Source organism: Myzus persicae, unplaced genomic scaffold, assembly GCF_001856785.1.
Source record: "Myzus persicae strain clone G006 unplaced genomic scaffold, MPER_G0061.0, whole genome shotgun sequence".
In the NCBI taxonomy this organism is placed as follows: Eukaryota; Metazoa; Arthropoda; class Insecta; order Hemiptera; family Aphididae; genus Myzus; species Myzus persicae.
In genome coordinates, this window is record NW_019103432.1 from 1 (window position 1) to 252,196 (window position 252,196).

The 252,196-nt window shown below is 28.6% G+C and overlaps 21 protein-coding genes, 2 long non-coding RNA genes and 3 other non-coding genes across 35 annotated transcripts in view; 9 read left to right on the forward strand and 17 right to left on the reverse strand.

Annotated features, from left to right (window-relative positions):
* Nucleotides 1–3,813: 3,813 nt before the first annotated feature.
* On the reverse strand, nucleotides 3,814–45,269 carry LOC111034525 (modular serine protease-like). 3 transcript variants are annotated; one of them, XM_022315796.1, is made up of 21 exons: nucleotides 45,090–45,269; nucleotides 44,862–44,992; nucleotides 43,938–43,998; nucleotides 43,212–43,334; nucleotides 39,919–40,083; nucleotides 37,814–37,930; nucleotides 37,555–37,752; nucleotides 37,045–37,250; nucleotides 36,721–36,936; nucleotides 11,965–12,126; nucleotides 11,774–11,904; nucleotides 11,532–11,699; nucleotides 10,826–10,979; nucleotides 9,029–9,207; nucleotides 8,682–8,895; nucleotides 8,357–8,575; nucleotides 7,947–8,114; nucleotides 7,756–7,889; nucleotides 7,514–7,681; nucleotides 5,310–5,466; nucleotides 3,814–4,205 (listed from the first exon to the last, which is right to left on the reverse strand). In XM_022315796.1, exons 2-21 carry the CDS (start codon nucleotides 44,905–44,907, stop codon nucleotides 4,015–4,017), a joined length of 3,177 nt encoding a protein of 1,058 aa, XP_022171488.1. In that variant the 5' UTR covers nucleotides 44,908–44,992; nucleotides 45,090–45,269; the 3' UTR covers nucleotides 3,814–4,014. The 3 variants fall into 3 exon arrangements, with proteins under 3 accessions (XP_022171488.1, XP_022171489.1, XP_022171487.1); XM_022315797.1 differs by having other exon boundaries at nucleotides 45,086–45,269; XM_022315795.1 differs by having other exon boundaries at nucleotides 44,862–45,269.
* LOC111034526 lies at nucleotides 18,057–29,805 on the reverse strand. The gene is given in 15 exon segments (XM_022315798.1): nucleotides 18,057–18,353; nucleotides 19,268–19,424; nucleotides 20,825–20,992; nucleotides 21,067–21,200; nucleotides 21,258–21,425; nucleotides 22,145–22,366; nucleotides 22,473–22,686; nucleotides 22,824–22,996; nucleotides 24,908–25,061; nucleotides 25,714–25,881; nucleotides 25,956–26,104; nucleotides 26,165–26,326; nucleotides 26,471–26,616; nucleotides 26,889–26,949; nucleotides 29,378–29,805. Coding segments are annotated over 15 exon segments (2,355 nt in total). The 5' UTR covers nucleotides 29,472–29,805; the 3' UTR covers nucleotides 18,057–18,168.
* Nucleotides 45,270–49,580: 4,311 nt separating the features above from the next.
* On the forward strand, nucleotides 49,581–51,756 carry LOC111034521 (ADP-ribosylation factor-like protein 3). The gene is made up of 4 exons (XM_022315790.1): nucleotides 49,581–49,833; nucleotides 49,928–50,120; nucleotides 51,149–51,330; nucleotides 51,571–51,756. Exons 1-4 carry the CDS (start codon nucleotides 49,699–49,701, stop codon nucleotides 51,748–51,750), a joined length of 690 nt encoding a protein of 229 aa, XP_022171482.1. The 5' UTR covers nucleotides 49,581–49,698; the 3' UTR covers nucleotides 51,751–51,756.
* Nucleotides 51,757–52,272: 516 nt separating this feature from the next.
* On the reverse strand, nucleotides 52,273–55,315 carry LOC111034519 (nucleolar protein 16-like). The gene is made up of 4 exons (XM_022315788.1): nucleotides 54,993–55,315; nucleotides 54,257–54,413; nucleotides 53,797–53,943; nucleotides 52,273–52,550 (listed from the first exon to the last, which is right to left on the reverse strand). The coding sequence occupies exons 1-4, from the start codon at nucleotides 55,055–55,057 to the stop codon at nucleotides 52,425–52,427; spliced, it is 495 nt and encodes a 164-aa protein (XP_022171480.1). The 5' UTR covers nucleotides 55,058–55,315; the 3' UTR covers nucleotides 52,273–52,424.
* A 917-nt stretch (nucleotides 55,316–56,232) lies between these two features.
* On the reverse strand, nucleotides 56,233–59,097 carry LOC111034507 (adenosine monophosphate-protein transferase FICD homolog). Its single transcript, XM_022315777.1, has 7 exons — nucleotides 58,973–59,097; nucleotides 58,330–58,835; nucleotides 58,063–58,265; nucleotides 57,824–58,003; nucleotides 56,952–57,215; nucleotides 56,626–56,879; nucleotides 56,233–56,552 (listed from the first exon to the last, which is right to left on the reverse strand). Exons 2-7 carry the CDS (start codon nucleotides 58,592–58,594, stop codon nucleotides 56,381–56,383), a joined length of 1,338 nt encoding a protein of 445 aa, XP_022171469.1. The 5' UTR covers nucleotides 58,595–58,835; nucleotides 58,973–59,097; the 3' UTR covers nucleotides 56,233–56,380.
* A 101-nt stretch (nucleotides 59,098–59,198) lies between these two features.
* Nucleotides 59,199–62,403, forward strand: LOC111034508 (probable malonyl-CoA-acyl carrier protein transacylase, mitochondrial). The gene is made up of 4 exons (XM_022315778.1): nucleotides 59,199–59,803; nucleotides 59,862–60,260; nucleotides 60,334–60,551; nucleotides 61,390–62,403. The coding sequence occupies exons 1-4, from the start codon at nucleotides 59,530–59,532 to the stop codon at nucleotides 61,783–61,785; spliced, it is 1,287 nt and encodes a 428-aa protein (XP_022171470.1). The 5' UTR covers nucleotides 59,199–59,529; the 3' UTR covers nucleotides 61,786–62,403.
* On the reverse strand, nucleotides 62,073–63,850 carry LOC111034510. The gene is made up of 2 exons (XR_002604552.1): nucleotides 63,615–63,850; nucleotides 62,073–63,266 (listed from the first exon to the last, which is right to left on the reverse strand). It is a non-coding gene; the product is annotated as an uncharacterized LOC111034510 (long non-coding RNA).
* A 632-nt stretch (nucleotides 63,851–64,482) lies between these two features.
* LOC111034515 (peptidyl-alpha-hydroxyglycine alpha-amidating lyase 2-like) lies at nucleotides 64,483–69,857 on the reverse strand. Its single transcript, XM_022315786.1, has 7 exons — nucleotides 69,457–69,857; nucleotides 67,909–68,045; nucleotides 67,627–67,825; nucleotides 67,311–67,512; nucleotides 65,607–65,795; nucleotides 65,369–65,484; nucleotides 64,483–64,868 (listed from the first exon to the last, which is right to left on the reverse strand). The coding sequence occupies exons 1-7, from the start codon at nucleotides 69,673–69,675 to the stop codon at nucleotides 64,743–64,745; spliced, it is 1,188 nt and encodes a 395-aa protein (XP_022171478.1). The 5' UTR covers nucleotides 69,676–69,857; the 3' UTR covers nucleotides 64,483–64,742.
* Nucleotides 69,858–73,290: 3,433 nt separating this feature from the next.
* Nucleotides 73,291–85,093, reverse strand: LOC111034504 (b(0,+)-type amino acid transporter 1-like). Its single transcript, XM_022315768.1, has 13 exons — nucleotides 84,770–85,093; nucleotides 77,966–78,082; nucleotides 77,764–77,865; nucleotides 77,372–77,647; nucleotides 77,127–77,252; nucleotides 76,942–77,041; nucleotides 76,036–76,080; nucleotides 75,818–75,941; nucleotides 75,634–75,737; nucleotides 75,438–75,534; nucleotides 75,186–75,335; nucleotides 74,140–74,308; nucleotides 73,291–73,750 (listed from the first exon to the last, which is right to left on the reverse strand). The coding sequence occupies exons 2-13, from the start codon at nucleotides 78,048–78,050 to the stop codon at nucleotides 73,614–73,616; spliced, it is 1,515 nt and encodes a 504-aa protein (XP_022171460.1). The 5' UTR covers nucleotides 78,051–78,082; nucleotides 84,770–85,093; the 3' UTR covers nucleotides 73,291–73,613.
* A 7,527-nt stretch (nucleotides 85,094–92,620) lies between these two features.
* LOC111034516 (queuine tRNA-ribosyltransferase accessory subunit 2) lies at nucleotides 92,621–98,910 on the reverse strand. Its single transcript, XM_022315787.1, has 9 exons — nucleotides 98,582–98,910; nucleotides 98,370–98,522; nucleotides 97,698–97,816; nucleotides 97,246–97,402; nucleotides 93,381–93,575; nucleotides 93,129–93,292; nucleotides 92,952–93,044; nucleotides 92,739–92,864; nucleotides 92,621–92,669 (listed from the first exon to the last, which is right to left on the reverse strand). The coding sequence occupies exons 1-9, from the start codon at nucleotides 98,711–98,713 to the stop codon at nucleotides 92,645–92,647; spliced, it is 1,164 nt and encodes a 387-aa protein (XP_022171479.1). The 5' UTR covers nucleotides 98,714–98,910; the 3' UTR covers nucleotides 92,621–92,644.
* LOC111034517 lies at nucleotides 93,944–94,481 on the forward strand. Its single transcript, XR_002604553.1, has 2 exons — nucleotides 93,944–94,034; nucleotides 94,312–94,481. It is a non-coding gene; the product is annotated as an uncharacterized LOC111034517 (long non-coding RNA).
* Nucleotides 98,911–103,901: 4,991 nt separating the features above from the next.
* On the reverse strand, nucleotides 103,902–107,849 carry LOC111034506 (COP9 signalosome complex subunit 5). Of its 6 annotated transcripts, none has more exons than XM_022315771.1 (5): nucleotides 107,551–107,849; nucleotides 107,102–107,265; nucleotides 105,874–106,108; nucleotides 104,510–104,704; nucleotides 103,902–104,401 (listed from the first exon to the last, which is right to left on the reverse strand). In XM_022315771.1, the coding sequence occupies exons 1-5, from the start codon at nucleotides 107,551–107,553 to the stop codon at nucleotides 103,967–103,969; spliced, it is 1,032 nt and encodes a 343-aa protein (XP_022171463.1). In that variant the 5' UTR covers nucleotides 107,554–107,849; the 3' UTR covers nucleotides 103,902–103,966. The 6 variants fall into 6 exon arrangements, with proteins under 6 accessions (XP_022171463.1, XP_022171468.1, XP_022171467.1 ...); XM_022315776.1 differs by having other exon boundaries at nucleotides 107,102–107,269; XM_022315775.1 differs by having other exon boundaries at nucleotides 107,360–107,849.
* A 404-nt stretch (nucleotides 107,850–108,253) lies between these two features.
* LOC111034505 (condensin complex subunit 1) lies at nucleotides 108,254–119,320 on the forward strand. The gene is made up of 25 exons (XM_022315770.1): nucleotides 108,254–108,371; nucleotides 108,428–108,565; nucleotides 109,920–110,098; nucleotides 110,272–110,432; nucleotides 110,495–110,645; nucleotides 111,002–111,268; nucleotides 111,361–111,522; nucleotides 111,583–111,753; nucleotides 111,810–111,972; nucleotides 112,876–113,038; nucleotides 113,291–113,468; nucleotides 114,455–114,730; nucleotides 114,798–115,000; nucleotides 116,484–116,609; nucleotides 116,668–116,788; nucleotides 116,853–116,928; nucleotides 117,076–117,163; nucleotides 117,244–117,349; nucleotides 117,407–117,513; nucleotides 117,575–117,689; nucleotides 117,763–117,890; nucleotides 117,976–118,115; nucleotides 118,187–118,319; nucleotides 118,414–118,769; nucleotides 118,837–119,320. Exons 1-25 carry the CDS (start codon nucleotides 108,254–108,256, stop codon nucleotides 119,163–119,165), a joined length of 4,155 nt encoding a protein of 1,384 aa, XP_022171462.1. The 3' UTR covers nucleotides 119,166–119,320.
* Nucleotides 119,321–121,909: 2,589 nt separating this feature from the next.
* Nucleotides 121,910–125,192, reverse strand: LOC111034514 (DNA replication complex GINS protein SLD5). Its single transcript, XM_022315785.1, has 2 exons — nucleotides 124,729–125,192; nucleotides 121,910–122,745 (listed from the first exon to the last, which is right to left on the reverse strand). Exon 2 carries the CDS (start codon nucleotides 122,736–122,738, stop codon nucleotides 122,079–122,081), a length of 660 nt encoding a protein of 219 aa, XP_022171477.1. The 5' UTR covers nucleotides 122,739–122,745; nucleotides 124,729–125,192; the 3' UTR covers nucleotides 121,910–122,078.
* LOC111034512 (eukaryotic translation initiation factor 6-like) lies at nucleotides 123,282–123,698 on the reverse strand. Its single transcript, XM_022315781.1, has one exon. It carries the CDS (start codon nucleotides 123,696–123,698, stop codon nucleotides 123,282–123,284), a length of 417 nt encoding a protein of 138 aa, XP_022171473.1.
* A 158-nt stretch (nucleotides 125,193–125,350) lies between the features above and the next one.
* Nucleotides 125,351–125,422, forward strand: Trnap-cgg. The gene has a single exon. It is a non-coding gene; the product is annotated as a tRNA-Pro (tRNA).
* Nucleotides 125,423–126,666: 1,244 nt separating this feature from the next.
* LOC111034523 lies at nucleotides 126,667–127,282 on the reverse strand. The gene has a single exon (XM_022315793.1). The coding sequence runs from the start codon at nucleotides 127,202–127,204 to the stop codon at nucleotides 126,707–126,709; it is 498 nt and encodes a 165-aa protein (XP_022171485.1). The 5' UTR covers nucleotides 127,205–127,282; the 3' UTR covers nucleotides 126,667–126,706.
* A 2,376-nt stretch (nucleotides 127,283–129,658) lies between these two features.
* Trnap-cgg lies at nucleotides 129,659–129,730 on the reverse strand. The gene has a single exon. It is a non-coding gene; the product is annotated as a tRNA-Pro (tRNA).
* Nucleotides 129,731–129,820: 90 nt separating this feature from the next.
* LOC111034522 (N-acetylglucosaminyl-phosphatidylinositol de-N-acetylase) lies at nucleotides 129,821–132,053 on the forward strand. The gene is made up of 5 exons (XM_022315792.1): nucleotides 129,821–130,410; nucleotides 130,489–130,582; nucleotides 130,644–130,840; nucleotides 131,511–131,638; nucleotides 131,720–132,053. The coding sequence occupies exons 1-5, from the start codon at nucleotides 130,140–130,142 to the stop codon at nucleotides 131,825–131,827; spliced, it is 798 nt and encodes a 265-aa protein (XP_022171484.1). The 5' UTR covers nucleotides 129,821–130,139; the 3' UTR covers nucleotides 131,828–132,053.
* A 2,901-nt stretch (nucleotides 132,054–134,954) lies between these two features.
* On the reverse strand, nucleotides 134,955–136,490 carry LOC111034520 (protein NipSnap). The gene is made up of 5 exons (XM_022315789.1): nucleotides 136,183–136,490; nucleotides 135,875–136,081; nucleotides 135,605–135,770; nucleotides 135,275–135,542; nucleotides 134,955–135,213 (listed from the first exon to the last, which is right to left on the reverse strand). Exons 1-5 carry the CDS (start codon nucleotides 136,251–136,253, stop codon nucleotides 135,065–135,067), a joined length of 861 nt encoding a protein of 286 aa, XP_022171481.1. The 5' UTR covers nucleotides 136,254–136,490; the 3' UTR covers nucleotides 134,955–135,064.
* Nucleotides 136,491–167,879: 31,389 nt separating this feature from the next.
* LOC111034511 lies at nucleotides 167,880–210,721 on the forward strand. The gene is made up of 4 exons (XM_022315779.1): nucleotides 167,880–168,047; nucleotides 168,160–168,465; nucleotides 206,008–206,083; nucleotides 209,241–210,721. Exons 2-4 carry the CDS (start codon nucleotides 168,388–168,390, stop codon nucleotides 209,948–209,950), a joined length of 864 nt encoding a protein of 287 aa, XP_022171471.1. The 5' UTR covers nucleotides 167,880–168,047; nucleotides 168,160–168,387; the 3' UTR covers nucleotides 209,951–210,721.
* Trnaa-agc lies at nucleotides 183,859–183,931 on the reverse strand. The gene has a single exon. It is a non-coding gene; the product is annotated as a tRNA-Ala (tRNA).
* Nucleotides 210,722–218,792: 8,071 nt separating the features above from the next.
* On the forward strand, nucleotides 218,793–220,502 carry LOC111034529 (orcokinin peptides-like). Its single transcript, XM_022315801.1, has 3 exons — nucleotides 218,793–218,802; nucleotides 218,865–218,994; nucleotides 220,298–220,502. The coding sequence occupies exons 1-3, from the start codon at nucleotides 218,793–218,795 to the stop codon at nucleotides 220,500–220,502; spliced, it is 345 nt and encodes a 114-aa protein (XP_022171493.1).
* Nucleotides 220,503–223,230: 2,728 nt separating this feature from the next.
* On the reverse strand, nucleotides 223,231–228,142 carry LOC111034524 (enkurin-like). The gene is made up of 4 exons (XM_022315794.1): nucleotides 227,598–228,142; nucleotides 227,085–227,323; nucleotides 226,129–226,269; nucleotides 223,231–225,977 (listed from the first exon to the last, which is right to left on the reverse strand). Exons 1-4 carry the CDS (start codon nucleotides 227,815–227,817, stop codon nucleotides 225,801–225,803), a joined length of 777 nt encoding a protein of 258 aa, XP_022171486.1. The 5' UTR covers nucleotides 227,818–228,142; the 3' UTR covers nucleotides 223,231–225,800.
* Nucleotides 228,143–230,202: 2,060 nt separating this feature from the next.
* LOC111034513 (multidrug resistance protein 1B-like) lies at nucleotides 230,203–246,519 on the reverse strand. 3 transcript variants are annotated; one of them, XM_022315782.1, is made up of 28 exons: nucleotides 246,448–246,519; nucleotides 242,272–242,369; nucleotides 242,067–242,127; nucleotides 238,105–238,242; nucleotides 237,768–237,826; nucleotides 237,523–237,646; nucleotides 237,317–237,450; nucleotides 236,975–237,146; nucleotides 236,740–236,864; nucleotides 235,560–235,731; nucleotides 235,268–235,492; nucleotides 235,066–235,191; nucleotides 234,798–235,001; nucleotides 234,472–234,723; nucleotides 234,266–234,387; nucleotides 234,105–234,192; nucleotides 233,893–233,970; nucleotides 233,604–233,747; nucleotides 233,408–233,509; nucleotides 232,468–232,629; nucleotides 232,176–232,379; nucleotides 232,005–232,105; nucleotides 231,800–231,940; nucleotides 231,582–231,738; nucleotides 231,307–231,501; nucleotides 231,006–231,212; nucleotides 230,787–230,933; nucleotides 230,203–230,515 (listed from the first exon to the last, which is right to left on the reverse strand). In XM_022315782.1, the coding sequence occupies exons 1-28, from the start codon at nucleotides 246,517–246,519 to the stop codon at nucleotides 230,321–230,323; spliced, it is 4,005 nt and encodes a 1,334-aa protein (XP_022171474.1). In that variant the 3' UTR covers nucleotides 230,203–230,320. The 3 variants fall into 3 exon arrangements, with proteins under 3 accessions (XP_022171474.1, XP_022171476.1, XP_022171475.1); XM_022315784.1 differs by lacking the exon at nucleotides 246,448–246,519 and having other exon boundaries at nucleotides 230,204–230,515; nucleotides 242,268–242,372; XM_022315783.1 differs by lacking the exon at nucleotides 233,893–233,970 and having other exon boundaries at nucleotides 230,321–230,515.
* Nucleotides 246,520–247,881: 1,362 nt separating this feature from the next.
* LOC111034527 (V-type proton ATPase subunit E-like) overlaps nucleotides 247,882–252,196 on the forward strand; it is a 9,462-nt gene continuing 5,147 nt past the window's right edge. The window contains exon 1 of the mRNA XM_022315799.1: nucleotides 247,882–248,119. The gene's annotated coding sequence lies outside the window, so the exon portion shown is untranslated. The remainder of the gene's footprint in view (nucleotides 248,120–252,196) is intronic.

Sequence of the window (252,196 nt, forward strand, 5' to 3'; positions counted from 1 at the left end):
GATTATAGGAGAAATATAAACATATTTAGTAGAAATTGGTATTTTTTTTTTGTTTATATTGGTTGCCAGTGGAATCGGGCAAATCAAGTATTATTAAGTATTAAGTTATCAAATTGAATTTTCGTACCAAGGTCAGCAGTTGCACTTATAGCCGCTCATCTACCTACGTGTCCGCAATCAAAATGAAAATTAATACAAATAAAACATATTATTTATATAGAGTACTCATCAATTGGGGTCCGCAATCCACCTACAGTGGATTGAATACCTCGAAATATTATACTGCTCACATTATCACCAGTGAGTCTCATGGTATAGAGTTTGCATTTTTAAAAGGCAACAAAGTGCACCGGATCAGCTAGTATTATTATAAATTATATGTTATATATTTGAATATTATTTTCGTTATCAGTTAATTCAATTAATATTAGTAATGGAAGTATTTTAATTTTACTTATCGTTAATTTGCCAACAAATTGTATGTAATAATTGAAATTTCAAAGTTTATTTATATAATAATAATATATATATAAAAGAAAAAAAGAAAACAAATTCTTTACAAAACTTTAATAAACACAAAGTTGATAACTTCGTCGAAGTACCTTGCATTCTTCTTTCGGAACGACTTAATATTTTAAATGTTGTTCGACTACACACCTCGTCAATGTTTATATTAAAGGCCAATATCCTTTCACAAGAATAACAAGTCACAGGAATAGTAATAGATATTTGTAACATTTTTTTTAAAATATAATATTGAATATAGTTTCCCTTCCACTGCTAAACTATGTTAACCATTTTATCCGTGTGTCACATTTTTAAAAAAATATTAGTAGTTAATACTTGTAAGTTGTAGGTACTATATTGAGTCTTATTTTGTATTAATTTTGAATGAATACCAAAAGCCGGATTAGTATAGGAAATATAAACAGAAAAAGCTACATAAAGAATAATAATGTAGTCAATTTTAAATAAAATTATATTTTTTAATAAGTTTTACAATATTTTAAAATACGAACGAAAAAGTCGCATCGCAATTAAAGACAAACGAACATACAAATTGATAATAGAATATATTTGTGCGTTAGCACGATTTCGGTTGGATTACCCCCACGGTATAATAAAATTATAGCTCGTAGCTAGCCACCATGATTAACGTGTATACATCTATAAGCTGCGATGTAAAGAAGATAATAAGTGATACTACTTCCCTATATCACAATGTAACAAAACGGACGCCAAAATGTACGGCAGTCCAGGATTTCGGAAATCTCTCAACAGAGTACGCCACCATTCACCTGAGGGCTTATTTTATTTTAAGTTGTAATGTGTAAATGCACTATTTGATATTTAAAAATGTATTTAAATATATATATATTTAACTATATACTCGAATTTAAAAAAAAAAACCCAAGGGGCAAACTTATATTAGGATTTATTGTTTTAATCACATATTTTGTTAAATAGGTTTGAACATTCATTGATCAATTTGTCAATGAGTTATTGATATATTTTAATATAATAATTACAACTAGAAATTATAACTAAAAATTGAGTTTTTCTGGTGTCTATAAACAGCTCAAAAAGAGTAAAAATATTTTGAAAATTTTATAATGTATAGAAAATTCTAATATAAACATTCGATGTAATGGTTATGTGTCAATAGTAATACTATAATTTATAGGGTTACACCAAAAATCAAAATCAATAATTTGTTGAAAACTGAATTTACTTAAAAATCTTCGTTTTTCAGTAACTTTTTTCCGTAAGACCCCTCAAAGTACCAACTCGATTCATTTTTCTACCATATAAGATGCTGAAGTTGAAAATTGAAGCACTTTATAGTCTCAAAAGAGTAGACACAAAAAAAAATACACACAAATTGTAAAATAAATAAGTACATTCATTGCTCCGATCAGAATCTAAAAATTATTTTTGAATTCATTCATATAATACCAGTAATAAAATTATTTATTAATCAATCCAATGACTAGTTCATGATTCGTAATGTAGATAAAATAACTTACTACCACTTCAATTTTATTAAATAACGTTAAAGTTTGAAAACTTGTTTGTATATCAGTTACTTTTTTGATGTGAAAATAAATTTAAAATGCCAAAAAAATGTTTTGTACCTGGTGTAAAACACCTTGTGCTAGTGAGTCTAGCAGATTAAATCTTCTCTACATCGTGTTATAGACACTCGTTTAATTGTTTCACCGCTTTATCGCATGTGGTTTGTGCAAAGTTGCGCAACACAAAATCATCGTCCACCGCGCACCCAATGTTAACATATTATTTAATATTCATTATATAAAATTATATTGTAATTTTTTTTTAAAACTATATTTGGAAAAATAAATTAAGCCAAGGGGCAGGTTGTGTTTCTCAGTATGTGTTTTCTTCTTGTGTTGTCCAGTGTAAATTCAAAATACTGCTACATGATTGATGCTAATTTTCTTCTGACCGGTTGATCGGTCTGATCGGATTGAGCGATTACATATTTAAAACTTAAAAATTGTTTAATTTAGAGAAGGGTCAAAATATAAGAACTGAAATGAATTGACGATGATTTCAATCAGATATCTGATAATGTATCTAAATAGCATAAACATTCCTTAAAGATGTTTTTTTAATCTAGATTAAAAATATTTTCTCGTGAATATATAATAAGTAGTAATAATTTAAACTTCAAACACACAAAAAAAATGAATGAGATTTTTATACTAAGGATAATAATCCTTAAATAACAAATATTCTATCAAGACTTGATATCCTAGTATTTAAAATACTTATTTTATCGTAACAAAAAAATTATTTGTATTGATAGATCAATAGTAATTATTAATTAAAAACATTTCCAAATAATCTAGGCTCCCATGTCAACTTTATCCATTACCATAAACATTACGCATATTATCCTTATAGTACACAAAGTTATATATCTCTAAAACTACAGGCTTAAATTGTGGTTTAGATACATAAAAAATATTACGAAAAATATCTGCTGAAAAATAAAAAGTTAAAAAATCTCGATCTCAGTAGTAATTTACCTGAGATAAAGGACAAACCAGGGACAATATAAATTAGTGCAATAATTTTACTTAGATTGGCAACGCAAGTCGTGGATCGGATTTATCTCTTGGTATATTTTTACGTGGTTTTAACTACTTACTCTCTAAACATTTCTGAAATTTTTAAAAACAAACTGAGACTTTTTTCAAATTCAATTGATTACCTACTTTCATCGCCTCTTTAAAATGCAAAGATCGAAAAATCATTCCATACAAGTACACATCTAAATTATTAGAGGAACTACTTTTCTCAATTTCATACGTTCAGTAGTTTTTGAGATGAAGCGACAAATGAATGAGTGAGTGGTATTTGGCTTGTATCTAATATATTGATTAATACCTTATTATATTGTAGATAGTACTTATTATGTTTGTTTTGCTAAAAATAAGTTGAAATATCACAAAAAGTATTTTGACCTACATTAATAATAACATTAACATTTTACCAAGCAACAAGTTAACTAATGTTACCAACATAGTTACAATGTAACCATATTAATATTTTTGTCATATGCTATGTATGAACTTCAATTGTTAAAAAATTGATTAAAAAATAAATTCTTTCTTAAATATGTTAATTTTGAAACAGAAGTTTTCATCAACAAAACCAAGTCAATGTAATAACTAAACAGTACAATCAATAAAAGTAATATTACGACCAACAATTATTTCAAATACAATGTACAATACCTAGAGTATCTGATATTAAATTATGAAACAATGAATGAACAGTGCAAGATTGGTAAATTGTAAAAACTGTTCGAATTTAATGTGTCAATTATATATACATATTATATAATGCCCGAGTAGTGATTAATAGTGAGAATTGTATATGCTGTTTAAAATTGTTACACATAAGTAAAAACATTTTAATACAAATATTGATTGCAATCACAATTATGAATAAATTATTTTAAAAACATTACCCTATCTAATCTCGTTAGACTAAGATATACTTATTATACACCCCACGAATCCATCGCATGTGATATTTAACTTCCGTGAAAACAGAGATTGAATTTTTTGTATTTGGATCCTTTATACTCACTACTCCGGTTAAATAATAAGAACCCGAGAATAAAAAGCATAAGCCTGCACCGCTATCTCCCTCACCCAGTGCTTGTCCTGAAACTAAAAATATTTTATAAATAACACATACATTAATCGTACTACTGTCATTGGGTTGCGGGTACAATACTGATTTATCCTATCAATTACATTTAATGATTTGTACAAGTACTATTCTACAATGACAGGTTATAGTGAAATTTGTGTTGAAAAAATTGTTAGCTGATAATTCAATGAATTTTAAACCATAATTATTATTAATTACCTAAATTCGAATTAAAACTATATCAGGTGATTATCAAACCTTCAACTCATCAGCTACTTCCAAAAAAAGTGTATGCTAAAGTCATCAGTCACTTGGTACTGTTGTATACTATAGATGGCCATTAACATTATAATATAATAAAAAATAACATAAGGCATAATATAATGATATAAGTACAGGTAATATAGATTATTTTAACCACATATGTTGTGTAAGTCACTAACGTAGGAAAGAATCAAATTTTGCTGTAGTGATCAAATATTTTGATAAACAGAAGGGCGTACGACTAGCTATTAACTGATTTAAGTGAGGTATTGTAATATGTGAACAACATTATGTTTTAATTCGACAAAAGTATAAACGACCTCAAACATGGTGTTATAATTATTTATTTCCATGCAATCGTTTGGCATTTAACAATTAAAGTTTAAATTTATTTTACTGGGGTAGGTTTTACAACAATTTGAGTCTTTGATAACTTTTTTTACAAATCTGAATTATGACTTTATATGAGTCGATAAGGTGTACAAGGATGGAACTAAGACGATAATCATATGTTGTTGTACATTCGTACGAAAACATTGTCGTACCTCAAAAAATTCAACATTGCCAGCCAGATCACATTTTGAATATTATATCATTAACTCTATAAAGTACGAAGTCAATGGCGATCTGGTATTGTGATACTACAAAGTGGAGCCTAACGTATATTTATTCTGCTAGATATGTGTAAAATACGTATTACTAATTACTTCTATTTTAAAATGTAATTATTTAATTTAGAACAAATTAAGTCCATCTTCATTTTTAAAAGTGTCTACATTAAATTTAAATATTCTGTGTTTAATTAATTTAATTTAAGTTGGTTAAACAAATTAATTAATATTTAAATATTTTATTACCCAATTCAGAACCAGCACAAAATTTATCAACAGTCACAAATAATTCAAATCCGTTTGTATACATATTCCGGCAAGAACTATGGTCAATGTATGGTAAAGATGCTTCTAATAAAATAGGACTTGAAATGCCTTTTTCAGTTTTTCCCCAACCAACAATCTGTAAAATAGAGTAAACAGTTGTATAATGTACAATTATAATTAAGGTATTATATTAATCACTTTTTATGTAAGTGTTGGGAACATATATAATGTATATTACTAAATAGTTAGTTAAATAAATTCTGATTGATCAAAGTTTTATACACACATATATAGGGTATATAGGCTACACATGGCAAAACCAACCGAAGCAATTGTGAAATACTTTTTGATTACATTTAGCACGTGTTCATGATTTTGAAACACTATACGTCACCGCCCAAATATGATGTCATCGCTCGAGGAAAATAACTGCAAGTTAGGTTGCTTTTTTTATTGCTTACTCAAATTAATTTGTAACTTCAATAACGAAAATGACGAACCTAGAGGGGACCACTCTGTAATATTCCTTTTACAGCTCGGTACAGCAACCGCCCTTTTGACCGATGTGCAGATGTGGCAAAAGGAGCATTTCCGAAATAGCTTTTTATGGACGTATGAAAATAGAACATTGACAAAATTCGTCAAAAAACACTTGAATTTGCAATTTATTTATAATTAGGAACTAATAAAAATTATCAATGAATATCCAAGGTTTGAAAATGTAATACAAGATTTCCCATGTGTTTCGTACCTTTAACAATTTATCCCTTTTTCTTATTGAGCTAATGATATCTGAAGTAATCCACTGGTTTCGTTGATTATTATTTTTTTGTACCATAACATGTATAATTATTTAAATTAGTTTTTATAATTGATGAAATTAAAGTTATTTTTTCAGCAAATTTTAAAAGCTTTTAATTCGTCCAATCTGTACTCTAATTGGATTTTTAAATTCTTTAAAGTTAACTAATATTTATATGAATTATTGTTTATATTTTTAATCCATTGTAAATCATTTAATTGAAAAAATATAGGTACCTCACAAGTTGTTTTTATTAAACATTTAATACGATTTTCTTAAATCAACAATAGTATTTTATAAAAATCTGAAATCAGAATTTTTGATAAAACTCGTCAGACATTCAAATTCGCCAATTATTATAAGTTAGAAACTAAAAAGTATATAAACTGATAAAATAAACATATGGTGTACATTTCAATAATCTATAGTTATTCATTTTTTAATTACAATAAAATAAGAAATTCGGCACGTTATAAATTTAGGCATATGAAATGTGGTAAATATTAAAACTTTGAACGCTGATAAAAATTTAATATGACTGTCGGGTAGAAATTTGTTTTTTGATAAAGGTAGACAAAATTAAAAGGAATTCTGTAGAGTTGAAAAATTTAAAACAAGGTTGCATGTATAAGTAGCTAATTCTGTAACCAAAAATTAAGAAAAATATATGAACAAAGCTTTTTTATAGTTTTTTTAAGTTCGAATTTTAATGAAATTACATATTTAAACTAAAAATATCAATTTTAGTTGATTTGTTATAACTCTCAATTTTCAATTTGTATTAGTTTTTTTTATATAAATGTCAATCAGTTTATTATTTTTCATTAGGTCAAAAAGCTTAAATATTTAACAAGAGGTCACTTGCAAATTATTTTGTAGATACTTATTTATAAAAATGTCATTATTTATAATTAAAGATTGACAATTTAAAATGAATTATATTATAAGCAGTTCATACAGCCACCAAAATTCTTAAACAATAAAAACACACAATTTTTGTTTATATTTGTTTAAAATTCAAAGTCAGACAACATTATAATTTATCGTATCTCATAAAAAACCTAACGATCTAATTAAGTTTGGTGTTATTTAAATGTATAGTAATAAAATAGGCTAACTGGCACTATTTGCTCAGAATTGTTTTCCGTACGATATTATATATTTATATCATTGAATTTTAATTTGACACCATTCATTATAGTTGCCCACCTTTTTAGTTATGTATCATTGTAACATGCCAATTTGTATGCTTGTTTTGGCATAGAATCTCACCGTATATGTTCTTTAAATACAGATGGACAATGGTCGACATGTGGTAGTTACAATAATTAAGAGTTACATAAATCACAATTTTATTATTTAAATAATACTACAAACCAACCTTTCCGTGATCTCCATTGACTACATTGTATTTACCACTCCAATCGATACAAACAGGTGCAACACCATTACTAAAAGAAACTCTATTTTGTAGAACAATAATAGCAATATCTCCAGCATGAAATTCAAGAGATCCAAAATAACCTTCATTCAGGTGAATCATTTCTACCTGCACAATTGTTTTGATTTATATTAAAAATTTCACAACAGTAATAAGTTGACTTTGAATTATTAATAACTTACATCAATTATTTGAGTAAAATCATTGTCAATTACTGAAAAATCTCTAGCATATTTTCCTACAGCAACTTTGTATAGACCGTCGTTAATTGATATTTTCTTAGACAACATACCTTTTTGCCAAAAACAATGAGCCGCTAAAAACGTTTTTAATTAATGCACTGTTTCTTTTACATTTTTTACACAGACATTACCAGAAACGACTAAATTTGAAGAAATAATTGATCCTCCACAAATCAAGTCATAATTGAAATTTTTTTTATTTTTTTGATATATTCCAACATTCCAAGGTGCTGTTCCAACAGGAGCTTTTTCACTATTTTCAATTAGTACTTGGTTTACCTTATATACTCTACCACAATCTAAAATAATATTTGAATATAAATATAACTGATAACAATTAATAAGCTATAATACCTATAAAACAGGCATATTTATGAATATTTAAAAATGTACTCAATTATTTATAACCAATGATTATTTGTTCTTCTTAAGCTTTATCACGATATAAAAAAAAAATTTGGATACAATTAAAGTTAAATAAATTATAGTAAAATATGTATACATCAGAGATTTATGTTTCATGACAAAAAAATATAATTACATGGATTGCATCTATATAGTTGCTTATTCCATGTTCCATTAGACTGACAAAGTAATTCAAGCGGAGTCTCGCCTTGTCCATTTGGTGATGCAGTATATGTTGGCTTACATGATGGAGTTGCTATTGTATTGGGTATCGATAAATTTGAACAATTAGCAAACTTATTATTATGACTACATTTTATATCTAGACCTTTTGATTCTAGAGGTGGACACATTCCTATAAACGTAAATAAATTATAATGTAACATAACCACACTTTGGAATTTTAATATATATATAAATAAGTAACTATTAAATCATTCGAATTACTATACACTACTTACTCAAACATAATTTCTCAAAATTGGATAACCATTTTCCTTTTCCCAGACAAAACCTAGAACTATTGGTATAAGCCTTATGATATCCAACTTCACAATTCTCAATAACAGTAAGATTGTGATTTACTAATGTTCCATGAGATAAAATTTCATTAGAACCTTCATAAGAATACACAACTCCTTCAACAGATGGTAAAACGCATGAATTCACTGTGAACTGTCAAAGTCTTAAATGGTAATAATATACATTTTTTCTGAAATATCTTGGTTTTAATATCATTAAAAACCCCAAACCAATATAATAATTCAAAAATTAATATCTAAGACTTTAATGAAATACATTTACGTACATGTTTGTTTAAAATTCCACGAATCCATTGAACATGGTGTTTAATTTCTGTAAGAGCTATGACTGTATGGTTTTCTAAATTATACCCGACACTCTGTATGCCCGTTAAATAATAATCATTAAAGTGTAAAAAGCTTATGCCTGTTCCAACATCTATATCGCTTATTATGTCTCCTGAAACTAGAGATATTTTATACATAATATTATTTTAAGACTCAGCTTCAACATATTAATTGTTGCGGGCAGTGGGTACGTAGGAGTAAATCCGGGTGGCGAGTGGTGGTTCACACTTTGAAATTATTATTTTGGTTTAGAGATGCCATTTTGAGGAGTGCATTGTGTATCTTGGCATTATTTGCCATGAATACTAATATAATACGTATACAATATAAATCAGGGGCGGCCAAACGGTTGATCGAGGACAATTTCAAAGTCGATCATGTTAGAATTTAGTTTTTGGGACACGCATACGAAAATTAATCGAGGTTGTAGTGAACAAATTGTCGATAAGTTTTATCTGTATAATTAAAAAAAATTTCTATGGTAGTCGATCCTCAAAGATGAAGTATATTTTTAGTAGATCATGACCAACAAAAGTTTGGCCACCATTGATATAAATGTATTATACATGTATTATTATTATGTATGGAGGTAAGCTAGATAAAGCATATTATTATTTATTATTTATAGATATGTATTATTAGTATGCATGACCAAATAAGCTGTTTCCAACCTTTCGGATAATGCTTTTATTTGTTACTAGTTATAATAAAATATAGTATATTATAGGTGGGCATCGACTTAGGTATGCTCGTTTTAATATTCTTTCGCTATCAAATTGCTATCAACAATAATTTATACTATGGTTGATAACATATAGTACATAACTATGTAATGTATAATACACACATTAAGTCAATGATTCATTGTTCATTGATTATTATTTGATATTTATGTATTGCTACATTTATTGAACCAAATTATTTTGTACAATTAATTAAAAATCATAAATATCAAAAATGAAAAGAAGAGAAAAGGTGAAACTGATCGTTTGACTGAGAAAAAGAAAAAGAATGATTGAAACATCAACTACAATATAGATCAAATATTTTCCAAAATAAAGTAGTCGGAAATTATAGAAAGTGCATTTTTTACTATTAATAAAGTAGTCTGTTTTTACTGGCTGGTAATTACCAACAAATTTATCAGCTTTTAATTGTTATTGAACTTTAATAAAAAAAAGTTTGTAGTCTGAAATTCGAAGTGTGCTCACTACCAATATGAGGAATGTGTACAAGTAAAAATTAATACATTCATACTACTATTTAGGTAAAATCAAGTTAATCTGTTTGACATAAAACAGTATCAAAAAGGTGTTAAAAGCTAAACTACAAATAAAAATACGATTAAATGATAAAATATAAAATATTGTATTAAATAATCCTTTTGTATACGCCAAGTGGCCAAGTACGGAACAATGATAGACCGTTAGCCTGATCGCTGCTTCTTCGTACGCTCACTCACACACCGACCGATCTATGTATGTGTGTATCTTGTATTAGAAATTCAATAGAAGTGGACCTGGTCGCCGAGCAAGATTATTGAACGATAGTGTGTGGTGGGTGTATATATATGTGTGTATGTTTGTGCGTGTGTACTTAAATAATTAAAAACTCTAAAGGCATCAATGTTTTTGACTTACAATAATTTTAATCAATAATATTTTTGGGCTTGAATATTGCCATTGTCTTAAAATCAATAATTTAATCGCTACAATCAATATCTAAATTGTTATTACCCAATTCACTATAGATACAAAACTTATCAAATGTCACATATCGATTAAATCCATCTGTATATGTTTTTCGACAAGTACTAGGGTCAATATACTTAGAAAATCTTTCGACTAAAACAGGACTTTCTGTGCCATTTATCATATCCTCAATAACATCCTGTAAAAGTTTAAAAATGTTTTATAATTTACAATTGCAAGGTTAGATTAAGGAGATAGGTAAATAAAGGTATAATATTAATATCTCGTTATGTAATCTGTACCTAAGTATCGGTAATTAATTTCATTGCATTTGTAAATAAAGTCTTACTAATCAAAGTTTTTAATTTTGGAGATAGATCTAATATAAAATAAAAATCACGTTCAGAGATTTAAAAAAAATGTTTTATTCTGGGTACCTACCAATGTACTCCCTATAGCACTTGATATGCGTCTATGGCGACAAATTCACTTGCAGAACTCATACGAGTGTTATTATTTATTAAGGATGTGCAAAGAGGTAATGTAGCTTAATTTATAATTTATTAAAAGTTGATTTTTTAAATTTATTTGTTCGTCGATTTAAAGCTATCATCAAAATATATTTACTTGAGTGGATAACATAACCATGAACTACCACCACTTTTTAGAAATTAAACCAGACAACAAATTTCAAATTATATTTTATGTATTTTATAAAACTACAAACTATAACATGAAACAACATATTTACCTTTGATTGATCTCCATTCTTTACTTTATATTTACTCTTCCAGTCGATACAAATAGGTGTAACACCATCACTAAACGAAACTTGGTTAGCTAACACAATAACAGCAATATCATCAGCAAATAACCCATCAATTCCATTATAACCTTCATTCAGATAAATCATTTCTACCTGAACAATAATTTTAATTTATATTATAAACATCATACAAATTATTTGTTGACTTTGAATCATTAATTACTTACTTTCACTATTTGATTATATGGAATAACTACAGTATTATTCACTTCATACTTTTTAACAACAATTTTGAATAGACCATCGTTTATTGCTATTTGTTTAGATAACATACCTTCTTCCACAAAACATTGAGCAGCTAAAAACGTTATTTAATTAATGATCATTCCATCTTAAATCCATTGTACCGGAATTTTACCGGAAATGACTACATTTGGAGCAATAATTGATCCTCCACATATCAAGTGGTTATAGGAATCTTTTAATTTATATACTGCAACCGTCCAAGGTAACGTCCTTACAAGTGATTCTTTACCACTGTCGATCAGTTCATTGCCTTCGCCATACACTTTACCGCAATCTACAACAATATTAGATACATATTAGATGTACCTATAATATTAGAAGCTCCAAATTTAGATTAATATGCGGAACTCTAGCATGTATCAGTTATTACATAAACATATAAATAATACTAAATGTCATATTATAGCTATTATTTTTTACTTGTGGTCATATTTGTTCCATATTCATATCGAGCACACAACTCTTTGGACTCGTCCGAACCATCTGAACAATCATTACGACCATCACAAACCCACGACCATTCGATACACAGTCCATTTGAACAATAAAACTTATCCTCAGTGTCTCTATAATTGTATTCAAATGTGCAACAAATTATTGTTTAATACAATTAATATAATTAATTTAAACAATTAAAAATAATATGTGAAAAATGAAGTGGTTTTGAACTTCTTGATCATAAAATGTAATTAGCACTAAGAATGCCTATTATTTTATATAGATCATATATCGATTGATGGTTCTCATCAAAACTTTAGGACTCTTAGCCTTAAAAACCCCAACCACCACTATATTTCGCCACTTATAATAAAATAATATTTATTTATATTACAGTCACCAACACTGAGCAAGATGATACAGCGTGTCGTCCCTCAAGTTTTCTGTCACACAAAACGGCGGATCCTAAAATAATAAAACCCTTTTTGCATTAGAAACACTAACAATGTTTATTGGATTAAGATTACTATTTATTATACTGCATTGCAGCATTTTCTTTCTCATAAAACTTAAAGTTAACATAACTGACATTAGGTAAGTTCATCCTATTGTCTTAATTTTGCATAGAGTTTGGTGTGTATCTATTTAAAACCAATTTAAATAATCTAAATTCGAAAATTAAATAAAAATTATCAACGACTGGTATACGATTTTTGTACCTCAACTTTTTTAAGAAATTTCATAGATGTTTCGTAGACCTATCTCAAATGATATTATTTTGTTCCAATTTATTTCATTAGTTTTACAATTATAGGCACTACATATTTGTATCACACCCCATGATATATAAACTAGTTCGCTACCCTAATGATGTGGGTTATTATTCAAGTATCTCATTTTATCATATTAAAACTGTTAAATAAAATAATGTGATTCAATTTTAATTAAAAATTTAATTTATTTTTAAAGTTATTCATTTTATACAGTAACTTGAATCGGTATACCTAACATAAAAATACATAGTATAAAATGCTTTTAAAAATCAAAATTTTCTCATGCCGCCTACCTATAAATAGCACAAAAATTAAATATATTTTGAAAATGATATACTGTGCAGAAAATATTAGTATACAAATTTAATGGAAATTTTACGTATCACTCATCCCAAGAAAAAATTCGATTTTGTTAAAAACTAGGTTATTTTCAAAAATAACTATACAACCTTAACTATATAACCTTTAAAATAATAATTTCCTCAGCGTACAAAAAATATTTAAATAGATTGCAGTGGATGCAGTGGCGTATTTAGGCCGGGGCCATCGGGGCCCCCAAAGTATGTTTAAGTTGGTAAGACACAGGACCTTTATCATTACATTAAAAAAAATAGTAAACATTTTTTTTTAAATTTAAATTATACTTGTTAAAAAAATAATTTTATTTTAAATAAGAAAAAAAATTAGCAGCGATGGCGTTTATTATCTTATGTATTATCTAATTACATACGTGTAATAAATTATTATAACTTAAAAGCAGTAATTGCAGCACAGCAATTCTAAGAATATTATTTCTAAGGCGGTAACTATCATGTAGGCTTCTCAACGCTATAACCTATTAATAAAATATTGTAATTTGTACGCCAAACGTCTTCGTCTCCTTGCAATCCTTATAATTATTATTAGATCCTGGGAACACTATTTAGGGTCGAAATAGACGATCGAATTTTGCCGACTGATCGCCGTGTTCATCATTGCGCGGTAAATACGTTAGAGACGGCGAATTGGGTGAGCCGCTAACTGAGCGGCCGGCGAAAAACGTCACTGTCTATCTACCACAATCTAACCGGGCCCTCTACAAAACTTACAATAATACAATTTATAAACAATTATTAAAAACCAAAATTCATAAGCATTTTGATATAAATAATGTCTTTTTTATTTTTTTTTAATATCTTTTTAGTGTCGAAATCAAAAAAGAAAAAATGAATTATTTTTGTACTACCCACCTAAGCGCATTTTTCATGTTAAAACTTTATTATGCGGGCTTTAAGCACAGTGAACTCAGTTATGAAATCGTCAACATTAATTGTTGAAGCTAATGCGTTCTACATGCATGAAATAGCAAGTGTTTTAAAATATCAAAATATATATTGTACATTAATAGCCATTTAATTATTGGTACATATACATTGATACATATATATCATAAAATGTTATTCTATAATATTATTAATAAAAATAAATATTCCTATAAAATTTCAAAAAAAACAAATTTATTTCAACTGTCCTCTAAAATAGCCTGGCCCCAGTACTCCAGGTCCAACAGCCTACCCTTTTGCGAGCCCTTATCAAATCACGACCTTAATTTTTTTCATATGATCCGTATAAGCATTAATATTGTTCAAAAAAATTTTAAAGAATAAATTATTCCTAAAATATGTTAGTTAGTACAATAGTACATAATGTCATAAAAGCAAGATTTCTTATTTACTACTGTATAGTTAACACAGATATTAGTGATATTACATACCGAAAATTAAACATGAATATATTATCCAGGAGTACGTAACCTTCATTGTCAGTGGTAAGCTGAGACCAAAGTAAATATGTTTGAAAATATAAATATTAATGATTAAGTTATATACAATTAAAGTTATACTATACACTAAACAATATTTTACCTGAAAATTTTTAACAAGTGTTTATAACAAAATATACTGTGATAATATGATATATATTAAACATTGACAGTGTCTGTAGTCAATTTATCAATTTTTAACTTCACACGATAACACTATACGATAGACGATACTACCAATGCAACTTTACAACACCAGTAACACAAAATATATTGTCTTTTATAATCTATACTATTCTATCGTGATACCACCAATATTGATAGTATAATTATGTTCCTCCTACCAGCTATAAGCGATCAAATGAAACACCGAAGGATAAACTACGTAGATAGATGGTAGTGGTAATGAAAAATTTAGTTTTTTACTAACTTGTTTTAAAATTGATTGTATCGGGTGATTCTTTTATCATTGAACATACTCATTGTTTCAAAAAATATTAATGTTTTCGAAAAAAAAGCTTACATGGTTTCTAGTCATTAAAAAACATATACAATTATATTTATAAACTTATGTTTTTTAATATTTTTTTAAATTTTAGAATATTTCAATACATAAGTACAAATCGAATAATATAGGACAAGTAATTTAAGGGTTATAAGTATTTAAAATGTAGATGTTTAGTGTAGAGTAATAAGTGGTTAGGTATAGCTTGTCGATACTTTAAATACTTGTAGCTCATAAACGAACTCATCCTAAATTCGATTTTTTGCATCGAAATACTCAGAAAAAATATTCTGCTCTTGAAGATGTAATTAAAACAAAATGCTGTAACTCGACAAATTATAAGGACACAAAATATTTGTAACCATTAAAAAAAAGGTTTTTTTCAATAATGTTGTGTGCGTAATCTCAAAGGTTCCAAAAGCCGTAAGCTTTAGAGACAAATCAACAAGTACCAAATTGAACTGTAGAATTATGTTTATTTAGCAGAAAATATAGTAATAGTATAATAGCGTGTGCGCGTGTGACGAGAAGTTGCTCAGGTCTCCGTGGCTATGATACATCTGCCCAGGCTGTCCCACGGGCTCCCTTATAAGTGATGGCGGTTCCTTTGATGTAGCGGCGAGTGCAAATTGTATGTGTGTGTGTTTCGGTTGTTGTTGCTAATTCTTAGAATAGCGACTTGTGTCCATGATTTCTAATCGTGTACTTATCCAGTGATTTATGGATAAGTATGATATATTATATTTATGATATATTATGATATATTATGATATATACTATGTTATATACTATGTTATTATATATCGAATAGTTGCGTCTAGAGTCTCAAGGCCCGCAACAATAATATGAGTGCCCAACGCTAAACAAATCACCCGGTATAGAGACTTCCGCGTCAAAAACAGATTATGTTTTTTCGACGTGATTATACATAAATACGTGTAAGACTGGTTGTTCAGATTATTCAGGTACAGTGTCCAAGTATGTGTACACTAAACTCATTATACAAACAACAACTATTTTTGTTTAAATTTATATAGTATCAATTTTATACTGTTTGTATATTATTTTACTATATCATACTATAATGTAGGGAGTAAATCGTACAAGTTATTTTTAAATTATAAACAATTAATAGTAATTAATAAAATGATTTGGAATTATCTATTAATATTGCAAAATTAAAATAATATAATTATAAGAGATTTCAGACAGTCAGACAATCAAATTACGATACGGTCGGTAATCATTAAAGTTTAAGGTTTAAACTATTTAAAAATTGAATACGACAATACATTATTTCTCATTGATAAAAGTATTTTATTGTATTGAGTGTTTTACCATGTATTTCTACTGTCTACGAATAAAATTATTATTCTTCTAATCAACATTTAAAATTTTTTTTATATGTAATTAATTGACTCTTGCACTCATACGTTTATTATAACATTGTTTATACTTTTTTTTCATACTGAAAAAAAAATTGTATTAAACATTTTTTTTTGAAAACTTTAAAATGGTCAATTTTAGTAAATCATATTTTTACTATAGTTGTGAAAACGAGAGCTTATGAATTGTCTTTCATCTAACCCTCGAGTTGCCTCCCATGAATTTTTTTTTTAAATGTTACTCGAATTGCCTCTCTACAAAAAGGGAGTCGAAAAAGTATAATAACCCTCTTATTGTACTGGAATAGCCTCCGATAGCTATAATTAATTGATTTAGGTATAACCATACATATTATAGAAATATAGACTAATAAACATATTAAATAAACTGAGAAAATAAATGTTGATACATAATTATAATATTTTATTTAATAGACTGACTTGACAGTAATAATAAAATGAATTGAAAGTCAAAAGTGACGTTTTTTAACACTTAACAGCAATACCAGCCTACCTGCAGGTTGCTTTTAAAATCATATTATATAAAAGAAAGAACCGCTTTAGCCCCTCTCAGGACTATAGATGACTGAATCTAATGAGGCTTTTGATACATAATATTTTTTTTAATGTAGACACACAATTGTTTTACAAAGAAATTATGTATTTAAGTCCTAGTTTAATATACTGACTAAAAAAGAAAGTGTTACTTTCAGATGATTTTTTTAATAATCTAACCTGGATGTAACTATTTTTTTCAACTAAAGATGATGGTACAAATTAGAAATCAAGTATACTACGAGATGATATAACATACTGTAGGTACGTATTACGATTTATAACAACAATTCTGTAATTAAACAAATATTGTACACACCACTAAAATATCATTTTCTTAATTTATTTTACTTTGTAATAGTTTCAAAACCATTTTTGCTTCAAGTACACACTTACACACACATACATTATTGCAAATTAAAATATTTAACCTGATAACAATTGAATACAGATTTGTACAGTCATTTTTATTTTTATTAATCGGTTTAAAATTAAATTTTGTTATATCAATATAGTTATGTGACAGATTACTGTTTTTGAAAAATTACTAGTAGGTTATATATAGCCTATATATTATATGCTAATATTGTATTCAAAACTCTTCAATGCAGGTAGATGGATGGATTTATTTATTATTATTTTTTCATAAATTTAATATTAAAATATAATAAATATTATACTAAATACTAACATAATGTCATTAAACATAATTTTCTATTTATAATTATATTGTTAACACTGATATATAATATGTATTATGTATATATTAATATATAAGACAACACCTGTAGAAATATTCAAATATTTTAATTACAACTAGAATACATATTTTAATAACATAGCCATAATCTTATTGTACTTAGTTATATTTGTTAAACAGTCTACGAATCCATAGAATGTAGTGCTTAACATCTGTAAAAACTGCAATTGAATTATGTGTATTTGGATCCTTGATACTTACTACTCCGGTTAAATAATAAGAATCAGAGTGGTTATAGCATAAGCCAGCACCACTATCACCTTTACTCACTGCTTGTCCTGAAACTAAGAATATTTTATTCAAAATACTGAAGTTAATCATATGACATTATGACAGTTATTACGTAGGGGATACAATATAGATATATCTTATTAATTACAAATTATGTACAAGGATTATATTACAATAGTGTACACAATATAAAATATTTCCCATAGTACACTTTTAATATAAAAAGCACAGGGAAATTAATTAAGAAAGGAATACACATAATATAATATGCCACAAACACCTACACATGCAACACATAATACATAAATAATACTCTCCTATCTAACTTTATGATTATAAATTACAGATGAAAAGTACCACATTATAAGTATGTGCGATTTAGTACCTAAAACATATATCACACGTGGTTTGATACGATAAAAGTATAATATTTATTGGGGTTTTCTAGACACATTTACACTGCACACCAGATCAGTAACTGTTAGTCGATAACTCATTTATATTGTCATTGGTTACACGATTGAGAGTTAAAATAATATAGTGTGATAATCAAATTAATTAGATATATTACTTAAACGTGCACTATCACTATAAGATATAAAGCCTAGTAGCAGGGGGTTGTCAGACCATATTTTCTTCTCCGAATGACACAGACTACAGTTCTCGGCCACCATATTCGGACGAGTCACCAACCCCCAGTACACACCGTATCTTACTCTTACGTTTATTATTAAAGGAAAATGTGGTTGAGCATGATTGATGAATCGCCCTGTATAGTTTATTTGAAAGATTTGTAAAAATATATTTTGTATTCTTATACTAATATTGTAAAATATGATACATTGTATTACATAAAATTAAGTTTATCTTAATTTTAAAAAATGTCTAACTTCAATAAATTTAAGTTAAGGTTGTTAATAAAATTAATGGTTTCTGGGTACCTATATGTGTTTAGAAATTTTGTTACCTGATTCAGAACCGGCGCAAAACTTATCAACAGTCACATATGGTTCAAATCCATTTGTATACATTTTCTGGCAAGAACTATGGTCGATGTATGGTAAAGATGCTTCTAATAAAATAGGACTTAAAATGTCCATTTCCGTCTTTCCCCAACCAACAATCTGTAAAGTTACAAAATAGTTTTTTAATATACAATTATAATGAATATATGTATAGTATTAATCTCATTATATGTAAATTTTACAGTGTGAGTAATAACTAAAGACTGGATTTTGCATAAAATGCATTTTGCTATTTTCTAGATCATATACATGCAGTCAATGAGTGTCCACAATTCATTACTTAATTGATTAAATATCAAAATTTTATAGAGCATATTTTTGGATATTCTAACGTTAGTGCATATTCTGCATATTTTTGCATATTTTAACAAGAAACCGTGCAAATATACACCTGACGATCTAAAAAGGTGTTGAGTAAAAAACAGATTATAGATACGTTTATAAAATATTAATATCAAATATTTTGCATCACAAAGAATATTCGGACGCTAAAAATAGGTTAGGTTATTATTTTTCCAATTAACATACTACATTAAATTTTTCATACTTTTTTTCTATATATATCAGTATATCACCAATGTATCTACAATTTGATTTTAATATTTTAACACTGTATCAATGATTAAAAATTAAATTACAATTTAACAAATTACATTATTGTATTAAATATTTTTATATTATACATCTTACTTTTCTTTATGAACATTTTAATAAGACTAATAAATAATTATCACTGCAAAATTAAAATCAAATATAAAATCTAAAAGAAATTTTATTTTGTGTCTTTTGTATCTTTTTCTTGCATATTTTAACTTTTTTTTGTGCATTTTGCATGCATATTTTAAAATTTTAAATTCATATAAATCCGGTCTTCAGCAATAACTAACGAGTATAATTAGTTAAATAAAGTCTCTGACTGAATGAAAATCTTTTGTTTTAGAAATCAAACGAATATGGAATAAGAATATTGAATAATTTTCAGTGGTCTTACAATTTGAATTTTGAATGATAAGATTTTTGTTCAGTTTAGTCAGGTAGATAACATTCCAACATTTAACAGCTATAACAGGGTTAGCGATATTATATGCCAGTGGCCTATTTGCCAAATTTCAATGGTATGACAAAATTAATTACAATATTTTTCTTGAAATATTTTGAAAAATAATTTTATAAGTTAGTAGTAATAGGAACTTTATCTTCGAAAAAACAACAACAGAAATCACATAAAAATGTAGAATTATAATTTATAAGTTATAACTCTCATTGAATTTAAATTTAACATCACCATTCATTACAGGGACCCACTTGTGGTATCCAGTTGCTCACTTTTTTTGGTTATGTATCATTGTAACATGCCAATGTGTATGCGTGTTTTGGCATAGAATCTCACCGTATATGTTCTTTAAATACAAATGGACAATGGTCGACGAGTGGTAGTTATAATAATTAACAGTTATATAAATCACAATTTTATTATTTAAATAATACTACAAACCAACCTTTCCGTGATCTCCATTGACTACATTGTATTTACCACTCCAATCGATACAAACAGGTGCAACACCATTACTAAAAGAAACTCTATTTTGTAGAACAATAATAGCAATATCTCCAGCATGAAATTCAAGAGATCCAAAATAACCTTCATTCAGGTGAATCATTTCTACCTGCACAATTGTTTTGATTTATATTAAAAATTTCACAACAGTAATAAGTTGACTTTGAATTATTAATAACTTACATCAATTATTTGAGTAAAATCATTGTCAATTACTGAAAAATCTCTAGCATATTTTCCTACAGCAACTTTGTATAGACCGTCGTTAATTGATATTTTCTTAGACAACATACCTTTTTACCAAAAACAATGAGCCGCTAAAAACGTTTTTAATTAATGCACTATTTCTTTTACATTTTTTACACAAACATTACCAGAAACGACTAAATTTGAAGAAATAATTGATCCTCCACAAATCAAGTCATAATTGAAATTTTTTTTATTTAATTGATATATTCCAACATTCCAAGGTGCTGTTCCAAAAGGAGCTTTTTCACTATTTTCAATTAGTACTTGGTTTACCTTATATAATCTACCACAATCTAAAATAATATTTGAATACATGTATAACCGATAGCAATTAATAAGCTATAATACCTATAAAACAGGCATATTTATGACGATTTAAAAATGTACTCAATTATTTATAACCAATAATTATTTGTTCTTTTTTAATTTCATCATTTAAAATATACACAAAAATCGAAGAAATTCGACCTAATATAGATACAACAATGAAATCTCGCTTAATGAAATTCTCAAATCTTCTATTCCAAGTACTCCCTCCACAAGATACTCAAACACTCCCCTAAAACTCAAGACCATACTCTTAATATACAACATAAATATGGATCTAATAATCCAATAGAATATAAATTGAATCTCTAACATCGCACAGATACTCAACGAGCAAAATACAATATCAAACCAATAGTCCAACATATTACAAGCGATTGACGAAATTTAAGCCACAAAAATCAAATCATAATAGCATTTTTAAGAACCACAAATATTATTTAAAAACTGTGACCTCATATAACTTGTGTGTAATGCAACACCTAAACTTAAAAAACAAAATGCCTTATGTAAGACTTAATGTCAGGCTAATAAGTAATAACCTTCGCTGTTAAAGCCTTAATTTAAATTTTTAAGAAAAAGTACATACAAAAGCATTGAGATACAGTAAAAGTTAAATAAATTAGTAAGATATATGAGATAATATATAAGAGATTTGTGTTTATATAACAAAAAATACAATTACATGGATTGCATCTATATAGCTGTTTATTCCACATTCCATTAGATTGACAAAGTAATTCAGGCGGATTCTCATCTTGTCCATTAGGAGCAGTATAATAATATGATGGCTTACAAGATGGCGTTGCTATTGTACCGGGTATCAATAAATTTGAACAATTAGCATACTTACCATTATGACTACATTTAATATCTAAACTATCCGATTCTAGAGGTGGACACATTTCTATAAATGTAAATAAATTATAATCAAACATAACCACATTTTGAACTTTTAATATGCAGATAAATCAGTCATTTTTACAACATTCGATTTACTACACAATACTTACTAAAACATAATTTCTCAAAATTGAATAACCATTTTCCTTTTCCAAGACAAACCCTAAAACCATTGGGATAAGCCTTATGGTATCCAATTTCACAATTCTCAATAATAGTAAGATTATGATTAATTAATGCCCCGTGAGATATAATTTTATTAGAACCTTCGTAGGAATATACAACTCCTTCGACGGTTGGTAGAATGCATGAATTCACTGTAAACTGTTAAATACATAAATGTTAAGTATATTTATTATTTCTAAAATATTTTAGTTTTGATGTCATTCAAAAAACCAAGCCAATAAAATAAATCAAAATTAAAAGTTATGCCCGTAATGCCAATATATAAATATATTTACGTGTTTGTTTAAAAGTACACGAATCCATTGAACATAGTATTTAATATCTGTAAAACCTAGGACTGAATCGTATTTCGACTTATTTGTGATACTCAGTATCCCGGTTAAATAATAAGAATTATCGTGTAAAAAGCTTATGCCTGATCCGATATTTTCAGCAACCATTCTTTGTTCTGAAACAAAAGATATATTATACTCGTACATAAAATTCAAATTGAACAAATAGGCGGAAATCCATTACATTTTCAAGTTGAAAGGAGGAGGGTAACATTGTTTATTTATTTTTATTTTACTTCAAACAATAGTGTTTAGGAAATAACATAATGAACACTGTAACAGTTATCCCCCCCCCCCCAAAAAAAAAGAATCATTTAAACTTAATATCCATAAAAGAAAAAGGTGCCTTGGAATTAGTGATAATTGGTTATTATAGTAGTTAATGATATGATTCTCATAATAAAAAGATTCTTTGTGAAGTTGGAACGACTCATCGGCAAATGAAAGGGCTCCTGGAACCTTTACTGTTAGGGTGAGCATGAAAACAAAGTAGCCTATGAAACTTTGTAGTACGGAAATATCACTATATTTATTTTAACCTCATTTTGGAAACATACAATTCTGTTCTGTTTAATTTTTGGTTCTGTGGGTATTAATAACTGCATTGATTTCATAATGATATGATTCTTTCATTTTATTTTTATTTTACACAACACAGTTATAAGTCCTTCGATTTTCTGATGAACGATGGAATCTAGTTGGTAAATTTGAGAGGTGAAAATTGAATTTAAAAAAGGCCTAACCTAAAAAAAATTAAGAAAAAAGAAGAATTTTTATGTAAAATTGATTTTGACAAAATTGATCTTGTTTTTTTAGTGTAACTCGAAAGTATAAGTGTAGATAAGTACAGCTTTCACCGAATATTGACACTAAAATTTTCTATGCACGACTCAATTTTGAAAATATTTTGACTGAAAGAATAAACGAAAAAAAAATCTTAACGTAATTTCACAATTTTTTTTTTCTGGACTTCCGTAATAATTCATCCAATTCATACAAATTTTATTTTTATTTCAAGATTAGAAAATTGACTATAAGATTCATAGTAAATTTTACTACGTACATTATAAATATATTCATATATCATATCTCCACTCAGAACCGGCACAAAACATATCAACAGTCACAATATATTCTTCGAATCCATTTGCATTCAATTATCGACAAGAACTACAGTCGATATATGGTAAAGTTTGCAAGTGGATTACTGTAAGATATGTGATAAATTTGAATGCAATAATTTATCATTGTACATGAAACACCATTCTGAGAGAAGATAAGTGTGTGTGTGACCGCCTAGGGTTAAATACCCCATAATAGAACTGTTCAAAATAATAAGTAGATAGACTTCATTTTCAAAAAAAACATCGAATTTGCATACTTATTATCCTAATATTAAAGATCGTTTTTAGTAACTATATGAAATATAAAATACATTCAAGGATCCTTGCATTACGTTTAATTAAATGTAAAAGCCTTTGCTATAAAAATTGGATATCAATATAAATTTTTTTAAGTACGATTTTGATATTTTTAGGTAAGTAAGAAACTTATGCGTAACCTTTTTTAACATTTCAAAACTTGATAACAAATCAAATACATTTTTATCGACATTCATAGAAATAAAACTAAAAAAATTAAAAGTTCAAAATTAAAAAATGCCTCGGTATGTATTATAAAACAATATCATAGACAGAAATATTGCAAATTTAAAAGTTCAATTTCATATATCTATAAGGCTACTCTTCAAAAATATGTATATTTTATTAGGACTATATATTATAATATATTGTCTAGAACTGGTTTTGAGAAAAAATCCAAGAATTAAAATTATTAAATAAAACACTAAAATATTTTACTTTTACCCTCAAAGTGTCAATTATATCCAATCTATCAAAATTCTATATCCTGTTTTAAAATCTGAGCATTTTTCCTGCTCCAAAATGTGTTAATAGACACAAAAAAACAACAAAAATCACTATAAAATCTATACTTACATCCTCATGATTAGAATTATAGAACCTTACCCAATGAATTATCGGTACAAAACTTATCAAAAGTCAGAAACCTTAGAAATCCGTCTGAATGTAATTTTCGACAAGTAGTAGAGCCGATATATTGAAATAATTTTGCAAATAAAACAGGACCTTCTGTGCCGTTTTTCGAGCCCCTAACAACAACCTGTAAAAGTATGAAAACATTTTAAAATGTATAATATTAATATCTCTTATGTAAGTGTCAGTAATTAATTCAATTGCATATTTGTATTTTTAAATAAAGCTGATTTATCAATAATTTTAATTTTGTAGATGGATCAAATATGAAATAAGAATAGCTTTTAGGGATTTTACAAAAAAAAATTTTATTTTGGAGCCAATTTAATTCCTAGTACTTGCGATCACAAAATATGTACGAGTTAATGGAAATTTGCAAATAGGCAATGTAGATCACTTTGTTCATACTAATACATTATAACGGACACATTGTTAATATTGCAGATCTCTTTCTGAAAGTAAATTTAAGTTTATTTTTTAACTTGTACGTTCCTCAGAGCAAAGTTGTGACGTAAATTAACTTAAAGGGTCTATATTCGCACAACTTTATCATTTTGACTCAAACATTCTTGGTGAGTTGTACGTTTCTGAACGTAATTTGTAACTTATTAACAGTATGTTTTCGAAATGTATCAACGATTTGAAGCTATCACCAAAATGTTTTAACTTTCGAGGAAAACATAGCCATAAGCTCTCACCACTATGGAGAAATTAAACCAAATTTCATATTATATTTTGTGTATATAATAAAACTACAAACTTAATTATAGCATATTTACCTTTCCTTGATCTCCTATCTTCACATTATATATATTATTCCAATCGACACAAACGGGTACTACACCATTACTAAACGAAATATTCTTCGTTAATACAATTACAGCAATATCTTCAGCAAATAAACCAGTAAATCCATTATAACCTTCATTCATGAAAACATTTTCCACCTATATAATTGTATTAATTTACATTTTACATTTCATACAAATTACTTGCACACTTTAAATTATAAATAACTTACATTCATTATTTGAACTAAGTCATTGTCAACAACACTGTTATTAATCACTGTTACATTTGTATCAAATTTTCCAACAACAACTATGTATTGTCTATTTTTTGCTAATAATTCCTCAGGTGACACATTTCTTTCCCAAAAACATTGAGCCGCTAAAAACGTCATTTAATTAATTATCATTCCTTCTTAAATGCATTGTACAAGGATTTTACCAGAAATTACTACATTTGAAGCAATAATTGATCCTCCGCAAAACATATGATATTGAGAATCTGCATTTTCATACAATCCAACCTTCCAAGGTAACGTTCCGACAGTTAATTGTTCACCATTGCCGATCAATTCATCATTATTGACATACACTTTACCACAACCTACAACAATATTAGATCCATTAGATGTAATATTAAAAGGTAAATCTATGTTTAGATTAATATACGTAACTCTGGCATCTATTTAAACAAACATATAAATATATAAGTAATATTAAATGGCATATTATAGCTATTATTTTTTACTTGTGGTCATATTTGTTCCATATTCATATCGAGCACACAACTCTTTGGTCTCGTCCGAACCATCTGAACAATCATTACGACCATCACAAACCCACGACCATTCGATACACAGTCCATTTGAACAATAAAACTTATCCTCAGTGTCTCTATAATGTATTTGAATGTGCAACAAATTATTATACAACACAATTAATAAAATTAATTTATACAATTAAAATTAATATGTAAGAAAAGAAATGGTTTTGAACTTCCTGGTTATGATGTGTAATTAGTACTTAGAATACCTAAATTTAAGTATAGATAATATATTGATTGATGGTTCTTATCAAGACTTTAGGACTCTTAGCCTTAAACCACCACGATTTTTCTCAACTTAAAATAACATATTTTAATATTTATTTATATTACAGTCACCAACACTGAGCAAGAAGATACAGCTTGTCGTTTTTCGATTTTTCTGTCACACAAAATGGCGGATCCTAAAATAATGAATCCTTATTCATTAAATATGTAAAGAATGTTTATTGAATTGAGATTATTATTATTGATTATACTGCTTTTGCAGTATTGAATAGAACAATATGTTGATTTCATATATTAGGTAATATTTTTTACGAACTAGGACAAATGGACGTAGCCGTTTGGACGTGGGGAAATTGGACGTAAAAAAATATAATCGAAATGTTAAATCAGTAAATAAAATTAATAAGTTATTTATATTTATTTTAATATTTATGCGTCATACAAAAACGAATATATAAATTATTAAAATTAAAAATGAATTCAAAACAATTTTTTATTACAATTATAGGTACACCAGCAATTAAAATACGATGTAAAAAAAAGTTATTTATAATAATTATTATAATACGTCAAAAATATAGTATATAAAATATCTAAAAAAAATTTTATTTGTATTTATGCAGAGAAATATTTTGAGTGATTCCGTGTAAAAATTATATTTTAGTTCTAGTTTCATAACTTTGAACAATTCTTAAAATGCGTTTATCCGCATCAATAAATTTCTTTAATTTTTTTTGGGGGGGACTCTTCCCTGCTTCAAGTTGGCAGTAAAATGCATCTCGCCAAAAAAACTTCACCATTGCGATTTAAGTTAATTAACGAAATTTTACATGTATATGTACACTTGTACGCAATTTGTACACGACTAACATGATAAGTGTGTATTGTCGTGTATCGCAGTGTGTCGATAAAGTATGATAAATAAAAAAAAATAATAACAAAAATACCTAATACCTATTGCCAAAACGATAAAATTCAGTCTATGGGTAATACCTAGGTAAAATACAATAATTATATCGATAAGGTTCGATATTATACGATACCATTAGTTATATTATGAACATATAATATCAATGGTTTTATAATTTATAAGCATAAACCAGAACTATTTATTTTCATTTTTTTTAAATATATTTTGATGATGATCTATTATAATAATATTATTTATTCAATTTATATATATTTTTTTTTTTTACTTCCAATTGTTCTCGCGTCCAACTGCCACGTCCAAACGGCTACATCCATTTGTCCCTCTTCGTATTTTTTAATCTTATACATCGTGAATTAGTGAGTAATAATATGTGAGGAGACAGTATTTCAGTTAATAATAGTAGACGAGATAAAAAACGTTTTGACCAGACTTACAATTTATTTTATATTATAAATTTTTTAACATAAAAACAAATTTATTTACAACTGCTTTGTATGTAGTTATTGACAAATATATATTAAGAAGCGGTTGGCCACTATTTATTTTCAGAATTTTTATTTTGTTAGTTGATAATTAATGCAATAATCTTAGCTTATACATTTTATTCACATATCAAATTACCAATGCATTATAATTTATAATTGAACTTATATTAACTTTAAATAAGTTTTAATTTTAATTTTGATGATTGTTTCCCCGTACCTATATATACAATTGAATTGTCTACCTTCAAAATTATAAAAACAGTTGATAACATTCCTTAACATTAACTAGCTTTCTTGATTGCTTTTAAAGACATATATATGCCTACCTAGCCACCGCTCCTCTCATGACTATAGAAGTCCCTGAATGTTATGAGGCGTTGATGTTTATAAAGTTTTGTTCTAGATAAACAGACAGTGATGTGTTCAGTAGAAAAATTTTTCATTAAGCTTTTATTTAATATATTAAAGGGATTCCACTCGGCAATTTTCAGTATTTGTCTAACACACATTCATTCGATATATGAATTTAGAAATGTTATTTGAAAAACTTACCAATTGATATAGTAAAGTGATAATGATTCTAAAAACAAATTTGAATTTGTCGTGATGTCTACTTGAGATCAACTTTCCCTTTTGTTATATTACCTCCCAAATTCCTAAAAACGTTATAAGTACTTACTAAAAAATAATAGTTAAAAAATTGTTATATTTCAGTTTTTGGAGAAGTTGAAATGAAAAAATAAAAAATGTGGGAATGACGATCACAAGTAGTCTTGACGTCAAATTTCGAATTTATTTTATTTAATTCTGTATTTAGAATTGTTATCGTTTCATTATATCAAACGCTACGTTTGGAAAAGAACACGTAAAGTTCGTGAGTTAGACAAGGACAGAAAATCACCAGGTGGAATCACTTTAACTATAAAATGAAGCCTTATTATCGAGTAGCTTTTTTCTTCACTTTACCTATGCTATGATGCACCTACAAATTACAATTATTTTATTATTTCATATTTTGGTACTAATTATTAATTAATATTTATGCCATATGAAGACACGAAATGCGATTGTATGTATTATTTTTTAAAAGAAAAATGCTGTATTTAATAAAGAGATATTATACCATTAAATTGCACTAAAACATAATGTTCTAAATATTATTATATTATTAACAGTGATATTACGTACCGAAAATTAAACACGAGTATATTAACCAGGTATACGTCGCCTTCATTGCCAATGGTGAGCTGAGACTAAGCCAATTATATTTTAAAATATACATTCACTACATCAAATTAACGTCACTACACACTAAACAGTATTTTTCTAAAATGTTCTAATATGTGGGTGTAATGGTGTATAACCGTTAACCAATATTTACTATAACGATAATATAATATATTATATTAAATACTAACAGACTGACAGCATTTTCATTGGATTAACTAATTTTTAACTTCATAAGTTAACTACCTACATAAGAGACAATAACAACAATACAACTTTACAACACCAATGTTCTATACACATCACATCGGGTCTTCTGAAATTCTATACTACTGTAGTAGTATGTAGTCGGCCCCATATTATGAACCTTCCACCAACTATATGTGATCACTTTATCGACCGAAGGACAAACCACGTATAAATAGGTGGCAATGATCAAATAATTAAGTTGCTCACTTGTTTTAAAATTTATTATTTAGGTCCTACTACTACGCATCTACGTCATATAGGTACACCTAAGACTGGATAGACCTGTTAGGTATCTGGTTTATGTAGATATAGGTATATCAAGTCATAGTCCCAGCTAAGCAAAAAAAAAATAGGGGCGGTGCGGCAGTATATATTTAATATTATATCAAAGCAAGAGTTGTTTATTTAAATCGTATAAATTAATTCATAGCGTTTATGTCTCTGGATAAGTTTCCTTACACTCTCAATTCAGACAGCCGTATCTTATGGTTTCCAAGAAAAATTTCCTTCCATCATGACACTTCTTGGAAGAAAATTTCAAATTTTTCAAAAGCTAATGAATGAACCGAATAGAACTTTCCCAACTGCAATTCTTCTTAACTTCCGTTAAAATAGTAAGAGCTTCTGGGTACTCACCTCTATCGTAAAACTCATGCACTGTTCTGCGTACTATATCTGCATCAAAATCGTCTAATTTAGTCAACGATTTTGCACATTTATACGTTTTACACGGCGCGGAGACTTGAACAAAACAACTTGTTGTTCTAGATCCAAACTATCTTTACCCTCTTTTCATACGTGCCCACGGACTAAGATAGAGATAGATAACCTAACCTATCTTAGTCCGTGTACGTGCCTCATATTTTGTTTTGATAAGCCGGTTGATACCGAGTTGCGGTCGAGATTATAACAGGTAAAAAAAAAATCCGAGTTGCGGTCGGGATCAAAACAGGTAAAATATCAAAATAAGTAAAAATCCTAGTTGCGGTAAAAAAATATGATTAATAATTATTATGTTATCATATTTATTATGACAAAGTTCCATATTATTATGCTAAATACAAAAATGAAACGGTCAAAATTTTGGCAACATATTCCATGCTCAATTGTGTTGCTAAAAAAGGATACTGATATAGGTACTAAATACTGCTTCACCGTTAGATCATGAAATTATTGACATGAAAATAGGATAAGAGCATCGGATAATCGATAACCGGATACTGACCGCAATTAAGACGTTAATTTTAGCTTCAATATTATTAAGACCGCAATTCGTCTATTGCGACCGCAACTTGGACAATACTGATAAGCCACTTGCTTCACCTGTTATCTAAAGTATTGAGTAAACACAGATGGAATAGTTTCATCTTGTTTAGATAGTTCTCTTATAAATTTGTGCACCGAGAAAATTATTTTTTTGGTCTGACTACGAGTATAGGTTAGGTTATAACTACACGGAAAAAAATATTACCAAACAGTTGGTCAATAGTGGTAATGAGCATGTATCGACAAATGGAAAAATTATTAAACCAAAAGAAATAAACGTTAAAAATATACCTATGTAAGGAAAATTGCACCAACATTTTTGGCAGAAACCCAAGAGGTACATATTCATTGTAGGGAATATTTTTTTATAACCCTTAATTTATGCCATAAAGCCTGTAAAAATCAAATTGTTAAAAAGAGAAATTTAATTAAAATAAATGTATATATTCTTCCAAAAGTAAATCAGTTGTAAACTAGAAGTTGCCATTAACAAAACCAAGACAATATAATACTTTAAAATTTAAATTGGTAGATATAAAGCAATAAAAAGACTAGAAGTCATTAAAAGAGTACAATAATGGTCATCATGAAACAATTAATTGTATAATACAAAATTAGTTTCTGCTAAAAATTATTCAAACTTAATAAGTGTAAATTAAATATAATATTATAATGGTACCAATAATAAATGTAATTTTAAGTTTCATTTAGATGAACAATTGTGTTAACTGTTAAAAATTGTTACAAATAAGTTGAACACTATGCATGCAAGTAATGATTGCAATTACAATTAGAATAAATTATTTATGTAACTACCATCCTAATAGACTTCGATATATTGTCACTTGCATAAGAAGTATGTTTATTATACAGTTCACGAATCCATTGAATGTGGTGCTTAACATCTGTAAAAACTGCAATTGAATTATTTGTGTTTGGGTCCTTGACACTCACTACTCCGGTTAAATAATAAGAATTAGTATGCAAAAAAGTTAAGCCTGCACCACTATCGCCTTCACGAACTCCTTGTCCTGAAATTAAAGATATTTTATTCATACAACAAAAACTAATCATACTTCCACTATTTGGCAGTAGGCAAAATATAAATTAACATTTATAAATAATTAATAATAATATAAAATAATATACATAATATATAATTATTAATAATGATACATCGGTGTGTTGTCAATTGTATAGGTATACATTTGAGTACCTCAAATCTCAAGGAAAGTGAATAAATCTAACTTCTGTATTTTTCAAGTAATATATATCTAATACACAACTTATAAACACTAGTATTTTTAAATTTTTTGAAATCATACACTTTTAACGGTAAGACACATTTTGGAAAAAATTCAAATTTTGGTGACCCTCAACCAGTGCATCCTCAACCCAGTATTTTTCAATGAGAGTGCCTAAGTAATGTAAATTAGAATTTGATATCCACTACCTTATACTAGGTCGTTATAACGTATCCCTATCCCATAAGGTACACCTCCACTAATAATTGTTTTTCTAACCTCCCTAATTGAATAAAAAAAATCTAATTAAATTAAAAAATATTAATTCAATAAAAATTTTAATTCAATAAAAAAAAAAGCGGGTAAGTGGAGGTCACTCTGCTGTACATTAGGTGTTTAAAGAGATCGCTGCAATGGATGGCATAAATTTGAATTCAGTTATATCAAATCATTGTATACGAAAAACGATTCTTAGCGGAGACCGTATAGAATATTTTATATTGTTATTACTTATAAGTTATTAATATTGTAGCCGGTAAGTTGAATTAATATTTTTTTTTTAATTATCAGTGATGCTGGAAAAATATTAAATATACCTATGTCAAATTTGGCTGTTTTGAAACAGAATTACAACAAAATTATAAACGTTATTCTTTGTGTTAATATGCAATTTTGTAAGAATTTGAACTTAAAATGTCTGTAAAAAATAACTATATTCATATAGTTTTTAGATTTCTTAGTTATGGAAAAAACTTCTTAAGTGGAGCCTTGCTTTAAATTTCCAATCCTTAGCTATAAAAATTGAATACTTTATACATTTTTCACTACAAAATCATTTTCAATTTTCTTAGACATTTCATAACCTTCAACTTGATTAATATTGTCAAAATTCGAACTTTAAATGCTTATAAAAAAAATCGTGCATATGTATAATTAATAATTAAAATAATTAAATTGCATATTTAATATTTTTCAACTGCTATTGTAACAAGTTATCAAGAGTCTTGTATTAAATGTTCATGCTTTTTGACCCAACTAATACAATTTCATTGACATTTAAAGGAAAAAAATGAAAAAAATGAAAATTTAACATGTCCGTCAACATCTGAAAACGAGTTAAAATATCTTGAAAAATGTATCAAGTATATGAATTAATGAAATAAACATAAGTGTTAATTCTACGTGTCCACAGTAATTTGTTTTTGAATTACAACAAAATAAAAAAATCGCTACAATAGAAATCGGGTGAATAGGCAATGTTTTAAAAAGCTTCAAAGGATCATAAACATTTAATTTGACTTTCAGTAGAAAATTTTCTTTTGATCAAGGTGGACAGACTTATAAGGAATCTTGTATTAAATTTGCTAATTTTTGTAATTTTTACGAATTTTGTAAAAATTCTAAGTTTAAATACTCATAAAAATTATTGCGGATTTACGCTCAACTTTTTTTTAATTTTCACTTACAACAACTTACGAAGAACCTTGTATTATATTTACAGGTTTTTTGACAGAAAAATTTTTTATCGACATTAATTTAAAAGAAACCAATAATAATCGAAAATTTTATATGCCTATATAAATGGTTCAACACAAACTAAAATATTTTGAAAATGTTATGCTGCATAGAAAATGGTAACGCAATTAATATTCAGTGAAAATGTCATGTATCTGTATTCAATTTTCTAGAGTTAACTAAAAACCAAAATCGATTTTTTCGAAAACTGGTTTTTGCGTAAAAATTCCAGTTTTTTCTTACTTTTTTGTTTGATTTTCCTGTCGTTTTTGAAAACTATAGGGAATTTTATATTTTGACTCCCCAAATACACCAACTAGATTCACTTTAATGCCAGAAAAATTGCTGTTGAAGAAAATCAAAGCACTTTTATGTTTTACTTTACTGCAAGAAACCGTGATGACAGTCACAAAAAAAAAATAATAAATAAATAAATATAAAAACACACATCATTGTAAAATCGATACATTCATCTCTCCGCTCAGAATCTAAAATATATTTTATAATTTTATATTCTTATATTTAGTTGTAAAATATGATTTAATGGCTAAATACATTTAAGTTAATCTTCATATTTAAAAGAAATGTTTGCTTTAAATATTAAAAGTTAAATAAATTTAAACTAAATGAATTGTTAAAAGTATTGATAGGTAGTTAAATATTTTATTACCCAATGCAGAACCGGCGCAAAACTTATCAACAGTCACAAATGTTTCAAATCCGTTTGAATACATACTTCGACAAGAACTATGGTCGATGTAGGGTAAAGATGCTTCTAATAAAATGGGACTTGATATGCCCTTTTCAGTTTTTCCCCAACCAACAATCTGTAAAATTGTAAAATAGTTTTATAATATACGATTACAATCAACGTATATAGTAATAAACTCTTTTTATTTAAATGTTGCAGTGTTAGTAATAACTTATTAGTATAATTAGTTAAATTAAGTCTGACTGATCGAAGATCTTTAATTTTGGAATTCGATTGAATATAAAATAAGAATATTGAATAATTTTCAATGGTTTTACATACAATTTTGATATTGAATTATAAGATTTTTCAGGTAGATAACATTTCAACATTTATCTACATATATATATATATTCATATATCAGGGATGGCTTCATATGCAAGAAGTGGCACATTTGCCAAATTTCAATGGCACGTCAAAATAAATTAAAATATTTTTCTTGACATATTTTGAAAAATAATTGTATAAGTTATTAAAAATAGGAAAAAAAACAACTAAGCGAAAAGATAATTCAGAAATCACATTAAAAATGTAGTTTTATAAGTTATAACTTATAACTGTTTGTAAAATAATATTTAATACCTAATGATAATTTATTTATAAAAAAATTTCATAAAATAAAAGTTAACAAATAAAGGCGAAATGTGTTATGTTGTATAATATATGTATAATAATTTTATTATTGCTTACTTTTTTTATCCTTTGTAAAAATACCTTTTTATGGTGAAGGGTACGCAATCATATTTTAAAAATGTTATTTGTAAATGTTGGCACTTGCCCCTAAAAATGTCACTATCCCTGACCGATACTATAGCAGAGTATCCTACAATATTCACCTTTACTTACAAATCGACAGTTGTAATGATGATATTATATTACTTAACTGTAATTAACTCACAATTTAAGAGGGCATTATGCCCGCATGTTTTGTCGCCGTCTTACAAGTGCGTAACATACAAAATGTTACGCTCAGCAGATCCCGTTTAGCTCTGTTAATTTAAAAACTAGAGTGAATTGACCTCTTATTAAAATTAAAGGTAAGATTATCATCGAGATTATCTTACGGGCTTTTTATTATATTTTAATTTTTAAAGGGAGTTATGAGTATTTTAAAATTGTAAATCGTTGGTACATTTTAAAATTCTCTTAACTTTAAAATTAAAATATAATAAAAACCACATGAGATGCCCTAGATAATAATTTTACCTTTAATTTTCATACGAGGTCAATTCACTCTAGTGTTTAAAATAATGATGCTAAACGTAATATGCTGAAAGTAAAATGTAATATTTTACGCACTTGTAAGGCGGAGACAACACATGCGGGTATAACGTCTTCTTAATAAATAATAATATTTAAAACTAACCTTTCCTTGAGCTCCATTTGGTATAGTATATTTACTATTCCAATCGACACAGACAGGTGAGACACCGTTACTAATAGAAACTCGGTTTGGTAACACAATTACAGCTATATCTTCTGCATGGAACCCATTAGGTCCATAATAAGCATCATTTAGGTAAATGATTTCTACCTATACATTTTTTTTAATTTATATTATAAATACATATCACACTCATTATTATTATTTATTAAATTCTATGATTCTACTTTTAAATTAATAGGTAACTTACATTCAGTATTTGAGTAAAGTCATTGTCAATTATAGTAAAATCTCTAGCATATTTTCCAACAGCAATTTTGTACAGACCATCATTTACGGTTATTCTATTAGATATCATACCTTTCTGCCAAAAACAATGAGCCGCTGAAAATGTTAGATATTTAATTAATTATCATTCCGTTCTAGGTATATAGAACATAGACTTTACCAGAAACAACTAAATTTGGAGCAATTATTGACCCTCCACATATCAAGTCGTAATTGGAATTCTCTTTATTTAATTGATATACTCCAACATTCCAAGGTGCTGTCCCAATGAGTGCTTTCTTACCATTATCAATCAATACTTGGTTTTTGATATACACTTTACCGCAATCTAAAATAATAATTGAATACACATATTGATAATAATAATGCAAAAGTAATAATATCTGTATAATATCTAGACCATTTAAAAGTTAAAAATATACATTAAACAATAATTATACCTTACCTAACCTAGCCTAGCCTAATTATTATTTGTTCATTTTTAACTATAACTTTTATAACACAAACAAAAGCATTTGGTAATAGTCATACTGCAATAGTTTAGTAAATTATTAAAATATGTATAAATTAGAGACTTATGTTCATATAATAAAAAAATGCAGTTACATGGAATGCATCTATATAGTTGATTATTCCACATTCCGTTAGACTGACAATGTAATTCAAGTGGAGTCTCTTCTTGTCCATTTGGCACAGTATGTGTAGACTTACATGATGGTGTTGCTATTGTGTCAGGTATCGATAGATTTGAGCAATTAGCATACTTACCATTAAGAGTACATTTAATATCTAAACTATCTGATAGTAAAGGTGGACACATTTCTAAAAACATAAACAAATTATAATCAAACTTCAAACTTATAATATTTAAATAGGTAAGTAATTACATATTACAAGTTTACGACACACAAATTGCAATGCAAAACTTACTGAAACACAATTTATCAGAAACCGTTATCCATTTTCCATTTCTCTGACAAACCCTAAAACCATTGGGATAAGCTTTATGATATCCAACTTCACAGTTCTCAATTACAGTAAGGTGATGATTAATTAATGTCCCGTGAGGTATAATTTCTGTTGAACCTTCATAAGAATATATAACTCCATCGACGGTTGGTAAAACGCATAAATTCCTAGAATTACAAAATACTAACAATTAACACCATATCAACTAGGTATATCTTGTACATCAAAATTATAACATTAAATAAATTAAATAATCAGGATTAATTGGTCCTTATGCAATCCATGTTCAATGATATCTTACATATAACTATGAATAGAAAAACAGAACAAATTTACTGATTACTATAGTGTAATGGAGTCATAATTAATAAATTGTTCAATATAATTTTTTAAAAATACATTATTTTCCCTGTTGAAAAATCCCCAAATATTATGTAAGGTAGGTTACAGTTAAAATAAAATGATAAATACATTGTATTAGACTGTGTTGTTGGTTTTGTTATAATATCCACCGGTCTTGCTGTTGTTATTGGTTTTGAAGATGGACTATTACTATTACTTTCACATCTCTCTTCATCAGATCCATCAATACACTGTCTTATGCCATCACATTTACTCTCTTTACTGACACAAGCCCCATATTTACACTGGAATGTGTACTTTTGGCACCTAGAATTTAAAATTTTTATTTGAATATAAAGGTTATTTTTAAAAATCGAAGTCAACTCACCGGACTGTTTTACATAACGCCAAAGTTTCATCAGACCCATCCTTACAATCTCGAGTTCCATCACACGTTGATGTTCCATCAATACATTGGCCAGATGTACATTTGTATTGGTCTTCGCTTTAAAATGAAATAACTTAAAGGTAAGTATATTGAATTTTAAAATTAACAATTACCTACGTGCTACATTAGTACATTGCTAAAGAACAAGGTTAGGGACTTATAGCAATTGCATACTTTTTTATTTATTTTAAAATGTAGCAGAGTGCGAAATAAATTTATTTCCCAATGCCGTGGTACCAAATCTAAAATTTGAATGTGCATATTTTTGCATATTTCATACATTTTGCCGGAAAATGCTTATTTTTACGTTATTGTGCATAATTTGCATATTTTAGAAAAATTTTCGAAATTTCAACTTCACAAATTTCACCCGACCTAAAAAAAACATAATAATGCAGCTTACTCACAGTCTTATGTACTTATTTGCTATATACTACTTACAACTCCTTATAATTTTCGTGGTTTAAAAATATTATGATGGCCTGATTGACCGTATCGTTGCATTTTATATAATATGTTACGATACGAGGGATACCATAATTTTAATATATTGCAGTTATTCAACGTTCTTTGAAACTACTACTAACCTTCCCGGTACATGTAAGATTATTTATTTAATGATTTAAATGAAAAATTTAATTTTTAATTTTTCCCATCATTATATAGTTGACGAATAAAATTTAAAAAAACTCGGAAATTTAAGAAACAAGTTAACAATCAGTAGATTTTTTTAAAAATTTTTTATATAAGTACACTAAATGTAATTAATAATTATTAATAAAATAATAAATAATAATAGATATATTAAATGCATTTTTCAAAATTTTGTATGCATATTTTGCGATTTTTAAGTGCATATTTTAGCGCTTATTATTGTGTTTTTAAGCGCTATAAGTCCCGAACCCTGCTAAATAATATAATATATTTAATACGTAATAATAAATTCTTCACTTCTACAAAAAATTAAGGCTTATGCGCCTACAATAAATAGTGTTGCTAAGATTAAATAACATTAATATATAAATTAGATATAAATATGTCCCTATGTATATTATACGAATATGCATTATACAATGTTTAACCTTAAAAGTAACACAAAATATTTCGAACGCATGATAGTAAATTTCATTCAGGTTTTTTTTTCTACTGCAAAAAAGACATAATAATTAATAATACACCTATTTTTTAACAATTTTAATTTTTAAAAAAAGTTTCCAAGAGTACGAGACAAAACAATTTTTTTGATTGTATTTTCCCCTCCCTCTTTTATTAGTTTGAATTTGAATCTCTTTAAATTTTTAAGAAAATTTGGCTAATAAAGTTTTTAGATCTTAAAATTTTAATTATTGAGAGTGAGCCAAAGTTTTGATTTGGGCATGTTTATATGTAGTATTGATCATATACGTTTAACAGCCCATCTACAAAATAACTTTAGAAGTCAAAGTTGATAAAAATATTAAAGTAATTCAAATTCAAACTAAAAAAACGGGGAATACAATTCAAAAAATTTGTTTTGTTGTGCATATACGAAAATAAATATGCTAACATTTTTAAATTACAACAAAATAGCTTAAGTCGTTATTCTTGTATAAATGTGTAAGTTAGTCCAAATTTGAACTATTAAACTATTTTTATATATTTATTTAAATTTTTTGGTTACAGAAATATTTACAGGCATCCTTCATTTATATTTTCAACTATTAGCTATAAAAGTTGAACATTTTATAATTTTTTTACTGGTAAATAGTGTTTGTACATTTTCAATTTGATAAATTTTGTCAAAATTTGAACTCGAAATAACAATAAAAAAAATTGTGAGTATATGTATTTTTAATATTTTTCAACAATTGCCTGTTGTAAAAATATATCAGAAACATTGTATTACCCTTTCAAGCTTTTTAACCCCTCTTTTCGACTACTATAGCGTCCACAGACACAAATAAAAAAGCACACATCATAGTTATAACACTATAAGATTGATACATTCATCGCTCCGCTCAGAATCTAAAATAAGTACTAAGTAGATATGTTTATAAACCGCTTACAGGCATTTTGATGATCCACTGGAATGTTGAGTACTGTTTATAGAATTTTGTCTACATTCAGCTAAATTTTCGTCAGAGCCATCGACACAATCGTTTTTTCCATTACACTTGGCATTTTTATCCACACAAGCTCCATATTTACATCGATATGCATAACTCGGACATCTATATAAAACAAACATATTATACATAAATACATAATATAAAATTGCATTAATCATTATAATTTATAACTATTATCTTGTACATATTTATTAGACTATAGTTAAATAGTGTATAAAAAGTTCATGAAATATACAATTTTGAAATGTTTTATGAAATATTGGAAAAAACTCGTGAATATTATTAGCTTTGGAATATAATTGGTGAAATAATTACCTACTAAAAACAATAAAAATAATAAACCAATTTCACAAATGATCTTTGAAAAAAAAAATAATTAATGTTAATAAAGACACACTAAAATAGTAAAATGTGCAAATATATTCAATGTCTATTTTGCAGTTGTGGGTGAAAATATCGCGACTTAAATACAAAACGATAATAGAATGAATAATGCTGTTAATGTTACTGAAAACGATAATAATAATAATATAATTGGATCTGATTTAGGATATGTACAGTGTACATATTAATGTTAACGAAGTACTTCAAATGATTCAATCACTAAAAAAGGTACTTCGCCAGATTTTGATTCTATATCTTCAAATATACTATTACAATTTACAAGTATCTGATTATATCATAAAGCCTCTTACTTGTCTAATTAATTTAAGTTTATCAAAAGGCATATTTCCACAAGTTTATAAAAACACAATAATAAGTATTATTCTTAAGGCAGGAGACATAAAAGAGTTGTCCAATTATAGACCTATTGGCTTAATATCTGCAATAGCTAAAATTTTAGAAAAATATGATAAACTTCCTACTACAGAAATTCAATAGGTATAAAAATGCCCTTAGCGACAATTTTATTTTAGAGAAACAATGGGTTGCCAAGAGGCAATCTCACATCTTTATAATTTAATATACGATGCTCTAGACCAAAATGAAAACTGTTCAGTGATATTTCAGGGTATAGCTAAAGCATTTAACTCAGTAATCCTACTAATCCACGATCTACTTTTAATTAAATTATAACCAATGATAGACCTTAATACACTTTGGTACTGGCTTAAATCATATCTAACTCACAGATCCCAATCAGTTAAAATTAACGGAACAATTAGCGCCCTGTCCATTATTAAGTATGGTGTTCCGCAAGGAATAGTATTAGGTCCATTACTTTTTTCTATTTACTATATACGTAAATGATTTGTTAAATTTAGACATAGAAGGTGACATATTGGCTTTTGCTAGGCAACCATACGATATTATTTTTCAAGGGGGATAATTATAATTTGATAGAAAAAAAGGCTAATTTTGGACTTTCAATAGTGAATGATTAGTATAGTAAAAATAGTTTTTCGTTGGATAAAAATAAATCTACTTTTATTCCATTTACCTTGTCCAAAATTAATTTGTTTGACCAAATACTAAGAAAATCCTATTGTAATGATTGTAAAGGGAATAAATTAACAAGTATATGTTGTAAGAACTGTAGTTTTATAAAGAGAATTAGATCAGTATGATATCTAGGGGTAATTTTTGATGAGCATTTAAAATGGAAGCCTCACGTCGATATGCTTTAATATTGCGCTTACGGAAATGTTTTCAAGCTACGAACATCCTTGACATACAATGTCTAAAAATGATATATTTTGGTATAGTTCAATCCTTATTATTATATGATATAATAGTATGGGGCTCAGCATATCAAAATGCATTAAGACCTTTAAATACAACCCATAGAATACTCATTAGAATAATGATGAAAAATGATTTTAATAATCATAATTTAACACTTCTGATTTATTTAAAAAACTAAAAATATTAACGTTAAAAGAATTAGGTATATAATAAAACATCAATAATAACAAAAAAGACTTTAAAACGTCTATAACACTAAAAATTGTATAGCACGAGTGGTGGAGATAATTGTAATTTACTTATAAATAAACCTAATACAACATTAATGCAGAATTATTATACAACTAGAGGTACAACATTGTTTAACCAACTTCCCTCAGATATTAAATTATATAATAGAGAATACCTCTCATTTTTAATTAATACTCCGTTCTCTTTATAAGGGATCATTTGACTAATGTCCTTATTATTTTATGTTATTACTATTACTATTGTTTATATTACGCTGTTGCCATTGTATTGTTTATCACTATTATGAGTATTATGCTATAAGACTAGTCTATTATTATTATTATTATTAAAAATATGATTGTAATTAATTAATTATTATATTATATTTAGTATTATAGGAAGGTCAGTTACTAAATGTAAAAATTAAATACATTTTTGTTTTTCAGTTACTTGAACTCCCTACTCACAACACAAGCTTGCCTTTAGAGAGTAGTTATCAACTTACAACCCATGTAATTGCATTGCACATATATATTATACATAAATATATATTTATTTATATATATATTATATGTTATTACTATATTATTATATATATATATTTATATTTAATTTGTTTGTATAATTGATATTAATAATAAATAATACTTCAAATGCGTGAAATATTTGAATATTTTAATACAATTTCCATTGGTCATTAGTTATTGTTTTTTTTATATAATAAAGGTATTATATTGTTTTTTTTATATAATAAAGGTATTATATTGTTTTTTCTTTATTCAATTCTAGAAACACTGTGAATTTTTGCCTTAAATTTACCCGTATTGTTTATACACAAATGATTACTGAACCATGATATTACATTTCGATAAATATTAAATTTGTATACACTACACAGTACACACTAATACAACATAAAATGAATAATTTTATGATTAATGAAGATAAATCATGTTTAAAATTAAAATTCAGAAAAGAAAAAATTAACCATCATCTATAGTGTTACAAACAAACTTGCAATAATAATTAATTATATAATTATATTAGCTTAGGTATATTTAGTTACATAAAAAGTATCATTATTGCATCGTCGCAAGATGAGCCGAATCCTTAGAAAAGTTTCGCTATAAATAGTCGAAAACAAGGCCGTAGGTAATATACTCGTAGTATTATCATTTATCAGTTATCACTAATAGGTATGTCGACCACAATGCTCAATGCATTAATATCTTCAATGTTTTGCGTTTTTGTGAAATAGTTCAGACTTCATACACTAGCTATAGTTATACTCAATAGTCATATTTATTCCATACCTTTGTCTAGCACACAAATCTTTGGTCTCGTCTGAACTATCTGAACAATCCGCATGGCCGTCGCAAACCGCTGACGATTCTATACATAGTCCATTTGAACAATTAAACGTATCCTCGGGATTTCTGTAATTTTATTCAAATTTGCAACACATATTATAATGATTAAATATTAGTTACGCTATAGTAAACAATTACAATTTAAAAATGGCAATTAATTATATTACAATATTGCTCATTGGCTCACGAAGCCTTCTTGTTGCATACATTTTTTCGAAGTCAGATGACTTTTAAAATGGCCTATACGGCCATATGGTGATATTATATTATCGATATGCGCCTAGTTTAACGACCAACGTAGGTAAACATGATATTTAAAACTAATATTGAAATGCATTTTTAGAAAAAAAAATGGTTAATATTAGGTAGGTACTTCTCAGAGATGATAGGTAAGTATATATAATATAAATAATACTATATAGTAATTCATATATCATTGATAAGCAATAAGCATTTTTCAACAGATAAAATTGGACAATAACCCTCTTCCTAGTTGCGACTATGGTTAGTGAGTAGTCAGATAAAGACTAGAGAGTGATAGAATATGTTAAAAATAGCTATATACAATATAGATGCCAATATTAATGATTACACAGATTTGAATTAATTTTGTATGGTCAAATAGGGGTTAGGTTAACTTGTATATTTAATAATATTATAGTTACCAACACTGAGCAAGATGATACAGTTTGTCGTTTTTCTAGTTTTCTGTCACAAAAAATTCCTGTTCCTGAAATAATTAATTCGTAAACAATGTTAAGTGATGTAATATTATAATCAACATTTTGTGTATTATCTTAATGTATGGTCCTATAACGTGAATAATATTATAAATTAAGAGCCATATAATTATAATAGGTACTATTGTTTTAAATAAAATAATATAAACACCTAAGTCCTACAATAACTACTAGGTATAATATACCAACTCAAAATAGAAAGAGTCATCTTTGATTGGCTTTTTCTTCACTTTAATTTTCATTTTAGTACATTTTTTTCATTTCACATATTATTAAAGTAATACCTACTACTATAATTATGTTATACGATAAAGATCGTACATAGGCAAATAGTCACCTACTCTTTAAATAAAAAAATGTGAGTATGCCTAAGTCTAATAAAGAGCTTCAACTGCACAATATTATGTTCGTTATTGACTATAGTTCTGAGTTCCAAAATCATTTTTACATATAATACACACACGCGCATACCTATTGGCTTTTACCATTCATTAAATAATAGTTAATAAAAGTATACTTAAAATCAATAGCATACTATCAGAGTATTTATATTGTATACCTACGTTTTCAAAATTGACGAAATTGTTATCGCAATTAACTTTTGTTAAATAATTATAGTTTAATATGACATATTATTGTTTTCTAAAAATGTACAACTATTATTTATGCCTTTATTAATATTTAAAAACACTTCGCTATAGATAAATATTTGTATAACTATTAATTAATTATACTAAATTAATGGTATTACAAATTTACACCATAGCTTCATTATTTTCATATAATAATAATTTAATATTATATTAAAATGTGTCTCCGTTATTTATTACAGTTAAATTGTGATATTACGTACCGAAAATTAAACATGAATATATTAACCAGGAACAAGTCAACTTCATGGCCAATGACGAAATAATGTTGAAGCAAATTCTTATAATATCAACAATAAATATTAATGATAAATCAAATGAACGTCACTAAACACTAAAAAATATTTTACTGTAAATTGACAAATATATAGGTAAAATCTGACTGTAACATCATTTTAAAACGATCTCTATAGATAATATTAAGTACCTACAATATAATATAAACTGTTATAATATCAATACAACTGTACAACATATAATGTTGAGCCTTCTAAATAAATTAGTATTGCAGAATGCAGGTATTTAGTCGGTGTTGATGTTATTATGTACCACCTATACGAGCTACGTTCGTATTGTGGACCAAAGGACAGACTATGTACTACGTAGGTATGTAATGAAAATATGAGTGAGTAAGCAAACGTGTTTTAAAATTGATTGCACAGGTCCTACCTCCTACTACTACTTGTTCTATGCGTCCAGCAGCTATAATGATTTTTCTACTTAAATGTACATTATTAATATGTGTAAAACTGGTTATTCTACCTAATATGAAGGTATCTTTACATAAATCCATAGATATCACTATAAACAATAATGGATGTATGAATAAGTAAATTTATAGTAATTCTATGTAGTATAGTTTAAAATTTATATAGTATAATAAAGTATTTGTAATATTATAGTATCATTATTATTTATTTATATATTTTATATTCATTATATTTTATTATATTATAGATCAGCAGATAACATCTGAGTAATATTATAAGACGAATACCGTATACCATTAAACTATAATATATAGGTAGGAGGTAACTACTACAATAAAGCATATCGTATGCGCAATGATATCGACCGTTACAAACACCCTATCTATATATTTTTATACGGCTGTTGTGTGTATGTTAATATTATACTCTAATTAATTACTCATACCTACATAATATCGTGGATAAAAAATAATTAGGCATTCGTGTTGGAAAATACCAATGAACAATCCCCAGAAGTTTGCGTCACAGGTCAAGACCCAAAATAAACGCATTATAGACTTATATAGTAGATTAAATATATCATTGTTAATTCTTTTTGTCTTAAAGTTAACAGTATAATTAATTATAGGGCATTATATATTTATAAAGTTGGTAAAAAAAAAATAAGTAAAACAATTCATCAAAAAAATGTATTTATTTTTATTTTTTATACTTCCGAAAGACCTAAACAATAATTAATGATTTTAATAATAAAATTAAATATACATATATGCATAGAGATCGATAAAAGTTTTATTATTAAGTATTTAGGTACCTAATATACCACTAGGCACACTGTTTTTTTAAAATTCTGAGTGGAGTGATAAATGTATTGATTTTACAATGATGTGTTTTTTTTTTCATGGCTTTGCGCCAGAATTAACTGGAACCCCAAATACCCCTAAAAACCCTTAAAAAATCGGCTGTACTCTATTTTCGCCCTAGAGTAGCCCATTTGCAAACCGAAGATTATGGACATTTATGCCCGAAATAAAAAACTTAACACCCTGATTTATAGCCCAGATGCGCCCATGTTGCATGCAATGTTGCCGTCAGTTACCTTTAAGATCGTTTAAAAAAGTAAAATTTTAAGTAAAATCAAAATTAATAATCATTAAAAATAATTATAAATACTACACAGTATATACATATTACATATCTAAATATTATTTATATTGCATTAAATTATAAATTTCAAATATTTCAATTTTTAAGTAAAATCAAAATAATTAATAAATACAATTACAATATTACACATATATGTATATCCCAACAAAAACACTTCGTCGAACTCCGGATAAAAGATTGTTAAGTAAAAAAAAAAAATGGTCATTTATAAAACGTAAGCATTATAAAAATTTTATATCATTAATAAATGCTAAGTAAATTAAATTTAAAATACATTTATTCTATCTCAATAACTAATTTACTTTGAGAGAATTTATTTTCTTTATAATATAATAATTAAGACCTTTTTACAAAACAAATTTAGTAACATTTGTAATGGAAATTGGAAGTTGTGAACTGACATGTTTATTTGTCGAAATAAATTCTAGCAAAGTAAATTAGTTATTGAGATAGAATAAATGTATTTTAAATTTAATTTACTTAGCAATTATTAATGATATCAAATCTTTATAACGCTTAAGTTTTCTAAATGACTATTTTTTCTTTACTTATTTATCTTTTACACGAAATTCGACGAAGTGTTTTTGTTGGGATGTATCAGTAGTTTTTTTGTAACATATTTTTATGTGCCGGCATGAAATATGATTTGCAGGTTTTTCATGTTTTTATTTATTTATAATATTTTTATATTTTGCTCATTCAATATATTCAATTTTTGTTGAGCTGGATCTAAATTTATAATACACACTAGTCAATAATAAGAATGCCAATAATACACAAATTAAGTGAATTTAAACTTTCTTCAGTTTCCGTATCATGGATATGACTGCCTTTAATTTCGGTTAACTTTTTGAATGATTGGTTTTGACATATGCACTACAGGTTTTTTTTACACAATGCCAACTTATATGTCCAGAAAAAAGATTTCTACTCACGTGATATTTAAAATAACAAAAAACTAAACAGAGTTTTGAATTAACATGGGAAACGATAAAATATTATTTTAGATTTTAGAGTTACACGCCAATACACTCAATAAATGACAACGTTGCACGATTTTCACCCGATCTGAATCGGGCGCATATGGGCTATAATTTGGGGAGCAAATGGGCTACGATAATTGGGTTCGGGCGCAAATGGGTTGCGCCGAAAAAATCCAACACCCGAAACCCATATATAACCCGAATAATTTTGTTTTTTACAATCTTCATGTGATATATCATTTTGTATGTATTTCTTATGATTAGTTCGATTTTGTAGTTAATTTTTTGATAATTACAATAGTAGGGATTAACAAGAAGAATTTTACAATCAATTATTGGTAAATTTAATAAATATTTTCTTAAAAATAAAATCCAATAAAATCATTAATAATTGATTCTGATTAAGCCAAATCACCTGATACTAAATTATTTCTTATTATATATTATACATAATTTACTTTATTAGTATACATACAATATACATTATATATAAAATAAATCCAAATATAGGCTTTTATATAGCCCATATAGAAATATATTATACTACCTAATATAGTTGTTGTTTCAACAGAACAACGTATTCATAGTCGTGATTAAATAGTTATAACTAATAAGTAATAATACCTATAGTTTATTAATTCTTGATATTATTTGTCAATCAACTTCCCTAGTGGTATTATTATAATTTAGTATCGATTATCGTGGTTCATGATGGCTATATTTGTATTCATTATTTAAAATAGACTGTATTAAAGTAAAAGTATTATTCAAAAATAATTTATTACTGGAATGTAAATTTGGCTGTTTAGATCTATACTTACAACTATGTTTAAAATTGTGAACAAATAAATAAATGGAAACTTATACAATGTGTGATAAGAACTTAAGGTTCGTAGTTAGATTTACATAAATGACAAGGCCTCTAATGACTTCAATAAAATAAATAGGTACCTAAGTTATTTTGTTGAAATTTAAAAATAATATTCGTGGGTAATTGAAACTTTAGACTCTAAAGTTAAGACTCCTAATTTAGAGTATATTATAATTATATTTTACACACACAATGACTTTTCAAATGTATTTTTTTTTTCTGGCAAAATTGGATTTAATATTTTAATTTACTGTAGCACTGATGTTTATTAGTAAAATAAATCACTTTAACACAATAGTATCATCAAATATACTAAATTACTAAATAATATTATAGATTTACAGACCATCTTCGCTCAGAATCGTTTTTCGTATACAATAATTGTATATAATTGAATTCAAATTTAACATCATCCATCACAGTGACCCACTTGTAACCTACTGTACAACAGAGCGACATGCCGACATCCACTTATCCGCTTTGTATTTGTTAACTCCATAATGTATAAATGTAATTACTTGAATTTTTCAAATACATTTAAGACCTTAATATTTTTATTAATTAAGTAATAGCCTACCCACTTAGTTATTTATTGTTTATTTATTTTACTCATGGGTGAAATTGATGAAACTAACGTAAAAAAAGTTATATAAGATACAAAAATTTACTTCATAGTTTGAAGTGTTTGAACTATTGTTATTTGTTAGCACGGTTTAAGATAAATAGATTAGATAAATAGATGTCTATATTAAACCGAGCTTGTTTGTAAGTTGGCTTATTAATGTAAAATGTTACTCCTTCGGCTTTCTGCAATAACTCAATAGGTAAGTATGTGGCCGGATATGAGCACGTATGAGCCATGTGGTAAGACGGTACGTAGGTGGAGCTACTCCATGTTTTTCATTTACCTACCTACATATATTAGGTGCAACTTACTAATTATATCAGTATTTTGACGCGCCATAACTTTTTTTTCTAAGACCGTAATCTGCGAAAAGTGATAGTTTCGGGATAATCTTTTTCTACAATCTAATTACTTGGTTCTCAAATCTCAAAAAAAACATAGCTACCTAGTAAGTTACGTGCAGCTACTCTAGTGATATATCTATATCTTAGTTCGTGATTTTGGCCGATAATCACCGTACACTTCAACATGTCCTCTTCCATGCAAAGTTCCTTATCGTTTTTATCAGCCCCGACATGATAACGAATACAAAATATGTGGAAATTTATATTATGTTGAGTCGGTGCAATGACGTTTTGTTCTAAACCTGCAATAATCGTTAGCTAGTGCGTTTCAAAGTGTACGATGGGCTTCAAATTGAAAGCTCTAGTTGTAGTTTCGTCGGGACTTGTTTTAGGTGTGTGTACGTATGCCGCATACCGAACATGGAAGAAGCGACAGAGCAGTGCCGATGACGAAGGTTTCGAAGACGTTTCGAAGGCAAGTATTTACTTAAATATCTGAAATAGTTGCTCCAATAAAACAGACTCTAGATTTTGGCTTTACTTTGAATTGATTGATCATGTCTGTTTAGTTAGAAGAATCGTTGGAAAAGAAAGTATTGGTATTGGGTTTGGAAGGATCTGGTAAGTCAACATTAGTCTCACAAATTGTTAAGGAAGTCGGACAAAAAAGTATCGCATCAAATACTATGTACAAACCAACCGAAGGATTTAATGTTACGTCTTTATCTGATGGAGGTTCTCCTACAGTCAATATATGGGAAAGTAAGTAAATATTTTATTTATTATTACTCAGTCATGGTTACATTACAAGAAACATTAAAGTACCACACGACATATAACATATTAGCATAAAATAAAAGTTATAATAATTATCACGAAACAAAAAACAACAAAAAAAATATATATATAATAAAAATAGGTGAATTAATTAGAAGAGTTCGGTGGTTCAGTATTGGCAATCCTCATCATTCTTACAAGTGGCTCATTAGCAACATAATTTGTGGCCAAAGTAGGGATTTTTAAATTAATGCAAGAAAGAAGATTAGGATAGTCAATTTTACCTGAAAGTAAATTAGAAAGAAAAGTTAAATTAGATTGTACTCTCCTGTTAGCCAATGAAAATAATTGTAGAGTAAAAAGTACTGGAGAATAATCATGCTGCTGGCTCTGAATTTAAAAATACATACTCAGAAAAGTACAAACACTTACGCTGTACACACTTCAACAGATAACTATGACTAATTACATGATGATCCTACAATATAGATCTGTATTTAAGCACAGAGCAAACCAAGACACTGTATAATAATTTAATTAGGGTAACCAATTTGAACTGAGTATGTTTGACATACCCAAGAATTTTTAGTGCTTTGCAACTAGAAGATTCCATATGAGGAAAAAATGTTAATTTTGTGTCAACATCTTTATCCAAGTCTTTGACTGTTTCCTACTCTTATTACATTATATCCATTGATATTATAATTAAAGACAATCGAAGAACGTGATCAATAAAACAACATAGATCTGATTTTTAGAAATCATATTAATTTGTTAGATTTTGATATAGTCTACTGATTTTAAATATCTATATTATTTAGTTTGAAAAATGATAGGTTGCAGAAAGCAGTTCACAATTAAGCGACTATTACAATTTTTCATGGAAAAAATTTAAATTGTTATGATTGTATACACTTTAACAATTATTAGAAAATTAATTTACAATAATTTTTAGTTCTGTTATAATTAATTGATTTATTTTAGGTACTTAAAATTGTTATTTTTCTTTTTAGTTGGTGGCAAAGAAAGTGTACGAAGATATTGGCCAAAGTTTTTCCAGGATACAGATATCTTAGTGTTTGTTGTTGATGCCAGCAATAATTCAAATCAATCAGTTGTTGTGAGCGAGATAAAATCATTACTTGGCGATGCCCGTTTGACTTCTGTTCCCATTTTAGTCCTCGCCAATAAACAAGTAATGTTAACATTGATATTTGAAGTTGTTACTAATGATAAATTGCCATATTTTATAAACCATATTGTTTGGAAAATAGTAAAAAATAATTATCATCAGAGTGTGTGAAATCTATAATTTAATATGCATATACAATATAATCATATCTTGATTTGAAATCTGAGATAAATACATTCTTCTTTTTGATTGCAATGTTGAATATAATGTAATATACCTAGAATCTGTATCTGTTATATTTAGGATATGGCTGGAGCACTTAACGCAGAACAGATCTCAAATGTCCTCGATTTGAAAAGCATTCCATCTAGATCACATCAAGTTAAAGTGTTAGAAACTCAAACAAGACCAGAAACAAATGAAATTCATCAAACAGTATTAGAAGTTCGGAAAGTGCTCTTAAAATTAAGTTCCCATATGTAACAATATGTAACATGAAAGTATTTTTTTTTGTTCAGTTGAAACAGTGGCGTGTATGTATATAATATATTGTATACACTTACAAACTACAAAATAATATTATTTAAGATAACTCAATATCTCAATTTAAATAAATTTTTTATAGTATTTTCATATTTAAATACTTAAAGTTCTATGTTTCTTTTTAAAAATTATTATTTCATTTATTGGATATGATTTTTTAATCCCAAATGAGGATTATATTTTTTGTTTCAAATTAAAATACAGGATTATTTTCAAAAAAATATTGATTATGGAATCAATGTCTAATATCATTAGTCAGAATGGTCAAGTGTGAAGTAATTATAAACAAAGTTTAAAATAACATCAAAGAGAGAACAATGATTTTTTTATGAACAAACATAATAACTGTTCATTAGATTTGGGGATTAAATTTATAACTTAAATATTTCTCGTAATTTAATTAATGTCAATTAGATATTACAAGTTTAATTTTGATATATCAAAAATATAGAACTTAAAGCATTTAAAAATATATATAAAAACAAATTTTATTTACTGGAATAATTGGTGTCATGTTAAAAATCAACTTGTGTATACTTTTTTTTAACAAATAATTTTAAAAGATTCCAAATGGCTTATTTTTTTTTTTATTAAGATAATAACTAAAAACTAAATTATAAATCAGCTATTGGCTGTGGCATTAAATGCTCATAAGCCTTGATGCTTTTGAATGTTAAAATTTTTGCACGTATTTGTTTCCATGTCATTTGGTAAACATTTTTCGGATCCTTTGTCATCTCCTGTAATATATAATATTCAATATTTATAAACGCAACTTACTAGAAGCAGGATTTTAAATTAAAATTAAAATTCTAATATTTATTATTTATTGCAAAGACTATGTTTAACTCTTATCATAGTATTATAATATTTATATAGGTGCTATGACAAAGAATGTGTTTTATTTGCATAATTTTGGTATAATTTCATAGAGATGTTAAAAATGTTTTATGATGTTATGAAGTAGAATAAGAATAATATAATATTTTCAATACATTATTAATATTTAATAATATTTATCATATAAAATAATACAACAAAGAGAAGTTTGGAAATGCATTTTTTTTTTTATTGATCAATATTGTATTGATAAACTGTTTCAACAGTTATTAGACAATTTTAGGGACGCCATTTATACGGTTGAATGTCAAATAGTTGAACGTCAATATATTTAACGATAAAATCTTGAACATTCAAAACCTTGAACGTTACAACCTTGAATTTCAAAATCTTGAACACAAAAGTATAATTCGAAAATTCTTGCAAATCATTATTTTGGAAGTTATACCAAAAAAACTATAAAATAGTAATTTTTTCAAAAATACGTGATATCTACGATAAAAACATAAAAAAACTACATTTTGATTTTTTTTTAATTGTATGTTTTTATGATGGATAGAAGTATGCATAAAGATTCTAATTATCATACTTGCTGTTTAAAAATTCAAAAAATTGAAATCAAAATTGTTAAAAAAAATTAAAAAACAACTCGATATCACAATATCCCTTGGCAGTACTTGTCAGTTATCTCGACTACCGTAAAAATTATAAAAAAACTGTTTTAAAAACTAGCAATAATTAATAATTTACTATAGGAGGGAAATGCTCAGACATGCAATTTAAAATATCAATTCTTTGATGAAGTGTCTCAGTGATGCTATGCTAGCGGCACTCGTCGCTACGCTCCGCTCCACTAATCGAAAATATCCCCAGACTTGCTGTGCAAACCCACCTCATATAGGTCACAGGGTAAAAACTAGTATTAAAGTATTTATACCTTCCAACAATCGCTGATAATCTTAATAATAACAAAATAAAAAGTTCAAAGTTTTGACGGAAACTATTTGTTCAAGATTTTGACGTTCAAAGGTTTGACGAAAACTATTTTTTTGTTCAAGGTTTTGATGTTCAAGATTTTATGGTTCAATTGTTTGACATTCAATGTTTTGAAGGCCTCCCAATTTTAGTAATTACTTATTAGTTAACCTTATAATTGTCTCCATATTTCTCCATAAGACCAGTGATGAACTTAATCGTGCCAGGAGGCAATGTGATCTGTTTAATTCCTGTAGGTTTATTTGCTTGCTCTTCCAACATTTTGACAACTTGTGGTTGCTTTGGCTCTCTTTTACGCTAAAAGAAAAATATCTCATATTATGTTCTATAACAGAGGTTCTCAAACTGTGATACTTGTACCCTTTGGGGGTACTCAACATTTTCTAGGGTGTACGATTCTGGCCAACAAACCTTTAAATTTAAAGAGAAAAGATTTTTTTATATATTTTAGTAACCTAGAAGGGGTACTAAAAAATTGTACTGGTAAAAAGGGGTAGTGTCTATATAAGTTTGAGAACCCCTGTTCTATAAGAATGAATTCACTGACAGTAGTTTATTTGTATTAATCACTTAGTACAGTGTTACTATAGTCTATAATTGTTTCACTGACCTTTCTATTCTGTTCTTTTATTTCTTCGCCTTGTACTTGTGGTTGAGAATTGATGAAACCAGTTAAAATGGATTTGCTAGGATTATTTGTTAGTCCAAAGTTACTTAAGTTCTTAGCAACTGATACTTTGTCATTCCAATGATCTTTTATGAGTGGACTAAATTAGAAAAATTCCATTTTAATTATAAAATAAATATTGGAAGATGCTAAAATAGCATCACAAAAATCTTACAATTAAAACAATAGTTAACTAAACAGTAAAAGAAAATGATTATGCATTATAAATTATAATATTCGATTTATAAACAAAACTTAAAAGGTTGGCCATGGTGCAACATCGAAAGCAAGCAATTGTTCCAATAATAGAGAACTACCAATTACATACATATTATATTATGAAACTGATAAGACACACATAAACATTGCTTTGAGTCTTTGTATATTGTAATGTTTGACAGTTACAACATTTGCAAGCATATTTCTTTAAGATAGGTTTGTTAAAACGATACAATATTTTAAATTCTAAGCCAAATAAATAATTGTTTATAGTTTTATCGCCTAATAGTAATTATAATTATAGCATAGAGTATCTTACTCTAGTAATTGTTTATCGTTTCTAATAATTTGTGACGATACAATGCCCAATTTTGTGATTATTTTTGGGCGCACAATTATATTCACATATATGTAATAGTACTATATTATTCAGTTAAAGACAATTTTCTATACAACTTACCATGTAACGCTAGGCGTCTTCTTCATCTTTTTACCCAACTTTTTTTTATTATAGTTCACAGGCATTTTGTATTCAGTAATTCGTAACTTCGTAAGTAAAATAATTGTGGGAGATGTGGACCGTGGATGATGTTTTTTATTTTACTAAATCACTGCAGTTGTGGTACAGTCACTTACATTACACACGTGGTATACAGATATGAGATATCGTGGTCGAACTCGAACAATAATAAAACACTGATTAACATCAACAGCTGATAACGGCACAAACCAAACACAAACGGATCACTGCTGCAGGTCACGGTCTAAGATATAATGGACTGGTATCGACTATCGACTCATCAGTGGCCGTCAAAATGTCGGTAAAGCCGTCGTAAGATACAACTATGGGTAAAAGCGCCATCTATACATGTGTTATAAAAACACAATAATCAAAATAACTAATAAAAAACTCACAGATATATAAAAATAATGTATTATCTATATTAGTTCATGCTAAGCAAAGCATCTTACTCGTATATACAAATTATATTATTTTTATATATCTGTGGTGTCCATAAATGTGTTCCTCACAATAATATCGGAAAATACTGTTTATTTATTTTTCCTTGATTGTACAATATTGACAAATTTAGTAATACATTATTACCTATGTATTTAATACAAATAATAAACAAAATTGGGTCCAACACAATATAAATTTTAAAATAAAATAATAGATATATAATATCTATAGTCAACAATTTATTGGGTTTATCATTAAAAAAATACTGTTACATTTTTTTTGAAAATGAAACAGTAATTTAATAGTTTACACATTTCAACAAAGATACAAATATAACTTAAAAATAATCAACAATAAATATTAAATATATTTCATATTATAATAAATCAAATGGGTAACGGTTAACATGAAAAATATATCACAGGCAATATAATCATAAGAATAAATTGTATCAATTAGTTGTAACATTTAGTATACAAATAATTATGTCTTAATTATAGATAATAGTATGGTCAAGCTTTGGTTAACATCAAATCTCAATTCATTTTCAGACCTATAATAATTAATAAGAGTACTAAATTTGTTTTAAATAAAATTATTTTTTTTGTATGTACAATAAATATTTATTATAAATTCTAAGATGAATAAATTGTAAGTAAGAATGTTATATTATAATTAATAATCTTATTATATATCGGTAAATTAGTCAATATAAAATTATTTTATCAATCATTGTTTATAAATTAAAATTATAATTTCAATAATATCTCATAGAAACAATGTTTATTTATATTATTTTCTTATAAAATATAATGATAAACCATTGATTTTGTTTCTTCTTAAAGCACACTTTTTGGCTGATACATTTAAAATTTGAGATATTATTAAGATTCATTTATAATAATATTATCATAGTCTAATTCTGGAATGTCTGTTGAAAATTCTGTTGTAGTGGATGATAAAAATTGATTTAATGTTCTTTCAGTACATTCAGCAATGAACCTCAAAAATGGTCTGATATCTCCTTTATTGGCAAATTCCAAAGTTCGATAATACCTATTAGAAGAATTAATTTAAAATTACTATGGAAATATTTAATAAAACGTGCATAATAAAATATTAAATTTACTTATGTCTTTCTCCTTTTGGTATAATAACTGGTGGATAGCCAGCTTGCATTAGAATCATATTCATGAGCAGACGTGAAGTTCGTCCGTTACCATCAGTAAATGGATGTATATGTACTAATTTGTAATGCGCTAGAGCTGCAAATCTTACAGGATGTAGTCTAAGAGTAGATTCAGCATTAAGCCATATAGAAAAATTTTCCATTAAAGTTCCAATATGAGATGGACCTGGAGGAACATGACCACCAACAAATACCTAAGGAAATAAATACCAAAAAAAATAATTTCAAAAAATGTATTCATAGAATGCTATAATTGTTATACATACTTGTGTTTGACGAAAAACTCCACTTTCTAATGGATCAACAAATCCCATTACTCTTTTATGAATTTCCAAAATATCATCAACAGATATACTACCAAGTCGATTGATTAATGTTGCATTTATATATTTGAGAGCTGCTTCTAAACCTATTATCTCATTGTGCTCAGCAATACTTCTACCACCAATAGCCATTCTAGTTTCTAAAATAGATCTAGTTTCCGATAAAGACATTCTATTTCCTTCAATACCAACTGTATGGTAAATGTGCTAAAGAAAAAAAAACATTAATGATTCCAGTAAACAAAAAAAAAGTATGTAATCACTCTTATAAAAGAATGAACCATTTTTTTTTATAAATATTTTTATACAGTATTGTCTTCTAAAACTATTGACACTGACAAATTTTTGTAATATACCTATACATTTTTTTAAAGGATAACTACATTAACTTGTTTGAATTTAATATAATAAATAAACAGGGTGATTTTTTTAAGCATGATCACTCCACTATTATGTTTAAATTGAGATTATAGAAATGTCAGAAACTTTTTGTTCACATTTAGATTACAGCACAACATTTTTGGAAAAAAACATCTGACTCACGATTTGCATTAAAACATGTAGGTTCTAATTTTGGGGAACCAAAGTTGGTAATATTTAGAGATACTTCTTAAACACTGTGAAAAGTCTTCTAAAATATTGTCTATAACTACATATAAAAATGTAAAAATCAGAATTTTAATATATTATGCATAATTTAAACATGGCAATGGGGTGTTAAAAAAATTATCCTATGTACAAACAATATATTATTTTATATTGAAAAATTAAACAAAATTAAAAGTCATTTAAATCATTTCCATGTGGTTAAGTACCTGAAAATATGCTTCTTTTTTTGCTCTTCTAAGAGCCATATTAGAATCTGATATTAAAGCCATTTTATCTCTTTTCTCGTCAATACGCTTGAGCTGTTGCCAATCCAAATCATCAACAATAATTTGAGTTCTTTTACGATTGATCAATGCCTCTTTATGTTTTGGACTATGTATAAGTGCCTGTTGTTAAAAATACTTTAAATAAATTAAAAGGTCTAAGATTATTTTTATTAACTAACCTTATAATACATCTGATCAGCAGTTAAAATGTCGTCTCGAAGTGTTTCAATAAGTTCACCATAACCATTTAATAAGTCAGGATTTTTTGGAGCAAGTGCAATACCGTGTTCAATAAGTTTCAAAGCTTTTTCACCTTTACCCATCGATTTCATTTCGTTTGCAGCAACCAATGACATTAGAGCTTCTAAATTATCTTGATCAGCTATATAAATTAAATTATATCAAAGTATACATAAAAAAAATATTGAATAATTATTTCAACTTACACACAACATCCACATCTGTTTCTCTGATGATTAGTTCATGAGCATCTTGATTCGAATCAACGTATTCATGATCATCGAAATCAATAATGGAAAACGGGCGACGTACAATCAGATGCCTAGTTTTATCGTCAACATATGGTGTGTAGTTCCAGTATTTATTTAATAATATACTAGACAGTGCTCCGAACAAAAATATAAAGATCACGGAATAATATTTGTACATTATCCCATTGGTTTGGTATAACTTCAGAGCTAAACACCGCATGGTTAGAACCTTATATCAACAATACTTATAATATAATAATATATAACACTTCACGATGGCCCGGCAATGTACACAACAGGCTTTGTTCTAATCACGATCTTCATGCTGGTTATTGATCCAAAAACGACTCCGTCCATAGTTCAAAGCCCTCAATATTGGTGTTGAGTAATAAACATATTGTTAAAACGGTGGACTAGGTAAGATACGACATAAGATCATCTTCAATGTTGCAGTGGCACAACTAACAGTAAACAAGTAAATCGACTACAATATTGCATGTCCAGTAGACATGTTCACATGTACATATTACATACTACGGTGTACACTGTACACTACTCTTAAAAGGTTTTAATTTTTATAATATTAAACTATACATACTCGTCAGCCGTCTCTCGTCAAGCGACAGTCATCTGCTGCAGTCATCACCGGTATATCTTCATTCTTCATTCTTCATTCTTTAATCTTTTCTATGGGTATCGTCACTTGTCAGTATTGTTGTTGTCAGTGTTGTCGCTCGTCAGCACGATAACCTGATAAGTGATAACACCGTTTATAAAAGATAAAAAATAAATACAGGAGTTTAAAAATTATATCTTTTATTTATCTGTCCTCACATGCTTGGATCCATGATTCATAACATTACAGTAGGTAATATGAATAATGGAATGTAATGTTATATTATAATATAGTGGTAGCACAGAATGACATAATTTTTTTATTTTATTGTACATTATAATATTTAATATTTATTCTGTGGTAAGATGTCAGTAGTCAGTACTCACTAAAATTACAGATCACTCAAGCATTGATATTTGATAATTATGAATAATTATTAATTCCCAAAACTAAATTGGTTTAACTTGTTTCTGTGTTCGAATAGTTTCGAAATCCTTTTTAAGAATTTTAAATTTCTGGTCTCGTTTGAAGAACATTTTATGAATACAATGGTGTCCTTTGGAAAGTGTCAGCAGTGGTACAGCTGCTTTCAAAAAACGTCCACTAAAAGTTTAATAAATACCTTATACAATGTTTCTTCAAAATCGAAATATTTAAATCACAGTATACAACGTAGACACATGTCAACCGTCGACGATTCAAAAAACATAAATGAAACAGACTTAAAAAAGTTGTTGGAAGATGCAACAGTTCCAGAAGAGTCATCCGTTGTTGGAGACACTGAAAACTGGACAACATCTCCATACCCAAAAGGTTAGAATTACATATTCAGAACAGTATTTATTTTAATTGATCTATCGTTTATAATTAGGTTCATATGTACCTCATAAAAACCAGTCTCAAGCGCAGCATGCTCTACGACCAAAAGTGGACCCTAAGGAAACGTCAATACTGGTGTTTCCTGGCCAAGGTACCCAGTTTGTGGGCATGGGAAAAATTCTGTTAGTGTTTCCTCAGGTTGTAGATATGTTCAATGCGGCCAGTGAAATACTGAAGTATAATCTATTGAAACTTTGTTTGGAAGGACCAAAATCTAAACTGGATCAGACCATATATAGTCAACCAGCAATTCTTGTGTGTTCTTTGGGCGCCATTGAGAAACTAAAAGAAGAGCAACCTAGTGCCATTGAAAATTGTATGGCTGTTGCTGGTTACAGTATTGGAGAATTTGCCGCTCTTACATTTGCAGGATGTTTTTCATTTGAACAAGGTAATAAATAACTAGGTTTTATGATCATAGCCCATAGTTATCATTTTTCTATAAAATTCTTTGACCTTTTCAGCTGTCAGTTTAGTTAAAGTACGCGCTGAAGCAATGCATTATGCTTCAGAAATTGAACCAGGTGGAATGGCTAACATTTACTTAAGACCTGATTCTAAATTAAATTATGCTATGAAAATGGCCAGAGATTGGTGTCTGGATAAAGGAATCGAAAAACCTGTTTGCTCCATATCAAACTATTTGAATCCTGATTGTAAAGTGGTTGCTGGACATTTAGAAGTAAGGAATATTTGAACTGGTATTTAGTTAAAAATCCTTAGCATGAAAAAACAATCCATTTTTAAATTTTTATACTTCTTGAATGATAATTATTATTTAAATAATAAAATATATAGGTATAATTTGTATTATACATAAAATTACTCGAGGTTGGTACACAATTGGGTACCTATTCGTTTAGTGTGGAACCTAGTGGACCGATAAATAATTTAAAAACAGACAAATTAAAATTATAAATTTATGTTAGTTATAATTAATTAGTAATATAAGTATATAATAATTCAGGATTACCATTTAATAATGTTAAAATCAGTCAAATAAAATACCAGTAAAAAAAAAAAAATGTATAAATATTGAATTCTTTGCAGCAATATGTCAAAATTATTCAACAAAATTATTTCATTAAAAAAAAATCTCTGTATCAATTACAAAAACAAAATATGATTGCTTTTTATTGGTTGGCATAAACATTTTATTATAAAGGTATTTTTAAAATAGAATTACACACATTTGGCTCTAACTTGTTTATGGTTCTCAGAACTATTTTGTTGAAATGGAAGTTTCACTGTATTTTAAGAGTTTTTTCCTCAATAATATAGAACATTCCTGTAATATGTTGTAACTTATAACTTCTAAGCTTTATTGATATTTTATTGATCATTTAAATTATTATTAGTTAACACGAAAGCCACAGATAAATAGTATTAAAATAGTTTTTATACTGGGAATTTTTTTCCTCAATAATTCACTTAAATTACAATATTATAATATTGGGACTGAAAATGATTATAACATCACGTATTAAAAATATTTATTGCTTTTTTTTTATTTTTTTTAGGCATTAAAATATTTGGAATCCAATCTAAAACAATATAATCTTAGAAAGATGCAAAGGTTAAATGTTTCTGGTGCGTTTCATACAGACCTCATGCTCCCTGCTGTTGAACCATTTGCAGCTGCACTTCATAAAATAAAAATAGCAGAACCTCTGATAGCTGTCCACTCAAATATTGATGGAAAACGATATCAGAACAGCGCTCAAGTGTTTAGAAATTTACCCAAACAAATATACAAACCTGTGAAGTGGGAACAGACATTACACATACTGTACGAACGTCCAGTTGGATCAAATTTTCCCGATACCTTTGAGTGTGGACCTGGCTCAACCCTTAGAAATCTATTAAAAACAGTTAATTCTAAAGCACATTCTACGTGTCGGACTATTGATATTTAATATACATATAGAGTAGGTAGATTTTAATTAAAAATATATTTGTAATGTAACACCAGTTAATTGTTATAGACTTATAGATAAATTCTCTCAATAGCTAATTCTATTCCCTGAGATTTATATACAAATAAACTACATCTGGTTTATATTAAGATACATAATAACATAAAATTCTATAATTTAAAACACAAATACCATTGTATCAGAAATAAATTATCATTAAACGTATTAATATAATTCTTATTTAGCTCCCTGACAATTTTTATATTTATTAATTATTCCTGTGTAGCTTTTGATGAAACAAAGTAATGTGACATTAGTAAATTCTAATGTTGATAGAACTTTCAAAGTTATAGCTATTCAAAATATGTTATTCTACGGCACGGCTTAAAAAGCTAACTTTGGAATAATTCTCAATATATTATGGTGAAAATGATAAGGCAGACTACTGATGGTTTTAAGTTTAAGGTCTGAGTTCTTTATACATTTATATCCTAACTCAACTTATCAAACGTTTAGCACTTTTTTCTTATGAATTTTAAACTCGTGAATTAACATTGTCAATTGTTATAGAATTTTGTTATTTTTACATATTAATAAATTCAACATAAATTATTAATATATATATAGTGTATATTATATTTTATACTAATCATTATGAGTGTTAATTTAATTTTTTTAAACACTTAATAATAATTTTAAATTGTAAAAATGCAAAATTGCACTATTAACACGACCAGCTGACCTGTTTTAACTGAGGGTCACTGACTGCCACTGGTTCGATAGGCAACCTGCAATTGACCTACAAGCTTGTTGTGTAGTGCTGTTTTATTGAAAATGCAGTACTGCACTACATCTCTGTATAATAATAATAGGTACACCAATTATGTGGTGTTTAGAATTTGAGGAAATTCATTTATGGGTAAATCAATGTTATTACTTATTAGCTCTTTTGAACATGAGCTAGAAAGTATATCATAAATTTTTAAACTCCTCATGAAAAAGGTGTAAAACGAATATTTTTTTTTTAAATGTTTAAATATAAAATTTAAAAATGATATGTGATTGAATATTATTTTTATTGTACATGCCTGCTTACAAATCTGTAAATGTGTCCTGTATCATATCCGAATTCCTAGTCTCTATATTTGTTCTACATAATAAAAAGAATAAACAGTAAGAGCTTGCACTTGAAAATACATATATAAGTAAATAATAATAATTTATATTATGTTCCTTCTCACACCACTAACGTACACATTATTATGCACGCCCAGGCATCTATTTATGCCAACTAAAAAACTATTTGGATAATGTAAATAGTATAAAAAGTATATTTTATTAATTATTATTGAGAAAATAATTTCCCAGTATCCACCTACACAATATAATATTTCCTCAAAATTTTAAAAATAGCCGTTTTTCCTCCAACAATCGTCCCGTCCGTATTTGACTGACATTAAAGGCAAACGCCAAACAGGGTCCTGCATAAAAATTTGAGTATTAAAAATAATTGAAATGACGCCACTGGATATGAATAATCATTAATCTTGGAGTCGTATAGACAATATGGTGCCTATTTTAATATTATCATATGTTAGGTAATAATATGTATACCTTCTATTATCTAATATAAAAAAAAAAATAATCTATAATTTGCTGTGTTGTAAATAATTTAATTATATAGATTGTTGGCAGTGCTCAAATAAACTCAGTTTGTATTTTCTGGGTTTATAATCAACGTAACGTAATAGGTAAATACATATATAGTATTTTATACTCCGAAGTTTATTTATTAAATAATTGTTTATTTAACATTAGAAACATGTTACCTATAGAAAAGTCAGTTTTCGTCGGTCATGTTAATTATTTTCTTTGCAATAAACGGACTACAGCAACAGCACCCACTTGAAACCAGCTCTGAAGTGCAATGCTGTTTAGTCTCGGGCAGCAGAGTATTAAGCGGGCAGTGCGCCAATAATATTACATATTATTACCGACCTATTTTGCGAATAAAAATCAAATGTTTAAAAATACTTTTGATTGATGTACAACACTGTCTATATTATGTATTATGTATAGGTACTGTACACCTTTAATCTATTAAATAATCGTAGTATTTAAGTAGGTATTTAATAGTAGGTACAATATAAATTATAATATATTTATATATGTGTTACACATATAATAATAATATAATATACGTATTGTAATATAACCTATGCGTCTAAAGCCCATTTATATAATATCTACCCATGCATATAGTATAACAATATAAACATATTATTATAACATCATATCAATACATATTTATGTATATTGTTTAATGTATAAATATTAACTAGGTAACTGTTTAGTAAAATACGTGGTATTTATACAGGTATTACTATACTAGGTAGTAGGTAGGTACCTAACACCTATACCAAATAAGGGTCTGTACTTGAGTACTCGAAAATAATTAATTTGTATTGAACTTCATTACATTTCCATCATAGGTCCACTGAATGTGATGATTGATGCAGCAATATTTAAATCTCGTAAACCACTTTGAGCTACAGAATAATCTATTTGTCTGTAGAAGCTAAAAATATGATTTCAATTCTCAAAATATTATTCAATATTTCAGTGTAAGCAGTTGTATAATTAACCCCTACTTACATGGCTACATATTGAATATGTATATTATAGTATAATATGATATACCTATTTTATGTATGTTTATTTATTATAAGTAAACCGAACAGAATTTAGGAAAATATATCCTACTGGCTACTTGTAACAATAAGCTTAATTTTATTAAATTAATTGTCCAATCATTAATTTAATGGATCATTGAATACATAGTATTATATTCATTAATCAAGAATCAAATAATGAATATACTTTGACCTAATTCTATGGAATAAAATAAATATTGTTATTGTGTAGTTTTTCGTGTAGAATATTTTGAGTTTTGAGAATTATTCGGATTTCAATGGAGTAACTGACGTCATCGTGTATTTTATTATGCGGTTCGGACTGATGGAAGCTACGTACAACGACGAACCGTCTTTCGAAATAGCTATGTCGTGCGGCACATTGATAGCCTGAAAAACAAGAGGCAATACAATTTTAATAATTTATCGAAAAATGATACGTAGTAGGTACTACTCGTGTTTAAATGTTCTCTAAATATTATAATACAAAAGCAGCGTTTACTACCCGTACTTATGCCAAATTACTAAAATATATACATAATACATACATTATTATATACAATATACATGTATGTTATAAAACGTAATCTTAGATCGCTAAAATGTATAATATCAAGTCATAAACGGCCGATATTATAACATGATAGGTAGGTATAACAGTGCCATGACACCGAACTCTTAAAGGTATCATGTATAGTGCAGCGATCGTTTCACTTCTGTAATTTTGGCGACTGGGAAGTTGTTGCGGGTGGGTGGATGGTTGGAAAAAAATTTTAGATTTCGCTTCATAAAAAAAGGTCGAGTTCGGTGCCACCGGAGTATAATATAGATACATATATTTATATGTTATTATTTATTACATGTTATTATAGAATATTATATAAACTCACTGCATTTTTGGATAGTGTCCAATGATCGACAATGTTCTCGGTCATAGGGTTTATGGTAAATCCTCGTACCGGTATCAGGGGTGATGTAGGTCCGTTGACGGCATAAAGCAAACCGCCTTAAAAAAAAAAATCGAAAACGTTGGTCGTTAAGTCAAACCACGAAATGTCGTATTATTCAATAACTCCCTCCCCCCCCCCCCTTTGTCCTCACACCTTCTTGCAACTCCTCAAGACATACCGTGATTGGTTATCGCGTACACCCGTCCCAAGTCTGGCTGTTGAATCGTTAACGGGGCTTGTTCTTTGCTTTCTGTCGAAAGCTCTGCACCCCTACACACGACTCTCATATCTTCACGGTCAGCAATGCAGACGAGGTCGTGTTGTTCGAGCAACGCTAGGCTGTGAGGTACTTGAAGGCTCAGAAATTCTAAGAACACAATAATTTATAACACGGTCGAATTAAAAACACGGTACGCAAAGTAGGTATACGCAGTACGTCGTATTCTAAAATATATTCTTATAACAATCTTAAATCTACAACTACAAACATCGTCTTTCAAACTATAATATACTATGTCTATAATCTGTGTGAATAATATAATAATATAGGTGCAATAATATATGGTCTGCAGTTAACAGTTTATACGAATAAGTTGAAAGTAAAATATTGGTAATAATGCAAGCAAAATCATTTCAAAAATCGTTTTGCGTTCACATTTTTCACTTTACTGAAATGCATAGTAATATCGAGACACCTATATAGTTGGCCCATTGGTTTTGTTTCTACATTCTACATAATTCTATGTAGATATCTAAATCTTATTCTCAAATTTAGCGAATAAAATATGTTAACCATACTATTGCAGTATTGTCTATTTGCATAATATCATAATATTAAATAGACAGTAGACACAAACATATAGCTATAATCTACCTACGTAGCTCATTATTTACATATATTATACAATAATATACATATCAAATACTTATGAACAAAACAAATGTTATATATGTAAGTGCCGTAGGCCAGAAAAGGATTTCTAGCTGCCAAATGAAAAGTTAAAGGAAAGACGGCAAATTATATTAAACGTTTTCGGTCTAAATGATGGAAGTGTTCAAATGTATAATGCATTTTAAATTCAATTGTTCAGCCCCTCCCCCACGAGAACAAAATTGAAATTGCACCTATATAGATTGAATTGGCGTTGAAACTTTTGAACTCGATGCCTTAGAGTTTAGAGTTTAGCCTTAGACAATATATTATACTTATAATATAAAAATATGTACCTATAATGTGCTTTCTATTATATATTATTATATCCATTTTGCTATATTATATAGTCTGTATACATGTAGTAATCAATTTATTATCTCGTTTTTAAATGTATTGCATAATATTTGCATTACCTATGTCAAACATCATCTGTTTTCTAATTAAATTAATAATTTTTGATAAGCAGTATAGGTAACTAAATACTTTTAGCTTACAATTGTTTTTTAAACTTTTTGGCCACCTATCTTAATTAATAATTTTGTCCATAGTTAGGTATAGGTATAGGTCTAACGTGCAATTAAAATATATTACATTTTTTTATTTACAATTTCCAATATATGAATTGTATATATATATGTACCATTACCTATACGGCTATACTATAGACTATAGGCACCCAAATGCCTGATAGAATATTAAATCATTATCAACATTCTTGAAAATCAAATCACCCAATTTCCCGATCTCATCATAGTCTGATGTCATCTGCATTCGCTAGGACATCCATGTCCCATATTATTATATGACTTCTTAGTTCTTATGAGGTATATATAGCTACTATAGTTACCTACTGTACAGTATGATATCAAATGAATATGAGTTATGACTCAAAATTATAATACATTTTATATTTTATTCTAATTTAAATATATAGTTGAATAGGTTTACCGTTGGCGTGAGGAAAAACTCGTAGCAACTCTCCTCTGCTTGTGAACTTTAAAACTCTAGAGTTGCAGTATCCGTCAGCAATGAAAATGTCACCGGTCGAAGCGATGGCCACAGAAGTAGGTTGGCACAATGTCCTGTATCCTTTGCCGTTCTCGAATCTCTTGCCAAAGGTTAATGACGCTCTGGGCGCTCCGGGCGAAAACTGTTTATTTTTTTTATCACCATTATTCCGTTATATGTCAACATGCGTTGTGGATGGGTTTAAATGTGTTTGAGCGGAAAATTATAATATATTATAAAAGCGGTGTTTTTTAACCTTAAACACTTGATGCATGGCCACATCGGTGACCCATACGTTCCCCTGGTGATCTATTGTGATGCCGTGGGGCATGTAGAAGAACCCTGCTCCCCAGCTAGATAAAACCTCGCCGGTTTTCGGACTCAGAGTGACGATGGCGTTTGTTAAAATGGGGCCTTCTTCTATGTGTTGGTAATGGAACGTTTCGTTGAATGAACTAAACAAATTTGATGACCATTTATTATATTTTATGAACTTTCTGTAAAGCAGTAAAACAGTGTATAAAACGATTTAACTCACTTTTCGTCCCAGACACGGCTTCCCCGGTGAAAAATCACAGGCTGCCCAACCGTGTTTATTGCCACCCCGCTCACTTGCCCGAGGCGAGGTATCGGGCTCCTCGGCCATCCTTCTACTTCCACGGGCCTGTTTATGTCCTGTTCATAAATCAATAAGACTATTTAGAGCCATTTTAAATGTAAAAAATATTAATATAAACAATATTAATTAAAACACTATTTGACAATACCTATTGTACTGTACAGTTGTGTGTATATGTACCCTAAGTAAATTGGAGCAGCTAACTCTCTACTTCCAACACAAGCTCTTGCTTATAGAAAGAAGATAACTCATTGTTGTGTATGTATTATAAATATACCTGCGAGTGTTCAAATAAATGTATAAAAATAAAAAATGTAAAAAACAATACAAGTTATACCTCTGGTAAATGTATTATAGACAATAGTATTATATACTTATATACATACATATTTATTTTGATCCTATTTTTAACGTATATTACTCTCAGTATAGTAGTACATTTACATAGTTCTATTAGTTATATTTACCATATCTTATATTTAAACATTTACTGGTGAGAATTACCATTGCGTTCATCGCACTTCTTTCTAACGTAATATATAACGTAGGTCGCTATTCGAATATAATTAACTGTAACCTGAAGAGATTTGATAATTTCGACAAACATTCATACTAAAATTTTTGAATATTTTAGCACTTTGTAAGCCATTTATGAACATTGAAAAATTTCTATTATTTAAGTTTGTATTCGATTCGTGTATAGGTCCGAAAAAAAAATAAAAATAAAAATCACTTTTATATAAGCATTGAATGATTAATTTTCAACAAAATATTCGTTAAAATCTTGAAACTAGGTATGTAAATTATTTTTTAGTTCAAAATGTATACAATTTTTAATTTTAATACCTAGGCTTGAAATTTAAAACAATATCCCTTAATTTTTACTGGAATCAAGAAAAAAGTTTAGCGTAAAGCCACATCATTTTGTATGAGCGATTGAAGGTTAAATTTCGACGAAATTGGATATAAAATATGTAGGTTTAATGATTTATGTTATTTTGTTAAAATTAAATAAATATTAATCGCAGAAACTTGAAATGGTTTTAAAACTTCTACTATAATGTACAATTATAATTACTGACGAAATCTGATCGAAGCTTTAGCAATAATTAGCAATTAGTTTATGATACAGCTCGTGTAGTTATGTATTGTGACCCTAAATATGGTGTCCATATATTAGTATGATATATATTTATATACATCGCTTAATAGGTTATTGACAGGGTTACATAAGTTTTGATCCAATTTTATTGTTTATTCCAACAGTTGTTAAAAAAAACAAGTGGAAAATGTGAAAATTTGGATTATTTATGAACGATGGTGAAAAACTTGTGACTCACCCCATTACCCCAACCTATGTCATAAGACCATGCCTTATGATGGTTATGCATTTAAAGCAGGTGTCTTTGGTTAATGTTATTATATGCCATGTATATCCAATATAAATATTAATTATTATATACTCGCCTGTGACGACAACGGTAAAGACAGTGGTGGCAATGGTGTTGATTCAGTGGCGGCAGCAGAGTCGTCGACGTTTTCGTCACCACCGTACACCACGCGCTTGATCTCATTGTAAAAACTGCTATCGACCGGCCAACCGACGGCCAACGAGGGGCACGTGGCCAACAAAGTGACCAGGCAGACTGTGGTGGCCATCAGCGACAAGTACATCGGCTGACCCATAGCGCAGTAGTGACTGCAGGTGTGTGACGTGACGTGGGTGCGCGTGGGCGCTATATAGGTACCTACGTGTTTAAGCGTGTGAGCCGTGTAAGGAGTATCGTATGTCGGTGTATATATTATTATGTTATCTGTGCATTGACAACGACGTTTCACAATTTTGACCTTGGCAAAACCGCCGAGATCAATACCTTATGTATGCCACAGTGGTGGTGGCCGGTTGGTTTGATCGCCAGAGAGCGCAGTGTTACCCCCTCCACCCACCCTTAAATTACAAGCTTCCCCTACTCCCTCACCCCCAAAACAGCGATGCTGGGTCACCGTGAGGATGACCCCAGACCCACCCCAATGGTCAAACCAATCCCACCGCAAATTATGAAGCTGATCTTATATTCGTTACACATTTTCACTCGTTTTTCAATTTTTATCAAATAATATTGACGTATAACTGCACCGTGGGTACCCGATGCGGGTAGAGTCAGATCCAAGAATTATATCACTCGAAGATGATCATAAATTCATAAATTACACACTTTTTTATCAAAATACTTAACTGAAGACTGAAGTGTGACTCAAATATTTCGTTCTAATATTACATATCCTAAAGAAACCAAATCCAGATTTGCAGAATTATACGGATTATTTGGATTTATGGATTTCGTTTTTGATTTGACCTAGCACAAGACAACACTTAACCAGTCATAATGTGTCGGAAATAAGATATATGTAAACAAATTTTTGGAAACTAGAAATTAAATGTATTAGAATATAAAAATGGGTCATTGAACGCCAAAATTGAATAGGATATTCGAATTATTTGGATAATCCGTAAAATCCATCACTACCTATAATTACATTACCATTTCATATTACTACTTTCATACCACTTTTCTTGTGTTATCGCCACCGAGGCAAGTAGACTGCGTTATCAGCTGCATCGTTTATTGTACCTACTAACATTTAGTATTTACATATTGTATATACACAATAAAGTATCTATCAATTATTATTGTAAATATTTAAAAGGTCGAATGAAAGAGCGAGCTCTATATAGTCTACAAAGATCAATTTGATTGAGAGCTTAGTGGGCTAATGACTATCCGCCGCCCTCGAAGCCCTTGCAGGATCGGACGTGCCTTGATCCCACCTATTGAGCCATTCCTATAGGAGGAAGGATTAAGATATTTGTTTGGGGGCTCCAGTGCTCCGCCAATAGCATCGTTATAGTAATAGGTCTATCATCATCTAGGCCACCTCTCCACGAGTTGTCTCGCAGTCTTTCATCCTCCTTGATGGACAAAATGTCCTCTACCGACTTGCAGAACACTCCGGAAAATTCCTCAACCTCAGAATTTTTAACTGAAAATTAATTTGCACATTTTCGGGATTTTGATGATATATAAAATATATATATATTTATATAACAATATAATATATAATATCTTCGAACTTCTATCACAACGACACATGAGGAATCTTGCTTTCAATTTTCAAGCTTTTTTGCTTAGTGAAAAAGAATTTTTTTTGAAATTGGTCAACAATAATTTAATATTTTAATTGATATTAGCCATGAAAAATTGTTTAGCAATTTCATAAGACTTTTATTATTTTTTAATATTAGGATCTGAAAATTTAATAAAGGCTTTATCATACACTAGCTGCCCGACATCCTCCGGAAGAAATTATTTTTTTATAATTTAATTTAAAAACATAAGACTATTTTTTGGCTATACAAATAATACAACGATTATAAAATAAAAAAAAAGAAACAGACATATTTATCAGTGGATAAATAAAAATAATTGGTAATTAGTTAATTATTATTATTATTATAATGAGGGTTCAAAACCGGTTTCATTCGTCTCCAAAATCAAGTTAGATTCTTATATGTATAGATAGTTATATATTTATTAATCATTATAACATATTATACCTATACTATACTCATAGTTCAAAATATTTCTAAAAATATTGTAAACTTTGTTTTTATCAATAATCTGTGTCTATTATTTCATAACTAATTAGCATTTTGAGTTGACATTCATCTGAAATTAGTTTTTGCAATTTTTAATCTTGTTTTCAATAATGAAACTGATAAAATGTTTTTCGACTTGGTTTGCTATTTAACTGATCTCTCAAAAAAGTATAAACTATAAAAGAAAAATTCATATAAATACCTATACAATTTATGCATAAAATAATTAAGAAAATATTACGGTCGGCGATGCATCTTCGAGGTTTCCACGCCATAGATCCTGCACCGAGGTATCGTTGAGTATTTATAACCAAAACATTTATTTGTTATTATTTTAATGTTTACAAGTATAAAAAATGTTTAACTTAACCAAACCGATTTTAAAAACATTTGATTATCTATAAATACAACTACCTTATGTATAGTGATGTCTTATACAAATATGTATAAGCATGAGACTTAATAATGTAACAACACAATAAAAAAAAAATCGTATAGACTATAGGTAAATAATATAATATTATTCGGTATTGATATGATTCTCGGTGTACGGCGAGTCATAATATTCAGAGGCACAACCTTAAAAAAAAATTCCGAGATTTTAGAGCCTAGAACCCTCAATACAGCCTTTTGATGTTGGATTACGTAATAATCAACTTCGTCCATATCCACACCACTCTTCCCACAAAAGTCACATTGTATATTTGAATAATGGCATTGTATAGTAAGCATACGCATTTGTTTTAATTTCTACAATAGGTGGAAAAATTTCAAAAATAATTTGCCAACGTGGTTTTCAACACAACATGTGTTTTAGTTTTACAAAAAATGGACTCTTCATACTTCCTTTTAAGGACTCTATAAAATAACATTCGTTTGCTTCACACACTTCACTATTGTGTCAAAGATGACAGATATATCTATGATTATCATTAGTAACATAACCAGTCATAACATAAAATAGGAATACACAACAGAAAATGGGTGATAAAATAATTTGTACACTTTTTAGTTCTTGTATTGTTTCACTGAAATAAAATATCTGAATATTTATAATATCAAACTAGGTAGGTAGATAGGTACCCAATAAAACTTAAGGCTTTTGTTAGTTTAGTAAATTCGAACCAATAGAAGTTACTTGGGACAATTTATTTATATGTCACTACACTATGTAGTGTGTACAAAAAAAAAAAAAAAATACTACCTCATAATCAATAAATTTTTTATTACTAGAAAATATGTGGTCACCTATATTACATAATTTTAAATTGTGATAAAGAATAGAAAAACATATAATATACAACAAACATATTAATTGCATTTAAGTATTTATAACATATTATTATTATCATATAGTATTCAACAGTCACGATAAGTCGAAAGCTGTAGAATATTAAGTTATACACATTTAACAAAAATATTTTTATTTTTTCATCATATTTTTATTCAAAAATAAAAAATATCGATAAAACCGTTAAAAAAATTCGAACCACGTGGTTTATTTATTATAATATTAATATACATATATAATATGCATACAGACAATATTATCAGTAATTGGTAAATATACATAGGACACAAAAACGTTTATATAAATATTATAAATACGAAATATAATAAATAATAATAATACAAGAGATGAATAAATTTAAAAAATCTATTATATAAAAAAAACGATCCTTAATACGATTTTAGGTGGCGTTATTCCTTAAGTAATATACGACTGTTTCGAGGATAGTTATTTTTACAGACTGTACAATTGTTAATCCTAATATCACAGACTTGCCACTTAAGTGTCGCGTAGACATAGCTACGACATAAAATTAATAATAAATTAGAATTCCGCTTCCGCAGTCGTATACATAATAATTAATTAAGAATCAATTAAGTATAGTAATATAAAACTCAACCATCCGGAGTCGTGGTCTTTGGAAGATGAGACCTATAATATAATATATATTATAACTCACACCACCGCGGCGATCATGGGTGCCTCAGTTTCAGCATCGTCGACTTCTACGACTCGATTTTCTTCGGCATCCGCTTCATCTTTTTCCGGCGGTACAACCACCATTAACACTTGAATGAACTTCGTGAAGTTATCTGTACACACAAAACAAAAAGGTTAATGTAACGCCAGAAATGGCTAGTGGCTAATAAAAATATTTTAAAATATAGTAACAATGATTTATGATAAATGATAATACTACAATACTAGCTACTAGCAGTGTATACTACAATCAAACAACATTTATATATTATACAACAATTAACATGATTCTTAAGAATCGTATGATCATTCATATTAAAAAACATAAAACAATTTATTAAAAAAGGTAAGAAAAGCATACTTTAAAGCACAAACTTAAAAACCGAGACTTTTAGTATAGAATGCGAAATATTTGTTTTTTCGGTAACTCAACCGATGCATTTATACGAAATGCAAGTTTTAACGAGTTGTAATATTATAAATTATAATTATATATACGTACCGACTATCGATAACCTCTTTTTCTGGTACACGAATGGAATGTATATCAAAAACGCCGACAGAATGAACACAAGACCAATGAGGAACTGTGGCTTGGGATCGTTAAGAATGGGTGTGATGAACAAAACGGTGGACACGATGAGCACGAATATTGGAATGACGATTGGTACCTGCGTGAACGAACAAAAAACAAAATATACAGATTAAATACGACGAACTTTTCACCAACCCACGTAGCGTGCTCAAACGATACGTTTTTTTGTTGAAGCTACATACTTCTTGAGGGGTAGGTACGACAGCTATAAACATATATTCCTACACGCCATACATAACTTTTATACACTTATATATACAGTCTGTCGGTATATACCTATATATAGTATTTGCGAGTGTGTGTGTATGTGCAGAGCAGTATATATATAGGATTTCATTTCGTTACCATAAACATTGCCGTGCCATAGGTATATTATGAGGTCATCGTCGTGCAGGCGAACAAAGGTTATCCTAATCATTTGAAATATTCTATTACCTATAACTATAAATAATTGGACGCTATAGTGAAAGAAACACAATCACAGAAAATTAATACAATATAATATTATTATATACAGTTATACACCGCATCCGTTGTCGGACCCGGTGGGAATTTTAAGTCCTTTGAGGACTCGGAAATATCGATTTATTCGATCCAATACACATAAGATGAATATTTTCATCATATTATTTCGCAACATACGGCGTATGGAGTCATGTATAAAGCCCATAGTAGGACATCGAAGAAAACATTACTATATTTTATTATACGGACTGTACCACCACCATAAAGGTGACAAACGGAATATTATATAATGACTGCACTCGGAGCAACAATATAAGTGATTCATCGTATCGATGTAAGATGAATAATTTCATCACTTTATTTTCCCCCGATGTATAGAGTATCCTATAAGTCCATAGTAGGACACGGGAGAGACGTTATTTGGCACCACCATAGAGGTGATAGATAGCATTAATGTCGTTAGTACGACAATATAATGATGTGTTTACTTTGAATGGACGTTTAACGTCTCTCTTGGTATAACGCATCACTAACAATGCAGCCATGGAGATACCGTAGAACATCCACACTAAGAAGCTAGCGAACTCTATTAACACCACGATGTCTCCACACAACAGACAAATTAACGTGAGTAAGCCCTGAAAAAAAAAACATTGAATCGTTTTAAAATTGTAAAACACTTGTCAACAACACTTATTAAAATTAAAATTATATGTACATCGTCTTAATTATTGGCATACCTGTAAAACGACAGCAGGAGCCGGCGTCAGCTTTTTTACGCTCACGTAAGAGAAGACTTCCAACATTTGACCTTCTCTACTAGCGGCAAAGCACAATCTAAACAAACGACAAATCGCAAACAATGAGTCACAATAAAATTAATTAAAAACGTATAACGCGAAATTAAGTATTTCGAAGACCAATCCGACGACTGACCTGGTTATTCCAAATTGGACACTGAGCGCACAACCGAAAGTCGCTGTGGCTACGCCGAGCGGAATTATAAAACTAAAACTTCCCAGTGCTCGAGTTCCAAATTCCTAAAAATTAAAAAGGTCAAAAATGTTCGATGGAAATAAAAAGTAAATCAAGTATCGACTTCGCTATGCAGTATACTCACCACCGCTACCGCCTGGACTGAAGTCATTTCCGCGACCGACAGGACTGTCAAGTAGGACACGTTCATCAGAACATAAATCATGGTGACAAACGGCACCGCCAGAAGGATACTGAGCAGTATGTTCCTGTAACACGTACATTTCGTAGTTGTATAAAAGAAAAAACATAGCGAGCAGTGATGACAATAGAATGTGTCGTCAAACGACGAATTGTACGTACCTTTGAGGATTCTTGATTTCCTCGGACACCACGGTCGTAGCCGTCCTGCAACAAGCACACATTATATAATTAGCAATTAGCATAATACCATCAAAACTTATTATATTAGAGATACAAATGTGTAGCAAATACAACTATGTTTTTTGCAAGGTTATCATTGTAAATAATTTTGAGAAAAATATTCTCGTTTATAGTGTTCATCAAATTAAAATCCATGAAAAATGTTTGTGTGTACGATGTTAAATATTCCGTTAAAAGGTTAAGAGGCATCATCTACGGTTTTAGCTTCCTTAGATGTTTCCTGTTATAATATTAGAACTTGGGACTGATTTTAGACATTTTATACAAAATACATACATCATATTATACTACAAACAAACTAACTTAATTAAAATATTGAAAACAATACCTGTTTAAACTATAATGAAAGGGACACAAAGTGGGGGCAAGACACCCCTTGATTATAAAAATTAGTTAGACGCAAATTATTTGTGTAACAACTGGGTACCGCCACTATTCCTTTCCCTAGTTGTTGTATCACGCATAAATATACAATTTATTGATATTAAAAATATTAACTAGGTTAAGTAAACATGTATCATGTATGTAACAATACTTAGTATTAAGTCTTAGTCAGTAAGTTTTAGTAGATGTAGCAAAACAAAACTAGGTTAAGAGACAATATATAAGTTATAGTAGGAGACAAATGGGGGGTCAGTGGTAGTGATCGTGAGACTCGATTCTCACCAGACACCAGCGTTCATTAAATGTGCTTAAAATATTAATTGTTCGTTTATTGTCTACGTCGAAGTGATCGGCGTAAACGACAAGGTATGGCACCCAATGTGGGGCTCGAACACAAGACCCCGAGATCAAGTACTGATTATCCACTGTCACGAGACTTACCATCCATCGTACGCCCAAAGGCCGCTGTAAAAGGCTATCGGAAGTGTGTCTATGGATAATGTTGTGCCCTCGAATCCAGTCATTAAATTCTTAGTATTGCCTGTAACGATGAACAGAGATAAAATATGACGTCAATAAAGTCGAAGATGTTCGAAATCTATCGTTAAAGTATACAAATCACTCACCTTGGTAGAGTTGATATAGTCCACCACCTATGACAACTATGCAGGCGGTGACTTTACATATAGTGAATACGTTTTGGATTTTTATGAAACACTTGACACTAGTATAGTTGATGAAAGTTATGATACCTTAAAAAAATCCGATACAAATAACGTAATAAGGGCTCACTGTTCGTACTAATATAGGTTTATACATAACTTATACTATAATAACAACAATACAAAAAAGATTTTAGAGCTGCACTTACCGAGTGCGAGTATGCTGACGGTCTTCTTTACCGTATGTTCGGTTTCAGGCGTCATGGAAGTCCAAATGCTGAACGGCCGGATGAAGTATTCTGCGAATGTCAATATAATGATGGCCACCTCGGCTGGGCGAACGTACATGATACTCACCCAAGAGTATATGAAACTGGGCAGAGGTCCCCAGAACTTGTGCATGTCAGCGAATGCAGACTGATAGAAACTGAACTCGCCTCCCGATTTATTGACCACCGTGCCGAGTTCGGCGTACGACATGGCACCTGAACATGATTATTGCGGGTATAAAGCAATTGTAATGCTGCGAAACTATCTTGGTGCATATTATATTTATACAGATCTACCGCCTATTCAAGGGTTGATTTAAAAATATAGTTACCTAAAAGCGATAACAGTCCGCAAGACATCCAAATGACCAAACACATGCCCACAGATCCTGTGTTCTTTAACGCATTGGCCGGAGACACGAATATTCCCGATCCTACAGAGAAAAAAATCACACATTACTATAATTTCAAGTCGAAGTAAAGTCGTCTAATATTTAAACCTATTTGTATAATACCTAATAAATAACTACTTACCCAACATTACGCTGATAATGAGGCATACTGCGCTGAAAAGACCAAGTTCTCGGCGCAATTTTACGTTTTTTGGTATCGACGTCATTTTTATTTATTGGATTGTGTACGATTTTTGAACTAGAAAAAATAATATCATAAGTAAATATTATATTATTTGTCATTGCAGTTTGTTTAACAATTAATAGTATTATTCTATATTATAATGTGACGTATACTTTAATTTTTGAGATTTAACAGTTTTATCTCATCGGTTCATTGATGTGTTTAGATTTGGAGCGGAACGAGGAATTTGTAATGATGTTTTTTGTTTCTTATTAGGAAAACCGTAGTAGTTCCAGTACTTTTATTAATGTAATTGGAAAAAAAAGACGAAAAAAGCGAGAAATGGGAGTAGATATATTGCAACACCCCGCATTTTGACAAAATCGACTTTGTAGAAACTGTAGAGACTTGAAATATTCATCAAATATTCATACAGCCGACTCTCGAAAATTTAAATCTTCAGTAATTCAATGTAATTGCCTGTTCTCTAAAAAATCTCTCAATAATTCGAATAAGAACCATGCATTTAAGTACATTAGGTAATTCGTAGTCAAATTTAAGGGAAAATAATCTGTCAAGGCACGATAATTCGAAGTGTATTCACTGAAATATATTTTATACAATCTTATCGTAAATAATTTATCTTATAATTGCGTAGAATTGAAGCTTATTATTTCGGATAACTATCAAATTATTTTCATAACTCAGAAATTTAAATTGTTTTTTTGACCTCTTGTTTTGAACCATTCAGCAATTGGAACACTCGGTTATTAAACATTTTTCATAAGTAATACGTCCCACCAACTTTGAATTATCGAGAGTCAACTGTATTACCATTTAAGAATAAAATAATTTAAAAAACATGACAGGGATAAGGTTCTAGGGTTAAAACTCTTAAAATTCCTTCCTTCTACAAAAAAGTTTTATTTTCCTCAATACACAAAGTTGATAAATTGTATAGACAAAAAATAAATTGTAAAATGGCAAGCAATAACATTGAGAATTATAATAGTTCTACGTTTGAGACTAACTCTATAATTTGCATTGATAATGTATGTAAGATCGGTAACGTAAAAAATAATGTAATTGGGGATGAATCTCCCTCCCCGCAGGTCCATGATAAATCTTATGTAAGACCTTGACCAATGACCAGTTAAAATCCAGCTCATAAGTTAATATTTAAGCAATTAAAAAATATCAAAAATACAAAGGCTGTAGAATGTAGATATTGTAGATATATTATGCCTGATAGGCAATTTACTTTCAACTTAAAATAAAATACCGATACGTATTACATGTCACTACACGGCTATACACATATATATTATAAGTACAGTAAGTATACATCATACATTGTATACCTTTAAGGGTATTGGCAATTTATTTTCTTGTTGGCAAGTGGTATTTTCTCTTTTAAACTTAACTAAGTAATCTACTTCATCTCAAAAGTCAGTAAAAATTATCAATTTATAAGCTGGTTAAAGTGAAAATCTATTATATATTATGCTAATTATATTTCATATTTGTATTTGATATTTTAGAAATATAGGTTTAATATTGACAAAGTTCAGCTAAAATTGACTTATTTAATAATTCAAAATAATAATATATTATATACTTTTATTTTAGCATAATTATTCAATTATTTCCAAATATTATCTTTTGTGTATAATTTATAAGTACTCCTCTTGTTGTCTGGATGCCCAATCAGTCGGGTTAGTCTACAAAGCGAGATACATCGCCACCAACTTGACCATGAATAGAGTCATTGATTATACAAAATCTAGTTTTTGAATACAATGATTTATCATTGAATTCAAATTTAACAATAATAATTTACATCCATTAAGGCGACCTAAAGTCAATGACGAGATATAACCTATACAGCAGAGCAAATTCCAAGGCTTTTTATGTATAACATATTGTGTATAAATAATAATAATATAATATAGGTAAGTACTATAGTGAACACAATTTAAATTTATATAACAATGCATAAATGTACTAATTAGTAATTACTATCTAAAACTATACAGACCACAATACAACAACACCTATTATATTAACGGAATTCGTATGATTAATTATAGAAGAACGTTAGTTTCATTATAAAAAAAACAGATATATATGCAAAATGATATCAGTAGGTATTCGTTTAAAAGGAATTCTCGACCAATTACAAATGAAAACTGATAAAATAATACAACTCAAAATAAAATTTCGAGAAATACTTTCGTGTCATTGACCATTTGAAGATAAACGAATATTCATACAAATCATATTATGTATTGTGTCAACAATACTAAATGTTAATACTTTATTATTTGCGATTTGTACTTGCTTCGGCACTTCGGCAGTACACATACTATTATTTACAATATTTGTAAGTTGTAACCATTTTATTTATTGTCGGGTTTTAAAAATTTCACAATGTTTTTTTTAAATTTTATCATTGTTACCTGTTTATAAATTATTATGAATAGAGTATATTAATTGACCATTATTATCCACTCTTTTCTGATCGATAATAGATAGGTTTAAATCTATAACGATTAATTATGTTCAATAGATAATATTTACCAAGTATTAAACATAAGTTTTACTAATTAAGTGTAAGTTTTTCCTTTGTTAAGTATTTAAAAAATGTATAAAGGTAACACTCAGATATTAAATTCAATTAATATCAATCCTATACCGCGTGATTTCCGCTAAATAAACATCTCGATAACCTCGTCTCGGTAACCTATAGAATTATCTTTTTCACGAACTCATAAGGTGAAACTTAACTGTGTGTTAATTTGATTAGAGAGCCTATACCTGTGTACATGATTCACCTTGAACTTTGTACATACAATCAAATCAAAAAAATAGATAAGCTCAGAAAGTGACTTTCAATGTGAAATATATTTTACGTTTTAGATTCTGAGTGTATCGATTATTGATTTTACGATGGGTTATTGTTTTGTAAAAAATTTCACCAATCTTCTACTTCGAAGAAAGTTTCTGCAGGTAGCATATCTAGTATGTACTTTGGAGATAAAAATAAATGTAGAAAGAAATTGTTTAGCACTTTAATAGCTAATTAAAAAAAAAAAAATATGAAAAAAACGGAGGAAAGTAGGTAACCACTCAGTTGTACAGTAATTTTAGAGTATACCTCGCCTTGAGTAAGTCACTGTAATGTAAGACGCGTCTAACAGTTAGAAATGAGAATTGTTGTTTCGTTGTATAAACAAGCTGCAATAGCATAAACATTTAGATCTTAAGTTTAGATCCGAATTTGAATAAATTCATCTTTCTAAACAACAAACTAAAAAATAAGGGTGAGCATGCTTGGTGAATCACTCTGTGCATTGTTATTTGTTACCACTCACTATAAAATATACATAAGGTAGAATATGCATTATACGTAGGTCAAATTACAACAATCACAAGTGCACGAATATAAATGTATAATATAATAGTAAAATGTGGAGTTTTATACATCTAACTTTGACGAATTTTTTTGTTCAAAGTATATTTTTATAACGCATTACAATTCATCAGGCGCCAATGACTGCGGTATTATATTCAGTATACACAGTACACATTATACGAATACTTTTTTACCAACGTACTTTGTCTAGTAATACGTACATCAGCGATCAGCGGTTCGCAAACTGTGCTCATAACCTCGTGGGAATTTTGATTCGCTTGCCTACCTACTTAATTAAAAAAAATTAATAGAATAACCAATTATTTTAATGAAAATTATAACAAAACACACCAAAATAAAATAGGTAAATGAAAATTCAATTGTGAAATTCTTATGGTATGAAAATTGAATGTTGGTATTTATGGATGTGGCCGGTCACATCACATAATAAAGAAAAAAAAACTAACTGTGACCCAGCGCCGAAAATTGTTTTTTAACTGTGACACAACGTATCGTGACTTGAACGGGACTGAGATCTGTGAAACCCTACATTCACGTAAGCACAAAATATAATAATATTATGTTCATAGATTTGTAGTAGCAGCAAGTAGGACCATTCTATTACATAATGGTTGTTTTAATTTTATGCTGCAGTGATCGCGACTAAAACGAGCAGAGATATGTGCCAAGTGGTATATATATATTACAATATACAGTTATAGTCATGTAGTCTGCTACTTCTTATACCGGGTGTAGCATACAGCGTAACTAGTGTGTAGTAGGTATAGGCCCTTTTTTTCTTTGTTAATTCACTACATGGGAGCCGAACTGTTTTCACATTGCTTAGCCCCCAAAGTAGGTAGGTACCTAAATACTATAATTCAACTCCCCGCATGCGTAGGTGTGCCCTCATAAATCATAATACACACATACAAGAACCGCGAATAATTCATAAATTACATTCACCTAACTACAATATTTCGCATGATAAATATAACAAATAATAGGTACTTTATAGTTATAGGTACCTGCAAATACTCTCTTATAAAATTCAGCCAGAACTCATAAATAATATTTTCTGGAGGTTCCTAATTATTATGTAGTATTTCATGAAAATAATATACAAATTATATATATATATTACGATTAAATTGGTCTAATAATTTCTGTTTGATTCGAAAATACAAACAGAATATTATAATACCTACATTTTTTCCCTTTTTCTTTAAATGTTTGTAAAGTTATATGTGTAATAAGTGACTAATAACTAACATTCGTCGTGTTATGGCTGGTGTAATAAATACATAATATTCCTAAAATATTGTTAAAAGTATTCATTATATAAATAGAAATATTTAAAATTCTTTTGATCGCCCAAAGTACCAACTAAACCCAACTTACCACATTTAAAGTTGAAAATTGAATCATTTTTTACTTGCTAATCTCGTGTAGGAACTTATACGATTCATATTTCCTATTCTAATTAATGGCCTCATTAATTTCTCGTTCCATTCAGAATCTAAAATTCAAGGATCCTTGGTCTTACAAATTTGATTTGGATCAATATATTCCTTCATAAGTTTAGATTTTAATAATCCATACAATTAAACGCTAACAATTCAATAATTATCCAATATATTATTCATGTATTGTCTATCGATACAACAAATTTGGCATAATAATCATAATTATAATCTGGTAGTTACTTATAGATAATATGGTCTTATAATAAGGATAGGCGTCGGCAGAGCTGAGGACAGCTGTACTTATTGCCTACTTTTCTATGGTTCAATCAATGTTGTACATTTGTACCTTCACGCTATTAAAAGTTCAACTGCTTATCTATAGTCTTCACTTTCAAATTGTAACATTTTAATACTATCGAATGAAAGAAATGTCTATCGTAAATGTTGATGAACACAAAAGAAGAATATTCGTGGTAATAATAGGTTTTGTGAATTCAAGACCTAATGCAATTAAGCATACAAAAATGATCGAAATACTTTCTCGACATTGTAGCTATGCGATTAAAATACTAAAATTCCAAAATATAAAAAATCAATTCATAATAATTACCTATGTTTAAGATTTGAAAAGTATTTCTCAATAAATAATATTGTATATTGTTAAATTGTATCTAGCAAAACAAATTAATTAGGTACCTTCGTAAGAACCGAATTCGTAAACAGGAAATCATTTAATCCATGCATAATAAATGAGAAGTGATTAATTAAAAAATAAATGTTGTAATTAATGACACGGAATAAATCATTGAAAAAAATACGATTATCTATTTATGGATCATTTTATCATACATGCATGATGCATATTATCACATAAAATATGATTATAATACATATAACAGAAATGCATATTATGCATATACTATTATAATATTTTACTAACCTACCAAAGCAATAATTACCATACAAAATATAGTGCATAAAATCTGTGTGACTATACATAGAATATATAGGTATGTACTACATACATCTACCTTCAATTTGAAAATAGGTAAATTTGTAAGTACTTACAAATACTTTTACGAATAAAGACAGTAGGTAATATACCTGACAGTAATTGCATACAAACATTAAAACATTTTTAACACTGCAATTACTATCTCCTTCCCGAAACTAAAATGGTAATAATTTATGAATTTTTCATTTTAAAAACGGTTTGTAATTGTTTGTTCATACATATAATGTTGGAATGGTATTGACTATTGATAAAAAAAATGTATTTATTTCGTTGATTGTTTTAAATGTAGCGGTCTTAGTAAGATAATTGGTTGGTACGTTTGTTGTTCAAATATATGTATATTACATTTTGGCATTACACCACTAGATAACGTAAATGGTAGCAACGAAATGTCGAAATCGTCAGTGAACACTGAACACGGGCTAGAGAATTATCTCCAGAATATTCTTATCAAAAATCAAAATATCGGGGTAAAATAAAACCAGTGAATTAATGACAATGAAATAAAATGAAACGTAAATACAAAATATATACAATAATAACGAAAAGCAAATGAAGATGGTGTGTAGAAATCGCAACCATGGTTGATACACTATCGTCGTGACGTCGTCTATCGTAAACACTCTGCGATCGTACGTAGGTAGGTAATAGGTATCTCTAACACAAACGATAACACACGAAACGTCAAACGACCACATAATTTCGATTAATAGCGTCACAAACTATAACTCATTGAGACTCGGGCAAAATACTATAATATTAATCGAAAGTCACACACATACACACAATATATTATTAAATTACGACGATCACGTCGTTTTTTCAAGTGTAGACATTACAAGGAAATCAGAAAATAAAAATCTTACCTGTCTGAGAAAAGACTGTCGTATTATTATTATCTATGCAAAATTGCAAATCTCGTTTGCGTCCGTAGAGTGAAGACAACGATTTGAAAAATAAAATAATATTGAAACGCACGATCGATGGTAGGTATCTCAGCTAGGAACCTTACGGCACGCGTACAAGTGTACGACTACCTGACAAAGTGACAACTGACTATTACGAGGTACTGTACGTCTGTATAGTAGTCGTATACTATGAGTGTTGAGCCTCAAACCGTCTATTCGTGTGTTTCGTATTTCGCTCACACTCTACCACACAGTGCAGTGCGTGGCGTACAGTGACTCGTGGGACGTGCATGGTGCGTTAGAGTAGGCATGCTTGCGCGGGTTGCGACGACTCGCAGCGATCCCGGTGAGCAGGTTTCGTCGTAACCGCAGAAGGCAGAACACGCTACATATAGCTGCTATAATAATATTGTATTGTATAAATGAATATAGGTTATGGCCCTTACAAATCGTCAACCTGTATTGTGTGATATACCGGCATGGCGGTACGCACGAAGCACATAGTGTTATATACGTAGTTGAATACGATATAATATTAATCGGCATTTGCGTTTCGTCGGAAGTTATTGCAGTGTTTTAATGGTCCTATAAAACATACACGAATAAGGCATTGGCATATTTGATTTCCGTCGATATTCGATGTGCCGAAAAATTGTTTAATTCAAATGATTGAAATTTGAAAGACGTGTTCATTTTTTTTAAACATACCTACGAATCTTAATACATGTATACTCGGTATAGGTATAATCAATAAAATATTAAAAAACATGCTTATAAATTGTTTTTTGTCAAACGAATATTTCTCCTTCTTATGCTATTATATATACGATGTACCCACATAGCACCTAACTACATGAAAACATTTAGTCAGGTACAAATAAGTATGCACGTATCTACATTTTTAATGTAGATGCTAAGGACAACGTTTCTTAATTCATTGTCAGCTAGGTACCTAGACATTTTTTTTTTTTGATGAATACTTTATTAATATACTTACATACAATAAACCATATTATAACCTATAGGTGTCTATTATTTTAAGTTATAATAGAAATCTGTGTAAACAACTGAAAATTCCATATAGGTACATGACTAAACATAGTTTATGATACCTACAAAATATTAATATGCCTGTAAAATATACCAGGTGATCCATTTAATAGTGTCTAACTCATTCTTTCGAAAAGTTTTAACTATTCTTGTAACTAATTTTTATACAATTCGATGTAACGTCAAAAGAATATTTCTTAAAAAAAAATTTTTTTTTTACTATATTTTGTATTGTTAAATTTTTTAAGTTACTTACTTTTTTGAAAACACCATTCATTTTTAATTTCATATTCCAAAACTGGATGTTAATCTGAGTAGGTATTTCAATCTATAAAATATACCAAATTTCAGACAATTATTAGTGTTCATATTGTTCATATTAGTAAGTTATAACTTATTATAGGCGTAACCTATATAGTTATAATTTTAAGTTCTTATAACCAGGGCTCGAAAGTTCGTGCGCTTAACATTAGTAAAACATGCACTAAAAAGTTTGGAAATTTGCATTTATATGAATTATTATTTTTAAATTGTGTACTCAAAATATGCACAATGTAAAAATATCATAAGTAAATTTTTAAAAAATAAGATAAGATCCATTCAGTTAAAAAATATTTAATTTCTTTTAATTTTCATGGTTTTTATAACAATCAATAAAATGAATACATCTTGTGAAGTTCAAGGCTTTGTCATCTGTATCAATCTTAATTAATGTAATTCTCTGACCTTTGTCTGATTTTTGTACACCCTTCGTTATAACTAACTACTAGCTTGTTCGAATTGTGCAGATCTTCATAGATTGAAAGACTTCGAATAATATGCTGCTTCAGAATATGAAATTAAAAATGTATAGTATTATTAAAATAAGTAAAAAACATAAAAAAAAACTATAACGATAAAAAAAGGAAAAACATTTTTTTTTAGAAATGTTATTTTGAAATGAATCATATTATATCATATAAAAAAAACATACCAAGTTACCAGATATTTTTCTTCTACAAGGAAAATCTATAAATCATAAATATATTTTTTTAAGTAATCATGACAAAGGAAACCTTACGTAAAATCGGTCAGAAACAAAAAATATGTATTCAACCCAAAAAAATATATTTATATTAAAAAAATATTTTCAAAGAGTTAAGACTTCAAAAGAATGAGAGTAGACACTTAAATGGATCACACTGTATAATATAATTCGATGTTCATATTAAATATTAAACTAAAATAAATACAATAAATCGTGCTAGGTATAGTGAATCAGTAGTGAATAATGATATTATTGGTTCATTAGTTGTACATTTGTATTTATATTTTATTTTAATTAAAGTATAAATAATTTTAATAAACTATTAGGTATTACTTATGAATGTACGATATAGGTACTTATGAGTTTATAAAAGGTGTATTATGCAATTGTAATTTGTAATATCAGACTTTATTAGAAGCTAAAAAAATCTGTCAAATTAAAATGTTTTTTATTAGAATTTCAAACTTATATAAATGTACAAGTTTGTATACGAGCAGTTACACTTATGTATGTCGCATATGTATGGTGTATAACAAGTCTATAATCATTATTTATTAACACCAATTAGTAATTACATTAGTTACTAATTTTTATTTTATTATTTTATCAAAGCATTGTTTGTCTTTTAAACGTGTAAATGAATAACTAAAAATGCCTTAATTGGTTAGTTTAATAATTAAGTCATTAAGGACTAAAATGATGTATCTGTAATCGTTATAACAACAAAAACAAATAGTGTAAACAAAAATGTAATGTTCAAAAAATTAATTATACATTTATTCATGCTGTGAGTTACATATTAGTTATGTTTGTCATAATTTCGTCGCTCCATATCACGCATATTATAAAATATGATGTTTAACTACAGAAAAAAAAATATATGTATATATAAGTACAGATATTTTATCGCCAAATAACAAGAGCAGGTACAGGTAGGTAGTACAACAGGCCATAATGTTGACAGTATACTTGATTATATTATACTGATGCAATAGCGAACGTAAATGAAAGCATGTAGGTATCTGTATTACAGAGTAATTATCTGTATTAAAGAATTTTAAACCACAATATTATAATGCTATCTCAAGTATTTAGGTGTAAAGGAAATTTAACTAACATATTATATAGAAATAAATTGATTTAAACCAGAAACACTGCATAAGATACATTTTACTAATTCCTAATTAATAATTATTAACGAAAATGTGACAGTATAAAATATTGAAATAAACAACATATGAATAAATAAAATTATAAAATATCCTTTACGTACCTACAAACATAGTTTAAACTCATAATAATAACTCTCTAATAACCTTTAATAATCACAATCCTGAACTTTTCCCAATCCGTCACTTCAAGTATTTCTAAGTCTTTCTTTATGCCATCCATTCATCGTCGCTTTCTAGGCCTTCTTCTTGGCTTTTTCCCCGTCGGTTGCCATTCGATACTGCTCTTGTACAAGTAGTTTCTGTTTTCCGCATAGTACCTACCAAACTATGACCAAACCATTTGACTTTTGAGTCTTTGACACTTAGTGTGGCTTGTTAACAATGGAAATTCAGTGATTGCTTTTAGTTCTGTATATTTTCTTCTACCCCATCTATTTAGCTCACTATATCAAACACTGGATCACAAATCTTCCTCAGTATTTTATTTTTAAAAACTAACAGCTTTTTTTCTAATCGTATAGTAGTGGGCCATATTTCACATCCATAAGTTACCATTGATCTTATTATGGTCATGTACAGTCTGATCTTGGTTCTTCTGGAAAATAGTTTGAATTTAAAAAATGTATAGGTATGCAACGCGAAATAAGCCCTATCCGCCTTACGTGTACGACTAATGATTTCGAGACTCCAATCATTGCTGTTGTAATGGTGTGGAACACCATTACAGATTTCATATTTTTATAATTATAATATTACGTATAGTATTATATACTATACATCAAGGGTGGGCAACTGGCGGCCCGCGCTACATTTTCAAATTGCATTAGGTCTAGGTATACAATTTTAAACTTTATCGTCTATACTCTATAATCTATAATGTAATAGTCTATACTCTATCTTAACGATATAATAATTGTTATCTGGTATTGAACATCGTTAAATATATATTAAATCAAAACATAGAAATCGACTTACAGATGAAACATTAAGTCACCTACTTCGTGTTTCTTCGTCCGAAATAGAAGTCGATTTTGCCGCGTTGTCATTAGAAGCCACACATCCTCAAAACTCTCACTAAACTGCAAATACCTAACTATTTATATTTAAATATTTAATTAAATTATTTTCAATACGCATTTTGTATTACTATTTCATTATAAACAAAATAAATGCTAATTAAAATGTATATTTTGAATGACCTTTTTTTTTTTTGCTTTCTATGCTCTGGCCCGCTAGATTTTAAATTTCTAAAAATTGGCCCTCCAGTAACTTTGAGTTGCCCATCCCTGCTATACATATATCATAAATGCACGTGCCATCTTTCATCATTCTGGAATATCACGGAGTAAGAGTAAAGCTATATATATATATATATATATATATATAACTATTTTTAGTAAACAAAATTTATAATAATCGTTCGGCCTGCTACTTAGACATTCGTCAGCCGAACTAGTCTCGTTTCAGCACTTGCTCCGTGTTGCTACCAGGTCATCGGTAAAGTAAAATATTTTATACGTTAAATTATACTCGGTATAACTATAGTTGTCTTATCGAGTATGCAAATCCTCTCACATTCCCCCGTTTGGTGCAGATCTATCACTACGGATACACAATTACGCACAGTATACCGGTAGTGATAGACAATAATTTAATTGTTACCACGTAACACTGTTATAATATATAATTATAAACTTAATTTATATAATATACCCAATAATGTATACTAGGTACGAATAAAGTAAATAAACAGTGGATAGGTAGATATTTGATACAGCTCTATTAGGCAGTTATAGTGTAGGTAATATATTATATTATATTGTTGTTGTAAACATCCGTTAACCGGCAGAAGTTAACATTATAAACATAATATTATATGACAAGAATATTGTGTATTAAAATAATTGTCTACAAATACTTAATATAGTATTCGTATAAAATAAAACCAATGAATAGTGTTACAATATTTAATATTATCCAGAAAAGGTTACTGCGTACCTAACACATACGAAAGAATTGAACATATTTACGAGTAAAATAATATTCTAAGATAGAGTCTTTCAAGGATAAATGTATTTGATTAATACTGTTGATATACTTGTGTTTTTAACGTCTTACAATAGTTAATAATGTAAGAACAAAGTAAAGTCGGCTAATTAATTGTAGCAATTGAACAACGTATAAGTCAATGTACTCTTTAAATTATTTATGTAAGTTATTAACCATCACGCATCTACGTTTTAAAATTATAATTAGGTACCTACCTAAAGGTAAAAAATGCAGACCACGGATGTAACTGATGTCTGATATAGTTATTTATCAATACAATCGATATAGGTATATAAACAGTGAAAAATATTAAGCCCATGGTTAAATACTTAGCCTCACGGTCTTATATATAAGACCGTGCTCATTTATCTACGATTAAACCTGCTGTCAAAAATATAAAATAACAATTAATTAAGTATAATTATTACATAAAAATAAAATTTATGGCTATCAAAATAAATGTCAATGTATTGGAGGATACAACAGGAAATTATCCTTAAACTGGCTTTAAGACTTACATTATCATATATTTTCGTTTTTTTTTTATTCAAATATTATAATTCGTAGAACGTAATAAGGTCGTTTAAGTACAATGCATATTAATGAGAACCATAATTAACATATCATATTCTAATTTGCAACTTACAATAAAAGGGAACAACTGGGTATAAGCGCTGAGGAAATATTTAATAATTAAACTATCTAGTGCACATACCTAATCATTATCGATACAAATATCGTAAATATAAATCGGGAGGTTAATGCAGTTAAAACTTAAAATCCGAGGAACTATAATAGCTATTAGCTATTGCTCCTCTAGTCCGCTGCATACTCATCGAGAGTATACCTCGCCATTAAGTTGGCTATAGATATCAGCTGTTACCTGTTGTGCTAAATCGATAGATTTCGATCAGTCGAATTCAAAGATAAATATACTTATAGTTTATACGAAAAAAGTTAAAAATCGGAGACGGTCTGTCAACATATCAAATATCAATGCTGTCAATTTTAACTATTAGTTGTTATTAGCACGATTTAAGATAGACTACCTATCTTATATCGTGGTTATTACTATTACCTAGTTATTATTTAGGAGTTGGGATATGTTATTATGTTCATTTTTTTTTCAAAAACATCGCCTTTATAAGTTTTATTGTGCATTTGTATGACGTAGGTAAAGGTAAATTGTATGACGTCTATGTAGACAATCAATTATATAGTATTCAAATATGATAATAATTTGAGCATCAAAAATTCAAAACCTAATACGTAGTTTAATCCTAATTAATAAATAGGAATACATAAACATAATTAAATATTATCAGAGATTTTTATCATTTTTCCCACATACTTAACAATTTTTGACATTTACAAATTACGTGAATGAACCAGGACACTTCGCAACGGTGGATTTGGTGGTATACAACCGCTCTGATGCAGATACATTAGGTGTCGTGTTGGTCACTGTAATGGATGGCGTTAAATTTGAATTAAATTGTGTAATTTCATTGTGTACAAAAACGATTCTGATCGGTTTACGAAGACAAACTGTTTTTATAATTTATTTAGATTTCCGATGACAAAATACAAATTAGGTAATTATAAAAAAACGGTGTTTTAAATTTTCAATCCTCAGCAATAAGAACTGAACATTTTATAAATTTTTAACTACAAAATATTATCAATTTTTTATTCTTTTCACATTTTTGTAAAATCCCTGTTTTCCCTAAATTTTTTTTTGGTTTTGCATTGAGCTTATGCTTATGAAAACTTCTATAAATTTTTTACTTTTGACCCCCCAAAGAACCAATTAGATTTACTTTTCTAATCTGGAATAATGCTAAAATAGAAAGTCGAAACATTTTCACTGCTTGGAAAGATAATGATAGGCACAAGAAAACACATCATTGTAAAAAAGGGATCATGCACGTACTATGAATGTAGCCATCAAGTTAATTCTTGATACGATATTCTCTATTGAATACACGATCTATGAACAAACCTAGAACCCTGACTGTTTGATCTGAGGTATAATCAATAGAATAGATTCATCACTTCACAAAAAATCTAAAACAAATAACCAAACATCATGCTTCATTGCCAATAGGTAAGAAGAACTAATAATGTCTTATTTGCGTGTAGGTGAAAAGCATAGAACTTAAAGGCGCCAGTAGTATATGATCTATGATGAAGAGTCTAGGTATTTTATGATTATAAATTATAATTAATATTAATATATTATTCTTGATAATGACTGGAAGTCTGGAAATAATACAAATTGAAGAGGAACAAACATGCCGTTTTAAACCAAAACAGCTAAATATAAATTGTGATAAAATTGTTTTAACTAATTTGAATTTTCAGAAATACTGATAAATAACAAAATAAGTTGAGAAGAGTAGGTAACCCAAGAACATACAATACAAATGTACTCAATTTATTAATGTATAAACAATTGATGCAGACATGATTATAACAATTAATTAGAATTTGTATTTATTGTTTTGTTAATACTTCACGAATGTCCTTGAAAAATTAATTAAAGTAATGTAGATTGTGTCTGAAAAATAATAATAATAAATTTATAATGTAATTTAAATTGATATTGATATTTTTTCAATATACTTACATTGTCAATAAAATAGAACCTAGGAGTTCATTTGAGACCAGTAGATGATGAATGTAAGACCTAGTATGTTTTTTACAGGTCAAACACGAACATGAATCTTTTATTGGCACAAATTTCTCAAAATGACTATATTAATTTTAATTCAAATCACACAAATAAATAAATTTTATGTCATATTATTTTACTACAAAATTGAAAAAAATAGTACATTACCTTGGGTCTGTCAAACATATTTCATAGTCATTCAAAATGTCTTCATTTTTATCAGTTTTACATTGAGAAATGTCCATAATAATACTTTCATTTCTGGAAATTAAAGCAATACATTTGAGTATATTTAGTGAAATTAATAAATATAATTAAAACCAAATCAAATCAAATAAATCTCACTTATATTTTAAATTGTAATCAAATATTAATGCCGAATTGCGTTCAGTTGTGATGAATGGAAAAGATGAGTCAAACATATCCACTCCACTGTTTATAAGATCAATTATTAAACTAGGAGTCCAGGCACCGAATATAATTTTCATTTTATCATATGGGAGATATTCCTTTGTTGAATAAAACATTTTTAATTATGTAAGTACATATTATACAACTTAAATATTTGAATAAAGAAGTGTTTTTTTTTTTAAGTACCATTGTTTTATCGATAATGGGTAGAATAAGATCACTAGGGATTTCTTCAACAATGGCTCCATCAGTAAAAAATCCATCAAATAGAAATCCTAATATATCGTTATGATATTCTGATAAAAATGTTGCTGATCGAATTCGTTCTTGTACATTATAACCACCTTCAATTGGAGCAATCACACAACTTTGTTTTAATGCCTAAAAACAGACAGGATAATAGGATGTACATTTTTTAAATATATTTGTTATTCTATTTTCCCATAATAGGGCACTAAGCATGTTCATCTCCGCTTTTTCTTTGATAATGAATTGATTCAAATCCTGATTCAAGTACTAAGACCATATTTTTTTAAATAATTAGATTTTGTCATTCCATTTAAATAGTGCACCGTGTTATTGCAAAAACAAACTATGATGATTTGCACTATAATAATATATTAGTATTTTATAATATTGTTGAAATTGTTTGCATACTAAACTAAATATTGTACCTATTTTATATTTTATATAAAACTATTTTTCAAGATATTGTTATTTTCACAGTTAAATTACTCAGGCACTACTCATTCAAATTGTGATTTGGATACATTAATATGATCAAAAATATATTCTACCTAACAATACACAGCAAATATGGGTGTTTCTCATTTGAAAAAGGTAAATTTATATCGCCTTAAAATATTCTTTAAATGGTATAAAAAATTAAGTATCTAAAAATTTGTTACTTAAGTAAACTTAAATATTAAAAATTTAAATTTAAATTAATAAATAGCTAACATTCAAAATATTTATAAATATAAATATTATACAATAAAACTATAATTTGGATAAATATATTTTAAATTAAGTAAAATCTGATGAGTAACTAATGTTTAATAACCCCAAAAAAGGGTAAATTTTATCTTTTTAAATTCCACAATCATATATTTTCCAGGCAAAAAAATGATTTTATTCCGCCATTGGTGCTATTCATGCGGGTGCTCGGGTGCTCGAACACCCATTGCAATTTATTAGGTGAGCTGAGCCTTCCTTAAAAATTGGGATCACACATTTTGTTAATTACTAATAATACTCTTTAAAAATAAAGTTTATTTGTTTAATGAATACATTTAATTAATCAATAGACAATACTATTATTACGGATGAAACTGAAACAACAGACTGATAGAACAAATGTGTTTGTAAGAATTTTATACTTTCATAAATCATTAGATAATATATTATTTACAAAATAAAAATTTTAGAATAGTTTTAGCAAAATATAATATACGTGATTAAAAAAGTATTGCTAAATAACTAACTAGTTAAACTTTATTATAGATAATTATTCCAACTGTTAAATGATAATACTGAGAAATATATTTGTAAGTAAACAAATTACAATTTCATAGTAATAACATATTAATATGATTTGTATTATTATCTTAGAAAATAAAAAGAAATAATATAAAATATTGTAATAGGTCATAAAACAATATTGTTTTGTAGTTATCTTTCTAAGAAATACAATATACTTGGTATATTCATTTTGTTTATCATCAAAATGATAAAAAATGTATATTCTTGAAATCAAATTATTTTATTCTGATTAGCATATATATTACTAGATTTTTCTATAATAAATCACTTTAATAGAAGATTGATTAATTTTTTGTTTTAATTACCTTTTAAAAATGTAATTAGTTTTGACAAAATAAACAGAATAGATGTTGGAAAAACAATGCTATTAATGTACCTGTAGACAATATATTGTACACGTATATTACAGTGAAATCCATACATAACGATTTTGGTTGATCTGCAGCTTTTGATGAACAGAGAATAGGTGTCCATTATATACAGGTTTAAGTATTTTTAGCAAAACACATAATACGTGTATCTATGAGAACAGTAATTTTTATGAAAAATGCCAATAGTAAATAGTATTAAGTAATACTATATATATATAAGCTATACTCATACATTCATATTTATAAATATAATCAATTGTTATTAGTGTCTTGATGTGAAATACACGCTGTGTCGTTGTATCTGGCGATGCTGTTGCAAAGTATGTACACATTTATGAAAATATATTTGAGTTTGAACTTTAATTGATGTCCATTATTATGGTATCGAGGAGAATGCCCGTGTCCATTATAATAATGATTACCTATATGGCAATATATTTAAATGATTCAACACATCTTAAGGATGGCTTAAGATGGCTCAAAGTGGGTTAAGCCCTCCCAAGCCTCCCTCTTTTTATGTTCATGACATCAGACCAAAACTTATTGAAGATTTTTCTTAAAACAGGGGAAAAGCATATGGGGCAAATACCTAATGCATTCATTGATATTCGATACTACAGATATAACATAATGATGTACAAGTTTGCCTCGTGTCATGCATTTATATCAACATAAAATTTATTCTGATTTGTTGTACAGATTATTACTTAGTACCTTATACAATTCAAGTTATTATTTTTTTTTTATTAAAATGTTTATTATTTGTTATTAGTTATAGTACTATGTGATCCAAGACTGAATGTATTGGGATAAATATAAGACTAGTCACTAGCACATACGCAAAGAAGCCACTATCAGATGACTCGTTCCTATCAAGTACATCAGAATATTGAGTCGTGGCTCCATCCATTGTATTCAGGGGTGTTTCTATAACCCATTGTGTATACTTCATGTAAGCTGTATACGCTCAAGATATTTTTACAAAATTAAGTGTAAATATAGCACTAAACAGTATTTTGGCTTGGTAATTTAGTATACTCTCAAAAAAATTAATAGGAACACCTCTGATTGTATATGGTCCATCGATCTAACATCTAAGGTTGTTTATCTGTGGTTGGTACAGTGTTTGCTGCCTTAATGTTATCACTTTGGTATTAGAAAAAACTGATAACATGAATATTGACCAATAAAAACTATACTCTGTCCAGTGAAAGAATACTCCTAGGCCCAGGCATCTTCTCTCGTTGGACAGGGTTTAGATGAAAATTAAAAATAATAGCAAAATGTATATCAAATTTTAATAATTTAATATTACATGTATTGTAGTTGGGTATTTAATTTAATACACAGTTATAAAAATTATTATGTAAAATAAATATGTAATGATTATTATTATGTTTCACTATTACAATATTCAAATACTTAAATTTTGTGAATCGCAAAAAAAAACCCAGAAAAATAAACACACCACGGAAAAAGAAGCCCATCAAAAAGAATTTAAATAGAAATATGAACATATATATATAATATATTGTGTTATAACTTATAACACATAACTTATAATTGTCAAAAAATATCAGTTTTAGGTATTTACTACACTAATTAAACAACTATAAATATAATAATATAATAAGTTAATACAAAATAGGCGGTGGTACCTATGATATTAGTTTGTTGCTCAAGTTTAATACAATCCATTTGGATGTACACCAATATACCAACTATTTTTTTTTAATTTTACATCTTAGTAACATCAGCAATTAAGTTGAATAGTGCTTATTAGCATAGTGTAACCATTAATTATTATTATGATTATTATCTGTTATTCATATCATGAACTATTAAGTATTATTGTATAATGCTTTTTCAAATAATAATCAACAAAATATTTAAGAAATATAAAATAGTACAATTAAATGGCACTCGCATGGACTTTTATTTCTGTGGGTTAATTTTAGGCTTACTCCTTTTTGTATACAATGCTCACATTTAATTACACAAAAAATAATGCAAATTCAAGAAAAACAGAACCTTACTAACTCTAGTTATTGTTATTTATATTCATAAATTGTAAATGAGATATAAGATACTTAAGTTTAATTAAAAATAATTATTTTTACAAATAAATAAATACTCACTTCTGATTTATGATGACGTTCCAAACAACTCTTAAATAGTCTATTTGAAATATTAACTGACTTTTCAATGGCTGAAGGTGAACTATCCAAATTAATGTCTGAAATGCTTAAGGTAACATACATAGTGGGTTTGAATACTTCCATGATATCCATATACCTAAATACAACATATTTAAATAAAATGTACAACATATTGTAAGTATTAATTAGAATTATTAGGTGGAAATGTTATAATTTTAGTTTGTGTCTTATTGTAACATAAATTATTTTCTGAAACATTGAACCTAAGAAAAAAATCAAAATAAGATGCAACTTATTTGTTTCTCTGATAATATAATAGATATAAATTAAATTTGTAGCAAAAATTAAATAAATATGTACTTATAACATTTATTAAATTTGACAAATAAATTAAAATAGAAACATTTTTAAATGACCATAATCCAATTTACTTTTCATGGTTAATTAATTGATTTCCACTTTTGGTTTTAATAGCAACACTATCTTTTTGATTGTAACCTTGTGGGGTATCCACTGCATAGTCAGTTATTGAACAGCATGACAAGTATTTCTGAAAAATGTAAATATTTGTCTTTTAAATAAATACTTAAAACACCAAACAATAAAAAAAAATTATGGAAGTAAATTATTAGATGCTAATGTAAATGCTTTTCTGTTTTTTATGAATGTTATAAACATTAATGAAATTAATAAAATACTATTGTTTTGATATTAAAAATATAACTTAATACAATTTAATAAAATTCTCGTATGGAGTAGGTAGTATTGAAAATATTTGAACATTTGTAATATTACTGTTGTTACTAATGCTGGGAGCGTCAAATCTGCATTTTATTTTTATTTTATTATAGCTTTTTTATACCGTCAATTGTTCTTATTGTTCTTTTTTTTTTATAACAGATTGAATTAAAAAAGTACAAAAATTGTTCAAATCAAGACTAATTATTTAATCAAAATTAAAATCATTAATTTTCAATCTCTAAACAACAATACATAAACGTAAAAATTATAATCGCAGTGCAATAAAATACCCTAGGTATTTCCATATGTTTTGAAAAGAATATTAGTGAGCAGTGTCTATAATTAAATTAATATATAGGTACCTCAAGACCAACAAACGAGTTAAGGCCGTGTTTAAACTCTTTCAATGGTTGGTAGAAACTCAGACAAGTCGGTAACGAGAAATTGAACAACGCCTGATCATCAGGCACAATTTTTTCAAATACTTCTCTCGATATGTATGGCACACTTCCACACTATAAAAATCAAACCAAAAATATATATTACATTATTTTAAGGAATTGGCCTTTTTTACTTTGGTGTAAAACATGAACGCAGGAGTGTTGACTTGAGAGTTTGAGTATTTCAGTGATCCTAGTCTTGGTCCATTCGTCGGTGGTATGTCATTGGGTCTGTCCGTGACAACCGAAAAATGTGCTTGCTCCATTGATGACGTTCGAAAGAAAATGACGACGGCAGGAAGAGAAAGGTTAGGTATAAAATATTTTAATGTTCTAAGTTTCTTTACAACTAACAACTGCCGAAGTTAGAACGTCCACAGAAATTGAATTATTCAAAATTCAAATAATTTCTAGCAATTCACATCATATTCAATTCAATCGTTATCAGTTTTCAGTAACGGTGTGGAACTTGATAGTACTATCTACAGCGTGAGCTACCTAAACTACGGCAAACTTTGAGCACCATGAAACGATATTTAGCCATGATAAAGTACCTACTCTAAAATTTACTTAATCATTAATTTAGCCATGTTTATTATTAAAACTTATAACTTATGAGTGTACTTACTATACCTGTTACTATTTGGTGCAGATAGATTGTTCATATATTTTTTATGTATAGGTCGGAACGCAGTGGCAGATGGGCTTATATTTTTTTACCGGGAAGAAATTTGAATAAGGACCCCCAAAAAATAAGAGCGAGCAACATATTAATTTGATATAACAATACAATACAAAACTAGGTATATAATCAATAATATAGGTACTCTTAGTACAGATTTGTTTATTTTTCATAGTTAATACATTAATATTTTTTCAAAGACTCACTGTTTAATGCAACCTTATCGATTACACTAGGTATCTGTAGTCTGTACTAATGGAAGTTGAAATATATTTTTCTACTCTTATGAGTAGAGCTATCTATATTATAGGATTTTAATGAACTAAAAAATACACAAAAATGCACTAAAAAAAAATGCAATAATGACCTAAAGATCCTAAGAAATGAACTTTAAAATGACCAAAAAATGTACTTAGATGAGTGAAAAAAAATTATTTTAAAAATAAATATTATTAATTATTAGCATAATAGACTTGTGAATGTAATCAACAAAAGCATAAATTAAAATAATTTAATGAAAAATATATCATTTTTTTTTCTCCTGTACACGTATTCTTGCACTGCACAATTAGATGATTCTTAAGATTTTCAAACAAGAAGTAGGCTGTAAGCGGTTCAGATAAAATATTTTTATATGAAGAAAAACTTCGTTCAACGTCCACAGAAGAATAGGGGCATTTTTGAAATGAAGTATGAACCATATCATTTAAAGTTAGATCTCCCGGAATACCATCTCTAAATGTTGTATTTTCATAGTCCAAAATAGAAGATATTTTTTAAAACTTTGAACCCATTATTTTTCATCAAAACATTTTTCAGTTTGTTTGATATTGTTTCTCCGATTACATTAGGAGCAAGGTACAATGTAGTCTCAATTTGTTTTATTTTATTAATAGATTCTGATAATAAAATTCCAGAAGCCTCCATATTTTTTATTTCTGAAGGAATGAAACTAAAATTAGATTTTATATAAATTAGATTTTCCTCTAAACTTGATTTAGACATAAGTTATTTTGCTTCTTTTATAGTAATCGAATCAACATGATTTAATTCAAGCAAACCCTTTTTTACATAAGAAAAATTCTGACAATAGTAATTTACAGCATTCAACCAGGTTCCCCATCGCGTGATTACGGGTTCGGGTGGCAATGAAATTTCTGGAGCATTTGTGTACGATATGGTGATTTTTAAAATATTTTTTTATGCAACTTATAAGTTTATTAACATTTTGAAAATTTGATCTTATTTCTTCCGCAACTCTATGAATTGCATGCACCACACAGGTAACATGCACCATTTTTGAATACAGAGTTCAAATGGCTCTTCCTGCTTTCACCATACATGGGGCGCATCAGATACAAAAATAAGGACATTATAGTGTTTTATTCCTTCAGGTCATAATGTTTTTTTTATCGAACGGTTTAGCAATGGTTGAATGATTTGTTTTTTTCCAAGACATTAGAATATAATAAAAATGTTTTTCCTAAATTTTCTGCTTCCAATGTACCAATAACAATATTTACTACATAGCGACCTTCAACATCTGTCCGTTCATCTACACTAACCCACATTTTTTTATCGCCTACATAGGGTCTAATATATCGTATTGTATTTAAATAGCATTTTTCAACATAATTTTTACGCAATGTAGACTCGTCTGAGATTTTAAATTTTATATTTTTTTCTAAAAAATTTCTAAAATGTGTGTCATTTAATTTAGTAAGTGAAATATTAGCTGCTAATAATGTTTCACAAAGCTCTCAATTTAAATGACGATTAATTACTATTATTTGTTAAATTAGATAATAATACTTGATTATTTTGTTTCACTTCATTTAGTTTTCGTTGAATTCCAAGAGCATGCTTATCTCGATTGATGTTTTGTTGAATTGTAAATTTCTTTTCGGAGGCAACTGCAATATTACAAACTTTACAAAAAACCACCATACGGTCCGTAGAAAAAATATCGGCACCAAACTCGCTCACAAAACTACGTAAACGGCTTCCTGCTGTTGACTTAATTTTTAGCATTTTTTTCAGTTAAGATCAGTAGAACCACATAGGTATAGGTACGTGTCGAATTCACTACTAAAGCTACTATTGTTGTATTGTATACCTAAATAGTTATGGGTTCATTCGATATTTAATCTTATCGGATAAATCGACAATTAATTATATTACTTTTTCAATAACAATGGACTGGAGTAGGTAATTGCCTATAGGTACTAAGGCGGGTAGAACACGATTGAGAACGGTCCTTATCGGCCGTACCTTTTTTAATAGCACGATTGAGAAAGTTCTTACCTGCTAACTTTTATGCAACGTTGCCACATTAATTAAAAATAAAAATAATAAAAAATACAATATACATAAGATATCAATCACTAGGTAATATACATAGGTATATATAACGGCAATAGTTTGAGCGTAAAAGCCTAGCTATGATAATTTATTATTAACAGTGTGCCAAATGTCTCTTGTTAATCGCATGAATTGTCGTACATTTTATAAACAAATTGTGAAAAATGCCCAAAAAAGCATTTTTTTTTTTTAAATACAAAAAAAATCAGTTTACACATTTTATACTTACAAAACAACGTTTCCAAACAACAAAAAAAGATGCCTTTGTATCAAAATCCCAGCCCTAAAAATTATTACTAAAAGTTAAGATAAATGGCAACGTCGCTAGAAATATCGTTCTCAATCGTGTGATTTTAAGGAACAAAATATTGTTTCTTTGATCTACCGACATCGTTCTCAATCGTGTTGCTAAAAAGATAAAATGTTCTATAAATCGTACAACACCGACTAAGGCTGCATACGAATTGCTTCCCAGAATACGAAATTAAAAATCGTGATATCCAAGTTGTTTCCACAATTTTCTCACGACATATACGAGTTGCGTCTCGGTTAATAATTGATTAATTGGATAATATTATACATAGTATGTTCCTTCCCATTATACAGATTGAGGACTGTCATTTGTACATAAATGATGTGGTTAAAAATTGTAATTGTACATTGTATAGAGTATATTATAATATTATATATTTTAAAATGTAATGTTGATTTCATAAAGTCCTACATTTTTGTTTGCCGATTTTAGAACAAAGTCAAGACGTTGTTTATAAACTGAGTCATAGTTTTTTTTAATAGATTTTGAAATATAATGCTGACTTTAAAAATTGTAATTGTATAGTGTAATTAATTTAAAAAAATTAATTTCCAACTGTATTTACAGATAAAATATCCATGACCGAAGTTATCTACGAGTTTATCACCAAACATTATACTTAGTCGCTGAAAAACCCATGGACACAATTCGTACATGTCACGAGAAAACTGCGGACGCAACTCGGATGTGTTGGGACAAAACCGCGGACGCAACTCGGATAAAATATAATTTAGGGACGCAATTCGAATGCGCCGAAGAAAACAACATTTGACTAATTTATTTTAATATAGTAACGACGTTGACCAGAGTACAAACTATCAGACACAAGTACACAACCGTTGCATCGTTCTATGGTTGTACTTATGAAAATCGGAAGACGATAATATAATAATCGGCGCATTCGAATTGCGTCCCTAAATTATTATCATTAACCTTGCAATGAGATAAATTGTAGTTATTGTCTTATTGACAATATTGAACACTTTGGAAATGTACCTATTTTGCCTATACAATTCGCCGTGCAACATATTTTGTTTGTGCGAGATTTTAAACAATTTTATTATTTATTACTAGCTAGCTGTTGCCTGTTACTCGGTGTTTCTGGTGGATAATTGGATAAATGAAACCAGGATGAGCAATCCCCCTCCAGCGGACCAATGATCAAAAGTAAAAAATTCTCGATAGTGTAAAAACAAAAAAAGAGATTTTTAGATAAAACCACTTTTCGAGAAAAATCGATTTTGTTTTTAAGTGTAACTTTAAAAAAATAACAGTAGATACCAGCGATTATCACTGAATATTAATATTAGCAATTTCTATGTACCATAAAATAATATGTTTTTTCAGCTGTTTATCAGCATGAGTAAATTCCGAGTTTAAAAATTTTTTCGGTCACCTCAATAGGTATAGATATTTGTATTAATGTATTCTGTGCTTTTACTCAAGGTCACCGCTCATTTTTCGTGTCGATTATAAATTGATATTTAATTTTAGAAACTTTATGAAAAATACAACAGACAAATAAATAATCAATATAAGACTAATACGTCTTCAAAATTTAAAAAATTTATGTTGCAAAAAATATTTGAAGAGTATATTTTAAATGCATGTGTATTGATTAAACTCTGTATTTAGTGACAATACTTGGCTTCTTTTTGCACAATGAATGCATAATTATGTACGACAATACATAATGTAAATTTGATAAAATTAATAAAATATATATTATACAGTGAAAAAATGGTCTTACATCAAGCATAATTGTATTATCTTTACCATTATGAACCTAAATAACAGTTAATTATGATACATATTTAGTATTTACATCATTTATATGGATAAACAGTAGAGTAAAATGTAAGTAATATAATACTTTTAACTTTTAGATGATAAAATAAGTTCTAGGTATGCAATTATAAACAATATGATTTTATTTTTATTTTTGCTATATAATACAATATAACATTGTTACCAAAAATATTTCGTTTAACGTTTGCAATTTACCCAATAGCTGCTGATATTACAACAGTTTTAATGATAAAATAACACAACTTTTTAAATTTGCAAATAATATTTAATTCATTTAAAAAAAAGCATGTATTATAATATGTTATATTGAACATTTTAATTATTTACTTAGTAATTACAATACAGATTTGTTATTTATTGCTGATTATTCTTCGGTGTACAACTATTAAACAGAGCTTCTTTAATTGTTTGAGACATCAATCCACATAATATTTCAATTGTAGCTTTATTACTATCTTTTGTAGCTTTTACCAATTTATTTTCTGTTTTAGTACGATCAACAGGCTCAAAAAATGTACGACTCAGGGAGGTGTCGGCTTGTTCTAGCTTATCGGAAAGATCATTTATTTGACCTGTTAGGTAATCAGCATTTGTTATTAAACTGGATGAGCTTAAAGTGTTCACCCAATATTTGTTCCATAATGAATCCAATAAACGTCGATCAAGGGAAGATTTGAAATAGTTTACTTCTAATGAATAGTATTGTTTACAGTGTACTCCAAAGTCTTCAATTTTATTTAATGGAATAGTTTGATACTCAGAAGGTTCTTCATTTGCAGGCTTATAGCCCTATAAAGTGTAATAGTTTTAAATAGTAATAATTTTAATATATTTGAATACTATTATAATTAAAATTGACATAAAAAGATTAAATATTAAAAAAGTACTTAAACTTGCCTTAGGATAAGTACGGAATGCCCCCAAGCAAACTTTACCAGCAGAAATTGTTCTAACTGGATCAATGACAATTGCTACAAACGGTTCTTGAAAATTTTGATTTAACATTTGTGTTGAAACATCGATACCAGATAACCAGCATCCATAACCCGGGTGACTATGATACCAACCAATCGCATTTTCTTGACGTCCCACCTAGAAAATTTTTTAATTATAATATAAGATAAATTCTATTACTTATGAACAACTGTTTATTACTGAATAATACATCAAAGAATATTTTTTTCAAATTATATTAATAAAATGCAAAAAATTCACATATTCTAAAAGTTAGAACACATCAAAAATATATTCAAAATTGCATTCTTAATTAATGAGCAAAGTTCATAACTTTATGAGTATAAAAGCAGTACTTAACACGACAATCTTACTGGAAAAGCAATACTAGGGGCCAACATTTGTATGTATTTTAAATTTTTATTGGTGGATCAAAAAAATAGCTAGTTTAAACAAAATTTGTTGTATAATCTAACAATTCTGTAAACAACATTTTATTTTGCATAATTTTGAAATTTTGTACTTTTTTAGAGCACATTTAGGATTTTGTTTTTAAGGTGTTTTCAACTCAACAAATTGAGAAACAAAAATAATTGCTAAAAGTTTTTGAATATTAGCATTCGGTAAGCTGTAACATAGTGTATGTGAACCAAACATTTTTCTTTCATTTTCAGAAGAAAAGACATTTCAATTCTGATATTCCACACCTTCTTTTATTTATCAATGATTTAAAATAATACATTAGAATATATTGCTTTTTTTTTCGCAAATTCACATTCTTGAATTCTAACCTTTAAAGAATAGGAATAACTTATATATTTCATCTTTTGAAAAATACATGCAAATTTTGAATCATTCAACCACAGTCTAAGATACATTTTATGGCATTCATTATAGAAAAATATATATATTACAAATTGTGATCAAAATAAGATGATAGTTTAGAAAGGGTTAATATGAACTGTAAAAATACTATGTAATTTCATTTGAAATATTTTACGTGATACTAAATAATATAGTAATGTGACATAACAATGAAAATAAATTATCATTTATAACAAAATATAGTCTTTAATTATTTCAGTAAGACTTAAATATGTTCCAAAACATGCATTTAAATTTATTTAATAATTCATTTGTATTAAACAATTCATACAATTTAATACAAGCAAACTATGTTTTAGTTAAGATTTTTGAAACTTGGTGACTTAAGTCGAAAAGTTGTTCACCGATGAGTGACAATACCAAGTATTTTAACAAACATCTCTGACTGATATGACAAAATATTATACTCAATATAAACTTACTACTTTAGCAGATTCTATGTATGCCGTCATGTATTCATATGCTTGTGCTTGGGCATTGACTCTTGTTTCTGTTCCTTCAACAGGTAAAGCAAAAGAATCCATGACAATCATAGTATTACCTTCTACTTTGCCAAGTAATAGACCCATTATTTCCAAAATACCACCAGATCGAGCATGCATCACCATTTTTAATAGTGCTAATGCAGATATTTTAATATCTTTAAAATAATGAGGACTGAAAAATGTAACAATATTTATATCAATACAAAATATAACACTAACTTTATAATATATTTGGTATAAGGGATGGTTATGAGAGCTGAAGCTTTTGACTTCAAAAATACTGCAGACATTTAGCCAGGTGTGAAATTGATAAAGACAAATTGGAAAATGTCATATCTAATTCTCAAAATTATTTGAATATATTTATAAATAAATATTATTGTGTACATTTATGTCAAAAACATGATTGATTCAAAATAATAACTAATAATTATAATAAATGTACAGAGATTCACCAAGCATGCTCACTATCTATTTTTTCTATGCAGCTATTCAAATTCTGACTTATTGAATTTTTAAACATACTTAAATACAATATTTTCAAAATATCAGAATACTCCTTTTCTACAATAAACTATTTAGAGGATAATTTGTTTGAAAATGTTGAAGTATCAAAACCAAATGATGACCAAAATATGAACAAATACTAAGTTTTTGACTTATTTAACTTTGTGAACTAAGGATAAAAGGTCCATGATAATGGTTTTGAAAGATATGGGAGATATAGGGGAAATAAAAATTAAATTGATTTAATGATATTTATTATTTGAAAAAAAGATCCAAATATAGTAAATAATAAATTCAAAATAACCTATATTTTATATGCATCGTAAAACTAGTTTCTTCTTTGTTTGAATTTTGAATTAGATACATCAACATTTTCAAAACAAATTATCCACTAAAAACAATTAACAGTAAAAAAGAGGATTAGCATTTGAGCATTGGAAAAACAGAAGTTTGTTTTACACAGTATTTTAAAACAAAAAATCTCAATTTTTAAAATATGTTCTTGATAAGTATATTTAAAAATGTTATACATCAGAATTTGAATAAATGTATTATTAAAGGAAAAAATTAGGTGAGCATGCTAGGTGAATCATACATTATATGTCAGAATATTATAAATTAATTATTATAGTTTATAAAAAATAAAATATGAACATACTCTTTCTCCCAAGGTTTGGCAGTCAAAATATCTTGTTGTTGTTGTTTGTCATATTTGAATATATCGTCGACTGTATTAACGGTTTGCACACTGTTTTCCAATTCCCATGTCTTTTTGGCAATGATTTCTTGGGAATCTCTTGATGTAGACGCCATACTACAGAACTACCTAAGCATGAGGATTAATTAAATCATACATTTTGCACATATTAAAAGATAAGATCATAACAAAGTTTTTACTTTTAAGATATCTGAATACCTAAAAATATCTAAAAATGTAGCAAATTGATTCAATTAGGTACTTTCACAGATATATAAAAATACTATTTTTATATATCTGTGGGTACTTTCTAAAAAGATGAATCTCTCCAGCCGGAAAATATTGATATCTTCTAAGTAATAACCAGCAAATTTTGTAAATAATGTTTTCGACTTTTCGTATACTCTCACCATCCAGCTCTTAACTCAAAGTTCAAACAAACTATCTTGAATCTAAAACTACTGAGTACTGCTGTTTTCTTTCTTCTTTGTTTAATATGATGATGAGTGGACTATCGGAGTACCTACTACGGTACAAGCTTACTAGTGTCACTACTTAGTTGATAAAGAACTCAAAATATCAACTATCACGACATAAGGTATAATAACAACATGAAGTTAATAGTTTAAAAATGTATTTATTCTGTGCTACCAATAACCATTTGTCATGCTCATAACACTGAAAAGGTTAAATTACAATGAAAATTAGGAAAGTGATAAGGCAAATGGAAATACATGGCCGGGCTCTCCAGTGGTCGACCATATTGAAAGAGCACATCAGTGTTGACCCAAAATGTAATATGAAATATTTTCATTGGAATAAAACACGATGGGGACACTATCAACCATGGACCGAATAGTTTCTTCCATGCTATCATCCATGCGGTGGCATGGAATCCAATAGAATCATGAGAAATATCATAATATTATTATGTTAAGCCGCTCGGCGCTCGGGAATCTACATTCAACTGTTACATATTTTGATAATGAAATATGGCGGTTTTTTCAGTGATGAAACTGTAAACAGTAGTATTCGATAATACATCAAGAATTAGACCAGAAGTACGTTTTTCAAAACAATTTTTTTGTTTTAATCAGATTAAAATCACACACAATGGCTCACAAAGAATTTTTTATTTATACTGATCGAAATAAATTGCTTACACCATCTACTATAGAGTATAGAGTTGAAAAGTTATTCAAACCCAAAGAATTGAAACCATATATAAAAGGTGAGCTACTTCACAGTAATACTTGGAATGTTAACGTATTTATTTAATTTTTTCAGCATGCTACGAAGAATTGAAATCAGAAGGTGCACACTCTGTATTTAAAAATTTTGATAAAATTTTTTCAATGATAGAGTTTATTGACCAGACTGACTACAAAGACTTACATTACGTTTATGAAAACATTCTCGTTAAGAGTAAGTTACACAGTACTTAATAGTATGTGTATTGATTTGATATTATTGTTTTATTTTGTGGAAACATTTTCCAAGCAAGTACCTATTACCTAGTTATTGTGATTATGTACATTTTTTTATCAAATATCACTTTTCAGATTTACTCTATTATAGAACATGTCATATAAATTATTATTTTATCAATATGATATTTATTGTGTTTTATGAATACTTATCATAATTGCTTAGTACATAGGTACTCTTAGGTATCTGGTTAATAGTTTGTTTGATAAAATTTGAATTATTATATTTAGGTAGTTATCATTATTTAAATTTTATTTGGTGGTCTTTAATGCTTTAAAAGTTATGAAATTTAAAATTGATCTATTTTAACACATTGTACCTTTAATAATTTTGGGGAAAAGCTTATATTTATCAGTGTTCCTAGGCGCGTAGCCAAGATTATTAAAAATATAAGTAATCTATAGAAGTTCCAGATAGACATTTTACAACTTTTATTTACTAGATTTAAATGTTTATTGTGTAAATCTGTAAATTGAATAATGACCGACAAAATAATATTAAATCCCACAGTGGTTATTATTAGTAAACCATTTGATGTCATATCGTTTTGATTATTAGTTTTTATAAAACCTATATTGTGTGATAAATATGAATTGTACTTACCTAAAGTAATCTTACATTTATCAGAAGACATTAAAATTATAAATGTGATTTATTTATTATTATGGGAGATAACCAATCTGGGTGGTATACATATAAATTTTAAATCAGCCATTGTTGGCCTATTAACTATACTCTGTTCAGCTAGAGAACTCGCCGGTTTTACACATCCCTCCGTGTCATCTCGCTCTTAAAAACGATTCATCTATGGTAGAGTGTCGAGTGAGGGAACCAGATTTGTCTTGCCAGACAGAGTATAGTAACTCAATTGCCACTAAGACAACCATTTTGCATACCTATTTTATAAGCAATCATATCAATGAATCTTTTCTGGATTTTGTAATTTTTGTTCATTAATCTCCCATCAATTATTCTATGAAGTCTATTCAAGCTACATAGATATAACATGGTTACTTTTATTTTATAACATCAAAATATACTTTTATAGATTAAACAAACAATATGTTATAAAATTGAAACATTGCTTAATTTTTAGACGTATAGCCATACAAATCTTCCTGTTTAAGAGTTTTTTGTTCGAAAGTATACATTAAAGAAAGATATTACATCCTGCTTTTTTAAAGCATATGATAAATTAAGATTCGTATTTACTTATATTTGAAATAAAAAATAATAATTTTTGTTTTAAATGCTATGACTTATTATTAAAAAAAAACATTTTATATTTTAGGTTTAAATATTATTGCATCATTTTTCTCAAGTTATGGTGAGATTGCAGATATATCACTAGAACTACGGCATCAATTTACAAATATCATAAAAATGAACGTTTATCTCTTTGTTGAGTTTGTTCATAGTTTTAACGCAAAATTCGAAACTGATTATAAACTTTTACTTCTTGAAACAAAAGTATTTTATTTTAACTAAATAATCTATACTTTATAAATTAATACTTTTATATAGCTTTTTTTTTTGTAATCGCTTTGCTATAATTATTTTTAAATAAAATGCAAATTTAAATTTAAAAAAAATATATATATATATATATATATATAGCTTTTAACTACATTGAATATTTATAGGGTCGAAATAAAAAGCAGGACATGATTCAAAAGCATACTGCTGATTATGATTGGAATTGGGAAGATAAATTGACTATTGGGTTAAATGCAATTAACAGTATTATTTCAAATAATATTACTCAATTATATGATCCTCCGTATATTGATCATACTTTTGTATCGTAAGGATAATACAATATTATAATTCTTCTCTGATTTAATAATTTTTTTTTCGTATTTTTAGGTATGTTGCTTCTTGTTGTTATACTCAGTTGGAAAATCCTAGTATTGCTTTTGTACGAACCAAATCACTTCGAGATAGTGTTATGCAAATTCTAGAAATACTTATTATTGACTATGATCATGCACATGATTTTAAAACCCAAGTAGTTCAAGTAAGTTTATTGATGTTAGAATCTTGAATGATTTTTGAATTGGTTTGCTTATTATCAATATGTGCATGGTATTATAAAATGAGTATCTATATTATAATTTTAAATTTTAACATAACTATCTAATGTGACAAAAATCCATAGTTTAATTAACTCAAACTATGGTAACACAACAAAACTAAATTCTCACATCCCATTAATGTGTTTTTATAAATCTTGACTAATTATAATAGTTTGTCTAATTTTTAAAAATAAAACTGAAATGTGTAATTTATTGTCAACAAATAATGTCCAGTATTAATAATATATTTAAACGTTTTTTAACCCTTCGTCAGTAAATACAATTTATGTTTACTTAGATGCTGAAATTATATGAACATTTGGCATTGCCTTTGGCTAAAACTGTTTTACAAGTAATTGAGTCTGGAAATAACCGATCTTCATTAATCGAACTAATTGTTAAAGAAATCGCAGAAACAGGAGGAGTGGAAGGTATCAAAGAAATAAATAATCAGGAAATAACTGGTGGTAAATCTTGCTGTGCTTTTCTTGTGGAAATTGCCAAGCATAGCCCTCAATTGTTATTGCCAAATATTGACCATTTGTTGCCATGCTTGGAATCTGATGTAAGTAATATATGTTGTTTATGATTTAGATAATATTTATTAATTATCAGGTCTACCTTTTTTTTTAATGATTATTTACATTCATATTTTAGCCATATACTATGAGAATTTGTGTCTTAAGTGTTCTGAAAGAATTAATTGTTCAAGTCTTAAATAATGATGAATTGGATGAACTTCAGAAGAAAACGAGAGACAGTTATTTAACTATTATGCAAGATCATCTAATAGATGTAAATGCATTTGTTCGATCTAAAGTAAGTACATCAAATATAAGTTATTTTAATTTATTCATTACTGAATTTAAATATGTTTAGGTATTACAATTGTTTACGGCCATAATAAATGAAGACTGTTTACCAAAACAGATGTATAGTTTAATATTAAATTGTGCTGAAGAAAAACTACGTGACAAAAGTTCATATGTTACAAAAAGTGCTATTCAATTAATCAAAACATTAATCAAATTAAACCCATATAGTTGTGATGTAAAAAATTATAGTAAATATTTTAATTAATTAATTTTTTAATAAGTTAATAATAGTTTACAGAAGAAAAACTACATGATAAATTAAAAGAAGAAAACTGCAGTTTAAAATGTATGAAAAGAGTGCTTAAAGTTAAAGTAGATTGTGAAATCAACAAAGAAGATATGTGGCCTTCAATTGAAGCACCTTTAAAATTGTTTTTAGAAGAAACTTTTGAAGGTAAGTTAATTTAGTTAATTTTGTTGGTGCATGTTGACTGACGGTAACAGCAGTGCTGAACTTCATTTTACCCGCATATAATGAGTCCAAAGCTAACCTTGCCTGACAGTCTTGTTCAAACTCACCCAGCCTGGTTAGGTTAGATTGGTTTGAGGAAGCAATACTTAGCTTAGTTAATGAAGTTCTGAATTGATGTCGGTTCAAAAAAAAAAATAAGTAGGTTAAATGCACAAATGAAACCAGATATTGTTGAAAATAGTATAGTTTAGTTACTTGTTTGGTTAATATTTTTATTTTTTCACTAATAGAGGTTTTGCTATACCCGGGTTGGAAGGGGGGCTGTGTCTTTCCAATTTTCATAGACAGTTGCCAACTCAGGGATGCCATCTGTACCTGTGTTCAAACTGGTGATGGTGTGCATTGAAATTGTGCCGCCTCAGTATACTCAATCCCTCTGTCCCCTATATATAGATTTAATATTCAGGTAGTACGATTCTTAGGAAATGAAATCTGAAACTTGATTTTTATGAAAAATAAATCAGAAAAGCATTCTCTTTCATTTCCTGTAATATAGGTTTCAGTTTCAACTCACTTGAATCATTTTTCAAATAGTCTTGTAACTAAGTAATATTAATAAAATGATGGAGGATAGAGTAATATTATACAAATTAATTTAAACCTAGTTTTAAGTGTTATACTATATTTAATTTTAATAAATTATAATATACTAACAACAAGCTTTTTTATCAGTCTTAAAGGAATACTTTTGAACATTAACCTTCTTTTTCATTGTTAGGTGGTGATTTCTAATTAAATTAAACATTTTAAAGAAATTAGGTACTATCATGTTTAAGTGTTATATTTTTCTGATTTGTATTTAAATAAAATTTAATATGGTTTTAGATTCAAACTTTGACATTTTTGATGAAGTCAATATATTAAAGGATATGGAGTTATCTGATGTTTTGATGAAGATAAAAAGTTATATTACTTCCAACAAATTTAAGTTGGCTTTAAAATATGTATTATGCGGAAGAGAGACATTCAAAGATGAATCACTATTTCAGTATGTAACATGCAGTATATGATAATATAGTACTATATTTTTGGTTTTTACATATATTATATTGATTTGAATTTCTTTTAAATTTCTTTTAATACCTTTTAAAGATCCAAAATGTTTTGACTTTTTTTTACCCACACATTTTTAAATATTTCGAAGAAATAAATTAAAATATTTGTCATTATGCATTACCATGAAAATAACACTCATAATTGTATTAATTTTTAATATTGTTCTGAAAATATTTAATTTCAGACTGGGAGATGAAAATAACTTGTCAGAACAATATTTTTTAATGTTAAAAAATATTTGGTACTGTGAAAATATAATGCTTTCAATGGAGTCAACTAACATAGACAATTTGAAACAGATGAATACAGAAGAAATACATTTTCTTATTTTCTCAACAGAATCTAAAATTGCATACCTTCAGGTATCTAATATAATTATTTATAATTTATATATTTTTCAAGAAAATAATGGGCAATTCAGCCCTACTGAAAAGTTTGTGTTCGGTCCCATGAATGACAGAAAAAAGTGAACAAGTAGATACTGTTAGTCTACACTACTATGTATATTGTATATTATTGATACTAAGTAATTTATTTTATTAGTAGTATCAGGTAGGTTGAATTAATTTTTGCCAAAAATTTTACACTTAAAGAGGCCTTTTGTGTAAAACATATACTTTAAATGTTTCAAGTTCCCATGAATAATATTTTTAAATTACCATAAAATAACTAAAATTGTTGGTCTGTTTAAATACCTAATTTCTTACAAATTTAAAATTAAAATATCTATAAACAAAACTGTGTTAATTATTTTTTTAGATTTTGTAGTTAAAGTTTTAAATACTTATTACTCATGAGAAACGTTGTTTAAATTTTCAATCCTTAGCTATACAAATTGAAATTTTATACATTTTTACTTCACAATTTTTTTTTAAATCCCATCCTTAATTGATTATAAAATGAAAAATCTTGCCTATGGATCTTAAATATTTTTTTACTCACCTTGTATTCAATTTCCAAGTTTTTTGATTTAGTGAACAATTTATTATTAATCAACAATAATTGAAAAATAATCATTAAACAACAATTTATTATAGCTATAAATAGTTTTAAAAGAGTTAAAATATTTTGGAATTTGCTAATATAAACACTTGGTAAAAATTACAAGTATCCACGGTCATTCTTTTTTGAGTTACACACTAAAAAAACTGAATTAATTTTGTGATCATTCACTCTACTTCAACGTTGATGTATTTTGTGTCTTGTTTTTTTTTTCTTCAAATAATAGAAACTGAATCAAGCGCTTATGAAATGGGGAATAATTAAGAATTATCTAGATAATTGTTTCTAATATATTATTTTACCTAAATTATAAAAAACTGTCTACTAAATAATAATTCAATTTTAGAATTGTGCTGACTATTTACATACTATTAAAAAAGCATTAAATACCATAAGTCTATTGATGTTTGGAGATACTGCATCAGAGTCATTAGAAGCTATTGACTTTTTTACAACTGCTCATAAATTTGGTGTACCTCACTCTCAGTCTGGTATTGATGCTATGCTAACATTGATATTTTCATCTGATTCTAATATTAAAGAAGCTATGATGAATTCTTATAAAACGATATATTTGAATATTGAAGAAAACAAGGACTCATCCACTACACGGCCAGTAACCGTAATAAAAAACATAATATCGTTTTTATTTTTGCAACAATAATGTACTATAATTATTTATTTTTTAGGTTATAACCAGACTTGTAAGTTTAATAAAAACTTTAACTGTAACTAAGAGAAGAGCATTTAAAGCATTATTAAATGAATGGATAAAAAATAAAACATTAGATGATGAATGTATTCTGGTGTTATGGGCATGGTTGACTAAACCTAAAGATATCTCTGAAGAAGATCGTAGAGCTGCTGCTCTTATTTTGTCATTGCTTGCCGGGTATTATTAATATAATTTAATTACATTTGTACATCGTAATTAGTGATCCAGTGTATCATCATTTTTATAACTAGTATATTTATGAAAGGGTGTCAAACAGATTAATATTGAATAGTTGATTAAAAGAATGTGGTATCTTGTTGGCTATAACCTTATATTCAATTAATTAAAAGATATTTGGTATATTTACATAATAGTACTAGTTGGAGCTAGAAAATCGTTGTGTTACTCATAAACAATTTATTATTATATTTTTTTGGTGGCTACGACGACACAACCATAACAAAAAGGAAATTCAAGTGTGACCCTCCCAATAGCAAATTAGATGGCTGTAAATGAGTTTGAATGGGTTGCAAAATATAGCAAAGAACACTCCCCAACACTCAATGATTTGTGCAAAAGTGGTGTTAATTTGTTCAGTAGTTTCTAAGTCTATAAGCCCTGTACAAATGTATTATTGGAATTATAATTGACCTGTCCGAAGTCAATATCCATTATAATACTTGTAAACTTAAATAAATCAAGGGTACATTTTGGCTATCAAGACTACCAAACTGCAGTGTATATACACAGTGGGGTCACTCGCTTGGACGATTTTAATCGAAAACATCCCTCAATTTTATTTTAATTTCCATTAACAACAGCTTACAAGGAACCGTGTATTACATTTTCAAGTTTTTTGATGGAGCAAAATTTTTTTTATCAACTTGGCTTAAAAAAAAACAAATAATAATCGGAAAATTTAATTTTCCTATAAATAATTCAACACAAATTGTATGGTGTATAGAAAATGCATACACAAATATTCAGTGAAAATTTCATATGATCTACGGTCATTTTTATTAGAGTTACATTAAAAACCAAAATCAATTTTTTCAAAAAATGGTTTTGAGTAAAAATTCTTGTTTTTCCTGTAGCTTTTGAAAACGATTAGGAGTTTAAAATGTTGACCTCCTGAATGCACCAACTAGATTCACTTTCCCACCCGAAAAGTTGCTGTTGAAGAAAATTGAAGCACATTTACTGCCTGAAATCATAATGACAGGCACTAAAAAAGAAAAAAAAGTATAAAAACGACACATATCATTGTAAAATCAATACATTCATCTCTCTGCTCAGAATCTAAAATATTTAGTTATTTTTGAAAAATAAAATTTAAGAAGGTGTTTTAATATTTGATATTACTATTAAGATATAACAAAGTTATCAGTGAAGAACAAATGTAACCAAAAATTAATCATATTTTTTAGTACTATTTATTTATTATGATTATGAATTAGTTTAATATTTTCTTTAATTATTCCAGATTTTGCCATCCTAAAATTAGCAATTGTTGTAATGATTATTTAAAATCATGATTGTTATTCATTTTTATTAAATATTAAAGTCTAAATGTTTAATTTAATTATTTTCAAACTATTTATATTTTTAATATTATTATTGCATTGTACATTTTAAAATACTTTTTTATGTTTTATTTCAGGGCACAACCTTCTATTGCAATGGGAAACATAGAAAGTATTCTCCATCATGGATTATGTGACGACTTTGAATTATTTATTTATTCTTGTCAAATATTGGAACCAATTGCTCACGAACATTTTACAAGGTAGTTAACTTTATAATTTTATTTTAATAAATATATTACATTTTGAATATATGTCTAGATTTCATGAAAATCACGAACTAGTTAAAAAAATATTTAATTTAATACAAAAAGGTTTTAATGAATGTGATGTTCAATCATTCAATGATATTGCTACATATGCTATTAACATAATTTATAAAGTAAGTTATGCATATTATGTATAAGAAATAAAAACAGAATGCTGTAATTGTGTTTATGTTTTAGTTGACAACTGAACCAGATGGTACTTGTCAGATATTGATGGTAAAATTGTATAAATCTATGTTGAATAACAAAAATGGTAAATAATAATGTATAATTTAAAATACTAACTTGTTCTTTTTACACATTTAAGAAAAAAACATTTTTGCCATTTACCCCTATTATTTATCACTAAAAAATTTAAAAAAATACTATTACTTAATTATATCAATAAATTATATTTTAGGTTCCTCTCAGCAGAATAATGTCCTTGTTCAATTTGATATTGATATGTTTGCCAAATATATTTTTGTCATTGGTCACGTAGCGTTACAGTAAAATTATTATTTTCTTATTATTTATATATGATATTTAAACTATATTAGTTATTTAAACATAAATTATTTTTTATTAGGCAGTATGAACATTTAGAAAATTATGTTTCAAAGGAGTTAATACAAAAAGTGAGAACTAAATACCAAACTAAAAAATTAAAAATGAACCAAGCTAAGGAAGATGAAGTATAAAACAAATAATTGTATTTTTACTTTTGCTCTACATACATTTTTTTTTTATAGAATGTACATGATTCTGAAGCTGCTGAAGTAGAGGCTTTAAGTGATCGGATCCGAAAAATTTGTGATAAACAACTTTTAAAGGGAAAGGGAGTTATTACTCATTTAACGTAAGAATTTAAAATGTTTATTATATTTAATTTATATTTTTAATTTTTAATTTTTCTCCAGAAAACATGTATTAAACGCATGTAATTCAAATAATTCAGTTTTGAGGGCAAATGGTATTATTACTTTTATGAAGTTTATGTTGATATCTACTTCATTTTGTCAAAATTATATACCGGTTTGTTTTTTTTTTTTTTAAATAAAGTATAGGTATAAACATAACATTAAATATATGTATAATTTTACCATAGATGTTTCTAAAACTAATTGAAAATGGTGATAACTTTGTAACAGTTGTCGATCTCGTATCTGGGTTTGGCTGGTTGGTTTACCGGCATCCAAATGTGTTAGAACCTTGTACTGATAAACTCTATGCAAGGTAAAATTAAATAATAAAACTTATGAAAATAACCAAATTTAATTATAAATATTTAAAAATTATTTTAATTTTCAACATGTTTAAGGTTACATGACAAATGTAATGAAGTTCGCTATAGTACTTTAGTCACTATAGTAGACCTTATACGTCAAGAAATGATTAAAGTCAGAAGACAAGTTGCTGGTATTGCCAAACTGCTTGTCGATAAAGACGTAAAAATTAATTGTATGTTTCTAAAATACTTAGATGTTTGACTATTATTTAAACTAATTATACTGATTACTTACACTTTACAGACCATGCAAAACAATTTTTCGGAGCTATTGCAGAAAAAGGAAACACTCTTTACAATGTCTTATCTGATATTATTTCAACCTTGTCAAACCCTGATGATTTGGTGCCAGAATCTGATTTTCAGTCAATCATGAAGTAAATATATTTATATAATATTATATACATATCCTTGAAACATATGGGTGTGTATATACACAAATCTACTAGTATTATGTTTTTATTTTTTTAGATTTTTACTTCCACTTATTAACAAAGAACGCCAAATTGAATCTTTAGTTGACAAATTATGTATAAGACTAAAAGAATCAAATAATCAAATTCAAGAATATTATATATCTTATTGCTTGACGCTTATTAAGTTTACAGACAAAAGCCTAACTAAGCTTTCAGACAATATATCTCATTATACTGACAAACTTAGGAACCCTAAAGTTTACAATAATTTTAATATACTTATAAGTTTAAATTCTAAAATGGCCAAACCAGCCACTAAAGAAATACTAAATGAATTGACTTGTAAGATTGAAAAAATTGTAAAAGATGAAGACTTTGCTGTTCTACTTTCACAAAAAACTCCTGGAAAACGTAAATATTACTTATATCTAAAATTATAAGCTTTAAACAGTTGTTTATTTACTATGTTTACATAAAGGTTTAAATACAGTAAAAAAGAAAGCACCTATAAGTGTTACCAATGGATCCTCAGAAGATGAAGTTGAGCCGTTACAGTTGGTAACAAAACGAAGTGCTAGATGTCGTAGCAAAGTTAAAAGGAGGCTTTTGGAAAACAATACCGAAGAAGAAGAAAACGATGAAGAAATTGCCCGTACGAGTGGTGTGAGTAATGTTCAAAAGATTCTTCGTATTAAGGTCAATGAAGATAGTGAATCTGACGATGAGAAAATTAATGTAATTAAACGAACTAAAAGACAGAACAAGTTTGGTAGTTTGAATAAAAAAAATCCACGGTATAAATCCTAAACGATGACAACAATGCATCATATTTATTATCTTTCATTCATGGGATTTGTTAGTGTTCAAATATATGTTAAATGAATTAATATTAATAATATGTTGACGGTTATTTGCATGTTCTTGTTGTACTTTATAGGTTAATAATTATATTAATATGACTATTTGCTGTTTTTTTTTTTTTACATATATTTTTATAGTTCATACAGATTTTTAATTTTTATAATGTATTCATCATGTGTACACCATATATACCTATATATAGGGATTTTAATAAACAAATTTAAAAAAAAAAATATTTTACGCATGATTTATTAGGTACCTATTAAAATATTAAATAATGTCCTGCATCTTAACATAGACTAGGGGTCATAACTTATGTTTACTTGAGTACATGGAACATACAAATTAATATATTACAATGATCGTTATGTTTCGCAATTAAAAACAATGTACAATATATCAATATATAAAATACAGTAAATCACCGCTTATTGGACTCACTTCGGGACCCGATTATACTAGTCCATTGACCAAATAAGTCAATTAGCGGCGACTATTGTGTACAAGTACATTATAAATATAGGTAACATACCTAGGTGTTACTGTTTTATAATAATTAGGTACTTACAAGTTACAACCTACCTTATCAAAATTACAATCGTCTATAATAATGAAGCCCTTTTAGGTGTTTGTGTATTGGTAATTTTGAAACGCAAATGTTTTATGTTATACACCACTGCAGGTGACTGGTATGTTAGGGATAATAATTTAAATATATGTCTTTTTTAACAAGACTAACAGCATAAAAAAAAAGGTGAGAAGGTGGCCAGTGGATCACTGTAATGGATGTGTTAAATTTGAATTCAATGATAAATCTTTGTAAACCGAAAACGATTCTGATTAAAGACCATCTGTTAGCCTATATTACCAAGTAGGAATATTTTATAATATTAATTATTAGTACAATAAAAGTGATTAATTCTACCACAAGTAATACAGTACCTAACTTTTACCAAAAACATTGCATTTGAAAATAACATTGTATATAAAATATAATATAGATACTTTAGAAGTTTCCAGTACATGAGTAATATTTTTAAATTACAACAAAGAAATAAAATTGTTCTTCGTTTAAATATCTATTTTAATCAAAATTTGAACTTAAACCATTTAAAAAATTAACAGTGTTTATTTATTTTTAGATTTTTTGGTTTCAGTTTGAATCACTTATGAGAACTTGTATACATTTTCAGTACTTGGCTATAAAAATTGAACATTTTATACTACCAAATGATTTGCAAATGTTGTCAAAATTTAAACTTCAAAAACTTTTTAAAAATTACCCATGTATCTTAATCTTAAACATTTTTTAATTGCTAATAACAATTTATGAGGAATATTATATACCTAGTTATATTAAATTAGCTTTTTGATCTAGCAAATCAAATTGTATCAACATTTAAAAAAAAAAAAAAAATTAAAATTAAAAATATTTATGAATAGCTTAAAAAACTAAACTAAATATCTTATCATGTAGGTATAGACATCTTTGAATATGAACATTTCAAGTATCTACAGCTATTCAATTTAGTGTTGTTATAAAAGAACAAAACCAATTTTGTCTAAAACTGGTTTCATATTGAAATTCCCATTTTTCATTAATTTTTTAAGTTTTTCTTGACGCGTTTATAACTACTGTGAACGACTAACTTTTGGCCCCCTTATGTGTTAACTAGTTCAACTATTTTTTTTATAACAATTTGGTGTATATAAAGTAACACTTGACATTTCTATTTGCTCAAATATAATATGTATTCCATGTTAATTCTAAAATTCTAAATGTATATTTTTTATATATTGTGCTGGTTTTCACTTAAAAAAATAGTTCTTATTTAAATAATTTCACTTTTAAGTATATTTAATAATCTTGTGTTTTTTTTTTGGGGGGGGGGCTAAATTCAAAAAATTTTAATATTAATAGGTAGTATTTATTTTGAAATATGTACAGAAATCTTAAAGCTTGTTAATTAACAATTAAAAACGAATAAATAAATAAATAAGCTCGCGAAAAACCAACGATGTCGATTTGAACAGTTGAACGACAATTCTAGTTAATCTACTAAATAAGTAATAAAATGAAAGTGGAATTTGTCGCAAAGATACCTGCGGTTTGAGATAAACTAAATTGTATCGATAAAGATGTATAATCTAGATGTTTCCAGTATCCTACACAGTACACAGTTTCAACTAATAACATCGCGACAATAATAATAAACAACAGAGGTCTCTCCCAGGGCCCGGAATGACAGGTATAAATATAATATAATATTATGTTATACCTAATGTTTAAATTTCGATAGTTGATATTTTTTTTTATAATAATTTAAAGTCAAATGTCAATTGTCAATAAATCTAATAAAATATGTTTTGGGGCTAGCCATTTGGGGGGGGGGCTAAAGCCCGTTAGCCACCCCCTTGGTATACACTATTACCTAATGGAAATTCAAAACACATTCGTTTCAATAAAATAAATTTTATTATTTTTTCAAATGAACTATTATTGTACTTAAGAACATGGAAATAATATAGAATGGTACTTCTATGAATTTTGTTGTGTTAATTCTGTCATATTTGTAAGACAACAACCGACATTGTTAAAACTTTGAATATATATTTCTATTGGACCAAAAAATTATTTGCTGGTAGAAATAATTTATTTGAAACGTATTGGATGGAATAAAAAGAGAATATACTTCTTGTGATATCTGTTTATTTCAAATGATTATTACATTTTACTTTATTTTAACCAATCAAAATACATCACGGGTGGCATATAATCAATATATGTTTGAATTGATTATAGAAAATAAATTTCCTTGGAAAGAGTGAAGAATGAATGTTGAATTTTAATTAAATATTTTAGATCAATTGAACACTACCATGTTTTACAAATTCGGCAACTGAACAATAAGGCATCAAATGCTGAGAACCGTCTTCCAATACAATTTCTTCTTCCTGGCCTTCTAATGTGTTTTTTATAATAACACTGTCTATATGCTTGTTACATTTTAAAAAAACAAAACTATTTAAATTGGGTTCGATAATTTTTTTATTTCTATCCAAGTTGTTGTATAGATGAGGCATATGCCGGAGTATAGTGTCAAAATGATTGTCGGCATTCAGAGCAAATTCTTTGGCAAATTTCAACTCTCCAGGTGATAAATATGCATCCTCTTCAGAACGAGAGGCTTCTTCTTCAAGCACACTCACACAAAAACTTTCTATCTTCTTCAACCTAGTTCGCAAGTAGCTAGTTATCACAAATTTAATACGTTCTAGTTCGAGTTTGTGCAAGTCCACTTTGGGATCAGTTTTTGATAATTTGGCAAGGTTTCCTTCCATCCCCTTAATTTGTTCTAACAAACAATCAACATAGTCTGTCTGATGCGGCAGTATTTCTGGACTAAATTTTTCATTTAGCCAAGCCCTTTCAACATTTTGTAATACCTTCTGTGCAGTCATTTCTTCTTGATTATCATCATCTTCTTCGTCTATCAAACCACGGATATCAATGTCCATAATAGTTCTAAAATAAAAACGGATATAAATCACTAGGTGAAAAACACTTAATGTATATAAACAAATAATAACTAATAATAATATGCTGTTTAATAGTTTGTATATTTATTCTAGTAGATTGAAACAAAGAAAACAACATTTTTTTATCTTTATAATTATTAAAGTACATTGACAATATAAAAAGTGTAAACATAAATTATGTTTTATAATTATTAATAATTATGAAGCTTTGATACTATCAATAAGTGGACCTTTAAGTTTTTTCATTTTGTGTACACCGTCTGGATCTAATTTAAATATACTATCGATGACAGAAATTTCTGTTGACGTAGTATCTGTACCGCAAACAGCACACCAATCATTTACAACCATACCAGCTCCTACAACGTCTGAACCACGGTTTACTGTTCCAGCTACAAGAGGAACTTGAATCAGACCAGACAATTCATCGAGATCTTCCACTGTGGTTTTAGGATGTACTAATCCTCCTTGATTAGATATAGCGCAGTATGAACCTACTAAGCAGTTAGAAGCCACAGTTTGTCAGTACACTTCAACATTTAAAGTATCTGAAAGTATCTCTTCTGTATCCTTGTCCAAATCAGGATGAACTAGTGCTACGTAATCATTGCACACCATTACATTTCCAAGAGCGGATAGACGTTCTTCGACACGCTGTACCTTGACATTGTCAGGCAATGAATTGCGTATGTGTTGTAATTCAGTGTCTGTAGTAGAATTAGGTAATAGTAACCCATTTTTGTTGCCAACGGTCATACGGCCAACAATGCGGCATCCAGCAACAGATGCATGGATAACAGGTATGATATCAGATAATTCTGATTCAAATACACTGTAAAATGTTTCCGAAGCACCAATTCCAACCAAACAATAGGAATTTGTCAGCTTGCTGAATACTCCTATTTCGTTGTTGTTTTCAAACTGTGCTCGGACTGCCATTATTGTATTATAATATATTCCCAAATAATCCTGTATACAAAAATTGGCATGTATCACAAATAAGAACGAATATTATAAAATTGCTTAACATTTTTAATCCTACCACAAGGTTTAAAGAATTTTCTAATGTAAATGAGACAAGATCTTGATAAAATTACATTAATACATAATTGCTTAACATTTAGACTAATTCACATGAAAACATTACTCTGTATATATATATTATGACTTATAAATCTATAATGTATATTTTATACTACCTAATCAATAATAATTACAATTTACACATAAAAACTACTTTAATTTAACATAAAATTACAAAATATGGCATCTTAATAAAATTTAACAAATTCATTTATTACAAAAATTGTATTACAAATACATGGCAATTATAAATAATATTGATTGTTGTGATGAGATAATAATCTTGAAAAATATAATTATTCCTCAATAAATTGAATAAGTTGAATAACAAAATTAAAAACAAAAAATTAAGTCCACTAAATTATGACTAACGTACTATACATTTAAGTTAAGACTTTAGAACAGATTTTTTTTAAAAACTTAACATTTTAAGATGTTTACAATTTATCATTTAAGAAATTACAATAATTAGTTTTAGAATATTCGGAACAAATGCACTTTACTAACCCCCTCATCACTTGGTTTTTCATGTTGAAAACGATGGTGTAAAATTTGTTTACCGAAGACTATTATTTTAGAAGTCTAGCCGTTTCAAATTTGTGGTTATACCTATGACAGATAGTACGTTTTGCGCGCTCAACGCATACAGCGCTGCTGTAAACTGTGTTAATTTTGGGAGCTTGAAATTTAAACTTTGCGACCTAACCTATAGAGATAAAGTTTAGCGCAAGCACTTTCTCCTTACCGACTCCGGTCGCAGTGAGGGGGTTTGTAAAGTGTATTTGAGCCCAACTCCAGAGCCAACAGCACGGAGGCACACTTATTTCACAAGACATCAAGAAGATAAGTAGACAATATATATTATAATAAACCTGAATATACTTACGTTTTTACTCAGTATACTTCTTCCAGACGCAGAGAATACGATTAAGTTCGACTTGAAACCAAAGGATAACCCACGATGGCACGATGTAGATGATACGATGAAGTCACAGGTGTAGTCACTATAATTATGAACAATTTATGGTCACCACGAGATATCTTTGATCATGCTGTTGTCACTCGGTGTCGTAATTTGACGAAATTTAACGCGAACAATGTCCGCTAGGAGCGCTGAGAAGGCCGATATTTAAAAAAAAATACTGTGAAGCCATAGAACAATAGTGAAGCGGTGTGCACATTTAAACTTGGAAATGAATATAGTTTATTCCCCGGACAATATGTTGGGATTTTTTATTTGGAAAAGTTAGTATTTTTATGCTCAACGAGTTGGTCAAATCAAAATTTACCCGTTTTACTTACTTTTTTTTTTATTGTTAATAAACCACGTGAAAGAAGAATTGAAGAATATCCCATCTTTATAGTAACTATGGTGACAATAGTAAAGGGTATCCTGATGTTATCACGTCTAGATGAGACGATGACAGCGCTGTGGCCATGTGCTTGACTGGAGCATAGTGCAGTTCTATCGAATCTAAAAGAGAAAGTTTTAACTCTAATAATAACACGGCCTGTTGGTCTAGGGGTATGATTTTCGCTTCGGGTGCGAGAGGTCCCGGGTTCAAATCCCGGACAGGCCCGTAAAATTTTTGCAAATTTTCCATCCAATCCTATTGCCGCGATGGACACGTCTTTTCATCACTCTGAGAACCTTCCACCTAGTTAATGTTCAATTACATATTTTCACAATAATTTAAAAAGCCACGTGTCCGATAATTCCTTAGAGGTCGTCTCGCGACATTCGCGATTAATAAATTTGTATTGTTGAACACTAGTTATTACTTAGTTATTATTAGTTAATATTAAGCTCGAATATAATATAAAGCACCGCGGATTACTCTACTTTGAATTGACAACGACAATGATAACTTATTCAAATTTTTGAATTTTTTTGCACTACTTAAGCAGTGTCCTGTGGTGATGCAAGCTTCTGATGTTTTTCAAATGAGGACCCCCTTTTTTACTGTAATTTATTTAGTGTACAATTTTTTTGAAAATGTTGATGTAGGTACCTGATTCAAAATATTCAAATGATAAGTTTCTTAGTTATTATCATAGTTGTAATAAGGATAACAATATACGATACTGTTGAAGTCTCCATCCGATGGTTGAGACGCTCCCACCTGCAGTCAGTGTATAATATACATATACAGTGAAGCCTCTAAATACCGGACACTCTTGGCCGCCGTAATTTTGTCTGTTATTTAGAGGTGTCAGCTATTCAGAGGGAAAAAAAATTTCGAAAATAGTTCGGAAAAAAAATAACTAGATAATATAATATACAACATTTATATGATATGCACATATATATAGTAATGATATATAGGTATTAGGTATGTATTTTATTTGTATTATTTTAATAATAAATAATAGTTGTACATATTATTTAAAATTATGATACACGTATTATTATTTATGTAAAAGTTAATGAAAATGTATACAAAAATAATTTAAAAACATACAGTATAAAAATTAACACGAATTGAAATAATCAGTTACTTTAGCTTTTAAGTAGTACAAGCAATTCACAATTTTTAAATACTCATAAAGTCATAACTCTCTTTAAAACTAAAATATAATAAAAAGCCCACGAGAAGCCCTCCATAATAATCTTACCTTTAATTTTAATAAGAGATCAATTCACTCTAATATTTAAGTTAACTGAGCTAAACGTGATCTGCTGAACGTTATTTTCATAATATAAATGGCATATACATTTTATAATATTTATAAATAGTATGGTTATTGGTTATAAATAATATACTTACTAACTTACTGATTAAAATATCAAATACTGTTATACTTGTACTATAATAAAATATGATGATATTAGTTATATTAGTTCACACTTGCAATGTATGTACCTACTTATTTTTTTTTTTAGCTTCTACTATGCCTCTCCATCGGTCTCTGTTGTCTGCATCCTCAATTATTGCAGTTTCATCTACTTGCATTAAGTCTTTCTTTACCCAGTCCATCCAACGCTGACGTGGTCTTCCTCTGGGGCGTGTTTTATTTGGTTTAGATATCATAACTTGTCTCATTTGGCTGTCCTTATCTCGCCATATGTGACCAGCCCATTCCAGTCTCTTTGAGGCAAGATATGTTTGGATATTTGGTCCATTAAAGATTCTTTCAATATTTGCATTTGTTCTCCTTTCGTACTCCCCTGTTTCCGTATTATACATGGGACCATATATTCTTCTGAGGATCTTTCTTTCAAATATTAAAAGCTTTGTCTCGTCCCCTTTAGTGGTGGACGACGTTTCGCACCCATACATTACTATGGGCCGTAAGTAGGAAATATAAAGCTTTTTCTTAGTTTCTCTGGAAAGAAGCTTAGATCTGAATAGTTTACTCATTGCTTATTATTTAGTTAATTTAATGTAGGTAATAACTAATAACGATAAAATAAATTAATGCAATAAGTAATTATTAATTGGTTATATATCTGCATAATTGAATCATATTTAAATTCAATAGGTACATATGTAAAAAATTATATAATACTGTTATGCTCGACGAAGTTTTTTAAATAAAATAATGATTAAATACAGAAGCACTGGATTCGACTCAGGAACGTGAAAAAGCCGTTCAAATATGACGAACGAATTTGGCTCAAATATTAATTAAATATCCTTTAAGCACGACATCGAGACCGAAAATCTTTGGCTCGCGGTTTTCGTGGCTCGCGAGCGAAAAAATTCAAACCGAGCCGCTCAGCTCACCAGGCGGTGACGAGACCGGATAGCGGCGGTGGCTAGAGGTACCGAGGTGGTCAACGAAGCCACCCCGTGGTACCTGTGACGACTGTAGTGCTACACGAAGACGACTAGTGGCGGAGCTCACAGTGAGTGGGTGATAGAAAACTATAATCAAAGCCTAAAGGGTATAGCTAGGAACAAGGACGTCAGCAGCGCCGGACTCGAGGGAACGAAAAGTGTCAGGGTTCGGTGGTGCGCGACTCGACGGCTGCAGGGCTATCGGGTGCGGCAGACACGGTGCCGATGGGACGCCAGGACGAAACCGCGGGAAGTATTAGAACAGCGGTGCTGTCCGCAGATTCTCTTCCAGTTTCACCCAGTGGTCTCATCCCGCAGGCCACCGATGACCGATCGTCGCCGATTCCGCAAGCACAGAGCTTAGGTCACCGTTTTTCGCCAACACAATAGTCAACGCCTTCAGCACCTACAGGAGCAGGACCGTCACGAGCACAACATCGCGCACTAGCCGCTCGTCGTCAACTGCCGTCGATCTCGCGGTCGCCGTGGCCGGGCTTCGTCCGCCGCTATGGTCGTCTTCGCGTCTCGAGCAAACGCGGCCGCGACCCTTGTCCGCCCCGCAGAACGGCCGTGAGAATGCTGTATTGGTGACCAATGGTGGCCACTTGCAGAAATCACTGCACCATCCATTCGCCATCACGTGCCCTCCACAGTCCACGTCGCCTCGCTTTCTATTGCATTTTTTATTCTTTCAGCATACAACTAATTCAAAATGTTTGATAGAGTTAAAATCATTTTTATACCTATGTTATTTGAACATACAATTGAGAATTGTTCGATTATGAAATAAAAATTTTGTTTGCAAAGTAAAATGTTGTTTTTTATTTTACGTAATACTAATACGATTTTAATTATTTCAACAGAATAATGGCTCATGAAGAATTTTAACCAACATTTTTTTTTATCTACGTACCAAATCTCAATAAAATATATCAAAGGTTTTGGCGACGTGAAAGTAGTTATAAGTTTACAGGTATGGTGAGATTTTTTCTGCTCTAAAACAAACAGATAAAATCAATACATTAATCGCTTGGCTCAGAATCTAAAACAAAAATAATAATGACTATTGATTTTATTGTTGTAGTATGAACACCACATTGTGTCTACACGTAAAACTGTAAAAGTATATTTACTGCGCCGATTCACAAGAGTCGGACGATTGAATCCACACACGCTGACGCTGTAGTTGATGAAGACGAAATACAGAAATAGAAAATTAAAAAAATTAAATTAAAAATACTTATTAAGGAAATGATCAATAAATAATATAAAAAAGTCCATAAACAGATCAATACGAGTCAAAATATTTTGAAAAATGTAAAAAGTATAGGAAAATGGTAAAATAAAAATTTGGTGTACATTTCAAGTATCTACTGTCATTCGTTTCTTGAATTGCAACAAAATAAAAAGAGAAATCGAGTGAATATCCAATTTTGTGAAAATTTCCACTTCAAACGCTCATAAAAATTTACTTTGACTTTCCCGTAGAAATATTTTTTGGTTCGAGATAGACAAAACTTATAAGGAATTAACATTTTAGAGTTCGTAAGTCGAATTCTAAGGATTAATGACCAGGTAATTTCTTCAATTTCTTTAAGGCACGCTTAGGATTTCTTAAGCATTGGTAAACAATTTAAGCAGTTTTATCTATACATCAAAATAAACTCTTATCTTCTGTAGTTCTGGGTAATAAAAATCTGTTCGTTGGAAACCACCTTGACTGAATTGGTTCGGCTCATTTTTTTTTTTCAAAACGTTCTTAATATTTGGAATGAAGTTTTTACGGAAAGAAAAATTGGAAAATAAGGGAAACCGAAAGGTGTTTTTTCAATGGGATTTTAGTATGCGAATAAACGGTTGCCATCTGTTTTAAAATACATTATAATTTATCGAATGTGTAATAAATCGAAAAAAACAGTCGATCTTTTATTTCTAGTAAACGGCGAAAGAACATTCGTCGGCGAACTGTGTTGTATTGATGAATTACCCTCCATTTTCACCAGGGTCCTCATAAGCGGGTTGTTAAAAATTTACGGGCCTGTCCGGGATTTGAACCCGGGACCTCTCGCACCCGAAGCGAGAATCATACCCCTAGACCAACAGGCCTTGCTGCGACGCTTCTGTAAACTGTAGTAATATAACGTAAACTAGTCAGAAAATGATAAGTAAAACCACAGAACAAAAATCGACGGTGTTGATAGTGTTGATAAAAAAAAAACGTGTTATCTTGAGCGTGGAACCGTGGACGGTGACACGGTGTTTTTGAAGTTTAAAACGTCTGTCGTCTGAAAACCAAAAATCTAATATTCTGCAATTCTGCTCTTGCTCTACCATACTTTTGTCCACGGTCTGCTCATTGATCCTCATTGATCGTTGGATCATGGGACTTCGAAATGTGTACACACTCAGTCGTTGTGCACAGCTGTAATAGTTCCTTCTTGCCTATTTATTAGTAGACAGCATAAAGTAATAAAGTCAACATCGACGCACAGCGATCCTATTTACTGAAAGTAAAATGTTGTATAAAATATTTCATCAAAACATTTTCGAAGTCATAGACCTGAGTTCGGCTATGCTGATGACAGCGTCGGCCCTCGTTGTTGGATACGTCTGGACATGTTTGAGGGCCTCGCGCAGGCAGAAGATGATAGAACTGGAGAACACGCCACACAGAGTGCTATTGATCACCGCACATCCTGATGACGAATGTATGTTTTTTGGTCCGGTCATACAGAAGCTGTCCAAAATGAAAGACGTTCACCTTTACTTAATGTGTCTATCCGTTGGTAATGACTAATAAGCCAATAGCGGCGGCAACACCTTATGACAGTTCTCAATAGATTGTCAATAATAATATATTTCAGGTGACTTCGAAGGAAAGGGCTCACTGCGAAAAGCTGAACTCTATGAGAGCTGCAAAATATTGGGCATTGAAGAGGGCAATATACTGTTGTGCAAGTAAATTATTAATGGTATTGACCACCATATGTATTGTTGTTACTTAAGTGATTGATTTCAGAAACACTTTGCTTCCTGACAACCCACGTGTGGACTGGGACACAATTTTACTGGCCGACAAGATTTCTGAGCACGTAGAACAATTAGAAATTGATACTGTTTTGACATTTGACAGCTATGGCGTTAGTGGCCATCGAAATCATATATCAATATACTTAGCATTATTCCATTTGGTTTATAATAAATTGCTCCCAGGTTGTAAGTGCAATATAATATAATAAGAAATGACTAGGGCTAGGATTTATATGCATTAAAAAATAATGAAACATGCATTTGGTTTATTTAAAATATACCAAATAAATATTACTAAATAACCACTTAGAACACAAAAAAAATGTTTACAAAGTTCTATTCGCTATAAAGTACTACTCTTAATAAATATGTTAAGATACTCCAAAAATATTACCAAAACATTTCAAAAAAGTTCTATAATCTAAAAAAATATTGTTCTAAAATGATAAACCCTATTCAAATGCATTACATGAAATATTTAGGTACATGATAATTTAAATTTTCAAAAATGAATGATCTTCTATTAGACCTTAATATGTTCTTAAATTTACTGAAACTCTGTACACTATCTATTATGACATTCTTAATATTTGTTTATATAAATGTTGTTACTTCCCCAAGAGGGCAATGAAATGTCATTTAACACAATATAACATAAAACTATTCATTTTGTCAAAATATACAAAAATATCTGAAAAAAAGTATTATAAAACCATCAACATGGGCTGATTTGTACTCATTATCGACAATAGCAGTAATCAAAAGTTGCAAAAACAAACATGCCAATGTATATGAATCCTGGTCCTTGAAAATAACTAATATAAAAATAATCGATGATTAAATGTTTACAATTTAGACTGTCGTGTATATTCACTGGATTCAGTCAATATTTTACGGAAATATGTCAAATTTATTGATGGGTTATTCAATAACACCTCAGACTTTAAATGTACTATTTCAACAATGGAACAAAATTGTGTAACTGTAAATAATTCATTTTTTTATTTGCAACTGTATGCTATAACTGTAAATTTATTAAAAAAAAAAAAAATATTTGTGTTTTAGAAAGCAATGCAAGCACACCATTCTCAGTACATTTGGTTCAGAAAACTGTATATGAAATTTTCTAGATACACCAGAGTAAACACTTTTACAGCCATTTCTGCCGAGTAACTTTTGACTTATCATCTTAGAATAATATTAGTTTTTAATTACTTATACTTTTAAGTAGTTCATGACTGTGATAATTTGTTTACTATAACAGTTAAATAATGTCTCATTATTGTTAATATATTTTTTTTTGTACAGTTTTCATTTTCCAAAAATTATTGTAATTTGTTACTAAAGATTGAAAATGCCAAAACGTATTACTAAAATAAACTGAATTTTTTTTTATTAATTTGATTACAATTGTTTAGCTTTAAATTTAGATTAGCCAAATTTAAATTAATTAAATACAAATATCTAAAAACAAGTCAACTATATCTCATATTGATAGCATAGTTGTATCAATTGAATATAGGAAAAAACACAAATTAGAATTGTTTTTTGACTGCAGTTGTTTTAAAAATTTAAGTGCTATGTACTGATGTGAAAAATTAACAATTTATGTATGACACTAATTATATAATGTACCTATATAGGCATATAGCCATATCACTACTGAATTTGAATTCTATAGTCGTAACCTGAGACTATGATATATTTAATGTATTCTGATCTATGAATTATGATTAAGAAAATGTTGGCGCACTATTTGTTTTTTCTTTGACCCATGCTGCTACATGGCAAATTGTTGTTCATCAGAACCAATCTTGTGTAGTCAACTAAAACTAGTGTGAATTGACTTATTATAACTGCAGTTAAGGTTAAGAGCTCTATCAGTCTGTGAAAATGTGTAAGTTGGCTTTTTTATGATAATTAAATTTTATAAACTTATATTTTATATACTTTAAGTTATATCTTCCATTCCAATTGAAATAATATTCCTAACTTAAAGATTTATTATAGGATAATTCACTCTTATATTAAAGCTACGAACACAAGATTAGTTCTACTGAAAGACAATTAGATATTTTTCACATGGGTCAGAGAAAACAATATAATATATGGTGTTCACATGCTCTTGATGATTAATGATTTTATTTTATAAATAATTTTGGTTGATAAGTACTGCCATAGCCTTATCATAAGTTGTATGTATTTCAAGACTACGGCACTTACCCAAGTGTAGTTACCACATATTCGCATATTACTTCTATAAATATAAATAATGCATATAGATCATGATTATAAAGAACAATTTATAGTTAATATTAATTATTGAATACTAGATGAATTTTTCTCTATTTTTTATATTATGAATATCATAGTACATCTTCTTATGAATATTAAAAATTAAAGAATAACAAATTTACTAATTATAATAATATAATTAGGTACACCTTAACATATACCAATCTTAATTAATTAAGGTTATTGTATTTTTTTATCCCAGGGCAATTTTTATAAAAGCAGTATAATAGTTTATACTTGTTACTTAATAGTACAGTTAGCATACAGAATTAATGAAGTTATTATGATTGAGGACCAACCCAATTTTTTGGCCTTTTCTTCAGACAAAACTAACTTTATTCATCCTTAAGAATTAAGAACAACTTAGACCTATACAATTGTCCAACTGTAGTTTGTAGGTAATAAATAAAAATAAAAACCTAACGGCTAACAATTTAGTGTCCTGAAATAGACCAGTCCATGAATTATTTATTTTTAGTTTTAAACTTTATTATTACAATAAAATATTTATAGCATACACGGTGTAACTAGAAGATCTAACAAATTAAATAACTTTTAGTCTAATCAATATTTTAAAATTTATTTTCTATACATTTTATTGACTCAAAGGCACACATATAATATAACATCTTAAATTTTATTTTCTAAATTGCCTATTTGTAAATCTGAATTTTAGAAAACTTTTGATTGTAAAAAGATTTATCAAAGTCAAGTAGTTACATTTTATGGTTTTTTAAATGTCTTAATGTCCTTATAATTATGTTCAAATTTTTTTGAACTCATTAATTTGAAGAAGTAAGTACCTATTTAAATTTTTTATTTTTTGAATTGAAATTGTTTTTTTGTCTAGATAAACTCTACCTAACAAAAATAATGAGATCTCAAAAAATTGTAAAATACACACCTTGAATAAATGTATTTACAATCAACATTTTTCTAAAAACCAAATTTACAAATCAGCTGCTTGAATTTAAAAAAAAATTGTATTAAATGATAAAAAATTTTGTTTTAAATATTAAAGAATAAAATTTAAGTATGTATGCATTGAAGACAAGCATCTGTAAATTATGTAAAATAAAATCAAATAAAAATTTTTTGATTGGAACAGAAGTTCTTTCGTTTGTCAGGTCTTTTTGTTACATTCTGAGTTAGTAATATTTTATTGTTATTCAGTCATTAAGGATAATTTAGATTTGGTGTTTTTATAGACAACTAACTTGGGCTAAACATTTTAAACACTGTGTCTTCACTTGTAATGCCCACTTCCATCTAAGTCATCCATAAACAATTACTTATAAAGCTATCATCAGACCAATGAGATCTTACACATTTATAGCATCCAGGTAAGAGGCTCTGCTAACCTAATCTAAGATAAATCAAAATCGTTCTACTTCTAATTTCATCAGGAATCGCTAAGGAAAGTTTGCAAGGTTGTTTCCATATTGTTGTATCAATATATTTGTTTATTAGCACACAATTGTAGCTGGAGGAAAAGCAATGCTAACAGCAGTTCCTCCTTCTGTCCTCGAAAACAAATACAAACAAAAAGGTTCATCAGGAATAATTAACTCTACTAAGACTTCCCAACACTCTCAACTAACCAAATAAATAATAATAATAATAAATTGTTTTTTTATTCAGTCAACCTGATTGTTTAAATCAAACAAGACCTTGAGATCTTGTAATGTAATCTGTCGATTGGCACTACTTAGTGCCTCTCAAACTCATTAATTGTTGTCACTATGTACCTAATTAAAATTACATATTATAATTGTATGTTGAATAATTAAAAAAATTAAGATAATTAATTCACTATCATTAGGTTAATGTATTTTACTATAAAACATATTAAATGCACATTATCTGATAATAAAAATCAGTTAATCAACAATATACTATTAAAGTCATATACATATTATATTTCTATGATTATGTTTTGATATTAAAATAAAGGAACAATGTCTAAATTTGACACTCTTGTAAATGTAATAAGAAAAAATAATAATTAATAAATAAAAATGATTTTATTGGAATTAAAATTATGATCCAATAACACGAATAAAAAAGTAAGGACCACAAAACAATTGTTTCAGAATAACATATCCATAATAAATATTACTGAGTTGGGGAAAAAGGTGTAGGATGTAGTATTTTAGATTGCATTTCTTTAATTAGTGGAACTGTGTATGCAACACACTCATCCCATCCAGGGGACATCCAAGCAGCTTCTCTAGTTTGTGTACGTACTTCTAAATTTTTATAACCTAAAATATTTCAATAATGTATATTTTCATTCTATCAATTTTTTATAACAAAAATACTTACACCAAAAATGATGAACATTATAGAGACGACCCACTTGAGAGAAGAAGCCAGCAAATGGCTCGTCGTTTGAACGCCGGTGATTGATTGCTCGAGCCCAATTATTACCCCACTCAATCATTGTACCTGGTTTCAAACTATAGCTACGAATCTCATATATGTTGGAACCAGATTTTAATTCAATAGAAGGCCAGAAACTGAAAGCTAACAAGTACTGTAGATGCCTCGAACGTAAGAACTGGCCACATTGATTGCGTAATTTTGTGTACTCCTTAAATAATCAATACCACCATGAATGCATTTCTAAGAAATTAATCATATCAAAAAACTTACTTGATTTTGAATTAAAATTGTATTGGTTTTATCAATTGCTGCATAACCACCTTGATGTTTCCATAAATGTACATATTGGTCTAGGTCACCTACACGTACAGACCAAGATCCAATCAGTTCATACTTTAAGTTAGGTATTTTTTGACATAACTGGACCACCTGTTCACTTGAATAATAATTTTAAAAAAGAAGCTTATTATTGTTGGATATCTATAGGCTGCAATTATAACAATTAACAATGATGCATTAGACATTTAAATTATGCCTTACTAGTTTTTCATATATTTATCAGTCGAATCAGGACGTACGTTGTGCGTTTGTAATTCATATATCACTTCTTTATCTGATAACATACGAGAGTGTTGTTCTTTAGTTGGTTCTATTCGTCGAACCAGCAATTTCTTCAACCATCCCTCATTAGTGTTATTTTCCAATTCTTTGTTGTCTTTGAGAGAGACCGAGCTCAAAGACAAACATCTGTAGAAAAAAATTTGGATAATGCAATGTTAATACACTACTGACGATCCATGAATAATTACTGGGTGCCATCATCGTGCCTAAAAGTAACACCGACTCACCTGAATTGCAATGGTACGGCGATTTGCTTTGCACACGAGAGCGTACACTGTTTCAGTATGGAATTAAACATTTTGAGAATTTTGTGTACGGCCGTTTAAAAACGTAGTTAATTGCAATTTGAAAAACAATAGGTAGGTACCTTGAGTATATTATTATACTATTGTCAATTCTTCATTTCCACCGGCTCGTCAAACCACTCATTCTGTGAGTATTGAGTATTCAGTGGGCACTGCTCAGGGCAGTCGTGAGCATGACGTCGTGTATATTATCACCGTGTCGTCTTCTGGCGATAACAAAGTTCATGGACTAACAACCATCATTCGTTGTTATCTATCCATTACCGATTTGTCTTCTCGGTTCTCAACAAGTGATGATGTTGATTGATGATGATGATGATGTTGAACCCGTGACGAAATAATATATAATAATATTATAAATTATAATGATATGGCATAGAGTAAAAAATAATAATATTGTATGGGGACGATTGGGATTTGGGACTCACGATAATAATATTGTTTACTACACACACAGTCACACAGCTGACGCAAGTCACATACACTCACACTCCACACACTAGTTTTAAATAGGTATCATTGTCTAAAGGCACTTATTACTCTCTGCTTAAACCTGCGTTTTATTATAGTTGTGATTGTTGTTAAGATAATTATTTATTCTTAACCAATCAAAATAGTTGGTAGTCAGTAGTCACTGCTGTTTAAATTTTAAGTGATTTTATAGTTAGTTCAACAATAAGTATTTATTAGAGGATATCTAAGTACCTAATTTTTTTTTTTTTTTTTTTTTTTTTATTGATCCTGAGCCCGGCAACTGTGGCCATTAGCTATTAGTAGGTACTGTAGGTTTTTGTATTGATGGTTTGTAGGTTTTTGGAACGGTAGGGGGAACACGTGTGTGTTTGTTTTGGCAGAATTTCGAATGGGGCACCCGTAGGTTTCTGCCATGCCCCGGGGGTGGGGGATGGCAGCACTTGCTCTCCGGTCGGTCTTGTCCGGAGAAAAATGCCGCCCGGTGGCCGAGGATCGAACCGCGACCGGCTGCGTCGCAGCGGAAGAGTCAGACCACTCGGTCACCTCGTCCCCCTAAGTACCTAATTGAGAATCGTGATCACGATAGTTACTTGCTGGATCCTTATTGGTCAAATCAAATCGTCATACTTCGTAGAAAATATACAATTTAATATTTTCAATAAGAAAGAAAAAGTAAACGAATGTCAAATATCAATGAAAGGTACCTTCCTACTTATTATTATGTATAGGTACCTCGTGCCTACATGGGTAATTTATATTTTTACAGGAAATTAAGTACCTATTAAAACAATAGTACCTACAAGATGAACTAATTTACATAAGCACATAAATAGATATAAAAAAAATGTGTAAAGTAAATAAATTACAGATTAGAGACAAATGCAAGTTATAAAATGTGGGTAGGTCATTGTCGCTCTACTGTAGTAGGTACAGACGTACAGTAAACCAGTACTTAGGTGTTGACAGTAAATTTAAAAAAAAATTCATATGACTATAAATAGTTCAAAATAGTCAAAATATTTTTAAAATTCTATAGTACACAGAAAATTGTTATAAAAAATTAGGTAAAAATGTTATAGATCTGTTTTTTTCAGCTACACCAAAAAAACAAAAACTATTTGGACAAAAAATGGTTACCTATGAGTCAAAATTCCTGTTTTTCAAAAATTTTTGCTTTCTTTACCCTAACACTTTTGAAAACTATCGGAAATTTTCTACTTTAACCTCTCAAAAGTACCAACTAGATTCATTTAGAGTTTGCCCAAACTCCAAAATCAATGTACACAGAACTATAGGTACAAGAATTTATGTGCCTACTTACAAGGTTAGGTAAATTTGTTCTATAAAAACAAATAAAACAATATTCTTCAGGTACAAAAATATAGTAAAAGGTATTGATTATAAAATAATAAATATTATTGCTTTTGTCAATTGCTGGCGTTTAATTACATGATTCAAAAAATCACTTACAAAGTAATTTTTACCTAATTGATTTAGCCTTGTATTTCAATATATTTTAATTAATGTTGTAATTATATGGATAGTTGGATATTTAATGTGGCCTATCAATAAAAAACACATTTTAACGATTCAATTCTCTAAAAATACATCAATTGGAAGCTTATTAGTACCTACTACCTTCACTACTACGATAAGTGGCTAATTATAATTTTTTACTTTTATTTTATATTGTATTATTGTATAATGGTATACAGGCATACAGCTGCAATCTAGTTAGGTATTATGTATCTATATCTGTGGCAATAATCTATTATACCAGTATACATAACTCCCTACCTAGTATCCGTACACATTCTCCTTTCCCTGGAAATAAGACCCGTTTCCAGTCAAGTAAAATAAAAACGGTGAATAAAAGAAAAAACTAAGTTTTTTAACGACGACAAGAATAAGAGGAAATTTTCTAGGTACTATTAATTAATTGGTTTGCGTACAGTTCTTGATTACTTACGAGTTTTGGCTTTTTAGCTTTATATTAGTAACCACTCAAGTGAATTTTCAAATAACTTGTCTTCTTTACATTAGTTGACGTCACAATGTCTTGTACCGGAGAAACCGGAAATGAACTGATGGAATCTCTTGCGATCGTTTGTGTGCATAAGTGTGTTTACCTCAAATGTGTTCTTAATGAAAAAAATATTCAATGGAATCGGATATAAACTGTGGATATTATATAGGTACGGGTATTTAGGTATTACTGTACCTAATACTTCTATTTAATGTGACTATATTATGCACCTCATGCAAGAAATGCACATGTATATAGCCGTGTAAAAGACTTTGGTTTAACTATTTGCTCTGACTTGTATTGGATTGGTACTTCCGTAGATTGTATACAATACACATGAAGTCATTAATATAGAATGTTGATTGAATAGCGTTCATTGTAAAGAATGTGTGTTCTCATGTAGGTAATATAGGCATTAGTATATATTATGTTGATGAAAACGTAACATTTCGAAGGATACAATAAATTGGATAACTACCAATGTAAAAACGTGTAATATTACATCAAGAAATTTAATATACTGAACTATAAAATAAATACAGAATGATTCATCTAGCATGTTCATCACCATTATTTCATTTTAGGTTCTGAGAGGAGCGATGAATATATTAATTTTACAATGATGTGAGTTTTTTTAAGACTATTTTACTTTTTATTGTAGAAAAAAGCTCTGATTTTCAACTTGCTTATCTTTTATGATAGGAATGTGAATCTAGTTGGTGCTTTAGGGTCAAAAGTAAAAATATCCAGTAGTTTTCAGAAGAGTTGGGAAAAACAAAAAGTAAATTAAGGAAAATCGAGCATTTTTACACAAAACAAACTTTTGACAAAATTGATTTTTTTTGTGTAACTTTAAATGAATAATCGTAGACGCTTGTTTTTTTCACAAAATGTTTATGATAACAATTTCTATAAATGTACAACAATTTAAAAAAATAATTTTATTCTTTTTGAACTATTTATAGTCATGAGAAATTTTCTATTTTAGATTCTGAGCGGAGCGATGAATGTATTGATTTTACAATGATGTGTGTGGTTATTATATTTATTTTTTTTCTTCTTTTTTTTTGTGCATGTTATTACGGTTTCGAGTAGTAAATGTGCTTCAATTTTCTTCAACAGCAATTTTTCTGGTAGGAAAGTCGATCTAGTTGGTGCATTCGGGAAGTCAACATGAAAATTCTCTATATTTTTCAAAAGCAACAGGAAGAACACACAACAAATTAAGCAAAAACGGAAATTTTTAGGCAAAACCATTTTTTGAAAAAATTGATTTTGGTTTTTAGAGTAACTCTAATAAAAATGACCGTAGATACATGAAATTTTTACTGAATATTTGTGTAAACATTTTCTATACACCATACAATTTTCAAAATATTTTGATTTGCGTTGGGTTATTTATAGGAAAATTAAATTTCCGTTTATTATTACTTTTTTTTTTAAGCCAAGTCGATAAAAAAAATTTTGCTCGGTCAAAAATCTTGAAAATGTAATACAAGATTCCTTGTAAGCTGTTGTTAATGGAAATTAAAATAAAAGTTGAGTGTAAATCCATAATAATTTTTTATGAGTGTTTGAAGATGAAATTTTTACAACATTGGATATTCACTCGATTTCTCTTGTAGCGGTTTACTTATTTTATTATAATTCAGAAACGAATTACAGTAGACACTTGAAATTCACACCAAATGTTTATTTCATCAATTCATATACTCCATAAAATTTTCAAAATATTTTGACTAGTTTTAAGTTATTGACAGACATTTTCAATTTTTTTTCTATAGATATCAATAAAATTTTATTAGTTGGGTAAAAAAGCATGGAAGTTTAATACAAGACTCTTGATAAGTTGTTACAATAGCAGTTGAAAAATATTAAAAATACTTAGGTACGATTTTTTTATAAGCATTTAAAGTTCAAATGTTGACAATATTTATCAAATTGAAAATTTTGTAGTTAAAAATGTATAACATTTTCAATTTATATAGCAAAGGATTAAAAATTTAAAACAAGGTTCCAATTAAGTAGGTTTTTTCCATAACTAAGAAGTCTAAAAAATATATGAATACAGTTATATTAAAGTTATTTAAAGACATTTTAAGTTCAAATTTGGATTAAATTACATATTAACACAGAATAACGTTTATCATTTTGTTGTAATTCGGTTCCAAAACAGCCAAATTTTACATAGGTATGTTTAATATTTTTCCAGAATCACTGATGATTTAAGAATAATTATATTAATTCATTTTTCCGGCTACCATATTAATAATAAGTAATAACAATATAAAATATCCTAAACTGACATACCGTCTCCACTCAGAATCGTTTTTCGTGAACAATGATTTGATATCATTGAATTCAAATTTAATACCATCCATTACAGCGACCTCTTAGACACCTAATGTACAGCAGAGCGACATCCACTTACCTGCTATATTATTATTATTTTTTTTTTTATTTTATTCTATATACAGTAGACCCTTGATTATCCAAACAAATTGGGAAAGTACATAATTCAGATACTGGACTTAATATGTTATAATATGTACATGTACACATACATGTTACATAATGTATTGATATACTATACCCATATCACAAAAAACATACATAATAATATTATGATGTTGATAAATTATCATTATTATGATCAATAATACAAAATTATTATATACTCAGCGACCGCGGTATTTGTCCGGTGACGGTCAGATGTTTCTCCCATCAAGTCATCAACCAAGTTACAAGAACAAAGTCACTCCTATGCACACAACTCGGCCACCAGGTACTTATTTCATTCTGAATAGACTATAGTATATATATATATATATGACTTGGTACTTTTCAGTAATTGCGACCAACAACTATAGTATAATATATAGTGGGATCATTCGCTCACTGCAATCGCTTGGATAATTTAAATACATCCCTCTATTATAGCTATTATATAAAATCACCTTGGGTATGTCTTAAAATAATCTAATTGAACCTTATATTACCTCGATTTTCCTTTTTTCCATTTTTTTTTCTATAAATGTCAATAAAATTGTATTGGTTTTGTAAAAAAGCATGACAATTTAATATTTTCAACAATTTAAATAATGATATAAAGAGTCTAATAATAAGTTTATGTGAAAGTGAAACTAATAAATCCAATTATATAATTAATAGAAATCAAATTTAAGTCAATTAATAAAATAGTTAGTGATCTTGACGAGAGTGTGTGTATTGATAAGATAATAAAAAGTCAGTATATTTAACATATTATGCAATATGTAACAGGAACAAATTATTTTATTATTATAAATATGTTACCTAACGCTGATTTACTAGAATTTTTATTTACTTAATTTACTAATTAGTACCTTATTGTAATATTGTGTTCTTGTATAAGTATATTATTTTTTTTTCTCTTTGTTTTGTTTAATTTTAAATGTACTTTACTAAAAATAAATAAATTGTGATATCCATGAACTCCGTATACCAGATACGAGCGTATAGCTCAGTTGGTATACGTATCAGCTATTATTAATGTATTGTAACTATGTAATTTTTAATTGATTTAGCTGAATAAAAAATATTATTATTATACAACATTCTTGATAAGTTGTAACAATGTTATTACCATACATGTTAACGACTAATTATTATTGTATATAGATCCATGTAAATGTTCAATATTTTTTGTTACTGCGCAATACGTGTGGAAAGTCGCAGGTTTTTTTTATACATTATACAAGCAATTAGTTTGATTAATATTCTCTTTGATGCAAATGTTTTATAATATGAATATACATTTTCTTGTACATAGCTACGTAGGTATTTATAATATAACGATATGTATACACGTAATATAAATAGAGAGGTATAGGTACTCGACAGTGCAGAACTTCACGGTACAATAAGTTTAAACGCACGGCGATTGGCATATTGTTCGCCCTCTCTGCAAGAAATAAAGATCGATCCGGAAAACTGACTTGGTGACTGTAGTAGGCATTTTACAAACGCAACACACTCGTTCGCTTTACATAAAACAACAACCGATAGTATTTGACCGAGCCCTATATTAAAATATATTACATATCTCAATCAAATATCTCGCGATATTGTAGACTGTAGTTAGTGTTTTTAAGTCTTATTTGGAATGTAAAAACAAAATACTTGTATCAACTGGAGAAGTGTAAGCCGAGTTTTCAGATGGCTGTTTTGATAAAAGTAAACTTGTCAATTACCTTTGTATATTCATCAAAATCAAATTGTTTGATTTGATTAATTAATAAATAACTCCATTCGGAATCTCGAAGAATCTATAATAATATCATATTGTCATTAATATGTAACTGTTAATAAAGTGTATAATAGGTATTTTGAGAAACCGATTCTAATTTTTAATATTAGTATGGTATTCTGAAGCTTATATATTTTTACACTAAACGCTCATTATCTCAAAAAGCATTTATATTTTTGAATATATTTATTTTGTCATTACATAATTATAGTAACATTGATAAAAAGTTCATATTGTTGCTATTTCAATTTTCGTATTCCAATTCCATATTTATCTCAGATTTTCGATTTATAAATAGGATAAAACACACCAGTAATTGAATATTTAAAAGTATAAAAAAAAAATTATTATTATTAAAATTATTTTATGAAATAGGTTTTTAATTTATATGTTTAAAAATGGTTGACATTGGTTGCATATTATAATAGTAATATTATAGAAGGTTGTAGATGATTTATATAAATTAGGTAGGTACTTATAGAGAAGCTGCAGGTTTTAATAGTGTCACTGGATCACCAGGTTACAGAAGGTGCAATTGCTAACTAAAGTGCAGAATAAACAAATGCATTTGTCGATCAGCGGTAATATTGTGTTACTCAAAATGTCACAACAGCATGCCTTGCGAAAATAAATAATAAATAATAAATGTAATATATTATTAATAATACAAAAATAATCAGACAATTATTAATAAGCGTAGTCTGTAATTAATTTTATTTACGTAATTGACCAACAGTCAATGGTTAATAACGTTAAGATTCGGTCATTGAGGAAACATTGTTTTATTTTATTTTGTAATTTACAATAATAATCTATTATCTTGGATACTGATGTTATTGCCCGGTAGTTAACGAAAACAACCTAGCGAATTGGCTTCTAACTTTAATGACCGGTTAATAACGTAAATATTCAATTTTCATCATTGACCGTAACATTTGAACTTATCGCAAGTACCTATAGTCTATACTTTGTTCGCCAGGAGAAAGTGGTCGCTTACAATCCAAAAAGGGTCGTACCCCGCCTCAAACACACAAATCCACATGCACATACGTGTGGCTTGAATTAACCACATTAACTAGGTAAACGGACTATAGGTATGGAAGTATGATACATGTAATATCCGATATTGATGTGTACGCTGTCAAATACGAGAATACCTGCTCTCAACCAAAAAATCGACGAGATGACGAGGGGTAAGTCTATGAAAAATCTTAAAAAAATTAATCATTATTGTTAAATAACACATCTTATAATAAGTAACTTGACTTGACAATCTGGAGGTAGTAGACTGCAGCCTTCGGAATGTACATATAGCATACACCTATTTTATCGGAATTTTTGTTTTGCTTTTTGAAATGTGTTTACCTGCAGTCCCCCCCGCCCGTTCTCCATCTAATTTTTTTCATTAGCTTAGCCCAAATTAATTATATTGTAAAAAATTATCAAATATTGACCACTGAGTGACTTCTATATAAGTGTATTTTTGTATTCACTCGTACTTCATACTTCATACTAAGTTAGGTAGAAGGTATATCAAATATTGAGTATGTCTGTTGGTATAAGTAATATACTATATTGCTTTTTAGTGAACTTATACTGCAAAAATAATTGTTTTGGTTTATATTCTGACTTTCCGTCGTACCTTAAATTACACGACCATCGATCATCGCTAACCAGTATTTAACAGTTTAATATTTCACCTAACAACAGAATTCCAACAAATTGCCCCAAGGCTTTAAACTTTTAAAATGAACCAACAAATTGTAATGTCATATTTTTAATATTTCATAATGATAGTTTGAATTCATAGGTATTATAAGCCAAACGGCCATAAAATAATACATATAATCAAGGAAAAGTTTAGTCGTACCTTCGAGTAAACAATACTTATTAATGTAACTTTTGATACTGTATAGTGGGAAAGAAAGAACACAAATATAAAGTGTATAAAGTTTCACAGTTAAGAACTTGTTGCTCATGAAAATTATAAAACTTTAATATAATTTGACAACTTTTGGTACCTACTACAGTACTATTGGTTATAATAGAAATTAAATAATTTTTTTTTGTTTGATTTAGAATATTAATTTTTTTTTACACATAAAAGTGTATATGTAATATATTTTTTAAAACACTTTTAATGGCCATTATGAACTATCGAATTAATTTAACATGTTAATTATTCTTAAATATTTACTGGAGCGTGAGTGATATATTTGTTATGAAATTCTATTATTGATAACAATATCAATTAATTTATTAATAACTTTTGAACAGATTTTTGATTTATAGCCCAGCAACTAATGCATTAGCTTTACAAATATATAATGATGTGTTTAAAAGAAAAATTATTTTGTGTTAATCATCTGTAAGACTGTAACCAGTAACTTTTAGAGCGATAACAATTCTTTAATCTTCATTTCCGAGGATGGTTTCTAGTAGAAAATGGACTACTTTTTTCTTATTTTATTGTATAAATTCAAAAAGGAAATAGGAATAACCGCAGAGACTTGATAATTTCAGCAACTATTTATACAACAATTCTTTAGACATAAAATAATTTTGTAAATTTGATCAGGTTACTAATTTATAGGGGGTCAAAAGTAAATCCTAGAATTTACCTAATAATTGAGAAAATCTAAACAAAAATTGTGGGAAAACTGGAATTACGCAACACTTTAGTGTTTTGGTAAAGTTATTTAGTTTTTTTAGCTGTGATAAAATGAATTACCGTAGATGAGGCTTATTATTTTCAACAAATATTTATAGAAGTGTTTCAAATTTGTGTTGATACATTTTTTTATGGACAAATAGATTGGTTATTGATAGAATTAGCCTATTGAATAGATTATTGACTACCTATGAGGCTATAAAGTATAAACGATTCCTTATAAGTTCCTACTTACAACATTGAAGTATAAATAGTCAGAATATTTTTCCTAAGAGTTTGAAGTTAAAATTTCGATGTAGTTAAAATCACGAAAGTATAACAGTAATATTTGATAAATACATTATTCGTTGAATTTTACAATTAAATGAGAAGAGTGTGTGTGAGTACTGTGTTTATACTCAATACTTATATTATGTAGTCATATTATTATTATGTGAATAATGGTTTATTATTATTAATGATATTGTTTAATGGAATGGTATGTATTGACTTAAAATATGTGTCACATAATATATTATTTTGATGTGTTGTATGTAATGTCATTTTTAACAATAATGTTCATAATATTATCATCGACTATGTTATTCCGGCTAATAATTTTAGCTTTTATTAAAACGATGTATATATAGTTCGGATTTAGGGAAGATGAAGTTCAAATATGTTCATTTGTCCCTGTGTCTGACAATATAGATTAACATTTTCGCTGCAGCTGCGATTTGATATGACACAATATATTAATCCTTAATGCAATTTTTTTCTCGACATAATTATATTTTTTTCGATAGGATTAAACATGTTTTAATTTTTGTAATCCTTCATGTATTCCTGGCATTTGCCAAACAATTATGCGACACAGAAACTTATGATTGATTATATTAGACTAAATTAATAAATATTAATGACCCTTGATAAACAAAAAAATGAGCGTGCACTATGGTAATTGAAAATTACGAAATCTTATAAATAATTAAATTGTTTTATTAACATTAATGCCCGGCAGTCATAATGGCTTTAGTCGTAACACAAAAATGGCTAGACCTAAATTCTGCAATTCGCTGTCATCTGTCACCATTTAAAAATATGTTGTCATGCAACAAGTTATGTGATAAAATGTGTATTCACCCTAACATATTTTTTTTTTACAACAAAATATAAAATAAGGTAATTGTAGGTATTATATATTTTATTTCTAAATTATTGTAGCGTTGGACTTAAATAAATATTATTTCCTTTTTAATTAAACCCATCACATCATACTTATTAAGCTGTAAAAAAAAATCTACATAAGTAGTAAGTATCAGTATACTAATTACCAGCATTAAATACTAATATATCACACCGAAGTTTTATAGCATATACAGTCTAACAAATCTGTAAGAATATTTTATAACGAGTGAAATGTAATCAAATATAGTTGTAGGTTACTAGGTTATAGGTATGTAGGTATATTAATTATGTGCGACGGCGTTATAATTCACGCTTTGTATTGAATTGGACAATGTTTTAATTATTACTACTATATACCTACACCGAATCCAGTATTACACTGTTATATCAAAATACACTGAAGTTGTAATGATAATATAGAATGATAATATAGAATAGGTATATTGTATAAGTAGTATATATTTGATTAAACATTATTTATATCTGTCAAACACATGTTTTCGCGAATAAGTGTACAACCATGTCCGTGTTAAATGTTAATATTCATAATTTTTTTTAAATTATTATTCGAGAATATCAATTTTGGTTATTAAGGGTCATTAAAGTTGCATAATAATATTAATTTACAACTTGATTCTGATTTTTATGTGCAATTTTAAAAGGTTACTTATAATTTTTTTTTGTTCTTGTTGTTAATTAAGTAAATTTGTCTCAGAAAATGAATTAAATCAATATTTTGTTTACGATTTGGTCCGAGGTTGTTAGAAATATTATGTTCAATCTGGTCTGGGAAGTATTTGCGGTTAAAGGTACATTACACATAATATAATACAATGTTATAGTTATTAGAATGTCTAGCGTTCAATAGTGCATATACGTAATATTGAGTATGACAAACGGGTATGGTATACGAAACAAAAACAGTCAACATGATACATATCGATAGACTGAAATGTCGGTGGTAGAAATATCGACAGGGCGAAATAAGACAGACATCAATATGAACTAAATACGAGTATAAATAAAACTATCGAAATTAAAAAATAATTTTTTTTATATTGGTCTTGAAATTACGAATTTCTGCTTCGAGAACTAAGGCTATTAGCGTCAATTTTGTAAAAACATTACTTTTTAATAGTAACTTATTTAGTTAGAAATTAAGAAAATAATGCAAAAATTAGAAAAAAATAAAATATACAGTTTTAAAATACAATTGTGTTATTTATGTGCATTACAAATGTTGCTTTTATCTTGTATTAGGTTTAATATTTTTATTGTTTTAAAGAACTCTACTGTGTTGATTTTGTTGTCAGGATTTCGGCCTAGAAGTGTTCCAATAAGGTGGCTTATGTTGAGTTCCTCTCTTTGTTTTACGTACTACTTGTATTCCTCGAAGATAATAATTTGATTGTAAGCATTGTCGTGTATATTATTATGATTGTCGTGTACTCATATGCTTGGCACGTTGGTGGGTCACTTATTGCCATCAAATATCCGTGTATCATTCTTAAAATAAATTATAATACGTGATTTACCAATATTGAAGTTATTTGTCATAAAATATTAAATCACCGAGAATTAACCTGATAAACATATTATACATTTTAACTTCTTTGTACATTTGTATTTTTAAATGTCAATGAAGTATCGAATTATTAATACATTCCTACTAGTAATACGATAATATGCGTAAGTAATGTATATTGCATATACTTTAGTATTTTGTACCTATGTATACAAATTTTATTTTGTTAAATAGTGGCAAAATGTAATGTAACTTTATTTTTCACACTATTATAATGATCTGGTACATTCAATCTATTTATTAAGATTTAATCATTTTTATTTGAATTTTAAAAACGAATTCATAAATATGTATTTATTATAATTATAATTGTTTGTGTCGACACATTATAATATATTTATGACGCCTTGTCAATATTTTCAAATATATTTTTATGTTATTATTGTTATTATTATTCAAAATAACATGTCAAGTCAGGCACATATTAATAGCTTTATGACTTCGTGGGAGGCTGATGAAAATAATGCATGTAAATAATAAATATTAAATACAATTGGGCAAACTACAAATTTGAAAGTTCAAACCCAGTCTTATTTCAATACTCTTTTATGTATTTGGGAAAAGATAAATACATAATGTCATTTGGTAATTCATTTTTTTAAATGTTTTTTTTTTTTTGATGATTGTTGTGTGTGTGGGGGAAATGTTAAATTCGTCGTAATTGGTCATTTGTTTTTCAGTTGATACAACATAAGACATACGTATTAAGTACGATTGATAAACGTAAACTTTATAATCAGAAGTCATTAAATTTAAAATTTAAAAAAACCAAGGAACTCGCTCTGCTATATTGTAGGTTTCAAACGTACAGGCACACAATAGTTATCTACGCCCTACGGGGTGGATCTTACAATGTGACGATATATTATTCCCAATGTGGCCATCTCGTATGTCATTGTAATGGATGTGTTAAATTTGAATTCAATAATAAATCACTGCAAACGATAAACGATTTTGAGCTGGTGTGTTAAATTTAATTTGTAGGGATATTTTTTAACTTATTGATATTACTTTGGGTAATTAATTTTTTTGTTGAATTATTGAATTAATAAGCATCGCATAAATGTTATCACATTGCATATATCATGCAATCATGCATTAATGTATTTTATTAACCTATAGGTTGTTTTAAGTCAATACAACGTAGAATGGTATGAATAGATAAGTGGTATATAAAATTATTAATTACAAACAGCTTAAAAATAAGTCTAAATATTTTGCGGAATTTTTAAATTCTCACGATTAATATTTTTTGAGTTATATAATAAAAAAAAAAACAAAATTGATTTTGTTGAAAACTGGTGTTGCATAAATATTCCCAAATCATGCACCTCTGTTTTTTTGTTAGAATTTTTTCATTATTAAAAAAGTACTAGAATCTGGCCGTCTGGAAAATTCTAGCTTTTGACACTCCAAAAGTCCAAAGTACCAACTAGATCACATTTTATACCAGAAACAACCCTCAATAGTGAACATTGAAGCATTTTTCTGCTCCAAATAGTGTCCAGACAGAAAATAAAAGAAACACACTTTAATCCTCCCACAGCTTAAATAATGTAAAACAAGATTGTATTATACATTTATACATTACTTGAAAAAATAGTACACGATACACATATACATTTTTGAAATTACAAATATTATATTCATCATTAATAAATGTACAACTCATCTGTAATATTTATCTATTTTAATTTTGTCAGACCTTTTGTATGACTAGGAACATAATAAAATTAGTTAAAAGCGTAACTACGCATGATCCTGCGATTAGTGTTGACATTTCGGTTGTTTGGAATTTGAAACGAGAAGAGCTATGTCGTACCAGATTTGGCACAGTATCTATAATGATTTTTACTCTCATAATATAATGATCTCATGCAATGGCTGATCTGAATTTATTGAGTTTTATCGTATGAATTTAGAATGCATTTTTCTGGAAGATATTAAATGGATGGTGAGTTTTGTACAGATACGTTCTTCCCGAGTACTTTCTATTAAATGGTATTCATGATTGATAACATGAATTTATTATGAATACTTTTTTATAATTAAGCGGTAGCATTGTGTTTTTGTTTATTTTGTTTACTGCGCCCGACAGTTGAGTAATTGATCGGCATCTACGATAATGCTTTGGTCCACTGCTTTAGTGCAGGAATTACGATCTTGACCATTGATGAAACATAATTTTCTCAAATGTATTTATCACACAAAGGCATGAGATAAAATTTGTGAATAATATATAGCATTATAAATTTTAGCTAAGTTGTAAACAATCACTAAATGTTTTTTTCTAAAAAAAAAGAAATGTAAAAGACAAGTGTTACGGTTTTTAATTATCCCTACCTACATACATCTTGATTCTAATCCGAATTCTGAAATATCAAGTTTTCATAATTGGTACCTATTTTTGAAGTCATAAAGGATAACATTATAGCCAAAACTAAATCGGATCTATAATCTTTTAAACTGTTGTAATTTTTGTTTACAGTACACATTACATTCCATTAAATTACATAAAGAGTACGTCTACTTTATACATTAATAAACAACTTAGGTGAACAAGTAGTAAATCAGAATTTTAAATTAATGTTTACTTGGAGTGTCTAAATGTGATTAAAATACATTATTGTATTTAAAACTAATTTGAATTTTGAAATGAGTTTAAATATCTGTAACAGGAATTCCCTTCACTTCAAAGTTAAAATTAAATATTATAATGGGTAGGCACTAAACTCAAAACTAATTTAATACATTATACATTATGCAATGTTTGTATAAAAATGAAATAAATCTGGTAAAAATTAGGTAGTGCATTCAGAACTCAGTTATTAGGTATACAAAAGACGAATGTATTAGAATTATCATTTGGCGTAGGTATTAATGTTTTAAATATACTACCAACACATTTAACTTTTATTAAAATAATTACCTCGAGAACCACATAAAATAAGTTATTTTGATATTTTATTAATTTTATAAAAACAATGATTTACATTATCGGGTACTTTCAAGGTTTTTATAAAAAAAAAAATAGTTTTTAGAATAGCTATTTAAGAATTTTTAAACTGACCCATTAGACGAAATACTATTTTAATTCTGAAATAATATTGTATTTACAAAATAAATAGGTACTTAATATTTTGGATTCATAGTGGGGTAAGAGTGAAATGATTTTATATATAATGAGATTATGTTTTTTTTAGCATTTTTCTACTTTTCATTTTAGTATATTTTTTGTTGTTCAAAAAAATTGAAATAATAGTACGAGGTTCCTCATGAACTGTTCTAGTAGCAATTTAAAAGCATCGAAAATATAGTCATTTTTTATTTTTACATAAATCTCGCTGTTTGTAATCTATTTTGTCAAACAAAAAATAATGATTTACTTATTTTGTTATAATTTTAAATATATATTTATCACAGAGCTTTGGGTCTTTTTACACTTAGATTATTAACTGACATAGGATTTACAACTGATTCATCATAAAATATATTTATAAATAGTGGCTGACATAACAAGCACCGTCTCCGCTTAGAATAGTTTTTCATAATATCCTAACCTAATATCTAAAGGGCAACGGCTAACCTTATTTAATATTTATCATTGAATTTTAATTTAACATATCCATTGCAGTGACCTACTCAATGATGAGTTTCGTTCCAAACCGTATTATAGATAGCAAAATGGGTTATCCCGTTTTTTTATGTATGTACATTATACGATTATTACTTTAACATAATACTGCCGTCATAAGCAAAAACGCCGTAAGTCCCAAAAAAATAAAAAATGAGATTATAAACAAAAAATTATTGTGAAATTTGGCTTGTGTAGATGAATATGCCGTACGTCTGAAATATTACTCCAAACATATAATACAATCAATAATCAAATAACTTAAACGCCGTAAACCGTAGAAAAATTCATGGGTACTAGGTAATAACGCCGTAAAATCACCATACTAAGTATTAACGCAGTAAGTAATATTGAAGATACGGCATTTTATCTTAGTGCATAGTACAAATTTTAATTGGCGGCATTTTGGCTTAGTAACACGGACTGGTTTCACATTATCGCCGTGAAGACGCGCCAAACATTCGTTATTTACCAAGTGATGTCACTATAACTTTTATGCACCAACATTTTATAGAAAAGTTCCCTGAATTAGACCGTAATTTTATTTCGTATGAATATTATCGATGCAAGGTAAAAGAAAAAAATATAAATAATTTTATCATATCAGAAATTGTTAATTACGAGTTACGGCATTCTTGCTTTTGAATAGTGTAGCAAAAGTGTATACCAATACTAAGGTACAATGAGTAAAGTAAAATATCTTGTCAATTATTAATTTAATCATATTTATTATTGTTTCATTGCATTCGTTAGGTAAAATTACATAAGAAACCATGTATCATATTTAAATAATTAGAATGTACAAGGTGTTATGATTTTATGAAAATACAAAATACAAAAACGCGTTTTTCTCAAAATCGTTTTTCGGTGACCTACGGCGTTTTCGCTTATGACGGCAGAATATATAACTATAACAAACCTAATTAGCGATTATTGCTAATTATTGCCATAAATGCTTACTTTGTAGTAATATTAATATTAATATGAAATATATACCGTATACTCATATTGTTTACTGTCGTTTTTAGATTAAATATGATTTTATTACACACCATTATAAATGTATTGTTAGATATAAAAAATATGTTAACGTCGAAAAAACAGTAGATTTCATTAAATATGCAATTCCATAATAATAATAACGATGTTGTATTTGCGTGTAAATTGCGTCGTCTGACGAATTTGAATAAAATGCAAATCTATAAGAGATGAGGGACAATAATATCAGTATGGGCGATTACTCGGAATAATAGTTTTTGCGTCCGAAAAAATCAAATAATAGTTTTTATTGACAGTGGAAAAAATATGTTGGTGGCAATAACGAAAAGTCGTTAAAATTGACTCAAAAGTCAACATTTTTCTGCGTTTTTCGATAATGGCCTGAGAAAAAAATTACAATAACAATATTGAACGCAGAACAATGAAATTAATAAAAAATAATATACAGCCATCATGTGGGTTACATATGTATACAATAGACATGCATAGGTATTTGTGCATTTTAATTAGAGTGATTAACATGTACCTACATCGTTAAACACCTGTCTCAAAGCTCGGGCCACAAACGCGAGCCATCATGATACATTTAAAAACAAACAAAAAAAAGGATTAAAAAATTTTTTCGGAGACCGTTAGCCCGTATGTGTGGTAAGTACGGTTTTATCTTGTATTTGCACGCCCACATGATCCGACTGCGGCACGCGATGGACAATACTTCGATGTAGGTAACTACTTCAACATTTAAAATATTATCTATCTTATGCCCCATGACATATCATGATATATTTGTGTGAATTAATTACCACAGGTCAAAGCAGTAATGTCCATGTAATATGCATAGGTATATGAGTTCATTCGATCATGCTTCCAATTGCAACGGACATCCGACCCACGAATCCCTTCTCAGACGACGTAAAACCATTCAGCCAAACCAGCACATTCCAAGAAAAAACCTACTCCATTGTTTCCTGATGCTGTCCCTTGTCTAGACCAAAACTCCACACATGCCCGTCGCCGACCAATGACCATAACAATAATACGTATTTACCTAATAATTCCAAATCTGAGTAAATGAGTTAAAAAAGTTAAGGTAATTTCAATTTTTTTAACTTAAACTGAATTTTATTGATATAAACTTAATAAATGACGAATTACTTTTAATCAAATCCATGTTACGTTGGTTTATAAATTATTAAATAATAAGTATACGTATGTAATGAAATTATTATTGATGATGCATAGGTATCGCATGAACATTTACTTTTTATTATTTTTATACTACTGACTATTTAGTATTTATGTATTAAAAAAAATAATAACTTAACCTAAGTTAATAAGTAAATTGTAAGTTTTCGTATAACTTTTAACTTATCTGAGTTAAAACAAAAAAATATCATAAATATTAACTTTAAATGTTTTTTTCAATGTTTTATATCAACTCAGTTAAAAATTATCATTGACTTGAATGATTCTGTTAACGATATGTGATATGTCGTTTTATACATTTCTTTAAAATCTCAATCAGCTTCAATTTATTATTCCATTAATTTTCCTCCTTACTACAGGCCACAGATCTCAATGCAGATGATGTATTCCATCAATTACTTACCTACCTACCTGGCTGTCTACATCAATATTTCTAATATTAATATTTAATACTACTGATAAGACCGTTATGTCCTATTCATGTTAATAACTTGTACATTTTAAGATCTATGAATATACCACAAAATAAATAATAACAATAATTTATTCTGTGAATATACCGTACGACTGTTCGAGTACCATTGATGAGCTATAAAGTTTACTATAATTATTTACGCGGTTGTCGGTTGCTTATATTTCAACTAGAAAGATGTGAATTTAAGTCTTTAGGATTTAAAAACAATTTGGTTATTGCAACATGCCACGCATATAATCGAACAAATAAATTATTTTTAAAGGAAAATCACGTATTAAGTGTCTATAAGACACGCTTATAAGTTGCAACTTAGTACTTACTTAACCTAAACTAAACAAAACGGTTGGAAAACAAGTTGGTACCCGTTAAAAGTAAAATATATAGATGCATTAGCTTAAACGTACTGAGAATAGGTACCTAGTAAAAAGTCTAATCGAACAGTGTTTATACCATGTAGGTACCTCCCTAACCAACGACATTCGGATAAAATTATGTTTTTCTTTTAAAGATGTAGTATAATGAAGTATAACTTTGCATAATAATTCCTGTTTTCCTCAACTTTTTTTTGTTTTTTGACCTCGTGAATGTACCAACTAGATCCACTTTTCTATACCGTAAAACTGTAAAAGGTACTGAAGTCGTGAAGTTGAAAACAGACACACACGAAAAAGCACTCTTCATTGTAAAATCAATACATTCATCACTTCGCTCATCAGTATTTAATATCACATTTTGACATTTTATAAAGATATAAGTTACTTAGTTTAGACTTAAAAGCTAGGTAAATGAATAAATAGAATTATAGTGTCAGGAAAATTCGAATCATCAAAAATATATTAATTTTTAATAGCTTCAGTTTTTAATAATTAATAATTTGACATAAGAATAGCAGACCTTAACATAAGATAAAATATATAAGCGTAATTTATTATTTTAAAGACATAATGAGTGCATAATACAAAATGTCTTAGAACTTAACTTAATTAAATTATGTTACCGAGAAGTTATTAATTATTGCAGGATATATTATCATAGCATACAATAGACCCAATGATATTTAACGTTAAATTGAATCGCCTTGCGTCCTTGCAGATAATAGGTATACTGATGGAGTTGAAGTCAGGCACGGATCCAGATCACGGGAGGGGGGGCACAATTTTTAATTGATATAAAATTACAATATTAAAATCACTGTCTACCATGAACTAAGATAGTACTATCTTAGTTTGTGTTCCCCAGAATTCTACGTATAATAATATATTATATTATCTAACATACATGTCATTTGAAATATAGTAATATCAGGATCTGTAGAATTATTAAAAAATGTTTGAAAATAATATACCCGGGGGGCCCTAGCCCTCCCCCCCTGGATCCGTCCCTCGCTGAAGTGCAGGGTGAGTGTCATAGTTAAAATATATATGTTCATAAATAATGTATAAAATAATGCTATAAAGTATAAATAGATATTATTATTTTTGATTTAAGCATTAATAAATAATTCACGACTTCGTTTTTAATCTTTATTGATTTGAGGTTTGGCATTTGGCGCTGAGAAACAAAACATAAACATAAACAACTGTAGAGACTTAAACAAATCTAATCGAAGAGAGAAAGAAATGAGTCTGTCGACTGTCATCTTCACTTTTAAAAGGCCTGCAAAGAATCGCAAACAAAAAAAAGCTAGGAAAGTACATATGACATTATATAGGCAGTATTTGTATAATAGATCATTGGATAAGACATATTTTCTCAGCTCACTCTATTAGATCGAACTTGATATTAGGTACTCAAAATATAATATTTACATTCACAATAACTCTACTCCGAAACATTTAAAACAAAGAAGTTATCAAAACTATAATTATTTTTAGTCAATTTATGAAAAATCTATAAATTATCATTCATTTACTATGACAAAATAAATATTTAATTAATAATAATCGCTATTAAATATAACTATAATAACTAAAGCTATAATGGTAATTCCCATTTTATATTTCATCAAATATAAATTTAAATATTTTTATGCTTTCCGCAGTTGAAAACATCCAAGAACCTTGTAAACATCAAAGTAATCACTAATCATCAGTTATCGTGAAAAGTGATCTGTTGTCTGCAAATATAATAAAAACACTAATTAAGTTTTAAAAAATTGTTTCAACCCTGAAAATTGGTTACACGTAAATTAATTCAAAAACTATTTTAATCAGTTACGATAGGTATCGTCTAAAATTTTTACTTAATTATTTTAAAAAATTGTAATGTTTTTTAAAATAAAATGTTATTACGATTTGAAAAGAACTGAACAAAATATTTTAGAATAATTAACCCTAATCGAATAATTCACTTATTTAAGTTCTTAAGAGTATATTAAATTATAAGTTTTTAACTTATTAAAAAGTAGAAAATAAAACTTCTTAATAACATTTTGCTAATACCTTTTTAAAGATAATTATAAATTATAGTACATATTATAATAGATCTGGATATTATTATCGTTTTTTGTAGTCCAATTTGTTAGTAAAATTTTTTTAAACCATTTATTTTATAAATTATGAATGTTTAGTTTGAACTTTGTACTTTTTTATATGATATATGTATATTATATACAAGTTATACAATATACCTACTTGATTTTAAATATAGATTATATTACCATTTAAATTAAAAATAGAATTTAATATAGACCGTGTGTGCGTGAGAAGGTACCTACAACTTACCTATAATTTGATTAATACAAGTTGTGTAATTTGCTAATTGCTAGACACTGGATACTGGAATACGATTGAAGTAATTTTTTATTAAAAAGTCTCTTCATTTAAAATAAAAAACAGTTTGTAGAAAAATTAATTGTTATGAGTTGTATTGAAATATTGAAATATTTTGTTTTTATTTTACAATATAATTTTCACACTTGCTTAAAAAATGATTTTTCTACAAATAGCAAAAATTAATTCCAGGTAGTAGAAATGTGCTTGAATTAATAATGTAAAACCACTGAAGTTTTAGATAGCCTGCAGTGCCTATATTTGACAATAACTTACTATGGATGGAAACTTGAAAATAGTCTATGAAATGATTTTTTAATGAATGAATTCCAAATCTGGCCTGAGTACCTATGTGGTTTTGATGTTAAGCTTTCCTGAATTAATGCTGGGTATACTTAAACTTGGCTGTTGTTTTATACAATTTTACTCGTACAACAAAGTAGGGTAATCCATAAATCTACTGGCCAAAACTTTTCTCGAACACGTGAATTTTAAATAATTGGATCTATGTAAATTAGTGAAATGAGAAAAAAAACTATAAGTACAAAGTTTGACATGAGGTAGTGGGACATTCGTTTAGAGCTTCGTTCATCTCGTTTTCATTATTATTGTACATTTTAACGCAATAAAAATGAACCATATTTAATTTGAAAAACGATTCTGTTGTTTAGTTAACTCGGCATTGTTTAAGGTTTAGTTAACCACAGTCGCTTTCATATTTTGTCCACTAATACAATATTATAATCTTTCATGATTTACCGATCAACTGCTGTGAAAATGTGAAATTCAAAAGCAGATATTTTAAAGTGTCATCTTTGTTCAATTTGTTCAACCAATCTATCGAAGTGCTGTATAAAACTTATTTGATGCACTCTTTGTATACATACTCTAAAAATTTGGTAAATTAAAGAAACACATCATTGTGCAACCAATAAATTCTTATCAATGATCGAAATTTTAAACACAACGATGTAATATGAATAGTTTTAAAACATTTGTTTTGTCATAAACATTTATTTTTTGTCAATGACATTTCAAACAACTAGTTTAAATATAGTCTGAACTGTAATAAAGCTCAAATTTGGTTTAAATATAAATACTACAAAAATACTATCAAATTAATTATTACGGAAGTAGTATTGGAAAAATAAATGAATCACGAGCAGCGTACACAAATAAAATATTAAAATTTGATTAAAAACCAACTATACATTTATTTTAATAATTACTTTGTGTTTACAAAATGATTTGAATTCAAAGTAGTATACGAAATATTTTAAATTATTATTGTTATTTTGATTGATTAATAAAATAAAATAATGATCACGGTATCAGATAAATTGTATATTTGTATGGATGAGGGTGACGTGAGTTTATTTGATAACAGCATTATAGCAACATTGTTACATAATTTTATAAACAATTTTTAGCGAGTATTTATTTCAGTGTTTGATTGAAATCAAAGGCAGGCTTATAACGATTTTCATGAAATATTTTAAAAAGTCTTATTTTTATCCTAGCACTTAAAAAAAAAATACAAGGTTCTTCAATATCCATATTAAAATACGGTTGAGAACATCGAATAGACCCAAATATATCTCTGAAACCTGAGTAGCTATAACTATTGTATATATCTCACATAGCCGGGGGGCCTGCCTCCCCCCAACCCCTACTACTAAAATTGCATAATCTTAGAAGTTATAAATCTACGAAAATCGATACTGAAAATCTTTTTATACACTGCATTTTGTAATTTTAAATTTTTTTACACACATTAGTGATAAAAACAAAATATATATTATATACCTATAGCTTATACCCTTTTTATTAATAATACTTAAATTCAGATTTGAACGATCAAGCGTGAATAATTAATTAAAAAACTCATTACAGTTAACCAATAAACAGTAATGCTCAGTCCACCACAGCGTACATATATATATAGCTCGGCTAAAATTACTCGTTAGAAATCCATTTCTCCGTAATATTGTGTATCTTAATGTTTATCGCCTACCAATTATTAGAACATGTAATAATTTATAACAAATTAGTATTATGACTTAAGTCACAGTTATGACCGAAATTGTTTTTATTTTTTTTCGGTTAATTTTTTATAATTCACAAACATAAAATTTTTGGTATTTCACTATAGTAATAATAGTTATAAGGCGTAGACTTAAAAAAACTAAGGGTCTTAAATTAGAACTTTGGAGGGGGAGAAGGGTCAAAAGACACTTTTGCTAACCACCAGTTGCGCCAATGGAGTAGTGTCAAAAGTATCAATTTGTTTTGTAACAACCCAGCAATAGATAGATTTATAAAAAAATCAAGCTTTTATTAAAAATGTTGACTACTGTTATTATTTTTAGACGTGATAATTTCTGATAAGATTTTCAAATTTGACATCTTTAAGTTGTAACTACTTCCCCGAATTACTAACTATTGAATAAATACCACTACAACCTACACATATACTTTTCAATAGTTCGAAGCTGTTTAGAATATTTTAGAGTACATTTTTGCAAATACACTTCGAGTGCACTATTAATAGGTACAACGAATTATTTTCTGCACATTTTTTATTGTTATGTCATTTTTAACCTTTTTATTAAAATATGACAAAACATTTTACTTGTAAATTTTATTTGCAGTGAATCACAAGGTTAGGTTACAACTAAGTGAACCAAACACTGTTTTAAAATTGACCATGGTTCAATTTATTAAAAAAAAAAATATTTACAAAATATATTAATAGAATAGCATATCATACTATCATAGTATATACCTATAATCTATTATATAGTTTTAAGTAGTATTTAAATAATTCTAATCTAGTCTTATTATCAGATATTTTTAAATTGTATTTATTTGAGAAGCAACTATGATTAATATTATTTGAACTAGTATGAAGGAACTTTGGAATTCGATGCCAAGCTGCATAAAACCGATTATATTCTGTATATTCTGTAGTAAAGTAAATTTAATTAAAAATTGTTTTGTACAGATATATCGATGATCTAGGACTACTTCTGAGTAATTTATGAGCTAAAAATTAAAATCAAAAAATAATTATATTTTAATTAGCAAAATGTACAATAATAAATTAAGTAAATACAGAATACAGAACAGTTGAATGGCCCATCTCACCACTGGAGGATAACCTCTCATCAATGATGATAGAATAAATAAAAATTAGACTTAACCTATCATAAGTTTAATCCTTTCTAACAAGAGTACTTTTTACAATAAGACTAGATATTAAATATATATATTTTATTTTAGTTTTTTACATCACAATATTACTCAAAATATGTGAGTTTTAGTTACGAACTATTTCAAACCGACTGTTGGAGCATATTTCATCTTTACAAACTATAGTAGTAGGTACGCGAAAAACTCAAAACTGCTAAAAATGTTTGAAAAAAGATGTTATAAAATTAACTTTAAAATACATAGTTATATTAAGAGTAATAATAATAATTTAGTTTGAAGACGTCGTTCTTTAAATAATAATAAGCAATGGTAGAAATATTATTGTGCTATCTTGACTATAATACACATCTCATGCGGAACATGACACAAATAGTTTTTGTTTTTGAAAAGTCGCAACTACGATATAATTATAGTTATATTTAAAGATGTATTATTTGTTTCGCTTTGATAAATAATACATTTTAAGTTATAATATAATAGGTACTGTAATATGGTATAAGTTTTGTTGAATTTTAATTTTAAAGTAATTGTTATACATATGTGCAATGCAGGAAATGGACCAAACCCTCCAGGACATTTACCCCAGTACTAGAACAGCGAGAACAAAAGCCCATGATAATAATAATTGTTTCACTGTAAAGACTAAACACTGCAGTATAAAATATGTTATTTTATTTAAACTTCATAATTTTAAAAAATGTCTGGCTATACTAAAAAATAGAACACAAAAAAACGGTTTGGGATTCCATCATATAATATGTATTATTTATTGAAAATTAAAGTTAAACTTGATAAGATGCATCTATTATACCGTATTATAAAACAAAACGTGTTGTTAGAAACAATTAATTACAAATATTAGTTTAAGAATGTCGTATCCAATTATTTGGTTATTAATAAAAGTTGAAAATGATGCAACAAAATATGAATAAATTGAAGAATATTAAAATATTTAGAATTTTAGAATCGATTTGTCATGTAATATAATATAAATATAAATATGTCAAATTTTATTACTATTGACTATCGAGTTGAAATTTTAATACCTTTGACGTCTAAACGCCCAAACGTTTATGTCATTCATCCAATTCACACTATTTAATAATACAAATAGGTAATAAAAAATAGTAAAAGCTAGTGAAAAAAAAACTTTCTTAAATATCCTTTTTTAAACTGTTTCTAATATAATATGAACAAATTACATTCAATAAACAATATTTTTCTGATTATTTTTTACATTAAATTTATTCAAAATTATTATTTGTTTCATTTACTATATTACAATAATCGTGCAGTATATATTACGTATCATTAAGTACTGACACTTTTGTATTATTTTCTTGTGTAGATTGAATAATTTAAATAACTTTGGATATTGTTACGTCTTGTTAGTATTTTAATGTTTTGATCATTAATTTGGAAAATGAATCGATATAAATTGCGCTAAAATAATACAAGTGTAATAATATATCGTGTCGATATCGATTACTTTAATGAATAATTAAAAAAATAAAAGTTACTGCTTTGATGTACAGTTGTAGGAGTCGTGTGTACTTTCTCCATCGAGTAGATCACTATTATGGTCAATGGATGAGTCAAATTTGAATTCAATGATAAATCATTGCTTACAAAACATCATTCTGAGCGTAAACGGTCTGTCAGTCTATACATTAGTCAACATCGAGGTTCGACTGTATTTGATATTTTTATATATTATTTTTACTCATTATATTAAAATTCCAATGTAACACACCGCATACGCGTGTTGCACATCACACTTTGATATTTGGACGTATACTTCAGTAAGAAAGTATGATGATATGGTAAATTAGTACAAACTACTCGAGCCCATTAGAGTAATTATTATTCACTAATTTTATGTAATACTTAGTGTTAGGATGACTTAGGAGTGATTCATTATACAGTTTACACATAATATGTCATAATATGAATAACTGAAGCAGGAGCGCAAACTCATGTATTTCGTATATCATATTAGTACTGTACTCGTACACTTTCATATGTATATATTAAAATGTACGTACTGTAGAACTGTGTTTTCACAAAAGATTTAGACCTTAATGGTCTGACCAGATCTTTTTTAAAATTTTTTTTAAATTTTAGAGCTTTCAGCATACAACTATCATAGTTCAACAATTACAATATACAATATAGTTCGGAATTAATCAGATCTTTATTCGTGTATAACCGTATGTACCTAGGCAGGTATCACAGTATTCCTTTATTCGCATAACCAATATAGTACTCATTATGTGTTTGACCGGTTTTATTTTTCTTATGTTTGGAGCTGAGGTGATAATAGGTTGTTGGTATTTTTATGTCATTCGTATAACATCATGTCGATATTTTTTTGTGCCAAAATGTGAACATAAATTGTACACGAGCTTCAAATAAAAAAAACAAGACCTTTAGGTAAAACTATTAATTCAGTTTCGTTTGATATTTGTATTCGTTTAGGTTAGGTTACGTTAGCTGCAAAAGTGGGTCTCCCGAGTGCGTTTCGAAATTACTGTTTAGCTTAGAGTTAATCGGAGAGCAACACGAACAGGTGTACTGGCTCACACATTCACACCCCAAAACATTTTGGCTTAGACACTTGGATGAGTGCACTTTTTGTTTTTTTTAAAATACATTTTGCTAAATGTTTTTAATAAGGTGATGTTTGACTCCACAGTTTTAACAAAACCCAGTCTTGGTATTTTTTATTAATCCCAAATTTGTGGATATTTTCTTCGATGAATACAATTTTCTTAAATGTGCCTACTTCATTTTTGTTTTCTTGTTTGTGCTGCCCTCCGAATAGCTTTTCTAGTTTCGATTCGAATAGTTTTCAAATATCTAGATGGCGTAGTATAAAATAATGAATTGTACTTGGAATGGAAACGTTCATATACGTTTGTTTGGTTTTTTCAACTACCTACTATTGTAATATTTTCTCAGAATTTATATAATTTCCTGTTAAATAATCCATAAATGCATTAACTTTTTCGAGTTCCGGCAATATAGGTATAAAAATCACCAACAAAGCATTTACTCGACGTCTTCTTTGTTTAGTAATGGTAATCCGAATATGTTTTTCAAAAATAAACCTATTGCTGTTTGATTATTGATCTTGTTGGTTATGACGTCGCGTGGTGCGTAACAATAGATCTCAATAATTAATTTTCACGCAAACCACTTGTAAACATCTCCATTCTCGCATTCATTAAATTTATTGCTGTGAGATTTTATCAAATTATATACATATATGTATATAACCTAGGCCTAACCACGGTCGGCGAAAGCTGTATCCGTATACCTACCCATTTCGGATACATGCGGTCAGGTAATTTATACATTACAACATTATATATAAGGGGTGTCTGGGTCCTATTAATATTATATAGCTATTCATACCTTTGTATATATTTTGACTCTGCTTGGTTTGTATAAAATACGTATACCAATATTGAACTTTTATCATGGCGCTTTTATTCTGCCCGTGTTTTTTCCTTTTATCTTCCATCTTCATCGCATGCTCGCTCGAAGAAGATAGGCAAATCGTTGGAAATTATTAATAAGTTTTAAATAATACCATATGTCGAATTTGATTTTCGATTAAGAAAAAAAAAAATAAGTTATGATAATAAATATTAGCAGTCACTATAATGGCTTAATTGTATTATTAAATTGTACTTCGTTCCTACCTAGATATTATTATACTCTTTGTATAAAATATATCAACGATGATGGACTATAATAATAATAATATGAAACGGAATGACGCGCAGTGGGTTTCCGGCCAGACCGGATGCGGAAGACAGTTGTATTATATATATACCTAAGCCATGGACGAGTTAATCCCTTGGCTGCAGACATACGTGTGTCTGTATATGTGTGAGGCGCCACCGGAAGTAGAGTTACAGGTTAAAAAACAACGACACATAATGAGATATGCGATAACCCACGGTAAAAACTTCATCGCGTCAAATGGACTTATGGCTTGGGGTTTAACTACCCACTTATTTGTGTCTGTGTATACAAATGTATTCAAATGATTGTCGATGTGTCAACAAATATTAGAAACGCACCAATGGTAACATTAAAAATAATTACGGGAAAAACAGATAAGTAATCTGTATTGATAAAAATGGTTTATGAACATATTAATATGTTAGTTATGCCGTGCGTTAAAGAAGTAGACGCTAATAAATATTATGTATATAAATTATGATAAGTTTTTAAAAATTAAATTAAGGATAAGGTAAATAACTAAGGATTAACGGTTGATAAATTACAGACAGAAATACTGCAGGAAATGTAATTGCCATTGAAGATCAAACTTTGTCATGTTATCGGTTGGAAAAGTGGTTTTTAGGAATTTTGTTATTGGATCGTTAATTCGGTTAAACATTTCATCCGATTTTTTATTTGGAATTTTAATTTATTTTCCCATTGCTAAGTTAGGTTTCATTATAAGTATTGTTTATTATTATTTATCACTGTAGAAATGTAATAAATGTTTGTATAAAAGCTCAATAAAGAAAAAGCAGCCATCATTATGTAAATACTAAAATGTAAATACATTTCTATAATGCATTTTATCACCCCTCTCAAAATAATATAATTTTATTGGACACAAAAATTATTTTTAAATATATTGGATTTCGTTTTAAATTTGGTATAGATGTTGAATGAATTGAATATTGAATATTTAAAAAGTATTTGTAAAATATATTATTTCTGGGTAAGCATAACATAATATCCAAAACGTGTTTTTAAGTTTTATACTCCTATAAGCAAACTTTGAAAATCTTTTATAAATTCGATTAAGTTAAGTAGATTACTACATATTGTAGTTAGTTTATAATTGAATTATATAAAATAAAAATGTGCGTATCGGTTTAAAATAACTTCATCTACAAACACGTATACAATCTTCGAGTCATGTCCAGATAGTAAAATAAAGTGTAAAAAGTGAAATATTTTTCACAAATGTTTCAAAACCAATGATATGCATGATATCATACTTAAATATTTTAAACATATTGTTGTTCTTGTGTTGACCCGAAAACAAAATAATAACTTTGTGAAATGCGTAGATCGAAATACCAACGTTTTATAAATTATAATACATGTTAATATATAATTATATAGAACATATATATATATATATTACAATAATAGATCTATTTGTAAGAGGGGAGGAGGTCAAGGGACTTCTCAACCACTCGAAAACCTTTATTCTTAGCTATCGATTCGTACAACCTACATTTAATTTACAAATATTGTAATAATTGTATTGATTTTGTTGTGTAAAGTTATTTATAGTATATTAGTATTGTTATAAAATTATTTTTAATAACTATTAAAATGTCTACTTGCAATGGAAAAAAATAGGTACCTATTGACATATAAACATATTAACATATATGTACAATAAAATGCATTTTTATTTTTTATACGACCCTAGGAAACATAAGTCATGTAGTCATATGATTGTATGGGGATTAAGGTTGGTTGAGGAACACGTGTCTATGTGGGTCGAGCATTCGTCCCTAAAAACTTGAGTGATGGTGGTCACCCATCCGGGGGATGGCGGCGCCAGACGATGCTTGACCGCAGTACACACCATATAGTGACCGCGGTTAACCGCCGCGTCACACCGTGCTCTAGTATTTAATAATTTATTATCATCATTCGAATAGGTATTCGTCTAAAATAATAACAATGATAGTAATTTTTTTTATCTTTACCCTAGTCTAGCTTTTACCCCATTATTTCATGTCGGGGGTAAATGTGGATAGGTAGGGAAACCTCGATCGCATATTGCACACGTCCCGTTGCGGTGGGACGCAAAGCTCTTCGCGTTAGCACCCTCCCCTCCCCCCTTAGATTCGAACACACTATCATTGCACTGCTACGATACAAAATATTATTACATATTATAATAATATGTTCGTTGATAGATGCATCGGTCTATCTTAGAATAATAATAATAATAATAATAATAATAATAATAATATATTTGTCACGTATAATCATTATTTAATCCCTCAGCCGCCGCTGCAGTGTACCTGAAGTATTGACTTATACAATATACATAGTATACATACACAGAGTGATTCACCAAGCATGCTCACCCCCATTTTTTCTTCAATAATGAATTTATTCAAATTCTGATTTTTGGAATTTTGAAATATACTCGGAGACCATATTTTCAAATTCTTGAATTTTTTTGTTCTACTTAAGGAGATGATACAAACTTCTGTTTTTCAAATGAGAACCCCCCTCTCTTCCTGTAAATTTTATTAGTGGGTAATTGTCTTGAACATTTTAACATGCCACGTTCTAAACGCGAACGAGTAGTTTCTTAGTCTTTAAAATGTTTGTATTAAGGATAAGAATCCTCAAAATTGGTTTCATATAAATATAAAATATACGTAAAATTGGATCTAGTATTTATTGTACTTGGCCATTTTAACAAATTATCAATATCGATAGATTAATATAAATATGTACAATTTTCAACTCACCATAGCCCTCATATCTAATAAATTCATTACTGTGAACCTTTGGAACACAAAGCGAAATAACTCAAAAACTACTCATACGAATTTTGATTTTGATGGGTACGTCAAAAACTGTATAGCTTATAAATATTTACAGTCGAACAGGTGTGTTTTCGCTTGAAAAACAGAAGTTTGTATCTTCACGGGACACTGCTTGAGTATAGTACGAAAAATCTCAAGAATTTGTGAAATACGGTTTTATAAAGTATACTGAGAAATTAAAAAATCGGATTTAGAATGACTATACGTTATTGGAGAAAAAAAAGGGGGGCGAGCATGTTCGGCGAACCACCCTGTATAGTACATATATACACATACGCCTGCATTGCATATATATATTATACACATACACATACATACACATATATATGAGTATATACATTATTATTATATAATAATAATGTCGTATCAAAACTAATAGTCGTCACACGGAGCGGTGGTCGTCGCGAACGCCACCGCCGCCGCGCCAAGGGTTGGTGCGCCGCTGACGTAGGCGGAGTCGCCGCGGTGCTCGAGTACGCGCGTACGTTCGGTATATATATGGGCGCCTGCATTTCGGGGCACCTCACTTATCCGGCCGACGACCACCGTACGATTGTGTCCAACTTCTGTCTTCACACATAGTCACACAGCGAGTGACGTGCACCATCGTCGTTTGATATCGCCCACACACACCAACCGTACATATACTGTTATTATATAGGCGGTAAATGAACTGATATAATATACGTTGGCTTTCACGAGATTCAAAATATCATTATATTATATTGTATTGCTTTTTAAAGAAAATTAATTCATTTGAAAAAATTCCGATTCAGGCACTCGACCGCGGTTCGAATTCACACGTACACGCGCCGTGTACCCACCACTGCACTATCGTCGCCATCACGACAATATACTATTATATTCGACCGTTCAAATCATCTGTTGATTGTCCCATCTGTCGTGTGCCCGCCAACACTACTGCACTTTTCCGATACAATATTTTAATATTTGCGTTTATTTCGCTTTTCGCCCGAAGTCTCCGAACAGTCCTCGTCGACGAGATGGCCCGCTCCAGCACTCTGATCGTCGCCGTCGCCTCAGCGCTCTGCGTACACACCATACTGGCCTACCCGACTTCGGTAAGACATACACATATTAAATATTAAATACGCTATTATATCACCGTTATACTGTCATAATAATAATATGAATATTCAGTAATATGTTGTGCATAAAATTATATCATTATAATACCGTGTTTAACGTCCGAGGCGGACGCAATATTATACGGATGACGAGCTTTCGGGGTGTCATCGAATATAAGACAAAACTTAAATAGGTGCTTTAAAATAATATATTTTGAGATAAATATATTTTTATTTTTGGTTAAAAACTGTCTTGACCGGGTGGGCACCTCGTACTATAAGCCACATTTTGATCGGCACTCGTTGCTATTTACAGCCAACTAACGTTTAAAGTGGCGTTATTTTGTTTTCAAACGAATCAAACGGTTTTCTCGATGTATTGCGCGTCGCATTAAAGTCGTTCACATCGTTCTTCCACGCTTAGCTTAGAACAAGTCCGATTAAAAAATATAATAATTAAATAGGTCGACGTTTCGTAATGCGAAAATTAGGTATATAGTTGATTTTTTTCGGCATATCTCAGTAAAAATGAATACTTGTCGCCTGTATTTCTAAGTAATTGCATCAAAAATACAATTTTTTTTACACTAAAATAATAATTCAAATATTGATCAAACTTTTGACTGTAATGGGCTATCTTGAGCTCAAGAGAATCGAGAGATCTGCTAAATACACCATTATATAATAGATGAATATTGAATAGATACAAAACTTAATTTATAATTTTCTCTATTTCAATTGTTTTATATTAAACTAATATACGTCGTAAATAAAAATACCTTCAAATTTGAAAGTACATCTTTGCAAAACGTATACAATTTTCCAACTATTATTGAACATACACTTATGCATATTATGCATTTTTGATGAATGTTATACTTTATACATTTTTATGCATAATTTTTAATTTTGTTTGCATAAATATTATGTGCTTATTCAACAATATTTCTTATACACAATTCAGGTCCAAATTATAATATTACCATATCGGTATTAAATGGTACCCGTCATGAAATTAATCTGAAACGTAAAAATTTCGATTTCATTTACATTTTTAAAATATCGACAGTCAAATTTCAAATTTAAATTTAAATTTATTTGACTAATGCATTAATGTAGATACAGAAGGTATATAGATATATTTATTCTGCTCCTGTATTTGCAAGAATATTATTTTGGATATTTGAATTTGAATTTTATTGAACTTTGTTGTGTTGACGTGTTGTACGAAACTAATGTTGTAATATTTATGATGTATTAATAGCAAAAAATAAAACATTATTTTCGACGAAATAAAAAAAATGTGTAGATGCCTATCTGAAATATTTCAAATAATAATTTTTCTTTTAAAATACACACAAATAAATATAGGGAATACAAAGCTTGTCAATACGTTTTCAAAAACAATAATATTCACAATAGTATAAATATTGTCTTCATATTACTTGGCATAAGTATCTATAATTTGACTTGAATATTAAATTTACTAAAAAAATTCCTAAATATATTTCATATTAATTCGTTTGTTTAAAAAAAAAAAAAAAATGAACTTGCAAAATTATGGGTTCGGACAAATATAAAAAATGCAATATTTATTAATTATAATGGCTCTATGTTAATTTGTTTTCTGAGTATTTCAATTAAATTATTTTTAAAAACTTAAATAATGCCCCCTACACCTATTTCATTTTTATATTAAATAATAAATGTTTTCAAATAAATGAGTATAATACAACTCTTCAGTCTTTACTTAAACTTAAATATAATACACCGCTCGAAGCTCATACTTTGTTTAATTTTTAGTTTTTCTGTATTTACTAAAATCATTTATTATATACTTTAAGAATTAGAATGAAAGACATTTAAACAATTCTATAAGCCGCTCTTGACTTGTTGAAGTTTTAAAATGTTCTAAAAAGAAAAATGTCACACCATTAAGAGCAATGTTATTGCAACGTTATACCTATTTGAGAAATTGTGTAAATAGGTATCTATTCTATATATATTTTTTTATTTTATGAAAACTTTTAAATTTGTCTTGAAATAAGTAATAATTTATATTTAAAAATTTTAATTAAACTAATAATAGGAATTCAACATAAAAAAGAGATTTTATATAACTTGTTATAATTAATTACTAAATGTAAAAACAGAAACTAAAAAACATGCCCTTGTTTACGAAGGATCCTAAGTATCCTTGTATAGTTGTGTCCAGGCCTCCAAATTTAAAGAATTTCAGTAGCCCCTCAAACAAAATTGTATTACTATTTTAGTATCAAATAGGGTAGGTTATGGTAATTTTGTTATTATTAATTGTTTTATTGCTCTTTATTGTTTAACGTTCTTGGTTTATCACACTTAACTTTAAAATCCACTCTTAAAGACCACGGATTCTAGTATCTAATTACCAGATATCTAATTTAATTTGTAAATAAGTTTAGAACTTTTACTTAAATTTGATTAATTTATAAAGTTTTTCTATTTTATTTAGGTTATTGTTTTAATTCTTACAAACTACATTAAATGTATGTATCAGTTCTCATAAAGGTTAAAGCCAAATATATTATGTACATACTAGGTAAAAATATAATTTCATATGTAATAGTCATAAAATTATGAAATATTGGTTATTTTAGAATGTAGGTAACTTTGGATGCGATTGTTTCATATTCAATAAGTTTGTCACATGAATATTATCAAAATGGCTACGATTTCGGGTTTTGCCTCAGGCGATTGGGCCATAATATCTTTAAATCTAGTTGCAAATAATATGTTAATAATGTCTTAATTTTCATATGTATCTATCAAAAGAATATTTTAATTCGAAGTCTTTATAGTACCTATTGTAAATTATTACCCAATGGCAGGATAATTTGTAATACTTTCGTTGCTTATCCGATGTCAGTGTGACAGTATATGTCTCCAATTATTTCTGTCTCTCCAAATGGTTACACAATTTTGATTAATTTGTCTTAAAATTTAAATTAAGGTGCATAATAATATTATAATGCTCATAGCTTATACATTAAATTTCAGATATCATTAACGTTTGAAAGAAGTTAAGTATCGTCGATATATGGCTATAAATGTAATACTAGTGGACGTTAAGTATTTTTTTTAGACATGTGATAGACATCTTATCGTTAATTCAATGTAAACATATCTACACCTAAATATAATAATATATGTCTATACATTGTATAAAATAATATCTCATTATTTCAAAATGTCAAATATTTCTTGCATGAATCTTGTGGTTTTTGAACAGATTCCGTCTAACAATGTGGTAAAAACATTTGACATAGGTAATACATTTTATACCTGATTAATTTTAACGAATTTTGGCTCACGGGCAACTGTACATTTTACCCAACAATTTTAAAAACATTTCCTGAAAGTATAATAAATAAATACTTTTTCTTGCCACATTATCAATAAAAATGTAATTCATTTTTACAATTCATTGAATTTCAATCTTCATATTTTACAGTAAAGCAATAAAATTGTATTACATCAAAGCCTCTTTAATTTTAGGTAGAAATCAACGAAACAGAGATTTATTTTTCAGTGGGTTTAGTATAGGTAGGTACCATGGAATGAAAACCTTTAATTAACGCATTGGTGTAATTCGACATGTCAATCTATTTTTCTGGTTATTATAATTGATATGAAGAACCTAACAAACTAAAAACATTTTTGACCATTAGTTTTGTACGGCATTTTACGCAGACATATAGTATAAAAAAAAAACAAATACATTTATGCCATAAGTTATTGTTTTAATATTAACATTAAATAGAGGTAGAATATTCTGAATTAAAAATATCAATTGAATGATTTACATTTTTCGAAATATCTAAAGATTACTGTTTAGAACCATAAAGAAAATCAGAATATAATATGTAATCTTTAATATTTCAACAATGGCTTATAATTTTGTAGAATTCATAAAAATATAGTTTTTACATTTTTAAAGTTTTTGGTGTACAAAAACAAAAATTGACGAACATTACGCCAAATAAAACATGTATGTATTTGTTAACAATTCATGGAATTTAATTTCGTTCTCAAGAATCAAGATTGAAAATTAAATTATATCTGAGTTATCACGAGTTGTTTATTTCAAAAATAGTTGTACACAAATTACTTCAAAATATCCATAATTGGCACAGCACATCGTACTCAATAATGATAAATAATTAAGTCTATAGTGAATGCTTAACTGCTTCCCAGAAAAAACAACTTCAACATAAGTACACATTTTGTTTGTATTTTAATAGTTTAACACATTTAGTTAATTCGGAATTTTTAATGAATAATTATAATGAAAATATAATTCATAAAGAAATATAAATTTATTTAATAATATTTCTATTTTAGGAGATGATTATTATATTTATTTATTCTTATCATAATATATCCTGTGAAATAAAATTGTTTACCAAGTGTGTCAAACTTGAAAAATAAAACAAACATAGGTTCTTATATTATAGTAGTATATATTTTGAAGACATTACATTTGTTCGTAAGTTATTAGATTTGTTTTCAAATGAATATAACACTAATGTGTTTATTACAGGCGAAAGATCACAATGTTTTATAATTACTGTAAAACATTAAACAATAGGTACCTAATACTTTTTTCTGGGCTCCATTATGTGTAAAAAGATTAAAACTAATATAAAATGATTACAAATAGAGAATTAGGTAGTGTTAAAGTTTCTGTAAAATAATAGGTGTACGAACGTACGATTTTGAAAGGTAAATCATGTTCAACCAACTTAAGTTCTGTATATTCTGAGGTATTGAACAAATTGTCTTTTGGCAAAACATCAAAAGTCGTTTTACTTGGACACAGAAATCCCGAGGTTGCTATCTCTACTTGGAGCAAATACGAAAAGTCACCTGATTCGTATTAATTCTGTATCAGCTTTAAAAAACTTAGGAAGATTCAGCATTTTTTTTCTTATTGCGTTCTCGGCGTACTTTAAGGGATTGCAGGTCACCACTGAAATTTCTAGGAACATTTGAAAAAATTAAGTGCATTATTATAGCTGTATTTTCCTTTTTATTATTATCTGTTAATCTTTTGTTCCAAAAGAAAGACTGTGACTTAGCTGCCTCAAAAGAAAAAAATGGATTTAAATTAAAAAATGTAAATTACTTATTGCATAATAATTGTAAATATCCTTAATACTTAGACTTGGGTTTTTAAGGGTATAAAATGAATTGATATATTATAAAAGTCAAAAAAACTCTATAAATCGTTTTAATTTTTTCTTTATATTACAACATTATTTTTTATTTATTTTTTAAATTCGCCCAAACTAAAAAAAAAAAAATTCCTAATTTGCCACGATGTACTAATAAGTAGGTATTGTTATACAATTATAAAACGTAATTAAAACAATTTTTCTTACACGAATAACATGATTTTGAACTTGGAATTTTATTTGTTGGGATATTATATGCTATCAATATATATATATATATATTACTTATTACTTATGATTCACCATCCATTGATTCCTAATTTCTGAATGTAGTTTCGTTGAGCATTTAAAAACAAACTGTAAAAATAATTTTTACATATAGGTGTATCATAAATTTCGATATTATTGGCATTTTTTTATAAGCTATGTAAAAAAAAAAATAGATAATATTTATAAAAACGCAAAAACAAATATTGAGAGATTAGTGCTCGGCATTTGCTTATCGGGTCGGTACATATTTTTGTCAAATATCACCTGGAGCAGACAAAAAGGGGAATAAAACATAAAACAAAACTAAACAACAGCGAGATTAATTTAATTTATGGGTGACAACAAAAACAAGGCGTTAGTTCAATTATGTAAACGTTTTAACAAAATATCTTTCACGCTGTCCTTAAAAAAAATATATTATTATGAACGGTGACGAACATGCAGTTTGACAAAATTTTAAATCCTTTCCAAGCTGTGATCAACACCTGGTACCTCTTTAAAATAATCGGATTTATTATGGATAACTGCTTTATCACTAATGGTTGTCATAAGACGAGACAATCAAAACTGGCATGTGCCCATTAATGGAGTCAAGTACTTGAACCTACGATCGGAGAATCGCGAGAATAATTTAAGTAAAAACATAATGTATACAATATATGACCTTACTACTAGACTAACCAACGCCAACCTAACCATCTGACCTGAGTATGGAATTAATATTTTGGGGATCAAACAATTTCCTAGATTTTGAATTGATATACTTATAGTTAGTGTTAGCCGGTACTCAGAAATAAAGTCAATATGTGTGAATATTTTATTAAAACTTTAGGATTAGTGTAAGGCCGATGAAGATTTTACGAAATATCAATTAAAAAATAGGTGGACTGTTATAAGTATTAATTATTATTTAGTTTTTCTCCAAGTTGAAACATTCATATAATTTAATTTGTTACTATATTGTTATGACAATTCTACAGTATTCAACCAAGGATACTAAAATAATATTATACGCGGTTAAATATTGTTAGTTATTCATGAAGTATTTAAATATTATTTCTATTATAACTATAATATGTAGCCATGTAGATATCAAACCTATTTTTATAAATAATATATTATATATTATTTTCTGATGTATCAATACAAATTGTTATTACATTTTCGGTCACAAATTTTCAATTCAAGTTAAAATACTTGAATGATATATTATAAATTATATATTTCACTTACCTTTAAATTATCTAAAAATAATTAACTTCATATTCTTAGTAGTATCATGATCTGCAGTATGTCATGTTCTGCAGTATGTTTACCACAGTACTAAATTGGTTTTATTTTTATAGATATTTTAGTTTCATAAATGCTTAATGCTGTTTTTTAATACTAACAATTCGGCTGCTTAACATAATATATTACATATTTTTTAATATCATTCCTTTGGGTCATAAATCAGAATAAACATTTAGGAAACATCTCCAGTAGAATTTTGTTTTGGGTCTCTATTGGAATTTAATAAAGCGATTAAAGACTTTATCGTTGCTACATTATTTCGAATTACAAGAATGTTGTAGAATATTTAATTTTAGTACTATTATTAATGGATCGACGGATCTGTAATGTACATGTCTGAAATCAATAAATAATAATTAGATAGTCATAATTAAATTGAATCAGTGTGAAGAAAAACGTCAATTGAAAATAATTAACACAAATCATTAATTATGAAAATCACCCAAATAACTCAAATCGAAAGAGAAAAAATAGTTATTTTTCGTTAAAATATCCAATTTTATTAACATTTTAATTTCAAAACTTATAAAAAAATTGGTTTAAATTGCTAGGTAGGTAAAAGAACAAAATATTTTAAGAAACCTTATATTATATATTATCCAGCTTTTTGACCAAGAAAAAGTTATTATCGAAAGCGAAAAAATCTTTATAAATAACTTTAAAAAACCAAAACATTTTGAAAATTACTACTAGAAAATGTTATTCTAAATATTTGACACAAATTTTACTGCTCCTTTTTGAATTGCAACAAAAGAACCAAAACGGTTTGTAATATTTTCTCGTGTTTGCACTGTTTTTTGTTTATTTTTCCCGATTGCTAAGAAAATTACATAGAATTATTCTACTTTAAATTTTCCTCCCATTACCCTTTCCCTTCCCCCCCTCCCAAAAAAACACAAATTATTCGACCTACTAGATTAAATTTAATAAAATAAATGTACATGAAAACACGAAAAATATTAAAAAACACTTCATTACCAAACCAAAACATCCGTTTGGAGTCTAAAATGTACATTTTACCATCCCGAATGTATGTTTCACTCTATAGTTTTAAAATTTCCCAATTCATGAATTTATCAGTGTGATGTTTAGTTCGAGAAATGGCCTGAAGGTCCGGTCATTACATGCACTGAGTAGTTTAGTTTAATTTTTGTTGCCAGATGCGTGAATAAGTAATATTTTAAAACATATAGGAAGGAAATAATATTTCCCAGGGTTTTCATAATAGTTCAGAATAAAAATTAATAGTATGTTTAATAATTCAGTAGGGAACCACTCCTATAAAAACGAAAAACAGATAAAATCTATACCCGGTTTGTTAATAATAATAATAATAAAAAAATATGTACCTATATACTATACCTATGAATGCAAACCATTTTAGACGTACACATTAAAATATTTTTTTATATGAACTACACGCGGTTACCTACGCATTAATAAAAACTATATTTTCGTACAACAACGTACCCATATAAAAACCGCTTTGTCGCCACCACACACGTCAATCGCGTGGTAAATATGATTAATTATTAATGTAAATTTTCAACTAGTAGCTGAAAAATCGAACTAGAGTAAAAGTTTAAGACTGACGATAAAAGTTGAAACGCGAAAGTAATTTTCAGAGACACGATGTATAATACAGGTATACATATTATTATGTATGCTAATTCTAATTAAGGTTCGATCCGTCTCGTGTTTTCAGTTCAAACGGACGAGATGGAATTTTTTTATAATAGTATGATACAATAAATCACAACATTTATACTTGTGGTTATAAAAAGGCTCCTCACCGCAGGTTAACAAAACACGACAAATGAAAATACAATAATAATAATAATAATAATTTTTTGACGCTTGGGCTTTTTATGGTTTTAAATCAAACTGTTTCAAACAGGCATGGGTCTGGGGCAGGGGCCCAGATCTCTTCAAACATATCATTTCCAATTTTTTTTCAATAATTCTACAGAACCTGATATTACTATATTTCAAATTACATACATGTCTGATAATATAATATATTATTATATGTATCATTCAGGGGTGCACAAACTAAGATAGTTCTATCTTAGTTCAAGGTGGACAGTGATTCCAATATTGTAATTTTACCTTAACAAAAAATTGTGGTCCCTCTCCCCCCTCCCCACAGGTCTTTGCTCTGGATTCGTGCCTGGTTTCAAAAACTGGGTGCGTTGTTCGACTTCGCATCCGTACCTATATATAGGTACATGGAATATGTCGAGAAACGGTCTCAGAAAAGAAATTCTCGGGTTTATCGTAAAATTCATATTGAATTTATAATTTATAATCGAGCGGATAATGTTATACTTCCAGAACCCTGAATAAAAAAAAATATATATAATATTATTCCATTGACGTAGATAACACGCCTAATCGATTACGTAATGCATTAAAAACGAACCCCTTGCACACCGCCGGTAACGTACGTTTATGCATCGGTTATGACTTCAACAAGACGTTTCTCTTGAAATAGGATGCGATTTTGATGGCGAGGCGTTTTGTACGTGACGGCCGGTGCTGTGGGTAGGCAATAACGCGTGCACGTGTCTCGTTTTCCGTCGCTTCTATTATACATTTGTCAAAATGTATTTTATACACAAAAGACAATGCCATTGTAGTCGAACGTCTTAAACAAAAATCGAATTTTAACGCAATATGCGGTTATGCTTTAATGGGTTTATATTGAGTGGTATTTCACACCAATAATCGTAATATCAAACATTTGAAGGAAATGAAAGCGTTAGGGGTAGAAAATAATATTATTCGAGTAAATTTATTTACCTATAAACGGAGACAACAGCATGTTCGATGGCAGCAACGTCGACAACAGTAATTAATGCATCAATTACTAAAAATGTCCAAAGTATTCTAATGCGGGGCATTTGATTATTGTCTTAACCGAAAGTGCTTAAAACCTCGCGAAGACTGCTAAAAACTCCATTCGTAGTTTAATACAAATCTGATTTCGAATGTGTAAATAAGTGCTCCGTTGACCTCCATGGGTTAGTCCACATTATTATAGTCTCCTGTAATTATCGCCGTCGATATAAAGTTTTTAATTATTATCACTCGTCACTGTTTGTAGAATAAATGATTATAGTGGTATATTAATACAACAGGTGGGTGGGTAAATACTTGCAAAAAGCTTTTCCGTGTCACTTCCGTGATGGTTATCGTCACCGCATTTAAGCGTATAATATGTATTATACATAAATTCACAGACCGCAGCTCTACGTCATATTGTGGGCAAAGTTATACAATACCGAATGCATCCAACGGTCCTCAGCCAATTAGTTTTTATGTCACCAAAGTGATTATTGTTTTGTGCCCATATAGGAAAATATCGAAGAAAAACCTAACACTAAACATTATTATTATTATTAGGTATAACTTATATATTATTACCAAAACAGTTTGATCTCGGCGAAGACTATTATTTCATACAATAATATTATTGTGTACACCTCATATTATAATATATCGAACCGCCTAAATGTTGTTGTTTCTTGGCCAAAGTATTGTAATAATATTATATTTTATACAGACACGTCGATTTCGACCAACAAGTGTCATGTTGTACATTGTGCTTTTTACGTACGTAAATTATACGATGCACGCAGTCGTGCATATTATATACATAAATATTTGTTTGTTTGTTTATTTTTCAATCGATATACTTTGCGTGCATCGTACCTGAAAATAATGTCAAACGTGTATATGTCAGAAACCGAAGCATCTCTGTGGTTTATTATAAAAACAATATATTTTTCCAGTACATTTTCAGAATTATAGCTGGTTGGGACATTTTCAAGGAAGTATTGTCACTGTTATAACTGTACACAACAAGTCGTTTGGTTGTGTTGCTTTTATGTAAATTTTGAATAAATTTTTTAGTTTTTTTTTATAGTTTACAATATTCATAATGAAACCAAACAACGTTGTCGGATCAAGCTATATTCTTGTTAAATATTCTTAAAGTGCTTTCGTACGCGGTCTTAATATTTATTCTATTGTATGTTTTAATAATAATATGTAAATAACAGAAAATTTTACTTATTTTAAACTTTCCATTTATACTTTTATGTATAGTTTAAATGTATTCTAACTCTAAACTTTTTAATGACATATTTGCTGGTATATTTTACCACGGACTTAATACTGTATAATGTAGCTTTGAAGTTCAATTATCTAAAATTATATTTTTCCTTTTGATGTCTCGTTAACAAAAACGATAACAAAAGGTTTTAGTAAAATTAAATTTGAATCCTTTATTACAGTGACACTGATAATTTTCGGAATATATTTTGTTAATTTTGTGACTTTTTTTTAAGTTTCATTGAAAATATAATATTATGATGTTTGTTTAAAATATTTAATGGTGTCAAAGTTGGAATTCATTAGGTTTGACACATATCTATACCACAGTATTACGAGGACATTATTGCCATTTATAAATAATACAATTATGTATATACCTAACAGTTAAATACATTTAATTGTAGTTGGTACATAAATTCAATTACATTCAGAATATTACGGTGCGCTTAAAGTTAATTATGTATACAGAGTGTGACAGAAAGATAATATGACAAATGAAATAGCTTGAGTTCTAATTGATATTTTTTAATTTTGTTTTTTCGTATTACTAATAGATAAAATTAATATAATAACGTAATTATTTTAAGTGTAGTACAAGTGTCTATTAATTATACGAAGAAAAAAAAATTTAAAAATATTGATCACAACACAAGTTCATATGACTATACAATACTAATATAATTTGTACGCGACACGAGTACACGTTTTAACGTTTTGGAAAAAAGCTTATTTGCTTAAATACTTTAAAACTTGATTCACAGTAAGTATATTATATGTACGTGGGTGCAATGATTTTAAAACACATATTGACGTTTCACACATCAAAAATAAGAATATTCATGAATACGATTCATACCATGTTGGCGGTACAAATTAACAACATGTATCAAAAGGATTATTTTGCATAAAATAACTCATAAAGTTGATTTAATTTTTAATTGCATAGGCAGGTACAGTATATAATGTTGATGAAGTACATATTATATTATTACCCTGCAACACTGCTCGTTTAAATTCAATGCGTTTGGTGTTTATGAATAAATTATATTATCTTCACTCATTAATCATGATTTATTTACATACTATTATTATACATTATAATAAGTTTAGGTGCCTATTTGAAACGCTTGTCCGATTCATAATACCATTATGTACCATATTATATACCATTACCAATTTTTTCTTAAAATCCTGATGCTTTCACATTTCAGTTACATTTATCTTTTCAAAAGCATATTTGTTTGTACCTAGTTGGAATAATCGTTCTATTGTTAAGTTTAAAATGAATATCAAATATTTCTATTGAATTATTTGTACACAACTTTAGTATTTCAATAAATAATATCCGGGAACGCATTGTATCTTATTGGAAAATGCTGTATTTTCATTTACTTCTCTACACATTTCCAAAGACATTAAAGTACACTTAAACAAGATTTTTTCAAATTACATGTACTTTCATTGTGAAGTAAGACACCTCTCTCGCTCGACAAAGATTTCGAGATGAAAGAATGAAAAAATAATAATTTTTTTTCTTAATTTCAAATATTTTACACAATAGCGTTATTCTGCTACTATATATACTAAATATTTCTGCGATATTTCGAAATTAATTAACCACCGCGAAGACTTAAACATAAAATCAAATATACCTGCGGTATAATTAATATATAATGTACTCTTATACGAGACATGAGTTATGACAGTAAAATTACCCATTCTTCAGGATAGTACTACATTATATTAAATGAGGAAATCTGACTCACAATTAAATAATCAAAAATGTAACCTCATAGGTACCGTCGTCTGTTTAATTGTTTAGAATGATTTGCATAAGCAAATGCCATAGAGTATTATGTGAGATGTAAAAGCGATGGATTTTTCAGCAATTCGATAATTTTTTATATCAGAAGAAGACGAGAAAACGGTACAAGACATGTTAGATTTGTGAAGTGTTAATTTTTTTAATAATTTAATAACCGGGAAAATCGTTCTTCGCGAAGGTCAACGAGTATAATAAGTCACTGTAATAAATGTGTTGATTCTGAAATAAATTATAAACGTATACGAAAAACGATTCCGAGCGAAGAATGTGGATTAAGTGTCTACTTATATGGATCAATATTCAATAACGTTTTATTATTTATTAATTACTACGAGTATTTTCTTAATTTGGTAGGTTGAACTAATGTTTAACAAAAATATCGCATTTAATAACTTAGTAAGATACGAGTCAATACAAGCACTACTTTCTTTTGACCCACTCTGAAATGGAGTGAATAGGTTCGTTGTATATGACACATCCATTTAGTGAAATCGCTTATTTCATGAAGTGGACATCCACTTCATGAAATGTATCCATTTAGTGAAAATGACGTTTTTCTGCACCATATGGAAAATTTTTTTTAGCTTTTCATGAAGTGGTTGAAATTTATTTTCTCTACAATGAGTTATATTATTTGTATACACGTTAGTTGCTTGATATAATATAATAATAATAATCTTTCTTTCTTTTAAAATACAATGAAATATGAAAATTAAATGAATCATTTTCTTAGACTTTATTTTACATTTTATTATTTATTGGGACACGGTTGAGAGTTGTATTATATTCCGTGGTTATATAATGTACAAGTTACAAATTATATCAATCAACTTTTATATTTATTCAATACACAATTACCGATAGATTCTCTGTTGATAATTCCATAAAAACTTAGGAAAAATCGTACAATTAATAAAATTTACCAATACCAAAGATACTCGTAATAATAATAATACACAATGTGAAAACAATTTAATTTCATCCACTTCATGAAAATGTAAAAAAATTGTCCATATAGTATACTAAAAAGTCCTTTTCATTAAATGGATACATTTCATGAAATGGATGTCTACTTCGAGAAATGAGCGATTTCATATATAAATAGCTTAAAATAATATTACACTAAATATTTTGAAAATGAAATAGCATGAAAAATAATAATAAACCTAATGGAAAAATGTTTTAATTGCAAATTAATACTTTTTTATTTTAATTATAACATAATAACTAAAATCATTAATGGAAAAAAAACACTACAATTATTATGCCTATTTTGTTTAATGTCCCATTTCATCAAAATTTGAATTTCAAATGTAAAAGAAATTGCGCTTATATATTTTTGATGTTTTTAATTACTTAAGTACATTTGAGTTATGTCCTCGAAATGTTGAATTAAATTATTAAGCTTTTTGAAAGAGAAAAAATGTATAACATAGACAGAAAAAAGCTAAAAATTCGAACATTTAACATGACTGCAGTAACAATTAAAAAATAGCCAAAATATAAAATATTTTGAAAACTAATGATAAAAATAATTTGTGAAAATGTCAAGTGTTTCAGAATACATTTTTTTTTTTTGAATTTAAATCAAATAATATTATCGATTTTGTTTACCCGGAAAACGGGATTAAGGTTTTCCGAATTATTTTGTACGACAAATACTAAAAATCATTCCGCTCTGCAGAATCTTAAATAATATTGAATAATTTTACATAAACGAATTCGAGTTTAAAATGTAAGTAGTCGAATATTAATGCTTTTTGTTTGGTCTCTGTAATAATATTGTAAACTATCGAAATAGACAACATTATGCACCTAATCCTGCGCAGAAGAGTCGAGGTAGAATAATATGGCCGACCTGACATTTTTTCATAGCAAACACAATATTAATTCTGATAGTATGAATATCGAGGTCACCCAAACGTATCAACTACATGATAGGTAACTATTGTTATTGCGTTCAACGGTATTACAGGTGGGTATTAGGGATGACGTTTCAAAATACTAGTAAACGTCTGTTTGTATAATTTATACCGTTATATTGGACCATAAAATTATTCATTTTTGATTAATTATATACCGCGATATCAGCAATTCAAATTTTAATTAAAAATAATTCATAATACCTACTGTTTACTAGCTGTTAACAAATAACGTTATTTTACATAATGTTTACAAACATTTAGTACACATATCAAGTGTATAATACTAAGAATTCAGCGAACCCTCCCATCCTTCACGGTGTATGTAACAAACAGATATATAGAACAAACTATATTCTATATATCTGTGATGTAACCCAACTACCCCGTTGATCGAATCATACGACTCGTACAGTGTTCAAACAGGGAGGGCCGAAATGCCAGTATTAGACGTTTATAATTTATACAATTATAATTTTGTGGGTAAATACTGTTTTGTACTGCACTATTACAATAATTGCTTACAATTAATTTCACACCGTATAGTTCAAAATATTCTCCCTCTCAATATTGTTAGAACTGTGGTAATCTGAGTTTGAAAATTAGGTAGATAGGTCTCGATAAAAAAAATAATTAAAAAATTACTGCTGAATTTAATCAAATCATCTGATAGATTGGGCAGTTGTGATGTATTTTGTAAGAAGATTAACCAAAGTTATGAATGAAAAATGTGCAAAAATTAATCTGGAGGCGCCGGGCATCGATCCCGGTACCTCTCGCATGCTAAGCGAGCGCTCTACCATCTGAGCTACGCCCCCTGATGGAAATATAGTGAAAATATTGTTCTCTTTAACAAACATTCAGTGTAAAAAATAAAATAATTATAATATAACGACTAGTTATAGACTTATAGTGTTAATATTTAGTTCATTTTCATTATTGGTTGGTTTGAAAAAATCAACTTCGAATTTTATATTTAACCTAGCCTAACACGTTCGACATTGCCCGTTCAAAGATTTGTATTTTATATAAATTATATTTTGTACAAAAACATATAGGTAGGTATGTCATATTTCTTCTAATTAAGTTTAATAGTATTATAATATGTAACCAATGCTATAATTCAACTCTCACACTTGTTTTAAGATATAATTTCTTTAATCGAAACATTTATATTATATAACTGTAAACTGACACCTCATCAGCCCGAGTAACCGTTGGCAACCATTTATATACAAACAAAATAAAACTTATTTCAACTGATTATTTCTCTTATTACTATTTTAATCTGTAAGCTGTAACCAATAGGAACCATATAAAAAAAAAGAATCCCCTCGTGATTGAACCTAATCCAGGATCTACAGAGCTACTGAAACACACACACAAAAAAAAATTCATCAAAATCGGTCCAGTCGTTTAGGGAGAGTTCAGTGAGATTGACAAGCGTACAGACGAATTATAATTCGTATACAAATTTTCATATTTATTAATTTTCTTACTTACAAATTATTTATATTAAAAATTGTCACGTTTCTCAATATAAAATAGGTAGGTAGGCACCCAACGTGATAACGTCGATTTATTTAAAGCATTTAGGTAGGTACTTGGTTGAAGTTCTAGTCTTATATTATCCTTATCTACTGCTGATCCTTTTCCTGATTAACAAATTTTAGAATTTTAAAACATTTATCATACCTATATAAAATATAAAAATAGAAAAATAGAAAAATTATAAGTTGGAAGTCAACCTACTAAACCAAAAATTAATGAAAAATTTAAATGTGTTTTCAGTAGTCTCATTCGATGGATAAATTGGTACTTATACATGGATCTATGTCGGACCATATCCGACCATGGACAAAAAGTACATAATTTAGGCAATTTAGCAAAAAGAATCGTTTTCGTGCGATATCGCACTAGATGCATTAGTGACATGTCCACGTGAGTGCGAAAGTTAAAAGTTATGATAGATGGTACTTACCTACATTTATAATCATTTATTACGAAAATACGAACACCAGTTGCAACCCCACACGGCTCTCGCCAGTCTCGCCCGTGTTCTCTCCATTTAATACTTGTAGGCCGGGTTATTAACTCGTTCAAGACTGAACGTTCTTAAATCGATGGGAAATGATCGTTTCAATAGGTATACATTTTCAACGCACAGTGACCTATTAATATAATAATATTATGCAGTTTAGGTAATAGCTATTCATAAATAATAAATATATTATGCAGCATATAGGTAAGTAAAGTAAATAGCTCCCTACTATATAATATGTGTGCACTGTGCAGTTACGATCAAAGTTTACATTATCTTTATACATCTTTATGATATATTTCTAGTTGATATTATATAGGTGGGTACTATGTAAAACAATAATATAACACTAGCAATAATATATTATAAGTAACTACGAGTGGCCACCAGCGACTTAATTAACTCTTCCACTATAACTATCTTAGCCCGTACCTATAGGTATGAATTACAATATTGTACATAATGTGCATATTATATAGGTACTCAAGAATAGGTTGGTAGGTAATACCATTGATTAAACTTGTGAACAATATGTATAATCAATACAATACACTGCAGGTCTATTGTTTCGTTAATTTGTTTGTTGCATTGTTGTAAATAAGTTCTACTACCTTCATTGTGTTATGGTAATTTTAATGATGGCTAAAATATAATTTATAATTGTACAATTGTACGTAGGTACGATTATTAAGAATATTATTTTGTTAATTGTTTTTCAATTATTCTCGATATTATTATTTTCACGCGAGCAAAGTACAGTTAATCGATTTAAATATCTTTTTATTTTTCAAGGTATTAAGTTGATAACAGTGCAAACAAAGTTACGATGCGCCTATAGATTACACGTCATAATATACAAAGGTATACAAAGTACCTATATAATATATGATTTTTATTACTAATTAGTAATAATTAGTGATTTGTGTTACACTATGTAATTGGTTTCCAGTAACATCTTTGCAACTATTGTCTATTTCTGAGAAAATGTGACTCTTCACAAACATTTTAGTATATTTTGATTTTATCGGAAAGTTGTCACTTATTTCTACATTCATTTCCTCACTTAAACGACATCAAAACAAACATAATAATCTTTGGTATCCAACAGAAAAACAGCATACTATGTGTAAACATATTATATGGTCTGCGTATACATGGTTTTAAAATGTTTTTTAACGCAACTGGTTAACCGAGTATATTTATATAAAAGCAAAAACATCACATTTAAAAAGAGCGAGTGCAAAGTAACGTGACAGTTATGTCGAAAACATGCGATACGAGTACTTTACATGCAAATCACGGAGGCAAATAAAGTTCGAACATATTATATTTCGACGAAATAAAAAGTCATTCCCACTATCCGACGTACTAAAATGAACGAATTCTCAGCGAACGGCGCCAATATGCTTCGCATGTAATATTACGATACACTATGACAGAATAACGAATAATATCTAAAATGCTCAAATGTAGACAAACCACCTGCTCGAAAATTCGCATCTTTTTAAAAAGAAAAAGTTTTTTTTTATCATTGAAAACAAATAAATTGTTAGTTTTTACCGGCTTTGAATGAAAGATTTCCCACGTGGATTTTTTTTCGAAATTCTAATGGAGAGCGTTTTTAAGGTGTCATATACTTTTATCAAAATATTTCTCCACCATTTAAACGGTTTATGCATTTATAACTGCATAGTAGTATCTATACTTAGGCTATCGAAGAATGTTTCACATATTTTATTGGAGTGCAGAAAAAAATACACAAATTAATATAGTGTTTAATTGAGATCTAAAAGTTTCTAAATTGATGAAAAAACAGATCATACATTCTAACGAATGTATCGTATGATAATTATTTCATATTAGAAGTGGGGCCAGAGGGGCTTTGAAGAATGTTCAATAATTTTGAGGAGCCTTCATTCTTTTTTGGGAGCCAAGCACCCCTTAATCAGATGATCTACAGACGATTTTCATTTTCGTTCAAAATAAAAACTAACGACTAAATAAAATAATTCTTATCACAAACTGCTTGAATATCTAGTACCTGTATTTAAAAATATTTTAATATTATTAATTATGTAAAAGTGACTTTTGTCAAATCATTTAAACTTGTGTTTCATAAATAAGTACCTAGGCACTTAAAGTTTTTTTGAAAATGCATTTAGAATTTTGTCTGCACTTTAAAGTCTTAAAAATAGGTACTTAAAATTGCTCTATGATACATAGCAAACAAAGTGATATATACCGACCTCAGTATACGAAAAACTGATACTATAAATTTCATAAAAATTACTGTGAATTGTAGGTATTATTTTCAACAATTTCACTACCTATTCCTAAGAAATATGAAAATTAATTTTAAAAAAACTAAATTGTATACATTACAATAATGTAGAGTTACAGTTTTATTTTATTTAGTCTTACTTGCGAGTTGTGGGTCATTTTACAGTCGTATCGTGTTTGGTTAGATTGACAAGTAATTCACATTATGGAAATCAAATTTAAAATATGGTTTTATTGAATAGATAAACAAATATAAAAACATTTTGATCATCAAATGCTTTAAAAAAAATAAATATTATGCCCATACAATTTCGATATTTTTAAATAAAATTTCTCTAATAACAATTTATGAAGAATAATGAGAAGCTTTGTGTTACATTATCATTCATTTTGACTAACAAACAAGCATTATATAAATATAAATCGAAAAAAAGTCGTACGTTTTAAATTTACATAAATAGGTAGATCAAAAAGAATCAAATTTGAAAATATTAAAACGTCTAGAAACTACTAACTTAGATATTTGGTGAATATTTCAAGTCTTTGTAACTCAGGTCAAATAAGAGTATAGATGAATTAAATCATAAATTACATTATCTTTATGCTCTGTATAATAAGGTCTATTGAAGGTTCGGTTAATGTTTTATACTTCTTTCTGAATTACGCAATAAAAAATAACCAAAATATCGATTTTTGTGAAAACCCGATGTTGCGTAAATATTCACATTTATCTTCCGAAGTAAGTACTTGCAATTTTCTACTTTTGACCACCACCCCCTCAAAGTACCAACTAGATTAAATGTGTTGCTAGACACCGACCACGAGACGTTTCAACGCAACCTAATCCAACGAAGCTTGAAGCCCATTTTAATACTCCAAAACCCGACGTCATGGACAAAAAAAAACATCATTGTAAAACCATTGTATTTGTTACGTTTCTCGCTCGGCTCATGATGTGAAACACTTTCTCCGAGCTTCTAAATAACCGCTCAAATAAATAATTTATTATTGTATAAGGTATTTCTAGGCAAATGACAAAAATGTAGGTACTTCTTAATTAATCTGAAACTTCTTTTTTTTTTTTATTCATTTTCCGATAGAATATGGTGTCACTTTAACGCAAGTAATTACCGGAGTAACCCTCATAACTGCTGTAACAATGATAATGTGTTTGTTCTTACTTAATGTGGTGTATAAGTCATAACAGACAATTCGGCTAAGTGAACAATATTCAACGTGTACAATAATATGTATATCTATCCTATTTTTAAAATGGAAATGTATTATGATTTATGAATGTGGGCAAGGAGGAAACGCATTAAATATTATTACATACTGTTTATGGAGTGCCATTAAAAGTCTTTGATGACACCTATAGGTATTATATAGAAATTTATGTTTTTTGTAAAAAACAAAGAATACGTCGACCCTAAAGTAACTATTATTTTATCAACATTTAATAACATTAATTTGCTTAATACATAATACAGTTGTATCGATATACTTTCATAATTGTGTATATTTATAAATAGGTGTAGATTACTGCATGTTAAGAATAACAAATCAATGGGTACACTAAGATTTTTAAAAATGTAAAAACAAAAGTCACATCTTAATACGTTGAAAAAAATACATTCCAATGGCTAAAAAATTTTTGGGGTATTTTTTAGCAGATACATACACGCTTTGAGAACAAAGTGCAATGTAATAAAAAATGGCTGGGATGAAATATTCAGAAGAAAAATGTTTAAATTATTACTGTGTAATCGTACTATGTAGGTATTATGAAAGGCATAGTATTATACCAAATACTATCCTTTATACCTACTTATAAATATATTATAAATAGTTGATTTATGTACTCCTTGAAGTATTACAGATTAAAAAAATGAAGTAAATATTAATACAGTTTAGTATATTGCCAATAAAATAATATGAGCGAAGAGTACCGATGTATTAAAAATTATGCTGGTATGGGTTCTTATAAATTGGTTTGTATTATTTTAAATAACTCAATAATTATTGATTTGAGATTCGTTTTGTATTGTACATTTATAGTTGCAACTTGCAAGTAATTATAACACACGACAACTATTTAAATTGTAGTTATATTTATCAATGGACTTAATAAATAATTTGTTTAAATATCGCCTATAGGTAGTATTTAGTAATAGACGTCAGTATTGCTAAATAATTTAGGTGATAATTAAAAAGTTGAATATTGTTTGTTTGTAATTATATTGTGTATTTAAGTTATAATTGCAATTATTTCGAAACAAACGTGTTCGAGATTTCAGCACTTGGGATATTTTTAAATCGACTGCATGATCAGTAAAATATTTATATTATTATATTGTATTCACAATATTATCCTTAAAGTAATTTATTTAAATTGAACATTTTCCTCGTATAATGTGCGTCTTTAGAAAAGGCAGAATCAAATTGTCTTTAGTGGTTCAAAATGTAATCAATCGCACACTGGATACGTTTAGATAGGTACTACATATTTAATGATCAACATAAAATCTCCAGGGAATACAAAAACTGGCTGCATTTTAATTTTTGTGTAAATAAAAAATTCTACATTCCACTAAATAAACAGATGAAAATATTTTTTATTTTAAATATACGAAAACACTTTTCCACTATGATAAGCATAATGAGTTGATTAACAATAATTTGTACACGTCATTGTTGGTTATTTGAAAATGTTTATTATGCATTTATATATTGTTAAAAATAAACTTAAAATTTGATTCTTTCGAAAAACTTGTGCAAAATGTTTAAAGTTGGTTATCAAAAATTATTACAAGACAAGTACTCATTCCAATAATAATATTATTCAAATACATTTTTAACTTAACAACTACCGTGATAATTGATCACTTCAATTATATAATAGTTATTAGATCATTAGTTATTAGGTAGTTATTACTTATTATGTATATTAGTTATTAGATCAGTGCATATTTATCGTTTATTTTTGGCTTTTGTATTTATCTTAACAGGTATTATCGATACTAGACTTCAATAGAAGCTGTAATTAGTATTTTCTTTCCATATTCGAAAGATTACATTTACAGGATTTATTCATTAGCATAATAATGAATTATGTTTTATTAGCGCAACGGTACTTGACAATAACTAATAATACATAATTAGTCATGTCATCTTAATAATTATATTATAATTTATAAGCATAATAACGTGTGTATATCACATTATCGTAATCGTATTTATTGCACGTGGAAAACAATACATTTTGATCTCATGCTTATTGTCAAGTGCAGAAAATAATTAATTTATCACACATTTTAGTCGTAAAATGATTAATACAAAAGATGTAATACATTTTCTACAATAAAAGCATATTCAGTTGTACTACGTTATCTCGTTTAATGCGAGAAAACAGTATCTACTAATTATTTTACAATTTTGCAAAAAGAACATTCCTATTAAAACTGTTAGCGCCGCCTACGCAGGTACTTGTAGTAATCATTAGGCTATTAATAGCTCTTTCTTTTTATACAATTCGTATTGTAGCTGCTCCAATAAGCCTTACCCATTCTTATTTTGTATTAATTGATATCTATATTATAAATACGCAATCTTTGCGATGTATTTACTATAGGCTTACTATGTGATTATAGTTAATTATCTTTAGACACACGAGAATAGATTATAGAGATTACTCGGTAAAGTATAAGTCTTTTGAAAATATGTATATATATAATTATATAATAAGATATTTAAATTTAAATTTTTTACTCTCACAAATCTGTACGTCAGTTTTTTTTATAAGCCTTCTCGGAAGATTGGCTGCAGGTATATTGTCATAGTCGAAGGCAAGGATCAGGTGGCTATTTTCATGGCTGAATCGAATGTATTAGATATTTAAATAGCAACTAGAATATTGTTCTACAACGTATTAATTATTACAGATCGAATTATAAAACTGAAAAAGACTACAATATAACTTATGTACAAGATACGAAATGTACTGTCGTATAATGCTCACACCAACTGATAATAAATAACAACGGTATAATAATAAAAACTTAATACTTTTGGAGTGCTTGTTGAATTTATAGTTTGAAAAAAAATTTTTATTTTAATCAATATTTTTGCCTGAGATATTATTTAAAAAATAATAATTTGAATAAAAGTTTATCACAATTTTAAGAACCAATTTCATTGACTCCTTGTGTTTATTCAATATTACCACAATAACCGTTCGTATTAAAAAAAAACACCGTCCCCATAATATATATTTTATTCTATCTACTCTTCACCTGCTGCAGGAAATGATGTCGAGGTGTTTCGTAAACGTGCCAAGGTGTTAATCCAAATAAAAGCATTCAATTTAAACTCGGTAGTCGTTTAGTTGACATAAATTATTCCTCGTACATTTTATTGACCGTCGTGAAATGGTAAACTTAATTATCTTCAGCCAATCAAACGATAATTTTCTAATTGTCCATAAATATCGAATTTACGTACTACACTTGGAATTACTGAAATTATCATTTAGAGAGATTGCTCTCTTTTTATGCTTTACAGCTGTAGAACATTTGACAATAATACAAACAGAAAAAAACACGATCTTACTGTAATTAAAAAATAAAATAAAATGCATATACATATATTATCAAATTTCTTTACGGAATATGCTATTGAAAAATGACAAGTTATTTAACTTTGATCGAAGTGATATTAACTTGGAATGAAAAATAGTTTAACATAATTATTTATTAACATTAAACACAGCAAATACTGCTATAATACATCTACTTAATATATATTTTGAAAACAAGGATAGGTAGTATAATTATTAATTTGTTACCTTTTTTTTTTTTTTTTAACAAAATTTTATTTATTACGCTATCTGTTACAATATTGAACAATAAGCTTAATTGATAATAACATAAACAAAAAATAGACAGAAGAGACTGAATGAAGAGACCTCCCATCGGAGGTACTTCAGCAATTTGTTACCTACCTATTTATTAATTATTATTAGAAACGAAATACTTTTTCCATCACTTTTAAACAAATTGCATTAAAACTTATAAGTGCATTAACTACATAATGAGATACTATAATGGAAAAAATAATCAATAACGATGAAGGATATCATTTAAATTCAACTTTATTCCCGCCGCCGTCAATCTCATATTAATATACTATAATATTCTATATTGTTATTAACTTATAAACATAGTCCGTTTGTAAGCACACAATAACTTAGGCCATTGTTACGAGTAATTAACTAATGAGCCGTCCCTATCGCCTTTGTTTATCTCGTACAAGTACTTTATTATACTTGCAGATAGAAGCAACGATAGGTACTAACGAGACGAGATTCATCGAAATTCATGACTATTTATTTAATATATATTTTATATTAATTGAATCAATATTGATTTTTTTTCAATTATAGTATTACAAATTAGGGTAGACATCAAGATTGTAATCATTGATATGTTTGCTGAAATAGTTGTCAAATATAAAACTACTTCTTGGATATTCGTCTATAAAAATGGAATATAATAAGTCGTTATGGATGAATAATCAATCTATTTAAACTAATTCAAATTTTTAATCATAACCGGAAGTGTGATTAATGAAATCGTTCCGGTTATGATGATAATTTTCACTCATACGGATGATTTTACATCGGTTTGTTTCCTCCACATATCCGAGGTCAATTTCAGACGTTTACGACCATGATTACCTGTAACCAACATGTTCCGAGTGAAACAAATATCACATTATAAACACAGCACAACTACAATATCGAAATAATTTCGGTTAATGTACATTAATACAGTATAATTTATGATGATACAAATACCAATAACGACAGTGCATAATATTGTTATGAGTAACCAACATTTTATTTTGCCACATCGCCCGTTCTCGGAAATTATTTTGACCGGCGAATGATAAATGGACTTTCACGATGGTAAATACTAAATAATAAGGTGTATTAAGACTTTAAGAGTATCGTGTACCGACCTTATACAAAAACTACTGTACAGGCGTATAGTAGAATTTTATTTTTTGGTTATAATTTGTATGCATAATTTATTGCGTCGGACGTTTTACTGCGTCTTTCATTCTTTCATCATCCCTTGGCCGCGGGCACATGATTGTTGGATGTCAATATCAGTGTTAATTTTAGACAATATTCATTTCATTTTACTCATTTTATGAAATCGTCTTGGAAACATTTTATGTGTGCAAACAAACCATAAAAATATTACAAGATGCCGAGAAAATTAATCCACGACCACGATAGTGTAGCTAAATAGTAAATAGCCTATTCAAAACGCCGTGTGATCATGTGATCATGATTATTTGTTCAAGCCATTACAACAAAATAACAAAAAGCTCCGACAACATAATATTGGGTATTACTAATAAGTTGTTTTTACAGAGTTCAAAATAATATGTCAAAATATATAACAATGTTATTTTATAAGCATTTGAAGTTCGAAACTTGATGGAATCGAATATTCATTCGTAAAATAATGATTTTAGTTATTTTGTTATAATTCAAGAAATATGAACTTTAGAAACTTGAAACATTCTGCTACTACTTGTATTATAAGTTGTTATGCACAAATAGAATTTTCAAAATATTTAGACTAATTTTAAGCTATTTATACCCCCTCGATACATTCACAACATTCTACGGTACGTGGGTATTGACATATAAGCGAATGACAATACCTAGTATTTGATACAATTTGATATCATAATGATACAATACATGAATCTAATTTCTTGAAAGAATTTAACGCTTTATTCTGAAAAATAGAAGTTCAAACACCGCCTCCGACTAGATTGTTTTACGATTACAATATGATTTATCATCAAATATAAAGGCGTATAACTTAATTAAAAATTTAACACATCCATTACAGCAATGTTTTACTCAATTACGAGGTTCATTCAAAATCTATTATACAGTAGATCAAGTTCCTCAGTTTTTTGGTCAGAATTAATGTCTTATTAATTAGTTATTACATATACAATAGTCTGAAGACACTGTCAACTATTTCAAATAAATATTACTTGTTGAAAGTTAGCCATAGGCATAGTTGTTTGAATATTGATAGATCTATTCACGCAGAAAAGAAGAAGACAAGCACTGAAAAAATTAACATTCAATTTACTTGATTATATTTTTCTGACAACAATTAAAATACTTTCAATAAAAAGCAATTAAACATTAAGTATAATTATCGAGTTGATCCCTGCAGGCGTCTTATTAAAAAGTTTTAAGAGAATAGTAATACCATCTATATTATAAGTGTTTTTTTTTTCATAAAAAACAAAGAAAAAAAGTAGCTATGTAATAGTTGTTAACAGTACTCGATATACCATTAAATTGAAATTAAATATGAAAAGTTTACAATAAAGTGCACAAATTTAGAATAATGAACATTACCGGATCGACTTAATTGATTCATCGTAGCTATGACGTGTTTTTGTTTTGAAAATTATTATATTTTCAAGTTTGAAAAAAAATTTAAAACACTCAAATATATGTTACACTTTTTTGAATTCCAGAAACAAGTCCAAAGTCCTACTTATTTCAGTACTTCCGCATAAAATCGAACGACTCCTCTTTGATTATCAAACTATCATCAGTCGTATTAGCCAATTCAATTATGGTTTTTTCGAACGTTTACCCACATGATTTAAATTACTATTTGCTTACTCGTTCAGATATCATAATCAAAAGTGCACCGTAATCTGCAGGTTTGAACACGAGAGAACACAACCGTTTATACTATAATTATTATTTCAATCTCACCAAAGTTGTTACATAATAATTAATAATTATGTAACCACATTATACTGTCATTGCCATCGTACGTGACTAATGGGAAAATAAATATTTTCCTAGAAGTAAAATAACTAAGAAATTCAGAATTATATAATACTAATGTATTCGTCCGTGAAGTATATGGACAGTTCGAGATCCGAAGAAATTTTATAATGTTAGGTCGCAAACCGTCCAAATAGACCACCAGCAAACCAACGTTATTAAGTTTGGTAACTGAAGTTTCTCCCGTAACTTGGACCAACCACCGAGAAGTTGAGATTTTCAGATTTATAAAAGATCGGTAGGTAAGAGGTACAAGCAAGAAAATATATATTATTCATATTTTTATACAATCACGTCAGCATAATAATAAGAAGTTATACGCATTCATCAGAAGTAATTCAGATTTCTTGGATTTCACTCGTTTAAAATTCTATTACTTTTATGTTTTTAACGTCCTCAGTCCGTACATACATATATTATACTATACAGATCTTGAATTTATTATAGTTCATTTTCTATTTTCGTTAACATTTTTCCAGAAGATTTCTTATGGACGTTTCTACTTTATATGATAATGATTGGACAAAAATACAAATAATACAATATATTATAATAATATTTATAATCTTAATTCATATGTCGAATGTATAGCATTATGTAAATTCAATTTGAATAAATTCCAACTGCAGACAATTCACGTCATTTCGTGTCGTTATAACGAGCAGTAATTTATTGTGCATTATATTATTAAAATATATAATATTGTGATTTTTCTCGTATAAATGAAAATTCTATCAGTCGTCTAATAAATGCATTTTGAATCCATGACGTGACGTCGCGTACTTGTCAGTATGTTATGTTAAATTAAAAATACACGTTTAAACGCGTTTAGTACATTTTAATTTATCATGTTTCTGCACGAGAAGTAAATTAAATATGCTCGAGAGATTAACGAATTTTAGAAATCATTTTCTCAAAAGTATTCAATTTATAGTAATAATAATGCATGGTCTTAAGGTTTCCAGTGTATAATGATATCATATAGTGCATTGGCATTAAAATCGTTACGATTTCGGTATAAAGTATTCTCTGTGTAATACATCAGTCAGCGCTCAGCTTATACAATATAATGTGTGTGCCCAGAATACCTGTACATGATAATATAATAATAATATGATAGTGCGTATTACGAGTATATCATATACGATTCTCGATGTGGGATTCTCGAGCATTTAATGTTATTACATTTTCGAAAGAGTAATCCGTTTGCGAGACTTAAAAAGTATTGCAGAGCAAACGATGAGAATAATAATAATAATAATAATTACTTACTACGAAATTCTTTTTAAGAATAAAATCGTGCCGTACGTGGTTATATCGCCCGTTCACTGCGTCTGCACCTACGTGTACGGGTATACTAACTGAATTACCTGGCTTCTCCCGTGAGTAGTTTTGTTTTTTTCATATTTACAATATATCCCTATAACTTCTCGGAACAATTCTTATCTACACGACGGAAAAAAAGGATAGGTTGCAGGTAGCTGGAAACCCGCGGGCCCCACGAGGCCGTACCGTGCAGTACAATGCGTATTGGCCATGAATAATTATAATTGTTAATTAATAAACTAAAACGCAACATTTTTGAAAATCCTTTCTTACTGCCCGGTGACAATATGAGAAGAACTTCTATTCCAAATCGCAAGTTCGTACGTTGTGTAGTTTTTGAGTTACAGCGATCAGTGACTAAGTCGTATTTGGATTTTATATGTATAGACTATAGATTACCGTCTTGGGAGGCACCAACGGGATACCATAATTCCCTCCAAGCTTCGCGATTCAAACGGGGGGGGGGGGAAGGTTTATTGCTGTCTGGGAAGTTTGGAAAGGATATCAGTACTATCACCGTGTATATGTATAACTGTAATACATCATACGTATAGGTGATGGAAGCGTAAATAGTATAAATAATTACGAGCTTTTATTTATTTTTTTCGCAATTCTTTTATCGATCAGCCAGGCAATATCACTGATCTCTAAAGAGACGAATCGTTTTCACATGGTCACGTGCTGAAACGCGTTCAACTCGAAGATCGTGTTAAGCGAACCGTGGTCCAACGATGACACGTGGTACTCAATAGGCGGTAGACTGTAAATGAAAGTACGATACGATAAACATTTGATAATAATATTATTATGTCGTGTACAACGCGCATATGAGTAGATATTTATTTGATTATTGTACCATAAATCTTTTATTTCTCCGGAAACGTAATACAACGACGTAAAATATAGAATTTTAAATTAAATTACACGGCGGTAGGTAGTCTCGGGACGAAAAAAAAAACGGATATTCGATTTTGTCCCGAAAGCCGGATGTACTTGACAGCGTGAAGCTCGCGGCTACTTATATGTATAATAACGATGATAACTATAACGAAACGATTTGATCGGGATAAAAATATATAATATGGTCGTATGCGGGTTATGTCATGAGATGAAAATGCATTTTAATAATAATTCTATCGGATAGTGCAATAATAATATTGGAACTATACAATATCATTTTCCTAATATTTAATAATACGAAGTAAAAATCCTTTATGATACGTAAATTGAAAAAAAAATATCGTTGTCTAAATAACAACTTCTAGAGTAAACTAAAATAGTATTATAATATTACGATCTCAGTTTATTCCCAATTTCGAATTCAAATACCCACGTTGTAATATGATGATAAAATATGTAACAATAATTATGCAATGACTTTAATCGAACTATTATACTATTATTATTTCGGAGTTGGGTGGGTATTCTTCGCTCTTCGTAGGTTGAGATGGAAAATAATTCTTCAACTTGTAATAGTATTACCGTTGTTAATTATTTCAATGCATCGCGTATGAAAGGTACGAAACCGTCGCGAGTCTTTGGGGATCTGCAGCCCTTGCGTAGCTCTGACATCCGAAGTGTGTGTGTGTGGGGGGAGGGGCTCGAAATCCGTGAAAAAACCAATGTGTTTGAGCACAGCAGGGATCCATTAATTTTATTCCCCCCGAGGCCGAATGTGATTTCTACCCAAAAATACTCTACGCAAAATCTAAAGACTTCTAGATACGGAGCACTCGGCGACAGGCCGAAAACGTCACAAGTGAGATATGGAGTTGAAAAACGAATGTTTCCGCGAAGAGGTAAAAACGGGTGTTTGAGATATCTATCGTCGATAAACCCATGACCTGCAGTGGGTGCGGGGACGATGGCGATCGCTGTGGTGGGCAATAAACGCTCCTCTCTGGAGATGGCGGAAGCGTGTGAGGCGACTCGAAACGGTCGGCGATAAACAATAACACTTTAGCCGAGAAACATTATTTTATCGAGGAGAAAACGATCGATTGTGAGACGAACGGAGAAAATAATTACTCACCGTTGCGATTATCAAAATAAAACTCACGATGATTGTGAGTGTGCACGTCAAGAGGGGAAAACGGTCGGTGGCCATCGGTGCGAAAGGACATTATACGCCATTGTATAACATATTATTATTATTATTATTATTTACGTTTTAAAGGTCATCCAGCCTGTATAATGTGTGTAAGTGCTCGACCAGTAGAAATGTTTGTTTTCTTTCATTCAGCACATCGTCTTTATTACTATATTTACCACTACACCTATATCTATCTAAGTTCCGTTTGTAGGTACTGCAGGCACAAAATATAAACAATCGTTATCGTATTATGTTTTATACTGTGCTGCAGAGAAAAAAAAACTTTATATAATTGAGACTCACTCGCACGTCTTGCTGTGGGCCATTCTAAAATGAAAAAATGTTTAGTGATGGACGACGGGAAATGTATATAATTCCATTATTCATATGTCATCTATGTTATATTCCATTACACTTTTATAAAGGTGGGCATTGACTAGTTAAAAAGTTAATTTTTTTAAAAAATATTTTAAGTTAGTTTATTTTTTAATAAACGTTTTAACCCGACCAGTTTAATTTGCAGTTGAAATAACTTAGCTTTTTATGGTTGATTTAAATAAAATGATCTATCAAGTTAAACGATTTTTGAAATTATTCGTGTATTAGTAAATATTAATACAAAAAATCGTCCAATACTATAATACACAAACATTTCTGTTATTTTTCTTGATAAAATAATTTTGTATATGGCTGTATTTTGGTAGGTTGGATGGGCATAAAGCCATAACTAACCTAACCTAGACATAGACAATATTATTATATTTATATTTTTTCAGTACAAATAACAACTATCGATAAGAAAAATACGACCAGCATTCAGATTCTGGAAATCGGAAAAAAAATTGAAAATTAAATTATCGTATAAATATAGTTGTATATGGGGTCACGTCAAATATTATGATATTATGCTGTTAATACTTGTGGACAATATCATGAACTACAGTGCACTTGCATTGACCAGGAAATGTTTTTAATAAAACTATAAATTGCACAGAATGTTATGTCACTTAAGTATAAAGAATTTTAACTATTAAGATAAATAAATACAATAGTGAGTGGCCTCTTAATGTACAATATCATAGTATTTTTCCACAACTTTGGCGCCACTGCTGCATATTATGATAAAAAATTCAATAAAATTGATTATTACAATTTAGGAAATTAGATCTTTCTTGAGAAGTCACTTTTTATGTGATCTACATACTAATTTAAAAGGTAGATTGAATTTTTAAACTGAGTTTAAGTTAATATTTTTTTCCATATTAACTTTTAACTCATCGAGTTAAATTAATGATTTATTAACTTGCACATTCAGTAAATTGTTTTAATTTTATAATATGATATAATTAAGTCGTGTATAATTAAACACCAATTGAACGGGCATACGACGATCGTGCACTAGGCACTCGAGTTCGAACTGCTAGGCCTAGTACACCGACAGATATAGTTGAGACAACTCAGTAACGTTCAGAAACTAATTTCCTCAGCAGTCATGCATTATGTATAAAGATTTAGGTTAATTCGAGAGTTTTGCAATTTTTATGAGCTTTTGTATTTGTCTTTCGCACGGATGAGTAAAGATCGGTCAATGACGTAATTTGCACGAGTAATAATACTTCAAACTTTAACATTCGTGATGGTTTCTGAAAGCCAATATTGAATCAAGTTGTTACATTGGGGTGGAGTCAAAAGTTAGGCATCAGTACTTTTTGAAACAATCGGAAATAACTAAAACCGAAATGGTAGTAATTCAAAAATAAATAACCGTAGATAGTTGAAATTTTTACCAAATATTTTATTATGGCATTCTCTAGACATGGGCATTCACTTGATCACCTTTTTTACGATTTACTTTAGAGTATTTTTTTATAATTAAAATTATTTTTAAAACGTACTTTGATATTAAAGTTATAGATTAGGCTATTGAGTGAAAAAAAAAATTAAAAATTAATTTTAGTTTGACAGAATAGCTGCAATGTAAATTTATAAGAATCGATCATAAATCTAATAAATTATACAAAAGGATAAAAAAGTTATTGAGGTCTAGAAATCATTTTTTCGATCAAAAACTGAAAATAGAAGGTTAGGTTAGGTCAAATATAGGTTTGTATATTTAACACGTTAACTGTGGGTATTAAATTTAACTGAGCTCGGAAACGTTATGGAATACAACGATTAATCATTTATAAATTAAAACAAATAAAAATAAATGTAATAAATAACATAAAACTACCTCTAACATACCTGCTCAAAGGATAAACCAAAATACGATTCCCTTTAGACTAAATCAGACAGTTTGACGAGGCAAATGAGACCAGTGTGCCACACCCATTACTATGTACCCGAATGACTTTAATTTGTTTTCAGAAAAATCTAAAATGTATACTTTAACTTTTTATTTCAAATTTTATTTAAATAATATTATAATTAAAAACTTTGTTTTACTTGTTAGTTTAAAAGCGTACCTAATATATACTTATTTATTTGTTTTCATTGAAAAAACGTGCATTGTACTCACAAAAACCGCGTTCATACTATAAAATAAACACGTTTATTACTTACAACTTACAAGGAATTTTTTGGTAGGTACAACACTTTTTTAACACTCCACATTTGTGTTCTATTTGTGAATAATTATAATTATTTTTACAATTTCAAGGAAATATGATTTTTCCATATGTTTATTGTCGTTTATATTAGAATAATAAGTCATTTTTATCTGGGTTTCTATCTAGAACTATATCTTACTATATCTATACTGATTTTTTATTTTGATCTGTTCACAATAATAATAAAATAAATTGGATAGGGACTTCTGAATTATTTTCACATTAAACATAAACCATTGTAAACGTTTGAATATGATAACATTTTATTTAACTTTTTTAGATTAGATACTTTTGAGTTCAAAATATTTCTAGGTACATATTTATATTGTTTTTCAGTAAAAATAAAAATCGTATAATCGAATTACTCGTTAGTAACTTTAACAGTGATTGAAATAAGATATTTAAATTAAGTTGTTGATCGGATACTTTTAAAAGTTAACATGTATATAATTCAAGACTCAAGTAAACAAAATTTATTGGAAAAAAACATTTTTAGCATTATCACATATTTTGTTGTTTGATGTATAATACTATAAAAAAAATAGTGTCGAAAATTCTTAGTACAATTTATTTGGATAATATTTATTAACATTTTTCAAACCTTAGTTGAAATGTAGTTTTTGGCAATTTTATCAGGGTAATATTACTTAATAGGGTACCGGTAGGTAATACAATCGACAATATGGCAAATATATGAGATAATTAGAAAATATTTAGATGTTCTCATATGTCTGGATGATATAATCAAAAACATATTATTATTTATGGAAATACTGTAGTAGAAGTTATAAGCATAGAAGGAACACAACAATAAAACAGAATGTAAATAATTAGTAGGTATTCGAGTCATTTAGAGATGGATGCATGAAAATTAGAACGATATTAAAAATAATTTGAAGAATTTATATCTGAAATATGAAAATAAGGTATAACGTAATTTTACAACATATAACGTGTATACTACGTATAATCACTTAGCGTAATCAAATGTAGTGTTTAGGATTTTTAGTATCACTATTAATTGTAATAATTATAAAAGTATAATATTCCAGAAGATAAAAGTATAATATTCCAGAAGGTAAAAAAAATTCCAGACCGAATAGGGTTATAAAAATAAAAAAACTTAAACCTTAACATATTCTAAGTGCCTATGAAATTTATGTTTGAATGTCCGCTGATGAATGATGATATTAAATATTTACTGAATAATAAAAATGTAATTGTATTTTGAAATAGAAAACAACTTGGGCCTTAAGATATACGGCTTTAATTTTGATTAGACCTATGTCATTAAAATATGAATTATATCATTGTAATTAAAAAGAACAATTTATATTTATTAATTACCTAATTATAAACATCGTTAGTTAATATTGAATTTTGTAATATTTATTCAATGATGGCTGTAGGTACATACGAGAAAACAGTGAAATAAAAATAACTACTTTAATAATTAATACAAAAATAGTGAAATCGAAAACTGTGAATAAATTACCTGATCAGTAGTCATAATGATTTGTTTCAAAACAATCACACAACTGCTATGAAAATACAATTATCGTGATACGTGGATATCAATGCAATAATAAAATAAATATTATAATAATTTCAATTCTCGAATGGTTCCATCACTGGATGATTTCATTCATCATGTGCTTCGTGTTTATTGTTACTATGTATATTTTTATGCACAGTCATCGCTTTAACTCTTAGTGTTTGCAAATGCAGATTTTAAATTTTCTTAATTAAAAAATATATATATCATAAAATTGAAGAATTTTTCATTATTTCCTTAGAAATTGCTATTACTTGTACTTATTATTGATAAATACTATCGATTTTTTATGTTTTAAAGTATTATGATTTTGCTATTTTTGTAACTTCTCTGTTTGATTCGTTATGTTCTCATGGTACTCCAATGATATGTGGAACAAACTATTATAATTTAATAATAACATTTAAAAGATCAACATGACATGGTATTTTTATGTTCCACATACGTCGTAATTAATTATAATTTATAATTGAGATTAATATATTATTATTGAATAAAAAATAAAATCGGGAGTTGAACTGTTATGGTATAATGAGTAATGACATGTGAGTGTACATTTCATAATTTATTTACCTGCTAAAATATTATGTTATTTCAAAGATTATTATTTTTACTTATTATTGTCGTTTATCTTTCTTTAATCATATGGATAAATGTCTACGGTATATTTTATTTTACGAACATTAATAGTTATTGTCCTTGGATAGTTTATAAATACTAATTGTCTGTATATAATGGATGAATATTTAGTAGTCAAAAGTGTAAGAGTTAGAATAAATATAAATTTAATTATTTAATGTATATAATGTCACGTTTTGTAATATTATTTTTTATTTATCATTATCAATATAATATTATATTATTTGTAAGTTTATGAACCTAACTTTGTGATCAAAGTCGAGATTTTGTTCCTTAGAACAATATAAATATGAGGAATAATCTAAATTTAAACTAAAAACTAATTTTAATACTTTGAATGCAACTAAACTATTTATATATTAAAAAAGATAATTGACAATGATTTGTATTAGTTCAAAGAACTGAACAATAAATTAAAATATGAACTAATAATGGATCAGAAATCATGCATGAATACTTAAATTGGTGAACAAATATGTACCATTTCTTTCATAAAACGTTTAATACGGCATAATATGAATACTTAGATAATATATTACTTCAATAGTGAAATCTTAAATGAACGTTTATTAAAATATTCAGTCATGCTCATGCATGATTTACTTATAACATAACCATTTCAATTTTAAAACTGCATATTAATTTAAAATGTTTAACACGAAACTGAGAATATGTTTTTTTATTAATTTTTAGATTCAGACCGGGGTGATAAATGTGAATTAATATTACAATATCTATTTTTTTTTTTTTTGAGCCTATATCATCACGTTTTGGGACAGAAAAAATGCTTCGATATTCACTTTTGAGGGTGGTTTCTGGTAGTGAATTTTAATCTAGTCGGCTAGTTTAAGACTTCGACGGGAAGGGAAAACACGAGAAGAAAACTTCCAGTACCTACCTACTAATAAAAAATTAGGAAACACTCAACACATAAACGTGACCTAGTAAATATCTCTTACTCAAAGACGAGGTACACTTGACAATACTAATTCCTATGTACTTACACTGGATTGATTTCCCTTGTTTTAAAAAAAAAACTAAATGTTAGATAAATTAAACGTTTAAAGATAGTTTTTTCGCTTTTCTTTTAAATTGTTTTAGGGTTTTAGGTTTAAATTATGAATTATGTGTCATACAGTCCACGGTGCTACTAATACTTTATAGCCACACCGATTATTGTAAAATACAACCCCCAAAACCTGTGCACACAGCTAGTTGAAGATACTATGGAAGGTTCTATTGTTGTAGAGATAAGAAAACAAATGGTTCTGTTCCTACGATTCATTGTAACCCATGTAGGTATGTGTGAGCACGAGAATATACAACTTGATGAGTGGTATAATAGGTGATTCGACCAGATCTTTTATTTTTTTGTACTGCGACCCCCTTCAAAAAAAAAATTTATTGTTATATTCATCAAAATTTGGTTTAATTACTGATAAAATATTTATATGGTATACAATTTTGATTAACTTACATTTGCAAATTTTATAAATATATAATACAACATTATTTTAAAACAATACAAGCATACATTACATTTAAATTAAAAAAACACATAAATACAACTATAAAAATGTACAATTTACCTTGTTATTCAAGTGTTAATGGGATACTTGAGCTTGAAATTTTGATATTATAGATTCCATATTAGGTTTTATATTAGAGACTGATATTTGGCGACCCCCAAGGCCCCAAACCTATCATTTCCCAGGTTGAAAACCATTGTGTTAAACGGTCGGTAAAACCGCGTACGTCCAAGATTAATGATTATTATCGGTATAAATGACACACACACACACACACACACACACATATAATTATTATGTGTGAGTGAGTAGGTAGGTACCTAAAATAACGTCGAATGACTTATAAGATAATCCAAATAATTATCTAACAGTGTTGCCAACGAAAGTCGAATAATACATTAAGACATTCCGCCTCGGCCGAATAGGTTACACATATTTTAGTCTCGAGGTATTCGACGCACGTACCCATTATAATAATAATATTATTATTGTGTTATTGAAACATAAAAATATAATTACACGCACAGGGTTTCGGCCGTTTAGGGTCACCGTCGGCCAAACAATAACACAAAGTTTTACATCCATTTTATGGCGATGAACATTTTTCTGTTTATACTTTTATAGACGCACAAAGCACAACACACATGTGTACTGTAGACTGCATTATTATTATACATTATACAATGGCTAGTCACGCGAATAAGCGACCTGCAACGGCTGCAGACGACCTTATCCGAAAATGTAATCACGCGTTTGGTCATTTATCCGATCGTCGGATACACGAATTATTATTATAACATAATATACCTACGCGTGACATTACGCACACGGTGCCCACCCAATTTCATATCGTGCTAAAATGTACAATGGTCGTAATTCAAACACAACTAATGAAGCCTTATTATATATTTATTGTTAATCAGGTCGAACGCGTTTCCGGAGACAACAATTACCTGCCTCTTCGAAACTCTCCATCCAGGGATTTGGATCGCTTCATCGGTAAGACTTTTGTATTTCTCGTTCACGCCTCACTCATCATATTATGTGCACACCCGCATTATATTACTGTTACCTATATATGTTTAGCACACAAACCTACTTGTACGCATGTCTGAAACACTGTTATTACACTATTTTCCACACATCGCAGCCCCTGTATCGTGTTAATAATATTTTGATCCTCCTTTATGCAATACTATTATTGTATCGTGTTATTATTATGTTGTTGATCCGAACAATTATTTAACATGGCTGCGCACGATTTGCATGTCCCGCTAAATAACGCACACTAAAATGTACGAGACCTAAAATATTAGTAGGCACACACGTGCCTGTTTAAATATTAATAACAATAATAAGTGTGTAGGTACCGATGCGTTTATTGTATCGCTAAAGCGTTGTCCTACATATATATATTATATATATTATACTTATATAGGTAACGTTTGTACGTAATTTCTACCTGTGTAATGGATGTAATACTATTATTATTATTATTATTTGGTCTAGAGCCTACGCCGACGACGATGTAACACGCCTAACAAACGCCGATCCGACCTAGCCGTAAATTATTTCATATATATATATTATGTATACGGTATACCTATGTATGATTTACTTCCGGTTTCTCTAGTCCCGACGAATCGCATCGGGCCCGGTTTAGTATAATATACTAATTTATATTCTCTTTGTGCGGTTTGCTCACCGCCTTTAAATACAAGAACACGCTTCTTGTCAGCAACGATTTGATATGTGTGTGTGTGTGTGTGTGTGTGTGCTTTAATGATACTGTACACGATAGTATTACACTATATTAGATGGATTGTCATATGGTATATATACATTATACATGCTCGATTAATCACACACATACACACACGGTGTGCCGAAACTATGAGTGTACTAACGCCCCGATCTGAATCTAACTATTTAAGCCCCTCCCCACAACTCACAAGTTACATGACATTATATATTTAAACAGCTATAGTTGTAACTTGTAACTATAAGTTCTGTTTTATTTTTAAAAAATGTATTATCAGTTCACATATTTTGTTATCTTGCAAGTTCTATTTTCATATTATACCTACACTCGTGTGTTCAGCAACATGTGAATCGTGAACTTGGTTTTTCCTCGATCCGAAGATAAAAAAAATTCGCCAAGAATCAGTGGCCATTCGTACTCCTCGGCGTTTCACCAATTTTAGTAGGTACCTATCATAGACATCAAAAGAGATTTGGTTAGGTAAACTTTAGCAGAAAAAATATACTATAAACTCTTGTTGCTGACACAGACTGTAATTTATGTCTTAAAAATCAAAACGATAAATGTGTTTACATTTTTTTTTCTAATAATAGTGTGAGAATATTACAATAGTTATAATTATATATTGGTAATGTACATTGTTGGACGGTGTACTGAGTGTGGGGGCCATGTGATCGTTTCATTATTTTAGCACCCCTTAATGAACTTACTAACTATACAGTTGCGCCACACACACACACACACACAAAACCAATTTTGTATACTCTTTTCCACCGTCATCTTGACAATTTGACTTATGAAATCTCCTATGCTGTGCATATTTTCGGATGGTTTTGAACACGCTCCCAGTAATTTGCACTCTGCAGTCTGCAATAACCGTAATCGTATTACAAGCACAGGTACCTAATATAATCCATAATAATAATATAATATAATGATATTACATCCATTACCGTTTATCGCACGTTGACGATATAGGCGCAATGAGACGGTATAGACATTATTACATATATCGCACGATATTATGTAGGTGGTTGTACCTAATATTTTAAATCAATTACCATCGTTTTTTGTAGATCTAATTTGCATACTATACGAAACGAACTACTGACAAATCGTTAGGTAGATACGCCAATATTCATACGATTTAAAAATTTGCTATTTCTTAATGTTTTTTAATTTGCATTCTTATTACATTATTGTGACTTATAATTCAACATCGCACGTTGTTGTTTTCACACTCAACACAATATAATTATCCGTCGTGAAACATTCGATTCGACCACCGAGGCGCCGATCCCCCGCGGGGTAAGTTCGCTGTTTGATTTATGCACAGAACTCGGTAAGTGAAGTGCTGTAAGAGCTGATCACCTCCCATGGCGTGACAGCCGACTTCCTTAGTCCACGTCTGCGTAATATACGATACAGTTTAGTTATCGCGTTACCCTGCAGGGCATTACGCAGGACTCGTGATACTCTATATGGTCATTCAAACTGCGTGTATTACAATCAAAGAATAAATGCAAGAACAAAACTCAAAAATATGTTATTGAATCATTTTTTTCGAGAGTGAGTGGGAGTGAGAACCTGAGAGAGAAAAAGATGACGAGTTTAACTTAAAAATACGAAGTTTATATTTCGAGAAACGAATTTGACGTCGTTCGTTCGCCGTGAATAAATTAAACAAAACAATACCTACTCCGATAATGTTTAGATATTGATTATTGTAATGTAGAAAATTGATCATATTAATTTAGGTACCTATATTTATTTATATACTGTTTATAGGTCTAATATAATTGTTAGAAATTTAACATTATATTAAAATTCTGCAGTCATGCATAATGAATAAAATATTATATATATAGGCTCCAAAAAAGTATGGCAAACAACTAAAAAAAAATGTCACACATTAATTTTTAATAGGTGCCTCTTATGACTGTCAGTACAATAGTGATTGTCATTACTAGGAACTAAGGTTTGGGAGTTATCTCACTGATCAATCTTAACGTCAGAGACAAGCCCTCAATTAGTGTTATAGGAAAATAATTAATGTCGTGTAAATCATTTATAGTTTGGTTATTCGTGTAGTTCAGATTTACATCGCTAAGAAGCATAGGTATGGGCAACACACCCATGATAAGTGAGACGAAATCGCGTCTTGTAGGCATTTGTCAATGTCACAAACCTTTGGACAGGAATTTACAAAAAAAAAAAATGAAAGAAAAACCCCGTTAAAACTATCCCTAGACCCCCCCCCCCTTTAGCGCCCTCGTAATACCCACGCACCACAATCCCACCGACTTAATGACCACCCACGAGGGTCGCGTAGACATGTCACATATGGTTGAAGTGCACGTGGCTATACACCGTGTCACTACATTGGTTTTGCAGACACGTTTTGCGACGACGGCAACCAATGCAATCTACCAAGTGGTATGATGGCCGCCGTGGTGCGGCGTAGCCTGGACCGGTTGAACGGTGGCCACACTATGGTGGCCAAACGGAGTAGTCTGGACCGGTTGAATGGAGGCCACGTAATGGTTGCCAGACGTAGCAGCCTTGACCGGTTGGTCGGCGGCCAACTGACGGTGGCCAAACGTAGCAGCCTAGACCGGTTGAACGGCGGCCACGTTATGGTGGCCAAACGTAGCCTGGACAGGTTGAACGGCGGCCACGTCATGGAGGCCAAACGTAGCCTGGACAGGTTGAACGGCGGCCACGTCATGGTGGCCAAACGTAGTCTGGACCGGTTGAACGGCGGTCACGTCATGGTGGCAAAAAGTAGCAGCCTGGACCGGTTGAACGGCGGACACGTCATGGTGGCCAAGCGCAGCCAACCGGACCGGTTCAACGATGGCCTCACCATGGGCACAGGAGGTCCGTCATCTTCCCTTGGACAGTTGCAGTCGGTTGATCAACAACTGCAACAGCAGCCCAACAAGTATCCTCAAACACTAACCTGGTGGCCCGAAACCGAAGGACAATCATTTAACAACGACAACGACTACTACTCGAAAGACGGCGACGACTACTACATGAGAGATTACGATGGTGATGTTTGTCTGGGCTGTGGTTCGTCGGCCAAGGCCTCGTCCTTTTAATTGCTGTTATCCTCTATCGTCTTCGCCGTCCTCGCATACACAAGATTAAATAATATTTTTTACAGGGTATTGCACCCGAATTAACCCAATCTTTTATACACGGAAAAACCGTTAAAAAATAAAAACCATCACTCTGATGGCTAGATCACCTAGTTAACTTAATAATTTTTTTTTCCAAAATTCCAAAAATTAACCCGAATAAGAAATCTGGAATGTTATTAGATCTGCAATTGGTTTATTTCACAAATTTGATTAAGTAATACATTTAAAAATAAATAGTAATTAAATAGTAAGTTGTATTCTAGATGTATTCATCCAGCACCCGAAAACAGAATAATTGATTCGGGTGCAACACCCTAATATATAATATCATATAAGAGATATACTGTATACACTGTATAGGTATACCAAAATAAACTAACCTACATTGTTATGGGCACGACGCGCGACGATGGCAAAAATATAATATTATTATGTGATAGAAATTGAGGTATTAAAATATATTATACTATTACAGTGATTGAATACTGCAAAAAATAATTGAAAAATCCACGTGTTTATTTATTTCTATAACCATAAATATAATTTTTTTTTAAGAGGCCACCGGAAAAATCATTCATATCTGTTCGTCTTTTCGAGTATTAATATAGATTATTATATTTTTATTTATTTTTGAGAGTTTTTGTGTACACTATTTGCGTGGTTCTCCGCCACGACGTTTTAACAGTGATAGCACGTAATATCTCCTTTATATCGAGGACTATTCAAAAAAGATTAAAAAACTATCTCCGTGTAGATGCAAACAAATCGACGGTTTTATTAAACTATAAATTTCCATCATAATATTGTAAATCTTAGATCTCGTGTATAAATTGCGTAGTCGTGAAATAATGATTATACATCGAATCGAATCTATATCCAAAAAAATAATATTTGAATTGGTTAAGGGTTTAGTAAAACACACTTGAAAAAAAAATTATTTGAATACTTTAATATCTACTGTACCTATAAATAAATTATTATATATAAATAATATATAATTAAATGAATAGAAAAATATTTTAAATAAACTTTTACGAAGAATACGTTTATTCTTGTTTTTATTTGTATTGTTTTACAGTACCTAGTTTTTTTTTGTTTTTATTATTTATATGGGTCCGATAATATTATTCTGAACAAAACAAGTAGGTACTTCAGTCTTCAAGTTCAAGAGTGGTTTCTGGTGGAAAATTGATCTAGCTAGGTGTTACTTTGAGGATCAAAAGAAAAATATTATGTTGATAAAATTCTCGTCACCAAGTCAAAAAGCTCCAAAGTGTGGTACAAAAATCTTCATAAGTTTTCTCCATAGCTAGTGATTTAAAAAAATTGAAAATACACACGAAGCATTATCGGTGTTGAAAGGTTATCAAAATTTGTTTATTTTGCTGAAATTATAAAAATACTAACCATAAAATCTTAAAAAGATCTGTTATAACCATGTTACACAATGACATTTTTTAAATATTTAGACTAATCTATTATAACCTCGGGAATCCATTATAGCTTTTTATAGTGTGATAAAAAGCTAATATACAGTAAACACCGTATTACTAATATAAATATATTGTATATTAAAGAAGCTTACACATCGTTTCAGCGAACAAAATAGTTTTTCTTACACAATGATTTATCATTGAATTCAAATTTAACACATCCATCACAATTTACAGTGACTTGCAACTCAATGACAAGATACACTCGAAACAGCTTAGCGAATTTTTTCATAGGTATATAGTATGCTTCAACACTACAAATAATTAATCCAGTGAAGGATTTTCAACACTTTTCTGGGGGATGAGAGGGGTTCTGAAAAATAATATGTATTTTAAAGGTATTCATTTTATTTTTATTAAAAACAAGTATTTGATATATTTTTTTAAAATATATATATATATCGGTGCCTGAGTGTAAAATATCCACCCCACCATCCTCCCCCCTCAGAAAAATGACGAAAATCCTGCACTGGATTAATTATTGATAGTGTCAAAGCATAAAAATACTTATGAAAAAAAGCAGCTGGAAACTCGCTTGGCTGTTTCGAGTGTACTCCCAACTACTCTGCCATTGAGTTGGAAGGTCCTCCCCCTCCCCGTCCCGTTAACCCTCCATTATATTAATCCTATAAATGGTTTCACTTTTAAAATTAAAGTCAGGTAGCGGATAGGTATCAAGTTTATTATGAATAATAACAATTATAAAAAAAGCTACTCAGACTAATATTATTTTTTAAAAGTAGGCTATATAAAAGATACTAAGTAGCACCTGAAAATATTTAAAAATATATAATGCGTAATACATTTAAATTCTCAAATATTCAAAAATACATTTCAACCAACCTTTATATGAAGTAACAATAATAATTAATATGAACTCAGTAAATGAACTTTACAGCCCTGCTAATAACACAAATACTTCATTAAAAGCCATATTGTCAATTACTTATTTAATATAATATATTATTAATTCCAATATCTACTGACTATCTTTCTACAGCCATCTAGCTAGGTACATAAAAATGACAGCATATTTTTCTGGTGGCCTTAAGATCCTAACACGTTCAAGTATTCAACTATATAATATTTATTAGGTCAAATCACTCGTATCTTATATTATTACGTCGAATGTTCAACAAAAATATTGGTGTTTTTAGGGATACAATAAACACGACGTTCGTCCCGAAATAAAATATTTATTACGAATTTTTCCAATTGGAAATTCACGAAAGGTCTTTTTTTTGTTATAGTTTTACGAACTCAATCGATCATCAATTTTAGACGTTTGCGATGATTCGAAATTATTATTATAACGATATAAAAATATAATCATAATAAAATGTTCCAGAACCCATACAAAATCCAATTGTCACACTCTCATATAATATTCAGTATTGTGCACCTATACTACATAATATATATCATACACAGCGGGACGTGATAATAGTTTAAACTTTCAAGAGGGACAAAGTTCAGTGATCGTGGCAAAACGGTAACAATATTATTGTTATTGTTTTTAGCTCCAAAGCCATGGCGGGTTATACTGCTAATAATAACTCCAATCATTTCTATCACGTCAGAATGTCGTTCGGTCTGTTTCAAAAATATGAAGTTCTCTCGCTTTAATTATTATTGTACTAATGACGGTAAAAAATTTATAGACGGGCAGCGAGTCCCTTTTTTAGGAAAAAAAAATAAAGGGTAGAAAAGTTTCCACGATGAAAGCCAAACTCTGTTTTAACGTCTCGGAGGTCGACTGGAGTGACGTCGAGTGCAAAATAATACAGCAAGCGGTGGTTTGGCGCATTCCGCGTAAGGATAGGGAGGAGCCGGGGAGGTGCAAAAAAGTTCTCATCCCCGTTCACAATGTAGTCTTGACACCTGATGAATTAGTAAATAGATGGGTTGATGGAAAATGAAAAAGTTTCTTTCCAAATATAATATAATATTATTATTATTAAATACTAATCTAATTTTACCCATTATAATAGGTACCTGAAACTGTAACGTCGTTTTACGTGTGCCACGTAATAATTAGTGACGTAAATATTTAATGTGTGTCAAGCCAATAGAATTGCAGGGACAATTGTGTGTCTTATGTATACAAGTAAATAATTAGTGTACAAGCGACTGTTGGTATGCCGTGGGATTTAAATATTAATTATTTTGGTCTTTGGAGGAAAAAGGAGGTGTTAGTGAGAGACTAAAATATCAATAAACTATATGAAGGGATCGTATAATAATATCAATTTCGTCGATTTTGTATTGGCTTTACTGTTCGTAGTTCATAAGTTAACCATTATAGGTAGATATAGATACTTATCGATTTCGCCGAGCTTTATGTAAATATTTGAGTATTGGAAATTAAAATGTTTGTAGTTGGTTCGTTGTATAACGCAGAGTAGGTACTTAATAATAACCTATATCGCCAATGACCATAGTTGCCGAGGCTTATTTTAAATAAAAAAAAATAATAACCTATATCATGTAAGTCATTATTTTTTTAAAACAAATTACACTAATTATATTCTGCACACAACTCACATAAATCATCACATGATAGCCACATATACATATATAATAGCTATTTTAATTAAACTAAACATTATGTTTACACACAATAATATTATACATTAATACATTTAACAATATGAATCGTGTCATCAATTAATTATTTATAATTATTGTTTATAACAATTCAGTAAAACATATCCAAGACGTATATAAATTTGTCATTTTTATAAACTTGAGGCTCGGTGGAAACGATACCTACGAAAACACGGTGTTTCGACAACCCTCAATAATAAGATATTATATTATATATTGTATATAAGAATATCGATAGTAATTGATCACAACTGTCAATTCAGATACCTTCTCACACGACATAATTGATAATATATAGTAGACTGTAGTACTAGCGACCTACTATATAAACAAATCAAAAGTTTAATGGAGATGACGTGCTCTCGATGACCCCCCTCCTCAAACCCCCTAGGTCACTGCACTAATATAATAAATTCGTAACATAATGTCGATGCAGCAGTTGCGATTCGCGGTATATATGTGGTAAGTAAGGTACGTATTGTAATTAATGATAATATTTTATAATTAAACACGTAATGCACTTTAGTCGCAATGCACATCGCTATAAGTATGTATTTGCACGAGACTTAAAGACTGTCGATGCAGCACGAGAAGCATTCCAGTTCCCGGTCATCAGGCATTTAGGTTTGATGTACCACACTGCACGTCGAATAACTACACTTGATAATACTGTAAAAATAAAGTGTGAGACCGAACGTATTGTGGAGACGATGACCGCGACGACCAAGTGCTGCTGGTTTCTCGGATTCGTCATTTGGCCAGCATGCAAAAGGTCTCGCAGCGAATCCGACGGACAAGTAAACACTATAACAATATTTATTACTGATGCATGTCATAATAATACAATATATCATAATAATATCAAATATATAGTTACTGTCGTTATTAAAATTTGGCGCACGTTCACTCCTCGTCATGTGTGTTTAGGACGACGGAAATTTGATTTGGCAGTAAACATAGTGATCCCTGCCCCGAACGACCCCCCCGCATCACATTATATACGATATAATATTATTATTAATTATTAAAAGTACACAAAACCTGCACGTATATATTATTATCGTACCTCCCTATACATACATTATTATTGTCGTCGACATTTTTTCCGAGTCGACGACGTAAGTATTGAATCTATAGGAATTTTAATCGATTTTATCATTATTCCATTGCGAATAGTTTCTCGTATATTATATATTGTGCGTGTCTCAGTGTCTGCTCCATTATATTTCCTCCGAATAGTGTTCGCACTGGTTCGCCGTCATTCAATTTAGTATAATATATTATAAATGTATACAGCCTACCTATATACAGGGTGTAACAGAAAGAACTGACTATAATGCAATAAGTTTTGTTTTTTAACAAATACATAATTTTTTTTTATGCATAATTTATGATCACTCGCGTTACTTATATGTATAATATAAAAAAAAAAATATTTTTATTTTTTAATACTGAATATAAAAAATTTTAAATTTAACTAGGTTCAAAATAGCCAATTCGTGAATCTGATTATAAGAACAGTTTTGATGGTAAAAACATTTATCTAAGTCGAGCAGTTTATTTTTTAGAATTCTTTTAAATATCAATATTTCTTTGATTAAATTCATTTGGAATACGTAATACATTTTTTAAAAATATCATTTTAGGAAATTGCTGATATGAGTATATTTCTTAAATTATTTACTACTCATATAATGTTAGTAAATAATTTTGTCCTACATTAAGGTAGCATCATTTTTTTTTTTTTTTTTTGTCAGGTCTATCTGTTACACCTTGTATATACAACGTGCATTTATACTATAGTACCTATATATTACACCCGAAACGAATAGGTCGGTGGTTTTATTTTAATCCTCAATGATTAGCACACAGAGAGGCTGAAATATAACAAGCTCTTGCGTTCACCGCCATTCCATTAGACAAATATAATGGCTGTACTGCAGTAGTGGTGAAGGTGTAATTAATATTATTACACTTTATTGTACCGCCTTCACACAGATACCTAGCTGGAAATCAGTCGGATAAATGCTTTCCCGTCGAATCGTCATTTTATTTACCTACATTTTTCACACTACTATACTTACACCAGAGTATGAGGTCTATGATTATATCAAAATAATTTATGTACAAGAGCCATAAGCCATTTATAATATGGTAGCACGTATAGCTATATGATAACATATTTCATCGAAATATATGATCAAATAATTTATATTTGTAGTAATACTAATTTTAAAACTATATACAGTCGTTCTTGCTAAGTGTTTTCAAGAGAAAATAATAAATGTTATGTACCTAAGTACATTAAAATATTTTAGTGATTATTTCTTTTACAAAAAAAAATATATGTACAACTTGGCGTTAGTATTATAATTCAGCCGAGTGCCGTTTATAACGTCACATACTATATTCATAGTAATTATAAATATCACTTATTAGGTATATATCTGACTAAAGTGCTCAATTAGAGTTTAACATTTTGGTTTTGTTTTTTTTTTGATACCACATTATAGATTTTCATGCAGTAAACTTAAATCCAATTTGTCAAGTGTTCTTTTGAGTTATGAGTTATTTCAACAAACCATAAATAATGCACATGGACATTTGTACAAATTTTATGTATAAAAAAAAAACTTTCAGGTGAAATACTGTTAATAAATTGTTTGGTTTTATTAAGTTTAAACCTGACTATTATGAATCGTAAAAATAACTCTTATAAATGTAAAATATAAAAACAAAATTTGATATTAATGTGTTTTTAAGCAAATGGACAGCATATAAATTCTGAATGAATAAATGTGACTTAATGACTTTTTTAGGGGGAATCGAGTGCAAAATAATGAATTTTTAATTCATAATTAAAAGATACCTTCATACCTTTATAATTTATTTGAATTTTGTTGCTTTAATATGATTTTAATGTTCAAAAGAAATTGGTCTTACATACCTATAATATGCATATATTTTAATAAAACTATATTATATTTTTCTCGACATTTTATGAACAATTTTTTTCTTTCAACTTATTCGAAGCTGTACCTTATACATTTTAAAACCATAATGTACAAATTATAAGTCTTTAAGAGCATTTTAAAGTTATTTATGAATTAGTAATATTTTGTTTGAATTTTCACTTGAAGACGATTATAATTTTGTATTTTTACGTCATAACAGATGATTTGAATAACAATTAGGATCGTTAGATTATAGGTAATAACAATTTATTAATTTGAGATTTCCAATTAAAATCTGCGGTTCCAAAATTAAAATAGAATATTTTCTTTGACCCTTATTTCATATAAGTAAACATCATTATTTATTCATTATTTCATTATTATTCATCGTTATTTAACAGTAATGAACCAAAAGTATAGCTTCATAAAAATTGTAACATATCACTTAACTATGTATAAAAACAATTGTAAAATGTAGATGATAATGATAATGTTGGATATTATATGATCAGTGATGACCCATGAAATGATGGCCTGCCATAGTATTGTTATATATTAGGTATGCATGTATTATTGTGCTATATATATTTGTATTAAAAGTTACAGACAAATTCGTCGTTATTAAAACATTTAAGAGATTTCTGACCTACGTGTAACTTAGACAATTCGTTGAACCAATCCTGTGTTATTAGCTTTATTATTAGAGCCAATTGACCTACTATCAAACTAGAGGTACGTACATAATGTAGGACACCTCATAGGTTCCTATTCATATTTTAATTCTAAAGTGTTACTGGGTAACATATTTCAATTTGCAAACGTTCATACCTAGCTATAAAATTAAAATATCAATAATAGCCTTCGAGGTGCCCTGGATAATGTTCTCATCTTTAAGGTTGACGATAAGTCAATTATTGACTTTACTGTTACAGCTAACAACGCAAATTACATTACTACATTTTGCATCCCTTTCGAGTAACCGATTATTCGTGGTAGAAAAAATTATAAACATTTTACAAAGCGCTTGTTGATCTATTTATTCGTCGATGCCAATATTATTAGTTCTGTAATTTGAACGTATTGAAGCGATTCAAATGTGACTTGGTTAATTCATTTTAATATGAGAATATTGATGTTTACCGACAATCTTCAGTTAAATAATGATGAAAACAAATTTTTATTTTGCATATTATTTGCAGTATGGTATTAAATTCGCCGGAACCCCCGAAGTTAAGTCAAAACCACAACTGTGTATACTTCTAACCGATACTACTTTAGTTTAAATGCATTATTTATGTTTTATAGGTATGCTTAATGTTTACATAACAGCAATTCACCTCATTTATACGTGCCACTTATGTCAAAAAAACAACAATAAGACTGTTTAGCATTTTTAACCTGATGCCTTTATATCGGTATCTATCTCTGTCAATCTCATTCTTCCATTTTCGTCAGTCCCGCCAACCATAACACGCTGTTTTGTAATAATGTATTATATTATTATATCCTCTTTGCTCTTAATTTGTTATTTTGTTTGTGCATCGCATTACGCTACGGATTCAAATTTCAGTCGTCCATACTACTCTTGAGTATTTAAGGAGATCGTCACGCTCTATATTTTTCCCTGTATAATATGTAGAAATACGAATATAATTATGTACATATAGGAACTGTGAACGTCAAAAAAATAGCTTATATTCCTGTGGGATGTATAGTCGTCACGCAGATGCATTGGAAACGGCCAAGATGTATCTTGGCATTATCATTTTATTATATTGATTCATTGATTTTGATTATTTGTTTTTTTATCAATTCCAGAAGGAGAAAATCTCCTCAGAGACTTGGAGATATTGAGAGACCGCGCTGAGTACTTCGCTAGGCAAAACCGTCATATTAATTCATTGGACGGCGTGGGTTTCGGGCAAAGCAAACGATTTGACACCCTCAGGTAATGTATTCTACAATTAATAAAATTATAAATACTTGATGCCCCTCGAAACGCCCCCCGAGAAAAATGTGACTTTTTTAAACTTGAATCACCTTCGAGTGTTTTTGGGGACAATTTGAGTATACACAAACGGCCTTCTCAAATTACCTCCCTATTATAGTATACCTATAAATATTGTTATTTACAAGCCTTGATAATTAACCACGATGATATCTGAAATCAAAATACTGATAATAATAACATTATTATACTTTTTCTTATTGAAACATGCAGTCCACAATCATTGTACACACAATGTTATTGTACCTTTTTTATTTTTTATTTTGTGTAATGGACTGCAACTATCATATTCGCATTTATTTAATAACTAGGGATTAAAAAGACGAAAAACTTCCGGAAAATTTTTTTTTTTTTTGCAAAGCCCTAAAAATATGAAAAATTAAAGAACTTTAAAACAATACATTTCTGAAAAACGTTCAAGTAACATTTTCACAACGCGAACTCCCTGTTCAGCAACACGTTATTCAGTTTGGTTCAGGTGTAAGACTATCTCACGCAAACAATAGCTTATAGATTTTTCAGAATAGAATTTTTTTTTAAATAAGTACAGAGTTTGCGTTTAGGCACAAATTTAGGAACACAGTTTATTACGATAATTTCGTTTTATAAATATTTTATGTATACATATAATAATATAGAATCTGTTATTCGCCGTCAACAACTATAATATTATTTATACGTATTTTTACATATTGATACGCGAGTACTGAGTTTATTTAACATATTATATTCAATATATATGTTTGCGTTTCTTAGATACAACATCTGAATCATACATTATTATACTATCCTACAAAGATGTTTGATCATTATAATAATATTATTTGTTTAAATAGCCAACGACCAATCCGGTTGTGGATATTGTGTTGTTTTGTTTACAGACAGTAATATTCCTCAGCGTTTTGTTACAAAAACACGATAACGACAATATGTTCTAAACTGTTACCAAGTTTTTTCTTAGAACATTTCGCATTTATTTTTTTCACGCGACCGGTGCTTATCCCGATTGGTTTTCGACTACAATATAGCAATGTGGTTTTTATATTGGCATCAGACGACAATGGTTTTTCTTGTGTTTACGCTCTCCTGACGTGCGTTTGTATACACTCCAAGTATTAAACATGATTAGATTAATGGTATCAGGGGTGACTTCGGATTTGTATCTCAGAGGTTTTCGAGATTTAAGGGAGAAGGAGCATTGGTAAAAATATCCGCTTTACATTGTGTGTACTATTGTTTTCAGTGGCGTATCTTTCGGCGGTCAAAAAAGGAACTTTGACGAAATCGACCGCAGCGGGTTCGACCGGTTCGTCAAAAAGAACTTTGACGAGATCGACCGCAGTGGTTTCGACCGATTCGTCAAGAAGAACTTCGACGAAATCGATCGCAGTGCTTTCAGTAGCTTCGTGAAACGCCCCAACAAGGTGCCAGCGGCCAATTCGGAATAGGCGCCAACTGCGCACGCGCATACACACACGCACACCCAAACACACATACATACGTCATAATAATAACAATAACAATTATAGTTTATCATATTATACCCACCAAAACTCTTATAGATCCACATTGCCGGCATAGTTATAGTTTAATAAGTATTTTATAGGAATAAAAGGTAAACGCATATTGTCATTACTAGGTTATACAACATGTAAACCACGGCATAGAATTACTTTAGTAAAAATAATAATAATAATAATTAATAATATGACAATATATCACAATAATAATAAGTCATGATGTATAATAACGACGATCATCTAAAGTCCACATTCACCTCATCTGTTTTGTTGTTTGGACAAATGTGCGCGTGCCATTTTACCGGTATATACCCCACCTTATATACCTTAAACCTATAAATATGTACTGTAGAAAAGGAATTGAATCCGATAGTAAACATTATAAAGAGTAAATTTTATTATAATTTTTGACGTGGTTGTGTATTAGTCGTCGAATAAAAAAAAAATATTTTAATTAATATAAATTTAACTAAACAATACATTATATTACATTTTTCTGTTTTTTTTTTTCATAGATCTGATTGTGAATCTCATCAAATATATAGTCATTATTATAAATTTATAACACATAATATAATACGTACACATAGATGCATATGTATGTTACCGTTAATTTATAATTACATATTACTTTATAATAATAATTCTATGTACTTTGAATCTCTGAAAATGTATTAAATTTTATTAGTTCATAAAACACTACAAATGTGTTTTCAATTAGTTATTCAATATTAATTACCTTTTCTACAAGCATCACGCTGTTTGTTCGATCATTATATGGTCCATTATACTATGGTATTACCATTAAATGGTATAATCGATATCGGTACAATACAATAAGTTCACGGTACAAGTACTCGTGCATCAGTGAATAGTCCACGCGACTAACTACTGTTCATATCTCTTGAACAGATTTTCATCACAAAACTTTCGCCTTCTCAGCTGTATTGCTGTGTTGACATTTTGTAGTTCTTGAACATAATATACGCACGTAAGTATAATATTATACGCATGAACAAAAATGAAACGCCTACCCAACTTTATCGACATGGAAAATACCTCAATGAATCGACACAAAATTAAAAACATTTCAGGACACTAATAATACGATTATGGTTTTTAAATACAGGTAACCTATAAAAAAATCTCCCAACATTTATTAAATGTTTTAGATTTATTTGAATTTAGTATTAAAATTCATGGAACACCTCTAGTTATAATAGTTCAGTTAGTTATAACTATAGAGCTAGGATTTTGGAGACTTATGCATTTTTTGCAAAGTTCTAACCAACAACTAAATTTGTTTCGTGATAAAGCAATTTAGAATGTGTAATTTTTATTTTGCATTTTTTTTGTTAAATGCATTTTATTGCATTTTTAAGCTCATTTTTACAAATATTATGTTCATTTTGACATTTTGTGTATTTAAACAATTTTGGTTTATTTTAATTTTTTTTGAATATGTGTTGTATAGGTAATTTCAATTAGCACCTACAGGCTACAGTACCTGTATACAAATAGTATTTTTGAACTTATATCGACAACATACCATAATGGCATAATAGCATCGCTATTATACCCGTTTTCGATAAGACTATAATCACCTGTCAGCGAATCGGGATGATTGAAAATTGAAAATAATAATATAAAAATATTTTAAAACTGGTATATTTGTGGGCAAACTGAGTTGTCGGTGAATTGGGATTCGGAAAAGTGGATGTGAATCGAAAAAGTACCTAATATAATTAATTGCAATTATAAAGTTTATAAACTCACAAGTCAACCTCAAATTTGATTATATTTATTTAATTTACTTCTTAAAACAAATTTTTACTTTTTTTTGTGTACTATAAAAAATGAATGAATAATAATTGATAGTTAATAATAATATTTATTTTAAAATTAAATTATTTTTCGCTCATTTAAGTACATTTTTTGTTCACTTTTTTGAGTGCATTTTTGTGTAGTTTTTAGGTCATTAACATCCTAGCTTTAGTTATAACCTAACTTAAGTATCATTTTTAAAAATTATAATATTATAATCTGTCCGTTTTAAGTACATAAATCAATTAAACTAAAAAAAAATATGTTATCTCAATTGAAAATGTTGTAAATCTATGATTGGTTCATGTTTTTTTTTCTTTTTAAGTGTAATAATAACATAATAAGTTGTTGGTATTATATTTATTATAAATATGTGCGTATTCTAAAGAAGACGATACGTGTTCACAATTCACATCAATACAATTTTAACTGTCCATCTTGAGACAGAATGTTTGAGTGATGATGATGAATTGACGAACTTTTTGTACATATTTTCATAGAAAAAAAATTGTATTTACATTAATAAATCGAATATTTGCGTATGACCATAACTAATATCTAATACAAAATATATAAAACAATTAATGTTTTATCCAATAAAGGTGGGGTCGTTTATATATTTAATATAATTTAATACCAAGTAGATGATATTGTTTGTTGAATGTTGATATGTAAATCGCTGAGGAAAATATGAAAAACTTAACTTTGAAAAGTTTAAAAAGTGACTTAAAAATCGATACATATACAGTGATAGATAATTGTATTAAAGGTGAAACGGCAATGACAATAATATTATTTAATTAAAAATAATAAACAAAATATGTTGGAATTATTAGGAACGATCGATAATTTTAAACTAAATGTAGAAAACCCATAATCAACTACTTATTATTATTTGAATTGAGTGAATCGAATGGGTGAAATCAAAATAAGTATCTGTATAGATACTCATGGAAATAATTTTAAAACTTCATAGGAAAGTACATGAATGGAAATATTCAATAATACATATTATATTATACAGAAAAGTTTTTAATATTGAAATTAGTTTTTACAAAATATTATAACCGCGATTCGCTAGAGGCATGGGTTTCCAGACTCTTAGAGGATCGGCCTCTAGGTCATTCGTTTTTACCGTAGGTATTTGGTATGACTTCTGAGTTACCGGAGTTCTGAATCCAACTTTAGATTGTAAGGTGGTTGTCGAAAGAATATAAACTATTCCATTCAAAAATGTACCATAATACGTTGCCATACAATACTGAACAAATATTAAAACAGAGTGATGTAATAATTTTGTTATCATTCATCCATTAAACGAGCCCGATAGCCGTGTCCCGTCATTGCAGACTATTTGAACTAAATTTACCAAAATAACATTTTTTTATTTGATATAAATATTGCTTATTTTTAAAATTTATATTATACAGACGTATAGTGTCAAAGACATACAGATTTTGATATTTGCATATTCGTAATCAAATATAAAAAATATAGTTCACGCGAGCGAAGCGTTGTTGACTAAAAAATATGACTTAATTTGTCTTTATTGGACTAATAAAAGTTTTGCATCTGCTGAAATTTAATTGAATTACGCCAATGGCCAATGGGTACTGCTGTGGACTGGCTTTACTACCTATTATACTATTATTTAGCTCCTCGAGCGTGCTTTTTTGCAATAATATTAGGATAATTCATACGCAATTAGGATTGTAAGGCGACAATATTGCATAGAGGTAAAAAAAAGAAAGTTGAAATTAGATTACGCTCGAAGACATCGATTTATTTCTGTTTCCTATATTTTGTCAAAAGTTTTTTCCCTCTTAATTGAAAACTGAGATATCCTCACTGAGCTGGTCTAGGATTAAATATCTCAAGTTGATGGCCTTAGATTGAAATACGGTGTACTTGTACTACGTAAAAGGTATAGGATACTGAAGGACACATTTTGGTAAAATTTCAAGTTTTTAACTCATTTGGTTGACATATGCGTAATAACAGTTTTTTGAAAAGTATCCATTAATTTTTTCCCTTTCTCACCAGACATGGATAGATGATTTCTTTTTAAGTCATTTTAATTCATTGACCCCTGTCTTAAACCTAAAATTTAATGAATTATTACAGGGTCACAGTTTTAAGAAATTTAAAAATAATTTGGGGTTTTCATGGATTTTAATATTTTAAAAAAATAATAAAATAATAATTACTTTGCAACATATTATTTTTATTTAAGTTTATTTTTTTATCTTCTATAATCCTATTGAGATTTTTGAAATTACCTACACATTTAGTAAAACAAAATCTTTAAAACATTTAACCTAACTATCCTTTTTTAGGCAAATAAAATAATTGTATTTCTCGAAATTGTAATCTTCGTTATACTACAGCATAATATATTATTTAAAGTTTAAATTTTAAGTCACTACTCTTATTCTTTTTAAATTAGATCTTTGTTTCCCCCACGAAGAATAAATAAATAATTTATAAGTTTTACTTAATATGCATAATGCAAAGTTCTATATATCACTACGAAAATGTCCAAATATAAAAAAAGTCTTCTAAGCTCGTGTAATATACTTATTTTATTAGAAATGATTAAAAATGTACCTACTTAGTTGGCTCGTTAACACAAAACATATATTTTTCCACATTAATTGTATTTTATTTGCCTTTTTTTACGCGAAAAGCGATGTTTAAAGGTTGAATTAATTTTTAAATTAGGTCCTTATAAGCGGTATAAATATTATACTTACAATTTTCCTAACAACGATTTGACCATTTTTGGATCACTAGCTGAACTTATAATACTGTTTTTGAATGCAATTAAAATATCATTATTCCTTAGATTTAATTACAATGTGTTAAAAGTTTATGATTTAGACATTATTCAAAAATTTATTTATCGTCAAATATTATTATACTATTATTATTATCATTATTATATATTGTAAAATGTAAAATGTAATTAGACTTTGTCTGTATAAATAAATAAATATATAAATTAATAGAGAGTAAGCAATTACTGAAAAATCTCCGTTTTTTTGGCCCATAGTAGATACAATTAATTTTCTGTTATGTTATCACACGTTTTATATTTGATTAACTTAATGAAATTTCATCCCAACCTAATACTAATCCTAACTATAACTATAATTTTAATGATTTCAAATTAAAAAATGGTGATTGTCATAATCGATATTACTTCGCGAGTAATCGTTATAGGAAATGTCAAATATCTAATTCTGACAACGTTATTAACAATTATCATTAACGAAAAATTGTAATTTTAAAAAAAAGTTCAGTTAACTAATGGCATACCATAGTATCGTCAAAATAAAAAATGATATTTAGCTGTGATGTTATTTGTTAGATCCGTAGAAGATTCTTAAGCTTTTCAAAGACCTATGCATCTTGGCATACATAAATTGAGGGGTTTCTCTCTAACAGGTCAATATCTTTCTCCAAGTTGTTCAGTTGCTTTTCCAACATGGTTTTCCTCTTCATTTTTGGCACCGTGTCGGTGAGCATCGGCAACAGTAAAAATTCTTTGTGAAGTTCAGCCCAATTTGTCTTCAGTCCCTGAGTGAACAAAAAAAAACGTATTCATAGGTCAGCTAAGTCGGTATCGAATTCGTTAAACAGACGCACAATGAGAAGGCAAGACACAGAGTAAGAGAATCACGTTAAAAATAAAAAATCAGTTTTTCAAATAAATCTGTCGGGCCCTTACGTTCAACATTTCGTTACGTTCGACCTCGGGTAAATATCGGAAAGGCGGTATTACAGCTCGTTTTCGTTCAGTCTCCATTAGTTGGGCCATTTCTTTTTCCTTGTACATTTTCACGATATATGCTGGTGTTTTTCCATAATTCTTAAGACAAACAATAATTATCAACAAATATTACAATAATGTTTCACCGCTACAACGAAGGTGAGTATAAAATTAATACGATATTTATTGATTCGTAGAATATAGAGTTATCTGTGGCTCGGAAAGTGCTAGCTTAATAAATAAGGAACATATTATTTTGTTCTTTTATAAGAACATCTCCGTAATGAAATCATATAATAAAAATATATTACTGGAACAACGTTCACTCTTGATCAGACAAAAAGCTATTTCAGGTTGTGTAATAATTTCTTATTTTATTACCTCTCTGTTTCATTCGATTCGTATTAATATGAAAAATTATAAATACGACATTATAACGAACTCAACTCGCAAAATCCTCTTACAGTCTTACCTAAACATTCAAACTTAAAAATTCAATTAGTTGTTGAGGCGAATTGAATTAATTAAAGAAGACTAAATGATTGATTTTGATTTTTCAAAAAGGGTCCTTACATCTTAAATACCTAGTTAAATGTAAATATATTCTATTTTTAAATAATAACCAAGAAATCAGATATCAAATCATAAGCTGAGCTTGATAGACTTAATAGGAGCTAGGGTTAGGCGAAAGATCCTATTTTTATATACCTAAGCTTAAAGGTTAGCATGAATAAAAAATGTAAGACCAACTGAAAGGGAGGGACTAACTTTATATCTGAGAAGCTTTAGAACCCTTCCCCTCCAAGCCCCCTAACTTCTACAGTGTACCTATTACTTATTTAGATCAAACATTTCATATATTCTAAAACCATACACATAAAATATTAAAAATATATTATAATTATATAACACACCTTCTTGGACACGTAAGTGGGCTCCAAACCGGCTTCGTTCAGTACAATTACGTGTCCATTCCTTGTGTCCTGGACCCGATGCCTCGGCAATGGTGGCACCTTCTTTATAACGTCAATGATGTTAGTTTGTCTAATGTTTTTCCGCGTTTTTGTTGGCAGTTTTTTGGAAACATTTGTCGCTGCGCCGTCGCACGGTCTCTGAATCGATTTTCTAGCACAGCATCTAGTTTTATTTATTTCTGGAAAATCCCGTAGTCAAATGAGATTGAAAATATATACCTAACTGGTGTATGGTTTTCTAAAATATTGGTGTTTTTAAATTATGGCCAGGCACCAAATTTTTTTTTTTTTTTTAATTGTATAAATAGTAAAATGTTAATACATTTTATCAGACTTAATTTCTAGGTACTAAAAAGTATTAAAAAAACAAAAAAAATGCATTAAGTTCTCGACCGCGATAACGATATTAGTAGGTACCAGCAATAATAATTGTGGAGTTTGTATAAACCTTACCGACAGATGGTCTCATATCTTTTCTGGTGTGCTTCTTTAGAAACTGTGACGGTGGATCGAGCTCAACTTCGGCATAGCCCATAGTCTTATGACAGTTATTGTTTGACTTATGCGTCCTCCTCACAGACTCAGTGTAAATCGAGCGGTACATCGGCGGTTTGACGACGGGTGTTTTTGGTCTTGGAATCAAGTGTTTAATATTCTCCTGGAATTTACTCATCGTTGAACTCGTACCACAAAATCTACTGTATTATCAACTTCCCGATGGATATACTAAATTCAAAATATGTAATAAGTATCGAGTCGCGTCTGGTATACCAAAATATTTGTTGGATCAATGACGATGACAGACGGAAGTGTACATTTTAGCTATAGCAACGCTGCAGTAGCAGTTTATGACGGAAAACATAATATAATTCAAATATACTGCAATCAAACACATCATAATATTACGTTGTAACGAATTCGATTATTATACTTTCTTTACCCAACGTAAGAAGTTCATACTTATATAATATATTGGTAAATGGCGTTGAGTCAACGAAAAAGATATAAATATATCATTCATACTTAATAAGTATCTACCTAATATTTATGTATAAGTCCATGAACCTTAATATATATTATCTATAATAATATATCTAAACTCTAATAGTCAACGATTTAACAACATTATTAATTATTATATAAATAAATAAAACATATTATTATGAATGAACGTCAAAACAATGTTCGAAAAATAGCTATATAATATTTCATTGTTTACACAATATGCTCATTCCTTTATTTATTGAGAAAATATATGTAAAAAAATGTCACTTAGAGATTTAAATACACTAAACATTGTCACAAAACTACCATTTAATACTTACGAAATAAGAATATAATAAATACAATAAACTATGATACAATTTTTGAATAAACATTATTTTCATAAAATTGTTTATATCATTATACATATATAATCATAACAATATATGATTATTATTCATATTTATCAAGTCATATATCAGATTTTTATTTGACAATAAAATGAATGATTCAGTTATTTCAATAAGAAATATTTTTTCCCAAACACAATATAATATTGAAAAAATACTAGAGAACTATTTATATATTATATATAATTAATAGTTAAGCATAAGCCATATTCAGACATAAAATTATTTATATTTGACATTTTTCATTGAATAAATAGATAAAAAAAATATTCTTATTAATTGAGTCTTAAAATTGCCTATATTGGCTATAATAATTTATGAATTATTATTTACTAATCAAAATTATAGAGTATAGGTACATGCATTCACATTTATATTTGATTTTTTTTTTCTGGGCTTTTTTTCTTTGGTGTGTTCAATATTTTGTGTTTTTTTCCGCTAGGTTTATTTTTCTGGGCTTTTTTTCTGTGGACTTTTTTCCACCAACCAAATTAATTGTATTAAATAATTTAGGTGACAATGATCCAGATGATGAAGGACACATGGAGTTATAAGATAATTAAATAAATAAACAAATTCGTGTTATTTTTTTTAAATACAATTTAGATACAACGATTGTTATGAATAAAATCTATGTTATTTTTTTTAATAGTTGGTATTAGGTACTAGCCTAAAAATATGAACTAATTTAGTAATAGAAACAGTCACAATACTTACCCCACTCTGTCAAGAGGGTCTAGTGGGTTATGGGTTGAACTAATTTTTGCAAAAAAAAAAACATTGCATTATTAATTTGTATGAATATAATTTTATGCATTATTATTATTAAATTATAATCAATATTTACCATAGAATGGTGTTAATAAGTTCACACCTTCGCGTTTATAAATACTTTAAAGTTATGACTCATTGCGATGCATAAAAATTAATATAATATTCGTAATGGTAAAAGGTTTCAAGTTTTTGCTATTAATATTTTTGGAATTACAATATAATAACAAAAATAGTTATTTTTTTTGTGTAAGACGTTTAAGTATCCAGATTTGATAACAATTTCAAATAGTTACAATAAAAAACTGTAACTTCCTAGATTTGATTATTTTTTAACTGCTGTAAAAATAATTTTGTATTACATTTTTAAGATTTTTTACCAAGAGATTAATATTTTGTCGAAATAGAAGATCGAAAATGTCTTTAACTGTTGCGTAAAATATATTCCAGTTTTAATAATCTGAAATTTCAAAAAAAAAAAAAAATGTAGTATGGTCCCACCTACCTACTGTACACTTTGGACAAGCCTACATGATTTAATATGTTTTTCGTGTCAATCATTTTTAACGGTATTAGTGGATTATTTATGAAATCTGATTGAAATTTGCAAGGAATAAATTATGGCATAGTAAACGTTTTATCTTTTATGATGACATACGATGAATATACTAAACGATTTGCTGGTTAAAAATTAAATACTTAAATACCTGTATATGGGTTACACATTTTATCACATAACTTCATAACAAAACAAAAACGCAAGTAGAAGTCCAAAATTCAAATATTGATAGGTACTTTTTTAATTTAGATAATATTATTTGCTGTGGCGTAGCCATTTAGTAAATATTTTTTATAATATAGACATTATTTGTATTTCATATATAATATAATATAACTATATAGATAATAATATAGAGTATAGAAAATTTTACACAAACAATTTTTAATGTAATTATTTTTAATAATTACAGTTTTCGCAATACTGTACACGTTGCACACAATTTTGTATTGTTACAACTGTTGTCGTTTTACTAGTTCATAGTAACATCCTTTCAGTTCTAGTAACTCGTCGTGAGAACCGAGTTCGGTGATCTGCCCACGCCAGACAACAGCAATATCGTCTGCCGATTGGATGGTTGACAAACGGTGAGCAATCGTGATACATGTCCTACCTTTTCTAGCTTCGTCCAAAGCTTCTTGAACGATCTAGAAATCAAATGACAAAATGCCATAAATGCTGTGTTTGGACATTGTTTTAATTTGTAATTTATTATTATTTAAAATTTATTTCAACTTAACATAATCAAATAATTATTCAATTAAATACTTGACATTCAAACAGAATTGAGTTTGATAACATACGACCTTTGAATAATATAATAATATATACATTGATAGTGATGAAGGTAAAGTGAAATAGTAATTTTAATAATACAAATTCGTTATTTTGATACATTGTTCGAAAAAAATAACTCACTTTTTCGCTTTCTGTGTCCAATGCTGAAGTAGCTTCGTCCAACAAAAGTATTTTAGGATTTCTTACCAATGCTCTAGCAATAGCAATTCTTTGTTTTTGACCACCAGAGAGCTGTGTACCTCTATCACCAGCTATCGTGTCGTAACCCTACAAATTAAATTTAACTGTAATGTACTATATTTTCAAAAACATAAATTTCAGAAAAAGTGTTTTATATACTTGTGGTAAACTCATTATAAAGTTGTGAGCGTTTGCTTTTTTCGCAGCTTCGACTATCGCATCAAATGACACGTCACCACCAGATACACCGTAACTGATATTTTCTTTTATAGAACAGTCGAACAACACAGGTTCCTGAGTGACTAGGCCAATGTTACTTCGCAAATGTCTGATGTTTATTTTCCGGATGTCGTGACCATCTATTTCCTAAAAGTGAAAATTAATAAAAGTTATAATTACGTGTATTGTTAAACGATTGTTATATTATTTGTAACGTGACTGGTATAATAATAAAACTTACGATCACGCCAAATGAAGGATTGTAAAATCTCTCAAGAAGTGAAATAACAGTACTTTTTCCACAACCCGATTCACCGACTAATGCCAAAGTTTTTCCCGGTTCCACAGTGAAATCCATGTTATTTAAAATTTTCTTCGTCTTCCTAGTCGGATACGAAAAACTAACACCTCTAAATGATATTTTACCAATTATTTCCTAAAAAACGATCATGCATAAATAAGCACACCTAATATAAAGTTGTATTAAAATGAAAAATAATAATACAAATTGTGTACCGGTTTGTCCCCATCCTTCGATTGACTATCGATTTCCGTTGGTTTTTCAATGAGCTGGAATATAAGCGAGGCGGATTGCTTCGCTTTAGCGTAATCTTGTAGGAAAGCCATTGTATGACCCACCGAATGGGCGGAGAATGACAGTGCAAAAAAAACCCTGTAAATAGTAATTAAATTCATTTATTGTTTGTAGTCCATCGTAGTTTTACCAAACCAACCTATATACAGCGGAAGGTGTCATTTCTCCTTGGAGTACCAAATAAGATCCATACTTAAAAGCGACCGAATACAGTATGTATGTGATCGATTGCGATAGAGCAAATAAACCCGCATATATGTATGCTTGTTTTTTTGCTTCTCTAAAAAATAATTAAATTACATTTATAATCTACGATGATCAAAAAGGTAGTATTTTCATTTTACTTGTTTGGGACCTTTAAGCTTTTATGATACAGCTCGACAAACTTTTTCTCTTTCCCTAACGATTGCACCGTACGCACGTTCTGTACACTTTCGGTCGCAATCTAAAAATTAAAAATTTTTGGTAACAAAATTAACATGATATATTGCATGAACGTATAATATTTATTATACTCGGCCCGCTTCGTCCATAAATTTCGCGTCTCTCCGTTGGTTTTTCCTGAGACCCATTTGTTGTTGGTATCCAGCGCCTATTATCAACGGGACAGCCAGACCAAGCACTATAGCTAGTTTCCATCCATAGATGAGAGCTATGCTTATAGCTATAGTGAGCGTTACGATCGACGACATCACTTGACCGGCACGCATTCCACCAGCCTTAATAAACAAAAAACAATAGTAATAATTATGATGATCGTTTAAAATTAAAACATATTGTCAGATTTATAGGTAAATGCTAGCAGACCGCTTTCACTATGGGAGCATCTCGCGCTAATTTCGTGGTCAAACACCCCGGACTTGAGTCTTTATTGTCGAACCAACCGACTGATTGCCTCAGTATATTGGTGAATGCCATGGCTCGGAGACGCATCATTAGTTTCTCCGAAGCGAATGTTAGTAACCACGTCTGTAAACACGGCGTTCAATTTATTATTTATCCAGAAAATATTAATTCGAATTATTAAAATTAGGGTTCAGCACTTGTTGCATTTGCAAATTGTTTGATAGTGACTGCAGAATAGTCTTAGTAAGATAAAAATCTGTTTCAAGTCATGACAGATTGACACACAAAAATTGTAATTGCATATTTCCGCATATTTCGCCGTTTTCCGAGCAAAACGCATATTTGACAAATTTTGGCAATTTAAAAGTTGTTCATAGCATATTTACTTTCGCAGTTTTCGTTTTATGTTAAGTAAATTTATTTTAAAGGTCAACATTGTTTTTTTTTTACTTTCATGCTTGAAAGACTAAACTAACCTAACCTTCAATATACTGAATATAGAACAAGTCAGGACAGGGCAACTACGGAAATACTTAATGATTTTTCCGTATAACTTGGTTTATTAATGAAGATGAGGTTATAACATTATCAACTGGATTTGGCAACTAGTGAAATACCTAATTGTTCCTGCCTATAGCTACTATCGGTTATCGACTTATCATTTACATACTTTTATAGTGTTATTTTTGTCAAAAAATTACTAATTTGAAAAAATTGCAGAAACTAAGACGAATAATTCAAATTTTTTAATTACCATTAAAAAATATTCAGTTGCATATATTTTTTGCACATATTTCGGTTATTTTAAATGCATATGTGCATGCATATTTCCTACAATTTGTGTGCAATAAGTCACGACTCGCGATCATTACATTTTTAATAATTAGGAGTAGGTACATACCTGACAAACTATGGTCAAACCCGCAATTATTCCAAGTACAACAAACATAAAAGACCAAAACCGTGCTTCTCTTTTCAACGCTTCGCCTTTTAGTGTTAAAGACTAATATAAAAGGACAAATCGATTATAAGCACATCGTAAATGATTTGTATTACACTTTTGAAACAATTATTTTAAACTATGGTTATTTTCTCACCTCAAACACTTGTCCATAAAAGTAGGCATAAATTGGAACTAAACCGCCATTAATGACACAACCGATACAACCGAACAACAAATATGCCCATTCCGGTGAGTTAAATTTCATCAATTTCCACATACAGTATTTTGAATTATTTTTCTATGAAAAAATGTATCCATAACATTGACAATTAGGTAGATATAAGGTAGTGTATTAAATTAACACACCCGCATGAATATGGTGCAGTTTATAAATCACAACATCACAAAAAGCAAACAATAATGAATTGTATCTATAGTATTACCGCACAATTATTATGAAATTGTAAGATGCTCATCTTTCTAATTTTGTTAAGCATCTGCAGCTCTTCGGGAATATCAGTCTTTAAATAATTTAAAATTAAATATTTTGATTATTATTATGAATGATTGATATTAGAATATTATTGATGTGAAATGAAACAAACAGATTAATATATTAATAAATAAGCATTAGCTTAAGCTTTAATGTTCTTACAATTTCTTTCAGATCATCATCTTCACATATTGAACAATCTTTTAGTGTTTCATCACAATTTTCATAATCTTCAGTCTTGTCTTCCTGTCTTTAAATTGTGTTTCAATGTAAATATTAATTAATCAATATATGCCCTACATTTAATATTTCTAGGTGCTCACTCCAAAACTGTTTCTTCCTTGTCTTCGTCACATAAATTGATTTGAGCCACCACCAAATTATAGTATAAACCTTTTTTATCCATTAATTCAGTATGAGTTCCAGATTCATAAATTCTACCGTTCTAAATATAAATAAATAAATAAAAACGCTCTCTAAAATTGTTTCAATTTATTAGATTGACTCAATTAAATAATTATCTAGGTACCTTCATTGCATGTATGACATCTGCATTCTTAATGGTTGAGAGTCTATGAGCTACGATAATAGTCGTTCTGCCTTTCATTACTCGATCCAATGCATCTTGAACAATTCCTTCGCTCTGAGAGTCTAACGCTGATGTTGCTTCATCTAACAAAAGTATTTTCGGGTTCCTAACTAATGCCCTTGCTATTGAAATCCGTTGTTTTTGACCACCAGATAGTTGACAACCTCTATCGCCGACATACGTGTTTAAGCCCTAAATAATGTAAATGATGTGTTTCGTGTTCTTATTCTGCGAATTTCATAAAATATGGTTTTAAGGATTATTACGTTTGGCAGTTCTTTAATAAAATCATAGGCGTTAGCTTGAATAGCTGCTTCTATGAGTTCATCATTCGTGATATGTTCTCGGCCGTATCGGATATTATCAGCAATTGACACACCAAAAAGAATCGGTTCTTGAGATACAATCCCGATTTGATCTCGTAGCCAATGAACATTAAGATCGGTTAATTTAATAGAATCTAAATAAATCTAAAAATGGTACGATAGTAGAATGAAATAAAGTTAAATCAATTCGATAGGCAAAACGATTTACTTGTCCAGCTTCTGGGTCATAGAATCTTAAAAGTAGACCTACAATAGTACTTTTACCAGCACCACTTGAACCCACTAATGCAACCGTTTGACCGGGTTTGATTGTAAAATTTAAATTATTTAGTACCTAAAACACATGTTCAGTATAATTAAATAGATGTTATATGAATAATATTTTATTCATTCACACGCGTTAATCTCACTTTGACTTCTGGTCTCGATGGGTATCTGAAATCTACGTTTCGAATTTCAATTTTGCCGGTAACCTTTATCGGTTTTAGTCCGGTTTTCGAATATGAATCGATTTTTGGAACTCTGTCGATAATACCGTACAAGTTTCTCGCTACCCCGATGGCTGTGCTAACCGAGTTTAAATACGGTATAGCACTTCCAATTGAAAATGATCCGGCCATCACGCTAAAGAAAACCTGTTAAGCATTATATCATGTCGATATAATGTCGAAGTGGTTTCTTAAAATATTCAGAAATAATTACGGTAAAAACTGTGCCGGGCGTAGCTTCACCGATTGAGACCAAATTAGCTCCGTAATAAAACGCAACCCCATAACCTATGTACATCATCATAAACACGGTTCCAAGTCCAACAGAGAAAACTCTATATCTGTTTGTTGCAATATTACGTCCTTTTTTTAAAGCTGCAATATACCTATGGATAAAAGTAGTATAAAAAAAATTATTTTGATTCTATACCGATGATAAGCTTCACAGTAATTACGTGCAATAATCTAGTATGCATAGATAGTTATTGTACAGAGAAGATAGGGTGAACAAAATACATACATGATAGTCAACAGATATATAGGTAAGATGGTTGAGTGGCTCAAAGATTAATGATTATTATTTGCAGCTCAGAACATACGAATCAGAACGTGGTTATGCCCTTATAAGGTTTTGTGTGTTGGAACATAAAATGAAAATTGATTTCTGAAAGAATGAGAAGGGAATGTAAAAAGTATCGAGGAATTCAGAAATTTCTAGCAAACCATTTAATACTGAGAACAGGAAACGTAAATCTGCTTTATCGCTGATTTTAGTCTTATAATGGAGTATTAATGGTTAATGCATGATACATCTATCGGATAGTAAAATACAAAATGTAGTTTAAATAATTTTTTTGGAAATTTATAAGTTTGGATAGCATATGTAATTTGGTTTAATGGTAGCCATAATTTAAATCATTAACTATATCAAAAGGTGCTTAAAAAATATTGCCACCTCAGTGTAAATGTTTATAATTTATGCTGTCAAGACTGTATAATAAATATGTACCTATATTTAACTTTCTATCCTAAAATAGTCTACTTTTTGAACACAAAAAATTACCAAGGAAAGCTTATATATGTACTAAATTGATCCGGAAACATGGCTGTGTGTATTGTGAATCTAGATGCAAAATATTCTTAAATTATCTTATCAAAAATATTGATAATTTTAAAAAGTAAAAAATAGTAACCATTAACACCTCTTCTAATGTCCAATACTTAAACCAAATTTCTACTTACACTAATTATCATTCAGTTTATAAGAATTTACTATTTTAATACTACTTACCTAATAATACAAACTATTATTATTGCAGCAACTCGATTAAGATAGACGGTGTAATATTATTGTATATGTATAATACATAGGTAATAGTATAATGTTTACACACCTCGAGATTCCTTGTTTTTCTAATCCGAACGCGGCTACAGTTCTAATGGATGTAAACACTTCTTCTGCAATCGATCCAGCCTCTGCGTATTTTATTTGTTCTCTATGACAAGCTCTGGACGCATTCTGAAAACATAATTAATGTCGACCAATTATATTTGAGTACAACGTATTTGGTGTACTCGTATAGCAATCATGAGTGTGATTTCACTGTGAATATACAAATATAATCTCACCAGACTCAGAAAACCCATAATTCCTATAATTATAGGTCCAACGAGAAGTAAGAGTCCTGTTAGTTTAGGACTAATGTAGAAACCAACCAGCAGCCCAGAAATAAACGTAGATACGTACTGCGTGAGCATGCTGAACTTGCTACTTATACCCTCCCGAATCCGCTCCAGATCGCTGTTTAAATGTATAATAGAAAATTAAATGAAACTTAATTTTCAATTAATATTTTCCCGAATGGGCGTTAGTAAATAAGTATATAAATATTAGCATTTAGCATGTCTTATATTGTATATTTGTACACAGAGTAAATAGTAATTGCCAATAACAAAATATGTGTATCATACTCGAATAGTTTTGACGTAAGATCGCTGCTCTGATTAGTATCGAACCAAGTTATGTCTTGCCTTATGATCTGCGAGAAAAACACATTACGAAGTCTGTACACTTGTCTTTCACATGCCATCTCCCAGCACCAAGTCTATAAAATATGTACATAATAAAAGCTGTGTTAATTCAGTTGTACGAATACCGTATTTCCGTTTTATAACACCTGTGTGTATGCAGACAACAATACGACGATACCAATGTATAAATAGTACAACGAAAATTGCGTCATGTAACTGTCAAACTCTTCGGGAGTAAGCGCTGGAATAGAATCAAACGGTGTGATTGTCCTTCAAAAAAAAAAACACTTTATGTAGTATAAACGAATGATGTATGTAATACATAGGTAGCTAATCTAAATAAAATATACAAATAGGAAACATTGTACATAGTATAATATAATATACCTACTCGTTAGAAACATTCGAGTGGGCTCTATAATCTGGCGTTGACCCTGCGACGGAATTAAGCTGCAAGATAAAAATTAAACTGTGACCTTAAAATTTTAATTTGTTTGTAAGTGTTGAGATTTAAATAATTTAAGTAAATTGTATTGACCTGTAAGAGGTCTTTTACTTGAATGGTCGAAAGTTTCGCTAGTCCAATAGAAATTATTGATGTCAGATGTCAATAATAATTAATAATTAAGTCGTTTCGATATGTTGGTTAAAACTGTTAAAAGTGTTTCTGATTTGGTACTGTCTTAATATATTATAGAACAATATAGATTCAAATATGTAAATATTACCGCTGTAGATTGTCTGATAAACGTATTTGTCATATCACCGAAAAACATTGCCAGAATGGGTAAGCTAGCTCCTGTAGCCAAAGACATGACGATACCCACGATCATCAATAGCGCATCCCAAATGTCTGCATATCGGAACTAAAATAGTAAAACATTATAACTGTACAAGTGCCGAACTAATTATTAATTAATTATTGTTCGATAAAGGAATGGTATGACTCAAAATGCATATTTTTCTTTATGCTCTTGAATATAGCAGACCAAGCAAAAAATCCATACTATAGTATGTCGAGTGTACATGCGAATATTTAAGGGGATTGGTGGCAGACAGTTATTTTAGCCAAAACATACCAATCTTCTGTCCATCATACTTATCGACCTAGTAATACGATAATACTTTTTAGAACTGATTTGAATTTTTTATTATGTCTACTTTAAATCGGTCTACTTTTCCCAATTTCACCTAGTTTGAATATTTTGAAATTTTGGAATTTTCAAAAGTTGATTATTCGGAATTTCATTCAGAAATCTTAAAATGTGGACTGGCCGATCTCGAGTAGACATTATAACGAATTCAGATCAGTTTGCTAAAATATTATGATGTTATTAGGTCGATCGGTAAGACAGACACAAAGTACATACAAATGATCATAAATTGTTTACCGTTCACTAGTGCAACGCCGAGTAAATGACATGTATATGCGCTTGCGGGAACGCTCCACTATTTATTTTACACACAGTCACACACACTAATCATCACTTACTACGCACACATTTATAGACCCGCTTGTAAGCAATTTGGAAATTGCCTATTTCGAACTCTTTAAAAACTGTCCACCACCGATCCCCTTAAAGTGCTAATTTTTAATTGTTGAATGGTTCGACAATTTTAGGAAAGGAGTATTTCATGGTTTTTTATGCAGGGCAAGCGAGGGTTCATCGATAAGAGTCCGGATATGGTCACCCATCTGGAAGCCAGTATAAATTATATTTAGTTGATTTTTTACATATTATTATAAATATTTTTTTGTTAATAAATCACACCTATTATACGGCTATACATTTTGTTATTTTCTTTCAAAGTTCTCAGCCTAATCTTTTATTGTATACACTGTGAAACGGACCGGACCAATAATATGTATGAATTGAATATTATGCACCTAATTTAATTTTTAAAGTTAGTCAAAATAACAACAACTTTTAGGCATTTTAACTAAATTTACTACGCTATAAATACAATATGCATGCAAAATATCTGTATGAAAAACTTATGTTTAGTATACATTTTGAGCATATACGCATTATTACATAATATAAAATGCATTCGTTTAACATCGTTCCGGGTTATAACATAGTCATAGGGTTATCTGATCAATTATATAGTAACACTATCATCTGACTGGTTTTAGTCAAATGACATTTTTTTAATTAATTACTGTGAAAAAATACATGGCCTCTATTCTTCTTTTTTTTAATGCTAGAAACGCATTTTTATCAACATGGTTGTCACTGACTCAGTATATAGTATGCATATAGTAGGTAGGTACCTAACCTATAATATATGTTATTGTTGCACGCCATGAAAGTTTAAAAAAATATTATATGAACAGCTTAGTGTTAATTTATGTATAACATATTATATCTAATTTTTGTCCGACAAGTGGGTTTCCGAGACAATAATAATTATTGTTTATTTATATCTATATCACGTTTTTTATTTACGTAACTCATTAAGAGACTGTAAAAGGTACATGACAGATAAGCATTGACTGCACAGATAACTATCTCATTGGGGTTTATTGCACGACTTCATCGAATCGTTTCATTATTCGATATTGTAACTTTAATAATTCTAATACTTACCTAGGCACACACTCAATATTATAAACTTTACTTAGTGTTTTTACTTTATAGTTGATATTTGCATTTGAGCGTCACCCAAAATCACGTTCTAATATATTATGGCATAGCTAAAACCAAATCTATATTTGTTTTTAATTTATGCTTGTACTTCAAACAGAATATTGTTATATTACAAACAATGAATATGGTAAATAATTGGTAACGACATGTGTTTAAATACATAACAAAATAGTGTAAGACTATAAAGTAATAATAATTAAAATAGAAAAATTACAGTGAGAATAATGTAGAAAGATACCTTTTGTGAAAACTCAAAATGTGTGTTGTGATTTCATTGAGTACCTGAGAAATGGAATTCTCTAAAATAAGTTTATAAAAACTAATGACACTATAAGGACCAAATGGGTAGGTATTTACGAAAATATTCATTCCAGATATCCATTGCCAGTTTACTAAAATAATGTACCTACACGACTTTAATACCTACAATGGCTAAATAGTAAATACAACCTCAAAATATCTCGGGCTTCAACATGACCCACCTATTTCGAATTTAAAATATCCTTTACTCAAAATAATCAGCATTTGAATATTATAAATGATACATTTTTTTAAAAAACATTACAATAATTTGTAGAAAACGAATTATATACATTTATAGGTATTTATGACAGCTATAGTTAGTGGGAAAAAAATTAATTTGACGTGTCTAAAAAATTAATTAACAAGTTACTGTATATTATAGAACAAAACTCATTATGCATCCGAGTTAAAAGTAACTAAACTTTAACTTTTTAACTCGATAATGCCCAGCAGCCTTGTAAATTGGTTTATAATATTATATCAAACGAATTTGATCACTTTTCTTTAATGAATAATAATGCTAATCTAGCTATATGTTCATGCATTTTTAACAATAATATATTTTACATAACGAAAATATAAAAGAAACTTAAGAAACTAATTTATTTGAAAACTACATCTTTTAAAATTTTTATTCAATATTCTAAGATTCTATTCAACAACTTTTCCAACGAGAATAACTTTTGAAATAATACGTTTGTAACGTGTATTTTCATGTGTGACTATTACATTCAAATTTATGAGTACAAATTAATTAATATTAATTATTACATTATTAATTATTATTAAATTATTAATTATACATATATTACTTAATTAACCAATTTAAAATTGTTATCAATTATAATACCTACACGATTTATTAAATAGTTGATATAGGTTTTAGTGAACCTGGTCTTAATTTTGTATTTATTTGTTTTTTATTAAATGTAAAATAAATGTGGAGGATTAAAATAAATTTTAGCAACTTAAATCTATAACTGTAATTTTTATTTAAGTATTGGTATATATATTATATAATATGATTTATTTTTTCTATTTTTTAAGTGTTTCTTATTATTACACTATTCATATTTTTTTTTATATTAAATAATCTTTTTTTTTATTTTTTTTTATATTAAATAATCAATATACATTTCTACAATTTGTGTAATTATTTCAACCATTACCTTCAGCAAAACCTAAGGCTTTGGAGATAATTTCACAAAAATTATAATTTTAGTTGTATCATTAATTATGTATTGCTTATTGAAATAAATAACTCTTAAGTATTTTATCTTAAAAGTACATAGTAGATACCTACAATAATAGCTAATTATAGTCTATAGAGGGTCATTTGATCCGGATGTCAGAATAATTGTTCAACGCGGTTGTATTATTAATTTTGAATATTGCTTTGACAAGATATTAAAGTTGAAAAACGTTTTTAAGTTCTAAGCAAAATGAATTTTTAAACACTAAAACTTTAGACCAAAACTTTGACTTTAACCCAAAGAATAGATCTGCAGTTGTATTGTGATTAGATTTCCAAGGAACCCGTTACGAAGTATTCATTTCCCCTAAGGGTACAATTTAGGCATTTGCACTATAAGTGAATATCTAATTTAGGGACATAATATTCACCTAGCAGCTCCTTCGTACTAAATCTAATAAGTATAATGTATAAACATAGTAATAATTTTTAGTTATACCCAAAGGGATAAAATATTTAAGAGACGACAATGTGTATAACTTACGACGCGCAAGAGGCCAAATTTGACGTCGGACACGGATTTGCATTCTGGTTTGACGGTGGATCTGGAAAAACACACAACAATATTAACAACAATATCATGTAGATTGAACAGGAGCGATATGTACAATAATAATAACAATATGATGTATAGAATACTTATCGGATTGTCTCATCTTTATAATATATAATGTACTACTCTTACCTACCTATTATTCAGATTCAGCGTGGAGTTCGATAATCCCGAGTGGATCGATGCGCTCACAATGATTGATGGCAACTCAATCTCTTCGGAGAATTCATGTTTCTGGAACATATCAAACACGCAGCACATTTACTATTATTATACTTCATTCGTATACTCACATTAAATAATCGATCGTTTGTTTGTTATGAATTATGACCATTGGATACGCTCCACGCGAAATATTATATTCGAACCTATTACTCGATAATTTTTGACGGAATAAATCCTTTTTTATTTTTATTTTTGCCTATTCAACCGAGTAAAAATAACTTATTTACTCTACACGTTGATAACGCAGGAAAATGGAAAAACAACGTATCCATTCATATTCTCATCTATAAAGTTTCATGAGCGTTATCAAATATTAATGATTATTATATTATAAGATGTACAGTTAAAATCGAAAATATAATATTTTTTTCCTAGTAATTTTACACTAAACGTGTCCCATACTCCGATCATTATTAGCTTCGTGCCCAAATGTGGCTGTTGTCTATGTTTAAAGTACTTTAAAGTAATTACTCGTAAAAATACTATAAAGTCAATTGCAAAGCGTTATACTAAAGTAAACACAAATAGTGTTAACTGATTAGAAACGACGAACGAATAACAACTAATAACTGAACTTATTTACTCCCTATCCGCGTGTATAACTTAAACAGTTTGATTCATAGACAAATTTAAACACAATTCAAATACGACCATTATAATAGCAATATAATTAGAGCGATTATATTTAAAATATTTAGGTAAAAAAAAAAATAGTTATACTGACTGGAAAAGATACGACGGCCGATGAACACCCTAGGTTATAATATAATGGCAAGTAATATAATAGTATCAGCTAATAAGTAATAATCTTGTCGTTAATGCCTTAAATAATTTAATATGTAAAGCAAAATTAATGAATATTACCTATGGTATTCCTACTATATTAGACAAAGAATAAAAATAAAAGTTGGTGTGATTTTATGAAATTGCATAATTTAAAAACTAATAATTACTAATAATAAAATTTAGTATACATAGTAAAATCAAAATTCATTGTTGTTCATTATTATAAATTCTTCTTAGCTATATGCCTATATCTATTCAAGCTTCTTTAATATTATAGCTACTTAACTAAAATTATTATCATTTTTTATTTTAAAACTGTTGTTAATAATGTACTAAAGTACTTTTAAGGTATACCTATTTATGTATCTACTTATAGCATTGTAATGTAATTATTATTATTTTTTTATTGATCTTTATTTATTCTTTCCATTCACGAATTTTCAATTTAACCTACAGTAGTGGTTTTTAATCAAATTTATGTAAATGTTTAATGTTTATTATTAAATTGTGTCTTAAATAACTCGATCTGGGTTTTTATACCAATAATAATTTAATTTATGAACGGAAGTTGTTTTCTGAATGTCGTATTAATCAATTAGTGATAACTATAGACTGTCATGCATATTTGCATATATTTTTTTTTCGATCTTATTGTATGGTAACTGGTAAGTGGTAAGTAAGTACAAAATACGACATACAACGCTACAGTTAATGAAATAACCATCATTTGTAGTGCATGGTGTGCAATGTACATAGTTTAAATGTTTTTAATTATTGGGCATATTTTCGATTACCTATCCGGATAAATCGCTGTTATACGATTGAATACTTAATGTTTTTAACATTTGAACTTTAATCACTCATAAAGCCACATCAATGCTTTTGAAACATTTTTAATGTACCTAAAAATAACACGAAAACAGCCAAAATATTTTGAAAACAGCATCGTGTCTTGAAAATGATACATAATACCTATATATTTTTTGTAACAGACTAGTCATTCATTTTATTTGTTCACACACAAAAGAAAAATAACAAAACCGAATTGATTTAATCAAAATTTGGGATCATAAAAACATTCCAGATAATTTTGAAGAGTACTTTTGACCCACATTTTCCCCTATAGTAAGGATTCTCAAACTTTTATAAACACTGTACCCCTTTTTAACAATTTTTTTTTTGGGTACTCTCTTTTTAGTAACTAAACTAAAATATATATAAAAAAATTTAAAGACTTACATACATTTTTATTTCATTAAGATTAAGTTATTAAATGCTAATAAATAAAAAATTTTCTTACAGTATTAGAAATCGCTTCTAAATTCTATAAACGCTACTACAAACCACTTTACGAACATCTAAACGTTCTTGTGAAAATCTTTCCAACCCAATTTCTGGAAACCCTCCAAAAAGACTTAAGAGGAAATGGTGCCGCAATCTACTCCTTGAATAACCCTCCATAATAAAAAAAAAAAAGCCGGAGTGTCGCCAGTGAGGGACATCTCCACTCAAGTCCCTCTGTTATATTTTGTCTTCTTTCTAACCATTTATTATGCTTATTATACTAAATATTGTATAGATTGTATAAGTCAAAAAAAGGGTTTACTTTCAAAGTAATTTTTTTCCTCTATTTTAATTTGAACGTTTGTTGTCCAGACTGGCACCCCTTAAAAAATGTTGAGTACCCCCAAGGAGTACGCATATTACAGACTACAGTTTGAGAATCTCTGCCCTGTAGTATAAGCAAGATCCCATTTGCGAAAAGATAGTGACATAGTGTCTTATCTTATCCTTCATAATTAAGATAATAATAGTACTATTCAATTTCAATTTCAGTACGATTAGGTACATATAATCATAATACAATTTTCAATTTATCTCCCTTAGAGTAATCAAAAGGAAGTACGCCATTTTAATTTATAATTAAATTTTCTATTCTCAATTATTCTAGTCAAGTATTATTACATAAACTTCAGGTAATATTGACAAATACTTAAAATATAATCTTAGCTTCAAACTGTCAACACAGAATCGTATAATTGTATTTGCAAAATAATAAATTATACATTTTTGACATCAACTCAACATAAAATATCGATTTATACTATTTTCTTTCAACTTTATTTAATCATAGTATGAATGGATGCTTTAGTTTATCTAGCGGAGTGTTTTTAAATCAACAAATTTCTTTATTTAACCGGATATTACTGCCTAGTACCAATACCTATTTTGTTTCTTGAGTAAAATCCACTCTTCAAAAGCAAATAAAACGTGGAAAATACAATACGTCATATAAATATTTTAGAAAGAAGCTCGTGTCTGAAAAGTTCTTTATGCATTAAAATTGTAAACATCAATTATCGTCGATAATTATCTAAATAAGAGTAAACATAAAATTAATTTAAAAATATAGGTATTAGTAAACATTTTTATTATTAGGTTAATTCTAATTTACTAAATCAATAATGATAGAAAATCCCTACCTAATTTGTGCAATATTAATAATATGTCTTAAATGGTACCTAATTATTGGAACTCTTCCTAAAGCATCCAATATTCACCATTTTAAATTCTAAAAATGTACACACTGCATCAAATATATTTTTCAAAATAATTTTACTGGGCAATTGTATACAGTTCAAATGAAAATTAAAAGCTATGTTACTTTTTAAAAATAATTTTATTTTCGTCAAAGCTAATTGCTAGTATAGGTAATTAATAACATAAATCAATGAGAGTATCGGTCCTATAAATATGATACAGCATTCAGATATTTTTGGTTTCTACAAAATTAATAAGATAACTAATAATTTGATATAAAAAAACTTTCTTCTATACAGTAACAAAAATTTAACAATGTAATAGAGAACATAGTTTGAAGGTAATGATATATTTCATATGAATGTTACCTGATAACCTTACTACTAGGTATGTCAGAGGTTCTGTACTCTATTTTCAAAATTGTTTTTATAAAAATCATATTATATTATTTTATTTTGCTAATTAATTTATACATTTGTTTAGAGCGTCCTACGATATTATATTAATAGATTTCTTGTGACCTGTACTCATTTTATTGTACTTCAATTAACTGGTTTAGATAATTTTATTTAAAACTAATCCCTATAGTAATAAACTATCAAATAAGCGTAAACTATTTATCTACCTGGGTATTGTCAAGCGGAATCGAAACGAAGGGTAATCTATTCATAATTATAGCCTCTTGAATTTCTTAAGACAAATTCTATTTTATGCTTAAATATTTATTTCAAAGGATTGCTCTAGCAAATTGTTTCCGTACCTGATGTATCTTATTGTTGTTGGATTTGCTATTGCACACGTTTTGATCCACCGTATAAGTTGCTGACGGCATGATGAGGACATAAATACATTTACACGGTACCTGCTGTAACTGATGAAAATCCTACGTCTATTCAAGAAACGACTTGTTAAATAATCAATGACATGAATACAGAACACAACAAACACGTGACGGCAGTAAACATTTTTGTCTTAAACAACAGTCGTGGTGGTTGGTGTGTGTGTGATGCGTATACGTGAATGTATTAAGACGCTCGTCTTGGTAAATCGTAGAGAAGTGCTGAGGACATAATATAAAAATAGTGAATATCTAATCTATTCGGTTGTCTGGGAGAGGGAAATAAAGTATCGCAAATACATTGTCGAGTACTTTAATAAAAAAAAAGTAACTCACGAGGGCATAGATCAATAAAATCGTATGCTATAATAATATTACTATACCTGATACATTGGTATGTTTTTTGTGCATTATGCAATTATTTATTAAAACCCAGTGGCGTAATTTCAGTTTAAAATAGAGGGAAGGGGGCAAAAGTTTTGACCAGCCAATGTATAGATAACCGAAAGAAAAAAACCGATCGTTTAGCTCGCAATCTAATTTCCAATCGCTTTTTTTATCCCAATACTCATCTTACATAATTGCATATGTATTATCATATGGGTGCAAAAATAGCTTAATCTTATTGCTAAACACTCGTAAACATGAGAAATTAATAAAGTGGACACTGGACACACTCTCACACACACACACACACACACACACACACACACACACACACACACCACTTCCATTTAATTGTGGTTGTGGCAATTATTTCCTAGATCTACAAAGTATTAAATTTCCTAAAAATATAAAAATAATTTTAGATTCTGAGCGAAGCGATGAATGTATTGATTTTACAATGTGTGTTTTTATTTATTTTTTTATTTCTGTGTCTTTAATCACGGTTTAAGGCAGTAAAAGTGCTTCGATTTTCTTCGACGGCAACTTTTCTGGAAAGTGACTCTGGCTAGTGCATTCGGGAGTTCAAAATTTGAAATTCACAATAGTTATTAAAAGCGAAAGGAAAAACAAACAAAAAATTAAGGATAAACGAGAATTTTTAAGCAAAACCAGTTTTTGAAAAAAATAAATGACCAGAATAGTTTTTAAAATAAAATAATTAATCATTCTATACCTAAATAATTAGTACCTTGCTATCGTTACAATAATGTAGTCGTGAGTGTTCGAGTTACATCCAGATTTTTTTTAAAAATTGAATATCATTTTTTTATATATTTTACATAACCTCCAATCTCAAATGTACACAGTGAGTAATGATTAGTAATTTATTTAAGTTTATATACGTTCGTCACACGTGAGTCATAAAATATTTAAGTTAATTATAATCATAATTATTTTACCTCATAAAATACCACTATATGTATGATGATAGTAATTAATTGTAGTTTTTTAGTTTTTGGACGGTTTTTTTTCTTAACATACCAATGCTTAAAATTTGTTTTAATTTATTCATAATTTTAACATAGTATGTTCACGGTGACTTCAGATACGCGGAAGCTGCTTGTAATATCAGTATGCGCCCCTATAACTACTTTTCCAAATTCACTCAAAAGTTTTTCCCCGTTTTACTGCGTTTCAATGTTTTAAGGTATGTTACAAATTATTATGGTCGTATAACCAACCTTTGGATCACATGGTAGGTATATCAAATATTATGCATACGTTCACATTCACATATGCTTTTAATTTTTTAATTTTCTTCGGTAGGAATTATATTCTCATTTTAATATTGTTTTACTCTTTAGTATGTACTATTGTCTTTTACACCTCTATAGTATATTGGGTTTCACTTATTGTTATATAATGATATAAAATACAATTTGTAAAGCCAGACAGAATATAGAAATCAATGGTTTCAATCATACGACTCTCAATCATTCATTGATCTCTGACTCTCTGAGCGGGACAGTATAATGTAGAATAAACTGTAATCCAAATTTTGATTAAAACAAAGTAATTTTGACTTCATTTAAGATATGCCTTCAAGATATTTCTTCAAAAAAGTTGTATTATATATATATTAATATTTTATATTATATGATTTCTAGTTCATCTCAAACCGAGGGGACTTAGTCAGGGGGTCCCGCTCTCACATTGATTTTAAAATGTTAGCTCCCTTCAGAAATTTAAATGTATTTCCGTCTATGGGCCTCTTGTTATTTTTCTTAGTAACTAACGATATAATAACTATGGTTTCTTTTTTAATATAGTTCATTCGTGTAATAACGATCGCACTACGTCTTACATAGGCTACCAAAGGTACATCGCTGTCGTCTATGCAATTTCCTGATAAATAGTATTATGAATTATTACATTTTTAGCTTCTGAGCGGAGTAATGAATGTATTGATATTGATTCTACAATTATGTGGGTTTTTTGTGTATGTTAAATAAACAATTAATAATACAAAAATATTTAATTATATAATTATAATAACTCAAAACATAATATGTCAAAAAACCACATTATTGAGTAATCAATAATAAATTCACATTTTAGTATTATATTGATCTCTGCTTGATAATAATTATAATAGTTATTATAATAGTTATGTTTATAAAAATAATAAAATCAAAATATTTATAAATCATAATAGTCAATAATAATAGTATATAAATCTGATAATAACGTTAGAATATTCATATTTTCTGGTTACTGCCTATCGTGTAGTTAAAATGTATAATAATAAATTAAATTGATTTGCATTAGTATCTATTAGATATATGTTAAATGTATTAATAGAGATTTAGTATTCTTACGATTCAAATATTGGTTGAAAGCTTGATTATTAGATCCATAACTAATTTATTAATCGATAACATTGTCGATAAAAATGAGCTCACGTCTGATATCAAAATAATTGGCGTATTAATACTTGAAAATAATAAATTACAAAATTTGGCAACGTGAATGTGGCAACATCGCATACAATATTCTATGCTCAATCGTGCTTTACCAATTTTTACTTTTAAAATGTAGCACCAACTAGGCACAATATCCTTTTAGAAATCTCTCTTGAAGTTAAAGATCTAACCATTTTTTTCTACTACAAAACACAAAACGTGTATAAGCATACATACATCATTTTAAAATTATTCATTCATCATCGATTATCTCAGAATCTAAAATTATATGTAATTACAATTTTTTTTAAATAAATAACAGCATGTTTTTGACTCATTCACAAAATTCGCATTTACTATTTCACTGGAGTAAGCATTTTAAATATACAAAAAACAATTGCTTGAAAACGGTGTAATTAAAATGAACTCTAAGTCTCTAATTATAAGAACTTACAGTACTTACCTATGTCATGACTCCCGCGAAGGTACATTTTTTATGTTAAATGCATCATTGTATTTGTCTCTAAACTCTAATTGGTCATATTTGTATTTTTATTCATTTTATTTTTAATGAGTTATAAATTAAATTATGAAATGTATTGTCAACCAAAAATGTATAGAAATACAGTTAATTCACCAATATAGATACAGTATTATTTGTATTATGTACATACAGTAAATATATGTACGACGTGCATAAATAATATGCAAACATTGTTTAATAACTACAGTACTAAAAAATATTACACATAAACCTGCCTAAGTATACATCATATTATATACTAATTATATTATGTGTGGTAATTTTTGATTTATGTACGAAGTCGACATTATCTACCGGCGATAGCCGATAGGTTTATATTAAAATGAATATTTTTAAATTTTTAAAACTATACTATACATAAATACATTTTAGATTTTGAGCAGAGCTAGTGGTTTTACAATGATTGTGTTTTTTTCTCTAAACAACTTCTCGACTAGATGATTTGATCTAATCAATACGTTTTCCAGTGGCGGATTCAGCGGTTATATTCAGCGTTACGTATCGTTACAACGATAGGTAATGACGTACCCACTACCTAGAAGAATGGTCATATTAAAAAGTATGTTATTAAGTATAAATAGTATCTGTTGGATACATTTTAATTAACCCCTCCCCCCTCCCTATTGATAAATTTCTGGATCCGCCTCTGAATTTTCTACTCATTTTTCAGTAAACAATTTGAACAAATTGGTACGTTTGGAAGGAAAATTTTTGAATTTTGAAAATTATTGTATGTATGTATGTATGTATTATTCATGTGTAATAAAAAAGGAATGAAAAATGAAATGGTAAAAACACGATTTTGTTCGATTTGAGTTTCATTATACTTTCTTCGTAATTTTGATGGAGTAAATTGAACAAAATGATGTATAAAATATTATATTAATTTATATTGTGATTGTAAGGTAGATAAAATTTGATTTTTAAAAAATGACTGTAATAAGCTGTTAAATAATATTTCTCGATTCTGAGGTTTCTAGTTAGGTTAAAATAATCATATAGGTTTTAATTAAAATATTCAATCCTTAAAATAAATGGAGTCATACGGTATAAAATTCGTGTAAAATTAAATGTAAATCAAACAAATGTATATAAATCCTAAGACGCAGAGTGATGCTATTCAATGATAATAATAAACTTGGTCGAATGAGATGACTTATATATAGTCAGTGAGTGACACTCGCCGACAGTATTGTTTGTACAGCGTCGTCATTTGCCCTATTGTATGCCTTACCTACCCCGTCACATCAGTGCTTTCGGGAGCTTACTTCATTTTCTACTTGTTCCTTTGCGAAATTTCATTTTATCCGTACAACCACTGCAGGCAGTTCAACCAGCCAGTTAATCTTTTTAATTATTCTAAAATGAAACGCTTCGCTTTGCTCCCAAAATCTGAAATTCGTAGAAGTCGGTATGTTATTTACTAATTAAGTTGCGACATTTATTACATAATATTATATAAGTTTATGCTAGCTTGTTCTCTACTTATAACCTAATATGTATAAACTATGAGGTAAACTATAATATATTATGTAGAATTGTAGATACTATAAAAATAATAACTCTCTTTGCTGTAACTCTGGTATGGTGGGTGTCACTGTCGAATGCAGGTACCTCGTCATTCAGTAGGCCACTGAAATATATATAATAAATTTGAATTCAATGATAAATCATTGCATACGAAAAGCGATTCTGAGAGAAGAAAATCTGTCAGCCTATACCTATATTACTGAGTATTATAGGTAGGTACGTATATTTTATTATATACTTTAATATTGCTATTAATTAATAATTATTATAATAGTATTTTTTTTTTTTACTATTATAGTTACAAGGGCACGAGGGTAGGTTTATTAAATTTTTGCTGAATACTACACATTTATTCTATCATTAATTAGGTAGTATTGTAATATTGTATATACAATAATATATATTAAATATTATTATAATCAGTTATTGTTACAATGTTACTTTTTTAGTCAATACCTATATTACTGAGTATTATATAGGTAGGTACGTATATTTTATTTTATTTTTTTATTTTTTTATTTTTTTTTAATTGATCCTGAGCCCGGCAACTGTGGCCATTAGCTATTAGTAGGTACTGTAGGTTTTTGTATTGATGGTTTGTAGGTTTTTGGAACGGTAGGGGGAACACGTGTGTGTTTGTTTTGGCAGAATTTCGAATGGGGCACCCGTAGGTTTCTGCCATGCCCCGGGGGTGGGGGATGGCAGCACTTGCTCTCCGGTCACCGCGACTTGTCCGGAGAAAAATGCC

Coding starts and splice junctions, on each gene's coding strand:
- LOC111034511 (XM_022315779.1), top strand. CDS start 168,388: ATGGCCCGCTCCAGCACTCTGATCGTCGCCGTCGCCTCAGCGCTCTGC. Junction 168,466..206,007: donor TACTGGCCTACCCGACTTCG/GTAAGACATACA, acceptor ATTGTTAATCAG/GTCGAACGCGTTTCCGGAGA. Junction 206,084..209,240: donor GGATTTGGATCGCTTCATCG/GTAAGACTTTTG, acceptor TTGGTTTTGCAG/ACACGTTTTGCGACGACGGC.
- LOC111034529 (XM_022315801.1), top strand. Junction 218,995..220,297: donor AAACGATTTGACACCCTCAG/GTAATGTATTCT, acceptor TATTGTTTTCAG/TGGCGTATCTTTCGGCGGTC.
- LOC111034522 (XM_022315792.1), top strand. CDS start 130,140: ATGTTGTATAAAATATTTCATCAAAACATTTTCGAAGTCATAGACCTG. Junction 130,583..130,643: donor GGCAATATACTGTTGTGCAA/GTAAATTATTAA, acceptor GATTGATTTCAG/AAACACTTTGCTTCCTGACA. Junction 131,639..131,719: donor TGGAACAAAATTGTGTAACT/GTAAATAATTCA, acceptor TTTGTGTTTTAG/AAAGCAATGCAAGCACACCA.
- LOC111034525 (XM_022315796.1), bottom strand. CDS start 44,907: ATGAAGTTGACTTGTTCCTGGTTAATATATTCATGTTTAATTTTCG. Junction 43,999..44,861: donor ATATTCATGTTTAATTTTCG/GTACGTAATATC, acceptor TAATTATTTCAG/GAACAGGAATTTTTTGTGAC. Junction 8,576..8,681: donor TTTTGAGAAATTATGTTTGA/GTAAGTAGTGTA, acceptor TTACGTTTATAG/GAATGTGTCCACCTCTAGAA.
- LOC111034523 (XM_022315793.1), bottom strand. CDS start 127,204: ATGAGTAAACTATTCAGATCTAAGCTTCTTTCCAGAGAAACTAAGAAA.
- LOC111034505 (XM_022315770.1), top strand. CDS start 108,254: ATGGCTCACAAAGAATTTTTTATTTATACTGATCGAAATAAATTGCTT. Junction 110,099..110,271: donor TTTTACTTCTTGAAACAAAA/GTATTTTATTTT, acceptor GAATATTTATAG/GGTCGAAATAAAAAGCAGGA. Junction 117,690..117,762: donor TTTGTCAAAATTATATACCG/GTTTGTTTTTTT, acceptor ATTTTACCATAG/ATGTTTCTAAAACTAATTGA.
- LOC111034507 (XM_022315777.1), bottom strand. CDS start 58,594: ATGCGGTGTTTAGCTCTGAAGTTATACCAAACCAATGGGATAATGTAC. Junction 58,266..58,329: donor AACAGATGTGGATGTTGTGT/GTAAGTTGAAAT, acceptor TAATTTATATAG/CTGATCAAGATAATTTAGAA. Junction 56,553..56,625: donor CCAAAAGGAGAAAGACATAA/GTAAATTTAATA, acceptor TTCTTCTAATAG/GTATTATCGAACTTTGGAAT.
- LOC111034504 (XM_022315768.1), bottom strand. CDS start 78,050: ATGACGTCGATACCAAAAAACGTAAAATTGCGCCGAGAACTTGGTCTT. Junction 77,042..77,126: donor ACTATATCAACTCTACCAAG/GTGAGTGATTTG, acceptor TCATCGTTACAG/GCAATACTAAGAATTTAATG. Junction 74,309..75,185: donor ACGTTAAACGTCCATTCAAA/GTAAACACATCA, acceptor TCGTTCACGCAG/GTACCAATCGTCATTCCAAT.
- LOC111034524 (XM_022315794.1), bottom strand. CDS start 227,817: ATGAGTAAATTCCAGGAGAATATTAAACACTTGATTCCAAGACCAAAA. Junction 227,324..227,597: donor AGATATGAGACCATCTGTCG/GTAAGGTTTATA, acceptor GGGATTTTCCAG/AAATAAATAAAACTAGATGC. Junction 225,978..226,128: donor AACGTAACGAAATGTTGAAC/GTAAGGGCCCGA, acceptor TTGTTCACTCAG/GGACTGAAGACAAATTGGGC.
- LOC111034514 (XM_022315785.1), bottom strand. CDS start 122,738: ATGGACATTGATATCCGTGGTTTGATAGACGAAGAAGATGATGATAAT.
- LOC111034515 (XM_022315786.1), bottom strand. CDS start 69,675: ATGGGTCAGCCGATGTACTTGTCGCTGATGGCCACCACAGTCTGCCTG. Junction 68,046..69,456: donor CTTTACCGTTGTCGTCACAG/GCGAGTATATAA, acceptor ATTTATGAACAG/GACATAAACAGGCCCGTGGA. Junction 65,485..65,606: donor GTACGCGATAACCAATCACG/GTATGTCTTGAG, acceptor TTTTTTTTTAAG/GCGGTTTGCTTTATGCCGTC.
- LOC111034512 (XM_022315781.1), bottom strand. CDS start 123,698: ATGGCAGTCCGAGCACAGTTTGAAAACAACAACGAAATAGGAGTATTC.
- LOC111034506 (XM_022315771.1), bottom strand. Junction 104,705..105,873: donor ACATAGAATCTGCTAAAGTA/GTAAGTTTATAT, acceptor AAAATTTTCTAG/GTGGGACGTCAAGAAAATGC. Junction 104,402..104,509: donor CATTCCGTACTTATCCTAAG/GCAAGTTTAAGT, acceptor TACACTTTATAG/GGCTATAAGCCTGCAAATGA.
- LOC111034519 (XM_022315788.1), bottom strand. CDS start 55,057: ATGCCTGTGAACTATAATAAAAAAAAGTTGGGTAAAAAGATGAAGAAG. Junction 54,414..54,992: donor AAGACGCCTAGCGTTACATG/GTAAGTTGTATA, acceptor TTTCTAATTTAG/TCCACTCATAAAAGATCATT. Junction 52,551..53,796: donor AATATGGAGACAATTATAAG/GTTAACTAATAA, acceptor TATATATTACAG/GAGATGACAAAGGATCCGAA.
- LOC111034521 (XM_022315790.1), top strand. CDS start 49,699: ATGGGCTTCAAATTGAAAGCTCTAGTTGTAGTTTCGTCGGGACTTGTT. Junction 49,834..49,927: donor GTTTCGAAGACGTTTCGAAG/GCAAGTATTTAC, acceptor ATGTCTGTTTAG/TTAGAAGAATCGTTGGAAAA. Junction 50,121..51,148: donor TACAGTCAATATATGGGAAA/GTAAGTAAATAT, acceptor TTTTCTTTTTAG/TTGGTGGCAAAGAAAGTGTA.
- LOC111034508 (XM_022315778.1), top strand. CDS start 59,530: ATGAATACAATGGTGTCCTTTGGAAAGTGTCAGCAGTGGTACAGCTGC. Junction 60,261..60,333: donor ATGTTTTTCATTTGAACAAG/GTAATAAATAAC, acceptor TGACCTTTTCAG/CTGTCAGTTTAGTTAAAGTA. Junction 60,552..61,389: donor TGGTTGCTGGACATTTAGAA/GTAAGGAATATT, acceptor TATTTTTTTTAG/GCATTAAAATATTTGGAATC.
- LOC111034513 (XM_022315782.1), bottom strand. CDS start 246,519: ATGCCGTCAGCAACTTATACGGTGGATCAAAACGTGTGCAATAGCAAA. Junction 242,128..242,271: donor ACGCTGAATCTGAATAATAG/GTAGGTAAGAGT, acceptor GTGTTTTTCCAG/ATCCACCGTCAAACCAGAAT. Junction 231,502..231,581: donor CGAAGGATGGGGACAAACCG/GTACACAATTTG, acceptor ATCGTTTTTTAG/GAAATAATTGGTAAAATATC.
- LOC111034516 (XM_022315787.1), bottom strand. CDS start 98,713: ATGGAGCAAGCACATTTTTCGGTTGTCACGGACAGACCCAATGACATA. Junction 98,523..98,581: donor CGTTCATGTTTTACACCAAA/GTAAAAAAGGCC, acceptor TGATTTTTATAG/TGTGGAAGTGTGCCATACAT. Junction 93,576..97,245: donor AACGTCATCATAAATCAGAA/GTGAGTATTTAT, acceptor GTCTGTTTTTAG/GCATTAAAACAAAGTTGTGT.
- LOC111034520 (XM_022315789.1), bottom strand. CDS start 136,253: ATGTTTAATTCCATACTGAAACAGTGTACGCTCTCGTGTGCAAAGCAA. Junction 136,082..136,182: donor GCCGTACCATTGCAATTCAG/GTGAGTCGGTGT, acceptor TTTTTTCTACAG/ATGTTTGTCTTTGAGCTCGG. Junction 135,771..135,874: donor GATAAATATATGAAAAACTA/GTAAGGCATAAT, acceptor TTATTATTCAAG/TGAACAGGTGGTCCAGTTAT.